Source organism: Phocoena phocoena, chromosome 17 (assembly GCF_963924675.1).
Source record: "Phocoena phocoena chromosome 17, mPhoPho1.1, whole genome shotgun sequence".
Classification (NCBI taxonomy): Eukaryota; Metazoa; Chordata; class Mammalia; order Artiodactyla; family Phocoenidae; genus Phocoena; species Phocoena phocoena.
In genome coordinates, this window is record NC_089235.1 from 71025562 (window position 1) to 71313919 (window position 288358).

Below are 288358 nucleotides of genomic sequence, written 5' to 3' on the forward strand. Positions count from 1 at the left end.
TGGGGGCTAAACATGACCTGAAATGAGTCCTGTTTCTAGCCTTTAGTTATGCGAATATTCATGTATTGTTACAACGTTATTAATGGGCTTAATTGTTGAGCACTGCCTCAGACCCCTCTGGGATGTTTTCTGGTATTTGGCATGTTTACCATATTTCTCAAATCTGAAAACTTCAGAATTCCAAATCACAGTTGCTTCCTTTGCTATCTCCCTGTAGCTGGTGAAGAATCTGAGGGGCAGAGTTTATGCCACTTGTCTGACATCAAACAGCTGACGAGTAGTAGAGACAGGATTCAAACCCAGGTCCACGCACCTCAAGGAACTGCCCTCGTAACACTCAGCCCAGTACTTCTCAGCCTTTCCCATAGCCCAGCACACACAGAGAAGGATAACAGCTGTTTGACTCACTGTGGGGAGAAGATGAGGCTGCTTGGGACCAGGGCAAGTGGTCCAGGCTGTCTCGACGGCAGCTGCTGTGCCAGAGTCCTGCAGTCCTCACCCGTTTACACAGCCTGCAGCCCGCTGGCGGGGCGTCTGCCCAGACTTTCAACTTTCAACTTTCATTTAAAGAATAGGATTCACCCATCACAGGGCTGGGCAGTGATGCTTCAGGGCAGGAGCCTAGAACCAGAATACCTGGGTTTCAATCCCAGTGCCACTATTTTCTGGTTGTAAGAACTTTCCAGGGCAAGTTGCTCAAGCTGTCTGTGCCTCAGTCCCCTCATCTGTAGAATGGGGATGATAACATTGTACTTACTTCCAGCTGAGGGCAGCTACACTCACATGGTCCCTAAAGCAGGAGGGAAGCAGTGGAACTGGTTGGGGGGGGGGGCGACTCTGAGCTCAAGATGATCCTCCTGGGAATTTCCTGGCGGTCCAGTGGTTAGGACTTAGTGTTCAATCCCCGGTCGGGGAATGAAGAACCCGTCAGCCATGCGGCACGGCCAAAAAAAAAAAAAGATCCTCCTGACTTTATGGGATGGTGGATTGGGAGGTAGCAGGTCCTCAAATCCAACCCTTGGATGAGTAGGTAGACACCCTTTGCTGTGCTCTAAGAGGGGCTGTGCTCGTCTCATGGGACACTGTGCATTACCCATGCAGGCTGAAAAACAGAAGGTGGGAGCAACCTCGATCATCACTTAGAAGACGTCAACATTAGGCCAGAATACAGAGCTGTTGAGAAAGCCTCTCTCTTAGACCTGAACATACGTAGACTAAGCCAGCCCCCTATTCTGTGTTTCTCTTTGCATTTCACCACTTGGGGCACTCTACCTTCTGCCAGAGTTTATACTTGACGTTTCTAAGATCAGACCTAAAATGTCACAAGCAGAGTTCAGAGGGGAAAAGGTGAGGTTGGAGCCCCTGGCTGGATTATGCCAGGTTTGTTTCTGAGTTACACCGGGTTCCTGGAAATCACCTGACATTTGGAGTTCTTTGAACAAATGAGCGGAGTAAACTAAAATGTAGGTAAACAGAAAATATCTCTCTAATTGCAGGAGGACTGTCTCCCTTTCCTGCCCCCTCCAGCCTTATTCAAGGCCCAAGAAGAGGCGTGCTTCTCGACTATTCAACCACAGGCCAGTTGCCTGCTCCTGTCTCTTGCCCTTTACCCTTTGTAGGCAAACTCTGCACGCCCACTGGGGCCATGAAACGGGCTGGCCTGGGGGGCACGCACTGAATGCTTTGGGGCTGGGTGTACTGGAGCAGAGGGAGGATGCCCACTCGGTGGGGTTCTTGATGATCTGATGGAGATTCTCGGCACTGCCTTGCCCCCTTGCTCCTCTGCTTGACGGAGCCCTGAATGAAACCACGCCTCCCAGACTCAGGATGGGGTCCCCATCACCTCCATCCATCCCACCCCAAGGCTCAGCATCACTGAATCAGGGTTCTGGGTGAAGCTTCACAGCAACAGCCTCATCATTCCCCCCACATTGGCAGCATCCACGGACCTGGGTTTGGCCGGATGCTTCCTCCCTTAAGGTGTGCCCAGCCCAGCCCAGGACCCTAGGACCACCTTCTACTTCTAGTCCAGGGACTTTGTCCTGAGTGCTAGTGCAGAGTGTAGGGACAACCTCTGTCCCTGGTAGCCCTCTCCCTGGGGTAGGATCCAGCTCATCAGGGCTGGTCTGCTTACTGGAGCCTCTGCTGAAGGGCCCTATGCTCTGGATTAGACCAAAGCCCGACGCCACACATCAAGTTTTCTCTGTTGGATACTGTGCTTTTGCAGCTGGACTGCCTCTACCAAGGCTGGCCTCTTTGCCGTGATGTTTGCCGAGTCCCTGACCCACCTGAGCTCAGCTTCCCCCTCTATCCTGTGGCTCCAGCTCTCGGCATGCCCTGAGCTTTACCTTGTTTAAATGTCCTCAGCAGGTTGGGCTGAGTAAACCTCGAGGCTTTCTCCGAGTCTTCGAAGATGATAATTACCCCTGACATTGGTTGAGGGCTTTGTTTACAGAGGCTTTCACCTGACACCCTCTTCACATTCCACCGGGACCTCCTGTATTTCTTTGACATGAGAACAAAAAGCATTGCAAACATGGCCACTCAAAAGTCAAGCCCCCAGGGGCTTCCCTGGTGGTGCAGTGGTTGAGAGTCCACCTGCCGATGCAGGGGACACCGGTTCGTGCCCCGGTCCAGGAAGATCCCACATGCCGCGGAGCGGCTGGGCCCGTGAGCCATGGCCGCTGAGCCTGCGCGTCCGGAGCCTGTTCTCCACAACGGGAGAGGCCACAAGGGTGAGAGGCCTGCGTGCCGCAAAAAAAAAAGAAAAAGTCAACTCCCTTTCTGTACTTTGTGCTTCTCAGGAAAGGGCAGTTTCCCTTCTATCACGGGGTCGCACCTGAGATACCTCAGGTGGGTACTTCCTCCAGAACGTATCTACTGTGGATTCATTACCTGAAGCTGAGTCTCTTTTAAATGAGCTGTTGTTAAGAGTCCAGAATTTAGATGATGATTAGGATTTCATACTTCTTCCATTACTTAAATCTTGTCCATCCTTCCAACACAGAACTTACCAGAATAGCTTCGTGTTGGCACACATGGGCTTAGACAGGTGTCGATTCTTATGGAAGAGACAGTGCTTTCCTCTCCGTAGTGAACACAGGAAGAATCCATCCCCTAACTTCCCTTCCGGTAAAGTGAGGCCAATGACTGCGTTCTGGCTGGTGACAGAGCAGCAATGTAGGCCTGGTACCCAAGACCTCCTGAGTGATCCCCCTTCCTTTCCCTCTCTTCTCTTCAGCTGGCTGGAGAGAGAGGATCAAGCAGAGGCATCCAAGTCCCAAGTGCAAGAAGACTAGGTCCCGAGATCATTGCCTGGAAGGCCTCTGCCCCAAACGCAATAGGACGTAAACGACAGCTAAATCTCTTATTTTGTTTTAACCACTAAGAATGGGAGTTATTTGTTACAGCACTTTCATTGACCAGTGCAGCACTGAGCCTAGTTCTAAAACTACCTATAAGGTCTTGGGCAACATTGTTCTGAGCTTTCTCATCCGTATGAAACTTTCCTCGCAGGCTTTGAGGTCAGACGAGAGGAGCTTGGGATGCCGTCTTCCCAGGAAACAGCGTACCTGCCTGCACCAACTTACCCACCTGCTGACTTTCTAACTGTGGCTGCAGCAGATCAAGTGGCCTTGGTCCCACCTCAGGACGTTTGTACTTGTTAGTCCTTCTGCTTGGGTCACTTTTCTCCCAGGTTCCATGGGTTCTTTCTCATCATTTAAGGCTAATCCTTTGCAACATGTCCTCAAAGACATGGTGCCTCCAGTTCAGGCAGCGTCCTCGACCTCCAGTTCTTTACCACAATTGTCCTATCACAATTTCTCATTGCATCTACTCTGAATGCAGAGTATTTATGTATTGGTTTATAGGAATATTATCTATTAACATTATCCATTAATATTATGGTGTGCCAGGTACAGGACAAGCACTCTTGGTAAACGGCAGTGCTTAATGATGAGCCCACTGTATTGAGTCTCTGTGTACAGGTCCCTTTTCCCTAGTCAAGGACTAGGTCTTACTTATCTTTGCTTCCCGATAAACCTTGTATGGAAGAGATGACCAAGAAATGTCTGTGACGGGAGAGAAGCTCAAATCGTGTCTTCGATCTAGTGCATCCAAAGACCAACGAAACCATCCTTGTTCTAAAAAAAATTAAACCTTTTTATTAGTATATTTATTTTATATATAAAAGAAATACAAAAAAAGAAACACAAAGAAAACACTTTTATGGCAACTCGGACTTGTCGGTGCCTTCGGCTTGGGCTCCCGGCTCAGGCCCACTGGGTGTCAGCAAGGTCCGCCGGTTGTAATGGCCCTTGATGATGCCCGTGTTGTTCTCATTCAGGAGCTGCTTCTGCCTTTGCCTGTTGAGGGACTGGACGAGGCCCAGGACGACCGCGGCCAAGGAGTACTGCCCGGGCAGTCTTCTCGGCGGCAGGATGAATGGGTTGGGTTGGACTCTTCCCAGGAGAAAGTACGTTTTGATTTTTCCTTCCTGTTCACTGATGCCCTTCACATAGATCTCCCCTCGGTAGTCAAAGGCAAAGCCCTGGTCCTTCAGGATGAGATAGGTCTCCTCTGGGACCTGGATTCTGCCGCTGACTCCTGTGCTGTCCATTCGACTTGCCAGGTTCACGGTTTTGCCCCAAATGTCATACTGTGGTTTCTTAGCGCCGATAACGCCAGCTACCACTGAGCCGTGACTGATGCCTGTGGGTGAACCAGAGAAACAAGAGATGAGAGAAGAGGGACATCAAGGAAGGGGCCGCTCCCTGCCTGGGACAGGGACCCTTAAACGAAGGATGTGATCTCTGCGGATAAACTGCAGGGTACAGATCCAGCCTCAGTCGCTTATTAGATGTGTGATCTGGGTTGGGTACTTAACAGATTTGGACCTCACTTCTCTCATCTGTCAAGTGGAAATAATGAAAGGACGCTGGTATGAGATGATATAGGTAAAGCCACTGGTATATTACCAGAAACCAGTGAGTGCTCGAGAGACAATAATCATTACTCTCACATGGATGCTGACTTGTCTTAACCTGCGGGACGGACAGGGCACTGATGTCGGGATGCTGGGATCGCCGCTTGCCTCTGTGGTCACAGTGCCCTGAGAGCTTGGGCAACACCTTTTCCTTCCCTGTCTTAGTCTACGTCCTCAGCAGCATTCCCTGGGTCCGTGGCCACAGCCTCCTAACACGCCTCCCTGGATCCCTGCTTGTCCTCCTGCAGACCAGACTCCACGCTGCTGCCGGAACCAGAGGGACTCTCTCATGCACGTCTGATCAAGTTACCACCCACTTCAACACCTGCCACAGCTCCTTTTGCCTATGGGCTAAAGCCCCGGCTCCTCAGGTTCTCAATCTAGGGCTTCTCAGAGCTGGCTCTTGCCTAACTTGCCAGCCTCATTTTTGTCACCACCCTCTCCCTCCCCTTTGCACCGTCTCCATACTGCACTGCTCGAGTTCCCCTAACCTGCTGGCTTTTCCACCTCTGTGCCTCTGTCCCTGGCTTTCTCTCTGCTTGGACTGTCATTTACCCCCAATCCCACAGGTTATTTGGTAGATCACAATTTCAAGACCTCCTTCTTCAGGAAATACAGACTTTTTTTTTTAAAGGAATGACAGTATTCCACTAAACACATTCATGGGCATATATGTCTCCTTTTACTAGACTAAGGATTTCTCGTTCTTTCTACAAACATTGACTAGGCATCTACTATAAAGCAGACACTGTTCCAGGTATTGGGGCTATGGTGGGAAAGAAAAAAGACATAGCCCTGGCCCTCATGGAGCTTACCTTCTACTGGGGAGAGACAGAAAATAATTTTAAAAATGCAATATAGTATCAGTGAATGATAAAGGTGATAAAGAAAAACCAATCAGGTTAAAGGGATAGAAAAATAGAGGAGGGTGTATTTTGGAGTAGGGTGGTTAGGAAAGGCTTTTCTGAGCAGAGATCTAGAGAAAGTGATAGTATAAGCCATGCAGATATCTGGGTTAGATCATTCCAGGCAGAGGGAAAAGCAAGATACACACACACACACAAACACACACACACACACACACACACACATGTATAAGATAGAACTGTGAACTTCGAGAAACAGCTCTTGCAGAATGCATGGGAATCACAAGGATGGACATTGCCCTAAAATTTGCAGAGCCCTTCCATAACCACTAGCCCATTCACATCTTTTCTTACTACTATGAGGTAGGCAGGGGAGGTAATAATATAACTCCCAGTTCACACATGAGGAAACTGACACTCAGAGGGGTTTAAACAACTTGCCCAAAGTCATAGAGCTGGTTACAGCAGACCCAAAACACAAAGTGAAAGGCCCAATCCCATTGGGAACATGATTTTCTAACCTCTGAACTATGCCAGGAGAATAATGTATCACACCAAGGGTTGGCCTTAATTCCAGCAACATCTCCTGAAATTACACAGCCTTTGTTCAAGGTTATAGTTCTGCTTTTTATTCCCAGTTCAATCATGTATTCAATGATTTCAGAAAGGACATGTAGGGTTGTTGGAAGATCTGGAAACAAGCCCTGAGCACCCCATCCATAGATCAAAATATAAAAATACCACTCATTTATTCCAGTGAACAAAGGCATGTGACATTCCTTAGATCTGACAAGTCAGGCATGGGTATTACCTGACCCTTTATACTTGAAAGCTGCTAAGGGTGAACCAAGAAAGTAAAATGGCATGCCAGCCAGAGGATACCTAAGACATGAGGATGGCCATAACATTTGTTTTAGGCCGCACGCTGGCTGCCAGAATGTCACTGGTCTCAGTCGGGGAATCCTGGAGTCGCTGCCAGGTTGACCATTTGGTTGTGTGATTGTAGGCCAGTTACTCCCCTTCTCTGGGCCTGACTTTTCCCATCTGTAAAATGTGAATGTGGACCAGAGCAGGGGCTTTCAGACTATGCTTTAGGAGGCCCCCTTCAGACTCCGCAGAGATGCTGAAGAAATTAACAAGTTATACAAACTGTAGATGACTATTATCACATAGCCGTGACTGTTGTCATTTTGCACAAGGGAGTCCCTAAGCCCAAAGAAGGATGAGCTGTGTGGCCGAGTGAAGAGCTATAGAGCTAACTGCCTGTCCCTGGCTCAAGTCAGCATGTGACATCCCCAGGAACAGAATCCTCCTTTTGGCTCAGGGTGTTATCCAGGAGAACGGGAGAGTAACGCATTGACCTCCAGTATCTGGTGACGTAGAAGACGGGAGGAAATGATTGATTAGACAGCTACCTCTCTCATCAGGGCCTTGTGTGGGTGGGATTCTGGACAAGCTGGAGGAGAGGTGGCTGTGGTCTGTCAGCTGCTTGGTGTTTCCGCACACAGGCCAAAATCCTTCCACTGCTTCCAGCATCTTGAGTGAGAGGAAGCCCAGACAGGCCTGTCCTTGGTCAGGTCACAGGCATTTTGTGGGAAAAAGCTCCCTTGGCTTGATGCCCAGGGCACGGGAGGGCTCGATAGAGCAAGGCCAGACAGCTCGGTGGGTCCCCGAGGTGCCACACTTCCAGCTGCTACTCACCAATCCGGAGCTCAAAATTGTTGAAAGAATGCTTGTTGATCTCCTGTATGCTTTCGGTCAGGGCGAGAGAGAAGTCGGCCAGGGCACACAGATGTTCCCACTTATCTTCACATTGCTGTAGCAAACATGAGAGAAGAGGTCATTCGACGGGGCAGACAGGAGCATTGCTGCAGCAGGGGTCTGGTCTGTGTCCTACCTCACCCACACATGCCTTCAAGGGAAGTGAGCAGGTGTGTGAGCCCTGTCCACCTAAGTCAGTGTCCAGAAACACAGGGTACCAGGAAATTTGTTTCAGAGAGTGTAATATGTGTGACTCTCAGATTCCATTCCCCACCCCTACCCTTGTCTGTTCAAGTTGATGCTGTTCACTTGTGTGTGTGTGTGTGTGTGTGTGTGTGTGTGTGTGTGTACACACCCTTATGTTCATATATGTGAGGTTTCCAATCTAGGAACCATGTCTATTTCCTTTGAAGTACTCACAGTGTCTGTTTAATAGATGTTTCACATAGACATTTGCTCTCTGAACCTCAGTTTCCTCATCTATATAATGGGGATAAGCATAGTTGCCCTGCCTACCTCATGAGGACTGAATGAGATTGTGTATGTGAAAGAATTCTGTGCCCCTCTAGAGCAGAGGTTGGCAGTCAGTAAATGGCCAGATAGCAAGTGTTTTAGGCTTTGTGGGCCGTGTGTGGTCTTTGTCATGACTACCCAACACTGCCATTTTAGCCAGAAAGGAGCCATAGACAAAATATAAATGAATGCATGTGGCTGTGTTGCAATAAAACTTTATTTACGAAAACAGATGGTGGATACATCAGATCACCAATATAGCAGTTGGGATGATGGTCTATCAGTATTTCCAAACTGAAGTCATTTTTAAATCAATACTTCTAATGCTAGCATCCAGTGTTTACACGTTCTACCATTGCCACACATCAAACTAAAACCTATACAATGTTAATTATTTACATTTAAATTTGTTTGTGGAGGTGGTGATGCTGGGGAGAAAATACTTAAATTTTTCATTAGAAGCTCCTAAGTCAATGAGGCCTTGAAATACAATATTTGATATATGTTTGTGTATTTGTGTCTTGGGGGTATAATTTTAAATTATAACTACAGTATATACTCTGGCTTAATTATACTTCATTAAATTATTTATATGAAAGAATCATATCTAGGTTTCAAAGATTCACTTATATATTCCTTGACAGCTACTGGCCCAGTACAAAATCCATGTTTTCTATATTCACCACACTGTTTCCAGCTGTACCTAACAGTTCCTTTTTTCAAAAAATGTATTTTATTTAAAAAGTTCTTTTTAACATCTTTATTGGAGTATAATGGCTTTGTATTATTGTTAGTTTCTGCTGTATAACAAAGTGAATCAGCTATACATATACATATATCCCCATATCCCCTCCCTCTTGCGTCTCCCTCCCACCCCTCTAGGTGGTCACAAAGCACCGAGCTGATCTCCCTGTGCTATGCGGCTGCTTCCCACTAGCTATCTATTTTACATTTGGTAGTGTATATATGTCCATGCCACTCTCTCACTTCATCCCAGCTTACCCTTCCCCCTCCCTATGTCCTTAAGTCCATTCTCTGCATCTGTGTCTTTATTCCTATCCTGCTCCTAGGCTCTTCAGAACCATTTTTTTTTAGATTCCATATATATGTGTTAGCATATGGTATTTGTTTTTCTCTTTCTGACTTACTTCACTCTGTATGACAGACTCTAGGTCCACCCACTTCACTACAAATAACTCAATTTCGTTTCTTTTTGTGGCTGAGTAATATTCCATTGTATATATCTTCTTTATCCATCCACATCTTCTTTATCCATTCCTCTGTCGATGGGCATTAAGGTTGCTTCCATGTCCTGACTATTGTAAATAGTGCTGCAGTGAACATTGTGGTACATGACTCTTTTTGAATTATGGTTTTCTCAGGGAATATGCCCAGTAGTGGGATTGCTGAGTCATATGGTAGTTCTATTTTTAGTTTTGTAAGGACCCTCCATACTGTTCTCCATAGTGGCTGTATCAATTTACATTCCCACCAACAGTGTTCCCTTTTCTCCACACCCTCTCCAGCATTTATTGTTCCTAGATTTTTTGATGATGGGCATTCTGATTGGTGTGAGGTGATACCTCATGCAGTTTTGATTTGCATTTCTCTAATGATTAATGATGTTGAGCATCCTTTCATGTGTTGGTTGGCAATCTGTATACCTTCTTTGGAGAAATGTCTATTTAGGTCTTCTGCCCATTTTTGGATTGGGTTGTTTGTTTTTTGATATTGAGCTGCATGAGCTGCTCGTATATTTTGGAGATTAATCCTTTGTCGGTTGCTTTGTTTGCAAATATTTTCTCCCATTCTGAGGGTTGTCCTTTCATCTTGTTTATGGTTTCCTTTGCTGTGCAAAAGCTTTTAAGTTTCATGAGGTCCATTTGTTTATTTTTGTTTTTATTTCCATTTCTCTAGGAGGTGGGTCAAAAAGGATCTTGCTGTGATGTATGTCATAGAGTGTTCTGCCTATGTTTTCCTCTAAGAGTTTTATAGTGTCTGGCCTTCTGTTTAGGTCTTTAATCCATTTTGAGTTTATTTTTGTGTATGGTGTTAGGGAGTGTTCTAATTTCATTCTTTTACATGTAGTTGTCCAGTTTTCCCAGCACCACTTATTGAAGAGGCTGCCTTTTCTCCATTGTATATTCTTGCCTCCTTTATCAAAAATAAGGTGACAATATGTGCGTGGGTTTATCTCTGGGCTTTCTCTCTTGTTCCATTGACCTATATTTCTGTTTCTGTTCCAGTACCATACTGTTTTGATGACCGTAGCTTGTAGTATAGTCTGAAGTCAGGGAGCCTGATTCCTTCAGCTCCATTTTTCTTTCTCAAGATTGCTTTGGTTATTTGGGGTCTCTTGGGTTTCCATATAAATTATGAAATTTTGTTATAGTTCTGGGAAAAATGCCATTGGTAGTACGGTAGGGGTTACATTGAATCCATAGGTTGCTTTGGGCACTATAGTCATTTTCACAATGTTGATTCTTCCAATCCAAGAACATGGTATATCTCTCCATCTGTTTGTATCATCTTTAACTTCTTTCATCCGTGTCTTATAGTTTTCTGCATACAGGTCTTTTGTCTCCTTAGGTAGGTTTATTCCTAGGTATTTTATTCTTTTTGTTGCAATGGTAAATGGGAGGGTTTCCTTAATATCTCTTAGATTTTTCATCATTAGTGTATAGGAATGCCAGAGATTTCTGTGCATTAATTTTGTACCCTGCTACTTTACCAAATTCATTGATTAGCTTTAGTAGTTTTCTGGTAGCACCTTTAGGATTCTCTATATATAGTATCATGTCATCTGCAAACAGTGACAGTTTTACTTCTTCTCTTCTGATTTGGATTCCTTTTATTTCTTTTTCGTCTCTGATTGCTGTGGCTAAAACTTCCAAAACTAAGTTGAATAACAGTGGTGAGACTGGGCAACCTTGTCTTGCTTCTGATCTTAGTGGAAATGGTTTCAGTGTTTCACCATTGAGAACAATATTGGCTGTGGGTTTGTCATATATGGCCTTTATTTGGTTGAGGTTAAGTTCCCTCTATGCCTACTTTCTGGAGAGTTTTTATCATAAATAGGTGTTGAATTTTGTTGAAAGCTTTTTCTGCATCTACTGAGATTATCATATGGTTTTTATCCCTCAGTTTGTTAATATGGTTTATCACATTGATTGATTTGTGTATACTGAAGAATCCTTGCATTCCTGGGATAAACCCCACTTGATCATGGTCTATGATCCTTTAAATGTGCTGTTGGATTCTGTTTGCTAGTATTTTCTTGAGGATTTTTGCATCTAAGTTCATCAATGATATTGGCCTGTAGTTTTCTTTTTTGTGACATCTTTGTGTGGTTTTGGTATCAGGGTGATGGTGGCCTCATAGAATGAGTTTGGGAGTATTCCTTCCTCTTCTATATTTTGGAAGAGTTTGAGAAGGATGGGTGTTAGCTCTTCTCTAAATGTTTGATAGAATTTGACTGTGAAGCCATCTGGTCCTGGGCTTTTGTTTGTTGGAAATTTTTAATCACAGTTTCAATTTCAGTGCTTGTGATTCGTCTGTTGATATTTTCCATTTCTTCCTGGTTCAGTCTCGGAATGTTGTGCTTTTCTAAGAATTTGTCCATTTCTTCCAGGTTGTCCATTTTATTGGCATATATTTGCTTGTAGTAATCTCTCATGATCCTTTGTATTTTTGCAGTTTCAGTTGTTACTTCTCCTTTTTCATTTCTAATTCTGTTGATTTGAGTCCTCCCTTTTTTTCTTGATGAGTCTGGCTAATGGTTTATCAATTTTGTTTATCTTCTCAAAGAACCAGCTTTTAGTTTTATTGGTCTTTGTGATTGTTTCCTTCATTTCTTTTTCATTTATTTCTGATCTGATCTCTATGATTTCTTTCCTTCTGTTAACTTTGGAGTTTTCTTGTTTTTCTTCCTCTGATTGCTTTAGGTGTAAGGTTATGTTGTTTATTTGAGATTTTTCTTGTTTTCTGAGGTAGAATTGTATTGCTATAAACTTCCCTCTTAGAACTGCTTTTGCTGCATCCCATAGGTTTTGGGTTGTCGTGTTTTCATTGTCATTTGTTTCTAGGTATTTTTTGATTTCCTCTTTGATTTCTTCAGTGATCTCTTGGTTATTTAGTAGTGTATTGTTTAGCCTCCATGTGTTTGTATTTTTTACAGATTTTTTCCCTGTAATTGATATCTAGTCTCATAGCATTGTGGTCGGAAAAGATACTTGATACGATTTCAATTTTCTTAAATTTACCAAGGCTTGATTTGTGACCGAAGATATGATCTATCCTGGAAAATGTTCCATGAGCACTTGAGAAGAAAGTGTATTCTGTTGTCTTTGGAAGGAATGTCCTATAAATATCAGTTAAATCCATCTTGTTTAATGTACCATTTAAAGCTTGTGTTTCCTTATTTATTTTCATTTTGATTGAACTGTCCACTGGTGAAAGTGGGGTGTTAAAGTCTCCTACTATTATCGTGTTACTGTCGATTTCCCCTTTTGTGGCTGTTAGCATTTGCCTTATGTATTGAGGTGCTCCTATGTTTGGTGCATAAATATTTACAATTGTTGTATCTTCTTGGATTGATCCCTTGATCATTATGTAGTGTCCTTCTTTGTCTCTTATAATAGTCTTTATTTTAAAGTCTATTTTGTCTGATATGAGAACTGTTACACCAGCTTTCTTTTGATTTCCATTTGCATGGAATATCTTTTTCCATCCCCTCACTTTCAGTCTGTTTGTGCCCCTAGGTCTGAAGTGGGTCTCTTGTAGACAGCATATATCCGGGTCTTGTCTTTGTATCCATTCAGCCAGTCTATGTCTTTGGGTTGGAGCATGTAATCCATTTACATTTAAGGTAATTATCGATATGTATGTTCCTATTACCATTTTCTTAATTGTTTTGGGTTTGTTATTGTAGGTCTTTTCCTTCTCCTGTGTTTCCTGCCAGAGAAGTTCCTTTAGCATTTGTTGTAAAGCTGGTTTGGTGGTGCTGAATTCTCTTAGTTTTTGCTTATCTGTAAAGGTTTTAATTTCTCCATCTAATCTGAATGAGATCCTTGCTGGGTAGAGCCATTTGGTTGTAGGTTTTCCCTTTCATCACTTTAAATATGTCCTGCCCGTCCCTTCTGGCTTGCTGAGTTTCTGCTGAAAGATCAGCTGTTAACCTTATGGGGATTCCCTTGTATGTTATATGTAGCTTTTCCCTTGCTGCTTTTAATATTTTTTCTTTGTGTTTTCTTTTTGATAGTTTGATTAATATGTGTCGTGGCATGTTTCTTCTTGGATTTATCCTGTATGGGACTCACTGCACTTCCTGGACTTGGCCATTTCCTTTCCCATATTAGGGAAGTTTTCAACTGTAATCTCTTCCAATATTTTCTCAGTCCCTTCCTTTTTCTCTTCTTCTTCTGAAACCCCTATAATTCGAATGTGGTTGTGTTTAATGTTGTCCCAGAGGTCTCTGAGACTGTCCTCAATTCTTTTCATTCTTTTTTCTTTATTCTGCTTTGCTGTAGTTATTTCCACTATTTTATCTTCCAGGTCACTTATCCGTTCTTCTGCCTCAGTTATTCTGCTATTGATTCCTTCTAGAGAATTTTAAATTTCATTTATTGTGCTGTTCATCATTGTTTGTTTGCTCTTTAGTTCTTCTAGTTCCTTGTTAAACGTTTCTTGTATTTTCCCCATTCTATTTCCAAGATTTTGGATCATCTTTACTATCATTACTTTGAATTCTTTTTCAGGTAGACTGCCTATTTCCACTTCATTTGTTTGGTCTGGTGGGTTTTTACCTTGCTCTTTCATCTGCTGTGTATTTCTCTGTCTTCTCATTTTGCTTTACTTACTGTGTTTGGGGTCTCCTTTTCACAGGCTTTAGGTTCATAGTTCCTGTTGTTTTTGGTGTCTGCCCCCAGTGGGTACGGTTGATTCAGTGGGTTGTGTAGGCTTCCTGGTGGAGGGGACTGGTGCCTGTGTTCTGGTGGATGAGGCTGGATCTTGTCTTTTTGGTGGGCAGGACCACGTCCAGTGGTGTGTTTTAGGGTGTCTGTGAACTTATTATGATTTTAGGAAGCCTCTCTGCTAATGGGTGGGGTTGGGTTCCTGTCTTGCTAGTTGTTTGGCATAGGGTTCTCCAGCAGTGTGGCTTGCTGTTTGTTGAGTGGAGCTGGGTCTTAGCATTGAGAGAGAGATCTCTGGGTGAGCTCTCGCCAATTGATGTTACGTGGAGCCAGGAGGTGTCTGGTGGTCCAATGTCCTGAACTCAGCTCTCCCACCTCAGAGGCTCAGGCCTGACACCCGGCCGGAGCACCAAGACCCTGTCAGCCACATGGCTAGGTACGTGGGGAGTTTCTTGCCTTTTGGGAAGTCTGAGGTCTTCTGCCAGCGTTCAGTAGGTGTTCTGCAGTAGTTGTTCCACATGTAAATGTATTTTTGATGTATTTGTGGAGAGGAAGGTGATCTCCACATATTACTCCTCCACCATCTTGAAGGTCCTTCACAATTCCCTTTTTGATCACATTTCACTTCCTTTCTACAAATTCTAACCATGCCCACCATTTAAGAACTGATTTAACTGTCATTACTTTTTGATAGCATTTTATTGTAAAATATAAACCTATTTGTATATTTTTAACACTGGAAATATTTGACAAAGCTCAGATTCTTTACCATAATAATAAAGTCATTTTAATGAACTTGTTGTATAATGATTTAACTCTCCCTAACTGTTAAACATTTACTAAGCAGGACTAACCAAGTCTTCGATAGATAGCACTATTACATACATGCTGTGCCTGTAAAGATACAGCATGATGGTAATATCTAGGATACTAGTGTGTCTATTTGAGAGGACCATTGCTGAAAAGAGATATTTCAAATTTTCTTGGTATAGGATTTGAAATGTGTAGCAATTTGCAATGAAATTTGTTATTAGAGGCAAAAATATCACCAATCCTTTTTGTAATTTGGAAGCACTTAGGTCACTCTCTCTCTATTATTATACATCTTTGCTCTCCCAACTCTTTGCTTACATTTTTTAGCTTAGACTGCACACTGGCCTGCAACTGTTAATTTACATCTCTGCCAGTCCCTAGGCTGTGAATAACATAAGGGCAAAATATGATTTAGTCATCTTTGGGTCCTGAGTTACTGTAGGCACACCTATAGAGTTCAACTAGACAACACTTGCATTTCATAAGAATGTTTAAATTTAAAGAGGTTAAGTGATTTGCCTCAGAAAATAAAACTGCATGTTGACAACAACAAAAAACAGAAACAAACAAACAAACAAAAAAACAGATGGTGGGCTGGATTTGGCCTGGGGGATGTGTTTCTGGACCCCTGTGGCAGAGTGATGTGCACATGTACCTAATGACTATAAAGGTTTCTTCTCAGATAGTCGTGGAATAGTTCTAGGTTTTTAGTTGGAAAGTGAGCAAAGAAGAATGAGGTGGAATGAGGATTCCTCTCCCTGGCCGCTTATGCCCATTTCCATAGAGCATTTATGGAGGACCTACCAGGTGCAAGACTGTGTGGCTAGCATGACTCTATCTCAGGTAATTCAGCCATGGGCCCTGGAAGGTGGATGCTAGTTTCCCACGTAACACTAGTGTCTGGCACAGTCACCTCTCAAAAAAGCAGAACTATTATTATTATTACTTTTGGAGGAGAAACAAAAGTAAGAATAAAACAGGCTGGGATCAGGGGTTTAGTAACAGCCACAACTAAATCATAACCAGGGTATTTCTTCGTCCTGATTTTGTTCATCTAGTGAACAGCAAGGTTCAGAATGAAGACTAGAGGCTTCTCAATCATAAGGAAGCATCAGTACACCCAGTAGACCCTGCTTACCTCAGGAGTACAGGTACCGCACACACCTAGAATATCCACTTCATCGGATTTTCTCCCTACCTGTCCCCAGGTTTCCTGGTGATGACAGCCCCACCACCTTCAGCAACCTGACCAGAGTAAGGTCCCTGCCATAGGCTGTGGCTGAATGCAAAGCATTCCTTTACCTGTTTTTCAGGTGACAGGCCTGACACGGCCATGTAGGTGCTGCCAATGGTCTTAATCTTTTCAATGTCTTGAAACCGGTCTTCACCAAGCAGCTGAAACAGATTCAGGCAACAGTGTCAGTCCTGGTATTTGTGCTCCCCCTGGGGCTCCTGGCAACAGGCCCCTGGCTCACAGTGAGGACCACCTCAGACTGGTTTAGCATCCTTGAGGTAGCCACTCTTCTCTCTGAGAATCAAACATTCAGGCTCTCAACAGATATCTATTGAGCACCTGCTAAGTGCCAAGTGCCGAGATGGGTGTGACCAGATACTCTTAGATCTGTTTCTAAGAATCTTTGAAATAAACAAAGCTATCTTATTAGTTTAAAGAAGAAATTGGCAATATTCCCAAATCCATCAACACATCCTTTTGGCTTTACTCTCGGCATGCATGTAAAAAGCTTAGCATTTCCTGCCAGTACCCTGGTCTAAGCCACCATTAGTTTACACCTGGTTATTGTATTGCAATAACGTACCTAATCCCAGTCTTTACCTCCACACTCCCAGCATGGCAGCCAGAGTGATCCTGTTTAAATGGAAGTCAGACCATGTCCCTGCTCTGTGGCTTCCCGTTCTACTCAGGGTCAAAGCCAGAGTCTTCACCATGCCCTGAAAGACCTGCCATGCCCTGTCCCCTTCGCTCACCCTGTTCCAGCCACACTGACCTCCTTGCTGATCCTAACAAGCCAAGCCTGTTTCTGCCTCAGGACCTTTGCACTTGCTGTTCCCCTGTTGGGACGCTCTTCCTTCAGACAACTACATGGCTCATCCCTCACCTCTTCCAGGTCTTTCCTCAAATGTCATCCCAGTGGAGTCTTGCTGATCACCCCATGCAAGACCGAACACAATATCCTGTCCCCACATACATATTCTCATCTTCTTCCTGCTTTATCTTCTCTCCTTAGCACTTACCCCTGACTGTGCTTATTTATTGTCATCTTTCCTACTAAAATGTAAAATTCCTGGAGGCAGGTATTTTTGCCTGTCGTATTTACTACTCAGCACCTAGACAGAGCCTAGCACACAGTAGGGATGGATGAATACCTGTACGGAAGAATGAGTACCATCCTTGCCATTTCCTCCATCCTCACCTGCAGTTTGGATTTTAATGCCAAGGAAGGGAAACCTTGGTCTCTTATTTAGCAACTGTGCTAAGAGAATAATGCTCTCTCTGTTTGTCCCCCCACCTCAAAAGTCCATGTCTTAGTCCCTGGAACCTATGGATATGTTACCTTATGTAGTAAAAAGGACATTGCAGATGTGATTAAGTGAATGATTTTGTGATGGGGCAATTTCCTGGGTTATCTGTGTGGGCTTGTAATAGGGAAGAACAAATATGACTCCATATCAGATCCGGTTCTTTTACTTTAACCTTTGTATTCTATTGCTTTTGCTATAAGTTAATCACTAAAGTGATGCTGCCTATAGGCTTAAAGTATACATAATGGCCCATCTCCAGGAACCCTGCCTCTCATGCCTGAGGGTGAAGCTAAAATACCTTACTTTAAGCTCACAGGAAACATCCTGACCAGGCCCACCTATGAATGGCTGCAGGAAAGAGGAAATTAACACATCCCCTCCGGAGTCTGGCAGGAACCAGGGCATATGCAACAATGTACTGCTTTCTTTTCTTTTTACTTTGCCTCCTTACTTCCCCCTCTTTCTTCTATAAAAGAAACTAGCACCCAAACCCAGGCAAGATGGTTCTTTAGGACACTAGTCCACCACCTTCTCTGTCTGCTGGCTTTCTGAATAAAGTTGCTATTTCTTGTCCCAGCAACTCGTCTCTCCATTTATTGGCCTGTCGTGTGGCAAGCAGTATGAGCTTGGACTCAGTAATGGGCTCAATGTAATCACAAGGGTTCTTGTAAGTGAAAGAGGAAGGCAGGAGGCAGAGAGAAGATGTGATGGAGTAAGCAGAAGTCAGAGTGATATGATTGCTGGCTTTAAAGACAGAGAAAGGGGCCACAAGCCAAGCAGGACGGGGGCCTTTAGAAGCTGGAAAAGGCAAAGAAAGAATTCTCCCCTGGAGCTTCCGGAAGCAACACTGCCCTGCTGACACCTTGATTAGCCCTGTGAGATCCATTCTGGATTCTGACCTCGAACCTATAAGAGGATGAATTGCTCTTATTTCCAGCCACTAACTTTGTGGTCATTTGTTACAGCAGCCGTGGGAAGCTAATTCAGCAACTATTGGCTGAGCTTCTACAATGTCTGATGAACAAGACACATGAGGTCCTAGCCATCACGGAACCAACAGCCCAGGCAGGGGTGTCCGATGTTAGATAAATCATCACACTAACAGGTGTCCTACCTCAATTTTAGTAAAGTTTATGGTGGAAACATACCGGGAGTAGGAATAAAGAGGATGGATGATTTTGATAAAATCTGGAGCATCTGGGACCACTTCCCTGAGTAAGTGATTTCCAATTTCAGTTGTGAAGAGTGAGGGGGGTTTTTCTAGCAGTGGAGCTTGTGTAGTAGGAGGTGGGGAGCACGGAAAGGGTTGGCAGGGGCATCCAGACATGCCTTTGGCTGCCCACCTGCCTCCCTCTGCCCGCTTACAGCTGCACTTCCCCAGGGTCCTGGGGGAAGATGAAACTCTTCCTTCCTCTCCTCTTCGGAACTACTTGGGTGAGGGCCAGTTTCAGGTCCAGGCAAAGCTACCTCCTCTTCAGAAGTTGATCAGGAGTCAGCAAGAGGCTTCGCTATTTCATTTACTAACCACACGGCAACTTTATCCACTCTCTAGCTAAAAGCCTCAGGAGTCATAGTGGGGTTCCTAATCAGCCCCTTGTTCATCCTCTAGTCCGCGTGGAGACCCGAGATGTGAGAGGGCTCTTCAGCCTTCCAAGAGGCCGGGGTGGGGGCGGGGGTTGAGGAGCCCTGGTGCTGGGCTGTTGCAGACCCAGTCCTGGAGCATGTGCTCCGGGCAATGTTCAGCCTTCCTCGGAGCCAAGTTCCTGTGGCAATTGCATCAGCAAGAAGAGCAGTATGGTTACTGACGGGTGTCTGGCTGGAGCTTAGTGAGGGCAGAATCTAGAGGGTCTCTTTTGACCCAAAGAAAGAAGGCAAGTCTGGGTGACCCAAGGACCCACGTGAGAAAGGCTGACAGTGCTTGGGGTTGGCAAGCCAGGGAAAGCCTTTTTTTTCCCCCTTCCTGTTGACTACATTCTTTTCTTTCTTCCTTCTCCTCTGCTTCCTCTCTTCTTCTTCCTCCCCTTTGCCTCTCTTCTTTCTCTTCCTCCTTCTCGTCTCTGCTTCTCCTCTCTCTCCTCTTTCAGCTCTTCCCATCTCTCCTTTTTCCTCCTCCTGGTCTGGAGCTGAGCTTCCTGGACCAATTCCTTCTCTAAGCCACTCCTACTTCCCTCTGCAAACACCCATCTCTACCACTAGGGGCGCTGTCCCCCATCGCTTTATTGGGAAGACTCCAGGGTATCTATCGATACAGTTTGGACCACCAAGATACAGACTTACTTCACATTTATTTATTTCAGTTTAAAAACATGGAAGTGATAATTTTGGGGATATGCGGTGCTATAGATTTTAAAATAAAACAAAGCTTGACGTCTCAACCTTCAGTCAGATTGAGCTTTTTACTAGAGTTATTTAAAAAAAAAATTTGGGGGGTCTTCCCTTGTGGCGCAGTGGTTGAGAGTCCGCCTGCCGATGCAGGGGACACGGGTTCGTGCCCTGGTCCGGGAAGATCCCACATGCCGCGGAGCGGCTGGGCCCGTGAGCCATGGCCACTGAGCCTGCGCGTCCAGAGCCTGTGCTCCGCAACGGGAGAGGCCACAGCAGTGAGAGGCCCGCGTACCGCAAAAATAAAAATAAAAATAAAAATAAAAAAAATTTGGAAGTATGTTTTGGATCGGACTAGTCCACCATCACCTTACTATTTGCTAGATGGTTTCTGTCTCCTATGAGTTAATTAGTTGACTAGTCACTTTAGTGAGCATCTGTTATAAGCACCTCTTATGTTCTAGGCACAGTAGGAGGGCCTGGGGACTTAACAGAATACATAAGAGTATAATTTTTTTTTTGTTCTTTGCGGTACGCGGGCCTCTCACTGTTGTGGCCTCTCCCGTTGCGGAGCACAGGCTCCGGACGCACAGGCTCAGTGGCCATGGCTCACGGGCCCAGCCACTCCGCGGCACGTGGGATCTTCGCGGACCAGGACACGAACCCGTGTCCCCTGCATCAGCAGGCGGACTCTCAACCACTGCGCCACCAGGGAAGCCCAAGAGTATAATTTTTATCTTCACGAGTTAATGGCTTAGCACAGAGAATGGGATAAAGGTACCATTACCACAGAATCACCCTCCATTCTCCACATTGAAAGGCCCTCTATACACGTGTACTTACCACTGACTCCTTGTGTAAAGGGAACTCATAGTCACTCTGTCTCTCACTGGACTGTGTATCCATGAAAGGCAAGAAGTGACTGTGTCTTATTTATCTTGACTCCCATCCTCATTCCTAGGACAACTAAAACGGCCATTGTTGAGTTTATGACTCCAAAACCAGCACCATGAAATGCCAGTTAAGTGAAGATCAGCGCACATGGTGATTAAAAATCCAAACAGTATGGCCGACCTCGGTTCAAAACTTGGCTTTGCCACTTAGTGGTGTGTGACAGTGGGCCCTCTTGGTGTCTCTGAATCTCAGCTTTGCTTATTTATAAAATGAAGGCTAATAATTCCTACCCTGTGGCTTTGGTGTGAGGGATAAACAACAACTAAATGTTATATATGGAAAAAGTCAACATGTGGTAGACACCTGTGGAGATTAGTAAGAGGCGTCTCTGCCCCAGAACTAAGAGGCAGATTTGTAAACTGAAGGGTTTCATGCTCTATGATGGAAGAGTTTTCAGAGTGTAAGTTTTTCATTGAAAAAAGGGTGACAACGTTTACCTGGGTAGAGGGGGGATTAGAAGAGGCTTCACAAGTAGAGATGATGTTTGAATTGACTGTTAAATGAGTACTAGGTTTTCGGCTGGCTGTGGAACTAAGGGAGAGAGGACGGGGTACGGTGAAGGTGGCATCATTTCTAGGCGGAAAGAGCAGTATGTGAAACGGCCAGGTGGGCTTGTGATGGCTTCTAAGTAGGGAGATGGTGCTGGATGGTGGACCAGGTGGCATATGGCGGGAGGTGAGGCTGGAGAGGATGCAGGAGCAGTAAGTACAAAGCCTCGGAGGCCTTCTGAGAAACTGGCAAAGGGAGACACCAATGGGTTTCGGGTTTCAAAGGAATGTGACAAAATACTCCAGCTTTTGGTGGTTGGTGACGGTCGGATGCAGGAGGGTGAATGGTAAGACGACTGTGGTCATGCAGGTGAGAAACGATATGGCCTAAAGCAAGATAAGGGCAGCTTTGACTGTGAGGTGGTGAGGGGACTCCACAGGACTGTCTAGATGGAAGGTGGGGATTAAGGGAGAGAACTTTGTCTAGGGTGATGGAGTAGATGCCGTTGGTACCCAACTCAGCTCTCCTTTATGGGGTCATCCTCCAGGGTGCCATCAGGGCTGTCTGCTGACAATGTATTGCTGTACCCATTCTTCGGGAAGAGCCCTGGAAGCCCCCTGGCTGGTGATGCCTGGGAGATCACACATACCCACCAGGGCAGCCCATGGCCAATGGCTGACCAATACAGGTGTACAAAAGGCTTGACTCAGTGGCAACCACTCTGTGGTACCACTTATACTCCTGCGCTCCCTGGGGAATCAGGCTGAGGATGCTAGACATTAGCTGAACCCTCCTTTTTGCTTGGCTTCTTCCCTGGCATTTTCTCAATCACTCACTAACCTCCCATCTCAGGTTTAGGCATGTGGATGGACACAGGTGTCCTACTTCAAGCTGGGGTGTGAAGAGGGGAAGAGACCCACTCCTGCTAAGTCTATTGATGTAAATAAAGTTCAGCATGAGTATCCCCCTTGTTCCTGGAAACTGGAAGAAGAAAGTACCATCTGGGGTATGTTTATATTTTGATGAGGTCTCTGACCAAATGCTAATTGATGGTTTTATCGTAATTTGAGCCGATGGAGAAATGTCCCCATCAGTGCCCAGTCTCTGTGATGCCAGTGCCTGCACAGCACTGGCCTCCGATCAAGTCCTGGTTTTGCCATTGGCTAGTTATGTGACATTGGCTTAAGTTTCTAACCTCTTTGAAGCTCACATTCCTGATCCTCCAGGAGCGAAGACAGACAGGGTTTATCTTGTGTGATAATTGTGTTAACCAAATTAGATGATACCTGTTTGTGTTTACAATGCGGTCTGGAATTCTTCAAGTGCAGAAATCGGTTACAATGAACACCACAATGCTATGACAACACGGATGCTTATTTGTGATTGTAAATTTCTCGGGCTTCTGTTTACCTCATCGAAGTCCGCAATGATCTCATTCAGCAGGCGTAGGCATTCCACTCCTTGGTTGTTCATTTCAGTCTGAGAGTAGAAGTCTGCAAACCCTGGGATGGAGGCAAACATCACCCCAACAGCATCATAGGATTGAGAATACAGCTCCTGGACAGAGAGACACACAGAGGGAGCCAGAAACAGTCATCAGAGGTGAGGGTCTGCAGTGACGCTCCCCGTGTGTACCTGCCCCTGCAGGCATGCACAGGTACCCACAGAGAGGACAGAGAATGGGGGCTCTGACATCATCTCATCGACACCTTAGCCTCGTCACCACGTGGGCTGCGACCATTGAAAATTCATGGTCTCCGGCCTCAGCTGGGCCCAGAGTTCCGCCTGCCCATCCTTTTGTCCTCGGTCAGCTTCCTTTTCTGTTCTCCCCAGTGGCTATAGTCCCAACACACACCACTCTCCTTAACTTCACTGTCCGCTTGATTCCCCTCAGTAGATGATCTTGTCTCTGAGGCTCTCACGTTCCAAACTCATACAATCAGGTAGTTCACTGTATTTTCATCTCCCCTGTTTCAGCTCCAGACAAAGCATTTTCCCTTCTCCTGACGAAGATCAATGCTTCTTCCTCATCTCTCGATCCCCCTCTAACTTCTTCAGCAACGTCCTCCTACAGTGGATCCTTTTCTTTCTTCTTTCTTTCTCCTCTCCTCCTCCACTTCCCCTAAGTGTCTCCTATAAGAAAAAGTACAAGGTGCCCCGGAGCCTGCAGACACTTGTGACTACCAGCCTATCTCTCTTCATTCTCACCCGTACTTCTCAAACGAGTTTTCTCCACTGCCTGTTCCTACCTCTCTCCATGTCCGTTCACATCTCAGGCTGAAACGAAATGAAATGGAGCAGGTCAGACTGCCAGACAAAATGGGAAAACCTCTACACGAACCCCTGTCCAAGTCTTCCTGGACGCTCTTGCGTGTGGTGATCACAGCCAAGTTCATAAATCTCCTGACTGTCTAGTTATACCGCATCTGTTTTCCTTGTGCCTGGCCCCTTCAAGGATTTATTTTTTGCTTATCTACTGTCTTAAATGTTGGTGATTGCTACGGTTCTGTCCTTGACTCACTGCGTGGTTCAAAGTTGGCATACTTCCCTGGGCTATCTCGTTCACTCTCAGCCTTTCACGTGTGAGTCTCTAAAACCCTATTTCCAAGTCGGTTCTCCTTGGGCTTCAAGCTCCTGTGTCTCAGGCTGCGCTGCCCTTGCACTCCTCAAATCATAAATGCTGCACCTGAACGCATTTCCTCTCCACCTAGAACTGTTCCTGATACTTCATTCTCTGACTCAGTTGGTGGCACCAGCATTGACAAGTCATCAAAGTTAGAAACCCTCAGAGTCAACCTTGACTCTTTCTTCCCCATCATATTCAGATTCAACAAATTACCAAGGCTGCCTGGGTTTCTTTGTGTCTCCTAAATAATTTTTTCTAACCCTCCCATCATTTCTTTCTATCAGGCCCTTCCTGTTTTCCTCCTTGACTATTAATATGAGAGCCTAGTCCTGGGTTCAGGACTGAACTTATCTCATCCAAAGGCATGCTCCGTATGGCAGCCAGAGTGATATTTCAATGATACAATATTGACCATGGCTCTCCTATTCTTAAAGCCCTCCAACTGCCCTTGGGACAAAGCCCTCGGGACACATGAGCACGACATATATTCACATATTCCTGCACTCCCCTCCTCCTGTCTCTTCAGCTTCATTGCCTGCAATTCCCTGTGTTGGACCTTGTGTCCCAGAAACACCGAAGCATTTGTACTTTTTGTGCCCACTGTAGCGGATGCTGTACGTGCCCGATCTGCTTTCTCTCTTCCAAGGTCCGGCAGTCAGCCAGCCCTTGCGTTTCTTTGCATGGAGTTTTTCTGTGGCCACTGGAGGGCACTCTGCCCACGTGAGCTGCAGGCTGAAAGCTCCGGGAAATCAATGCCCCCCTCAGGAGCTGCTCTTAACAAATGACTGATGGGAACAGGTGTAGAGTCCTCAGCAACTTCACGCCTCGGGCCAGATAACTCTGAGGGATGCTTTCTACACCATTGTCCGAATTCTCCACCGGGATTCAGCTCCAGTCGCCCACAGAGGTAACTAGTCTGATAATGCCTCATTAACGGGTACTTTCCTTTCCGGACCTTCCTTCTTACTCTCCTGTCTACCTGGGTGGGTTTCCTGGGACCACTTCCAAGCAAATTACTTGCACTCGAATCTTCGTCTGAAGGTATGCTTCTGGAAGAAGCGAAACGAAGACGCACACGCTTCAATGCTTTCATTTTTTACCATCTGTCCCTGGATGGGATATGTCCTTCCTTCCTTGCAATAGCATCCCCAACCAGGCTAACTCTTGTTTTCTGCCTTCACTAGCCACCTAGGTACCCTGTCTTCCTACAGACCTTCCCAGACTCACTGATGGGGGCAGGAGGCTGACTCGGGCTGTGGCAGCACCTGGGTAACTCTACACAGAGCCCTCACCACCTGCATCATTGCCTTTAAAATGTCCATCTCTTCCTTTATGTGTGGAGTCTGCGAGGGCAAAGACTCCATGCCGTTTATATCTTAGTTCTTTCAAATCATCCAATTAGTATGCCTTGGATGCCTGCAATGTAATGCATGCCCTATACAGGGTCTGGTACGAGGTAAACATTCAACATTTTGTTGAGTTAATGACTCCTTAGCCTGTGTAGGAAACGTTAAAGCTTACGAAGCACTTTCATATGAATTCAATGCTTTAGCCCTTGCAATTACCCTGTGAAGTAGGTACGATGATTATACCCACTCTACAGATAAGGAAAATGAACAGGGAGGAGTTAAGACATTGGGATCATGCTGTTGGTAGCGGAAGAGAGGGAGCTAAAGACGTCCAGGGTCTTCCTCACTCTGCATACCTGGGTGAAAGATGGTGTCCCTGATTCATGATCAGTTGACTTGAGCTTAACTGTAGATGGATCTGAACGGATGCTTTCATTAGTCCTTGTTCAAAAGAGCAGAGGCGGGGGCTTCCCTGGTGGCGCAGTGGTTGAAAGTCCGCCTGCCGATGCAGGGGACGCGGGTTCGTGCCCCGGTCCGGGAAGATCCCACATGCCGCAGAGCGGCTGGGCCCGTGAGCCATGGCCGCTGAGCCTGTGCGTCCGGAGCCTGTGCTCCGCAACGGGAGAGGCCACAGCAGTGAGAGGCCCACGTACCGCAACAAACAAACAAACAAACAAAAAAACCACAAAGGAGCAGAGGTGGCTGGTGACCAGCTGGATTGGGTTGGGTTGCGGGACAGTGTGGATTGTGGCCTAGGAGCAGAGCAATGGTACAAGGCTTTCTGAGGCTGGGCCATTCACCTTGGCCTTGAACAATGGAGTGATACTGCAGGAGGAGTCTGACTGTCTGCTGTATGGGTCCAAGGACCTGCATAAGCAAACCTACAGAACCGCATCCTCCAAATGGCTGTGATATGGTGGGAAAAAAAACCTCTGTTTACTCCGTTTCCTACTGTATTAGTTTGCTCAAGCTGCCTAACAAGGTGCCACAGACTGGTGGCTTAAATATCACGAGTTTACTTTCTCACAGTTCTGGGGTCTTGGAAGTCTAAGATCAAGGTGTTGGCAGGGTTGGTTCCTCCGGAGGATGCGCCCCATGGCTTACACGTGGCCTTCCTCTCCCCGTACCTTCATATGGTGTCTCTTCAATGTGTGTCTGTGTCCTAATTTCCTCTTCTTATAAGGGCACCAGGCACATTAGACGACCTCATTCTCCTTCCCCCTCCCTCGGATCTTCTACCCAGTGTCCCCCATTGATGACCCCCAGCTGGGTGTCAGAGGGCTTGCAAGGTCGTTGACGTGGCCCATGCAGGTCGGTCTCGCCCCCTCCAAGCCAGCAGGGAGAAGGGGGTGGGGGGACTTGGAGGGGCACATGGGAGAGCTCCAGCCACCTGCCCACACCTTTAAAGATGTCCCCATCAATGGACTTGCTCCAATCAACCACTTGGAGTGTGCCATCTGTTTCTTTCTATTTTTGGTTCAAAGAAGATAAAAACACTGTAAACTGGGGAGGGATTGATGAGTATAGAAGACTATTATTGTTTTATCGTCATCTGCCTCTGGCTGGACGTGCAGGTTTGGGCTTCGCAGAGGATTCTGAGTGTATGAACGCTTCCCCCTCCGCCCCCCACTCGGAAGCCAAGGTGAAGACTTTGGTCTCCTCTTTGCACAGGGAAGCAGAGTCCAGTCCTTCATCGGCCCAAGCCTGGCTGATTCCAAGCCCTGTGTGTCTTATACTAAGTTAAGCCACCTCTCTGCAGGGGAGGAACCATCTCTGAGACTGTTGCCCTTATTGCATCCTCAGGTCTCCACTCAAACGTCATGTCCTCAGAGAGACCTTCCATGACCCCCCAGTGTAAATGCCCTCTCTTCACACATGCTGTTCCCTTATTTAGCTTCTTCTACCCTTGCAGAACTTAGCACTACAGGCTCTATGTTACATATTTATGCGTCTGTTTTCCCAGGAGAACATGTGCCTCATAACAGAAAGGACCTTGCCTTCTTTGTTCACCGTTTGAACCCCAGGATCTAGAATTAACTCCTGGCACATGGTTGGCCCTCAAGAAATCCTAGCTGGACGAATGACTGAATGAGTGGGTGAGAGGTGGGGCTGGGAGTGGGAAAAAGTAGAAGAAGTAATGACGGCTCATAATTGTCAGAAATAATAATAGCAACAACCAGGATGCTCGTAAAATGTGCCAAACCCCACTTGAGCCCTTTACACACAATAACACATGTAAAGGTTGTAACATACACTTGGGAAGTACTGTTACTTTGGAGATGAGGAAAATGAGGTCCGGAGAGGTTCACCACTTGTTCATGGTCTCAAAATAATGAGAGGAAGAGCCAGGACGGAATGCAAGGCACCAGACTTTCAAGTGCACCGAATGACTTTTCTCTACTGAGCCCCCCTCACAGCCGGCTGCATTGGACACTTCCCGTGCTCTTACCCCGCTGAATTCTCACACCAACTCAGCAAGGTTGGTGTTATTTCCTCATCAGCTGGATGACAAAATGGACTCAGAGAGGTTGGGTAAGCCGCCCCAAGTCACACAGCTAGTTAGTGGCAGAGATGGAATTTGTGCTGTGTGGACTGTCCAGCACCTGAGACAGCTGCCCTTGTCAGTGTCCTTTCAGCAGGTCTAATAAGCCAGGATGAGTGAGCAGGTTTCCCGGGACTCAGCGAGAGCGTGCCTGACACGGATGACCCAGCCCAGCTGGCCTCATCAGCAAGAAAGTCCCTGCCTGGGGTGGTGAGTGCTACTCTAAGCCGAAAGTCCAGTGGTACCGCAGAAGCTGCCAGAACCTCTATGTGGGTGACACAGAGGTTGGCCCTGGAACAGACTCAGACAGGATGCTCCAGAGGGCGAGGCTCTGTCCACTGCCCTGTGCTTGGATGCTTTGAGCCGCCTCTTGTCACTGCTCCCCCTTCTCTGCCACTCACGCCCTAACAGCAAGGTGGAGGGAAAAAAAACCAAAATTCGGCTTTGAAGTTACACATACCTGGACTTGGATCCCAGCTCACTACGCACTAGCTTTGTGACCTTGGGCAAGTTCCTTTACTTCTCTGAGCCTCAGCTTCTTCATCAATGAAATAGGGCTAATCATTCTTATCCCCTTATTGCCTGCATCCATGAGCACTGCTGTTGCCCCACGAAAGCTGGAACCCAAACTCACAAATGTCCCCTAATCAGATATTCAGAGATTTGTATCACGGTTCAGGTTTGTAGCAAGAGGAGAAGATAAAAATGCCTCTTATGGAAACAGAGCACGAAATTGGGAGTTCTTGCAGGCTACAGCTGTCTTGCCTCTGTCTGTCACCCCTTCACATCTTACACTACTCTTTCTACTCTGTCTCCTACACACACACACACACACACACACACACACACACATACAAACACTGAAGTTTTCCACACATACATTCCTATTTACACACATCTCAATGCTTCTGAACACCTACACGGTACAAGTCCTGCCACACAGACACCTCCCATAACCATCATACACACACGCACACACTCCCTCATCGGGACAGACTCCCAGGGGCAGCATGGGTAGCAGCACAGTAACGGGGTAACGTGGCACAGATGGAAGAAATCTGAGGGACTGGATCAGAGCCATAGCTTAAACAGAGGAACATCACGGACCTCTCTGAAACCCAGTTTCTTCATCGCTAACGTGGGGATGACAGAACGCTCCTCTTATGGTTGTGAATAGAATGAAAGATCATTTTCATCCATTGCCTGTCTTAGTACCCGGCACACAGTAGGTGTTCAGAAAATGGTATTACATCATAATGTGTACATTCTCCAGGCAATGTGAAATTTTTCTCTGTTTAAGCCTAGCCGAGTATGAACTGTTTAAATATTTACAAAAACCACAAATAAGCTTGACAAGACTTTCTACTGAAAATGTCTTATACGTGGGATTAAGGCTGAACCTGACACTTATTTTGCTCCATGGGGGTTTGGCCCGAATAACAGCTGATGACCTGGGGTCTTGGCATCTCTGGTTGGTTTCCTTCCTTTCAGGATGAAGCCAGCGCATTCTTGCTCTTCCCCACTGGTTCCAAATATCTCTTTGTTTTGGTGTCTTGATTGAAAGGAGCTTTCCTCTCGTACCTTTTTGGGGCTTCCCTCTGAGGGCTCCAGTGTTTCATCTGCCCCGTCTGCTGGTCATGGCTGATGTACAACGACACTCTCTCTGCTTTCCTGAGTTTGTTAAGAAGCTCTTGTAACAAATCCCCTGAGCTTAGGGGGCCTTAAGGAAACCAGGCCTGAACCCAGCTCCAGAGAACTCCATCTGTTGAGGGTGTTTGGTGCCTTAATCTGCATCCAAGAGACTCTCAAGGGCCTGAGTTCATCAAGAGCTGATCCTTCAAGCAGCACATGACTCACGCCCTTGGCTTCTCTCCCACTGGTCTCCCTGCAGATGCTTGGATGGGAGATGAATGCTGTAGGTCTCCGCCAGTTCTACCCTAAGGCAAAGGTCACAAACCCAAATGTCTTCAGGGGACCAGCAGGTAACATAAGTGTCAGGATAAGGATGGATAAATTGGAGAGCCCATTCCATGCCTAAAGGCAACAAATCTACCAATTAAAACAAATATGCAAGCCAACCAATCAACCAGCTGCTGGCTTGCTGATCAGATTGTCTCAGAGGCAGCCAGTTTGTGACCTTTGTCCTGTGGGTTTTGCATCCCCTGTTTAGCTTAGTTTGAAAATCCATATTGGAAGGGTTGTCCTAGTGCAGTCTCCCAGACAACCGACTTTGCCTTTTTAGCGTCCTCGTCAAGGGCTCTCCTCTCACCACTTGAAAGTTTCAGCAAGGAAACTCACCATTCCAGTTCTTCCACAAACCTTTAACATTCAGGACCACAGGGGAGGTAAACTGTGCCGCGAGGACCAGTGGTGACCAAGGCTGATGTGGCCCCCGCCCTTGCGGGTCTCCATCGTCACAAGGTTCCTCATAACGCAGAGCACAGAGATATCCCCTGTGGACTGTCCGTTTGCCCTCTGGAGTCTCATTGCGTAAGGCCAGTCCCTCTCATGGGATAACTGTTCAGGCATTTAAAGGCATCTTTCACTTCCCTCTTGAGTTACCTTTTTCTAGGTGGTTAAAGTGTGAGCCAAATGGTTTGATTCTATTATTATTTTTTTTTTTTTGCGGTACGCGGGCCTCTCATTGTTGTGGCTTCTCCCGTTGCGGAGCACAGGCTCCGGACGCGCAGGCTCAGCGGCCATGGCTCACGGGCCCAGCCGCTCCGCGGCATGTGGGATCTTCCCGGACCGGGGCACGAACCCGTGTCCCCTGCATCGGCAGGCGGACTCTCAACCACTGCACCACCAGGGAAGCCCATGGTTTGATTTTTTTTTTTTTTCATTTCTCACCTCCCACATCCACTCCGTTATGGAGCCCTATTGACTCCAACTTGCAAAGGTACCTGGAATTCATCCATTTCTCTCCATTTTACTGCCAAATCCTAGGCCTCCTCAGCAGGCCCTTTCCTGGGCTCTTTTAGGGTCTGCTAACTGGCTTCCAGTCTTGTGACCCTTTTATCCATACTCTATCAGCAACCAGTCAGATTAGGGAACACTTAAATTTTCCAAAGGTTCCCGTAGCACTTAAAAGGGTGCCCCCAACCCTGCTATAGTCCATAAGACCTGACTGCCAGGCCCCCCTGGCCCAGGCTTTCCTCATATCACTCACTACCCTTCATCCTTGGAATGGGTCGAATAGTGTACCCCTCAAATTCATGTCCACCCAGAACCTCAGAATGTGCCCTTATTGGAAACAGGGTCTTTGCAAGTGTAATCATAGAGCCCTAAATCTAATGATTAATGCCCTCATACGACGAGAGGACACATGTCCTTATAAGGAGGGAGAAGGCCATGTGACCAACACAGAGATTAGAGTGATGGGGCCACAAGCCAAGGAGCACCTGGGGGCCACCAGAAGCTGGAAGAGGAGGAAGGATTCTTCCCTAGAGACTTCAGAGGGAGCTTGCTGTTGGCACCTTGATTTCAGACTTCTGTCCTCCAGAACTGTGAGAGAATGCATTTCTGCTGTTTTTCGCCTTGCAGTTTGTGGTATTTGCTGTAACAGCCTTGGGAAACTGGTACAGTTTCTTACCCTGGCCTTCCTGTTCACCCCAAGCCCATCCTCGCCCTGCGCCTCTGCCTGTGCTGTCCTCTCTTTCCTGGACGGTCCTGCCTCTTCCCCACTCTCTCGGTATGACTTGGTCCTTCCTATCATTCAGCCACAGATCAGCCGTGGCCTTCTCTGAGCGGCTCCCCCGACCACACCTGCCCTGGCCAGTTGCTACCAGCAGGTGGTCTTTGTTCACCCGTCAGAGCACCCGTCATAATGTGAAGTGCCCTCACAACGTGTTTCTGAACTAGGTTATCTGTCTGCCCCTGCTTGAATATAAGCTACATGATGGCAAGTCCTTGTGTATTTAATTCACCACGAGAGTCCCAGAGCCTTTTAGGGGGCTGGCATGGTGCCTATACCACAGTCTGTGCCTCACAAATATTTTTTGAATGTTTGTTGTGACTCAGATTCCTGGAAGGTTTAGTTTGCTTTGCTCAGAGAAAGCTGCCCTTTTGTGGTCAAAGGCTAAGCCATACTTCACTTACTTTAGTGTCCTCAATCTTCATCCATGTTGTAGCATGTGTCAGAATTTACTTCTTCCTTTTTTAAAAATTAATTAATTATTTATTTGTTTGGCTGTGTCGGGTCTTCGTTGCTGCACGCGGGCTTCCTCTAGTTGTGGCGAGCGGGGGCTACTCTTCGTTGCGGTGCGTGGGCTTCTCATCACAGTGGCTTCTCTTGTCATGAAGCATGGGCTCTAGGCGCACGGGCTTCAGTAGTTGTGGCTCGTGGGCTCAGTAGTTGTGGCTCACAGGGTCTAGAGCGCAGACTCAGTAGCTGTGGCGCACGGGCTTAGTTGCTCCGCAGCATGTGGGATCTTCCTGGACCAGGGCTCGAACCCGTGTCCCCCTGCATTGGCAGGCGGATTCTTAACCACTGCGCCACCAGGGAAGTCTCTACTTCTTTTTAAAGACTGAATAACATTCCACTCTATGTATAGACCACATTTTGCTTATCCATTCGTCTCTTGGGCGCTTTCAACTTTTGGCTGTTTTAAATAATGTTGCTATGACTATGAATGTGCAAATATCTCCGTGCGACCTTACTTTCAATCCTTTTGGTTATATAACCCCGAACCGGAATTGTTTTATACACACACACACACACACACACACACACACACATGCATAAAACTTTAAAATGCCAGTTCAGCCTTGCCCTGGAGATCTTACTACATCCATCTTACACATGAGGTACCGGATGCTGGGGAGGCCATGTGTGTATCTCACCATGCTGGACAGTTTGGGTGGCCTGGCGCCACGTGCTTGGCCTGGACTCCACGCTCATGGGCTCCCAGGAGGACAGGGAAATCCTCCCCGAGCTTGGGATGAGTGACCAGTGTGTCCAGTTGCAGCCCTCCCGTGGCAACCCTTCCTCCGGGGCCAGGCCAGCCTGGGCTCACCTCATTGTCGCGGTCCTTCTCCAGGAAGTGGCGGGCCACGTGACTGGGCAGGATGTTCCGGAGCATGTTCTCGTTGTGTTCCCTCAGCTCCTTCATCTCGTTGATCTCCTCTTTGGCCTGAACTCGCCAGAGGAAGTCCAGGCGTGCCGTGTACTCCAGCTGCGGTTCAGGGGACAGAAGGGGAAGGAAAGCTTTCAGGCACACACACGTGGGAGGTGGACAAGGCTTCTCCAGAACCCCTGACAGACGAAATAGAGCCCGAGCTGAACATTCCGGGAGGCCTTTTGCCTGACATGAAGAGTTCAGAATGTGAAAGATTTCACACGGCCATGTAGCTCCCCTTCCTAGGATTATGGCACCTATGATTTAGTAATTGTCTGTGCCCTCCGCTGTACTGTAAGCGCTATGAGGTCAGGGGTCCTCTCACCAGCTCAGCATCACGTCCCTACCGTGTAGCAGTGTGCCTGGCACAGGGAAGGTGTTCAGTCACTATTTGTTGACTCAACAAATAAGTTACAATAATAAAGACAGCTAACACTTAGATGGTGCTTATTGGATGGTACCAGGCACTATTTTAAGGAACACACATGTATTAACTCCTTTCATCCATACAACAAACCTCATAGGAAGGTATTACTATAGATCCTTATTTTACAGATGAGAAAACTGAAGCAAACTGGTGAAGTCACTTGACCAAAGTCACACTTGTTAGTGGGGAAGCCGGGATTTGAGTTTAACCCCAGAGTCCAATTCTAGAGTCTGAGCTCAGTCGAGGCAACAAGGAAGAAATGTATGAGCTAATAATGGAAGGATAGTGGATTTAGTTGTGAGACCAATATGGCCTAGAGTCCTGGTCCCACATTCAAGCACTGTAACCTGGCCTAGTACCTACATCTCTGTTTCCTCATCTCTAAAATTGGGATGAACACTCATGACCAGGCAAGCTTGGAATAGGAATTATTTAGGAAGTTATAGGTAGAGCATGTGACTCATAGTAGGTATTTAATAACCACTAGTTCCCTCTTGTCCTAGCATCCCTTTTCATTGGAAAGTGGAGAGCTTCCTTTCTAAAGAATTTCACAAACTATACTTACCACAGCTTTGGGAAATGTCATTATTTCAAAGACTTTAACTATTAAAATGAACAGTATGCTGTACCATTAAACACATGGTTAGACACCCTGAATTCAAGGGCTTAAGGAAATTCAGCTAGCTCTTTTCTTTCTCTTACGTGCAAATCTCAGTGGATGGCAAAAGTATGAGAAAACAGAGGTGCAAGGTTATTCATTCAGCAGAATTTGTAATAGCAAAAGCTGGAAACAATCCAAGTGTTCATTTTGTTGGCTGAATAAACTATTACATACAGCTATAAAAAGAAACAAAGAATATTTCTCTGTACGTACTTTGATGGGCTGGCCTCTGAAGCAGAGAAATGCATGCAGAGTTTGCCATTATTGATCTAAGGAAAGGACATATCTACATCTCTTTCTCCATATACACATAAATATGTTTCTTAATTTATTTATTAAAACATTGAGGTGTAAAAAACCCATAAAAAACCATTACCGATGAGATGAGGAAGGGAAGCCTAGGGAGGGGAAATAGGGATAGAATTCAAACTTTTAAAATGGTATCTTGTTTTATACACGTGACTTTTGAATCATGGAAATATTTTACTTAATTATAAAACTAAATGGATTTTTTAAAAGCTCTGTGAAAACAAACAAACAAACAAATGAAGCTACAGGTACAACCACACGGAGAGGAACTATTCCAAATGCCTTTTAACACAATAATTTGATGGCACATTCATAGGGAGAAATACTCTGAGGCTAGAAAGAGTGCAACAAGAATCTTAAAAGCATTTATAACAATCACCTTGTAGGTGGTGGTGTTTGTAGTATTATTGTTAGATTATGGTATCTGAATTATAGAATAAAGCAAGTGAATAATTGTGTTGGTGTCACTGAGAACTCGAATTTTTGGGAAGGGAAAAAGGAGATGCAGATATAAGATTGATGAGGTTAAGTCCAAAGCCTAGCGTCCTATGAAAACTGAAAGGTATCACTATGAACTTATGATCTATATGTATCTCCTGGCTCTGCCTACAGAAATCAAGGTCTAGAAACAATGAAAACCTAGTAGCAATGAATCATCCCAGTGTCCAGATTGTGGTTTCAAAATATCAATTCCTACAAAAGGGACCTTGTACTCTTTGCAGAAAAGGCTGAAATTTAGGGAGGAAAATGTACAAGCTTGGAACGTTTTTTGGTACCAGAAAGCAAGTAGTCAACAGAGACTGGGGTTATGTTGAAAGGAGTAGACCACCCCACTGTCAAATATATGGCAAGTGGAACTTTAATAAGAATAATAATTGCAGTGGATCGAAATGAAAGACATGTTAAAATGCAAAAGTTCATAGTGACACTTAAAACACAGAACCTCATTGATCGCATCTTGATGATGCTCAGGAACTAGCTTATTGGGAAACTTGGAAAAAATTTATAGGTGAATTAAGCATTTACCCTGACTTTGCTTTATGAGCTGTACTTGAAGGTAACAACTAGTTGGCGAGGGGAAGGTTCTCATTCTTTGCGGTACGCGGGCCTTTCACTGCTGTGGCCTCTCCCGCTGAGGAGCACAGGCTCCGGACGCGCAGGCTCTGCGGCCATGGTTCACGGGCCCAGCCGCTCCGCGGCACGTGGGATCTTCCCAGACCCGGGCACGAACCCGTGTCCCCTGCATCGGCAGGCGGACTCCCAACTACTGCGCCACCAGGGGAGCCCGAGAAAGTTCTCTTTAAAACTGTATTCCAGCTAGCAAATTATGAAATATTGATAGAATTGGAATATCACTACCTAGAATATAAATGAATGTAGGTTATTATTGTCAAGAGCTGCTAATATCACAAAAGAGAGATAAGCAGACATTATATGCCTCTTAATAGTAGTTCACAAAATTAACCAATTAAATCTTTTTGCAGAAAAAAATTGAACTTGAATCTCACCAAGTTTCTAGATATAACTACCAATATAGGAAAAACAAAGGACAGAGGGATGTGTTAAATACCCCTATAAAGGGTGCAATCAACAAACTCTAGACTGAGAGACATTCTAGAGGTCAGTGGCTCTCACAAAATATTGCAAAAAAAAAAAAAAATGGAGGGTGGTTCCTTAGAGTAAAAAGAAATAAGAGACATATCAATCAATGGCGATATATGGACTTAAGTTGGATCCCAGCTGAAACAAAATTAAAAAAAATATAAACTAATCAGGAAATTGAAACATTGCCTAAAGTCTTGAACATATGAAAGAATTACTGTTTTATTTTTTAAAGTGTGTTAATGGTATTGTGATTAGGCTGAAATTCTCTTTTAGATGCATATTGAATTATTTACAGATGAAATGATAGGACATTTGGAATTTGCCACAAAATAATTGGGAAGGAGCAGTGAGCAAAATAAATAGGGATGTAGATGAAAAAAGACTGCACATGAGCTGGTGACTGTCGGAGCTGTGAGTTCATTATACTATTTTACATACTTTCGTATATGTTTGAAATTTTGCATAAGAATAAAATTTTAAAAACGTAAGTGGTGGCTGCAGGTTGTATAAAAGAATGCTAGTCCTGTTCTACCATGTTGCTGTGTGACTGTGGGAAATTCATTCAACTTCTTGTATTTTGGTTCCCCTTCTAAAAAATGAGGATAATTGCCTTCATCTCGTTTAATGCGAGACATGGATTATCATACGGTCTATCGTATGGACCAAAAGGCATGATGTATGCAGAAGAATTCAGAAATGTCTAAAATGTAGATTTATCGAGTATTACTATGACTTTAAGGTGTCTGTGGATGAAATCTGATCGAAACTATGCTTTCATTTTTTTTTTTCCCTCCAGACTCAAGAGCATCGAGTTTTGATTTGTCAAGTTGCAGGACAGGATTTTATCCACATTTTTTTCCAAATGAAATGTTTCATTTCCACCCTTAAAAAATGCAGTGTTGGTTAAAGCAAGAGATCATTTTTTAAATTTCTTTCCTGTTGAAATACTCTCATCAGAGCTATGAGTAGGGAAATCTGGAGTTCAGAAGTTGACTTAAGCAAGAATTTTCCAGTTGCGAGACAAGAACATACTTTACATTTTGACTGCAGGTCACTGCATCTAAGGCATGTTCATAAAGAGATACTTTAGTCCAAGTACAGTCCTATCTCTTCACAAAGCTGGTCTCGTGAAGGCATGCGTCACATATTTTTTTAGACGTCCATGGAAGGAAAGTATTCCGTTTCAGTTTACTGAGTACCTACTATGTGCTAGGGGCTGGGCATATGGAGATAAGCAAAACAGTCTCTTTGTCAGCTGAGTGGTGATAGGAGAGCGTAAGAAAGAAAGAGATCATTTCAACACAGTGTGGTCAGAGCAGACATGAAGAGCAAAGCAAAGCAAAGCAAAGCAAAGCACTGAGTTTTTAAAAGTGACCATTCTTCAGCATTTGCTCAAGAAAGGTCAATTGATTTGGAAGTGCACTCTCCTAATTTTTACCGAACCATTCAGGGACCGGCTACATGAAAAGACCACCAAGGGAACTAATACACATTGTTCGTATGCTTTGTGCCAGGCTCTTATCACAGAAAGATAGCTAACACTGGCCGGGTTCTTGCCTTGGACCAGGCACTGTTCTGAGCACTCCCTAAGTACTGAAGGTCATTTAATCACACAACAGTTCAACAAGGTAGGTACTTTATTATACCCATTTCACAGCTGAGGAAATGGAGGCATGGTAAGGTGAACTCAGGTGCCCAAGGACTCACAAATAGAGGCTGGGATTTGAACTCAGGGCGTTTTGGCTCCAAGCTGTGGCTCTTAAGCCCTACAATCTATGTCTATGACCTCATTCAGCTGTTCTCCAACTCTCAATAGATAACTATTAGACTTTTCATTTTGCAGGTAAAGAAATGGCAGGTCTGGGCTGTTGAGCATCTCAAGGTCACCTCTTCTCCCAGCAGCACTGCTGGGATGCAAACAAGAATTTCGTTCCAAGGCTTGGGTCTTTCTTTCTAAGCGGCACAATTCCAGTGCCTGTCTTTATCAGACCTAGAAGTAGGTGACTGGAGACCTGACCTCATTAATCTCTGTCTCCGTGCACAGGTGTGACTTCCTGTGCTCTAAATGGAGATGCTGAGGCAAAGCCCAAATCTCAGGGCTGCACGTGAGTCAGGCACGAGGTAGGAGGCACCTGTCTGCTCTCTTCTGTCCAACGTTCGGGACGTTCACCTGCCTCAGAGGAGGAGGTGTTTGGCATATCGCTCCACATATGTGCAGGATGAGCTTTTCCAATTATGCAGTTACATAACCGCCTCTGTCACTCTGGAGAGGTAAAATTACACATGCTCCCACTGGGATGCTGCTGCGTACCAGGCATCAATGGGGATTATTCAGCCTTTAATAAAAATAGAGGGCCTCTGAGTCACAAGGGAAAACGGTGGAAGCTGGTAGCAAACCCAGGAGCAGACGGACTTGATCCGGATGAACAGGACTCTGACAGGACTCGAAGTGACGCACTCCTGCAGAAAGCATCCTCTAGCAGACAGGCAGCGGAACACGGTGGAAAGTGAATGGACCTAGGAGTTCAAGCATTTGGATTCCTGTTTCTGTCTGGTCCTCCTCATTGTCTTCGTGACCTCAAGTGACTTGAGTCTCTGCTCCTGCCTTGGGACCAAATGGATAATAATACTTTCTCTGTTTGCGGCGTTCTCTTCTTTGTTGTATCGTTGTTGTCATTGTTTGTTTGTTTGTTTGTTTAGCTGTGCTGTGCAGCTTGTGGGATTTTAGTTCTCCGACCAGGAATTGAACCCGGGCCCTCAGCAGTGAAAGCACAGAGAACTAACCGCTGGACCTCCAGGGAATTCCCTGTTTGTCTCAGACTCTTGCTTTCAGAGTAAAATATTAATAGCTCACAATTTTTGAGCACTTATTCTATGTGCAAATCACTGGGAGAGGTATATTATAATCATATTCTCATGTAATAGTATATAACCAACTTATAAAACCTGTTATTATCATATCCATTTTATAGGCGAGAAAACTGAGACAGAAAATTAAGTCAAGTACTGAAGGTCACATATTTCCTGAGTGGCGGAGTTGGGGTTTGAATATTACCTACCCCACTCCCAGGCTTACATCTGTAACTGCTACAGTTATGGGATGTAGTTACATAATTTCAAAACCTTTTGAAAGTTAAAAAGAAAAAAGAAATCAGATATCGCTTGAGCACTCAGGCCATCACTATTCACTTATACATTCTTACTTTATACCCATCTTCATGTGAGGAGGTTATCTGCTTTCCCAGGACAAATGGAGAGTAGAATAAACGGAATCAGAATGTTAGAAAGGTTTTGCGGAAGGGAGTACTGAGAGGGGACAAAGTAATTCCTTAAGGTGCCAGAGAAGATAGAAACATCCTTCTTATTATGGAACGAAGACCCCTACTCTGAACTTGCTCTCTCTTAGCTATCTCTGAGAATTTCTCACTTGTCAGTTTAAAACCTGTGTGATGGAGTGTACGTATGTTTTTCTATAGGATTGCCTTGTGTGATTCTGTCTTCACGGCCCTCAGATGGGTTGTCATTTGCATGTCAGACTAAGGAGTCCTCTCCTGTAACTAGAAGCCATTAAGATGTGGAGGACATGACCCCGGCTCTCATAGAAAACCAGAAAGACCTAAATATAGGAATTCTGCAAATGGCCAGACTTTGACATTTGGCTTATTGTTTCACCATAAATTCAGCTAAAACTGAAAAGCAAGGTAAGGTCATATTGCAGGATTGAATGCCCTTGGCATTGTGAAGATACGCAGACAATTCTTTCTGTCTTTCCCCAATCTAGAGAGTGGAAAGGGGGGCTTTGGAGACAGATCTGGGTTTGAATTCTAGTTCTCTCACTTACTAGCTGAGTAGCCTGACTCTCTTCATCTGTAAAACAGGATCCATAATAACGACCATTAGGGTTGTTGAGAGGATCCAATGAGGTAACACAGGTGAAGTGCCAGGCACATAGTAGGAGCTTGATACATGTTAACTCTTACCCCCTTTTCTTCGATTGCCAAGTTTTATTTACTCTTTTTTCCCCTTGACTACATTTTACCATCTTGCTTTATTACAAATAACTTATGTATGTGTCTCTAGCTTCTAGGTTTTTAGCTGTTTCATCCCTGGCTTCTCAGGATGCGTTACCTCCCTGTCTCCATGGTGATTTCTCAGTGGTATGTTTCTATTTCTGCTCTGGCTGACAGTCTTCCTGTTTTGTTTTTTTCCTTTCCTGGTTACTTTTTTGAAGCACACACAAAGAGAGATAGACTGGGATCCACAGCACAGCAGTGAAGCAGACAGGGCCTGGCTCTACCAGAAGGTGAGAATCTCCCCAGGTGAGGAACGTTACGGAATTCGTGGTCTGAGTCTGCATGGAGAAATCGTACCGGACGTGGAGAGCAGGTGACGCCTCTTGGGTGAAGCCTGTTATGACACTCCTGTGCAGAATGATTTCCTGCTTCTTTGACTCTTGAAGTCCTTGAACAAGTCTGGTCCACACCTTGCACATCCCCCATTGCATTATTTAGGGTCCGCTCTCCTCCAGGAGACAGGAGCCCTTGGGGCCAGGGATGGGATTTTGCACAGTGCTATCCATGGTGCCCACCCTAGATCCTGGCAGATGGGGAAGTGGCATCGATATGGTAGGCACTTTCTCTACTCAGGACAAATCAGTGATGAAGCGCTTCCTCTATTTCTGTAAGGCGGTGCTCAAAATGCTGCATACAGTCATCTCAAATGATGCTTCAAAACAGCCCTAGTCTAAAGTAGCAGGATACAAAATTAATGCACAGAAATCTCTGGCATTCCTATATACTAATGATGAAAAATCTGAAAGTGAAATCAAGAAAACACTCCCATTTACCATTGCAACAAAAAGAATAAAATATCTAGGAATAAACCTACCTAAGGAGACGAAAGACCTGTATGCAGAAAATTATAAGACACTGATGAAAGAAATTAAAGATGATACAAATAGATGGAGAGATATACCATGTTTCTTGGATGGGAAGAATCAACATTGTGAAAATGACTCTACTACCCAAAGCAATCTACAGATTCAATGCAATCCCTATCAAACTACCACTGGCATTTTTCACAGAACTAGAACAAAAAATTTCGCAATTTGTATGGAAACACAAAAGACCCCGAATAGCCAAAGCAATCTTGAGAACGAAAAAAGGAGCTGGAGGAATCAGGCTCCCTGACTTCAGACTATACTACAAAGCAACAGTAATCAAGACAGTATGGTACTGGCACAAAAACAGAAAGATAGATCAGTGGAACAGGATAGAAAGCCCAGAGATAAACCCACGCACATATGGACACCTTATCTTTGATAAAGGAGGCAGGAATGTACAGTGGAGAAAGGACAGCCTCTTCAATAAATGGTGCTGGGAAAACTGGACAGGTACATGTAAAAGTATGAGATTAGATCACTCCCTAACACCATACACAAAAATAAGCTCAAAATGGATTAAAGACCTAAATGTAAGGCCAGAAACTATCAAACTCTTAGAGGAAAACATAGGAAGAACACTCTATGACATAAATCACAGCAAGATCCTTTCTGACCCACCTCCTAGAGTAATGGAAATAAAAACAAAAATAAACAAATGGGACCTAATGAAACTTCAAAGCTTTTGCACAGCAAAGGAAACCATAAACAAGACCAAAAGACAACCCTCAGAATGGGAGAAAACATTTGCAAATGAAGCAACTGACAAAGGATTAATCTCCAAAATTTACAAGCAGCTCATGCAGCTCAATAACAAAAAAACAAACAACCCCATCCAAAAATGGGCAGAAGACCTAAACAGACATTTCTCCAAAGAAGATATACAGAATGCCGACAAACACATGAAAGAATGCTCAACATCATTAATCATTAGAGAAATGCAAATCAAAACTACAATGAGATATCATCTCACACCAGTCAGAATGGCCATCATCAAAAAATCTAGAAACAATAAATGCTGGAGAGGGTGTGGAGAAAAGGGGACACTCTTGCACTGCTGGTGGGAATGTGAATTGGTTCAGCCACTATGGAGAACAGTATGGAGGTTCCTTAAAAAACTACAAATAGAATTACCATATGACCCAGCAATCCCACTACTGGGCATATACCCTGAGAAAACCAAAATTCAAAAAGAGTCATGTACCAAAATGTTCATTGCAGCTCTATTTACAATAGCCCGGAGATGGAAACAACCTAAGTGCTCATCATCGGACGAATGGATAAAGAAGATGTGGCACATATACACAATGGAATATTACTCAGCCTTAAAAAGAAATGAAATTGAGCTATTTGTAATGAGATGGATAGACCTAGAGTCTGTCATACAGAGTGAAGTAAGTCAGAAAGAAAGAGACAAATACCGTATGCTAACACATATATATGGAATTTAAGGGAAAAAAATGTCATGAAGAACCTAGGGATAAGACAGGAATAGAGGCGCAGACCTACTGGAGAACGGACTTGAGGATATGGGGAGGGGGAAGGGTGAGTTTTGACAGGGCGAGAGAGAGTCATGGACATATACACACTAACAAACGTAGTAAGGTAGATAGCTAGGGGGAAGCAGCCGCATGGCACAAGGATTTTAGCTCGGGGCTTTGGGACAGCCTGGAGGGGTGGGATGGGGAGAGTGGGAGGGAGGGAGACGCAAGAGGGAAGACACATGGGAGCATATGTATATGTATAGCTGATTCACTTTGTTATAAAGCAGAAACTAACACACCATTGTAAAGCAATTATACCCCAATAAAGATGTTAAAACAAACAAACAAACAAAAAAAAACCAGCCCTAGTCAGGTATTACCATCTTATTTTAGAGAGAAGGAAACAGGGGCTCAGGGAGATAAGTTACTTGTCCAAGGCCACAAATTTCTGGGAGGCAGGGCAGGATTGGAACCTTGGCCTGGATTACCCTCAAACCTGATTGGGAGTTTGGGATGGACATGTACACACTGCTATATTTAAAGCAGATAACCAACAAGGACCTACAGTAGAGCACAGGGAACTCTGCTCAGTGCTCTGGAATAACCTTACTTGGAAAAGAATTTGAAAAAGAATAGATACAGGTATATGTGTAACTGAATCACTTTGCTGTACACCTGAAACTAACACAACACTGTTAATCAACTATACTTCAGTATAAAATAAAAATTAAAACAAAAAAACCCCAAACCTGAATGTTTACCTAGTTTACACAACTCCTATAGTAATAGAACTGGGAGGGGTCCCAGTTTGCCTCAGGCAGAAATTGAAAAAGCTCTTTTTTTTTTTAAACAATAGTTTTATTGAAAGAGATATACCGAAAGGGAATGAAAACCATATTGCTCTCCAAATCATCTCCATCTTAGTTTTTTATTAAGGGGTGCGTGCTAGGAATTGATTCTTTAAGAATCACAACTTGCTGGGAATTCCCTGGAGGTTCAGTGGTTAGGACTTTGTGCCTTCACTGCCAGGGGCCCGGGTTCAACCCCTGGTCAGGACACTCAGATCCTGCAAGCCACGCAGTGAGGCCAAAGGAAAAAAAACAAAAAAAAAAAGAAGAAGAAGAAAAAAGAATCACCACTTGCTGCGAGCAACTAGAAGTCATTTATTGCAGAGATGAGTGGCTGCCTCTCAGGTGAACTTTCTGGCAATGGGAAATGCCAAGTAATCAAAGGCAGTTAGAGGAAAATGTCAGGTTACCTGCTGTCCATGGTAGAAGACAGCGAGGAGGAACATGGCCATCAGCAGCAGTGACGCCTCCTTGGTCCCCAGGAAATCTCTGTTGGAAGAAGAAATGCAAATGGTGGCATGGTTATTGACAACCATGGAGGGACTTCAAGGAGGCCCATTAGGAAACTGAGGTTCAGACTGGAGTGGGATAAAAAGAGAGAAGCAGTTGTTTCTTGAGCTCCCACTATATGATAGGGGCTTCTCTATAAGGCTTTCATACAGGCTAATTCAGAACTCAGTTAATCCCCAAGGGCATGAGGTCACACAGATCATACCTGCTGGGAGGCTCTAGAATCCAGCATCTAGACAATGAACTTACATTAATAATGATGTCTTCTATTTGCAAAGAGCTCTGATACTTTCTTGTCACAAAGATCCATGTGAAGACAAACATCCCTTCTTTTTCTTTAGATGTTATCCTATTTAAGAGGCAGGCAAGGTACTTGCTATGTGGCAGCCCCTGTTCTAAGTGCTACAAGGACCACACTTAGGTTTTTATATAAATTCCTATTTCAATTTTGGGCACTGTTGTTACCCTCTTTGATCTCTCTTCTACATGGCAGCTAGAATATTTTTTATCACTAAAGCCAGATCACATTACTCTTTTGTTTTATAGCTTCCCAACCACAAGCATACATATGCTCAGAACTCACTCAGAGGTAACAACTCTGATGTGGTTAAGGACACAGTGGGGCCCTCATGGATGAGACACAGTGCTCAGAGAGAGTAGAAAGGGCACTAATATGGCTGCACCCAGGCAATCTCCAGCTTTCCCTTTTCTATTCTCACGGGACACCAGCATGAGCAGCATGGGGAAATGGAAGCATGATCCCAGCTGCGAAGGCCAGCTTCTCACCTAGCTTTATGCTAAAAGACCCTCCCAGCTTACACAGGGCCAGCCCCAGACCAGCTAGCTCTCCAGGTAGAACAGGGACTTAGGAATGGAAATGTGCTTTCTCTTGGGGAGGTATTGTGCACATGGGGACCCAGGGGACCAAGGAACTCTGTGGGCTGAAACAAGATTCAGATTTGTGAATTCCTAGCTCCATCTGCTTTTCCTTGGAGATAAGATGCTAATAAAAGATAAAACTCACTCTTCTATTTCTTTTCTGTAGCTCCAGTGAGGCATATAATTATTGAGCATCTACTGTGTACCAGGCACATGCTAGGATACAGAACTGAAGAAGGCACATTGTCTTTGCCCTCAAAACAGTTCAGAAAAGGAAAGAACCAAACAGACAGATAATTTCATAACATGATACACTGCCTAGTAAGGATACACTCTTGTTACCATGGGAATATATGGGAAGAGAAAGTAACCCAGGCTGGATATTCAGGGAAGACTCAAGAGCTGAATAGTAAAGGTCAATAAGACTTTGGGAGGAAAAGGTGGGATGCATTCTATGGGTGTGAGACATATATCTTGCTTAGCTAGCTGGTTAACAAGCCTCTAGTGTAGGGGGATGAGTAAATATCACATATCAAGTGAGGCCACACGCAGACTCAGATCTATTAGAGCTGTCCACCACCAGCGCTGAAGTGAAGAGTGTTGGACTGTGAGCCATATATTGTCAATCCAGAATTTTAGGCGCTAGGACTCACTCATTCATTCATTCAGTCACAGTCACCATAGTGCTTGTTTTGGGGAATAGGCACATTCCAGTACCACCCTGTCCTTCATGTCAATTAATTCTCTGGCCCCTGAAGTTTGTGGACTCCTGAAAAAATAATAAAAAGTCATGAGTTTTGTAGTCATGCAGACCCAGCTTCCCATCTCAGGTCTGCTGCTGACCAGTGGTTTGACCTTGGACAAGCCACTTAATATCTCTGAGCCTCAGTTCGTGGCCCTGTGAAAGACTCTAACTGTGTTTACCTCCCTAATTGTGAGAATTAATTGACCAAATCTTGGTAACGTGTTTGGCATGGGGTGTGGCCCATGTCTCCCTCTCTTTACCCCCTAAAGCTCCCAGCACATCCTCTTGCCCCTGGTGGTGGCATTTTACAAAATCACTCGTTCACATGGCTTAGTTTGAATGGGAGATGTCCTATGTTTAGCCCCTCGGGAATAAACTCCTGCTCTGACTGGCACTTCTGATATCCTCTTCTTTGTGATGCAGAAGACTTTTTAAAGCTCAGCAATTTGTCACTTAAAACACACTTTCAAGAGAAAACATAAACACCTCTTGAATCATTTTGAAAGCAGTGGGTGACTAAAAATAGAGAGTGGCTAGATCAAACTCGCGAGAGAAGTAAAGGAAAATTATGAATGGTCTTTGAGTCTTCAGGATGTATTTCAGATGGAAAAAAATATGACCTGAGTAGAGACTACAAAATATGCACAGTAAGTCACCCTGGCCAAGGAACATCCAGAAAGAGCTGGGACTTGAATTTAGAAGAGATTTTTTTCTTTTTCTTTTTTTGTAGCTTCTATGACTATTGGAAGAAATTCCAAAGAGAGCCAAATGGCTGAAATCTGTACAATATCTTCTAGCTATTGGGTGGCAGAGACATAAAACCCAGGACATTTTGAACTAATTTATTTGTATTAACAAAATTGCTAAATGAATGCTATCCTCTCCCTATGCTCATAGAAAAGGACATACTAAGTGAAAACACATGTAGAATAATGTGATTCTCAAGGATACCACAATCTTTCGAGATCATCTTATCTGATGTCTTATAAAAATTCATATTTAATTTGAGTGTTAATCATGACAGAAGTACTCATTCTAGTTGTAGTGAATTTGGAAGCTAATACAAATTCACAAATAAAAAAGTAAAAATTATCCTTCCGCCTACCACCCAGAGAAAACAATGGTTAATATTTTGGAATCACCTCAGTGTCATTTCCTTTTCCTTTACGCAAAAATATATTTATGTTTACAAATTTAGAACCGTATGGTTCCTACTGTTTTGTGACCTACTTTTGCACTTAGTATGTATTATGAAAAGAATTCCGTGTAATTAAATACTTTACAATGTGAATTTAATGGATTCATCCAATTCCATATTATGTGTACCATACATAATATAATAGTCCTTGCAAGCCTTTTAATTTATTGGTTGAAAACTGAGGCCCAGAGAGAAGAAGGCACTTGCTTAAGGTCACACAGCTGATTTGTATCCCAGCCAGGATGAGAATTCACATCTCAGGCACCAAGTTTGGAGCATTAGCGATTGAGCACCTAAAGTCAAATTTTAATTTAGTTATTAGCTCCCATTTCCCCTCATGAAACCCAAAATAAACCAGCCAGTTTGAATTTATCTTTTGTTCTGTTGCCATACTAATGACTGCATTTGCTTAGTGCTGATTTTGTCATATCTCTGATAACACTTTGCATACATTGCCTACTTTAATTGTCACAGCAACACTTAAAATATTATTATCGCTATTCTAGTAAAGCAGAAACTGAGACTCAGATGTTAAACGATACACTCCAACTCACAGATCTAGTGAATGGTGAAGGCTGGCTATCAATCCAGATCTCAACGAGGCTTTTTCTGTAGCTATCGTGCCCTCCTACATGCACTTACTTATAAATACTTGCCTCTAAGCTCCTTAAGCGTCTTATTCATCTGTGAATCTGCAGGGCCTACCAAAGCCCACAACAAAGGTATGACACTTAAGTCCGAAAGCAAATTGTGCTTACAGGATGGGGAACACAAGGCTTACGGGTAACGGTGAGCAAAAATCATAGGGTTGTAGATAGATGACACTTAGCTTACTGTGAACTAATGGTGTAATATGATCCTAAATGAAATAATATTTCCATCAGTCACTCATTCATCTCACATTTCATTCAACAGACATTTAATTGGACACCTGCTGCCAGATACTCCACTAAGTGCCAAAAATATGAACATGAGTAATGGTCCTTGCCCTCAAAACTCCTATTCTAATGGAAGAGGAAGACATAGCAATTAAAGATTGGAACAGACAGAGATAAGTGCAAACAATGATAAAAAATTATGTGCACAGATTAGAAAACGAGGAATGATCAGAGTGGGCTTCCCTGAGCGGGGAGGGCCTTGAGTATGATGGGTTGGCGGGGGAGGTGTGTGCAGAATCTGGTACCCGGCACGTGGTTTCCTGTGGCTAGATTACGGGCTATAAATGGTGACCTGTGGAGCTGCAGGAGATAAGGTTGGAGGAGTCGAGGGGACTCCAGGGAGAGCTTGGACGTTCTTGACAAGCAGGTTGAACTTTTTGTTCCTTAGAGGCAATAGGGAGACCCTTAAGGATTTTAAGAAGGCTAATGTGTTGACCACATGGCTTTGACGGCTTTGAGGAGGGTGGATTGAAAGTGCAGGCTGGGGGATCAGGTAGGGTACAGCAGGCCAGAGATGGTAGTAGGGATATTTCTAGAACAGCAGTATTTGTGGTATAGAAGGGGTCACATCTGACAATCATCGTTAGTATTCACCAAGAGCTTATGCTATGCCAGACCTTGTGCTAAGTTTCCACGATCACATTTGATGTCTCATATATTCCTACAGCATAGGAACCATTATCATCCTCACTTTACAGATGAGAAAAGCAGGACTTAGAGAGGTCGTCACTTTTAATTAATTTGCTCAAGATCACACAGTTGGTTGATGGTCGAGATGGCATTTGAATACAGGTGGTTTAGCTCCTAAACTTGTACTCACAAATGTCATGATGGAGTCGTCCCTGGAAGGGATGCTGAGGAGGATGACTCTTTAGGGGACACTGATAAGACACTGGGTGCCTCCCCTGTTTTGGGCTCAGTGTCATCCGCGGAGACAGGGGGTTGTCAGGGAGGGGCCTCGTGAGACGATAGAGAGTCTGAGTATTTGGGGTCATCTCAGTGTGGATGCAGCCGGGCTGCCCTGTGCAAGGTTCTCTGTACTTTCCCAGGCACCTGACCCTCAGGAACAACCAGCAGAAATGCCTTGAACCAAGGTGAACTCCTACAGGGTTGGTTAAATTCCAACGGCATGAGCAGACGGAGGCTGCCAAACGGATCCACAGTTTGACTTCTGACCCGCTGGCTTATAGCACAGCTGAGAGGGAAGGCTGAACGAACTCTTCCGTTCCTTATTCATTTAATTCTGTTGATAGCAGAGTGTGAGTGAATACAAGACTAACCGATAATTGACCTTGAGTCAGGAAGAAGCTGAGAAAAGCACTTGAATGTCAGCAGCAAGGACTTTGGGATTCTGCTTTACTCTTACAACCCTACTTAACAATTTAACTACCAGTTTTTCCTTAAGACCTCAAAACAGAATTCAGAACTAAACCTTTCTCCTAAAAATGAAGGAAGGGATAGGGATGAACAGATACTGATCACATACTATGTGCCAGGCACATCAGAGCCTCACGCAGTCCCGTACCAGAGTGTAGTTACGCCACTTCACTGATGGGTAAAGTGAGGTCCAGAGTTGGGAAGAGACTTTCCAATTCAACAGAGTCTGGATCTGAAGCCAAAGCCCTGGCTTGTTCCATTAATGCTGTGTTTTCTCTGAATGAATAGATTTTAGATGGTTTAATTTTTATTTCTACTACCAACGTGGCCTATTTGGTTCATACATCTCTCGGCCGTCTTTTGTGCTATCTTCTGCTTGGCCATGGGACATCTCTTGGCACTAACTATTTTATCTAATTTGAAACTGTTTTGACTTTCTTTGAACCCTGGGCATATGGTGAGAGAGTCTTCATCTTGATTTAAGAGAGATGTATGCATTATTTACAAACATGGACTTTGGAGCCAGAAAGACCTGAGTTTGAATCCGGATCTGTTACCTACTAGCCATGTGCAACTGGGTAATTGTTGAACCTCTCTGAGCCTGTGTTCCTCAGATGGTTGCCGTGAGGGTTAAATAGGGTAGCGGATATAAAGTGGATGATGCAGATGTGTAACAGACACAAATTAGTACCTAGAATTTATAAAGAACCTTTACAAATCTAGTAAGAAAAACGCAAACCACCTAATAAAAAACCAGGCAAAAGACATGACCTGGAAGTTTACCGAAAATGGTCAATAAACAACAACAAAAAGGATGCACAAATTTACTCATGATCGAGGAACTACTATCGAAAATAATGAGATAAAATTCTCACTCAGGAATTCAATAAGAATTACAAGGACCGCTGCCTGTAAGAGAGAAATTGTTCCAATCTTGTTGGAGAGCCATTTGGCAATATTTTAAAATGTGGAAAATGCAGATACCCTATACTCCAGCTAGTGTGCTTTTAGATCTAAACCCCAGGAGACATTTTCAATGATGATCACTGAAGTACTGATAACCTTTTAATAGGTCAAAGGATAAACATATTTTGGGGAAAGTGGGGGGTGGGGGGTGGGGGTGGGATGAACTGGGAGATTGGGATTGACATGTATACCCTTATGTGTATAAAATGGATGACTAATAAGAAACTGCTGTATAAAAACATAAAATAAAATTCAAAAAGAAAATGAAGCAGATCTGTAGATATGAAGCTGGATGGATCTAAAAAATACTATATTGCATGGCCACACAAGAATTTTATAAATAATTTATAATACAGACAAGACTAAATATATATAAAACACATGGATGGGAAGCATATATATTAAGTGCATTAGAAGTTGACTCTTGGGAGGAGGATAAAAGAACAATGCTGGGAAAGGGAACTTCCCTTTATCCTTTTAAAAATGCAGAAAGAAACAAGACTAATTGCTAGCATTGTTTATTTCCAGGGGTTGGTTCATAGATGTTCACATTATTAGCATCAGGCACATTTTCTGAGGCTTCTTGAACTATCTTAGCTTTTTTATTCATTTGCATTTTTGTTTTTTAATTAAAAAAACCTTTTGGCTGCACTGCGTGGCATGCGGGATCTTAGTTCCCTGACCAGAGATGGTACCCGCACCCCCTGCAGTGGAAGCACAGAGTCTTAACCACTGGACCTCCAGGGAAGTCCCTTCTTGAACTAACTTGACCTCATCTTTCTCTCAGCCTGTTGGCCACTTGCTCTGGTCTCAGTGAGACCAACGTGCTTCCCACCCCCAAAGCCAGTCAGCAACATGTTCAGTCTCTGGCTCTTTCCATCACTTCTGGCTCCCATGAAGCTCCATAAGGCAGTTGTGGGATCTGGTTTCCCCAAGGGCTGTGGAAATGGCCAGGTGATGTCACCAGCAAGTACATCCAGAGATGAACTGAGACTAATGGGAGAAAGAGGAGGGCAGCAGCCAGTAGATTCCTCTCCCCTCCTCTGTTTGTGACACTTCCCTACCTCATCACCTACCCAGAGATATTTCAATTGGTCAAATGAATGCATCTCCCAAGGCATCAGCTTTACAATTCACGGGGTCAGCACAACATGGCATTTGCTTGTGTTTGCTTCCCATCCTTTTCTTCTTCACGTCTCTTTTCCCTCAGTTTTGCTGCCCTGGGTTTGCATTAGCACTTCATGCTTGCCTCAGGCTCTGTTCTCTAAGGAATCTAGGCTAAGTTATTTTTTGGTATTTTTCTATATTTCAAAAATAACAAAATGCAAGGAGTATAGTAAATGCTCAATGCACAATGTCTGCTATTACTAATAGTGCTACAGCAAAATTATAATCAGACCCTACAAATCTTAGAGCTATTAAAGTTGAAGGAGTCATCAACTATTAGATCTGGGGAGACCTGAGCTATGGTTTAGTCCAAACTTTAATTCATTAATTAATCTGTAATGAATATATAGGATAAAATGGAAAACTAGGAATTTTGCCTAAACTGGTAATCCAGAGAGTGTACACAACAAGAAATATGTTGATATTCCTTAAGTCCCCAAAATTTGATAACTCTACCTCGATCGTTTTCCCAATGGTTCCATTTCCCACTGAAAGTTGAGCACCTTTTGAACACAGTGATGGGCACTTACTCTCCACTGTGGTTCAGGTTGTCATAGCGCAGAAAGAGTCCTGCATAGATGGTCTCGGTCAGCAGGGCATAGATGGCAATCATAATCAACAGAACAGCCAGCTTCAGGACAGAGTTAAGTCGGAGGAAAACCGCACAGGTCACCATGGCCAACACCCCCGTGAAGACGAAGTACTGGAAACAGAGAAGGTAGGTGGTCAGATTCAACAGGAATGTGAGAGGCTCACTCTCCTAGTCATGGATTCCAGTGGGTCTCTTTATACCGATGTTTGCTGAGCATCTCCATTTGGAGGTCTCAGGCCATCCTCAAATTCAACAGGTCCCAAGTCGAACTCATCACTTCCTTACCACCGCCCAAACCTCTGTTCCCTATTCCTGGGGGAGCCATTTGCACCATTCCTCAAGCCAGAAACCTTGGCCTCTCATCTTTGTTGCCTTTCTTTTCCCCCGCATTCCACAGCCAGGTCATCCTAAGTCTGTAGATTCTACTTCCTTAAAAGATTGCACATCCATCCACTTTGCTCCTCCTACGCTGTTTCTGTCTCAGCTCTCACCTACAGTTTGCAACAGTTTTTTGGCAGCTCTGTCAGCTTCTAGCTCCCAATCCCTACTGAATACACACTATTATCCTCCATCCAGTATTTCCACAACACAGATCTGATCATGTCACTCCTTAACTTGAAGTCTTTTCATTGCTCTCCATTCCCACAAATTATATTCTCCTTCCTGCATGGCAAAACTCTCAAGACCATCATATATCAGATTTCCTTTCACTTTCCAAATCCCAACATATGTTCCAGCCTCTCCCCCATAGGTCTTTCCCTGCTCTCCCGTGCCTCAGTGCTTTGCATCTCCAGTGCCCTGTTTCTCAAGTTTCATCCATGTGACTAAGCCTTACTTCTCTCACAAGCATTAGCTCAGGTGTCCTCTCCTCTGAGAAGCCTTCATGCATATCTCCAGGTTCTTCTGGATACGGCCTCATTCCTCCATAGCATCCTTCACAGCCCAGCATAATATCTGCCACTCCGTATTTTTTTTGGGGGGGTCCACCCTGCACAGCATGTGGAACTTGCCCGACCAGGGATCGAACTCGTCCCCTGTGTGATGGAAGTGCAGCGTCAACTACTGGACCACGGGGGAAGTCCTGCCACTCCTTATTAGAAGTAGCTGCTCAATAGGCCAGTTGGGAACCACTCAAGGGCTATAATATTGGAGTGCCCCCAGGTGTCAATCTGCCCAGCTAGATTTCAGCCTTCTGTAGGAAGTGTCTCAACCCATTTCCCTTATAGAAGTATCCCATGTATCATTCTGGACGGTAGGTTTGGATTCTGAGTATCCAGTAGGAAAAAAGAATAAGACTTGCATTATCAAAGGCCCACTTGGTGGCGGTACTTCGATCTTTATACACAGTCTTCTCTTCTAATTTTCAAAGTAACTGGTCAAGATGGGAATCATAATTGCCATTTTACAAGTGAAGAAACTGAGGCTCATACAGCTTAAGCAAATTGTTCAAGTTCTCATAACTAGAAAGTGGCACCTAGGATATCTGGGTACAACCTGTGCATGTAAACGTAACTCTAGTGGGCATACTGGGCTTAATCATTTCTAAAACCCATTCCAGCCTTGTTATGCATGGTTCTTTCCAACAATTGGTTGTCTTCCCTCTCCTATTACACTAAGAGACAATTTCTGTATGGGCAGAGGCAGAAGAATTTCTGGAAATCCCAGAGCAACTACTGAAGGCATGATTGCTGACTTTTTAAGTCAAGCTGACTCACTCAGGCCTACTTACAACAAACAGTGATATCAACAAATATGGACAACACCCTGAATAATTTTCCCCCCTGAGGGCAAAGGGCCAGTGCCTTTGTGGTGCACTGGGGTGGACTCAGAAATGAATAAGGCACTGCCCTGCCCTTAAGGGGCCCAGTGTTTGGGGAGTCCTTTACTTTTGTCTCTTCCTTTCCTAACAAATCCAATTATGTCCTTGTCTCCAATAGGATGATAAGCGTTCTTCAACTCTCCTTTAAGATCTTCCCTTGGCAAGATTTTTAGGTTAACTCATCTTGATGCCTCTGTGAAGGAAGCTGTGAGTGAAGTGAGCAGGCAATAATAAGTTCATTGCTCAGAGTTTATTTTCTCCATCCAGAGAAACTCCCAAGATCTTCCATTTAAACAAATGGAGGAAAGAGGAATAGATCTGAGGGGTCCTGTTTCGTTGTTACCTGCATCGAAACAAATGGTCATGCATGACTTTGTCGATGCAAATTATGAATCACTTATTAGGTCAAAAGTCATTGAAATGATTGTGCTCTTGGGCAAAAACTTACGAGGGCACAACAGTGAAATTTAAAAACTGTAACCAGCATTTATTGCATGCATGTCATAATCACGGCATGGTGCTAGGCACTGGGAATTCAAAGAGACGGCCCAGGTCTACAGGAACTCACGGTCTAAAATGTGAAATAGACAAAAATGCCAATGGTAGCATCCTGTGGAAAATGATCTTTCAGGAATGTGATCCAATGTGATGGGAATACAGAGGCAGAAGGAGTACATTCTGTCTGGAGGAAGCAAGTTTGGAGAAGGCTTTATAGGAGACCTGAGTTTGAACAGGATCTCAAGGATGGATTGCATTTTACGTGACAGAAAATGGAACAGGAAGAACATTCTGGGAGGACAGAATGGAGGGAACTGAAAGGTATAAAGGAACAAAGCTATAGGAGAATGAATTCCTTGGGTACATTAGAGAATCATAAAATTGATCCTAAGTAGAGCTAGTAACACAGGCAGGCAGGTTTCAAATGTGTTGCCCTCCTTTCTCTACCAAGACTTCTGAAAGTGCAATAGCTAAATAGTCACACATTTGCACAGTGGTTGAACGGATCTTTCTCTTTTTGTGGCCTCAGCCAATTGTGTTAGTGTGCTCTGGCCAATCCATTGAAAGGAGTCACCCCACTCACTGCCTTGCGTGGTTTAGGCAACTTTCTACTTTAAAGTATGAAGCTGAACCTTCCCGTGATGCTGTAAACCACAAGACATCAAAGGAATGCGGCCCCTAGAAAAATACCATGAGCAGCTTCTCATCTGTTTCTTTTGTGCCTTGAATGAATAGTGTGGGTGGGACCAGGAAATGGGAGAAGAACAGAAGTGTTACCACTTTGTGAAAGCTTTGTGGAAACCCTTCTCTTTCAGCTGGGTCTGGACCCATCAATTGCATGCTTCCTATAACTTGGGAGGGTGCTGGATTCAATGCAATTCCCAAGTTTCTGTTAAACAACGAATAGTTTCTGTGTTCTTTTAAGTTACCCCAGGAACTCAGAAGGTCCACAGCTCCTAGAGTGTCCCTTGAATGGACCCTAGGTATAGGGGTTCATAGGTGTGGTAAGGCAGGAATAGGAGGCAAAGCCACATTGCAAAAACTCTTGCATGTTTCACTGAGAAGTGTGTACTTTACTCCACAAGGAGCCATGAATGGGTTTCATGTTTGTAGTGGATTCATTAGCTCAGTGCTTTAGAAATAGGTTGTGGAAGGGAAGAGTACAAGATGGATTGTAATTACAGGAGAAAAGCTGGGCTTCACTGGTGGCGCAGTGGTTGAGAGTCTGCCTGCCGATGCAGGGGACACGGGTTCGTGCCCCAGTCCGGGAAGATCCCACATGCCGCGGAGCAGCTGGGCCCGTGAGCCATGGCCGCTGAGCCTGCGCGTCCGGAGCCTGTGCTCCGCAACGGGAGAGGCCACAACAGTGAGAGGCCCGTGCACGGCAAAAAAAAAAAAAAAAAAAGAGAAAAGCTGAAGATTTAAGGACAAGGTAGGAGATCTACCCAGTAGACTTAAAGGTCTTGGCTTACACCTAAGAGATAAAAGGTGATTTGGAGGTGAGGAAAAGAGAATAGTCAGAAGTGGTGCTAAGATTCCCAGCTTGGATTAAACTACTAAGAAAAAAACAACAGAAAAAGGATGGGGGAAAGGGAACAGGTTCAGTTTTAGGCCCCTCAAGCTTCAGGCACCAAAGGGATGATTCAGTAAGGACTCTTGTGAGCATCTACAAACACGAGGTTGCAGTTCAGAAGACATTTGGGGTCTCGAGACACGCATTGTTCACCTGAGCTCACAGGTGTGGAAGACACCACCCAAGAAGAATATAAAGAATAAAGACAGAAGAGAGACTAAACTTCAGAGACTATCATGTTTGAGGGGCTGTGGAGGAAGAGAAGTAAGGACATCGATTAGGGATTGTTGGGGGCGTGAGGAGGGGAATTAGGAGATAGTAGTGAGAAAGCATATAATCCAAAGAAGAAAAATCCCCACAGACAAAGGTTTTGCGAGGAACATTTAAACGGTAACAGAGAAAATATTTTCAAAATAATTTACAACTGGAAAGAAGGACACAGAATTTTATATATACTAGAATTACAACAATGCAAAATATGTACACAGCATTCAAATGAATTACTGCTCTCTGTAATGTCCTTTAATCTGATTGTAACACGCTGTACCAAATATATTCAAATGTATTCCCAAGGACTCCGTATCCCATTTAGTAATGGGGTTCTCTGCTTCTTCCTAGATCTTTTAATGATGAAAAATAATAATGCCAGGATTTATATGAGAAATGTTAGATACTGGGCAAAGTTTCCAGCAATCTTTTAAGAAAAGGAACAGATAAGCTATGTATTCTGAGGCAAGAAGACACCCAATATTGACACTTTTTTTTGATCAGAAAAATTAAAAGATTGGATGCTGTAATGGGTATCAGCACTTGGGTGCCCTAGTTAGGAAAAAAAGGTGCCCAAATTAGGAAAAAGATACTATGTATAAATAGACAACTGACGGGAACATAACTGTAGAGCACAGGGAACTCTACCTCACGTTCTGTGGTGTCCTAAATGTGAGGGAGATCCTGAAGGGAGGGGATATATGTACATGTACGGCTGATTTATTTTGCTGTGCTGTAGAAGCTAACACAATATTGTAAAGAAACTGTACTCCAACAAAAAGTAATTTAAAAAAAGATAGGGGTAGGGGATTAAGAGGTACAAACTGCTATGTATAAACCAAATAAGCTACAAGGGTATATTGTACAGCACAGAGAATATAGCCAATATTTTATAATAATGTTAATTGGATTAGATTTTGAATCACTATGTTGTATACCTGAAACTAATATAATATTGTAAATTAACTGTACCTCAATAAGAAAAAGAGGTTGCAGGCATTTTGGTAACTAGGTTGAAATATAGGTAGAAGAAGATGGACTAACATCTTCAGTGAAGATGTTACGTGGTTAGAGGTTCTTATATTAGGTGAATTCTAGGTAAGATGGGGGATCGACTGGGGTGAGGATGCCTATGCATTGGGCTAAGTTAGTGGAAGACAGGTGCAATGACAATAACTAAGCATTTTGTTGGCGTGTGTTCTGTGCAAGATACTCTAGGAATGACCTTATTATGCTTCAGCTTATTTAATTCTTAAAATGACCCAAGGGCAGGTGCTATTCTCATGCCCATTTTACAGAAGATGGACAAAGTACCGTAACACTTCTCTGCTTCTTAATACTCAAGGTTTTCTTCTCTCAGATGATATATTGAGTTGGGAAATTACAAATTAAGAATTTCTTCTAAGTCCGTACTGAAGAAAATTGGAGTCCCATGTCTTGACTAAGTGCTAAGGGGAGCAATAGTCTGTTTCCTTGAAGTGAGCATTTAACAAACTAAACCACGCATTCGGTTTTCTACATTCGGTTGATTGAGGACCTGCCGGGCAGCAAGAATTGTTCCAGGCTGGAAGGCACCATCCTAATGCCAGGACATTGTCATAATGCATCGTAAATTACCTTAGCTCTACGTGCACATTTTCCTTTTAGAGGAGAAGGAGGAAGAAGAATTTTACACAATAACTCAAAGAAGGGCTTGAGCATCTGCCCACACGTGTACTATATACTGGAGTGTCTGTACCCATTTGGCTGCTGCCAAAATCCCATGGCATCATGAACTCACGGAACAAGAAGGAAAGGGAGCAGATAATTTTGGGGAGTCACTGTCGTTCAAAGAAAAGATTCCAACTTCCTGATTCACACAAAATCTAACTCTTTGCAATTGCAAGTCTGGGTACAAGCAGAACAGCGAAGGGCACATGGGGCAACGACAGGGCTTCTCCGCCTCTCCCTGAGCTCTGACCCCTCTCGTGGCCCAGGAGTGAGGCTGGCATGAACCTGGGGCCACCCCGGGTGCTGAGTAGAGATAAATGACCTGACCCTCCAAGCTGTTTCCTGGTTGTATTAGGCAGGGGAAAGGGAATTGTGTGTGTGTGTGTGTGGTGCTCTGGTACAATCTTACTCTGTTTTGGCTTGTTCTAGATCCTGGCTTCCATGGTTGACCTCCCCTTTCCTCCCCAATACTAGAGGAAGAATGATGAATGCTCTCTAGCACCTTAGAGTTACTAACTTAGATATGCTGAAACTGCATTTAAATTCCATGAGCAGATGTGCTGATGTCTGTGTCTGACTTGGGTTGAGGGTGTACTCTTCTGGTTACTTCCTAGAAGGGACTGCAGCTCCAGTCACTATTTTTACCTCATAATAATGCGCAGAAGGACATAGCTATGTTAATGATGTCCACAAATGATGACTCAGTATAACGAGGCAAAACTGAATCAATGAGCAGGCAAATAGACATTTCTTACGGAAAGACATCACTACCTAATTTGTTTTTAATATAAGAATGATGCTTCTTCTGATGATTGTTATTGGTCGATTCAACGTAGTCACCTTGGGGGACTATGTGCTTATCCTGACCACGCATCTTTGATGACTGAGCTCGGATCTCTGTAAATTATCTTCAGAGTCCGTCTTTGAAAAACACCAAAAATGCATCTCTCTGTATTTGATTCCTAAACAGTGATGTCTGGCCAGATCACTCATCTTGGTGACTTTCAAAAATTAAATCTGTTCCCAGAGGATAACGACCGGACATTGTTGAACATACCTAGGAAGCATACGCTTTCAGCTAAGAACAATTAGCAAAGAGGACCATGGTGGCATTGTCTGAGTACGTGCATACTCTCCAAGGCCACTCCCTTGGCCTGAGCAACAAGTGAGGGTCTGGAAGGGTCTGGCTCCCTGAGAATGATCCAACTCATGGTGGTCACCCTTTTGTAAATAACTGATAGGAGATTGGTATTGCTATGAAACTGTGGCCTGTTCGGATTTTTAGTCACATGGTATACACGTGATTATGTAGATAATCTCATGTTGAGAGCATAAAGTCTTGCGCATTGAAAAAAAAAATTGTTACATCCCTATCTTCTTCCTTAAATTCAAATCTCTTCTTGGGCAGGCACTATTCACTCTTAGTTACCAAAGTCTTCAAGAAAGAGAGGGAGAGAAGAAGCTAACATTCAATGAATGTTTTATGTATATTATCTCTATTTGTCACCCAACCAATCTTATAAGACAGGTAGTAGTATTGTTAATAATCCCATTATACAGATGAGGAAACCGAGGCTCAGAGAGGTTAGGTGACTTGCCCAAGGCTACACAGCTAGTAAATGGCAAAAGAAGAGTGCTTGCTCACTCTATGTCACCACACAGCCTCTGTCATTCAAGCCTATTCTGTTTCCCAGGCACAATTAATGTCCTTAAAGCCTTGGAATCTAAGCTTCAGTGAGATGGGAATGGTTTTTTGGATCATACTGTGTTATTACGGCTTTTGGCACTTTGTGGGGAAAGGCAATTCCAAAAGTTAATTATTTGGGAGAAAACAAAATGATCTCCTCTGTGTATTTAGCCATAACCTAAAATTGGCTCAGTGTAGAAGCAAAATGAGCTTATATAAGATCCCTCTGTTCAACTACGAAAAGTTCTGAAATTACAGTGGAGTTGTTTGACACTTATCCTTTGTTTGAATTATTTGGTGGGACTGCCACTGTGGAAGCTTGGGAAAATCTAATTTTATCCTGAATACTTGCTGGGGATTTTAGACCACAGTGAATAAATTTTCCTTCAAAATCACTTAAGGTTCTGATTCCTACCTGAGGAGTTAACCAGAGAAATGAAGGCAAGAGTTTAGGGGAGCATCAATTTGTACAGTCACTTTGGGAATTAAAAAAAATCTGCTTATTTGCTTTATTATCACTGATTCTCTCTTCTCTTTTCATTGTTCCTCTTCTTCCTGCTTTTTTGCTCCTTTTTGCTTTTTCTCCCTTTTATCTTCCTCTTTGAACTCCCCCCTTTCTGCTCTCATCTTCATCATCATCATCAAGATGACTGATGTTTAATGAGCATTTATTTTGTACCAGGAACTATAGTAAGTGTATACATATATTCTATCAATCTAAGTCTCGTGACAACCCTGTGAGGCAGGCACAGTTGTTATCCCCAGGGTGGAAATGAGGCTCAAAGAGCTTCTGTAAGTTGCTCAAGACCACAGTTATAAGCATCAGAGCTGCCATTTAAGCCAAAATGTTCTGACTACAGGTTTCTAACAGACTCTGTAAATCTGCTTCCCTCTTGTCTTTCTCTGTCTGTCTGATTCCTCTTTTGTACTTAACTTTTTAAATGGTTTTATTGAGTTATGACTGACCTACAGTGAACTGCATATATCTAACGTACACAATTTGACGAGCTTTAGTATTTGCATAAGTCGGTGAAACCATCACAATCAAGAAAATGGACACTTGCATGAGTTTCATTGTATCCCTTTATAATTCCTTCCTCCCACATCCCAAGCCAGGAAACCACTGATTTCTTTCTGCTATTACGTATCAATTTGCATTTTCTAGAGGTTTAGGTCAGTGGGACCATGAAAATGCATACTTTTGTTTTTCTGGCTTACTTCCTTCAGCATAATGATCTTAGGATTCATCCATGTTATTGCACATATATCCATAGATCATTTCTAGACATTTGGGTTGTTTCCAGTTTTTGGCTATTACAAAGAAGACTGATATGAGCATTCTTTTCCAATATAGAAATATAACTTCATATTTTCTAATATAAGATATTTCTCATTATTTCTTTAAACAAGAAGTTTATTAAGCAACAAAATGCTTGACTTGAAGGGAAAACTATGTAGGACTCATTTCTTTTACAGTAATTTATCCCTACTTAAAGACTGATTGCCCTATATGTTTATTTCATTATCTGATTGGATTTATTTTCATTTTTGTAATACACACACACACACACACAAAGTTTGATCTTAAAAAGAAAGAAGAAAAGTCTTCTTAGACTTTCAGTCTTTTAAGATTTTTTTAGGAAGAACTAGAGCAGCATATAATCTAGGGATAATTATTGTATACTACTGCAGCAAGACTCATCCGATTGCTCTACTTAATGTCCCATGAATTATGATGTTTTTCTCTGGCTGGTGGGAAAAGACACTATTCCCAGCCCTGTGTGAGCGCTGGGCACTAATCCTTTCAGATGGTTCTTTCCCAAGCATTGCTTAGCTTCCTCACATGCATGCCCTGATCGGACCCTCTGCAGATCTCTGAGCTTTTCTCTGTCTCTGCAACTCTCTTCTCTCTGGTAGTGAGTCCTACAAACTCTAGCCACCTTGGTCCCCCCAGATTCTCGGCTCTGTCTCCTCAAATCCGGGAGTTGCACAGGGTTCCATGTGTGTTCTTCCAACCTGAGCCAGTCTGAAAACAAGATCTCTTAAAGCAAGATACATGGGACTTTCCTGGCTGTCCAGTGGTTAAGACTCAGCACTTCCACTGCAGGGGTGTGGGTTCGATCCCTGGTCAGGGAACTAAGATCTCACATGCCACGTGGTGTGGCCACAAAATTAAAAAAAAAAAAAAAAGAACAAGATACAGCTCTGGCAATCACAGGGCTCACTTAATTTGCTTCTTGTTTTTCAGGGATTGCTGTCCTTCAATACCTGATGCCCAGTGTCTTGAAAACTATTGTTTCACGTATTTATTTATTTATTTTTAAGCTGTTTCAGGTGGCAAGGCAAATCTTGTCTCTTCTACTCCACTGGAAATACATCTTTTTTAAAAGGAAAACTATTAAATAGACTGTGGGCTCTGTCCCGTGCTTGGCCCTTAAGGTAATGTTGAAAACTATACAATATTGTCTTTTCTCCTTAAAGCAATTTATAAATTTGAAAGGTTGGAAAAAAATGTTCTAGTTAGATAAATAAATTATAGAAAGGATGGAGTGAGGGTACTAAGATGATGCCTTAAGGATATGTGAGCTGGCAGGAAGTAATCTGAAGGGATTGGGTCTACTTGAAAACGAGAGGCTTGCAGCTGGCTAGGACCTGAATTCATGGGGGAGAAATGGCAGAAAATGCCAGGATACAAAGACGCAGATGATTATCCTTCTAGGGAAAACTGGTGCTCAGGGACCCTTTAAAACCATAGCATACTCTGATTGCTCTTGCAAATACAGTTGACTAGTCATTCAAATGTGCCAGAGCATAGACTAAAGGGGCTCGATTGTAAAATGAAGGTCTTCCCATTGAGCCTCCCGAGAACCACATTCTGGTGTTTGAGACGATGGGAATGGTTTGTGCACGTGCCTGTCATTCACTTTACAAACCTATGTCTCTTCGCTCCCCTCTTAGACTAGCTCTCAAATCGTAGTTGGGACACGGCTTTCTTCACGGTCGTTTCCTGTATCTTCACTCTTTTTTAGTAATTGGCAAGCTCCAGTTCAGAAATAAACTATACTTTATACCATATATGATGACAGCCTCTCATGTTTATGTCACATCATCCAGCTTAATCAACTGCTTCCGGCCTGAGAATCGTTTCTCACGGGTGAGGTGGAAAGGTCTGGTATACAGATGAGGAAACCAAGGCTCTGAGAGATGAAGTGATTTGCTTGGGGACTCACACTTGTGAGTGATGGGAGGTGGTTGTGCAGATTAAGCCTTTTAGAAGGTTTGAATGTTTGATTTCTTCTAGTTTGGTAGACAAATCCTTAGGGAGGGAAGCACGGCCATATATGTCAGGATGGCAAATGGTGGGTCAAACCAGGTTGCTGTAGTAGCTGGTGATGGAGAGTCCAGATGCCCACATTTTAGGCCAGTGGGTTTCCTGCACCTGATGGGATGTTGGGAGCTGGCGAACTTTGTCTGTCAATAGGCCAGATAGCAAACATTTTTGGCTTAGTGGGCCACACCACCTCCGTTGTAACTACTCAACTCTACCGTTGTATTATTATACAAGCAGCTGTAGACATTGCTAACACATGAGTGTGTCTGTGTCCCAATCAAACTTTATTTACAAAACAGGTGGCAGGTGGAAACTGGCCTGTGGCCATAGTTTGCTGACCCCTGGGCAAGATGATCCTTTGTCTGTGGGAGGAAAATATTAAAACTTGGACTCATTTATTTTATCTCACTTTTTAACATTTCTATTTTATGAGTATGTTTCATAATGTACATGGTATGTTAGTACAGTGGTATAGGTGTGTAACTTATAAATACATATTGATGGTGCAAGCTCTAAACCTTTTTACTTAGTAAATAAATCACAGCTGACATTTAATCAGCAGATACTTTGTGTAGGTGTTGCTCTAGACACTTTACATGGATTAAGTCACTTAATCCTCACAACAACCCATCAAGACGGTATTACTTTCATCCTTATTTTGCGGAGGCACAGAGATGAAGCTATGTGATCCAGAAGTTTACCCACTCCTTTCTTAGGACGGGGAAATCCATGCATCACGTGGTCCTGAGTTTGGGAGTTCAAGTTTGGGGCCAAGGGTATATATCAAGTGTTGATTCAGAGGTCCAGATCAGTACTTCACAAACACCATCTTCACGTCAGACCACACGTTAGAAACTCAACGTCTGCCACCTCATCGAGGTAGGCACTGCGAGAATAGGATATTCTTTAATTCCACAATCACTGTGTGAAGAAGGTATTATTTTTCCCACTTTACAGATGAGGAAGCTGAGGTTCAGAGAGAGTATGAACGGATTCAAGATTCTACTGCTACCAAGTAAAGGGGCTCAACTGGGAGTGAAATCCAGCGTTTGCCTAACTCTAAATGTCTGATTCTTGGCCAACTTACTGCCCCTTGGGACACTCCTCATGCCCTCCAAACTGAGAAGTTCTCAGGGAGCTGGTGTCCCACAGAGTCTACAAAATCGGAGCCCACTCATTACTTGGTGGGAGAGTCCCAGAGCACATGGTCTGCCCCACACAGCCCTGAAACCAGAGCCAGTCCCATCCTGCTCAGGACTTCCTTAGGAACAGCCTGGTTCTTCCCTAGGGACGGAGCCTGGATTGATAAGTATGAGCTCAGGAATAAGCCAGATATGGTTTGAATTGCAGTACTAAGTCTTAATAACTGAATTAATAAGGGAGGGACAGAAAGGGAGGAAGAATGAAGAGAAATGAGAAAGAATGGAAGCCAGGCATGAGTAGCACTGAGCAAGCTACTTTCTGAGCCTGAGTTTCATTACCTACAACATGGAGATGGTCATAGCATCCTCCACATATCCTGAAGATTTAACGATGTTATGCATATCAAGTAGATGCTCTATATCTGGGGTCAGAGGTGAGGCTTTCTGTCCTTTTCAGAACATTTCTCAGACCAATTCTGGGGCCAAGGTGAGATAACAGAGAGCCTTTCCTCCACCACACATTGGAGGGGGTCTCAGAGAATAAAAACCTACCCAAGGTCTTCAAGGTATAGGGTTGGCTGGGGCCTACTGCGACGTCCCAACTGTCTTCCCTCCTGACCCAGAACTTATATCCCAATATGTGAAGATCTGGGTCATGGCTTAACAGAGCCAAAGACTGTCCTTTGCCTGACCCCCTAAACTGACCCCAAGGCCCAGGGCCAGACCAGTAGCTGTGTGGCCAAGAGAGGGTCAGACTTACAATATGATGGTGAGTGTCCTGTTGGGATACCTCCTAAGTTTGTGATGCTCTGGGCATTTTCTATACCACTTTGATTTATGTTTAGCTGTTGTTTTCTGCGCTTGTGATTTACTAGCTTCCTTCCTTCCTTCTATTTCCTCTTTCTTCCTTCCTTTTTCCCTCCTTCCCTCCTTCCTTTCTTTCTTCCTTCCATCCTTCCTTTTCCAGTGCAGCGAACGTTGAGCGATAACTGTGCCCTGCCCTGTGTTGGAGATAACAGCACATTCTGCTCTAGGGCTTTAAGACGAGTTACAGGAAATGAGAAGGGAAGAGAAGGAAAAGGGAAAGAGGAAAGTGGATGGCGGGGAAAGTGCAGAAGAAAGAAAAGGAGGAGGGAGAATAAGGAAGAGAGAAACGGGAGGGAAGGAGAGGCAGAGGAGCGAGCAGGAAAGAGGCAGAGGGAGAAGCAGAAGATACAGGAGAGGCAGAGGAGGGAAGACGGGCCTCTGGAGTGCTAGCATGTCTAAGGCCCTCAGCCAGTCCTGTTCATCTGGAGCTGTGGAGATACCTAAGCCCCAGTCTCGCCAAGGGGAGCTCGTGAATAAATACCTCTGGGTAGGAGCAGATATCTGTAAACACAGCTGAGGAATTGAAAGTCAGGTTCTTCAAGGGTATCGACTTGTCAAAATCACACCACAGCTGCGGATTAAGAAAAAAAAGAACAACAAGAAACAAACAAACAAAAAAAAAACACAGGAACAACAAAGTCAGTGTAAGCTGGAGACTGAGTCCTCTGCTACCGCTCTTGGGTTTCGGCAAATGCCTGGAGCAGGCCAGGCCCTAGAGGGGCTTGATTTCAGAATTCAGTGCCAGCTGGGATTTTTCCTTTCATTTTAAAGAAAGTACTGGCTCAGAAAAAACATCTGCAAGCCAGTCACGAAACCTGGGTAAGACTGCTCTGTTGACCCCCTCCCAGAGGGTCACTGGAGTGGGGCTTTGAAGAGAGAGCCAGGTGGCAGGAGCAAAGGTCTGGGGAACACTCACAGCCTGTCTCCACGTCAACAGCTGGGCAGATTCGAGGGATCCAAGGGGGCACGCTTTCCAGAAAGACGCTTAGTGTCGGGGAGGTGGGCATTTCCTAGGCCAGAAATTGCTGTAGGAGATTCTGTGGCATAGCTACCAGTGGCCGAGTGCCCGTGCTGTGCCAGATACTTTGTACAAAAAGGCCTCACAACCACCTTGTGATGTAGCTACTACTTTTATCCCCATTTTACAACTGAAAAATATGAAACTCTGAGAAGCAAAGTAACTTGTCCAGGGTTGCCAAGCTGGTAAGTGGTGGAGCTGAGATTTGAACGCAGGTCTATCTGACTCCAAAGCCTCTGAACTTCCACTCCACTGTGGCACGGTTGGCCCCAGAGGTAACCCTGACCTAGAGTCATTGGGTTTATTTTCAAATCCTGCACCCCAGAAACATCTGATTCATCAAGACTTGAGATCCTGGCTACGACTTGGCAGTCTGTGATCAATGATCCTAAGTACTTCCATTTTCAGTTGCCATAATCTATAAACTGTTCATTAGGTGATATATTTAATTAGATTATGGTTTCCCTTTCCTTTGGGGATTTCCCTCTTTCTTCATAGACCCCTTTACCACAAGGCCAGCCGCAGAGCTTGAGCGACATATACTCTAAGTAATTATTGGGCCAATCTGGACAATGGATTTCAGGCAGTATAAACCTCCAACACAGGGGCTGACAATTGTGGGGTTCACAGTTCGGGTCCCTGAACACTTGGAGACCCTCCCTTAGGCCCAAAGGGCACAATGATGGTTTCAGCCACAAGACGATGCCTCAACTAGCCTCCCTCAATGTTCAAAACCTGGGATCAGATAAATCTCTCCTAAAATCTAGATCCCTAAATCATGGACAACACGGACTATTTGGATAGACACAGATAATGCCTAGAGCGACTATGTTACCATTCTAGAGAGAAAATGAAATCAGTAAAGCGTGGATCACCAAATTAAAACAATGATAAATACGGCAGTTGGAGATTCATCCGAGTTCGATGTGTCACATCCAATATGAACTCTTAGAACGTCATAGGTAAGATGCTCAACCTTCCTGAAATGCAGTTTCCTCATCTGTTACATGGGAACGATAATACCTACCTGTGGCACACAGTAGGTGCTCAATAAATAAATGACAGCTATTTATTCCCATTCCCCCACTCCCACTCCCAGAGATACAATTTGGCATATGAGAACGAGCGTGAGTCATGGAGTCAGACAGACCTTAGTAGCAAGTTATTTCATGTCTCTGAGCCTCAGTTTCCTCAGCCATAAAGTGGGGATAATGAGACTTACCTCACGGGGTTTATGGGAGGATTAAACATGAAAAACACATACAGCTCCTCCTTCAGTGCATGGCACATAGCAGGTGAGAACTTAATAAGCAGTAACTCTTATTTACGATTATGATTCACTGGCCACTGAAAGTACAGAAACTTAAGGGCGTTTGGAGCTCCTTTAGAGCAAATAAACTCCGCCACTGGGAAAAAGACAGTTTTCCACCAGGAAAATGCACAGTTCTGACAGTTTAGCCACATCTTCCTTCTCTAACCCTGAGCTTGGGGCTGGACCAAGCACATGAAGATAACTAGTACCAAGGAAGGCAAGGGAAGAAGCGGCAGGTTCCGTAAACTCTTAATTCCTGCTACACACTAGATACCAAAGGGCTTGGAATGCTTACGATATTTACGATGGCGCCCAGGAAATTAATCAAGATGGACGCAAAGATGATGACATTCCTGGCCAAATAGGTCTCGTTAATCCAACAGCAAGTTTTCCGGAGGACCAGGGGCAAACACTTATAATCCTCCGCTGTGGTGATGAGGACCAAAGCCGAGTGCAGTATAATCAGGATGGAAAACTGGACGGCCATTGGCATCACCCTGCAGGGAAACACAGAACGTTGGGTCACGTGGCATTGATCGTGGGATCCCCTCTCGATGGGCAACCCTGGCAATCCCATTCATGATCGCCCTTTCCCACTCCTTGCACCCTGTAATTCCTCTAAAGCTCTGTTTGTTCAAGAAAAGGGCTATTAACAGAAGACTTTTTAAACCGATCAAATCCATCCCTAGAATATTCTATTGAGAAACTTGGCAATGAGCATCAAACGTCTGGCTTGATCTATTGCTTCTGCCCATTTTTTCCCACTGCTTGCCTCGTTCCTCTTTCTCACTAGGCAGCTGCTGCCCAGGCAACACACCACTGGAATTCCATCTCAGCACTCCGGCTGTGGGAGAGACCCACACGCACTCTCCCCTTCAAGGTGGGTTTTGGGAAGCATTCTCCCTCTGGGCTGCTCGGATGCCAAGAACTGAACTTGGCACCTCTGCACGTTGCTCAGTTTCCTTAGTGATCATCACAGTTTGCAAAGACTATACTATGTGCCGTGTGGGACATGGGTACGTAGAGCTCATACTTGCCCAAGGCTTCAACATCACAACCAACTCGACATCTCAGGCTTCAAAGCTCGGTCCTGTGGTAGCTCCTGCCTATTGGGCACCTCTGTTGGGTGTCAGGCGGTGATCTAAAACCCCATCTCTGGAGGCATCTGCGTCTTCTCCTTATCAGCCAACTTATCACCAGGATTCTCCCTGGGAATTTATCCCTTGCTCTCTATTCTCTGTCCAGCCACTTGTGTCCTTGGCTGGCACCGGTCATTTCTCTACCTCTCTTTTAGCCAAAAAACTGCTGCATGTTACATGGTGCCTTAATGGACACGGTGGGAGATTTTATATCCGTTCCTTCCTCTAAAAAGTGAAGCTCATTCATTTGGCTTTAATGAGTTGACTGGAGCTCAATAAATGTACATTTAGTGAATGAAGTTGAACCCACCTTCTTCTAATGCTACCTCTTCTTATCCTCTTGCCGGAATTTTCTTATTATTAATAACACTAGCGTGAGTACTGTATTGAACTCTGATTATGTGCTAGGCTATGCTAATCACTTTATATACAATACCTCATTTCCATTCCTCAGAACAAACCTAAGAGGTCTTTTGATCTCTTTTTTCACATGAAGATTTAAGGCTCAGAGAGGAGTAACTTCCCAGGGGTTACTGAGTTGGTAAGTGTTAGAGCTAGGATTTAAAGTCCACTCTGCTATTCTAATCATTTTGGTGAGTAATGTATGTCCCATATTTGCAGTAATCTTTTTTGCTTCTGTGGTTTCATTGTGACATTTATTCATTCAACAAGCTTTCTTCCTAGGTAGGCATCAGGGGTACCAGGACGAGAGACACATCTTGCCCATCTTCTAGGAGATCATAATCTAGAGGGGAATATGGATATACAAATGATGAACTATTATATGTTATGTTATGATATAGAAAAGGTTATAAACAAACATCTTTTAGAAAATAAGAAAGGAAATCAAGGAAGGCTTCACAGAAGAGGTGACATAGGGGTTAGGTCTTGGAGGTTGAAGAGAAGGAGTTTTGGGAGGAAAGACTGGGGAATGTGAACAAAGTAACAGAAGAATGGGAGTGACCAGTGTGTTTAGAGTTTTTCAGTGAGCCAGGTGGTGAGGCTTTGGGACTGGAGAACAGGTGGTCCAATAAATGCTGTGCGAGAGAGCTCTGCCTGTAGGCAATGCGCTGATATTTAAGATGTCTAATCAGGGAAGGACATGATCATATCTGTGAGTGTGAAAGACAAGTGTGGTGGGAGGTGGTGGGACTGAAGAGGAGAGAAAGTATTTAGAAGGTTAAATAGTTGAGGCCTGAATTAACAAGGAAGGGACATAGGGTAACAGCCCTGATAATTGGGATTTTCAAGGAACTATGTGGAGGTAATCTATTTATTTATTTATTTATTTTTGGCTTCGTTGCTATGCAAAGGTTTTCTCGAGTTGTGGTGAGCAGGGGCTGCTCTTCATTGCCGCGCATGGGCTTCTCATTGAGGTGGCTTCTCTTGTTGCGGAGAACAGGCTCTAGGCATGCGAGTTTCAGTAGTTGTGGTCTAGAGCCTGGGCTCTAGAGCGCAGGCTCAGTAGTTGTTGCGTATGGGCTTCGTTCCTCTGCGGCATGTAGGATCTTCCGGGACCAGGGCTCGAGCCCGTGTCCCCTGCATTGGTAGATGGATTCTTAACCACTGCGCCACCAGGGAAGTCCCTATGGGGGTAATCTTAATAAGCGTTTTATATGTGTGTGTAGGGGGGCTTTTGGGAGAGGTAAGTCATTATGAGCAACGTGAATGTTTTCACCATCTTACCTGGGTTAAGTGCAGGAAGAAAAGCTAGTCTACAGAGGTAAAGGGTGATGCATTTGATTTTGAGCCAGTTGAATTTTGGGTGCTTGTGGATCCTCCAGCTGGAGATGTCTAGGCAGCTAGAGGGATGGTTCTAGCACTCTGGGTTCAGAGCATGTAGGCGGTGGTTGAAAAATCTGAGATTGGAGAAAACTGCCCAAAGAGAGTGTGCAGAGTAAGAAATAAGAGGACCAATGGTGAAGCTACGGGAGAAGCCAATGGGCCAGAAGAAGAGATGGCATCAAAGGGAATGAAGGAAATGTAGTCAGTACACAGGAGAGCAGGAGTGCACGGCATCATGAGAGCTGGAGGGTAAGGCATTTAAAGGACGGAGTAACCAAGACTGCCAATTTCCTCTGCGTGGTCAAGCATCATGGAGGCTGGAAAGTGACTTCTCCTACAGCCCAGCTATCATTGTTGGAGGGTTTTTGTTGTTGTTGTTGTTTTTAATGCTTGCACAGTTTTGATTTTATGGATCACCTTGATAGGAAATCTCTGCAGGTGTTTTAGATAAGAACAGAAGGTCTGTGTAGCAGTGGGTTCCCAGAGGGCCCTACACAGATGGGTAACTTCCCCCCGCACAAGCTGGAAAAACACTCCCTGACAGCACACCATTATTCCTGGGCACCCAGGGGAAGCAAATGACAGAGAATGCAGGTGGATTGCTTTGTCAGGCACTCCCAGGAGAGAAGGGGCCAATTCCAAGGCTGAGATGTGTCTCAATACTGTGCCAAGCAGCCATTGAGAACACAAATATCTTGTTCCAAAGCGAAGGAAGGAGCAAATCAGGCCAAGGTTGAGTCTGAAAGCCGCCCAGCAGGAGACTCAAACTCTCTCATGGTCACGGCCGCCATCCAGGTAACCTACAGACCTTCACATGGCGCACCGGCCTAGAAGGGTGCCCCTGGTTCTCACTGCTGCCTTTTCTCCTTCTCCACCTCTTGTACACCATGGGCAAATCCTCAAGCACATGCCCTACATGCTGTGCTACTCCTACCTCTGTATTTTCTCACTCTCTGGGGGGTGGGGGGTGGGGAACATCCTGGTCATCCTTCAAGGCTCGGTCTTTCTTTGGATTCTTCCAAGACACCTGGCATAAGGCTAAGTACATAGAAAGTGCTCAATAAATACTGACTTTTCCTTTGTGTGGGGAGAGAAGACTGTTTCTCCTCTCACCAGCCTTCTTAGGCTGTATTGCCATCTGCACTGCCAGCCCCTCTGCCTGCCCTTCTGCTGCGTCCTTTTCAAGCAGGAAGAAGGGCCAACCCTCCTGCTTGGAGTGCATCTGGAGTGTTCAGTGGACCTGGTTCTCACCGGAGGGCAGTGTCGCTGTCAAAGGTCAGTGTTTATGGGAAGTTCAGATGCTTGTCGTCTCTTCCTCCTTACCTTCCCTGTGGGAAGAGGCTTGGTCATCTCTTCCCCTTGACCAGGCCAGGTACCTCTTCCTTTAAGCAAGGAAGCTCAGGTTGCCCCAGGAAGTCCTGATGGGCAGGAAGTGAAAGGCAGGCAAGAGCAAAGCCCTGTGGATTTGAACCTGTAGCTCTGAGACATAACCAGTAACGCACCTTGGGCAAGGTACCATTCTTCTGAGCATCTTAGTTTTTAAAGTTTTTGGTGCGTCTTATTTTAGTCTGCAAACCTGGGATTTTTAAGTCCACCTCTTAAAGGAGGCTCTGAGGTTAAAGTAATAAAGCAACGTAATGCTTAGCACATAATAAGAACTCAAGGAAACATTCATTTTCTTTCTCTATTCATGGTGAAAATCAGGAAACTTAAAGGCATCTTAAAGATGTCTGGGAAGAGTATTAACTGCAAGACACTTTCTAAGCAAGGTACTGGCGCTATGTATAAAATTCCTCTGGAAGTCTCTGCAGCAGCTCTTCAGCGTTCATTTATTTCTGCACACATAAACATTATAACATTAGACTGTAATTTTTATCTAATTATAGAGCTACTCAGGCATCCAGGGATTCTGAATTTGCTTTTGCATTGTTGGTGTACATAAGAGGCAAGGGAACCTTACATTTCTGAAATCAAATCTGAAAAAGAATGGCAAGGGATCTGCGAACAGCTCTATCCAAATCATTTCTAGATGTTAAGTTCTAATTTACCCTCTGCAGTGTGTCTTTTTTTTTTTTTTATGCGTTACGCGGGCCTCTCACTGTCGTGGCCTCTCCCGTTGCGGAGGACAGGCTCCGGACGCGCAGGCTCAGCGGCCATGGCTCACGGGCCCAGCCGCTCCGCGGCACGTGGGATCCCCCCAGACCGGGGCACGAACCCGTGTCCCCTGCACCGGCAGGCGGACTCTCAACCACTGCGCCACCAGGGAAGCCCTGCAGTGTGTCTTTAAAGCAGGGTCTGGGTTGGTACCATGACTGGAGGTTTGCTGGGGAGGCAGGGATCTGGGGGGGGGATGAGCGAATAGCCTCTAGCGGCTTGTGGTGCATTCAGAAACAGAAATGCAGACTGAAAGATGACCCTGGACTATCCTCGAGAATCTGCAAAGAGCCTGCGAGTCCAATAGTGCATTTGATCCTGTAGCAACCCTGAGAAGTCAGTATTTGTAGCCTCTTCATTAGGTGACAATATGGTGACTCAAGAAGGGAAGGGGAACTAGGATTTATCAAAATAGGTATGATTCATTTAATTCTTACAGCAACCCTGGGAAGTTGGCATTGTTATGTTATTTTACAGATGAGAAAACTGAGGCTTCAGAGAGGTCAAGTACAGACACATAGCCAGTAAGATGCGTAGTAAGTAGATCTATTGATATCCAGGGCCTCTTTCTTTCCTCTCTATCTGCCCTCTCTTGCTTGCTCCCTCTCTCTTTTTCCCTCTCCCTCCTACCTCTTCCCTCCCTCCATCCCTCAGTCATTACCATGCATGCAGACTTAGATACACTGTTCTATAATTACAAAAGGTATTGTCTGGCCTTTCCTCAGTTTCCCCTTCTGGGAGAGGAACAGCTGCACGCATGTGGAAATTAAAGGAAAGCGCTAGGCAAGCACTATCTTTCTTTGCCGGGGTCCATTAATTTTTGCTTTGGGGGCTGGGAATTAGCTGTGGTCATATGAGCAGAGATCGCCTCGTCTGCTACAAAGTCCATGACGGAGGAAACGCGAGTGAAAGTCACCTACCACCTGTTCAGTCGCAGAGAATCAATCAGAAACAAAGTGAGTTGGAGGGGAAATGAGCTCACAGTAAAGAAAGCTTGGGCTGTGTCTGGGGCCCACAGGCTGCTCAGTTCCCGCTACATGTGGGCTGTGTGATCAGAGCTCAGCTTTGACGTTGTCTTCACTAACAGTTTTTTCTCTTCACTGAGCAAGTGAGGTTGGGGTGCTGGCTGGTATTTTAGCTCCTGGCTTCAGCTTGTACCCCACAGTCAGAGGGACTCCATCAAGCCAGCTGCTAGGCGAGGTTCCAGATCTCTTCCCCCGAACCCAGGAATTGGGCATCAAGGTGGCTCATCTTCCTTGGTCACCCCTTCTGGGAAGGGGGCTGGGACCCTTTCTCAAGTCCAGATCCTCAGGTCCATCCTGGGTTCCTCCTCCTGTCTCATCCCCCACACCTGGTCAGTCCTGGGAACTGTCAACCCTCCATCCTAAATACCGAGCCAATTCGTCCTCTCTGGTTCACTCCACTGCCACTATCTTGTCCCTATTATTTGTTGCCTGGAGTTTTCCAATCCCCTCCCAGATGGTCTTCCCAGGTCCAGACCTGATCCCCTCCTATCATCATCCAGTGAGACCCTTCTAAACACAAGTCCAATCATGTCACTTCTTGGATTAAAAGGCTTCAATGAAGTCTTCTCTGCCAGCCAGTCACAAATCCTCCACAAGGCTTACAAACCCCTCACCTCCAAAACACCCAGTTTCCAGCCCTTCCCACTCCCCTCCTTCTCAGTCCTCTCGCATAACCGGGAGAGTCCTTCAGGACGCGGCTGAGGTGTCAGTGTCACCTCCCCTGGGAAGGCTGCCCTGATCCCTCCACCTCACCGCACTCCTACACAGCCCATGCCACCCTTTCCCCATCCTCAGTGGTAGCACTATATTATAGCTGTTCAACTCATTTCTTTCCCCCAAGTAGGCTGTAAGCTGTATGATGCCAGGGACTGTGACTGTGTGGCCCCAGGGTCCAGCACAGACAGGCACATAGCAAGTGCTCACAGGATGTTTGTTGGGAATGTCAACGCCCTGTGCTCCCGGAGTCCAGAGGGAAGCGTGCACCAGATATGACCACATCCTCACCCTCACTGGCAGGAGTGAAGCGGGGAGTCAAGGAAGTTTCGGTAGATCTGGCAAAAGACCCTACAAACGCCCACAGCTTACCACCCTGAGACCATCCTTTTTCCCAGGACCCTAGTCCGCACATGGCTCTTGGGTGGTCAGGAAACCCATTCTCCTGTGGCATACCCTGGTACCCTGTCCTGATTTATTCATTGCCATAGCATTTACAAATCTACATGCATAGCATATACATATCTACATGCATACCATAGACATACCTACATATGTATCTACATACATAGCATATAAGTAGCTACATTTATAGCATATATATACATCTAGACACATGCATATATTTTAATTATTTCTTTGTCTCCTTCCACTAGATTATAAGGCTCAGAAGGGAAGGGTTTTTTTTTTGTTCTTGTTGTTTTTGTTTTGTTTTGTCTTTGTCTTGTTTTTTGTATTTTTTGTTCAGTGACATAACCCCAGCATCTAGAACAGATCTAGCTCACAATAGGCAAGGTTTCCCCAGTCCCATTTGGAAGAGGTACCTGGTCCTTCCTTCTCTCTCTCATTTAAAACTTTAAAAAAAAAAACTGTAAAATGAACCATAAATACAGAAAACCACATAAGTATCGCTTAATTAGTTATTTTAAAGTGTCTGCCTTAATAAAGGTCACTCAGTTCACGAAACAGAACTTCGTGGGGCATTCTGAAGGTCCATCCACGTCCCCTGTTCCAGGCATAATCCTCTCTCCCATCCCATTAACCACTTTCCATTTCTTTATAGTTTTATCATCCTTTTTAGACACTACAGTTTAGTCTTGCCCATTTTTTGCTAAGTTTGATTTGTCTTCTAAGTCTTTAGAAAAAATCTACAGGTTCTCTCTTTATCTCATTCCTCACAATTTATTTATTGAAGAGTATGTGCCCTTGACCTGTAGTCTTTCCCACTGTCTGGATTTTACATTTTTTTCTTTTAATTTATTTTATTGAAGTATAGTTGATTTACAATGTTGTGTTAATTTCTGCTGTACAGCAAAGTAATTCAGTTATATATATATACTTTTTCATATTCTTTTCCATTTTGGTTTATCACAGGGTATTGAATATAGTTCCCTTATATAGTAGGACCTTGTTGTTTATCCTGGATCCTGCTTTTGTATACTCATTCAATATCTTCTGTCCCCTGTGATTCTTGCAAATTGGGAACTGGATTCCTGGTCACACAGGTTTGGCCCCTTTGATAAGACTACAGACTTGTGTTCTTCCATCAGGAGATACATCTGTCTTTCCTTTTTGTGCTGTTAACTCCTAGATCCATTAATTCATTGAGAGTTGGAAAATGGTGATATTTTAATTCTATAATTTCTTTAATTGTATTAGCTTGAGTAATTTTATGATGTTTCCACTCACCTGATCTTGCAGTTCATGCAGGAAAGACAGAAAAAAAAATTGTTTCTTTCCTTTTTTTCACTAGTTTGCAATACAACAGATCAGTTCCCTATCATCCACCAAAGGTTATCAACCCTTAAAAATGTCATTATAAACTCATAAAGTTTAAAATATTTGCTGGTTTTTGATCAACTGTTTTAACAATGATCCACACTGGGGCTAAAATTATTCCATCTTTGGACAGTGGAAGCTTCTTCAATGCAGTTTCTGAGTCCTTTAGAGGTAACTAAGAAGCATGATGGCTTCTTCGCATTCTAGTAGGACAAGAGGTGCCAGGCCTATCTTGCACATTTCCTGTCCCAGCCGTAGAATCAAACATACCTCCAAAATTAAAAAAACAACTGTGATATGTTACTTCCAGACCACAATCTGGTCCCTAGTTATGCTCACGTATACTGCGTTGGAAATTCTTTCTAGGATTTCCCATATTTATATCTCCAATCCAGGATACCATCTTCCTTCTAGTTCTCATGTCTTCTTAAGCTCTTCTTGCTGTGAAAGTTTCTCAGACTTCCTTTGTCTTACTTTATTTTTTAACATCTTTATTGGAGTATAATTGTTTTACAATGGTGTGTTTGTTTCTGCTGTATAACAAAGTGAATCAGCTATACATATATATATATATATCCCCATATCTTCTCCCTCTTGCATCTCCCTCCCACCCTCCCTATCCCATCCCTCTAGGTGGACACAAAGCACCGAGCTGATCTCCCTGTGCTATGCGGCTTCCCACTAGCTATCTATTTTACATTTGGTCGTGTATATGTGTCCATGCCACTCTCTCACTTTGTCCCAGCTTACCCTTCCCCCTCCCCGTGTCCTCAAGTCCATTCTCTATGTCTGTGTCTTTATTCCTGTCCTGCCCCTAGGTTCTTCAGAACCATTTTTTTTTTTTAGATTCCATATATATGTGTTAGCATAGGGTATTTGTTTTTCTCTTTCTGACTTCCTTTGTTTTAAATGACCTTGGCCGTTTTGAGGGGTATTGGTTAGATATGTTGTAGACTGTCTTTCAATTGGGATGTGTCTGATGTTTCCTCGTGATTAGGTTATGGGTTTTGGGGAGGAAGACCACAGAGCTCATGGCATTCTCATCACAGCTCATCAACATGACATCACTGTTGACGTGAACCATTATCAGCTGGCTGAGGTAGTGTGTACCGGGATTCTCCATATACCCCGCCATCCACGCTGTGGAAGTCACTTTCAGCATAGCCATACTTGAGGAGAGGGGCTTAAGTTCCACCTCACTGAGCACAGAGTATCTACATAAATTACTTGGATTTTTCCCCATGGGAAATTTGTCTGTTCTTCACCTTTTATTTATTCATTCAACCATTTATTTACATCAGCCTATGGATATTTATTTTATATTTTGGGTTATAATCCAATACTATTTTATTTATTTTCTTGCTCAAGTTGTTCCAGCTCTGCTTCTAGGGAGCTTTCCCTGTGTCCCTTTGACATACTTCCATGTGTGTGTATGTTTTAATATTTCCTTCTTTTCTGGCCCTAAATGATGTTCCAGGCTCCTCTTGTATATTTACTAGCCCAGACTTGGAATCAGCCAGCTCTCCAAGGAGCCCTGGTTCCTTGTATTGGATATGGATATTAGAAATCAAGATCAGGGTTGTGCTCATTGCTTGATGTGGTGTTACTACTGAGGCATCGTTGCTCCTGGGCGTCCTCTGCTGACAGAGCAATGACACACATATGTGTATTCTAATCTGTATCGATAAACGTATCTGTGCTTATACAGACAGCCTATATCTAACTATAACTACAGTGAGCTAAACAAATTCATACTAATGTCTCCAACTCTAATCCTTTATCATATGGATCATTCTAGCGTTTTCTCCTTGCTTATCTGTACCTTCTCCGTCAACAGTGAGAAACTTGACTCCCACAGTCTTCCATCCATTTACTTAACTGTTCAATTATAGCGCACATATACCGTGGTTCAGGTTGTTCACACATAGCTCCATGAGAAACACCTTTATCAGCTAACGCACAGCGCTACTGCCCAGTTCTTTCTGCGTTTAGTCCTCAAGAGTCCATGCATCTCCAAAGTTGCTTAGGAACCACCTTTTCTCCCCACTCCCTTTGGTGAGGTTGTTTCACACTTTTAATACAGTTATGTTCTTTTATCACAGTCTGATTTCATCATGGGTTTCCCTGAACTCGTGAACAATTTTAAAACATTTGTATACACTAAGGTTTTCATTCTTTGTGCTGTAAAGTTCTATGGGATTTTACAAATGCATAGTATCATGTATACACCATTACAGTGTCATCCTGAATAGTTTCACCACCCTAAAAACATCTCCTGGGCTTCGTCTATGCAATGATACTTTTCCTCCCCACTCCCCAAATAATATCCTCCTTCCCTTTGCATGCTCTCTGATTTTAACTGAGCATTTCATATGATTCCATCTTGTTTCCTTTCTTAGCATATCAGTTTTATTTGTTTTAAAATTTTTTTAGTGTTTGCCCTAGAGTTTACAATACGCTTTTGAAATCAATCTAGGTCTACCTTCAAATTATACTGTAGCACTTCATGCGTAATGGGGGTACCTGAAAACAAAGCATCCCCAATTCCTCCCTCACATGCCTTATTGACGCTGCTGTCATTCATTTCACTCATCCATATGTATAACCACTAAATACATCATTATTGTTACTTTAAACAGTTATCTTTTAGATCAATTAAGAATATGAAAAAACTATTTTATTTAACTTCATTACTCCTTCTCTGATACTCTTCCTTTCTCTGCGTAGAGCAAGTTTCTGATCTACATCATTTTCCTTCTGTTTGAAGAACTATTTTTTTTTAAACATTTCTTGCAGGGAAGGTCATCTGGAAATGCCATTTTTATTTGTCTGATAAAGTCTTCATTTTTCTTTTGCTTTTGACTTCTAGGTTGGTGGCTCCAGCTCCGTTCTCTTCTTGCTTGCACAGTTTCTGATGAGAAGCACCGTGTAATTCTTCCTCTTCCTCTATAGGTAAGTAGTAACCCCCTCCCCACACGGCCCTGCACTGTGTCTTCCGTTAAGACTTTGTCTTTGGTTTTCTGCAATTTGAATATGACATACTTAAGTGTTATTTATTTGTTTGGTTATTTATGTATTGTATTTATCCTGCCTAGTGTTCCCTGAGGTTCCTGGTTCTGTGGTTTGGTGTCTGTCATTAATTTTAGAAAGTCTTCAGCCATTATTACTTCAAAGATGTTTTCTGCTCAGCTCTCCTTTTATCTCCTGCTGGTATTCCAACTACACGTAAGTTACACCTTTTGGAATTGTCCCAGAGTTCTTGAATGCTGTGATTTTTAATTCTTTTTAATTTCATTTTTCTCTTTGCATTTCAATTTGGGAAGTTTCTATTGACCTATATGCAAACTCACTGATTCTTTCCTTGGCGTTGTTGAATCTATTGATGTGCCCATCAAAGGCATTCGTTATTTCTATTATGGTGTTTTTGAGTTCTAGCATTTCTTTTTGACTTTTCCTTAGAGTTTCCAACTATTGGGTTGGAATATATTGCCCATCTTTTCTTGCGTGGTGTCTACTTTTCCCGTTGGGATGCTTGATATGGTAATAATAGTTATTTCAAATTCTCTTTCTGATAATTTCAACAGCTGTGTCATAACTTGAGTCTAGTTCTGATGATTGCTTTGTCTCTTCTTCCCTTTTGACACGACTTGTAATTTTCTGTTGAAACCTGGTTATATTGTATCAGGTAATAGAAACTGAGGTGAATACACCTTTACTGTGAGGACTTATAAATATATTAATCTGGCTAGAGGTTGGGCTATGCTTGGTGTTTGCAGTACCTGTATGTACCAGTGACTCCAGATTCTTCTTGTTTCCTTGTGTTTGAACCGAACTCCCCTAAATACTGAGAAAGAATCTGGGCCTTGCAATTCTTTCAGCCACAGCCCGCAAATAATATACTGGATTGTTGGTGTGGGGAGCAGGTGTGGGTCATGGGGCTTTGTCAATTCTTTAAATCTCCTTTTCGACTTTAAAATATTCTTCCTTTCCACCTTCTATTTCTCTTAAGGCATTATGTGCTATGTTCATGTGCTCTATGTTCCCTCGTATTAAGTCTTCATTTCTGAAATGTATCTTTTATTTTTATTTCCTTTTATTTCCTTTTTATTTCCCAAATCGCTAAGTTTTTTCTAATTCTGATTTAGGCTGTCATTTGATGTCTTAAGTCACATTAAGGGTTTCAGTTCTTTTTGAAATAGTAGGTTAATGTTTTGTTATACGTTGTAGGCATGTCTTTTTGGAGTGCTTTCATTGCCTATCAGGATATTAATCTACTTTTAATTCTTGTTTTTCTTATAATAGCTTATTATGGGATTGTCATCAATACATTTTGTTGCTAATTTTTGTGTAAAATTAACTTGGTTGAACATTTATAAAGAGGTGTTGTTTGGGATAGTTTATTTTTTAACTCCACAGAGACTTCTTTAGTTGTTTTCACATAGTATTCAAAACATGATGGCTAGATTCCCTTTCCACTTTTACTTGGACCCTCCCTTCTTCATTATAACCTTATTGTGAGTAATTTTTTTTTTTTTTTTTTTTTGTGGTATGCGGGCCTCTCACTGTTGTGGCCTCTCCCGTTGTGGAGCACAGGCTCCGGATGCGCAGGCTCAGCGGCCATGGCTCACGGGCCCAGCCGCTCCGTGGCATGTGGGATCTTCCCGGACCGGGGCACGAACCCGCGTCCCCTGCATCGGCAGGCGGACTCTCAACCACTGCGCCACCAGGGAAGCCCTAATTGTGAGTTATTTTGATCCTATTCATACGGTTCCTTCCAGGGCCCTATCCTGGGAGGGAGATTTGACTGGTCAGTTTTGGGAGTTCATAGTGTCTGACAATTCTAGCTCTTTGGACCTTAACTGCAGACCTTTGCGCTCACCTGACGTTGGATTGGGCAAACCCCCTCCCACTTTCAACTGCTTTTGCAATTTGGCCCATGGCTTCCCAGTGAGTATCTGTTGGCGATACTGGGGCTCTTTTCTTTCCAGATATGACAGATGCCTACTTGTTTCTTTCCAATTCCTCCCACACGGATGTTGATATCACACCCCATCTTGGGGCTCTTGGGAGATTGTCATTCCCATTTTTAAATTTATGGGTTTACCACATCACCTATTTTTGTTGTAAATATGGTCCTTGAGGTTTTTGGTTTTACGCAGTTGCTCAGATATGTGGGAATTCTGAGAAATTCAGAAATGGACTACTTCTACCACCATCTTCCCTGAATCCCTTTTCCCCTTACACCCCTGCCAATCTGGAAAAGGTCAAGCATTGCCATTCCCTGACTGTTAGTTAACCTGAACGTCTTTCCTTCACAGAATCATGTTACAACCTTCCTCAAAAACCTTCAGGGTCTCCTTCCTGCTCCCAGATTCAATTCTAAATTCCTTGCCAGAGCATGTGGACGCTGCCCTCCTGCAGGTTATCTCCCTTTTCAGCCATGGCACCCACCACATCCTTGCACAAATGCTTGACCCTTAAGTCTTCCGTTTACTCACCGTGCTACAAACACGAGGTCGTTCACATCTCTGTGCTTTTGCCTGCACTGTTTCCTAAGCTGGGGACACTCTTCCACTCTTTCTCCCTCATCCTTCTCAGCTCAAAGCATCACCCCTTGTGCCAACTTTCTTTAAACCACCTAGGCAGAATGAATCACTGATTTTGGCACAAAGCAGTTAAGTAATTAAAAGCACAGACTGTCTCTGTGTTCAAATCCCAGCTCAGCCACGATATAGATGAGGATTAGAATGCTGCCTTACTTATTGGTTATTTTTGAGGCTTTATTGAGACAATCTGTGCAAAGGATTTAGCACTTTCCTGGCATATAATAAATGCTCAGTAACTGGAAGCCATTATTAACGTCTCTCTCTCTCCCACTAAATTATATCTTAGAAGATGCAGACTTCCTCTGGAAAAACTATACCATCCTCAAGGGCTAGCAAGTTGCTTTGCCTGTATTAGACATTTAACTAATATTTGTTGATGTGATTTTTAACCACACGAAAGGGGGAAATTCCTGGTTAGTTTAGGGAGAAGGGAACTTATCCGAGAAAAGAGGCAAGGGTTACCTTACAGTGCAGGAGAGAGGAAAAAACATGGTCGTTGGACTAATCCAGAACCAGATTTAAATGCTGGCTCCGGCACCTATAACCTGTATAGTAAAAGTCTGTGTCTAATAGAGTCTTAAGAGTCCAGGCTATGGAGCTAGACTTCCTGATTTTGACTCCAGGCTGTAACATGTTTCAGCTGTGAGACCTTGGGCAACTTATTTCATTACTCTGGGCCTCAGTTCTCTCCTCTTTCAAGTGAGGATACTGACAGTACCTACCTCATAGGGTTGCCATGAGAATTAGGTGTGCCACTGTGTATAAAGGGTTTGGATCAGGGACTGGCCACATATCTTTGCTTGTAGTATTATTAGAGTGCCAAGTTTGCTGACCCTGGAAGCTATGATCCTGTATCTATGAACAACAAAGAGGTAATTAACAATGGGACAAGTTAATGGGGACGGAGGGACTTATACTTACTTTCTGCATTCATGGGAGCAATGTCAAATAAAAGGGAGGCCTACGTCGATTTTGGCGGTTGTTTTTATTAAGATTGGGAAAAAGCTCTTGTCTTGGTAGAGTAATGAGATCACTATGCAGCATAAGACAACCAGAACAGACTCTGATACTGTCAAATATTTTGCTATGAATCCTGGATCCCGTTATCGTAAATTCTGATCCCTTGAAAAGGTCAGCGGCTAGCTCCAGGTGAGGGCCCATCAGCTCACAAAGACATTTCATCTGATAACTTAGTCCCTTCATATTTACCTTGAAGAAGGAAGCAAACTTTGTATTGCCGTGATAAATAGAAGAACGATAAACGCACAGACCAAGTTTGATTTGAATACTTCGTCCCTCATTTGAGAATACTGTAACGAAAAAAAAAAAAAAGGAGAATGAATTACTTTACAGCAGAGTTGGGCACTTGGAAGAGTGAAGTTTTACTAGTGTTTGGAGTTGGGGATAAACATCAAGAAGAGACAAGGCATTTAAATGTATATATTTTTAAAATTAAGAGGCATCCGTATCTTAATAAAACCTTCACGGAGCACTGTCTCCATCCCTCCCACCAACCTTCCAGTGAGAGCCCAGGGGTGAATACGATTCCTTTCACAGTAAAGGGGAACGTCAGAGGGACTTTGCATAAACTTATAAACCAGTTCTCCTCCTTCCTCCCAAATAACATCATTTTAACAAAACAGAAGAGCACACGTCCATATACACAGCAAATCAGATTCACATTGACATTCTTCACGAGTAAACGTTGTCATTTAAGGATCTTGCTCTTGTGGACACGGGGGAATTTTTGACCAGAGAGTCTGCCTCTCTTTTCATAAAAACTACTGAAAAAATAAATTCATGGAATCTTAGAACAGAAAACAGCCAAAGAAATCTCCAGCAAGGGCAGCTGTTCCATTTTGCACAAGAGAAAGCCAAACTGATCGACCAATGTGCTTGATTGCCCTTCTGCTGTCTGCTCGAGGTGGCCCCGGGGAATGGTGCTAACTTTGTTTTGATTATCCAGAGAACTCAGTAATTTCGTTGTCCAGCCTTAGAAGCTTCTGGAAGGTCAGCACTGAATGTGCGTATACTTGCCTTAGTCCTGCCTAGTTTCCTGAACCATCTTCTAGTCACTGAGGAATAATTCAATTCCTTCAGAAGAAGAAAGGATTTTTAAAGCTGAAAAAGATCTTAAAATTAACCTAAACCAAGTCTTTCTTTTTACTTTAATGCCAGAGAGGTCTAGTAACTTGCCATAGATCACACAGCACAGAGCATTTTGGGGGGTGAGAACAGAAAGCTAAGCATGGCTTTGGAACTATATGATCCCCGATTTGAATTTCACGGTTATTTTATAAAGGAAGCCAGTAAACAGAGCTATCCCAGCATCTCCGGGTCTATGTCCCTAATACCAAGAGAAGGCTTTGGTCAGGTCAGTGAAACAAAATTAGTCCAACTTGTTGATATGGGAGTCATAGTCAACGGTTACATGATTGTTATTCTCTTGCCTACTTCTTGGCGTGGTCTGGGTTTTAGACTGAACTCACTGGTCGATGTCACGGCTGTGATTTGGACAGTGGCAATGGCAGGTAGCTGGTGAGATCCACGGGGTAAGCACAATTCTGCTCAGAAGCTGCACATTCATTGCTATCATAGGGCAATGCCTTCTCTACTCCCTGGTGTGGAGGCCTCTGCCTGTTTGCCGACAACCTGCTCCATATCTAGAGGGGAACAAGCCCCTGAACAATCACTGTAGCCATCTTCACTCCTGAGAAAGCTACGGAAAATCCATGTTACTGATAGTTTTCAAAGAGCACTACCTAAGAACAGGGCACCATCAGAGAGACCCACACATACCAGCTTGAAGATAAATGAAGGAGCCACAAAGCAGTTAATTCAAAGAAAGATAAATGTCTGAATTCCTTCTAACAACCGATTGCACAAGATCTAATTATTCTTTGTTGGCTGTCTGCTTTCAAACCAGCTTGGTTATTTAGATTTAATAATGAGATTTTTTTTCTTTTTTTTTTTTTTCCGATACACGGGCCTCTCACTGCTGTGTTGTGGAGCACAGACTCTGGACGCGCAGGCTCAGCGGCCATGGCTCACGGGCCCAGCCGCTCCGCGGCATGTGGGATCTTCCCGGACCGGGGCACGAACCCGCGTCCCCTGCATCGGCAGGTGGACTGTCAACCACTGCGCCACAAGGGAAGCCCAATAATGAGATTTTAAGAACAACAATAATAATTTTTCAAGTACCGAATCTCTCTCTTGCTCCTTTTTATCATCTTCATCTTTATCATCCTCATCACTTCCATCATCACAGCATCTTGGAGTCATGATGGACCGTTGCCTATCCTTTCCGTAACATCCCTGAGGGCTACTCAAATGCCTGCTGATTATCATCAGATGTGACCTCTTCTGCTTTGTTGGTGGCAGTGGGATTCTCTTCTCCGAGCTGGGGCAGGGCATCCTAGGGTTTCAAACACCCTCAACTTGAATACTCCTAGTGCCTAAGAGCTCATTCCTTTGCAAAAGGATTCCTTCCCATTTTGGGCTCATTCTCACTGTGGGGAGGTTTTTTTCCTATCGATCCCAAGCCTGAGTCCTGACTCCTTTCCTGAATGTTTTAACTGATGACTTTTAAAAAAATGTCACATCATCATCATTTGTCCAGACTGAAGCTGCATCTGGTTTCATGTTGTTCATTTCCTTCAGAAGTCAAGATGGTTGGTGACAAAGTATCTGCTGTACCTCCAGATCTTCCACTCTGTCGGTGTTTCACTGTGAGCAAAGCCAATTCCTTCTAACCTCACTTTTCTTAACTATCAAACGGGGGAATGAATACAATTCACAGGTCTTGCAGCGCTCTTCCATTTTTACTGTATTTTATTATGCTAGAATTTAACAATAAATTCTCTTATTTTCAGGTTTGAACTCCAGTGCCTAGCACAGTCACAGAAAGGAATATTTGTGAAGATGAAACCAATCAAATATAAAATACTGGGTTTCATAATGGAGTGTGCTTTGGAAATGTAAGGAGACAGAACTATGGAAAGAACGTTCCTAACTGGCTCAGGATGAGACTGGGTGATAATTCACTTCACTTCCTCTTGACTTAGGAAGATCCGATCACTCTGGTCCACAGCTGTATTAAGTTACACGTATTCTCCTTCCTGCCATAGGCAGACTCTTTATCTGGTCTCTGTTCTATCCTCACTTGGTACCACATATTCTTTTCTACCTTAGTGGTGAGCATGGACTAATCTAGAGCTAGACTACCCGGATGTGAATACCAGCTTCAACACTTACTAGCTATGTACCTTGGACAAATTTACTAGGTTTTCTGTGCCACAGTTGCCTCATCCAGAAAAAGGGGATAATAATAAAAACTATCTCGTATGGGTTGCTGGGAGGATGAAATGAGTTAATATATGCAAAGTGCTTAGAGCAACGCTTACAGCACATGGTAACCTTACATAAGGTTTACTATAATCAATTAATTATACATATTTTATTGCTATTCTTGTTACCTTTTTGAAGCCTGCTTTTCAACCACAGTGTTGCTTTCTAGAATGCTGTCTTTTATTTCTCTGTACAAAATTATACCTTGTACTCAGTAGGGTCCCCCAAAGCGTTGCTGACTGATTGGTCCATCAAGTCAGAAAAGATTCTTCAAAGGGGAATTATAATCTCATATGCAGTCTTTTGTTTTAGGAAAAGACTTTGCCCTTATTCCTTCCCTTTCTTCCTAAAAGATCCTCCATCAATGGGTGGAATTCTCCCTTCTCCAGGGACCTTTAGGAAAGCTGTTCTTGGAAATGACCACTGGGCCCTTATAATTCATTGAGTCCTTGGTCTGTAAGAGGACTTGGCAACCGTATATGTTACAAATGAGGAACGTGAGAATCAGATAGGGGAAAGAGCTGATCAAAGTCAATTAGGTGGCTGGTGGCAAAGTTCAGACGATAAGCCACATCTCCTGGCTCCCAGATCAGTGTCTTTGGGCAGGAAATGCCTGAAGACAGTAACTGAGCCAACTATAAATGGGATTAATGCCAATTAAAAAGACCGTGCCACTTGGAACAAATTACAAATGCTTCCTTTGAGAGCTTAGATTAGAATTTTGATTATAGTCAGCCCTCTGTATCCAGGGGTTCCACATCAGATTCCACCAACCACAAATCAAAAATATTCGTGAAAAAAAACTCCAGAAAGTTCCCCAAACTTGAACTTGCCACTCACCGGCAACTATCTGCATAGTACCTACACTGCATTTGCAACTATTAACATAGCATTTATATTGTACTAGGTATTACAAGTAAATTAGAGATCATCTGAAGTATAGGAGAGGATGTGTGTAGATTATATGCAAATACTATGTCATTGTATATAAGGGATTTGAGTGTCTGTGTGAAGATTAGAATAACTGAGTAACTCAAGTAGGACCTCACAGATTGTAAGGACGGAATCCAGAGCGTGCAAGGCCTCATCGTCTGCACTGATTGCTGTAACTTTGCTATTTTCAAGGTAAAATCATCTTCACGAGGTGCATGGTCATGTGTCTTGTTGTATTTCAGTGATGTGGTTTACAGTACAAAGAAAGAAAATGGGTTAAAAATTTGAGTCTATGTAAATCTTCGTTAGAATGAAGGTGAAACATGATCTGGGCAAAGAATGGACCTCATAAACAGCCCATGAATTCGTTTGATAAATTGGCACTGCTGCATTTTCATGCCTAATGAACGGCTCCTCGGCACAAAGCAATGCAATGCAAAGGACCCTTTCCTTAAGGCCTAGAGGAGTGAACAAATAACAGGGAAGAAAAGAAAAGATACGGTGGATTTTATTAAATGCAACAGAATAAGAGGGACCCCGTCTTCGAATAATTAAAAAATTGTTTTTAAAATGAATACTCCTACTTGATTTGATCAGGTTGAGACTTGGGTTCCCTGCTAAGGAAGGGGAACGGGAAGGACTTGTGTTCCATTTTGTTCATGTCTGTGGATGTCGGCCCCGCACGCTCTTGAAAGGCATATTCATAAATGAACTCAGAGCCAGGAGGGTCTGTGGGCTCCTAGATCTGTCAAAAGGAAGCCTGGAACCCCAAGTGTGATCACACAAGGTAAAGCCCATTCTAGATTGTTCATCCCCAGAGGTGTGACCAGGGAAGCTAGCTTGCAGAGGTGATGAACAGAGCTTCTAATTTGCTATGTTTCTTTGCCTGAGACATGCCCGGAAAATCTTCCTAGGTGGGTTGGAGGGAAATCACCCCGCTCCGCTAGATCCTCCTGTTCGACTATGAGCTAGAAGGTACTGACTAAATTCTTACGTCCCTACCAGATGTAGAGGATGCTTCTAACCATAGCAATAATTTGGTTAATTGTCCAAACTACAATGATTCTGGTCTTTGTTTCAAGTGTGTATGTGGATTGAAAAATTTTATAGGTGGAATGGATTTTATTTGTCACCTTGGTCCAGCTCTTAGTAATGCTGATTTCACTCAGTAAAACCTCTCAGAAGTGAGCCATTAACTCCTGCCTGAGTGTGATGGGGGAAATCAGCCCCTCACTAGAGAGCCCATTCCACCTTTGGATAAATCTAATTTAGAAAATGACAATTTTCTAGCACACCTCTCATTAATATAAATTAATATGTTTGTTAAAGAAGAATCTCTACTGGGACAATCTGCTCATTTTGCATGAGTGAACGAAGGAATGTAACGTCTGTTCTGTTGAATTCATGCATTATGGAGGATGGCACTGGCTAGAGCTCCCTTAAATGAGACCATTTGGGTGAAAATCAATTGCAATAAAAAAGCTAGGAACTAATTTTCAATAATTTCATATTTTGAAATAGAATATATTCCCTATCCTGGTGTCTAGCGTCTAACCAAATCATTTTCAAGAACAATTCTACGAGTGACAGGTGTATCTGAGGAATGTCTCACTGGTATATGTCTTCCCAAGTAACTTGACCTTTGAACAAAGTACATTTCCTCATATTTAGTAAACTCACAAGGTCATGCTAGCATGTATTTAAGATGGACAGCTTCAGAAGAATGAGGCTGGAAGGATGCCATCCCAGAGATGACAGAAGACTCAATGATAATATGTTACATAAATATTTTTGATAATGACAATATATGGTCTTCCTTGGTAGGGGGATGGATTGTCATAGGAGACTTCCCAAGCAGAACTTCATAAAGTTTCCAACCCACCATTCTCCCAGCTCACCCTCCTCCAAATCTCCCATCCTTGGGAGAAAAGGCTCTTCCTTTCTTGACTGGCCCAGTCCCCCAACAGTGAGAGTGATAACTCTTCCTTTATTCCTTGCCTAGAAGCCCCTGGTTATAGGTGATGGTGACATCCACACATGAAACACTAGGATTACTTTAAGGACTGAGCTGATGACCTTTAGGTTGAAATCATCATAATTCTATCATCCTACACTACATTATTATAGGTGAAATTGGTACTCCTGACTCTGAAAATGCTGGCTTTGTGGGACTGGAGCTAGCTAATTGGTCTGATAAAAAAGATACAAGTGAAATGGCCCTTGATATCATTTGACTACCTAGAGGGTGTAGAAATAGCAGGAATTTTACAAGGTAATATCAAGAATGTAAAGGAGTCTCACTTAGCTACTGTCTGAATAGGGATGGATTTTTTTTTTTCCCCAAGTCTCTTTGAAATCTGTCCTTCTTACCTGAAGGAGGTAGCCTAAGTATTCTTATTATTCTGAGCCTTATTAGAGAAGTAAAACTCAGGAGTAAACTGAGGCTACAACAGAATAATTCCTTCAAAAGAATTTTTAAAAATAAGATCATGAAAATGATCAGGAAGTGTCTAATTCAGATAAATGAGACAGAACACCAAAGACCACTTGGTTCAGTGTTCCATGTTCCTCTCCTCTGCATCTAAATAAGAAGTGGTGTGTTTCAACAAATTCTGAATGTCTCCGAAAATAGACAAAAGCATTTTTCTCATTACTTAATTCCAGAATCCAACATCTTAATCCATCAGATTATTTATTCATTTGCCTAGCCTTCTTTGCTTTGCTGAAATTCCTCCTTAATTATTTTAGTCTACTCACTGTAACTCCAATAGGAGTTTATGGGAAGAAGAAACATTTCCAAGTCTGTGATATATTTTTCCTGAAATCTCTTAAGCCTCCACTTAGCTTTGATTTTCTTTATTAAAGATAGAGAAAACTGAGTGAAATTCTGAACAGAGATAAGAACCACTCGTACTCAGCCAAAGGATTATCTCAAGGTTTCCTTGTGTGACAAATCCTTGTTTTTATGTGGCTACCAATGGAACAAAAGTAATATTAAATGAATGTTTTGAAAATTGTCAGCACCGAACTTGGTTCATAGCAAGCATTATCAATGGCCTATAGGTGTGTACTTGCTTAGGACACACCTTTAGGTACTTATATAAATCTGTATTTATGAAAGTCACGACCCTGGTACCCTGGGATACAAACACGTTAACACTGCTCTCCCCCCCCCACCCTTTTTAACGAAGTAGTTTCTCTAAAGAAGCTCTAGAAGTGAAAGATTTATTTTAAGTGAGGGTGTAGCCTCACCCCAGAATTGGATTGGCACAGAATTCATCAGGAGGAAAGGGAAAACAATAACTATTGCATTTATTCAAACACCTATTATATGAGTATTATGTCATCTAATTTTCAGAACAATCCAATGAGGGGCAGGTAGTATGATCACTGTCATCTCACTGAGATCAAACACCTTGTCCTGCAACACCCAGCCAGTATCTAGCAGGAATTGGGTTCAAGTCATGTCTAGTCAGTAATCAAGTACATGTTCTTCCCTCTGTCTTTTAGCAAAGACCAAACACTTGTGAAATAAATGAAGCTTTTTCATGTGTGCCGGGGTGTCCATCTGAGTGATGGAAAGCTACCAACTTGTCAGTATCCAGTAATGATCGGTAAATTAATCCATTGCACCCACATCTATTTCCAAAGTGGGATTTGAACCAAGGTCTCTTTGACCCCCGAGCCTGACCTCCTGGGAGCATTGGGAGGCTTATGGAGACATTCCTTCTAGGCCTGTCTGAGGCCATGTTGGCCTTGAGTATGGACTCGGTAACTTCTGATGTGACCTGGTCTCTGAAGGCATGAAGCAAGTGACTAGCCCAAGTCCTAATGTGCCGCCAAGGACAGAGAAAGGTGGCTGACAACTCAGGACAACGGAATCCCAGAAGGGTCTTCTCAAAATGTAGGTCCCCTTGCAAAATCAGAATCTTGGGGGCAGAGTGATGGGCAGTCACCTGCATTTTAAACAAGAGCCCCAGGTGATCCTCAAGTTTGAAAACTATTATCCTAGGACAAAGAGGCTTTTTATTGCTAAATTTGTAATATTGACAAAGGAGGCCTGATTTCTCAAAGAAAAAAAATTCAGAATTTAACAGAAAGATATCAGCATTGAAAGAAGGAAGGAAATCTAATCATCATTGATATGGTTTGATTTTAACACTTATCCCACTAGAATACCCACATCAAAACATAAATTTTCAATTAATTTTGAAGCTTTTACTAAACATCTTAATCTTTAGTCAAGATGAGGAAGTTGCCTCATTCTGAGATGGTCACGCTGTTTTTGTAACACTAAGCTGAGTGAGGTCACTCCAAATAAGTGTTTTCATGTCATTAAGCTCTCTTAAGGCACTGAAAGTTTTGGGTTGGTTTCTCTGGCCTGGAAACATTAATAAATAATTATAACTAATTCCCTTCCCCATACTAAGCTTCATTCAGAGTCTCGTCCTAGAAGAGAAATATGGGCCAGAGCCTGAGAAATATCACCTTCTTGTTAAGTGTTCTGGGCTTAAGTTCTTCACTATATAAAGAATACACGCAAATCAATAAGACAGAGGTGAGCAGCACGATAAAAGATGGCAATTAAGACAAAAGTTTAAGTTACACAGTTAAGATAAATGGACAGATTGCACAATTAAGACAAGTGTGCAAATCACAAAAGGAGAAATATAAAGACCAAAACATAAAAGACATACAGAAAGACATTCAACCGCAATAATATATTTTTTTTAAATGGCAGGGAGATGCCGCTTGTATCTTATCAAGTTGGCAAGTTTTAAAAAGTATAGGCATAATTTTTGAGCATGATTTCAGAATGCACGTCAAGTATTTTAAAATGTGCATCTCATACCCACTCTTACGATTTTATCCTGAGAAAATAATTAAACATGGATGTATGATTTAACTATGACAATGGTCATTGCAACACAATTTATAATTTATAATAGTGAGAAACGGAGAGAAAAAAAGCCCCAAATGGTTAAAACATGCACTGGATTAGTATGCAGTTACAAAAATTATTTTGTAACTAAACATTTAATAATGTGGGGAAAAGCCCAAGCAAAAATGCTTAATACTATGTTACAAGGCACGATGTACAAAATGGTCCTGTTTTAATAGAAAAATTGCATAGATAAGTATAAAGAATCATACTCATGAAAGACTCATGACAGATGCCAAAATGTTAACGATGGTTATCCAGGGTTGTAAGATGACAAGAGATGTCATTTTCTTCTTGCTGTATATGCTTGGTATAAGCTTTTGCTAGTGAAAATGAATTAATTTTTTTTAGGGAGAAAAAGAATTATATATAATAAAAGAAAAAATTCCAATATGATTGATAGTATTTGACAGACTGGTCATGTTTCCTACATCTCTTTACCATAGTTCTAATCTTTGTTTGCCCCTGAGATCTGTCAGCTCCCTTAGGAAATTTTAGCTGGTAACTAAAGAAGGGTGGAGGAGTCTTCTGTGAAATCTGGGAGGAACTGGAGGGGACATTTGAGGACGGGATTAGGGCCCCTCCCCCATCCTGGGGTCTTCCCAGAGACCTCACGGGGTTGCAGGGAAGTGAAGATGTTGAGAACCACTAATTCTAACCTGGCCAAGGTCTAAGCCTTGGGTCACATGACTTGTCACCCACGTGATTTTTTTTTTTTTTTTTTTTTTTTTTTGCGGTATGCGGGCCTCTCACTGTTGTGACCTCCCCCGCTGCGGAGCACAGGCTCCGGTCGCGCAGGCTGAGCGGCCATGGCTCACGGGCCCAGCCGCTCCGCGGCATGTGGGATCCTCCCAGACCGGGGCACGAACCCGTGTCCCCTGCATCGGCAGGCGGACTCCCAACCACTGCGCCACCAGGGAAGCCCCCCACGTGATTTTTGAGTGAACGGAGGTGCTGTTTATAATTACACTCAGAAAATGGATGTAAACCAGGCAAACTAGCACATGTGTTCATCATGACCCTAGGGAATTCACAGCCTCGTAGCACTGACTGCTGAAAGCTATTAGGAGCTGTCCAACTATCTTATTTCACACATGCGAAAACCCTGGAACACAGAAGGAAAGTGTGCTGCTCAAACTCGGCTGAGACAAATGAGGCACGAGCACCCTTTCCTGAAGCTTAACTCTAAGGATTCCTCTGTGTGTATGTGTGTGAACCGGCATGAACTGACACGGCAGGGAGTGAGCGGACCTGACAATCGTCTCTCCCGAAACTCCACTGCCAAGAGTCAGATCAAAATGCTCATTGCAGCTCTATTTACAATAGCCAGGACATGGAAGCAACCTAAGTGTCCATCATCGGATGAATGGATAAAGAAGATGTGGCACATATATACAATGGAATATCACTCAGCCATAAGAAGAAACGAAATTGAGTTATTTGTAGTGAGGTGGATGGACCTAGAGTCTGTCACACAGAGTGAAGTAAGTCAGAAAGAGAAAAACAAATACCATATGCTAACACATATACATGGAATCTAAGGGAAAAAAAAAAAAGGTCATGAAGAACCTAGGGGTAAGATGGGAATAAAGACACAGACCTACTAGAGCATGGACTTGAGGATATGGGGAGGGGAAGGGTAAGCTGTGACAAAGTGACAGAGTGGCATGGACATATATACACTACCACACGTAAAATAGATAGCTAGTGGGAAGCAGCCGCATAGCACAGGGAGACCAGCTCAGTGCTTTGTGACCACCTAAAGGGATGGGATAGGGAGGGTGGGAGGGAGGGAGACACAAGAGGGAAGAGATATGGGAACATATGTATATGTATAACTGATTCACTTTGTTATAAAGCAGAAACTAACACACAATTGTAAAGCAATTATACTCCAATAAAGATGTTAAAACAAACAAACAAACAAACAAAAACCCAACCCATGTCTTTTGGTTCTTAGAATTCACAAAAAAATATCCTGAGACCAGCTGCGAGGTAATCTCCTCAAGGATTCTCCTTAACCTGAGTCTTCATTCATTCAACAAGTATTTATGCAACACCAGGAGACATATAAAAGTCCCATTTCTCATAACACTTGCTAGATATGCTAATTTTTATAAACTAATGTAATCAGGAAGTGTCTGGATGACATTTCAAAAGAGTTTTTTTGTGTTCTCCAATTCACGAATAAAGGTGGAGTGGAGAACGGTTTCCCTTGTTCCTATATCTGTATGTTGTTCAAACAGAATTTCTTTTCTGTTTGAAAAGAAATTTTCAAAAATTTCTTCCCTACAGAATTTCCAAGGTAAAATCATTCTTTCCATTTTTCCTTTCAGAAAACATACTTTTATGGTCCAAACTTGCTCCCAAGAAGCAGGGTAGGGAAGTGGGAAGAGAAAAGACTGGAGTCACAAATACTGTAAATATTTCAACAAATGTAAGATGCACAATTTCTACCCCACCTTTTAACATCTCTGAAATCAGAAAGTATCTTAACTAGCAAAGGAGTCTTGAGACATGAGTACTTCCAGGGAGGTTTGTGATTGCTTCTGCTGGGCACCAGGGGGCAATATGAATCCAGAACCATTTTAAATTCTCTGCCGGACTTTTTTTTTTTTTTTTAAGATAACATTCAGTGTGTGAACTCAGGGATTTCATTTTGGATTCAACTTCTTGGAGAGTTCTTTTTTTTTTTTTTTTTTTAAATCTAACCGATACCCAGATAGAGGCATGTGAATTTCCTCACTGACTCTGTCTGCTGGGTGGGTTTTTTTCTGTTCATTTTTACCTTGAGGGTATAAGCACAGCTCATTGGGTGGTTTTTCTTAGTGCTGCATAGAAAAATCAAGCACCTCACAGTTGATGGTACTTCAGAGTCTATGAAATAGGCATCCAGGTTCTGAGAGCTATGACCTCTCCTTAACCTCTAGGAGGCTCAGTTTTCTCTTCTGGAAGCAAGATAGTACTGTTTCCCTGAGGATGCAGTGGACCAATAGACAGAAACACCAGGCACAGAGTAGATTCACACGGATGCTGTTCTCTAACTCTGGAGTCCTATGGATTTGAAGACCCTGTTATTTTGTTAAGGTTTCTAGGACCCTTTCTTACTTGATCTCTCTCCCAAACCCCTGTCCTGTGCCTCCCACCTCATCCAAAGTTCAAGGAGAAGAGGATGAAGCTAGCATAGGATTGTCCTCTTCAGACAAGGGCCTGGGAGAGCAAGTCCCCAGGGCTCCTGGGAAGGGCAATGTCGTGAACAGACAAGGGCACTGGCTTTGGGGTCACAGTGGGCTCAGATCGCAGCCCTTCTACTGACAGTTCGAGTTTGGGTAGGCTACCTAATCATTTCTCCATGTCGCCGTTTCAGCAAGTATAAAATGAGGCTCCTAATAACATCTACTTCATACTGTCACTGTTAGTCAATATGTGCAAGCCGCTTAGAATAGTGCCTGGTATTTGGTAAATACCCACTGACTATGACTTTTGATATATCCCCTGCTCAGCAGTAACGCAGCCCCTGGAGAGGGTCTCGGAGCAAGAGTCACGAGGGCCGTCTCTGTGACACGAGGGGAGTGACCATTAGCTGATGTGCCCACTTGCCTTCACTCCCGTAACCTACATGACGCAGAGCACACGCTAGGTGATGCAAAGCTGGACTAGTGGTCACATCCCTGCATGTCCATCCAGGATGCTGCCCTCTGCTTCTCCTAGAAGCTGGTCACAGAAATCAACCTCAGATACACTGTGCCTCCCCTAGATCCATCCCCCCTCCAACACCAGGTGCCTGCAGGTGCGGGCCAGACACTACTGAATAAAACACATTAGAAATTATCTCAAGTCTGCAAGGGTCAGGTCATTAGTGAAGCAAGTACCTCCTTAGCAAGAATGAATAAAAAGGGTTTTGTATAGCTCTGGACACAGGTATTTACACAGGCTCATTGATAAGATTCTTTGCAAGACCGCCCTGTTCTTCCTAGCTCCTTCTATGTAGCAAGCAGGAAAGAAAATGCATTTAATTTGGACGATAAGCCCTTAGTTATATTACTAACAAGAAAAGTCCACCTGCTATTTGAGGGGGACTGTTGAACAGGCAAAATGTTTCTTTTCCTTTTGTTTTGTTAGTACATAGACATGATACATTGCAAATGGTCAATCACAGGTGAAGATAGTACTTTGGAGTTTGCAACCTTCAGGGAGTTTATCAAAGAGATTCGCTGGGAATAACGCATGTGCACCGAAGTGTGAATTCTCCAAGCCTAGGAAAGTGGAATCTCCCAGGCAGCTGATTAGACTCACAAAAAATTGTTCGCTGGAGCTTTGCACAGTATAGAATCAAACTCCTGAAATTTGCTTGCAAATTCCCTGCTGTTCTTGCCGGAAGCTCCTGCAGATGCCAAGCACCTCCTGTGCTCAGTCAAAGAAGGTCTGTCAGCCTCCATCCGTGCAAAAGAGCAGCCCAGTTAAGCAGGGACAGCACCACCTCCCCACCACACTCCGCAGTTTGGAGCTGGGCTGGGAGAAGGGGCATGGAAAAAAGTCATCAGCAGTATGGTAATGCGGGCTACTTTTGAACAGTTGATCTGATCAACGCATTGCCTGGAGCCTTTCGTCATAACCTAAGAGGGAGGCACGTCCATCATCCTCATTGTACAGAGAGGACCTCATTGTGCTCACAGAATCCTTCAGTTACTGACGGTCACCTAGCAAGGAAGTGGCAGAGGTGGAATTCGAACCCAACTCTGAATCCACAACCCACCTACTGTGCCTTACATCAGGGGGTCTGAGCAGTGGACGACTGGGAAAATGGGAAAACAGGTGTCTCCAATCTAAGAGAGACAGTGTTTATCATTAATGCTTGCATTAGGTTATCAGGTGCCCTCACATATTATGTTACAAGTGTGGCAGATTCACCTACAATCAAAGGCAAGTGGGTGCTAATGACATTTGGGTTAATAATCTCAAAGTGGAAGGTACTCCTTTGTTCTTTCCGTCATCTTTTCCTTAAAAAGCAAAGCTGAGGTTCTCTTTATCTAACCAGCATCTCCTTACATGGCCTTCAGTCTACTCATGATTTTCAAAGAGAAAAAGAAAAGACAGTACCAAACCAACCAACCAAACAACAAACACACCAACCAAAACCACAGCCCCTGGGCTCTCTCCAGTCCCACGAATATTTACGACAATTTATTCCAGAGAAAGAGCCACTACGGAGACCCAGGTCTACCTTGTGCTCCAGGCTGGAGTCTTTAAACATCAGTGAGAATGGCTTGATATGCTCTCTTCTCAATTTATCGCCACTCCGCAAGTCGATGGTATGTTCTATTCTCTTGTTAATTTCCTCAGGCCCAGACTGGACATGCAAAGCTTGTGCAAGATGGTTTGGAAGTAGATTTATTGAATTTCTTGTTAGGGCAGCCAGAGTCTAGGGGGAAAGCACATGCAAACACAATAAACCTGCTAGTCCCCTTTGGATTAAAAAGAAATGCAATGTGTTCAGATTAGGTTGCATTGCAAACAGTAATAGCAATCCATGCAGTTGTATTCAGTGAAACCTACAGAAGTTGATAAGTTAGCATTTGGTTCAGAGAAACACAACCTGGCAAAAATAGCACATCAAGAGGGATATTACTCTTTCCTCTGCGTAGGTGCACTGAATTCCCTTGGTTCAGGTATTTGGAGAGTTGTCGGCTTGGACGTGTTAAAAGACCCTTTCTCTAACCAGGCACATCCCTGGCATGAGAGAAAGAAAACCAATACAAATAGCAGAAAGGAAAACAGATCTGAAAAGTCCATGGAAATGATCCTCTCCAACCAAGTAGACTCCACATTTCCATGTGGTCTTTTCTTTAATTGTGGTGGAGAGGCTTGGGGACCAATGGCTTGCATTTCCTTTTTTAGCATTCCCCATGAACAGCCAAATGAGCCAGGATCTGCTCCTTAAACTTGATAACGATTGTTAGATTTTTACACTAGACGAACGTTTTTTTCCCCCACAGACCATTATATATCTATATCTTCACATAGATATATGTGTTTAATTTCCTTTAGGCAAAAAAATGCAAAAGCAGTTTCAGCCTCTCACCATTTCACAGGTTAAACAGCAGGAGCTGGGGAAAGGCACAGCCCCCGTGGTTGGTCATTGGGTGTGGCCACATGGATGCAGAAACAGCTCTGGCTTATGAAGACACACCAGATTTGGCAGGGAGGACTCTGTCTCCTGGCAATTTAGCTGCAGGTGACAAGATCAACTGGCTGGATCTAGCCAAATGCAATGCTCACTCACAGCTCCAATTTAAGACAACTTCTTTATATCTTTATATGTCTTCTTTATGTCTTTATATGTCTTCTTTTAAGACAACCAAAAACATGGGAGTTGGAGCTGGAGAGATATAACGACAATGATGCTCATCTCCTCCCTCAAAAGATTTCCTTGGGGAGAGGTACAGGATGCTGTACATCTGTAAAGGGGAAGAGAAAACTCTGCCTCTGTACACTCTCACTGCACCTTCATTCCTCTGCCAGCCTCTCACCTTGGCCACTGTTAGACCATAGGCTAGACTGAGATAAGATGGTGTAATCACCAAATGGCAGCCTGTGAGAGCTGACAGAACATCTTGGAGGTCCTTCTGCCTGAACCCTTCATGTACCTGTGAGCCTCAGAGAAACACGCTCACGAGCCATCAGCTTTTCTGCAGCCAGGTCAGATCCTCTGACCCCAGAGCCAGAGTCGGGGGCTTTGCTCTCATGGAGACTTCTAGCCCATTCCATAAGTATTCCTCCTATGGTACTGTTGGACTCTTCCTTTTAAGCTTCATGGAGATATTCAACGTAATCTAAATTCAAAGTCTAAAGAATTCTTGAGCAGGGCTTCATCACTGGTAGAATTTATGGAAACCTTCTTCTCCAGCCCCAGGATAAAGGATGGAGTTGCATGTGCCAACACGCAAAAGTAAAGTATATGCTCTTAGGGCATTGAAGTTAATTTCAGCTCTGAGTATGAAGGAGGCTACCGCAGAGAAGAAGATAGATGCTGGGGGGGGTATGGCAGGATGAGAGGTGAGAAGAAGAGCTGGAGCAGAGAGGGAAACAGGGACCAACGTTCCAGCAAACTGAACAGCAGGGTCCATGTAGGGCCAGAAGGCTTGAGCCCTGGGATTAAATGATGTTAGAACAGCGTCTCAGAAGGTGAAAGAGACTGGAGACCACCCTCTGTGGATCTCCTATTGGTTTCTTGGGCAGAAATTCTCTCCACATAGTTTGGAAAACGACAAAATTTAGTCTTCTACCTTGGAGAGGAGGTGGAAAAGACATTCAAGCTGCCCTCGTTTGGACATACATCCTGGCTTAGAGATGCGAAAATGCTCTCCTGGAAAATGCTTGGAGCTGGGATCTGACAGAAAAGGAGAGGAAATCAGCTCACTATCTACATAGATCCACAGTGAGGAATTTCGCTCTTTGTAATTTTTATTTTCCTACAGTTTTCCTTCTTTGAGCTAAATTGTGCCTTCCACTCTACCAGTCCCTCATGCCTTCGATGGCTCTTAGACCTCTGGATTTCACAGAGAAGGGGAGTTTCAAAAATATTTTTGGACTGATTTATATAAATTATAGCAGTAGCTGCAGTGACTGCCACAGCTACAACCCTCTATATGACCACCATTTCATAAAAGAAAGGGCATGTTTTTTAAAAACAAGAATGACATAAGCTCAAAACAAAGGATTGTTCTTTACACTGAATGCATTTAACTTAATGAATGTCCCCATTTTTCTCATATTGATGGGGGCTGGTGAAAATGTTATCAGGGATTGACTGCAGTCTGTAGGGAGACCTTTGGAAAACCAGGAATAGATGTTGCTTCCTGAGTGCCTGTGCCATTGACCACTTTTGTAAGGCAGAGACCAATAAAACTTCCTACTTTCAGAGCTCCCCTGCCCCTTGTTGACTGTCTGTGTGGCTGCTTCAAGTGAGAGATAAACTTGGAAGCACCTCTCTTTCTTTCCTCGTTGCCACCAGGTTACAATTAAGAGCTGGGAAGGAGTCCTTGCATCAAAATGTCCATGATGCTGAGATGGAGAACGCTTCTCTTGCCCAAGCAATTATTTTTACTCCTTGCAGTTATATCCCTAGTATTTTAATGCAGGTAGTCCATGCTCAGCCATTCCTTTTCTGATCATTTGTCAATTACACATGACAATTATACCCGCTGTTTGACAAGCAATCTCTCTCAGCCTACCTCACACCTTCAGGACTTATACACTCAAGGGAAGACCAGCATCAACTCAGTAAGTCAAGCAGGTTGGAATCAGGAAGAGAAACCATCTGCTTTCATTTACCCCCAGTGCACCCCTGAAAAGTATGAATGGCTTTGGGGGATACTGTAGTTTGAGATTATTTGTGATACTCCGTCTCCACTAGTCATGGCCACTGAGATGACTTCACCATGTGCTGGCCTCCAGTAAGATAACGCTGCTAACACTAAAGGCGCGTAAGCTGATATCCTCACAGCGATTCACCCGTAAGCAGTATTTGGGAAACGTGTAACACATCGTATCTGCCTGTTTAGAGTCTATGATGCAACAGGCTATTCTCAGTAGAATATGGTTTTCTCCCTTTAAGACTTACAGGACTCGTGTGAGGGAGATCAGAGTCATGTTAAAAAGTAGCATAGGCTTTCAAATACGATTCCGGTCTTAAACTGACCTCCCAAAATGTTGAGATTGTTCTTTCACATAAACAGCTTAAGCAACCGGCAAGAGAATAGGGGGAAATAATGGATGAAATGGAAGGAAATGGGAAATGACTGAGAATAATTGAATATCAATGATGATGAATGTAATTATAATTCAATTACACATTGAAACATATATTCAAATAAGTATCATATATATCTTATGAACAATTTAAATACAGTACTAAATGTGTATATTCATTTCTTTAGCTGGCATTTTCAGACATTTCCGAGGTCAGATTAGAGCAGCAATGTTGGGAAAAATCAAAGTTTGCAGCTGAGGGGGCCTCTCATGTCTGAATCTCTTCACGAAAAGACACTGCAGCCTGGTGATTTATCCTAACTGCGATCCATGCCCCCCTCAGGCATTTCAATTACTTCCTTACTCACAGGTGCTTAACACAGATCAAAGCCCAAATGAAAACCAGAGTCCCTTCTGAACCCAAGTTTCTGATCATAAGGTCTTGCCTGTGAGTCTGGGGGTTCTGGTGAAAATTATCACCCACATATCCGTTTGTAAACTGCATCTGAATGGGGTGGGGGAAATCATAAATCCTCTTAAGCTCATCATTTGGTTTATGACCAGAAGACTTTCCTTTGGGAATCTTTTTTTTTTTTTTTTTTTAATTTATGTACACACTAACAACCTACTTTTTTTTTTTTTTTTTAACAGGTCCTATTGCTTCATGGATAGCAATACCCTCTGTATTCCTTGATCAGTTTGGGTCAGCAAATAAATTATTCCTAGTAAGATTTCAGGCTGAAAGTGTACTCTCTAGAAACATCCAGTTTTGTTGAGTCAAAAACACTTTAGCTCTTTTGGATCACATATTCCAATATCAAAACACTCTCTAAAGCATCCCTGTAGACACTGTAACTCAGCTTGCATAGTTTCAGTGCTGGAATCTGGGGAAATCATCACTCTCTTTCATCACTAGATCCCCTTCATTAACCCTTTCCCAAAAATTTTGTTCCAAGGAACACAAGAAGGAAGGGATGTTTCTTTACAAAATGGTTCTGTGGACCAGTCGATTTAGGAAATGCGGATCCACTGTTTGTTTACTGCCATCCGTTCTCACTACTCTCTGAGAGAGAAGGGATTTTGTCTCTTTTTGTTTGGAGTACTTATGCCAGGGCCTGGCACTAAGTAAGCACTCAGTACCCGTTTGTTGAATGAAATAATTCTTATATCCTCCTATTGGAGTCTCACGGTACACGTTACTGAAATAAAAGCACTGATAAGTTCTACATAAGTAAGACTTTTAAACTCTGCGCCTTCCAAACTTTTATAACCATAAAACAGTTTTTGCTCGAATCTCCTCTACACATTCCATAGAATACCATTTGGGAAACAATACTCTAAAGTTCTTCCCTGATTTTACTCACAACTCTCACCCAGTGGATCTGTTTCTGATCTCTGAATAAGATTTTTTACCCCCCTCCAGAGTTTTCTTCCACGGGCTAATGCCTTCAATTTTCCCAATCACTTCACAGGTGACATGGTTTCCACATATGGCACAATCCTTTCCAGTTTGTCCATACCCTGAGTATACTACTGTACAGAATCAGACCCAATGCAAACGACATCTGACCTTGTGTTGGAGCCAAGGCACCTACCATAGTATGACCTATTAAACAGTTAGTCTATTATATTTTATGCATTTGAGCGTGTGGAAACTAGGCTGCATGCCCTACTGCTTCTTTAAAAACCAATTCAGACATCTCTTTCTCCAGGAAGCCTATTCTGAGTCTGCACGTATCCTTAACACAGCAGTTACTGTGATGTGTTCTAATTGCCTTCTGGTGTATTTGTCTGTTCCTCTAGGCTCTGATCTCCTGGAGGGTCAGGCAATGTGTTTTACCCATAACTAAATCTCCAGCATCTGGCAAATCTGGTAGGTTCTTAACAAGTACTTTTGGAATGAATGAATGAATGAATGCATGAATGAAAGGTTGAATGGCTATGTAAGACTCTTCCTCGGGCATTGTTTTCCATCTCTTGCTACCAAAAGTCCTGTTACGTTTTTCCTGTTCTCCCCCAAATGGACTTCAAATTTAGAAAGACTCTGCTTACCAAATTGTATGTATGAAATAAGAGTAGTTTGTTTTCCTATTATTCAATCAAATGCCTAGTTTTTAACCAGCAGGGGATAAAAGGCATTACCACAAACTCCAAAAGAGAATTCCAGCCAAGAGCGAGAGCCTGGAGAGGCAGCCTTATGGTCCGTGTCAATACGAGGTTTTACTCAGGTTTCTGGAATCCAGAAAATGCCTCCCTACGACTACCTCTTGGTGCTGGCTGCTAGGGTACCAGAGGTCACAGATGGGAAAGCACTAACTTACAGCCTTTTCTGGGACCAGCGCCTGCATTAACATCAACTTGAGTGTTTCCCATGAACCAGCATAAAGCGTAAGGTTAAAGCCATCAGTGAAAGGGCCTCATCTTTTAGCTTCTCTGGGAGATGGACATGGCAGTTTTGAGATTTAGCTATAGGTAGTTGTGACTGAGATCCTGCATTGTAGGCCAGCTTGTTGCTGCTGGGGAAAGACCCAGAGAAGATGCCCAGTCCAACGGGCTCAGAGCCTCATAGCAGCCTCCATCTTTCAGGCCGAGATGGCTTATCCTCTCCCAAGACTCTGCCTGCTTCCAGTCTCAGGCTGGAGTCTGCAGTCAGAAGCAGGTAGAGCCATTGGCTAACCAACTCACTCCTGGAGCAACCTTCCACTGTCTCTATGGCAGCATCTGCCCGTGCCTCCTTTGGAGGCCTCTGTGTCTCCATTTCAAACTTGTCGCCTGCAGGGTTTGAGTTGTGGAAAAGGCAGGGATTTTTATCTTTCAGTCCCTAACCCACTTCCTGTGTCCTACAACTATAGGCCGACTTGAGAAAAATCGCCAGGAACAAAAGCTAAGCCTGAATAAGGGCCCCCAAGTGCACACATTAGAGCTCTATTTTCTCTACTGTTTATTAAACCCCCAACCAACCCCTAGAAGAGAAGGTTCCTCCTTTTTTTAAAAAATTATTTTTGTGCTCTTTTTATGAAAGCTCACTTGTGAAAGATTTGAGGTGATCTAGTCCACAATGACTGGCATTCAGGGGTCTCAGAAAGGATGCTTGCTGTGTTTGAAAGGGGCGCAATTATTTTTTCCCCTCAAATCTAGGGATGGGAGAGCAGAGATTTCCTTGGATGTGCATGTAATGTTTTTCTGGTAAAAGGTTTTAAGGGGTCTTTGGGGAAACACCGAGTTGGGGGTGGGCCCTGGGAAAATATCCACGCAGGGCTCCCCAGAACCCATCACACACAATGTTTCCTTCTTATAAAAATGGAGGTGCTAGTGAATTAGACCATTCTTCATAAGCAAGAGGTGTTAGCCGAGATGGTCACAACTTTTCCTGTCTGTACTGAGAGAAAACGAGATATCACATTCAAATGATATGCCTGATGGTTTTTTTAGTTTAGGGATACTACTTACTTTCTCTTTTCTTTTTTAGATATTTATGCCATCATAATCTATCTTCCAAACAAAGCAACAGAATATTTTTTGAGATCTCACTGTGGGAGGAGGTCTAGGGAATACAACTACAGGAAGAGGTTTAAATAATTTTCACAATAAGCTCATAGCTTCTGCTCCAGGAAATGAAATAACAAGGGTCAGAATGTCCACTCTGTTTGCTGAAATAATGGTCCAGACACTTCCAGCCAGCCTGCTGCAGGATTCCAGCACCCCTCTGTAGCCTGGGTCCCGATGCTCAACTGTGAGCAAACAATATGTCTGGGGCCCAGGCTATTTGGATAATCACTGCTTCCCGCTTTGGGGCAGAACTGGAAGTTTGCAAATATTGTCTGGGTGCTGCATTGGATAGGGAATAAAGGATGTGTACACTCCTTTGATTGGCCTTTGTCACCGTGTGGTCCGAAATTTCAAACTGTTTATGATTAAAAGAACAAAACAATGACAGGGGAGGTACCCCGAGTTCTGGCAGATCCCACAATAAGCATATATTAGTTTGCTATTGATTTGAATCCCACAGCTTTACTCTTGACCTTTTGACTAATATTGATAAGGTGGATCATGAAAGCAGTCTATTTATTTGGGGGTTTAGGTCCCAGATGTGCTCGGCTCCTTTCCCAGTGTACTTTCCCTGACGTTAAATGCCTTGCTCTTTGCTTCAGTTCATCCTACTAGTGGCTACTGGCTTTGGACGCAGACACACTGGCTCGGTTCCCTTTGGATGAGGGGTGGGCAAATGGTCAGTTGTGGCTGAACTTCCGGGCTAGCCACAATTCCAGGTGACTGGGCCGAGCTCTCAAAATAAGGGGACTCAGAGCCCACAGAGGGAATTTCTAGCGTTCCAGATTTTGTCCCCAAGGTCTGGTCCAAGGACCTCAGAGCCAGGTTAGCCCAGGACAAGTGGTGTCTGACACTGATTCTGTCCTTCCAGAAGCTTGTCTGGCTCTGTTTGACCAGTCCTCTATTAGCTAATTCAGGATCCCTTAACTCTGACTTTATCCTTTGAATTCCTCAGAAAGATGCTCATCTCAGTTTGGGAATGTGATTGTACTTTAGTCATTACACGCTAGAGCCATTTTTAATAAAAAATCGTCGCTAAACTGCTGCAGAACTGGCTGAAACAGAAGTTGGCACATCCAGTTAGATGTGGCCTCTTTGAAGTTGCATGGTTTGAGGCAAGTTGCCAAAATTGAATTTTTAGCTTTTAAAATATCACATCCACAGTAATGTGCGGAACAGATGTGTAAACGCCAGCACTGATCTCATCTCAGGGTTGGGGGGTGTGGGTGAGAGGGACGGGGTGGGCCTAGGCAGAGGGGCAGGGTTGAGAGGCTGACACATCAGTGACTTGTTTACAGGGCCACGGGACAGCTGAGAATCAAAGTACTCACAGCACTGAAATGACTGGGCCAAAATGTCACAGGCTGTGTCTGGAGAGGTGGCTACTAACCCACTTGACCAAGTGACCCCCTGAGCGGGCAGTGGATTGTCTTGGCAATCAGATAATTTCAGCTCAGGAAATAAATCAATGAACATATATCAGGACTTCAGTTACTCAGCTTCCTTGTGAATACCAAAGATGTAGATTTTTCAAAGGAAATCCAAAAAGGAGGGGACGTATGTATAACTGATTCATTTTGCTATACAGTAGAAACACAACATTGTAAAGCAACTATATTCCAATAAAAATTAATTTAAGACGTAGATTTTTCAGAAATATCAATGCCATGGGGAAAACGAGTGTATGTGTGAGGGTGGGGGTGTGTGTGCCACGCATGTGTGTGCATGTTTATATGTGTGTCTTTGTTTACTTAAAAGAAATGTGGAGAAAACTGAAATAGAAGAGTTACCGAACTTTTATCTTTTTTTAGGTTCTGAAGTAACTCTTTTCGTTTAGGACTATGACATACGTATTACATCAAGAGTTGCTGATAAATGGCTCCCATTTGGTACTTTAAGGCTATAGGTCTTACTATACAATTTACTAATTAAAAGTTTAGTGATTGATGCTTTCCCGGATTTGGCTTCAATGGAGCTCACCTTACTGACCTTCAAGAATGCAGCCTCTCTTAACCTTTCCCCAGGGATGGTGAGATCGGCTGGGACTTCGGACCCTTTGCTGCAGTGCTGCAATGCTTGCACCTGGACAAACCTCTCCTCCAGCAACAAAATACAAAGAAACTATATGGGACTAAAAATAACTGCACGCCTGCCGCAGTTGAGGCAAGTTCTGGACAAAAGATACAAAAAGACCCAAAAAAAGCCCATGCCACTTCTGAAGAGCAGGGAGCAAAAATAGGGGGTTGGGAGCAAAAGCGGGGTACTGCCCACGCCCCCTGCGCACAACACCACCTAAGGAGTGGGCAAACCACCCAAGCTATCCCCCGGCCCGACCCCTGGACACACCCCTACCCTCACCCCATATAAGGAACGAGCTCACGGGCCCCCAACCCCCCGCCCCTGGGAGTGAGCGAGCAAGGGAAGCTGTTACTTGTTCCCGCTCCCCGCTGCTGCAGCAGGGGCCCCAGTAAAGCCTTGCCTGAATTTCTTGTCTGGCCGCTGATCAATTTCTATTGATTAAGGAGGCCAAGAACCCTGGTGGGTAACAGTGGTAGGACAAAACTGGGAAAAGAAGAAACTGCTCAGTGGCCTCTACTTCCTCTTATCCTAACTTTTCTACCACACACTTTTCTACTGGATTCATCTAATTAGTGTAGCTCTTCTTGGCTATCATTATTCCTAAATATTTGTTTCTAAGTTTATCACTTAAGAACAGTCCTGTATCTAAGTACTCTGAAGACATGGACTCCTGAGTGGGAGCTACCACGTAAGACGTATACAGAGCCCTTATCATCTCAAGGTGTGAAGAGATCCTTTAAGGGACTAAAGGTGATATAAAAGCCGTAAAGTGGGAAAGACACAATGGAATCTACTGGTCCATAACCTGGAATTCACAGTAGTAGTTTGGAGATCCTTGAGATGTGAGGGGCTTTCAAGTTCCATCAATACCCAAGGGATTAGGACTGTAAGTCCTTTTAGACCCTAGGCGAAGCAAAAATAAGTACATACACTAAAAGCCAAGATGAGGCTGGTCATGCCAACAAAAATATCAAGTGTCTCTGCTCTGGGCTGGAACCGAATCACCTTACGGTGGTACCATTCGTTTCCTTGTGCAGAGCAGCAGTCACGGTGGGTCATGACACACGTGCCAACTAATATTAAAAAAGGGGAATACAAATGCAATTTTCTTTGGAAAGAGAAACCTTAATGCATATGAATCGCACCGGCAGAGAAATGAAAGGTCTTCTTGGTGGAGAAAAGATGGGAAAATCCTGACATAGCTCAATGAAGAACTTTTACAAGGACACCTCTCAGCCCACTCATAGCGAAAGTGGCATTAAGTTTAATAAAACTTAAATCCCAGTTCTATTTTTTCAAAGCGAGGAAATAAGTCAGAAAAAAATCCAGATTTTTGCTCTTCTCTTCCTATCTATCTTCACACATTTAGAATATTATACACTTATCTTCACATATTTAAAATACTGTTGCATTCGTTGGTTCCAGTTCCTCAGATGTTTATGGCTCCCCAAACAACCAGTCAATCCCTGGTAAAAGAAGAGTCCAACCAGTTTAGCAAAGTTTCAGCCAGTTGTTGGCTATGCGGTAACCACAGGCTGTGTCTTGTGCCAACTTAAATGCTCGCCTCCAGAGCTGCAATTCTGCGTGAGCCACAAGCTTCTCTCTACCTTTATCTTTTCCACCTTAGTCTACCTCTGGAACTTCAGAGAAAGGGGGGATGATGCGTCAAAGTTAATGGATCAAATTGTCTACTTAATCCACTCAGCGCTCTCTGGAAGGCTTCAAATCCATTTGCCTTTCTGAAGAGAGTGAAAAACCAGGTCCCTCTAATGACTCTTCCTGGCTGAACTCAGCTGCTCTCTTCAGAGTCAGGGCTAAAAGCAGGCTGGGGAGTTCTGTGGTCTGTAAAAGCCGCCTTACCATTAGAGTGCAGATGGGCTTCAGGGAAATGTCCAGAGTCCTTCATGGTCTCTACCCCGAAAGCCTACAGATGTCCCACCCAATGCACATCAGAACTTCATCTGATGTTAAAATGGTTCAAAAGAAATTACCTATGGAGGAAAACCTGCCTGTGGTTTCCTGGGTATCAAGACAACACGGCAATTAGATCCTCAGCAGCTTATCACTGAAGCAGCAAACTCTGAAAACACAGCTTCCTCTTCAAGACCAATAGCCAGTATTTCAGGCATTTTTCGGGGTAGACATTTCAGGTCAGAGTTCTCTGAGGGGAAAGAGAAGCACTTGGTTTGGTCTTGAGGAGCAGAAAGCCAGGCTGAGATGGTGGCCTGACTGCTTCCCTCCTCCTGGGGTCGTGTTCCCTCACTGTTGGCCTCACTCCTGCTTGTCTATAGATCTCAGCTTAACAGTCATTTCCTTGGGAAGGTCTTCCCTGATTGCCTGGGATCAATATTCAGTCCTGCTAGAAAGACAGCGATGTCCACTTAGCCTGTTGCCCTGTTAGTAATACCACCGGCCTGTGAGCTCCTCGACAGTTTTGCACCTCCTTCTGCATCTTCCCAACCTCAGCACCCAGCACAATGCTTGGGAAATTGTAGTTCATTAAGTAGTTGAATAATCAGTGGCTGAATGAATGAGGAAACAAACGAACATCTTAGGGGGACTGACTTGCCCAAGTCAAATGATAAAAGTAAAATGAGTTTGAATTAAGAGTGTTCTTTTTTTTTTTTTTTTTTTTTTTTTGCAGTACGCGGGCCTCTCACTGTCGTGGCCTCTCCCGTTGCGGAGCACAGGCTCCGGACGCGCAGGCTCAGTGGCCATGGCTCACGGGCCCAGCCGCTCCGCGGCATGTGGGATCCTCCCGGACCGGGGCACGAACACGTGTCCCCTGCATCGGCAGGCGGACTCTCAACCACTGCGCCACCAGGGAAGCCCTAAGAGTGTTCTTTGTCTTCTGGGCTTTTATATGCAAAAAGAAGGGGTCAGCCACTTAGTTTGCACCTCACCTTTAGGGACAGAAACAGAAGGAAAGAAATCAAGCCCTAGTGATCAATATTTCTCAACAGGAGAACATAAAGATCATGTTGAAAACAGGACTCTGAAAGATGGCAAAATGTGATGATGTTGATAATGATGTTTGGTTTGGTGCAAAATGCAGTTATCCAGAATGCTGAGAGAAAGGGCCAATCCCATCCCCTAGTAAGGTGAGATTTTTACCTCAATAATTTTTTTCGCTTTAACTCTTGCTTCCGATTTGGTATTAACACTTTAAGACAGTTCATTAGGATGACAGTTATGCTAAATTGTTATACTAGGAAAATTGTAAACTGGATAACCCCATTACTTTCCAGGGAATTATTTGGTTCTCTGGGCTTTGGGTGGCAGGATTCCGAAGTGTAGGTAACTCACCAGTGTAGAAACAGACTCCCAGCATGTGTCTGAGGCTGAGAAACTGAATAGGCAATGTTGGAGCTGAAAGGAAGTGATGGGATCATCCAGTCCAGTTCTGGCATTGTACGGTTAGGAACACTGAGGTTTGGAGGGGAGACGTGGTTCCCTAAGGCCTTGCAATAGTAAGTGGAGAAAGCAGGGCCATAACTCAGTTCTCTTGGGTTTCCATTCTGGCCCTTCCCACTATCATATGGGTAAATTTTGGGTCCTGCAGAGATTTGCCCCAAGATCATGAGACTCACAGCTTACAGGACTAACTGGTTTACTCTGAGGAAACGGCTCTCAGCAACAGGTCAACATGGTTTTGATCAGCAAGGCAATCAGATGAGAATTTTTTCTTCCAGTGGATACAGAAAAAAGGATCTAAGAAAAGTCCCAGCTGGGACTGATAAAAACATAGTAACATAAATATGTTCTTACAGCCTGCTTTCCACCATGGCCAGCCCCACTCCCTACACATTTCCTTTTCTTCTGGTGTCAACATTCTGCAGTCTTAAGTGTGACTAAATCAAATGATTGTTTTATTCCTAGGCAGACTTGAGCGACTGCCTTGCTTAGCCCTTTCCATGCAAACAATGATCACATCAGGACACTCAGGGTATGAGATGTTAGGGGTATGCTAACGCTACCTGGAGGAGAAGCTGGTCTTTTCCTGGAGCTTTCACAGAAAATTTCTAAATATCCCTGTTGAGAGAGTGACCTAGCTTCAGAGGGTGAATACACACACTCACACACACGCACACAACCTTTTAATACTAACTGACCAGGAAACAAGGTAGTAGGTAGAAACGCAGCATATATCTTCAGGACCAAAAGGGGAGGCAATGCAGCCTGATGGAGAGTGTGTGGTTTTTTGGAGTCAGACATAACTGGGTTCTAATTCCAATTCTGTTGTTCATTCACTGTATATCCTTCAAAAAACTAACGGATCTCTCAAATCACAATTTTGTCACTTGTAAAACAGGCACGTCACACTTACCCAGTAAGGTTGATGTGAGAATGAAATGCAAAGAAGATGAGTGAGCAACGCTCCCAACACGGTACCTGGTCCCAAGCTCTCTACTTCTATTAGCGTTAATGATGCTATGGATATTTATCTATATTCCTGGCAATGAAACACATCTGCTTTCGGTCTTGTTGTGCAGAACACAGGCATACCTTGTTTTATCGCGCTTCACTTTATTGTGCTTTGCAGATACTGCGAGCTTTATAAATTGAAGGTTTGTGGCAACCCTGCATCAAGCAGGTCTATTGGTGCCATTTTTAAAAGCAGTATTTGCTTACTTGGTATGCCTGTGTCAGATTTTGGTAATTCTCACAACATTTCAAACTTTTTCATAATAGTTATATTTGTTATGGTGACCTGTGATCGGTGACCTGTGATGTTACTATTATGACTTGCTGAAGGCTCAGATGATGGTTAGCATTTTTTAGCAATAAAGCGTTTTTTAATTACACTTGCGTACATTGTCTTTTTAGATATAATGCTATTGCACACTTAACAGACTACAGTGTAGTGTTAATATAACTTATATGTGCTGGGAAACCAAAAAATCAGTGTGACTTGCTTTATCGTGATATTTGCTTTATGGTGGTGGTCTGGAACCAGACCTGCGATATCTCTGAGGTTTGCCTGTACAGAAATTTCTTTTGTGTTTTCAATCTTCACAGTACACATATGAACTTCATGATAACAATAATGACCAAATGACTTCTACTCTGCAGAAACAACTAATATAGAAAACGGAAGTACCAAATGTGTACTTTTCCCCAGGTGATTCTTTTAAAAGGTCTGGAGGAGTAATAGAAAAATGCCTGGGTTCTGATGCTGTGATCAATGTGAAAGGGATGGATGGGACAATGGTGATGATTTCTCAATATATGAGGGACAGCACCCAGGCTCTAAAAGGGGGTTTGCTTCTAAAAGGGTGGCTCCACCTCTCTTGGCATTATCACTTGTCATAAAAATCAAGTTAAAATGATTCATATCGTTACACAATACACTTTATAGCGACATAAAAGCTTCACCCTTTGGTATCCTCTTGTAAATCATAAGTAAAGATGCTGTTTGTCTAAGGAGTCCATTCTTGGTCCCTACAATCCATTCTCCACAGGCAGCTAAAGTGGTCTCTTAAACATCTAAATCCGATCATGTCACTGGCCAGCTTAAAATATCTCTATCACTTCCCTTAGAATAAAATCCAAAGTCAACTAGGTTTTCAAGATCAATGTCTGTCTCCTTTAACTTCTTCTTGTATTCCTTCTTTCCCTACTCACTATGCTCTAGCCACTTGGGCCTTTTTGCTCTAACATACCAAATTTTTCCCACCCCAGGGCCTTTGCACTAGCCGTTTCCTCTATCTCTAATGCTCTTTTCCTGATTATTCAAATGCAGGGTCCTTTCGGCACTCAAGTCACATTTTCAGAGGTCTCTTGACGACCCTATCTGCAGTAATTCTATCTGCCCCCTAGTGACATATTCATCTATATTTCCTTCTCAGAACTTTTGTGTTTTGGTTAATTGTCTGCATTCTCCACTCCCTTAAAATGTAACTCTTGGAGGACAGGAATCAAGTCTGTCCTCTCATTACTCCATCCTCAGCATCTAGAATACTAACATCTGTTAAATAATTGAATGAACCAGAGCTCAAGCTTACAAACAGCTTTTAGTTGTAGCATGCAACCAGAAGGGGAAAATACAATCTTTCATATGAGGACCCTTTTCTTAAGTCTTCATTTCCATCTCAAATTTTGTCTTTATTCTGAGAGATTCAATGACCATTTTGATGACTCATTCCAACAACTTAGCCTTGAAATTTCTGGACATCCTCCCCCATGTCAAAAATGTTCACTTTTGGTGTACTTCAACTACCTACTTCTACTTTTGTAACCTTACATTTCAATAGTCCACCTGTGATCATAAGCCTCTTGCCTTCTAGTTTTCTTAATTTCATTCCATTCAGAGGCTCAGAGCATAGGAAGCCTCACAGGTATCTGAGCCAGGATTCAGGGATCCAGGATACCAAATCAGTGGGCAGAACACTGGCCCATGTCAGGAGTCAGGGATGCAAAGCAGAAGTGCTCAGGGTGTCCAAGAGTGGACTGAACCAACAATTTTAGCTTAACTGGACACAGATTATAAGGGCTGGGAAGATGCACACCATCACAAACGAGATTATCTTCAGGCACAGACAGGGACTGGGAGACTCAGATAGGGGCCAGAAATAATTCTAAGTGACTTTTTTGCTCCTGCAAACCACTGACAGACTCCTGAAATGGGGAGCTGAGAGGGAACTGGGATAGAGTTGGGGTTCTTGGAAATCCAGAGCTCTCACTTATCAACTGGGACAATTTGGCTTCTGACGTCACCACTGTGTCAAATCTGTCTCTTGCCAATGATGTTTTCCAATCCAATTCCCACTGGCAGTGTCCAGTCTTCATCTTCCTGCACCTCTTGGCTACATTTGACAGTGTTGATCGCCCTGTTCTTCTCAAAATGCTCCGTTCTGTAGGCTTCCATGATACCACATTGCCTAATCCTCTTCTGGTCCCTTTGCTTCCTATCTGTCTCTGTCACGGGATCCTGACTCTCTTTCACCTCCATCTGGTGTTCCTATAGGTCTGTCTTGTACCTTCTTAGTGTTTTAGTTTACATATTCCTTGCAGTTCTCTCTTTCATTCTCATGGGTGGCTTCATCTAGCACTCAAATACTTCCAGACTCACATCCCTTGCATAGTTTTTTCATGCCTGAGCTTCAGAAGTGTGTGTTCAATAGCCTTTTGGATATCTCTCCCTGGACCTCTCCTAGGCATTTCAAGTTCAACACGTCCTTAACTAAATTCTTAGTGTTTCTCACCCAATCTCCTTCCATTCCACTATTTTTTATTTCAGTGGGCAGTTCCACCATCGAATCAGTCACATCCAAGCAAAAAACCTGGAAGTCAAACTTGACTGGGTCTTCTCCTGTACCACCCACATCTATCATTTAATTCATTCATTCAGCAAACTGCAAGCAAGTCCTGTCACTTACCAGGTATTGTTCTAATCATGAACTAAACAGTGATACGGGAAACAGATACAATTCCTGTCTTCACGAAGCGTATACACTACCAGCTGACTTTATCTCCAAAGTGTTTCTTCTGTCCCTCCTCTTTTATTACTGGCAGTAGTTGGCATGTAACAGATGCTCAATTAATCTTTATTGAATGAATGAATACATGAGAATGCAACTATCTGAACATCTGCTGTCTATATAGCACAGATTATGGCATGACATACCAATGTCGTTAAAAATATTTCAAAGCATACTTTGTGAATCAATAGAAACTAAAACATCTGGCCAATTCAGCTAGCAAATCCCCAGTGAAGCATTAGTATGTTTTATCTGTGTTATGCAAACAGCCAGATGGTCTGGGCTTTCTGTGGTATTGACTGGGTGTTTTGGCAGAGCACAGGCTCAGCCAGACCAGTTTTGATCTCTTCCAGGCACACATTATGTCTCTGAATCGCACATATGGATCACTGACTTCCAGAGCTAAGCATAAGTGCAATTCTGATGCTTGTGACCATTTTAATTGACTCAATAATTTCCAAAATGTTATTAGTGCCACTTGGTTATTTATGAATATCAGCATACATTCATTGGCTCTTAAGTATGAAGACATAAAAAAAAATTGAGATTATTCATGTTGAAGATGGCAAAGACAGGCAAAACTCAGGCATCATAAGAAATATATGGTATGGTTAAACACCAAGAATAATAATCTTTGACTAATAATGACATCTTTTATAAAAACTATTTGATGACATCAGTAAATATCTTTAGGAAATCAGCAGATAAATATTTCCAGTATTCCTATATAATTCTACCAGATCAATCAATCATGACTTAAAACCGAGCACCTCTACCTCTCTTCTGGGTTCTCAATTCCTAGTAGCAAGGATAGGTACACACTGAGATGAGAACAATTAGGAATTATCCCCATTTCCACAATCAGTTTAAACGGACAGAGTTTTTCAAAAGGAAAGACCAAAAAGAAAATGAAAAACAAAAAACCAAGAGAGAAAACTTTATGCGGAATTATTGAAGTGTTCAGGGTGAGGCATGCATCTTTTTAAAATAAGCAGCCTTCAGGCTCAAGCTAACGATAGGCAGAGGAAACAGAGGGTACTTTCAGCTGGGCATGCACCAACTCCAGGAAGTATTTAAGACTGTAATATTCTATAATAGCAAATTGTACCATGCATACCAATTCAGGGATGGAAAGAGGTAGGCGCTGAAATCAGTGCTGACTTGTGTAGGCATAATAATTTGGGGGGAAAGTAAACACTCACAAAAGAATATTAAAGGCTCTTGCAAGGCATGCGGGCTGGGTTCAAGGGTTCAACCTGCATCTTTGACCAGTGAATGGGGTCCATGCATTGATCCTTAGCTCCTTCACACAGAGCTGGAAGGAAACCAAGGTTAACCTGGCCTCAGAGCGCCCCATCAATCTTTCAAATGCGGAAAAAAGAGGCAAGACTTTCAGCATTTTAACCTCTTCCATTTTAAATGTCTTTAAGCAGACAGATTTTTCTTAATGAGAAATGTTCAGGTCTGTGGATTAGAACAATGAACACATATATGTCTTCATAAAGCTCCAGACACTATCAATTTGGTCTATTTATTTCATAGTACTGTCAGCTCTTCCTTGGCTCGGGAGAATGTCAGAAGCTGTTTACAAGCCTTATATAGTGGCTTTTCTTGGGTTAGTTTCTTTAAAAAAGCACAATGAAGTCACACAACTTACATGAGTTCAACTATATGTGCCTGGCCTAAGGGAAGGGAAGGGAAAACCTGTTAGAGCAGGTGATTTTGCCCATGCTCTGAACAAGCATTCTGGAGAGGGGAGCATCTCTGAATCCACTCTGGTTCTCCCTTGATCAACTTCAGTTCTCTGGTGCCTCTCAGTGTCAGAGCAGCTCACTGGGTTTAGTGTGATTCTGGTATTTGAACATATACTTTTAAAAATAATTTGATGACTGATAACTTACACCTGATGTACTGACTTTGTTGCTTTATCCCTCATGGAAGATGCAAATCCACACTACATAAGAATAGCATTATGTGGGTGGCTTTGAAATTGCTTACTACTCTCAAATGCCCTCATCCTTACCTCGCTTGCATCTTTTATATTTCCAAATCAACAATGCCCTCCTGATTTTAAATTTCAGAGGGCACCTCGGTACTCCTAGCCAGCCAACTACCTAAAAAAATTACATTCGCATGGACTTGCCCTTCCCCCTTTGTTGTTAGTTTAATAAGATGAGGTTTATCCTTTCCAACATGAGTAATTAATTTTGGTAAAATTATAATTCAGCTTCACGTGACATTTATTTTTAGCTAGGTCAAAAAAAAAAAAAAAAAAAAAAAAGGAGACGGTGGTGGGAACCCTCTGGTATTTCTGGCATTTCCTGAAATGACATACGTAGGTTAATTCTGTCCTGAGGTGATACATTTGATCAATTACGATTAAGGCACTCAGCAGAGAAAGGGTTAAAGATGAATTGGTCTTCTCTGAGGCAACTGGGTTGGAGGTGCACATGCATTCACAAGAAGCAAGCCGGGACTTACGTTCTGTTTCCCCACTATGTTATCAAAGGGCAGTTCGGGGCTCCAGGATCCTTCTGTGAATGTCGCCCCACTGTTTCTGCTGTCTGAGGAGCTCACGGATTCCTTGACGATGTCTTCAGGCAAAGACAGCAGACTCTCCTCAGGCTGCTTAATTAAATAGGTCTCTATATTATGCTTCCTCAAGAATTCGTTCCTCTCTTTACCATGACCCTCTTCCACATTATAGTCACCGTTGAGGCAGTCCAGCGTGGCTTTGGAAATGTGAATCCTCCTGTGTGGACAAAGCATAAGTTGTTATACACCTGACGTGGCTTGCAAAGGCCCTCTGTTTTCGGTCCTGTGCAAACCCAACATCAGGGCTGTGCATGGGTGCTGTGAGGACATGTCCTCAAGGACAGTATCTGTTCCCCTGAAAAAGTAGAAAGAATAAAAGAAAACAAAAGTATAAGCAGAAATCAATGAGCAGGTATCTATCACCAACTTCACCCCAAGGGTCGCTGTAGACTCTGATAAATCGCAGCCCCATTGAGCCACATTTAAGCACTTCCTTTGGTTTTTCTTCTGTCAGCCTGATCCCAGCAACTTTTAAGAATCAGTGATTTTTTCAGTCATGTTGACTATTTTGGAAAAACAAGTTCCATAAATGTTTCTGAACTCAACGGCAATTCTTGTCCTATCACCATGCAAATGTAGTGCTTACTGTTTTGGAACTTTTCCTACCTTTTCAATTTTCACATATTTGTGCCTTATTTCTTCAACTTGTCTATAATCTTCTTAAGAACAAAGGCAGGTCTTATAAGTCCACAGGGCTACATGGAGGGTCCTTTAGGAAAACCACTGTAAGATGTAATTTCCCTTGTAATGTGTATATGGAAAGCAGAAGAGAACACAGCTGTGGATACGTGCAGGCTGGCAGCTGGCTAGGCTCACTCACAAGGTAAGAGACTCATATCAGCCATCATAGTTCAAGATTCACATTTCTTTTTTAGCAAAACAACAGATGACATCAAGAGCCTTAAAGATCAGATGTGAATTGTGGGAATGTCACATGGTAAATCCTTCTGGGCAAGAGTTTTTCTGTTCTCATAACTGCCTAACTCAGACTACTTATTGTGGTGCATTGTGGTCTGGGTAGACTAGCTCGGTGGTTACAAGCACGGATCCTTTGGCCACACTCCCTGGATTGAAACCCTAGCTCTGCCACTTGCTAGCTGAGAGATCTTGGGCAAGTTATTTAAGCTTTCTATGAGTCTGTTATCTCACCCATAACAATGGGAAAAATAATAGTACCCATTTTTCAGGGTCTTCATGAGTATTATAAGAGTTGATTCGTGTAAAGTAGTTAAAACAGTGCATGGTGCACTGCACATGCTACAAGAACAAACCCTTAAATTATTAGGATTATTTTTTAAAATGCCATTATCTTATTCCTGTTGTTTATTCCATGCCTCCTCAAGGCTTATAGGGTACACTTTAAATTCTGAACAAGGTCTCTAAGACCTCCACTTTCTGGGCCCTGCGACTTCAAGGCTCATTCTCTGACACTCTCTCCAGCTAATCAAGTAATTGGCATGTCGTCAAAATCAAGGTGCTACTTCACACCTACTAAACTCAGAACAAGCCATTCTTCCTGCTTAGAATGCTCATGCTGTGTTTTCCACACAATTTCCTACTCCCTGATTCAGTACAAATTCATTTCCCTAGGCTGACTTTAGTGCTCTTTTAAATGAATGAATGAATGAATAAGGTAGATACTTAAGACTTTGCTTGGCTTTTGGATTCTAGAAACAATGTATCCAAGGAAACAATTTTTTTCAAGTGATGTTTCCAAATGCATTTTCTTCAGTGCTGCCTCGACTTCTCCTGTTACCCCCCTTACTCATCCTGCTAAGTTCTTTCTTACAAGAGAATAATCCACTGCAAAGGACATGTAAAGAAACAGAAACCACAAACAATGCATTTCTGTTCATTTAAGGCACATTCTGCATGTTTTCCAAATAAGTATCCTTGTATATAGACATTGATTTCAAACGTGAGGTAAGATACAGGCATACCTCGTTTTATTGGGCTTCCCTTTTTTGTACTGCACAGATACTTCATTTTTTCCAAATTGAAGGTTTGTGGCAACCCTGAGTTGAGCGAGTCTGTCTTTGCAAGAGCGTTTGTTCACTTCATGTCCCTGTGTCACATTTTGGTAATTCTCAAAATATTTCAGACTTTTTCACTGTATTTGCTATGATGATCTGTGATCAGTGATTTCTGATGTTACTGTTGCAAAAAGATTACAACTAGCTGAAGGCTCAGATGATGGTTAGCATTTTTTAGCAATAAAGTATTTTTTAATTGAGGTATGTATATTGATTTCTTTAGACATAATGTTATTGCACACGTAACAGACTATGGTATAGTGTTAACATAACTTATATACACTGGGAAACCAAAAATTCGTGTGACTCGCTTTACTGCAATATTTGCTTTATTGTGGTGGTCTGGAACAATTTGCAATATCTCCAAGGTACGCCTGTATTAAAAATAAAAGCATGTGAAAGATGTTTTGAGCTCTCTTGAGAAAAGTGCTAATTACAAGATATTCTCATGATAAATTTTGTCAATACATAGGAACTCAGTAGTGTTGACCTAGAAGAATAGAAAAGATGTTTGACCTTCCATGAAATGAATAGATGTCCCAGTCTTTCTCAGATCACGCTCAGAGCTGGATGCTTGAAAGCTGTCTTTTTCTCCCAGGCAAAATGAAACTCCTGGTCGTGTTTCGTAAAGTCTAATGGCTGATTTTCTTTTAAAATAATCAAGTGAAATACCACCCCACTTGGTATTTTCTCTAGATCCTACATTTTATTATTCTGCTGTCAACACTTGGGGGACTAATATGTGCATATCCTAAATCGATATTATGTTTTCCATATTGAAAGACATCCTTATCCTTCTGCTGAAGTTCTAATCAATATTTAAATGCTTTGATAGAAACTGGATTTTAGGTGTTCATTTTCACCTTGAGCTTTGGAGTAATACATTTGCAGCTGAGTGTCTGGGGATTACATTTCCCTCTAAGGAAATGAGTCAGTTCTCAGACAATATTCTCATATATTGAATGTCAGGTAAATCTGAAACTTTCTGATAATTTTAAATGCCAGGATATACCAATAATAGTCATGATAGTAAATAAGATCTAACAGTTGGGCAACACTTATTTTGTGTAAATGTTACTTTGTAGCCAAATGTATTCTATGTGCTTTGTTCCATGGATCATCTCATATAATTTCCATTCTTCCAACAACTATAGGTGATAAGGCGGTTTTTTTCCCCTCACTTTGCTGACAGTGAAACTGGCTCAGAGGCAGTGAGTAACTAGACCAAAGTCCCATCAGTGGTAGATGGCAGTGCTGGATTGAGACAAAAACATACACTTTCAGAGTCTTTCCAAGACCCTACAGCTACATCATAGGGTCATTACTACAACCACAGCTATTTCCTGAGCAAAGGACTTTATATACATTGTTTCATTTAACTAAAGGTTGAGAACAGTGGTCCTCAAAATGAGGTACCAAGGCCAGCAGCGTCAGCGTCACCTGGGAACTTGTTAGGGAGGCATATTCTCGGTTCCCATCCCAGACACAGCGATCAGAAACTCTGAGGGTAGGGCGTAGCTACTGATGGTTTAACAAACTATGTATGGGTTCTGCATGACTGCGGGTTACAGACTATCAATCATTATGCCGTGGCGTTGGACGCCTCCCTCCTTCTTCCTAGGTTCTATACAGCACGCTAGGCACTGGGGACACAGAGGGACTGGAGACTCATAATAAAAGGACAATCTTGAGCAAACTGGACTGATAAATTAACAATGGAAGACAGTGATGGGTAGTGAGGCACTTAATAGCTGCGTTTATGTGAGAGATTTAATTTCTTCGAGCCTGTCTCCCCATTAAAACAAGGAAGCCACGATTTACTACGTGGGGTGTTGTGAGATCAAATGATATGATGTATTCATGGTATTTAGCACTACTCAAGATGTTTTTAGAATTGGGGGCTATCTCGCTCATTGAAAGGGAAAGTAATCTGAGTTTTTTTCCTACAAATAGTGATTGATAGGAAGGGGAAATTACAGACATTATAAAAGCAGAAAAATAAAAAGCCAAACAATTTCAAATCATGGAAAGTTCAAAGATATGTCTGAGTTTTCAAAGGAAGGGTAAGGTCATATAGCAGGTCTGTAAGTCTTAACCCTGGCTGCCCATGAGAATTGCTTTAAGAACTTAAAATAGATTCTGTACAGATTTTGCTTTACATGAACTGGTCTGGGGTCTGGAAAACCAGGATTTTTTTTTTTTTAGGAACACCAGGATTTTTAAAATGCTCCTCTTCTGGTTCCAATGTAAAATCAAATCTGAAAACCAACGCTTTGCAGGGCTAGGTCCTGAACACCTGAGTGTCATCTCGCCGTCCTCATTGCCTATGACAAATGTCACTAAAGTTTTGAGGCCAATATTCGCATGATGTTTTAATGTTCTGTCACCTCCAAAATAATTGCTTCTTGGACATATACTTCTGAATTCTGCACATGGGAAACCCACTGTCACAAAGTGAGCAAATGATAAGTGTTAAGCAAGAAGAGGGTTTTGCTTTGGCTTACCCAGGGATTCCTCCAGATTCAAGTTTGTTTGCAATATCCACATCCCAAGACCAGACATCAAACTGCCACTTTCGTAGACCCAACACGCCACATAGCACTGAGCCCGAGTGGATTCCAATCCGCATGTCAACGTCATGCTTCGTCCTTGACCGCACATACCTGTTGACATAGGTGAATGCAGAGACACATGTAAAAGGCCAGTGTAGGCACCCTTGGCCTGGGTGGCAGCCTGGGTCTTGCCTACTCCATAAGTTCAACTCCTGTCCATTCATATGCCACCTCTTCCATGAAGCCTACTTGGATTTCCTGATAACAGAAAGATACCCTTCCTCCTCCAAACTCTACTAGTCTTTTGTCTGAACGTTTAAGGGCCCTTATCACCCTTCTCCCCAAACCTGCTCATCCTATATAACTTCCGTCTCAGGGAATGGCATCAATCTCTCTCTCCACTCACTACTGTACAAACCTGGGATAGATTATAGGTTCTGCACTTCATTGCACACTCCATTTCCAACCTAAATATTTTAATTTTTATTCCATTTTCTTCTCTCCATTCCTCATACCAACACTCTAGTTCAGGCCACCATCAGGCTTCAGTCTGGGCTCCCTGCCTCAGCCTGACCACCTTCCAGCTCATGTTCTATCATGTTCTACATGGCTATCACAAACACAAAAGTGACCTTGTCACTCCATCACTGCCTTGTCTGAAACTCTTTCCTGACCTCCTGACTCCTGAGAGCAGTGGTCTCTGGAGTGGTGGTCTCACATCCCACGGCTGAGCCAGGTCAACGGCTGGGAAGCAGGAAGACAGTGATACAACTTCCATCCATAGCTTTTGTGTTTTATCTTTACCAAAATTTGATATATGGGTTGACTTTAGCCACCTTACAGGGTCTGTGTCAGACTGACCTCTGACTGTAAGCATGGGGGAGGAGGCAGCTTGAGAAAACAGGAAGATTTCTACCATCAGGAGTTTCCTCTGGGCACACACATTCCTTCTTCATTTTCAAAATATTTCAAACAGGGGCTTCCCTGGTGGGGCAGTGGTTGAGAGTCCGCCTGCTGACGCAGGGGACACGGGTTCGTGCCCCGCTCCGGGAAGATCCCACATGCCACGGAGCGGCTGGGCCCGTGAGCCATGGCCGCTGAGCCTGCGCGTCCGGAGCCTGTGCTCCGCAACGGGAGGGGCCGCAGCGGTGAGAGGCCCGCGTACCGCAAAAAAAAAAAAAAAAAAAAGTCAAACAATTTTAGTTTTAAAGTGTGCCCAGCATCACTGTAGTAGAGGGTGTAATAAGGACTCCAGTGCCAGACTACGTGAGTTTATATCTTGCTCTGCCACTTACTAGCTGCACGACCTTAGGCACGTTACTTAACTTCTATCTATAAAATGGGAGCGATAATAGCATTGTCAGGGTTAAGTGAATAAAGATATGCAGAGAGTTGAGAACAGTCTCTGGCACATACTAAGGACTACCTGGTTGCTTATCACATATGAAGGAACTGCAGGAAAGTTAACCTATTTTCTTGTGGCCACATAGCTGGTAAGCATGATTCTAAGGCTAAACTGGAGCTGCTGTTTTTCAAACCTCAGACTCCTTGCAACATAGACACTGTATGTGGTGTGTGATTCTGGGCAAATAGCTGAATCTTATCCAGAGTTTCAATGGTTGTAGAATAAAGCTCTAGCTGATTGTTTCACTCACAGAGCCTTTGTGAGCCCCAAAGGAGATAATGGCTGTTAAAGTGCTTTGCCAGCTAATTGTGAGGGTCTATTAAACAGCACACCATGCTAATGCCATTAGGCAATTAGCACCGTACAGGGAACGCACTGGAACATCTTAATGAAAAGACATTTAGATTTTTTATTTTCTTCTACAAAACAAAAATTATAAGAAGACAAACTTTTTCATTGCACTGTTTTTCTTTTTGTTGTGTCTGGGATTTGACTTAATAAAAGAGAAGAATGAAATGACGGAGAAGTCATGAATAATTTACAGACAGCGATCCTCTTTGGAAAGGCTACCCAGTGGTTGCATAGAACTACAAACACATTCCATGTGTTTCAAGATCTGTTCTTGAGGGGGGAGGGGGCCTTTGAGCATTCTTGAAGCTAAAATGGAGGAAATTCTGCTCTGAGTTACGGGTCCCTTTTCAATTTTTCCAAAGTAGAGCCCCACCGTTGCTTTGCTGTGCCTCGTCAGTCGCAAGTAAAGAAAAAAAAAAAATGCCTATAGATCACTCGTCTTATAAACATCTGCACCCGCTCTTTTTCTCCACAAACTCTGAGCTTCCGGAGGGCAGGGGTACCATCTTTCATTTCCACGTGCCCACACTTAGCACAGCACTCAGCATGTAGTGCTCAGAAGTATTTGTTGAATTCATGGACAAAGCTCAAAACCTTTCTTGCTCTACAGCCCCTTGTTGTCCCAAGATGCTTCTAAGAGTCCCAGGGGAACCACGGAGGTGTGTTTGGCCCCGCCAGTTGGGGAGCGGGGAGACCCTCTACATCTTCCCCTTTCAATTAAAGCAGCTTTGCTCTCATCTGTTTTCACAGAGGGCTTCTAGCTAAGATTTATTTTCAATAAAGACTCCACTTAATAGTTATTATTATTTTTTGTAGCTCTAGATCAAGCTGGGTACCAATAACGCAAGAGTTTACCAGCATAAGAGCGATGATGTCATTTCCTTTAATTGAACTATTAAAGACGAGTGTTTGGTATATGATAACAGATGAAGAACCTCGGAAATGTTCTTTCAGTTGAAATGCTTCAAATGGTTCATTTTTTAGCCAATTAACCAATCCATCGATGGTGCTGGAGAAATGACAGCCATCATTGATCTGTAGATTAGACTTTCTCCACCGTTAAATAAATGGATGAATAGAGAGACAAACTTCAGCAGAGTGGCAGATTGGTACTGTGGGTGAAGTACATCCAACTCCTCAGCTTTGGGAGCAGAGACTGGAGTTCTAATGCTGCATCTACCCCTTGTTGGCTGTGGAAACTGGAGCAAAAGAAGTAAATTCTCCTCTGTAAAATGGGAATGATATGGGCTTCTCAAAGCAAGTGACTCTCAACACCACCAAGGGGCATGGAGTCTGCATTAAAGCAGGCCTGGATGTGAAGTTAGGTATCTCAACTTACTACCTGTGGGACTCACGCTAGTTGCATTAGTCTCTGAGTCCCAGTTTTCTTAGGTGCAATGGGAAAGAGAACTAGATTTTTGCAGAGTCGTTAGGATAGTTTATAAAATCATGTATATAAAGCACTTAACCTGGTGCAGTTTGAACACTCAAAAATAGTGGCTACTACTAATTTTTGTTAGTAATTAACAAAATTAACAATTTGTAATTATACAACTATATACAGGTTGAATCAGACCAAGAAAAATTATGAATTGATCACACTACCCTTTCCTGCTAAAATTGTGCCTGCATTTGCTCTATTTACATCTAAATAGCTTCAACCAACCCATTTCATATACCAACTGGGCAGTTCCTAGACACATATTGGTTCAAAAAGGATGAACTAATTTACAGTGTAGTAAGAACTGAGTGATTGGTCCTCGGCTCCCTAGATGACAGTGCCCTTGGACATTCTGAGAAAAATGGAAAAACAAGGGAGTTAGTTATGGAGGTCAACTACGGTCACTGTGCAGGGTGTTCTGTGCAAGTGTCAAGTCTTATCTTTACAATAACCCTGGGTACCATTACCAGTACCATTTTCTAAATTAGGAAACTGAGTTCCAAGAAGTTCCTTTCTTTAGGTCACACAAATAGAGGTGGAATAGTTGGAATTTCACCCCAGGTGTTTGAGCCTAAATGTAGTGGTCCATTTCCTCTACCCTGAATGGTTTATGTTGAAAAAGGAGCCATGCTTAGGGGTACATGAACCACTGGGGTTTGATCTGGCTCTGCCCAATAGATGGATGACACAGTCTCTGCCAGCTAATTCCAAAAGTCAGCAGACTATAGCAAGCTCCCTTCTGTAGATTCCAGAGTTCACTGAGGGTACCTCAGGGGTCACTCACTGTTGGGGTGGGAGCTGCCAGCACGGTGGCCATGCAGCCTGACTTTGCCTTCAACCATGATCTATCCTATAGCCTTTACTGGACTTCAGAGTCAGCCTGCCTTACAAACCATGGGGCCCATCTGCCTCTAAAAAGTTGGAAAGCTACCGTGTCTTATCCTAGCATGGAAGTTGCAGTTTCACAAAGTACTTCATTCTGGTGCCCACAACAGTTCTGATAGGTAGATATCTATCAGCATTATAAATTTCCATTTTACAGATGAGGGAACTGAGGCTCCAAGAGAGTTAAGATGTAAATATTATGTCTTCTGTGTTGGCCTTTTATCTTCATAAAAGATGTCGTTTCATTCTCACCCTATGCTACATATACAGTCCATTTATCTCATCTGTTCATTTATTCAACAAGCATCTCTTGAAGTCCTCTGCAGATATAAGCAGGGAACGAAACAGACAAATCAGAAAATCAGTTCCTGTATTTATGGAGATTGCATTAGGACGGTTTCCCCCCATTTTACAGCTAAGGAGGTGGGAGCGGAGAGAGGTTAAGTCACTCGCTCAAGGTCAGGAAGTAATGGGTCCTGATCGGCCCTCACAATGCCAGACTGCAAGCTGAGAGCTCTTTGGATACCTTCCTGCTGCTTGCACTCCCTTCAGCATCACCCTCCTGCTTTTGGGGGTGGAAAGGTAATGGGAAAACGTGGAGCAGGATTCCTGTTCAAAAACAGTGTGGACTGCATGGAGAAAAGCAAGAGAAGCAATCCAGCCACCCTTTCCCACACTGAGCTCTATGTCTTTCTCTCTCTGTAAAAGTAGATTTTTAAAAAACTAAGATTGCCCTAAATGGTGTGTGTGTGTGTGTGTGTGTTCGTACTCTGCAATGCGTACTTCTTTAAACTCACAAGCATTTTCTTATGCCATTGAATATTAACGTAAGTCATGGTACTTAATGGTTACCCATTTCCCTATTTTGTAATATGCAAAACTTCATCTAACCATTTCCCTGCCTTTAGACATTTAGGGAGTCAGACGAGCAGGCCTTAGGGTCTTTGCGCTCCTGCCTAGGCTGCGTGTCATTGGCCGGAAGTTATTTATCCTATAAGAATTTCAAGTTCCTCGTCTGAAAATCGGGGAAGGTAATAGTATTTTCCTCTCAGGGCCGTGGTCAGTATTAGGTGAGGTGAGTCAGGAAGGTTATTTAGTATAGTGTCTGGCACATGGTGAGCATTCAATCAACATTAGCTTTATCAGCTATTGTTACCAGATAGTTTCAGCCTTCACCATTGTCAATAATTTTGCAAAAAGAATACTTGTTCATGTTAAAGACAACTCTGATGCATTTCAAAGAGAAGTGCAGCCTTATGGATGCTGTTGTCAGGGACTTTTCAGAACAAGGTGAGAAAGGGGGTTTGAGGAGGAAAGAGACAAGAGAGAGAGAAGCAAGGGAGAGAGGGAGACAAAGCCAAAAGGAACTACAGGAGGGAGAGAGAAGGAGGAACAGATGCCGCGAGGCATGCAGGGGGCTTGGGCACTCTTGCCTCCAGTGAGGAATGCTTTTCATTCCTCATCCTGCCATGTTGCTTGGCAGGGCAACCCCGTCACAAGGATTAAGACCTTTGTTCCAATTAACCATCAGGGACGAGCCAGTTCCTGCTTGACATTCTGGTGTCATTCCATGTCGTTTTAGCAACTGTGCTGAAAAGACCAGGCTCTGTAATTTTCATTAAGGTTCATCAAGGGAGCCTTTGGAGATTATTAATAAAGATACTGCATATAACACAGCCCACCGTCAGCTCTAGTGTCTCCTCAGCTCTCAAGTCTTTCCAAAATAGAGCCAGGGCATGTGAAGCGGAGCCACCTGCAGCCCCTTTTCAATCTATGTAATGGAATTATTATCTAAGCCTATTTTAATTAATTAAATTTTATGAACAGACATCCATGAGATGCTATTAAATGCTTTATTAGAAATAAAGTTATATTCAATCACTTTTTTTGCCATTCATCTAGCTAATATCATGTTTCTAAAATCAAGTTTTTTTTTTTGATGGAATAAATTTACTAAGAGGCTTGATTAAGGCTTATGATCTTGTTACTGTCAGAAGTTTACTGACTTTTCTTCCCTCTCAATGTCAGTTCTGCTAACTTATTAAGGATGTATGTGAGACCTCCTAGGCTATACTTTGATCCTTTGGGTATCAATGGCAGATTTCAGGCATCAGAAACAACTGCAGAAATCTGGAGCTAGGAGGTAGGATGCTGTAATTGTTAAGACCAATGGCTTTGGCGTCAGATGCTTTTGGATTGGTTTCCTTATTCTGCCACCGACGAGCTGTGTGATTTCGGGCAATTACCCAAACTCCGTAATGAGGAGTTTGGGTAATGAAGCTCCAGTTTCCTCATTGGTAAAGTAGGAGCCTAATTCCAGAGCTTAGTCAGGATGTACCCATATAGCTATACTGGTTGTTTATGGTTAACATCCATTCTGATTGGCTTCCCTGGCCTCTTCTGATTAGTCCATGCTTTAGCCATACTAGTTGTTCAATATTTTGCTTTCCATCCCTGCCTAACTCCCAGGATTGTTATGAGGACTAAGTGAGCTAACGTATGTAAAACCCTTATCTCAGTTGATGGCATATAGTAGGTGTTCATTAAACCCTAGTTATTGTTATTATTATTTTACTAGAATAGCTTTCTGTAACTTAACTGAGTCAAAATTTCCAGTGTCCAGTCTCAGCCCTAATGGCAAGATCCTATTAAAAAATGTTTCTAGGGTGATAACATGCATACTATCTACTTAAATTTTCAAAAGAACACTCTGAATTTGGGATCTTATGATTCCCATTTCACAGAAGAGGCCATGTAGGCTCTGAGAAGTTAAGTCACATTCATCCCCAGCCACACACCTAATAATGGGAAGAAGCAGGAACCAGGTTATGTCTGCTGACTGCAGGTCAAGGTCACTCCCTTTAAGTCATCTCATGGTGCTATAGTCACTCTTTCAAGGAACCATTGCTGTGATCACATCCAGCAACAAACTCTATCTTTAATAAAGTGGAACCCTGTCCAAAATACTTAGAGTATTACCAATTAATTGATAAGGTAAGTTTACTATAATGATAAACATTTGATTTAATTTAAACTTCTATGTCACATATGGTGTCTTGGGGGACTCGGGGTCTCAGCTTTGGAGGATTATAACCTTTTCCTATTTCACAGCTACTGCTCTACTTCAGGTCCTTAGTTCTCTTTACTGGACTGTTACGAAAATATCTCCCAGCCAGTTTCATTCCCCTTGGCCTCTGATTTCTCTCATCCAGGGTAAACTGGAGACAGAGTTATCCATCTCCATGGTTACTCTCCTCAAGCCCAGATCAGAACATGACACTTCCCCACTTCAAGTGTCAGTGACTTCCCACTGCCTGAGGAATGAAGCCTCAGTATGTCTTCCAAGGTCACCAACTATCTGTGCACTAACTCCATTGACTGAGTTTAGAATTGTAGGGATCACCAAGGCCTGCTTCAAATCCTTAACACACACACCTGTATATGCACAAACATACACACGCACACACAAGTATAGACACATAGGTGCTCACATACTGATGCATATCTACACATCTGCACGCAAGCACATGCGCAAACACACATACACACCATATACGCATACATATGTACACACATATACACACCACATATATATGTGTGTGTGTATAGGGAAACAATCTTTGGATCTCGGTCAAAAGGACCAACGTGGAGGGACCTTCAAGATGGCGGAGGAATAAGATGTGGAGATCACCTTCCTCCCCACAGATACATCAGAAATACATCTACGCCTGGAACAACTCCTACAGAACACCTACTGAACGCTGGCAGAAGACCTCAGACCTCCCAAAAGGCAAGAAACTCCCCACGTACCTGGGTAGGGCAAAAGAAAAGAAGAAAAAACAGAGACAAAAGAAGAGGGACTGGAACTGCCCCTCTGGGAGGGAGCCATGAAAGAGGAAAAGTTTCCACACACTAGGAGGCCCCTTCACTGGTGGAGGGAGGGGTGGTGGCAGGGGGGGAGCTTCAGAGCCACGGAGGAGAGCGCAGCCATAGGGGTGCGGAGGGCAAAGCGGAGAGATTCCCGCACAGAGGATCAGGGCCGACCAGCACTCACCAGCCCGAGAGGCTTGTCTGCTCACCCACCAGGGTGGACGGGGGCTGGGAGCCGAGGCTCGGGCTTCGGAGGTCAGATCCCAGGGAGTGGACTGGGGTTGGCTGCGTGAACACAGCCTGAAGGGGGCTAGTGTGCCACAGCCAGCTGGGAGGGAGTCTGAGAAAAAGTCTGGAACTGCTGAAGAGGCAAGAGACCACTGTTTCAGGGTGCGCCAAGAGAGGGGATTCAGAGCACCAACTAAACGAGCTCCAGAGACGCGTGTGAGCTGCGACTATAAGCGCGGACACCAGACATGGGCATGAGATGCTAAGGCTGCTGCTGCAGCCACCAAGAAGCCTGTGTGCGAGCACAGGTCACTATCCACACCGCATTTCCAGGGAGCCTGTGCAGGCCGCCACTGCCAGGGTCCCGTGATCCAGGGACAACTTCCCCGGGAGAACACAAGATGCGCCTCAGGCTGGTGCAACGTCACGCCGGCCTCTACCGCTGCAGGCTCACCCCGCATTCCGTACCCCTCCCTTCCTCTGGCCTGAGTGAGCCAAAGCCATGGAATCAGCCTCTCCTTTAACCCCATCCTGTCTGGGCAGGAACAAAAGCCTGAGGGTGATCTACACACAGAGACGGGGCCAAATCCAAAGCTGAACCCCAGGAGCTGTGCGAACAAAGAAGAGAAAAGGAAATCTCTCCCAGCAGCCTCAAAAGCAGCAGATTAAAGCTCCACAGTCAACTTGATGTACCCTGCATCTGTGGAATACATGAATAGACAACGAATCATCCCAAAATTGAGACAGTGGACTTTGGGAGCAACTGTAGACTTGGGGTTTGCTTTCTGTATCTAATTTGTTTCTGGCTTTATGTTTATTTTGCTTTAGTATTTAGGGCTTATTATCATTAGTAGATTTGGTTGCTCTCTTCCTTTTTTTAAATATATATATATATATATATTTTGCTTTTTCTCTTTTTATGAGTGTGTATGTGTATGCTTCTTTGTGTGATTTGGTCTGTATAGCTTTGTTTTTGTCCTAGGGTTCTGTCTGTCCGTTTTTTGTTTTGTTTTGTTTTGTTTTTGCGTTAAGTGGGCCTCTCACTGTTGTGGCCTCTCCCGTCGCGGAGCACAGGCTCCGGACGCACAGGCTCAGCGGCCATGGCTCACGGGCCCAGCCGCTCCGTGGCATGTGGGATCTTCCCGGACCAGGGCACGAACCCGTGTCCCCTGCATCGGCAGGCGGACTCTCAACCACTGCGCCCAAGGAAGCCCCTTAAAGCATTTTGATAGTCAATGTTCATTTCTTCTGCAACGCCATCTCTGCAGCATATCTTCTGCTTAAGTTCAAGATGGGAACTCTTATGGAAAGTCTGTGGATGAATGGATAAAAAAGATATTCTCCCTTCCTTCCTTCCTTCCTTTTTTTCTCCCTCTCTTTTTCTCTACACACACATACACACACACACACACACACACACACACACACACACAGGAATGTTATTCAGCCTTAAAAAAGAGGAAATCCTGCTATCGGCGGCAATATGGATGAATGTGGAGAACATTGTGCTCAGTGCAATAAGCCAGACAGGGAAAGACAAATACTCTATGATATCACTTGTATGTGGAGTCTTAAAAAAAAAAGTTGCACTGATAGAAACAGTAGAAAGGTGGTCATCAGGGGCTAGGATTGGGGTAGGGAAAAGGGGAACTGTTGGTCATGGGGTACAAACTTTCATTTTAAGATGAATAGGTTCTGAGGTTCTAATGTAAACATGGTGACTATAGTTAATAATACTTATCGTATACTTGAAATTTGCCGAGAGTAGGTCTTAAGCATTCTCATCAAAAAAAAGATAACTACGTGAGGTGATGGATATGTTCACTAACTTGATTGTGATAATCATTTAAAAATGTGTAAGTATAGGGGCTTCCCTGGTGGCGCAGTGGTTGAGAGTCCACCTGCCAATGCAGGGGACACGGGTTCGTGCCTCGGTCCGGGAGGATCCTCATTCCGGGAAGATCCCACATGCCGCAGAGCGGCTGGGCCCGTGAGCCATGGCCGCTGAGCCTGTGCGTCCGGAGCCTGTGCTCCGCAACTGGAGAGGCCACAACAGTGAGAGGCCCGCGTACCACCAAAAAAAAAAAAAAATGTGTAAGTATATCAAATTACCACATTGTGCACTTTACAACTTTGTCAATTATATCTTAACAAAAATTTAGAGAAAGAAAGAAAACAGCAAGGAAAGTTTTGCTGCTTAAACTTGATTTTGACATGGTTGGTAAATCACAGACTTTTAGAGGCTTCAGAAGAGGTCTAGTCCAACTTCCTCATTTCATAGACAAGCCTCCAAGTAATATCTCTAATGGGCACCTACAGACAAGAGAAGGACCCCTGAGTGACCTGTTCATCACTGTATTTCCAGGGCTTAACACAGTGACACACGGTAGAACTCAACAAATGATTTGTTGACCGACCCACTGACTTACTGACAGAATAGCATTTGCACACCTCATCAGCTGTAGAGTTGGTACAAGGCATTGGGTCTTCTGGGTGTCGGTCACACTGCCTCCCTTGAAACCAGTCAACGTATCACAATTCATCTTAGTTTTCAGGGCAAGACTCTGAAGTGTCCAAATTAACAGCAAGAAGCACCTGAAGCCTTTTCCATCTACCAAAGGCTGATCAAAAGGAAACTCTGGGTGGAAGTGGTGGGCTACTTTTCCATGGTCCCTACTGGGGGAGACATCTGCATCTCTGTAAAAGAGGGGGCAACAGCAGAGTGGACATTTCCAGTCTCTCTCCACCTGCCTACTTGGTCTTAGGGATGGTTATGGTTGGATTTTCATCCTATACCTCATGGCAAAGCACCTCACTGCCTTGATCAGGCCCTGGTTGTGGGTAAGTTCCAGAGGTGGGACCCTGAGGGCCCACCCGGGGGGCATATCTGCCCACCCAGACTGTGATTTCAGGCTCAGTATTGAAATGACCAGTGTCAACGTCAATAGAACAGGATCATATTTAGGAAAAGGGCTTCTGTGCCCTCTTCTTAACTAGGGGACTTCACAGCATCTCCCAATGTCAACAGAACTCTGCCTGAAACCTGAATAAAGTCAGGGATCTGTCAGCAAGTAGAAGGGTCAGGTACACTGTGTTGGTTGTGGCCGGGTTCTAGAAAGGGAGCCTCCAACTCCTTACATTCCTCTTGCCTGTTCCTGGATTGCTCTTGGGAACCAGCAGGCAAGCTGAGCCTACAGTGGAGGGTGCGTGTTTGGGGGGTGCAGAGCAGGGGTTGTTGTCCCGGCTGAACCTGAATCCAGACCGACATTCCCGAGCATCACACGGATGCCTGATAGACCACACAACCCAGGTGGGAGTGCACGAGGAGAGTCTTCCGGTCTGTCTCCAACAGCGCTCTTCTTCCCTTATAAGATGAAGACATAATCCACGGAGATTTCTGCCCATGTGTCCACTCTTTACTCCCTTTGCTGTGACTGTGGGAAGATGTGATGCTTGGAGGATCTGCAAACATTTTGGAACCTTGAGGGGAGCTTTGGCAATATTGAGCTTCTGTCGCAAAGCCATAAACAGCTTAGCTCCAAAGTCCTTGACCGCAATAGCTCATCCCCCTTTGATTCAGCCTCTATTCGTCAGCTACACTCACCGAAGCCAAAAGCACTTGCCACACACCCGTGAAGACAGCCAGGTTGCCTGTCTTCAGTGATTCCTGTTGGCCTTAGGATAAAATGCACCCCCTTAGCACGGCTTAGAAGGCCCTTCAGGTTCTGCATGCTCCCAGGGTGCCGTCTACCTGTCACCACCATTTCCGCCCCAGGCTCTACCAGCTGCCACTACAGCACTGCCCGAATCCTGCACACGGCCCCCTATCTTCCAAGCGCTCCGCTCCACCTCCAGGATCTAATGTCTTACTTTTCAGGTAACAGCTTAGACATCTGTACTCTGGAAAGTCTTCTCCAGCACCCCAGATTGCACTGTTACTTCTCTATCGCCCCCGAGCACCCTGGTCTGATTCGTCTCAGAGCGTACCGTACTGTATTGGAATCGTCTATGCAGTTATCTTTCCCACCACGCTGTAATCTCCCTGAGGGCAAGTACTATGCTCACCCCGTTCACTGCTGTATCCCCACAAGGACATCGGTTATGCTCACCCCGTTCACTGCTGTATCCCCACAAGGACATTGGTCATACAAATGTGTTGCACAAAGGATTGAAAGGGAGGTGTAACTAGAACATAATGAAGCTAGTGGTTCCTATGGGAGAACTAATGGGTATACAGTCTTCATGAAGTAAGACAGAGAACTCCACCTTTCAACGTACACATGACCGACCGCAAAGGATAGATGGGTGGTTTTGGTCTTTCCCATCAAGCACATCAAAGGCTCGGGTATTAGGGAGAAGGTCCCAAATTACCTGATGGTTTTGATCATGCTGAGGCCCATTTCAACGCAGCAGTGGGCGTGGTCCTGGCGGGGCTCAGGAAGTCCTGAAACACAGTAGTAGCAGTCCCCCAGGATTTTAATGCGAAGGCAGTGATGCTCCTGAAAGGAACAAGGTGGGAGAGGGAAGGACTGAGTCAACAGATGGGTAAGTGCTTCCGAAAGCCTTGGGAAAGAGGGGAGCCGGGTCAGCAGGTCTGCACCTTGGGATCAGGGGCTTCTACCTTTGAAATGTGCCGCTATTTTCTTCCCAGGAAATTGGAGGGGGGAGTTGAAGGGCTCAGCGGTGGAATGGAGTCGTGGAGAAACACTGGATTTTGAGTTTGACAGATACAGGGCCATATCCCAGCTCTGCCGTGTAGTACCTTTCTGATCTTAATCCCCCGCGGAATACTGAACACTCGAGTCCTGCTCCCACTGATGTATCTCTTCTCGGGACATGTCTCTGGATTAACAGCTTATATCAGTTGCTAGCTCAACAATAAGCACTTAAAAAATAAATCACTTAGGGATGCCAACTCTACATAAAGTCCTTTCCCAACGACGGTACTGGCACCTTAAGAAGAGGGGCTGACTGTGTCTTGTACATACTTGTATTCATTTACTGATTCACACGCTTGCTCATCGATAAAAACATCAGGTGTGCATCTATCATAAAGCAAGCATTGTCCCTGACACAAAGATGATTAAAACAACCCCTATTATATATTAAACAAAATGCACCCTCGCAAGAACCTGGAGGTAGGTACAATTTTTATCCTGATCACTTCACCAGTGAGGGGCAGGACACGCCTGTTTGTTTGGTGGATTCACAATCTTGAAGACATGATCCTTACAAAGTTTCAAAGAGCAACATGTACCTAGGAAATGGTGCATACTTTCATATTGGATGGGAATCGGCTGGATTTTGCAGGTTACAGAGGAAAGAGAACTTGGGGCGGTAGAGCATAGGGGCTAAAAGCACTGGCTGAGGAGTCCCATTGCAGATCAAATCCTAGACCCCCCACCCCATCCTCATTGTGTGTTTTAGGTAAATTACTTAACCTCTGAGCCTCCATTGCCTCATCTATAAAATGGGGATAAGAATAGGACCTCATTGTGTGATTGTAAAGATGTAGGAAGGCGAGGCATGTGAAGGCTTAGTATAGGGTCCAGCAGACGGGGCACTAAATTAATGTCACCCATCTCTATGATGATGACTTGGACTCCTGTCCCTGTTCTTTCACATTTCTATCTGTGACACAGGCAGATTCTCTCTAGGTCTCCTTGGGTAGATGGTTGGGACGGAACGACTCTGAGATGTCTTCTAGATTTGAAGCCCTAGGTGCCTGTGGGTCTATGGCTTTGTGGGTTAGGGGCTCTCCTTGGGAAACCAGAGTCCAAGGGCATGAGGAGGGAAGTTGCAGACAGAAAGGGCCTACTTGAGATGCCAGCAGCACAGTGGATGCCCTGGTACTGCCAAGTTATGAAGCACCATGCTGGTTTCCTAATCCGATCAGGCATTGGGACATCGTGTTTGGGTAACAAGTGAAATCACCCTCCCAATAAAAAACAAATATCAGACAGGGAAAGGAGAATCAGAACTGGCTCTGGTGTTTCCCTGTCTGGATCAGATCTCCAGGGCCTTGCCAACCTTCCCAAATGGGCACAGATGCGATCTTCAGAACGCTGATAGCAGACACAGCCATCCCACGGTTATTTTTAGGAGTGTGTGGTTCCTATCTATTGGCTGCTTCAATTCAACTAATTTTGTAAGAGAGCAAAAAGGGAAGCTCAAGACCTTCACTTGTTTCTTCTAAGACGCTCTAGACTGTTATGGCCAGAATGGAACTAGGGAGACCTGACTCCACTGGTCCTGGCAGTTTCCAGATTTGTGGAGTCCACGGGACAGCTTTAAAAAAAACCCAGAAGGTCCAAGGCACTTCTCTCTAGAGTTCAATTTTGTGTTTTGCCAAGGAAGTATGAAAAGTCCATCAACATACAAAAATAACAACCAAACTACCCACCTATCCCCATCACTTTATAAAAGAAAGGGCGTTTTCAACACCGAAAAAGTAAAAAGACATATTCTTGGACTAAAGGAAAGTTCCTGGCACTAAATGAAATGAATGATAAAAACTCAATACATTGAAGTGTGTGTGTGTGTGTGTGCGCGTATATATATATATATATAAATACACACACACAGAATTGCTGTACATATTTATACTACATATACTGCTGTATATATATATGTTGTGTATATGTGTATATACTACAGCAATGTAGCGAGTTTTTATATGCATATACATATATATGTATCTCGCATGTGGCCACAAGTTAAAACTTCCTAACATTTGTTTGCAAAGGAGCAAATCCCTTATTCTGATTCTGCAGTGGAGAACACTGAGGCTGGGAGGTAGGGGTTGGTGACTTCAATCAGCCACACTTTGCCTTCAGATGGTCTCTGGGGCAGAGCCTGCTGTGACTCGGGCTGTTGGTAGCCTGGTCAGCACAGAGATCTACCTCCCTGTTGACAATGGGGAGGGGGGAGGGAAAGGGTAGAGCAGGAAATACTTTGGTCTAAGAATCAGACCTCCACATTCTAGTCAAATTGACCAGCTGTTTGACCTTCGATGAGTCACTGAAGCCACTGGTAAGTGGGTTTCAATTCCCCATTTGTGGCGCATGTGAAAATGGTCCCCTCGCCCTTAATACATAACTAAGTAAGCATGGCCGTCAACTAGCAATGCCAGTGACAGCTCACCTGAGAAGAGTCTTCTCCACATTTAATGCTATGACTTATCTTTCCTCCTTTGAGTCTCACAATAACCCTGAACATGGCAGACCATGTTTTTAGATACGAAAATTTCAGTGTAAGACAGATGGAAAACTTCCTGTTCCACAGAGCAGCTGGCTAAAAAGTAATGGATATGGATTGTATATGATATTCAGAAGCTCCAAATCAGTGATTTTTCCATGCAAACAGAGGTGAAAACATTTTGGAAAACGCAGTTGTATTTACTGAGCACATACTATGTGCCGAGCTATGTGTTAAAGGCATTATATTGATCTTGTTTAGTCTTTACGACCACATTCTGAGTCATGTGCCACTTCACAGATGGCTTAAGGAAGTGAAGGTCACACAGCAAGTGAGAGACAGAAGTGGAATTCACAGCATGTCTGTTTGACTTTGGGACTCCGTGCTCTTTCTTTACAAAGCTGCAGAAATTATGGCAGAGTCCAGAATGGGAGATCTCCTGACAAAAATGTGTTTTGGAAGGAGATCTGTAAAATAGTTCATTACCCTTTGGAAAGTGAAGATGTTTGTAACCCAGGGTTCATTTTTCTTCTAAACAAAAGGTGAAGCTGGCAGCCTCCTTGAAAAACTGTGGGCCCCATATAAATGGTATGTATATATGCATATGTGTATATATACCAATCATGTATGTATATATAAATATAAATATGAAAGGCCTGTCTTCTCGTCTGTCAAGTTCTGTCAATTTGCAGACACATTTTTCTGATCAATTCCCGTGAGCTGTCAGACGATTTGACAGTAATATCCAAGCAACTTTTTACCAGAAACTGCTTTGAAAAACTCACATTAAAAAAACCAGGTGCTTTGAAAAAAGATACTGAAAAAGAAAAATAAAGTAGGGTGAGGGTCTTGTAAATTTTATCGAGTAAGTCTTAATATAATCCTTTTCCTCCCATCTTGATGGCTTTGATATGATAAAAATCTTGGAAAAAAATCCAGAGAATTTATGAAACCATGTATGCATATAACACTGAGGAGATATAGGCACCAAATTATCAAAGATGGTTATATCTTTGAGGAGGGGTAAGATTACAGCGATACATACTTTCTCTATTGTCTCTATCTTTGATGTTTGAATTTTACATAATGGACAAGTATTGCTTTAGTAATCAGAAAAAAAAAATGAAAAGAAAAAAGACTCTCAGAACAAAAACATTAGTGCTACGAGTGCACTTAAAAAAGTTATATTAGAAATCATGACAATTTTTATAGTACTGTATCTAATTGTAATTATACAAATTAACACATGAATATATTGTCCTAGTGAAAATGAAACTGTAGATTAAGTCTCCTTTAGTAGCCTCTCCCCCTCAGACACACCACACCCTGGAAACCTGGTCTCCTTTCCCCTCTTTAGAGGCTGTTATGCATTACTATATACATTTCTATGTTTATATATATGCACCATTTTTCATGCTCTTTAGCCATAAATTGGTCATACTATGTTTATAGATCTGAGACATGCTTTATCATGCAACAACATGTCTTGAAATTCTTTCTATGTCGGTACAGAAATAGCTATCTCATTCTTTAAAATCTATTGATTAGTTTTCCATAGTGTTGGACTTGTTCCTTGTAACAATAATTTAGGTTGCTTCCCGTTTTGTCAGCAATCTGAAACAAGGCTTAAGATGTAATGGTGTTGATTTTAAAGCCTCAATAATAGCATACATATTTTTCATTCCTAATTTGTTAGGAAGAGGAGTAGGTAGGGACTACTTTATTTACTTATTTATTTTTTTTATAAATTTATTTATTTAATTTATTTATTTTTGGGTCTTCATTGCTGTGTGCGTGCTTTATCTAGTTGCTGTGAGCGGGGTTCCCTCTTCGTTGCGGTGCACGGGTTTCTCATTGCAGTGGCTTCTCTTGTTGTGGAGCACGGGCTCTGGGTGCACAGGCTTCAGTAGTTGTGGCAGGTGGGCTCAGTAGTTGTGGCTCTCAAGCTTCAGTAGTTGTGGTTTGCAGGTTTAGAGCGCAGGCTCAGTAGTTGTGGCTCGCGGGCTCAGTAGTTGTGGCTCGTGGGCTTAGTTGCTCCACGGCATGTGGGATCTTCCCAGACCAGGGATTGAACCTGTGCCCCCTGCATTGGCAGGCGGATTCTTAACCACTGCACCACCAGGGAAGTCCAGGACTACTTTATTTTTTTAAAACAAGATCAAAGATCAAAAGTTACTAGGGTTTGCCAAGGGCACTAGAAAGGGTCAAAAACACTCTGCTTTGAGCAGCCACAAGGGCACTGAGGAATTCAACCACACTAAGAGGATCTTTAATAGAAGGCTTTGAAGTTTTTGCCTGCATCATAATAATGCAGTGGATAAATGGGAAGGTGCAATGGATGATATTTACATGGGAAGTGGGTTCTGTCAGATGTACGACATAATGAAAATCTAAAGCAAATAATTATGGCAAGGCAGAGAGAGATCATTATAAAGCCACAGAATTTTGACGCTAAAAGATATCACAAAAGGCAAGTCCAATCCCCTTTTACACAGAAGCAAAGTCTGTGACCCACTTGGTTAAGTGATTTGCCTAAGGTTGGGGGCAAAAACATTTAAAGTAGGTTTTCTCATTCCAAGGTGAGTAGAATTGTTTTCACTGGCAGAGTTTCTCAAGCTTTTCCACAGAAGCCCCCTAGAGTAGAACAGACTGATGCACCTAGGGTGGGTAGGGATGGGGTAGGGGGTAGAGTGGGAGTTACAGAGTACTTACGGGTGCTGAGTACTTATTTTGAGCCAGTCTCTGTGTATTGTTTCATTTATCCTTCATTATAATTCTGATAGGAAAACTGAGACTCAGAGAGGGGATCTGTACAGTTAATTGAAGTCCAGCCCATAGTTGAAGTCCTAGAAATCGAAATCTTCAAGTTGGCTGGCATGGACGGCAATACATCTCTGACATCTAGCTCCATCCCCTAAAGTGCCTGGGGCACTGCTTAGTGGTCAGGAGTGAGCACCTGGTCTCAGATGGTCTGAATCACAGATGCACCACCACCTACCAGGGGTTCTGGGCAGATTATTTTACTTCTTTGAGTTTCAGTCACTTGTTCTGTAAAATGGGAACAATAAAGAACCTCTCTTGTAGGTTTGGTTTAAGAACTGAATTAGGCAATCCAGGGCAAATACGCAGTCTAGTGCATAATGAACACCAGGCAGTTTACAAATGTTAAATATGATCAAAATTAATAATAATTTTACTCCCTCACTTGTATGTGTTTAATTTGATTTTTTTCTTTAAATCTTTCAGTAAGACTCATTCTCCAGAAGATGGACTATAGCTTCTTGCACCCACTGGGGCTCGATGAGCTGTGCACCCCCATCTCACTCCCTCTCTCCCACCGTGTACACTGTAACCAGGGCAAAGAGCCCGGGCTACAGCACCAAGTCCACGTTCCTTAAAAGGTCGCATGGTGCCCTGCAGACCTGTTTCCCTTTCCTCTTCAAGCTCACTTCTCACTGCAGTCTCCCATGCCCTTTGTGCTCCAGCAATCTTGAGCTCCTTATAGCTCCCCAAATAAGCAGCCACATTTCCACATTTTCACACTTTCCTGCCTTTGCATCACGGCTCAGCCTGGAAGGCTCTTCATTGTCTAATTTGATGCCGGGAAAGCTCCCGCTCTCCCTCACACCCAGCTGTGTATAGCCTCTTCTCTTCATGGTGCTACATTACCGCCCTCCTCACCCCAAGCACCGACTGTTCCTTCTTCCGTCCACCAGGACTTCTGTGCCTATTGCTTGCACCACACTGTCCTGCGAATTTTACGGACTTGTCTTTCTCCCTTAGCAGACGCTGAGGGCAGAGACTGGTTTTGTCTCGCCACAGCGCTGCACGGTTCCTGGCACCTAGTAGGTACACAATAAGTGTTGGCTGAACAGCTTGGATTACATTTTACATAACGACCCTTTCTCTGAGTCGATGGGGATTACTGTGACACCAGAAACTGACCTTGATCACATCTCTCAGTTCTCTTTGGAGGGTCATTTTTGTTCATCTTAGTATCTCTGAGCAGAAATATTTAGAACCAGAATGTAACGTAGAATAACTATGTGTAACTGGCACCAACCGCCCTTGAGGCAACAATAAAAAGAAATGGTGTACATTCTTCCCCACCTTCAAATTCCTAGTCCTTCAGGTTAATCCAACCCTTCTAACAGGAGGAGACCTCAGTTTCCGCCTCTTCTTCTGCTCATGTCAGTCTCCTATGCAATAGTTGTCCAGCAGCTACAGATTGCAATGCAGGGTCCTTGGCAGGTCCTTGCTTATTTTTCTAGCCTCACCTCTACCACTCCCTACCTTGAATTTTCCTTTACACAGTGCTAAATCTCTTCTGGTTCTCTACATATATAGCATCTTAATTTTTGTTTTCCCCTCTGCATACAAGGACCTTCCCTTCCTTCTTCACCTCAATTTTACACCTAATTGGTATATAATTTTTTTTTTTTTTTTGCGGTACGCGGACCTCTCACCGTTGCGGCCTCTCCCGTTGTGGAGCACAGGCTCTGGACGCGCAGGCTCAGCGGCCATGGCTCATGGGCCCAGCCACTCCGCGGCATGTGGGATCCTCCCGGAACGGGGCACGAACCCGTGTCCCCTGCATCGGCAGGCAGACGCTCAACCACTGCGCCACCAGGGAAGCCCCGGTATATAACTTTTATACAATAAAATTTACCTTTTTGGTAAATGTGTACAGTCACACTCACATAGAGAGCAACCGGATCACTCCCCAGATCACCTCACCCTATGCTTCTGTGCAATCAGTCCACTCCCTCCACCCCTCATCCCTCCTGACAATGACTTATCTCTTTCCTGTCTCTATAATTTTTGTCTTTTCTAGAATGTCTTACAAATGGAATCATAAAGTGTCTAGCCTTTTGTGTCCGGCTTCTTTCACTTGTCATATTGCAGTTGAGATTCACTGATGTTGATACAGGTATTGGTGATTTATTCCTTTTTATTGATGAATGGTGTTCTATTTGTTTTCTCCTTTTTAAGACCCAATCTAAGAATCACTTTCTCCCGGAAGTCTTCTCTGATCCAAGGGTTATATGTTGTTTCTGTGTTCCCATAGCACTCTAGACTTCCCTTCATCATGGCATATAGGACATTGTACATTGATGACTTTTTAAGGTATCCATGACTAGACTTAGCTCTAAGGGGGAAAGTGTGTTTTAGTTATTCCCATATTACCAACACAACACCTACTAGGTGCTCAGATGCAAGTGTGAATGGATCTCTGTTGGAGTGAGGCAGCCTTAAAATAGGACATTTTGATAACCTAACAATGAACTCCCACTGATGCGGTCTCATTAAATTCTCAGGACAGCCTGTGAAACTGACACTAGTATACACCCTTTACAAAGTAGGAAGTTAAGGCATGCCAATTTGAGTCCCAAACCCACTCTAAAATATAGCATGACAATGACATTCCTCTGTAATGTGAGTGTCTTGAGGACTAGGAATCTGTGTGTTGGTGGCAAATGTTCATTCCCTTTAACCTCTTCTCTATTTTAGCTCTGGCCAAGCCAGCAGAAAAAGAAAGGTAGTGTCTGGTCAGCTAAAAACAAAGCTCTTAAGTCAAACAAAATGGTGGCGGGATGGGCCAGTAGCTCACTGGTCCTTGAGAAGAGACCAATTCATTCCAGATGGCCGCGGTTGGCTGGGAAACTTCAGGAAGTCATTCCTGCATGAAGCAACCCTGAGGCTGCAGCTGGATGGTGCCCGGCCACAGGCAGCGGGAAATGGAAAGCAGATTAAAAAGGACTTTGGTTTAATTGTCACTCAACCAGCTGTCTCTCAGCTAGGAAAATCTGACAAACCTCCCGTCCGAGACCCGTAAATAACTAACATCGGTCCCCAACAAGCGCGAGGGTCAGGGATCCATGTCTGGGGTCAGGATGCGGAATGGTAATGACATTGGTGATGAAGGCTGAGTCCCTCTCTTCCCTCGTTCCGCATGCAGTCCCTCACTCCTGTGAAGACTAGGGGGCAATTAAATTCAACTCACATGGGCCAGTCGATCAAATCTAGCAAAGAGCTCGTTGAGCATCCTGACCAGCTCCTGGGCAGACAAGGTCGTGGAGAGGTTGGTAAATCCTTTGACATCTGCAAAAAGAATACTGGACAACAGGGAAGGGATGGGGTGGGGAGAAAAGCACATTAATCTTTTAATCTATCCTGGGAGACACATCACGATTCAAATAAACCAAGTGTGGTCTGAGATTTTAGCTCTCCTTGCCACGGGAGTCTCAAGGAATGCCTCAGTGTTTAACAAACATCTCAGCAGAGAGTCCACCCAGGGGTTCAGGAAGGACAAGAAGGCAACGGAAAGCCCTTCTTCCTCTGCAGGGCTGTGGAGTGTGGGCAACGCAAACACCCCAAAGGGAATTTTTCACTAGGAACAGATCGATTTATTGTGGAAAGCAAAATGAAGCACTATGAATTATCTCTACATTTTCACAATGAACTGCAAAGCAGATTGCATGAGCACAGAGCAAAATGGACACGGGGACAGAAGAATGCAAAACCTCGTTATCTTCAGCCCAATGACACACATAGACTCTACCCAAAACGGCAGGCAAGCAGAGTTAGGCATTTTCCAAAAATTGTGGGAATAGGTAGCAAGCCTGGGAGACCTTAGGCAGAATAATTAATTATCTGAAACGCACATTTACTAAGTTAGGTGGGGTCTGATACTATGCATATGCCTAGGTGGAAGGGAAGGGGCAGTGCTTGAAAGCCTTATAAACGCAAGGCACTGAATGAACACTGTCTTGTTAATCCATCCAGTTACCCTGTGGGGAAGGGACTGTTCATTCCATTGTGAAGATGAGGAAAGTGAGGTTCAGAGAGGAGGGAAACTTGCTCAACATTTACTAGTAGCCTGGGGCAGAGTCGGGATCCTGCACGTGGCTGAACTGCAGGGTGGGGCACTGCTTCACCCACCTTAACACACCATCTCAGGGACTGACGCAATCACAGGGACACCTCTGAGAGGAAGGATGGAACGCCAAAAAGTGTACCATATTTTCTTGATTCTCGTGTTTGATCATCTCTGAAACTGACGGCATTCTGCAGTGTGTCAAACTTTTTGATTATTTTTCTTAGTGTTACATGAAATAATGGTGTCCTACCATTATTGTGACTAGTTTTAATGAAATAGGTGCATCAGCCGGAAGGCACTGTGGAATGTGCGTTGACTTACTTTGGTCACCCCTGGTATTCAGTGGTTCTTAAAGTTGTCTCCATTTTTATGGATTCTCATTCCTAAAAAATGTACAAGTATTCAAAATTTTGCACTTCATTTCAAGGGATCTGTACCTTCCCAGAAGCCCATTCAGGTTCTCATTAAGAAGTTTTAGACCTCAATTTAAAAACTATTGCTTTAATTAATTAGATAATGCCTTAATTCTTTTAGCAAATATTTATGTATCTACTATGTGACCAGCTACACATTGTGCGAGGAAGCTGTGTTAAATGATAAAGAAGCCTCAGCGCACGTCCTCAGGACGCTCAGAGTATGGGGAATGGAGTTGGGCTAACAAAGAGAAAGACAGAAACATAGGCAATGACTACTGTGATAAAAAGACACACACTGGGGATGACCAGCCATTGGGGGATCAGGAGTTTTCTAGTGAAGCAAAGTCCAGGCTGAGTCTTGAAGGACCTAGGGGACTTGATGGGTAAAGTGAGTAAATGAATGGCTGCTCTTAGCAAGGGATCAGCACATACTAGGGTCTGGTGGAAGAACAAGCAAATGGACCAGGGTTCTGCAAGCATTCAAGGATAGCTAGTCAAAGGGTAGTATTGAGCAAGGAGGGTGGGAAGAGAAGAGGGAAGAGGGAGAGAAAAAAAAGAGAAAGAAGGAGGGAGGAAGGAAGAGAGAGAGAGAGAGAAAGAGATGAGGTCAGAGAAGTGAGCAGAGGAACAATATGGAAGGGCTTGATTAGCCAGGTTGATGAACACAGACTTTTCCCTATACATGATGGAAAGCTAGTGAAGGGTTTTAAGCGTGGGAGTGATACCTTTAGATTTTTAATGTATAAGGCTTCCTCTGGCAGAGTCACTACACTGCCACTGTCCTCTACAGCTTTCTGGTGGCATAGCAGCTGGTCACATGCATAGGATTTGAGTCTAGACAGATTGGGGTTCAAACCCCAGGTCACCACTTATGAATACTATGAACTTCTCCAATACTTTATCTACTGAAGGTGATTGTAGGACCTACCTCACTGGTGGGTAGCAAGCGTTTAGCACAGTGCCTGGCATAGTAAGTGCTCCATAAATGCATTAGCTCTCTCCATCGTTATTGTACAAAAGTGCACTATGATTGAATGGTTGGGAAGAGAGAAAGAGGTAACAGAGAAGGAAGAGAGTCTGACCATTAACGGGATTATTTGTTACTTGTGGCTAAAAGAACTCCTGTTGACAGAAACCTGAAGCAATAGTAGCAGCAATACTTACAGAGTGTTAACTGTGGACTTGATATGCTCTAAGAGTTCTACATGTATGGACTCGTTCATTCCTCATAACAACCTGAGGTAGGACCTAGGATGATAATTTCCATTTACAGATAAGGAAATTGAAGCCTGAGTAACTCTCCCACAGACATGAAAATCTAGGATTTGAACCAGGCAGGCTAGTTCTGGAATCTACACTGTTTATCACTACAGTAATACCACCTTTGAAGTAAGCCATCATCACGGCAGGTGGGAAGTAGAAGGGTCCAGAGATCATCTAGTCCAACTACTCACTTTATGAATCCATTTGCCCCAAACTATTAATATCTATCTGTCTATGGCAGGACAGCTTCATATTCAACAGCTAATAAATGGAATGCCTACTACATATGTCAGATACTGGAGATACAGTGGAGAACAGAAAGTACCACCACAGCCCTTATGAAACATGCAGTCTATTGAAAGAAGAAATGGGATTCCCTGAGAGCAAAGGGCATAAAAGTTTCAGATGGGTTCAGTGTTCCAAAATCATGAATTTTTTTTTTTTTTTTGCAGTCTTCTGAACACACCATGCTTTCTACACTGGTGTTTGTACATGATGTACCCGCTCCCTGGCATAGTTTCTTTCCTGTTGCTACCTATTAAAATCCTACTTGTCCTTTAAGACCCCACTCATATGCTAAGATTCTACTTTTATGGAGATTTCCCTAAGCATAGCCTGTCACCCCTATTCTAGCCTCCTGCCCAGCCTGTGCTCCCCTCTGTCATGGCATTTATCACTTGGTAACACAATCATGTGTGCAAAGTGTGCTCCATCCACGAGCTAAAGAACAGGAAGAGAGTGACTTCCGTATCTCATCCCCCAGCACATGGTGGGCCTCATGGTATATTTCCTGAATTGAATCAACAGAAATCTTCAGAATTGAGTCTTCCTTCCTCAGAGTGTGGTTATGGCCACTGCTGGCATCTCTTGGGAGCTGGTTAGAAATGCAGATCTCAGGCCCTGCCCCAGACCCACTGGATCAGAATCTAACAAGAATTTAACAAGAGCCCTAGGTGATTTGTGTGCACCTTAAAGATGGAGAAGCCCTGGTTTAAGTCATAGTTATGCAATAAGAGTTTGTTGAGCAAAAGACAAGAAGCAGAAACCAGGGCCCTGGTTCTCTCTTGTTCATTCTGCTCCCCCCCAGGTGCTGGGCTCACGGTCCGTTCTTTCGACTCTAGGTATAAACTTGTAATCTTCCAGATGACTATACCGAAGAGGCCATATTAATTGTCAAATCTAATTTGCTTATATAAGTTGTTTATTTGGCTAAAAATAAGCTATTATTCACTCTGAAAACAGAGTCCTCAAGGAGAATTCACTAGACTCACCAGGAACACGAGCCCTGTGTAGACTTTTACTCCTAACTTGTGTTCTTGGGCAGGTTATTTAACCACTCTGAGCTTCCATTTTCTTTATAATAAAGCAGAGATCATTAAAGCTACTCTGCAGGATTACTGAAAGGAGATCACTTGTAAATCACGGCATAGTCCTCAATAAGTGGAGAGTATGTAAATCCTTGTGGAAATTTTTGGGAATCGGAGAGTGTTTAATAGATGGCCACACAAACAGACCTCCAAAGCCAAGTTCTCTAGCTCCACTCAACTGCATTTTGCTTGTATGTGAAACAGTAGCCTGCAAGGCCAATGTTAAAACCAAGCAGGACCCTGTGGGGCTCCTGGGCACAAAAGCCTTTCTGTGTCCCCCATTTCTTGATTACAGGAAATAGGCTTCACTGAGCCTCCATGACCTTCCCTGAGTTCCAACTAGCAGGTTCAAACCGCTGCTAATTAGGGAAGGGAGGGGATGCAGAGACAAGGGAGGAACAGTCAAAAGAAACAATAGTGCAGCCTTGGGGCAGGGTCCTGGCTCTCCCTCAAGGGATACACACAACAACATCTTTGAGCTGTTTTGCAGACACTGAAACCCTCACCAGGTGGGAGAAGTTAACTGTCAGCTGCCCACAAGCACGCAAACCCCAGACCTGGTGGAACCGGAAGGTTGATGATGCCGACTCCCACTACCTCCCCACCAACCAATCAGAAGAGTGTCCACGAGCTGATCACGCCCTCTTTGAGCCGTTACTATAACACTCCTCACTGCCCCCTCCAGGTTGGTCAGAACACACAGTTTTGAGGGCAGGAGCCCGCTCTGGCCCCCTTTGCCCGGTGAAGCAATAAAGCTATTCTTTTCTACTTCACCCAAAACTCTGTCTCCGAGATTTAATTTGGTGTCAGGGTACAGAGGCCGGATTGGGCTTCAATGTGATGACTGTACGTGTTGACAGGCCTGGCTGGGGAGAAATAGTCATTCAAGAAAGTGAGTAGACTGAGTTATGCCAGCAAATGTGTGCAAGTGTACATGGCATGGGGTTTGGGGGCAAAAGGAACGGCGGCAGGGAGCTCTGGTAGAGAAGCTAACTGTCCACCAAATCCATGCCTGCCTGCCACTAAGCAAAGACCACTAGCAGGGGCTCTGTGCCCTTCTTGTATCGAGGTGGAGCCATGTAATCAGGTCCCATCAATGGAATCTGAGCAGAGTGATAGATGCCATTTCTGGGCTGAGGTGGTAAAGAAGCAGGTGTGCCTTTTCTACGCTTTTCTCTCCAAGAGCTGAATGCCGACAACTCTGAAGCCCAAGGGGGTGATACAGCTATGAAATGCAGGGGTCTTTATCCCTGAATCACCCACTGGCAGGGAATATAAGCCAGGGGGAGTTGTGTGGATGAATTATATTGAGTTTACATCATTGAAATTGAGAGGTTATTTGTTAGAGCATTCCCCTAAGTAGCACAAGAAATGCCTTAACTACATGGGGAATAAGGAAAGAGAAGTAGAATTGGGCAGATGGGATTGGAAGCCCAAATGGCTTCTCATAAAAAGCCGAGTGGCCATGTGGAGCTCCAGAATGAATCTGGTGAAGGCTCATATGTTTGTAGCTGAAATCAACTTGACAGTCCAAATGTTTTGTCCATTTCAAGCAGCTTGGTTTTTGGATTAGGAAACGGAGATCCGGAAAGATGAAATGATGCAACCGAAGTCTCACAGGGGGCTCATGCAAAGCGTTCTGGGATGAAAACTCTGATCCACTCGCCCCAGTCCACTCTCGGCCACTCATGTCGCCAGGCGTGGCGCCTCTTACGGCACCTTACCCGGCCAGGATGCAACCAGCTGTACGAAACATGACTGAGTTAGACATTTATAGCAGACTGTTTTTAGGGAAAGGTCACAAAACCATAACAACAAAAAAGCAACAGAGAAAAAAGAATAAACCAGGTCGGTTTCCTCAAAGACAGTGACAGGATGGGAAATGATTTCAAAAATGCTCCCTTTCCTGCAGTGGGTGTGCTCTGGGGGCTAGGGAACAGGGTGTCGCAGCCGGCCCCACTCTGCTCTCAGACACGGGCTAAGGCCCATCCTCTTCTGCATTTTTCATCTCTGGTCCTATTTTAGCACCCAGCAGCCTTGCAGGGGGCAGGAGGGGCTCCACCGCCCCGAGTTGAGTGCACCTTCCCAGGACCAGTGGGGCTGTGGGCATCTCACCACCACTGCCTCTGTGAACGGCTGGGAGGGGCCCCTCCAGCTGCCAGGACCTCTGCACATTCTTCTCCCATTAGAAGTGGCTCCTCCATTGCGAGCTGAGACCGCTGGGAATGCAGGGCAGCAAACGCAATCTTAATTTAATAAGATTAAATTTAACTTCGTGGTGCGAAGTTCTGGAAAAGAGTCTGGAGCACAAAATCTCAGTTCAATGATTTAAGATAAACGGGCAGGTGCAGGGGCAGAAGTAACTTTAGTTGTTCTTCAGTAAGGGAAGCACTGAAAATTGATAAGTGCAGGAAGAGCTCCAAACATGCCTTTTATTGAACTTAAGGCTCCCAAGTAGGTTGACGTGGGTGTGCAGGCTTGTTTATTGTTTTCTTTATGAAGAGCCGTTTGTTTTTTCTTCTCTTTCTCTGTGGTGACAGACACTTTTGTAATATGTCATATATATTTTATAATATGTCTTTTTTCATTATACTTCATTAAATTAGATACCATTATAATTATATATGAGTCATTATACTATGTCAATACATATTTCATAATATGTCATATATGTCAAATATATGATATATATTTTGCATTTTTCTTAATTTTATCTCACTGTTCTGCCTTCACTTGTGCTGATTCCTCTGCCTAGGATTCCTTTCTTTGATTTTTTTTTGTTTCACTTGGCAGACTCAATTTCAAAGAAGGCAAATAAGGATCACCCCTTCTAGGAATGTTTCTCTACGCACCTCCATCCCCACCCCGGGTCTTCCTCTTTTTATGATCTCTTACTGTCCTTTGCTTACTTAATAATAGAACCTCACACTGTATTATAATGACTAGTACTGCCCTGAGCCCGTTGTTCTAGAATTGGTATTGACGAGTTCCCACTGTCTGTGGGACAAATTCCTAGATCTGGAGTGCATCTTTTATTAGAGTTGCTGTTTGACAAGGGGCTCTTTGCAAACTCAAGCATCTAAGCCAGTGTAGCTCAATTCTTGGATGAGACCCTGAATGACCTACACTGATATGTGTGCTAAAAGGTTGCATTAGAATCAACACTTCTGCTAGACTTGCATTCACATAAGTGCCCTGGCACACCAGAAAAACACCCAGAGATGCTGGTGAGAAGGAAAAGTTGTTCTTCCCTCCTACCAAAGTTAGGAGGAAAGGAACTAAGGGGGTACCTTAGTACCTTAGTCTAAAAATGACAGCTGGTCATTTTTAGAGCTGTTCAACCTACAGATGTTCCCCTATGTTTGGGAAATTCCCACCGTATGTTTGGTGGGAGGGAGATAGAGTTCTCCTGTACAGGCTGAAAATGTCAGATATTTGCGTCCTAGTCACGTCTGGGGAATGACTGGGCTCAGCCAATCAGACACATCTGCCTCAGGCTTAACTTGAGATGCAAAGAGGCAGGGGGGTCAGAGAGTGGGGCAGGACAAAGCCAGCCAGTCCAGATCCTGGGGGCTGCGGAGGAATTCTGTGTGCAGAGGAGGCAGCTGTGTCTGGGACAGGGTTGGTAGCACAGGGAACGGATTCCTCGGGAACTGATTCTTCAGGTACAGTGGAAGCAGCGTCCTCACTGGCCTACTGCCCTGCTGTGATTTTGACTGTGCCTTCCTCTTCTTTCGGCCCATTTCCTGAGCCCGCCTCTCCATCCTTCCCCAGTGACTCTGGGAGCCCCCATGTAGCCCTCCAATACATTTCTTTTACATCAGCCGGGGTTGGATTCTTTTTCTGCTTGCAACGAGGAAATATGTCTGAAACAATCTACAACATGCTTAATGCTCTACTATATGCTTATGCCAGTCCTGTGCTTTGTATATATCTTCACTCACATAATCTACATAAACGCCTGTAAGGTGGCTATTAAAGCGCTCATTTTACAGAGAAGGATTCTGAGAGTCAGGTATGTAAATTGCCCTAGGTCATACACAAGGAAGAGGTAGAATTGGGATTCTAAACAGGTCTGTCTCACTGAAGAGGTATATTGTCTGGCACAGTGCTGGGCAAAGAGAGGGCACTGATGGATGGATGGACGAATGGATGAATGAAGGGATGGTTGGTTGGGTGTGTGAATGGGTGGAAGGGTCAGCGGATGCAGAATGGATGGATGGGTGAATGAGTGACCAAAAATATGTCTGCAAAAGAAAAATAAGCTGTAGTCCTTTTCCTGGTATTGTTTTAAAGACACTTATAAGGAATATAAAGAACACCCCTGAGGCCTCCAGATCACATTCTGGAAATATTTTTCCCATCATAATGTAAAAGGCTTTTGCCTTTCCTACTCAAAATGTAAAGGCAGGCAAGCCTACTGCAGGGGAGCCAGGTGGTAAGTCAACCAGCAAATTTAACTGCAGACACTCTTCTCGAGCCTCAATTTGGAAATGTAGAACTCTCTGATGAATAATCACTAGTTAATGAATTACTCAACCAAATGAAGAAAGGCGCTGCCATTCAGGCAGACAGAAGTCATGGCCATGAGGTGAGCGCAGCCAGGAGCATGGGGATCACGCAGAGACCTGGGCGAGGTGTCCCGTTTCTCACCTGACGTTCTCGTAGCGGTGGATGTAGATCCGGTGGAATTGATGCTGCAGGTGCTCGTCTTCCACGTTGGTCATGTCATTGATCATCTCCAGGACGACAAACCGAGGGAGCACAGACAGCACAAGCCGCTCCTGGAACACACAGATGTAAGAGTGAGAACTAAAGTATTGCCTGCCGTGTCGGTAAACAAAAGATGTTGCAGCCATCAAGCCACTACGTTACAGCCGCCTGGATGGTGAGAAGGGAACCCAGGATGGAGACAAACGGCCTGCCCGCTGCCAAGCCCATCCAGCAGTCAGCTGCTGCAGGCCCCCACAAAGGTGCACCCTGAGGAAACTCAGCATGAGAAAACACAGGATGCTGGCCCCAGAGAGCTGAGCTGCATATCAAAAGCATGATTTCAATGAGCCCAGACCCCTGTATCTTCCTATACATAGAAAAGTGCTAAACTGCTTCCCTTGAGATATCTGGTTTTCTTTAATTCACAGTAATCCTTTGATGTTCCAACTACCTGGTCCTTTGTTGCAAAAACTCCTATATATCTCGGCTCCCTCCCACCCACCTTGCCTCTTTGGAACAGTTTTCTCAGCGTTATCTGAGATGCTGTGTCCCGGGCTTGATGTCCCACAAAGTCTGCTGAATAAAACATAACTCTCAACTTTCAGGTTGTGAATTTTTTCTTCAGTTGACGAGGGACAGTCTTGTTAGGCTGACCACTGGGTCTCAGAAGGGTGGATGGACCGTGTAGAAGTAATGGGGCTCTTGGCTGAACTTCTCGAGGAATTGCTAATTTCATACCATCCTATGAACATGACAAATATCTACGGAGTACTTGTTATTTGCCAGGCACTGTGCTGAGTGTTGGGTATACAGTGGTGAACCAAATGAATGACAGCCCTACTACTGTGGAGCTTACATTCTAATAAGGAATACAGACATTAAATACACACACCCAAACATGCCAACACATACTTACAAAATGTGACCAGTGCCAAGCAAGGACAGGTCACGATCAGAGTATCACGGCTGATAACAGGATTCAAATAGGGGGTTAGGAATGACTTTTCTGAGCAACTGATATGTAAACAGATACATGAAAGTTTGGAGTGAGCCAGCTCTCTGTGGTACAAGGAGAAGGGAGCTCCAGGAAGAGGAAACAGCAGGTGCAAATGTCCTGAGACACACAGAGAGCAATGGTGTGCCTGGAGGGTGGTGATAGAGGGGTGTGGTGACAGTCAATGAGGTTGGAGGTGTAGATAAATGTGTCAGGCCTGCCTGAGATGTTAGCATTTAATTCCAACTAAAGCTGGAAGGCACCGCGTGATACTAAGCAGGGGAGTGACATAAGCTGATGGATGTTTTAAAAGATCACCCTCAGACTTCCCTGGTGGCACAGTGGTTAAGAATCCGCCAGCCAGTGCAGGGGACATGCGTTCAAGCCCTGGTGCAGGAAGATCCCACATGTCGTGGAGCAGCTAAGCCCGTGCGCCACAACTACTGAGCCTGCGCTCTAGAGCCCGTGCGCCTACAGCCCGTGCTCAGTAACAAGAGAAGCCACCGCAATGAGAACCCCGTGCACCGCGACGAAGAGTAGCCCCTGCTTGCCGCAACTAGAGAAAGCCCGCGCGCAGCAACGAAGACCCATATAGCCAAAAATAAGCAAATAAATAAATAAATTAAGAAAAAAAAAAAGATCACCCTTGGCTGTGGTTTGGAGAATGAATTATGAGAAGGGGGCCAAGGGTAGGGGCAGGGAGACCAGCTGGGGGAGCTCCTGCAGTGGTCCAGGGGAGAGGTGATGGGGGGATAAGGTCTATAGGACTGGCAACCAATAGGGATGGCAGGAGAGAAAGAGGGCGTAACCGTGGTGATGACTAGGTTTTGAGTTTGGTTGATGGGGAGCCGGTGCTCCATTCACTGAAACAGGGCACACGGGAGAGGAACCAGTCTCAGAGATATTAACTCTTTATGGAGAGGAGAGGAAATGAGACACACACCTCCACAAATTAGGGACCTAACACTTGACAGAAAAATATTCTTCCATTGTGATCAACACAGCAGATAAAAACAAAATAACTGTTTAACTAGCAGCATGAACTAAATCCTAAAACGATCTTGTGCTGTGGAAATGAGGCAAGAATCTGCTTCTTTTTTTTTTTTCCTATAATTTGCTCTAGGGTGGAATGGAGTTTAAGACAGGTGTATTTTATTATTATTAATTTATAAATTTAGGTGTAGTTGATTGACAATGCTGTGTTAATTTTTGCTGTACAGCAAAGTGATTCAGTTATACATATATACATATATATGTACATATATGTATATATATATATATATATATACATTCTCTTTTAAAATATTCTTTTCCATCATGATTTACCAGAGAAGTGAATATAGTTCCCTGTGCTATACAGTAGGACCTTGTTCTTTATCATTCTATATATTGATGCAATAGCTTATATCTGCTCACCCCAACCTCCCACTCCATCCCTCCCCCAAACCGCTCCCTGTAAGATGGGTACATTTTAACCACCATAGTTTCTCGTATCTTCATAGATATTTATGGACCCTAAGCATTTTCAGCATCTATTCTTTTATTTGTTCCTTGCAAAACCCTGAAAATAAGCAGGCACAAATAATTATCTTTATTTAACGGACAGACTGAGTCAAGTCAAATTACCTGCATGACCTGAACAGTTACCAAGTGGCAGTGGCAGGATGCAGTCCTTTACCACGTTTCTCCTGGATGGGATTCGTGGTGAGATGAGAAAAGCCCCAGATTTTGAGTCTGACTGGAGTTTGGGTCCTGCCTCTATCCATTTAATAGTAACATAGCATTAGGCGAGAGACATCACCTCTCTGTAACTTAGTTCCCTAATTTGGCAAATAACTATAATATCATCTACCTCACAGGGTTGTCATGAAAATTCAATGAAATAAAATATGTGAGGGGCCTGGTGTTTATTCCCTCCTGCTTCCTCTCTGCTCTCCTCAACCCTGCCCTCATGGGAAGGGCTTTATTAATGAAGTGTCCACAGAGCTTCACACGATGAGGCTTTTTCCTCTCTTGAAAGCTGTCCCATCGTGGGGCTGAGAGGCGTCTGCCTCATGTCCATTTTATGTTCATTATGCTGTCTGTCAACTTCCCAGGTAATTGTGACCCTGTTCCTGCAATCCTTGAGGGGTGGGAGTCGGTGCTCATCACAGCTTTGAAGCACTTGAAGCCTCAGAACAGTAGGTGCTAAATAAATATTTCCTAAACAAATGAGTGAACCCAGAGAAGGTGGAGACTGTGTCTAGCTCATGACTGCAACGCCTCCAATGGCCACCATGGTCCCTGGCACAGGATAATTATTTGTTAAATAGATTCTTTGGCAATGCACATTCAATCTTCAAGTATGACACAGATGCTTTATGGGAGACTTTCAGAATAAAATTTTAATAGCAAAATTCTCCAGCACCCAGGCTTGCCAGCCTCCGGCTAGCCCTGCTACTGGCAACTGCCCCAGGTCCTGCCTCTGTAAAGCATTTTCTGGCAGGCAATGGGAAATCGCACACTTTTGCTTCCCTCGGATTTGTTCACTGCTTGAGAAACATCGTTCAAATGCCCTGAAGACACAATCTGAAAGAAAATGGGAAAGTTTGCCCCTTAATACAATTCCCAACTCTTGCTGAGGCATAATTATCTCATTTTCTGGCTTTGGAGATCAGAAGTACAAGAATCTCTCCTGAAGCCAGACTGTGGCCCAGGGTGGCCTTTGTGTTCACATTCTGCACATCCTTTTCTCCCTGGGTTTTCTGCATTTGCATGAAAAGGGACCCTGGGTTGATTTCAAGTGCATCGGTGGCTGCTGCCTGGATTTTCCTCTCATCTCCTATAACTTGCTCTATTCACGTCATCAAAATGGCTTCATGGGCAACAACTGCTACAGTGCACCCTCAGGGGGAAGTCAAGGTGAAAACCGTGAGGGGTTCAGGATCTTCACTTTATGTAAATGCTTGTCGTGGAGAAGAGAAAGAGAGCGAGGCAGTCCTCTGATGCAGGCAGCGCTTCTGGGCAGTTATCCTGAATGGCTTAGGGAAGAACTCGCCACTCTCAGGCTCTTGCAAACCGAGAGACCTCCCATTTATCTCTACTGCAGGCCAAGCAGTGTTAACTGCAGTAAAGGTCCAGGCACTGATGAAAGACTTATCCTGGGTTTATAGATAATGTCTCACTTTAAAGTGATCGCTCGTTATGTAGTGTGTCAAGTGCTTTGCATCCAGTATCTAATCAAAACCTCACATTAGGTTACTATTTTCATCGCATATTATATATGAGATACTGAGATTTAAAGAATTTAAGTGAAATGAGGCAGCCTGGAGTCACGCACTCGGTAATAAGTGCATAGTGAAGACTCAAGCCCATTTCTTTTTTCTTTAAAACTCAGATTGTAATTCATCCGTTTATTCACTGATTTACCATGTCAGGGAGCAGATGCTGCGTGACAGGTGCAGTCTGGACATGGAGAACCAGCAGTAGACAAAACCAGACACAGTACTCACCTTTGTAGAGCTAATGTTCTAGAGGCAATGAACGGTAAATAAAAATACTGAGTAAGAATAAGAGATGCTGTTGACATGAAAATGGAATCGAATGCTTTGGAAAGACGTGGTAATACTGAGTAGCTAGAACATTGCAAACAACCTAGATGTCGGCAAACCAGCCATATAAATTAGTGGGAAAAATAATAAAAAGCCAGAAGTCATTCTGATAATTTTGTGAGTACATTTAAATATTTGGCTCCACTTTAAAGAACTAGAAATCCTGGCTGATACACTATTAGCTGTGGTCTTTGTAAGAAGCAGTAGATCTCTGCTCAGGAAAATACCTTGGCCTTATTATTATTATTATTTTTCACACACACACCCTGTATTTTATTTGTACAAGAGATAAATAGACTGACACCAAGCATTGTAAATGGATGACCACAACAGAAGCAACAATGATTGCAATTATCAAACACGAAACACACTCAAACTATGTCATGATATTGACATTCAGTCCAGTAATCCTCCATGGTAACAGCTCCTTTACTCTTAAGTGAAAATTGATTTGTATATTTTTTGCCTCTGAGTCCTTGTGGGATTTTTTTTTTTTATTCAAACAGAAAGTCACAAAATTATAATCATCCTCATCAGTTTACTCAGTCCCGTGTAATTAATTATTTTTCATCTTGATCTTTTGTTACCACTTTTATGAATTCATCAGTTTTCCATTAGAGTTCTGAAAATGCTTCTTCATTCAGTTCAGCAGTATAGTCAGTTACCAGAAACCTGTACTTGTCAGAGTCTTTTCCATGAATTCCTTGAAGATGAAACCCTTTTATAGGAACATTTTTGCAAAACCATAAGAGTACACCCAGAACTGTCTGTAAATGACAAAAGACTTAAAAATGACCATGGTTAAAGATTTGATGAAAGTTCATAATAATGCAATTGACAAGGAAATTTAGTTATTTCTGAGATATACATTTTAAAGTAATAACTAGAATTATGACTTATAACATTATACCAGAACATATAAGATTTTTAGAAATTTCATGTAATGTCTGAAACATTTATATTAACATATTTCCATACAAATAACCCAAAGAAAGTTTTTTGTTTGTTTTTTTATACTGCAGGTTCTTATTAGTCATCAATTTTATACACATCAGTGTATGTATGTCAATCTCAATCGCCCAATTCAGCACACCACCCCACCGCGGTTTTCCCCCCTTGGTGTCCATACGTTTGTTCTCTACATCTGTGTCTCAACTTCTGTCCTGCAAACTGGTTCATCTCACCATTTTTCTAGGTTCCACATACCTGCGTTAATATAGGAGATTTGTTTCTCTCTTTCTGACTTACTTCACTCTGTATGACAGTCTCTAGGTCCATCCACGTCTCAGCAAATGACTCAATTTCATTCCTTTTTATGACTGAGTAATATTCCATTGTATGTATGTACCACATCTTCTTTATCCATTCATCTGTTGATGGGCATTTAGGTTGCTTCCATGACCTGGCTATTGTAAATAGTGCTGCAGTGAACATTGGGGTACATGTGTCTTTTTTTTTTTTGCATGTGTCTTTTTGAATTATGGTTTTCTCTGGGCATATGCCCAGTAGTGGGATTGCTGGATCATATGGTAATTCTATTTTTAGTTTTTTAAGGAACCTCCACACTGTTCTCCATAGTGGCTGCACCAGTTTACATTCCCACCAACAGTGCAAGAGGGTTCCCTTTTCTCCACACCCTCTCCAGCATTTGTTGTTTGTAGATTTTCTGATGATGCCCATTCTAACTGGTGTGAGGTAATACCTCATTGTAGTTCTTTTTTTTTTTTTTGTGGTACGTGGGCCCCCCACCGCTGTGGCCTCTCCCGTCGCGGAGCACAGGCTCTGGACGCACAGGCTCCAGACGCACAGGCCCAGCGGCCACGGCCCACGGGCCCAGCCGCCCCACGGCACGCGGGATCCTCCCGGACCGGGGCACGAACCCACGTCTCCCGCATCGGCAGACGGACCCCCAACCACTGCGCCACCAGGGAAGCCCTCATTGTAGTTTTGATTTGCATTTCTCTAATAATTAGTGATGTTGAGCAGCTTTTCATGTGCTTCTTGACCATCTGTACATCTTCGTTGGAGAAATGTCTATTTAGGTCTTCTGCCCATTTTTGGATTGGGTTGTTTGTTTCTTTAATATTGAGCTGCATGAGCTGTTTATATATTTTGGAGATTAATCCTTTGTCCGTTGATTCGTTTGCAAATATTTTCTCCCATTCTGAGGGTTGTCTTTTCATCTTGTTTATTTTCCTGTGCAAAAGCTTTTAAGTTTTATTAGGTCCCATTTGTTTATTTTTGTTTTTATTTCCATTACTCTAGGAGGTGGATCAAAAAAGATCTTGCTGTGATTTATGTCAAAGAGTGTTCTTCCTACGTTTTCCTCTAACAGTTTTATAGTGTCCAGTCTTACATTTAGGTCTCGAATCCATTTTGAGTTTATTTTTGTGTATGGTGTTAGGCAGTGCTCTAATTTCATTCTTTTACATGTAGCTGTCCAGTTTTCCCAGCACCACTTATTGAAGAGACTGTCTTTTCTCCATTGTATATCTTTGCCTCCTTTGTCATAGGTTAGTTGACCATAGGTGTGTGGGTTTATCTCTAGGCTTTCTATCTTGTTCCATTGATCTACGTTTCTGTTTTTGTGCCAGTACCACATTGTCTTGATTACTGTAGCTCTGTAGTATAGTCTGAAGTCAGGGAGTCTGATTCCTCCAGCTCTGTTTTCTTTCCTCAAGACTGCTTTGGCTATTCGGGGTCTTTTGTGTCTCCATACAAATTTTAAGATGATTTGTTCTAGTTCCGTCAAAAATGCCTTGGCCTTATTTTAAGAGACTAGATAATGAACATATTATTTTACATTTGTTACAAATAAAATATTTAAGTTGAATTGTTCATAATTCCCAATTTCAAGGTACTTTTTCAATTAACTGAGTAACCTTCCATCCAGATGATCTCAGCTAAAGGGATTTTACAATTCTTATCTGGGTGTCTGTCACCCTCCCTACACTGTGAAGTATCTGAGAGCCAAGAGCATGTTTACTCCACCTCCAGAGCCTCGTGAGGAGTTGCCATATTATCTGATTCCTTTGGTGACAAGACAGATACCCTACTCAACATAGCTTAAAAAAAAAAATCAGGCATTATCATAACTATACTGGGTGTCTCAAGGATTCTAAGGGCAGAACCGAGGCTGGACTTTGGAAACAGAAGGACCCAGGGACCCATAATGACTCTTGCCCCTAAACTTGGGTCTCTGCTTCTCCTGTAGGTCAGCTTCATCCTTCTCTCTCACTTCTAAGCCACCGGGAGCTCTTGGTCCTTATGCCTTATATCTTTGGCCATTTTGAGAAGATTCTTGCTAGGTTCAAGACTCAACATGTCTGCATAGAGCCTCTGCTTGGGTCAACATCTAGTCAGGGTGCAGGATCAGGATAAAGATCATGGTCATTAATGGGGTGACCAATAAGAGGGGTGGGTTGGGTGCAGCCAGGAGAAGGAAGTCCCAGAAAAGTGGGTACATGGTGGCAAAAAACTACAATACGGTAGCCAATATATGTTTGTAGAAGAAAGAGGTGCATAATAGATAAAATGCCTGCATCTGAACAAGGGTCTAGCTCTCACAGGAGGGATGGAGGGCAGGGAATCTGAAGTAAAGGTAACTGAGGGAAAAGGCAGTTACGCGCATCGCCTTGGAGCTGGGCTCTGGGTTTGAATCCTAACTCCGCCTGTTCCTGACTCTGTGACTTACCTTCTCTGTACTCCAGTTTCCCCTCTGTAAATTGGAGATGATAATCTTAGCATCACTTCATAGGGTTGGTGTAGGCTTAAATGAGCTAATATTTGTAAAAGAATTTGATAGTGTCTAGCACACTGTAACCACAGGCCAAATGTTTGTTAAATTCACTGGCAAGCATGCTGTATTTTAGCCATTGTTTTAGAACTCTAATTGTATAGTGGCGCTAAAACATAAAGCTTTTAGAATAGGGACATTACGCAGGAAATAACGGGGGAAATGAACAGACAGAATACAATTGTCCTTCGGTATCAGAGGGGGATTGGTTCCAGGACCCCCCGCAGATACCAAGATCCATGGATGGTCATGCGCCTTACATAAAATGGTGTAGTATTTGCACATAACCTACGAATATCCTCCTGTATACCTTAAATCATCTCTAGATTACTTATAATACCTAACACAATGTCAGTGCTATGTAAATAGCTGTCGGTGTGGGGCAAATTCAAGTTTTGCTTTTTGGAACTTTCTGGAATATTTTTCTTGCAAATATTTTCCATCCATGGTTGGTTGCATCTGTGGATGTGGAACCCATGGATATGGAAGGCTGACTGTATGTGAAAAGGTAATCGTGCTACATGGTGAAAAACCTCCAGTCACACTTTCAATAATTAAAAAGTTAAAAATTTTATCAAAATCTGACTTTGTCATTTGAACTTTTATCTTAAAGGGCTTATATGGAATGTTCACCGAGAACTGTTATTGTTTCTGAAAGCCAAGTGCGAGCACAGCCATGCAAAAGCTATTGTTTAACTGTCTCCTAAAGGATACAAAGAATACTCTGTACATGCACTTTTGGCTGATTCAGCAAGGAGGTTAAAAAAAGTCTGGGTAACACCCATGTCTACTTGTTAGTGGTCTAAGATCCCAGGGACTCTGGTTCTGTTCAGAAATGCAACGACTAACGGGTTTTGGCATCAGGCAAGCTTGAGTTGAAACCTGTCTGAGTTCAACAACTGACTTGTTCTGTAACTATGATAACTTACATAAGCGACTCCTTTGTGCCTCAGTTTCTTCATCTACAAAATGGGAATAATAATACATGTCTTCCAGAAATTGTTTTTTATATTCAATGACAAAGCCTCTTTTATAGATCCTGGTATATAGTAGGTGCTTATGAAATAGCAATAGTCATCAGATGTATTTTAATTCATCCCAGTGGTCAAGTCATAGACTGTGGCCTGCACTGCTCCATAGTCTATAGTCCATGAGTGCAATTTAAAGGATGAATCACAAAATTCAGATTTGGGGGACTTTTTTCTTTTTCTTAATGTCTTCAAGGAGTTGAGAGTTTCTCAGGTCCCTTCATCTAGTAGTTCCCTGATATATCAAATTGGGAACCTTGAGACAACGCTCTTGGCTCATCCTTTCACCTGCTCAGTCGTTGCTGAATTCCTTCTCTGTCCCCAGAGACGCCAGTGCACAGGGCCAACCGAGGCCGTGTCTCCTTCACAGACTGTGACTCAGATCCTGTCACTTAGCTGTGTGATCCTAGACAGGTTACTCAACCTCTCCGAGCCTCAGTTCCTTCATCTGTAAGATGATAACAGTAGCTCCCTTATCAGATTATTGTCAGGACACAGTGAGACATGTCTTTTCAACCCTGGGAGTGGAGAGGAGGAAGTAGGGATGGTCTGTACCGGGTGCAGGCAGGAAGGGGGTCTCTTGTCTGTAGAGAATTTAAAATAATCATAACAGGGCAATTCCCTGGCAGTCCAGTGGCTAGGACTCCCTGCTTTCACTGCTGAGGGCCCAAGTTCAATCCCTGGTTGGGGAACCAAGATCCCACAAGCCACACAGCGTGGCCAAAAAACCCCAATTATAACAGGATTAAGGTTGTTCTGCCTTTTATTATCACCACTCATTAGCAGTTTTAAACAATGTCAGCAATAAAATACTCCTCTCCACTCCCGAGATGACTGCTTAGCAGAGAACCTGGCATATGATACACTCTATAGTATAGAGCAATTGGCTCTTTGAATGCAGAGTGGCCCATGATGTAGCAATGCACACTTCTGTCATCCGTCTCACCCTAACCAAGGCTCAGTACACCCATGGTAACCTTTGGTTGAGGGTCTAGTCCGATGCAGCAACAACTCTAATATGAGGAAATAAAAAGGAAGGTACTTTTGTTTTCTTTGGGAAAGAAATGATAAACCAAAGGCAATATGACATTTGGGCAAGATGCTGAGCTCTCCTGAAAGGAATTTAGTCAAATGTGAGGAATAAAGAACACATTTGTGAGCCCAGAAGACTTTAGGCACTAAATCTGCTGCTAAGAAAATCTCAGCACTCCTTAAGGCTTGAGGATTTCAAAGTCTTTTTAGAGAGTGCTAAAAGGCTCTTTCACATAAGGTTCACTACGTTTTTCAGACACAGGTAACACGACTAAGCATCGTGCTATCTTCACTAAAAAGACATTGATGTGTATGTTGGAAATCACAATCGGAAGAACTGAATTTGAGTCTTTTTTTTTTCCACGTGTGCTTACTAATTTTCTGATCTTGGGCAAGTTACATAGTATCTTTGAATCTAGGACTTCCCTGGTGGTCCAGCGGTAAATAATCTGCCTTCCAATGCAGGAGATGCGGGTTCGATCCCTGGTGGGAGACCTAACATCCCACATTCCGTGGTGCAACTAAGTCCACGTGCCACAGCTACTGAGCTTGGGCGCCTCAACGAGAGAGACCCTGTGCCACAAGCTACAGAGCCCTCGTACCCTGGAACCCGTGTGCCACAACTAGAGAGAGAAAACCCACACGCCACAACTAGAGGGAAGCCCGCATGCCGCAACTAAGACCCGACGCAGCCAAAAATAAATAATAAATATCTCTGAATCTGAGTTTTCAGGTATAAAAGCAGGCATTAAATCTTGCTCTACCTGCTCCGCAGAGGGGCTTTATTGAGGATGAGACATTCCAGCTTGATATTACAGTGTCTTAAAATTTAAAAAGGGGAAGCGTTCTCCTTCTCCGTGCACGCAGCCTAGTTGACAGAGAGACCGAAAATGACTGCAATAAAATATTAATGACATTACGATAGAAGTCAGCCCAGGGCACCACCTGTCTCTTGCCTGTTCCAAAGAGATACCAGGATAACAGATGTGAAAAATGAAATGCTTTGAGCTGTTGGAGAGATGAAAAGAGATGAAATATTTACATCCTGGTGATTAATAGACAAAAGAGGTGGCTTCGATAGAGCTAAACCACAAACTCTTCTGGACAATGGGAATGAAGAAAGAAGAGTTGACGGCATGGAGAGTTCAACAGGAACACCCCCTGTGGGATGTGTAAACCTCTGCAGAAGCTAGCACCCAACTGACTACAGGGGAAGGGAAAGCATTCTTCAATATTTGTCAACAATACCCTCCTACTTGGGGAAGGGGCCTCATGGGAACTCTCCTTAACTCAATCATTATTTCATTCATTTCATACAATGTTACTTTCTGAATGTCTAATACCAAGTCAGATATTATGGGGGGGTTGGATATGAGTCCTCCATGGATCAAGATGCTTGCAATCCAGTGTCAAGATATATATAAGATGTGCCACGTAAGTCAAGTTGCAAAGTGCCAAACTTACCAAACTCCAGTTTATTCTGAAAAATTGTATCTAAAAAAATCTTACTTTTATTTCTGGCACCTAACTCAGGGCTTGGTCTATATTTCATAATGCACTAACTTGATTGGATATTGGCAATACATTTGTTACTATTATGAAAACTCTGAAAAGGGCTCTGAGAAAAAAGTGGTTAATGTGGAATTCTGATTGGATTTTGTTGACTTAGCTGAGTCCTAAATAGTGAAAGGAAATCAGCCAAGTGTACTAAATAGCCCCTGGATCAAGCTGTGCCTGAAGCCTGTTAGAAATGGAACTCTGAGTCTAAAGCTGGCTTGGGAGGAGTGTGCCCCTTGTAAAATAATCTTCGGTGGTTATCAGTTTCTTGCACTCGGTGAGTAGGTAGGTGCAAAGCTGGGGCCTTTGGAATAGCTGGGAGAATAAAGGAGAGCATAAAAATCCCATGTGAGAAAAGCAAAGGGAACTGCCCCCAAGCCCTACACTACTCTTGGGCCTCCTGGACTCCATCACTGACAGTAGGAACTTTCATGGAGGTTTCATTGGAAGCTGGCACCTCCACTAGACGCTTCTCTGAGTAGAATCACTGTAACTTTTCCCTACTTAAGAAAACGGATTTGATTTCCCCAAGTCTCTCTGTTTATTACCATTGATTACACCATAGTCCTGGTGAGGCATCTGTGCACCTACCCCTAGATACTCAGTAACATGAGGCAATGCATTCTCCCTACTGCTAAGACCAAAACTACTTGGAGAGTCTCCAGTGAGGAAGAGAGGGCAAGAGCCCTTCCAAAGGAGGGAGGGATATATGATGATGCACAGATTGTGAACAGGGTGGCATGTCCAGGAGACTTTATTAACCCACATGGCATAACAGTTGGTATACAGGCTCTGGAGCAAGACGGTCTAGGTCTGCAACTTACTAGCTATTACATAACCTCTCTGTTTATTGGTTTCCTCATCTATAAAATGGAGGTTAAAATACCACCCACCTCATAAGGTTGCTCTGAGGATTAAATAAAATAAAGTGATATACGTAAAGTGTATCGTGTAACAGCTAGCACGTAGTAAATGCGATATATGGGCTAGTTATTGCTACTTCTATCCAGTTAATGTTTTAGGTGGAGAGGTAAGAAATGAATTGGATTTCATTCTAAAGGCAGTGGGAACTTGCATTAAGTTCCTAGGAGTGCCGTAAAAAATCACCACAAAACTGGATGACTTAAAACAGCAGAAATTTCTTCTCTCAAAGTTCTGGAGGTCAGGAGTCTGAAATCAAGGTGGAAGCAGGTTGATTCCTTCGTGGGGGCTCGTAGAGAAGAAACTGTCCATTCTCCCTGCTTCTGGTGGTTACCAGCAGTCTCTGGTGCTCCTTGGCTTGGGGATGCATCATGCCAATCTCTGCCTTTGTTTTCACATGGTATTTTCCCCTGTATGTTTCTTCTCTCTGTGTTTCTGTGTGTTCTCTCTTCTTCTTATAAGAACACCAGTCATACTGAATTAAGCTTCCTCCTAATCCAGTATAAATTCATCCTAACTTGATTACATCTGCAAAGGCCCTCCTTCCAAATAAGGTCATATTCTGAGGTTCGAGTGGACGTGAATTGGGGGGCAGGTGCTATTCAATCCAATATAGAAGTCATGGAGGTGAACTGAGCAGATTCTGATTTTATAAGGATCACTCTGGCTGCGGCACGGAGAACAACATGTAGGGAGTGAAGGGGCTGTTACCCCCGATCCGCGAGAGAAATGGAACAAGAAGTAGGGTTAGAACGGTGGAGAAAAATATGAGTGATGACCAAGAAGATGATCCAACCGCTCATGATCATGACCGGATATCAGGGAAGATGGAGACGAGGAGCTAGTGTGACTTGGAGAGCTGGTGGACCACTGATTCTGTTCACTGAGAGGGAATACTGAAGAAACAAAAGTTTTGGAGAAGGAAGGATCTATGCTTGTTGAGTGAATGGAGGTTGAAATGACGATTTCACTTCACGCCAAATTTCTACTTGCTTTGAGAGCCTAGTTCTCAGCCAGTCTCAACTTTATAGACTCCGACTGCTAACCAAGAATAGTTTCAATATTTTTAAAGGCCAATTTGGATTTTTTTACTTTCATAGATAATTTACAAAATGGCATCGCATGACAGTAAACCTCTACTTAACTGATCTAATAACTTCTTACTGATGGTCGTCCCCAACATGTTAAATACTCATAGCTAGCTGACCCTGTCTAATCCACCTCCCATGTCTGCAGCATCAATTATGTTGTATGTTTACCTAGAGGCAGTAGGTGTGTTTCCAAACTTGTTTATGTCAGCTGTAGTTGCAATTGTTAAAACAATGTAATTAAATACAGTACAAACAACAGAATGTGAAAAGAAAGCAAGTTTTTGTTTCTATGAAAAGTTGAATGCTTCAGAAATACTGTTTCCTTTTTTTTTTAAACATCTTTATTAGAGTATAATTGCTTTACAATGGTGTGTCAGTTTCTGCTTTATAACAAAGTGAATCAGTTATACATATACGTATGTCCCCATATCTCTTCCCTCTTGCATCTCCCTCCCTCCCACCCTCCCTATCCCACCCCTCTAGGTGGTCACAAAGCACCGAGCTGATATCCCTGTGCTATGCGGCTGCTTCCCACTAGCTATCTACCTTACGTTTGGTAGTGTATATATGTCCATGCCACTCTCTCACTTTGTCACAGCTCACCCTTCCCCCTCCCCGTATCCTCAAGTCCATTCTCTAGTAGGTCTGCATATTTTTCCCGTCTTGCCCCTACATTCTTCATGACCATTTTTTTGTTTGTTTTTTAGATTCCATATATATGTGTTAGCATACGGTATTTTTTTTTCTCTTTCTGATTTACTTCACTCCGTATGACAGTCTCTAGGTCCATCCACCTCACTACAAATATCTCAGTTTCATTCCATTGTATATATGTGCCATATCTTCTTTATCCATTCATCTGTTGATGGACACTTAGGTTGCTTCCATGTCCTGGCTATTGTACATAGAGCTGCAATGAACATTTTGGTACATGACTCTTTTTGAATTATGGTTTTCTCAGGGTATATGCCCAGTAGTGGGATTGCTGGGTCGTATGGTAGTTCTATTTTTAGTCTTGTAAGGAACCTCCACACTGTTCTACATAGGGGCTGTATCAATTTACATTCCCACCAACAGTGCAAGAGGGTTCCCTTTTCTCCACACCCTCTCCAGCATTTATTGTTTGTAGATTTTTTGTTGATGGCCATTCTGACAGGTGTGAGATGATATATCTCATTGTAGTTTTGATTTGCATTTCTCTAATGATTAATGATGTTGAGCATTCTTTCATGTGCTTGTTGGCAATCCGTATATCTTCTTTGGAGAAATCTCTGTTTAGGTCTTCTGCCCATTTTTGGATTGGGTTGTTTGTTTTTTTGATGTTGAGCTGCATGAGTTGCTTGTATGGTTTGGAGATTAATCCTTTGTCAGTTGCTTCATTTGCAAATATTTTCTCCTGTTCTGAGGGTTGTCTTTTCGTCTTGTTTATGGTTTCCTTTGCTGTGCAAAAGCTTTTAAGTTTCATTAGGTCCCATTTGTTTATTTTTGTTTTTATTTCCATTACTCTAGGAGGTGGGTCAAAAAGGATCTTGCTGTGATTTATGTCATAGTGTGTTCTATGTTTTCCTCTAAGAGTTTGATGGTGTCCGACCTTACATTTAGGTCTTGAATCCATTTTGAGTTTATTTTTGTGTATGGTGTTAGGGAGTGTTCTAATTTCATTCTTTTACATGTAGCTGTCCAGTTTTCCCAGCACCACTTATTGAAGAGGCTGTCTTTTCTCCACTGTATATTCTTGCCTCCTTTATCAAAGATAAAGGTGACCATATGTGCGTGGATTTATCTCTGGGCTTTCTATCCTGTTCCATTGATCTATATTTCTGTTTTTTTGCCAGTACCATACTGCCTTGATTACTGTAGCTTTGTAGTATAGTCTGAAGTCAGAGAGCCTGATTCCTCCAGCTCCGTTTTTCTTTCTCAAGATTGCTTTGGCTACTCGGAGTCTTTTGTGTTTCCATACAAATTGTGAAAATTTTTGTTCTAGTTCTGTGAAAAATGCCAGTGGTAGTTTGATGGGGATTGCATTGAATCTGTAGATTGCTTTGGGTAGTATAGTCATTTTCACAATGTTGATTCTTCCAATCCAAGAACATGGTATATCTCTCCATCTATTTGTATCATCTTTAAAGAAATTCTCAGTTTCCTTCTTAAAAAATGCTTTTAAATTAGGTGTGGGCATGAAATTTGCAAAAGACAGGAAACAAAGAAAATTCTACAATGGCTCTCAGATTGCTCTAAAAGTATTTTTAAATTATTTGCCCTCTTTTATGGTCAATCCATTTTGAGTGTGGCTTATGCAAAATAGAGAGTATAGAATTCCCTTCAATGGACCCATACTCACATCCAGCTGAAATAAAATATTTTAAGCATGGATTATTTTTTAAAAATACATATTTTATTTTTCTCCTCGTTTATTCTACTACCACTTTTGAAATGTGCCTTCAACTATCTCCAGGCTACAAATCATACCTTCCCTTCAGCATTAAAGTTATTAGGTTGTGTTAAGTTTCCAATTCCAATTTCTTTAGTCAAAATTCCCTGGACGGATTTATGAGATAAAAGGTCCCCATATGGCTCTTCAGCTGCTCTTCAGCTTCCCCCGGCTGGATCAAAGGTGTTGAGAGCAATGATGGTGATTGATTTCTTCTATCTGAACTGCCTCTGTAAATGTTAATAGTATGCAAATGAGTGCATAATGATGGCCTCTCTTGGGATCAAGGAGAGTATTTTAAATTAGTACTGCACGGGGATGCCAGATATAAGAACACAAATAGCAAGAAGAAAAACTATAGTTACTAGAATCGGAGCATGTTCTGTTTTAAAACTCAGGCTGTGGCCCAGGTGGTCCAACAGTTCAAGGACCAACTATAATGCCCAACTCTCATCTATATTGCTTGATTTCCTCACAGCAACCTTGAGAGATTATCATTTTTGACAGATAAAGGATCCAACGTTCAGAGAGTTTAAGTGGTGCACCCAAGGTCACCCAGATGTGGAGTAACTAGCAATCAAATCCAGGTTTGTTCTTCTGCAAAGCTTTCACTCTTCCTGCCATGCCAGAAGATGCAAGTAATGTGCTAGAAAGATTGCAAAGAACTAGGCAGCCAGATGGTTGCAAGAGTTGCGAGGGGGTAAACACAAATCCTTTGAGTGAAGTCGGCTGCCAGGAGGCTCAACGGCCATTAGCACTGTGTGTCTGCTCACTGTTCAAAATCTTACTGACAGAGGGGATCACGGTGCTAACTGCAACACTAGGCAGCGTGATAAGAACCCGTGTTAAGTAAAAATATCTAAGTAAAGTAAAAAATATCTAAGTTAAGTAAAAAATATCTAAGTGACTGGAAACAGCAGAGGAGGCTTTCCAAAGGGAGGACGTCTCAGCATCGGTTTGGGGTGTTGGCGAGATTTTCAAAGAAATAGCCCTAACATTTGTGGAGTTCTTTATAGGTGAAATAACACTTTTTCAGGCAAATAACATAAGTTATTTGTCTCTCAGAATGCCCCCGTGGGTTAGGATATGCATCATCGTTTCTGATTGAGAGATGAGGAAACAAGCCCAAAGGGATTCGACAAGTTGTTCAAAGTCACAAGAGCACGTTGGAAATTGACATGGGATGAGCATCTAAGCTGGCACTGTCCAGTAGAAATAGAATATGAGCCGGTGCACACATAAAAAAGGAAAAAGAAACAGTTGAAATTCATGTCAATGGTATATTCTGTTTAATCTTGTATACCACAAATATATCATTTCCATGTGTAATCAGCATGTAACCAATATGTAAAACGTTATCAATGAGATAATTTGCATTCCTTTTTTTTTCTTGGTATTGTCTTCAAAATCTGGTGTGTATTTTATGCTCCCAGCACATCTCAATTTAGACTAGGCACATTTCAGGTGCTCAATATGCACACGTGGCTGGTGGTTACTGTATTGGACGGAGGAGAGTTTTTCTGATTCCTTGTCTTTCTGCTCTGCTAAACTGTCTCACAAATACAGATGGAGGGAGATGGGCATCTCATACCAAGGGAACAGGAGGAGCAGGTAACCGTGGAGGGATGCAGTTGGTACCTCAAAACGTGTAATCAAAGAGTTTAATACGGAGTTAAAGAACCCAACAATGGGTGCTCAAGCACCCCAAAACTAGGAAGAGTAGAGCTACAAACACTCCTGGAGCCTGGAAAAACCTGTAGCCTTAGGAAATGTCTGCCTGAGAGAAACTGTGGCCTCTGGGAGAGAGATGGAAGCACTGTTAGTGCACCATCCAGCCAGGTAGACAGTGAGGAGATCAATCCATGGCCTCTTCGCCTTCCCACCCTCAAGTCTCCAGCCAGTGCCTCTCCTTGTCCAAACCCGACCAGCAGTTAGAGGTGGCGAGCCTGCTGGTGCATCCATAAAGCTTAGCCTCCTGAGGCACAGAGAAAGGCAGAGACGGGTACAGCCTGGACCTGGAGGGCGAGAAATCAAAGACACAGACGTGTGGGGCATGCTTACTGGTTTGGATGGAGAGTAACAGTACAAGGACGGTGGTAGCAAGTGACACGATTGAAAAGTCGGGCAGGAGCCAGGTAGTGGATGGGTTGTGATACAGTGCAAACGAGACTGGTTTAGAGTTTACAGGCGGTAGCAATCCGTGGGGGGCTTTAGTGTGAAATCTTCTATAATCAAAATTGGGCACAAGAAGATGATCCTGACAGGCATTACACTCTGTTGGGGTTTTGAGATGTGAGTGAGTTTCATCCCTCACCTCTCAAATGAACTGCTGAGAAACAGATACAAGAGGCAGACAGGAATCAAGACACTTCATTACTAGCAAAAAAGATGGGGACCGGGCTTCCCTGATGGCGCAGTGGTTGAGAGTCCGCCTGCCGATGCAGGGGACGCGGATTCGTGCCCTGGTCTGGGAAGATCCCACATGCCGCGGAGCGGCTGGGCCCGTGAGCCATGGCCGCTGAGCCTGCGCGTCCGGAGCCTGTGCTTCGCAACGGGAGAGGCCGCAGCAGTGAGAGGCCCGCGTACCACAAAAAAAAAAAAAAAAAAAAAGAAAAGATGGGGGCCGTGGCTGGAAAGTGAGTGAACAATGTGGGTCCTAGGCCTTCTTTTTGTACTACCTACAGCTCCTCAGCCAGAGACGGAGCATCTAGGCCACTGTAGGGCTCACTGAATCAGTGGGTTCCCTATGGGGAGGAAAGGAGCCTGCATGGGCAGGCTCCCGGCGGAGAGAGGAGGATCCGCATTCTTACCCCACATAAGGCCTGGACACGAATACATTACACGGGACTCTTACTCTCTGTGAGATGGAGAGGGACAAGTACAGATGCAGAGAAAACAGGAGCTCGTGCTCCATACATTCCCATGAGGTCTCACATATGTGTAGAGTCTCCCATGTCACAGATCAGAAAGAAAATGGGAAGAAGCGAAATACAGCTTCTTCTTCCAGAATCATTTTAGGGTGGAGTGACTCCAGGTGGTTAGAGCAGTTCACACTGGTTAGAAACTGGTTAGCGCCAGTTAGGAAGCTATTCTGTGGGAGGACTTAAATAGTGTTAGAAAAAGAAATATAGGGACAGTTAGTAAATACAGGGGATCATGGCATCAACAGGAACTGGTACCACAGTTGATGTGGGTGAATCAGGTACAAGGAAGTGCTATTAGAAAGAAAATGCATCTTGGGGGGATGAGAGAATCAAGGACAGGCTGAGCCAGTGGTACCTGTGGGAGATGCAGCTGAAGCTGTCCGGCAGGATGTTGATACTAGGCATCTGGAGCTCAGAAAATAACATGGTGTTAGAGATACTGACATGGAACCATCCAGAAGTGATGGTTGAAGTCATGATAAATCCCCAAAAGAGAAACAAGAGATAAAATGGCTAGCTGATGGTTCTTTAAATTTAAAAGAATTAAAATAAAAAATCAATTCCTCAGTCACACTGACTAAATTTTATGTGCTGCTAAATAGTTATATGTGGTTAATGGTATTTGGAAAACAAAGATACAGAATATTTCCAGTCATCACAGGAAATTCTCTTGGACAGTACAGTTGTGGAGTATTATATATTGGCTGAGGATGGTGATTGGAAGAACACTTTACTTTTTCTCCCCAACACACCTGAAAGAAAAGAAACGAAACTACGAAAGAAGTGGCGCACAGAGGCAGAGAAGCTTTCAAGGAGTAAGATGATCGAGAAGATGCCTCCAGGCAAAATATAGCTTTTAAAATGTTGCTTAGGCGGAACTCTACCTAGGCTGAAGTCATTTATGTAAAGGAATAAGAGACAAGTGAACTTGGACTGGTAGATGGGAGGAAGTTAACGTTGGTAATTGTCAAGGAAAGATCAGACTCCTGGTTTGGAGGACAAGGACCCAACAATCACATCATGGGAGGAGAGTGTTTCCCAAATCTATTTATTCACATCTATTTTTGAGTGATCGGACATTTAGCAAACACAATTATAGCACCCATTAAATGTTGATTGTCTCTGCTTTTCTTCCTAGCTTGAGTTTTCCCCCTCTTGGATCCACAGTTATTGTGAAGAGCACAAATGAAACATGTATCCAATCCTCAAAGAGTTTACAGTGTAGAAGGAAAAATACAGCAAGAGCATAGCAGAATGTAGAAGGAGATTAATTCCCCAAAGAAATATACAAGTGAAACACTCAAGGAGGTCACAGCTAGGTGGAAGAGAGAGGGTCTTGGTGGAGGAGGTGAACTTTCAGCTGAGTTTTGAAGAGTGGATAAGGTTTAGGGATGAAAGGAATTTATACCAGGTGGGGGAAAAGCATAAGCAAGGGCACGAGTGTAATAAGATAAGAAGAATATTCAGGAAACTGAGAATGTTCCACTATGAACTAGAGGATAGTTAATATGAAATATATTAATAACAGATAAGGATGAACATGATGGTCTTGTTCATGGCACATGGGTGGTCTTAAATGTAAGAGAAGGAGAATAGCACAAAAAGGGTTTTCTGGCGCATAATGAAAAGACCTATCTAACTGGAGCAGAAAAAACAAACATTCTGAGGTTCTGCAAATTCCAGGTCAACTTTGATTCTTCCTTGAATGAATGAATGTCAAGGCTCTGCCTTACTAGGTAACAGTTATCTAGAGCTTGAAAAAACACTTCCCTAGATGCTACTGGGCACCAACATGCATTCAAACAACCAACTCAAAACTCTGTAAGAAACCCAACTTTCTCACCCAATCTATTGTGCAAACCATTAGCTTACACCAATATTGTCTGACAAAGATGTTTAAGTTAAACAAAATTGCTTTAATACAGCTAAAACACCTGCTGCATTTCATAATAATCTTCCTGCTGTTACAACATATGGCATCATCAGAAACTTTATTCCAGGGCCCTCAGAGCTTTGGCGATACCTCAAAATGCCATGATTACCATAAGCAGGTTTCAGCAATTCTCAAAGATGAAAGAAAAACTATTAATTCATTTTAATATTTAAAACAAATATGGGCCATTTGGATCATTTGCAAGAGAGGTGGGATTACAAAAACTACAATAATTAGAATCTAACTCCCCAAAGAGAGATGTTGTAAGACGTAGCTTCCAGATGGAAAATTCCTTTCACAGGTCTGTATAAGACACGTTCTCAGCCTGTCCCAGGCTCTCCTGAATTAGATGAGTCCTCCTCCAAATTTTTTTTTTTTTTTTTTTTTGTGGTACGCGGGCCTCTCACTGTTGTGGCCTCTCCCGTTGCGGAGCAACAGGCTCCGGACGCGCAGGCTCAGTGGCCATGGCTCACGGGCCCAGCCGCTCCGCGGCATGTGGGATCCTCCCACACCGGGGCACGAACCCGTGTCCCCTGCATCGGCAGGCGGACTCTCAACCACTGCGCCACCAGGGAAGCCCCTTCCTCCAAATTTTTAATGGGGCTCACGGTGGGCACAAGTCTCTTTACTATTTTTTTGTTTTTGGCCATGCCACGTGGCATGTGGGATCTTAGTTCCCTGACCAGGGATCAACCCGGAACCCCCTGCAGTGGAAGTGTGGAGTCTTAACCACTAGACCACCAGAGAAGTACCAAGTCTCTTTACTTTTATACAGAAGAAGAATTATTACAACATGACCCTGGTTTAGGTGGAGGTGAAAGGAGCCAAAATTTGAATTCAACATAACTCAGTTAAATAAATGTTAATCAGATCTTATATTTCAGCCATTGTGCTGGATAAATACCAGAGAATCAGATGAATCATGTAGAAGAGCTGCCTTTATGTAGTCCTTATTGGCCATGGAAAAAGAGAAATGCAGACTAGTAAACATTATAAAGTATGACAGGTTCTATGATACAGTTAACTTTAAGGCATGTTGGAAGTATAAGGAAAACATTTCAACTCAACAAGCAAGCCTCACTGAGGAAGGGATGCTGGGACGGTATATCCAGGCAAGAGACATTACTCTGAAAGTAATGAGAGGCAGGTGGCTTTCTAGGCTGCCAGAACCACATGACACAGAGCAGGGAACTAGCAGTTCAGGGAGCTGACGGTCATTTGGTTTCACGTGTGTGGCAAGGAGGCGGAAAGGGATGTGAGGAGAGAGTAAAAAGGGTGGATCCTGGAGGATCTGTTGGGTCATGCATGGGGGTTTGAATTTTATCTTGGAGGGAATGTTACCATTGAAGGGTTTTCCTGCAGAGAAGAGTGACATCAATGTCACTGTCATCACAGCATCCTCTCTAATATGCCTTGAGCACATCCTCCGCCTTGGGCTGAGAACTGTTCATCCTTAATCTCACCACAACCTTGGAGGAAGGTAGGACCATTATGATCATCTTACGCCCACAAAATCAAGGTCTTTGGAGGAGAGTAGTTTGCCTAAGTCCCTACAGCCAGGAAGCACAGGAAGCAGGACTGGAATCCAGATCTTCCAGACATTGAAGGTTTTGCTTTTGACACCTACGGTGTACTGGTTCTGAACCAGACCAGGCTTTGGGGATGGAGACCAAGAGACCAGACAGGTAAGGGATGCTTAGTATGCTCTGTGCTAGCTGCAACTGATGACAAAATTGTTAAAAAAAAAAAAGAAAAAGACCAAGTCCTTGCCTCCCAGAAAAAAAGAGCCAATATGTGCTCAACTTCTTGAAGCCGATCATCTAAATTAAAAATGTCAACATTTGGGCCCCTTCAGTTTTTAGCATTTGCTGGTTCCTCCTGTCTGCTTGCTCTCCACCTTAAGAACAATGCCTGCAACTTCAGGTTATCCAAGGAAAAAGCCTGATTCTCAGGACTTCAAGTATCTCATCATGGTGTGGGACCCACCAAGCAAAAGGAAGCATGGCTCATGTGCCACTTATCCTTTAGCTATTGATTGGCAATTTTTCTTTGGAAAAATGATTAGTAACCATTATTAAACATTATTATTAAACACTGACAATCTCAGTCATTTCAGAACCATTTATTCCTCACTGGTTTTCAGAAACTGCTACCATAGGTCACTCTTAAGGGACAGTTTATCCTAACAAACAGGCGTGCAGTGATTCAGATCCAGTGTGGCATGCTGTAAGACAGACCTGTAATAGATTTTGTTCTTTTTGACATACAGAGCACATTGAACAATGCCTACTGCACAGGTTAACACTCAGTAAGTAGATATTTCCCTGAGTGGAAAAGTGCAGTGTACCTAAGAAACTACACACTTTGCTGTGAGGCATCAGAGGAGACCTGCTTCCCGATGTTGCCAGCCTTCATCAGATCACATATATCTTGTCATCAGTACCTTTGCTAATTCTTTCTTCCTTCTCTTCCGACGATTAAAATTCTGTTCATCCAATCCAGAGGAGAGACTGAGTGTTACTTGTGTCTGTAATTCCACCATGAATGGGTGGATAAATAAATAAATGAATGATCATGGGAGTGCTTATAAGTGCCCTGACAGTGTTCTCTCTTCCTTCAAGATGTTTATATGTGTTGTTTGAGACCTTCACGCCATACTCTTTACTGCTTCTCTACCGAGTTTTAAATCCTAGTCACAAGTCAAGTCAGGCATCATTTCTTTCAGCTAACCTTCTATCAACCTTCCGTTTAGGTAGAACCCAAACACCATATAGGTATCTGTGTAGTTGTCCATCTCTGTCCATAAACTGTGTAAGACCAGGAATTGACTGCTGGTCACCATTATAGTCCCAGGGTCCAGCAAAGCTCATGGCACATAATAGATCCTCAATAAATGAATTAATTCATTGATGAACCTATTAAGTCACTTAAATATTTCCTTTGTATTCTACCACAAGAGAAAGCCAGTTCTTGAAAAAAAAATCCTACAAAACTCGAACATTTCTGTAGAATAAGACCTCTTGCTTCTGTGTGCGAGTACAAAAGTAGAATGCAGTTTAGTCACCCCGAGATAATTTCCTAAGGAAAAAGGATCTGCTGTCACAGGCACTTGCGATGTTTTCCTTCACACGGTATAGAATTTCTAACAGTTGCAGTATTATAATTAGCTCTGAAGATGTAAATGGGGTTGGATTTGTGACTGACATTTAAAATATCGAGAGCCTAATGCTGGGTTCTGACCACTGTACACCTGAGGAGAGCCACCATCCTGATTTCCTTCTGTGTGAATAACTTTCAACCGGGGTTTCACCTGAGACAAGCCAATCCATAACATGTGCTCAAACGAGTCCTCTTGGGATTAAGCTATGCTGGCTGGTTCATATAAATCATTGTACACCATCATGCTAGTAAAAAACTCTTCACTGAGCTGCAAGGGCTCTGCACACCGTATTTTTAACCATTAAGGAGCCTCTTCAGGAAGGGTATTATCCCCATGCTACAGGTGGAATAGCTAAGACTCAGAGCTTGCTCACGTTCACTAGGATAGTAAGCAACTAAGGAAAGATTTCAAATCCTGGGAAGTCTCATTTGAAAGCCTGTGCCTTCTCTGCCCATCTACCACTGAGGAAGTTCTCAGGGATAATGGAAACCTGAATCAGAGATCAATATCAATGGAAAGTAATTTTAGCACTGAATGATACAGAGCCAGCTAGCTTACATACTAGCACGGGAGGGAAAGAGAGTGGCCAATATACCGCAAACACTTTATCAGAATCGTACACACAGGACTATAACAAACCAACAGCATACTCTACTTAATCCTCAGAGCAAAGAACCTTCCACCGAAAGAGTCTTTTCTTGTATTTCATCTATTAAAAAAAAAATGAGGTTGACTTATAGTTTTGTATTGCTTTATATATGTCACCTTATTTGAGGCAAACACAATGCTGAAATAAAAGATATTGTCCCAAGTATGGACTAGGAACCTAGGACTGACAGTTAAGTGGTTTAGGTGGCCAACTAGGAGGTAATATGGCTGCGGAACGAATTCTAGCAAACTTTTCACCACATTCGAGTTGTCACTTGTTCTCACCTCTGTGTATTATTTTCTTCTTCCTTCCGTCAACTTAAAAAGAAATAAAGATTAGAGAGGACGGAGGAAGCTCCCTTCACTGTGTTAGATTACTACATCATAGTGACTCTGAGACACTGAACTTGGAGAATGGGAAAAGAAGAAAAGCCTTATGGGTATGACAAGGCAATCATTTTCAGTGTCTCCAATATTTCATATACATTAAATAAAAGACTGAGCTTCCCAGACAACTTATCCACAATTGCAGTTCTGGTTGTGACAGAGCGTCAAGAACAGCTGATGAATTAGTAATACAGCAGCACTGTCTGAATTGGCATAGATCCCATGGAAAGAGTGACGTGCCAGTCTGGCACCTGCTCTGTTTTGCAGGAGAACACAAGGTATATGTGTATATAACCTGGAAGATACTGGGAGATGTTTATTGTACAAGGTGATTTCTTTCTTAAAGTTATTTTTCTAAATTATTTTATAGTGATGTTCAGGGCAACTACAATAAATCTATTAGGAGGTTCCATAATTGTTTTAGGCTTCAACTTAGAAACGTCCTAATTCTGAATCCTATGAAATCCACGTAGGTTCTGGAAATTCAGTAGTCTCCTCTGTGCCCCTGGCAATAACATACGGCGGTGGGAGTTGAGTTTTGTCAGGTTGCACCCTACCTGTCCACCTCCTTCATTATCACACAGACCTGGCTTTGCTCATTTTAAAGATCCATGTTTTACCGATGATTCGATCAGGTTAAAATGAAAAAAAATGTTGCATTTTTTTGAAGCTAATTTCTTTATAATGTCTCAAACCATTACGGCATAAAGCTTAAAATAACAAGCGTATGTCCATAGACATAACTTTAAAAAAGAGTCTGGTACGGTAGAACCAATAAATCTATTGCACATAGGATTCCCATGAGCATATAAACATGTTGAACATAAAATATGCTCATTCTATAACCAATTTTAACACATTCCTGTTAGTCCTATTTGAACATTACTTTCAGAGGCAAAGATATGCATTAATTGTAAATATATGAATAATTTTAATAGGAGCAAATCTTTATTTTTTTGAAAGCTAATTTTATTTTGGGGAAACATATCATTTGAGGCCAAAGCTATTTTGTAAAACCTTATAACATCCACCCAGTCAGGATGTCCAAGAAACTCCTCTATCTTAACCTCCTCCAGCTAAAACTCATGGTCTCCACCTTGAACCAACTTGCTTTCTTTTCTGCATCCCCTATCCTGGGATTGGTATCACGTTCCATAAAATTTATTGTGTTCAACGATGTCTTCTGAAAATCAGGATGAAGTATTAGGAACTACACATGTAAAAGATTTTCCTCTGAGCTTCCTATAATTTGAATTGCTATGTAGTAAAAAATTTATGTGAAACAGCAATTTATAGTTTGAAAAAAGGAGAGTCAAAGATGAGAATGCTAATGGTTTTCAGAAACCATGGCCTTGTCCACAAACACAGATGCCAGTTAAAAGTGTCAGAAAATCACTTTATGTCTAGAATCATTTTATTTCTTGTGGGGAACAATTAATTGAGTGTGGCGAATAAAGCTAACTCACTTTGACCCGTGAGTCTAACATAACTATTTCCATAAGAGCGTATGGAAAAACCCGAACAAACTTTTTGGCCAACCCAATATTTTAGACTCTGGAATCCCATGACAGAAACTCTGAAAGAACACTTGCAAGTCAGGATGTGTTTGGGGAGAAAAAAGCTCCATGTAATTCAGAGACTGGCTAGGTGACAACCAGGGCATATGGCCCTTCCAGTTGGTACCTGTCTTTGGTTTTCCGTCTCTAGGCGCAGCCTGGCTTCCACACACCTCCGTGTCTCCAGGAAGGCTTGGCGCTGGGCCCGGTCTGACAGGTAACTGATAAAGATTCCAGCCGTGTTCATACACATGAATAACACTGCCTGGGCCACAACCTAAAACAGAAATACAGACATAGCCTGGTCAGGTGGTTAAAACAAGAGCTGTTTGCAGGCAAAGAGAAAAAGTAAATAAATAAAAATTTCCAATATAAATCTTAAGGTAGTAATCCAAATGTTTAGTAGCAGGTTAGTAGAACCTTCATTCAGGTCTTGGGGTCAACTCATCTCCTCAGACCTCCCTCAACCACTCTATCCAATTTAAAGCTTCTCTCTCTCCACGTTTGAATTTGAACTCGGATTGGAAACTTCAAGTAAAATAGAGCAGCTTCTTCTCTCTTCCTCTTCTTAAGGGGCTGGGGAACCAGGTGAGAAGAAGAGAAAGAGATGAATAAAAAACAGGAAAGGTGTTAGTTGAATGGTACTACTGTATTTTGACTTTGGTACCCAGTTCTTCTTGAGTAGCATGTAGGTCCTGATGTTCCTAACTCAAGAGAAGATGTCTACTGCTTTCCATCTCCATTGCCATTACCCATCTCCTAGGCATCAAAATCTCCTGGCTGGACTCTTAAATTAAACGTTGTACTTTCACATTTGCCCCCTTCCAAACTTCTCTCTAGTGAAGAAAAGCAGGCAGATACTGGAAGGGAGTCAACACTTGGAAGAAAGAAACAGCATAGTGTGGATTTCTTGATGTTTATGGCTTTAGCTTGCGGGCAGGTAACACTCAGTATAGGGTAGGGGAGAAAAACTCCAATAGAAAACCCCAGTGGACTGAAGAAGCAAAGAACAGAGTTCAAAACAACTATGGCTGCTGAAAAGTGAGAGGAAAAGCCCCCAAAGAAGGGAACCAATGAGGGGGAACCTTAAATTCCTATATAAACTCTTCCCTAAACCACGTATGCACAGGGCAAACAGCAAATGATTGAGTTGATGATAAAAGAATTGAACTGAGATTTGAACTGCATTTCAAAAGACGAAGATTGTCATTTGATGCCAACCAAGTTAACCACTTTCTAAAACACAGCACAGCAAAACAAAAATCACAGTTTCCAGAAGAATGTAAGAGAATCCAGAGTCTTAACCACATAACATCCACAATGTCCTGAACATAACATGAAATTACGTGGCATGGGCATATACAGAAAAATGTGACCCTTTCTCAAGGGAAAAGATAATCAACATAGGCCTGTTCTGATCTGACCTGGGTGTTGGAAGTAGCAAACAAAAATCATAGTAGCTCTTACAACTTTGCTCAATGATATAAGGGTAAATATGCTAGTAATTAGTGCAAAGATAGGAAATATCAGCAGAGAAATAGAAACCACACACATAAAATGGAAATTCTAGAACTGAAAAAACACAATACCTGAAATTAAAATTTTACTGAATGATATTAACAGCAGAATTTAGATGACAGAAAAAAGTCAATAAGCTTGAAGCTATATCAACAAACCAAAGACAATATGAAGAGCAGTCAGAGTAAAATGTTATATATAAGGGACATACTCTCCAGTTATGACAATGATTTTCAGTTAGATAAAAGAAATGCATCGCTAAAACATAATGATATAAAAAGTTTGCAAATCAAAACAAAATAAAGCTGGTTTTGCTGTGTAAATACATATTAAAGCGAATTTAAGGAAAATCATTAGAGATAAATAGGGTCACTATGTAAGTATAAAAGGTTTAGTTCCTCAGGAAGATATAAGAAGTATGAACTTGGACACATTTAACAATATAGCCTCAAAACACCCAATACAAAGTAAGATATAAATCTATGGAATTATTTATAAATCTACAATTATAATGGTCTATTTTAACACAATTTTCAGCAGTTAATAGATAAAGATTTTTTTTAAATCAACAAAGATAGAAACAACTTGAAAAGCCCATACAATTAACAACCTTGAAATGGAACACGGTATGCAAGTTTAATCGTACAAATTCTTTTTTAGGCACATATTGAATATTTGTAAAATAAGATTTTATGATAGGACCTGAAGTTAGCTTAGCCTCAGCAAATTTCAAAGAACTAGTATCATGTAACCACAGTCAATGACTACAATAAAATCAAGTTACAAAGCAATTTAAAAAATAACTAAAAGAATACCATGTGTTTAGAAATTTCAAATACTTCTAAATAACTCATGGATCGGGCTTCCCTGGTGGCGCAGTGGTTGAGAGTCCGCCTGCCGATGCAGGGGACGCGGGTTCGTGACCCGGTCCGGGAAGATCCCACATGCCGCGGAGCGGCTGGGCCCGTGAGCCATGGCCGCTGAGCCTGCGCGTCCCGAGCCTGTGCTCTGCAACGGGAGAGGCCACAGCAGTGAGAGGCCCGCGTACCGCAAAAAAAAAAAAAAAAAAATAACTCATGGATCTAAAAATATAATGGAAAATATGTATAGCTAAAGAATAATGAAAATACTACTGAAAAAAACTTAGTAGTCCTCACCAAGGAATATATAATAATAAATGCTTCATTAGAAAAAGAAAAGTATATATATAACTGATTCATTTTGCTGTACACCTGAAACCAACAAAACATTGTAAATCAACTATACTCTAATAAAAATTTTTAAAGAAAGAAAAAGAAAGGCTGAAAATGAATGTGCTAGCCATTCAACTTAAAGGTTTAGCAAAACCCAAAAAACAGATAAATCCAAAGTATGTAAAAGGAAAAAAATAAGAAAGGAGCCGAAATTAATGAAATAAAAACCAAATATAAAATACAGAGGTTCAATAAAGTCAAAAGTCTTTTTTCTGAAAGGACTAATAAAACAGTAGCACTTCTTACAAGCTTAATAAAGAAAAAAAGGGAAAAGGTTCAAACAAGCAATATTAAGAATAGAAAATTAGAATTTAAATATATGGCAGAAATTAATAGATAATAAAAATATATTATGAAGTTCAATGCTAATGAAAATCATAAATGGAATTACGTATTTCTTAAAATATATCTTTATCAAAACTGACTCAAGAAGACAAGAGAAAAATTAAATAAATGCAGTCATAATTAAATATCTTTCCACAAGGAAAGCAACAGGCCCAGATGGCTTCATCAAAGCATTCTACAAACACATGTTGAAGAAATAACTTAAATATTGCATAATCTAGTCCAGAGAGTAGGAAAATAGGGAACATTCTCCAACTCAGGTTATAAGGCTAGCAGCGTCCTGCTACCATAACCAACAAAGTTGGTGCATAAAGGTAATTACCAGATAACTCTCACTCATGAACATGAAAGAAAATTCCTACACCTAATATTACTAAGTCAAATCCATCAATACATAGAAAAAATAATTCAGTTTGACTACATTAAATTTATCCCAGGAATCTGAGGATAGTTTAACATTATCCAATCAACTAATGCAATTCACCACATTAACAGCTTTAAAAAAAAACATATAATCATCCCACTGAGATGAAACAGCATTGATGAAATTCAATATTCTTTCATTTAAAAAAATGTGGAGATTAGGAGTAAACTTTCTTAATCACTATGCAGAATATCTACAGAAACAAAGACAAAAACACCTAAAATGAACAACTTACTCAATGATAAAAGCTTAAAAACATTTGCTTAAAGGCCAGGATGACAGTTATCTCCAAATGTATTCAACATCATTCTCAAATTCCAGCTATCTCAGTAAGACAAAAACAGAAACAAAATAAAGGTGATAAAACGTGGAAAGGAAGAAATACACTTTCATTTTGCAGATAATTATCTATGTGGACTATCTGAAAGTCTCTACAGAAAAATTACTAGGATTAATAAGATTATATCCAACAAAGATGTTGGATATAAAGTCAGATTAAAACGCTAATTGCATTTCTAATGCAACCATGATAGACAGATAGAAAATTAATTTAACAGAGAAAATAATGAAATTGAATTTAAAATAATCAAATAAGACCCAGATGGAGGGTTGTACACCATGTTATGCTGTAAGACGAAAGAATTGCCATAGTAAAGATTTCAAAACTTGGTAGGTATTTTTACCCCCAGTGGAATTCAAGATGATTCTAAAATTTGTATAGAAGATCAAAGAGTCAAGAATACATAAGATATTCTTATGGGGATATATGTATACGTATAGCTGATTCACTTTATTATACAGCAGAAACTAACACAACAATGTAAAGCCATTATACTCCAATAAAGATGTTTAAAAAAAAAAGAATACATAAGATATTCTTAAAGGAGAACAAAATGGGAGACTTGCAGTACCAGGTAACAGACTTGTTATAACACTGCAGTGATTAAGACCTCATGGTATTTACACGGGGATACACAAATTGACCAGTGGATGTGAATAGAGAGCCCAGAAACATAAACACACAAACTTGATAATCGTGCTTTGTAGTTATAAGGAGAAAAGAGGGACTTTTGAACAAAGGGTGTTAGAACACTTTGTTATTCACTCGGGAAACAAAGTAAAAGTAAATCCCTGCCTAAGCCAATACATAGAAATACATTGCAGGTGGATTAAAGTCTTAAATATGAGAGGAACAAATATGAAATTTTAGAAGACAATCTAGGAGAATACTTTTACTACTGTAATGGATTTTTAAAATAAAACGCAAAGAATACGAACCATAAAAATAGATGAATTCATCTGACAAAATTAAAATTAAGCATTTCTATTCATTGAAAGACAACATAAATAAAATGGAAAAAACTATAAGAAGAGATATTTGCAACATTTATAACTGGCAAAAATTAATTTTCAGCTCATATGAAGAACTTGTATAAATCTATAAAAAATAAAAACAATCCGATAGAATACAGGGCAAAAAATAAGCAGGTATTTCCAAGACAAGAGACTATCAATATGAAAATAAGTGTAACAATCTAGGAACTCTAAGTTAAAATCCATACCCATTCCACATCTACCTGGTTGGCTCCAGCAAGAAAAAAAAAAATAGTAGGGTGTTATCAAATCAGCAAGGATGCTGTTGGCAATGTGAATTGACGCTGCTACTTAGACTCGGCACAATGTTTAATTTGTACATTGCTAAACTGTACCTTTCCCCTCCATACCCAGAGCCATCTTTGCAGATATGGCCCAGGAGACATGCCCAAGAATGTTAAGAGCAGCATTTTCTACAAGGGCTTGAAACTGGAAATAATCTGAATGTCCACCAATAGTAGAATGGATATTTTAGGATGTATTAAAATAATTAAATACTACTCAGCGGTGACAATAAATCTATTATTGTATGAATCAAAATAGATAAGAAGAGAAAACAATATTGAAAAAAGTGTGATCCTAATGACAGTAAGTTCAAAAACAAGTAAACTAAAATAATACATTGTTTGTGAATATATGAGGTAGCACGTGACTCCATTTTTTTACCCGTCAAATTGTCAAAGATAAACAATTTGATAACACATTACTCTGGCTAGGCTGCAGGGGAAATAGTCACTCTTATACCTATTTGGTGAATCCATGAGTTTGGCAATATATATCAAAATTGACACTCATCAATTCATACTGATCAGCTCAGTAACTCCATTTTGGTGTAGCTCCAGGTGCAAAGATCAAAGGCTATCACAGCATCCTTTGTAAAAGCACACAATTGGAAAGAATCTAGATGGCCATAAATAGAGGATCGGTTAAATTATAAAGCCATACAACTGAATATGTATGTAGATAAAAACATGGAAATTTTTTGTATACTAACACAGAACATTCCAATATATACTATTAAGTGGTGGAAAAAAATAAAGGACTAATATTTCCTATCCTTTTTCTATGCATAGACTCTTTCCGTAAGGTACTGGATAATTCTGGGGACAGAAACTGAAGCCTAAATTTATAATCTCTACCGTTTATATTTTTACATGTAAGTGTGGTAGCTATTCCAATACATAGATTTTTAAATAAACAGATTGATAAATGCACTGTTAGAAAAGAGAAAAATGCAAACTTCTCATCATGACAATAAAGCCTGCTTGATCTTCTTCAGACTCATTTCATACCATTTCTCCTCTTACTCGTTTTGTTGCAACCAATCGGGTTTACTTTCTATTCCTCCTCTAAGTATTTCCTCTCTCTGGTCCATTGCAAAAGCTGTTCCTTCTGCCTGGGACATTCTTCCTCACACTTCTTGCCTTGTTGATTCCTCTTATCCTTCTGTTCTTGGCTTTATTAGTTTCCTCAGAGAGGTACTCCCTGGTCACTATATCAAAGTAGGATTTCCCTGACATTCTTTATCCCGGCACTCTGTGCACTTATCACAACTTGTAATTATTTATTTATTTGCACACTTGGTTGTCTGGTGCCTATCTGTCACATTGGATTATTACTTCTAATAATGCAGGGATGACATTTATTTTAGCCCTTGATTGACACCTAGTACCTAGCACAGTGGCTAAGTGCGCGGCACAGTGCCTGTTAACTGTTCAGCCCCTAATAAGTGCTGGATATTTGCTGAATGAGTAAAGGAATGGGTTAATAGCTTTCCTATGCTTCCATCATTATTTACAAGATATGATGGACTAATGATCTTAAAATAGCAATAATAATGTAAAACACCAAAAATATCCTTGACAACACTAATCAATATGTGGGAGCTAAAGCATACGACTTTATAAGAGATAAAGGAGGGAAGCATTTCTAGTAAAGGGATGCTAGCTATTAACTATGTAAATACTACCCAAATTGCTTTATGGCTTTAACATGATTAACAATCAAAATCCCAAGTGAAATTTTCCTTTGGAACTTGGAAGATGACTTAAAAGTGTATCTGAAAGAATACATGAATTAGAATACTAAAGAGATTCTTACAAAAGCGATTACAGAGGGTCCTTGCACAGCCAGAAGGTAATGTATACCATCATGTGACAATAATTAAAACTCTGTGGCAATAGTGAAAACCTCAACTGAAGAATTAGTGGAATAAAATAGAAAACATAACGAGTCTGTATATGATCCAGACAGCTCAACGATTCAGTGGAAAAAAATAATTGTCAGTAACAGGCTGATTTGTCATTTATTGGAAAAAATGGCTTAGAGTCCCCTCATAGTATATGTCAAAATAAATGCCAACGGAATAAAGACTTAAATGTGGGAAATGAGACTACCAAAAAGGGAAAAGAAAATAAAAGGGAACATTGCTCTAATTTAAGCAGAAAAGCTTGAGCCGAGACTCAAATTAAAGGTAAGTAGTGTTGTTTTTTCTTTTAAGGTATTTATTTATTTATTTTTAGCTGCGCTGGGTCTTCGTTGCAGTGCGTGGGCTCTTTGTTGTGGCGCGCGGGATTCTCTGGTTGTAGCGCAGGGGCTCTAGAGCGCACAGGCTCAGTAGTTGCAGTGCGCGGGCTGCTATCTAGTTGGGCTCTCTAGTTGTGGTGCATGGACTTTAGAGCGCGCAGGCTCAGTAGTTGTGGCGCGCAAGCTTAGTTGCTCCGTTGCATGTGGGATCTTAGTCCCCGGACCAGGGATCGAACGCGTGTTCCCTGCATTGGAAGGCGGATTCTTAACCACTGGACCACCAGGGAAGTCCCAGTAGTTTTTTTTAAAACACTTAAATCAATCTGATACATTGCTGATGTGGAGAGACTTTCCTAGGTATTTCTGGAAAACAAACTGGCAACATGTTGCAAAATTTACTCATTTCTTTTGACCCAGTGACCCAACTTCTAGTTATCTATCTAAGGGAAACAATCAAATACAGGATCAGAAATTTCTGTTAAGGGATGTTCATTGCAGCTTTATTAATGAACGTTTTTAAAAATAAACAGAAACTGCATATTTTTAACAGCAGGGGAAATGGCTGAATAATTGAGGCATGCATATACAAGGGAATATAAAATTGCATTAAAATATTTAATGACATGAGCAAACCTTTATGATACATTAAGTAAGCTGTAATATTTAAAACTGTATTAAAACACTAATCTGTAATTTCAGTGTGATCTTAATGCTTAAAATAAAAGGAAATAAATATATACATATATTTGCATGTATATGTCCATGCATAAGTGTGTGTGTGCATGTGCGTGCGTGTGTGTGTGTATTGAAATAGGAGGAATAGGTTATTCAGACAAACTTACTTGTGAAGATCTAACAAGGCAGAAAACAAAACAAATCCACAAAAAACAAAACGTAAGCAGGAGTCAAGATCGAGAAGAATTACACCCAAACAGATGAACTTAGCATCTGGAGCTCTTTCTTCCTAGGGGCATCTGCAAATTCCAAAGGAAGTGACTGAGAGTCTCAGAAGCAGAGCACAGTGTTCAAGATTCAGGAACCAGGGGAACAAAAGCTGAGCGGAGGCAAAGTAGAGACATTGGAGGAGAAGAGAGTCCCAAAACAACCACTCATGTAGGAACTTGATCCTTAGTCAGTAATTGACTTCACAAATATCTTTACTGCTGCATTTTAGTATCAAATAAATATCTAAAAATACCTCAATTGTGATTATTGCTTTTTTAAAGTAAATTTTATGAAGGAGATGCTATTCCATTATAGCAGCTGCAGATCAGTGGTTCCATGAAAGGGGTGGGGGGACATTGGTTCTATTATGTAATCCCTCCAACCTACAACTCTCTCTAGACCCCTGTACGCCCCACCTGTAAGCCACCTCTGCCCCAGAGCTGAGATTCTGAATGTGAGATGCTTAAGAAACATTTGTCGATCAATGCTTTATTTTTCTACCTTTACATATCTGTAAACTGCCGTTAACAAATCTTCCTAACCCTTCACTACTAAATAATTTATCCGTTCAAAATGACGTATGGAGCAAGTTCTATGTGTCAGGTATGGTTTTATGAACCGGCAACGTGCAAAGGAGATAAAGTTCAGCTCTCATTCCAGTGGTGGGAGACAGGCAATAAATAAATGAAGGAATATTTAACACACGGTGGCTGGTGTGTGTGATAAATACTAAGAAGACAAATATAGCAGCATAAGGAGGACAGAAAGTGATACAGTAGGGATGGGGCTGCTCCTTTATAGGGAGTTCAGAGAAGGACTCTCTGATAAGAAGATATTTGAGCAAGACCTGAAGAAAGTGAGGGAGTGAGTCATGGGATATTTGGGAAGAGCAGTTCTGGCAGAGAGAACAGAAAGTGCAAAGGCTCTGAGGCAGGAGAAGCAAGAAGCCCACTCAAAGTCTGCCATGGCTGGAGCAGAGAGGGATACAGGAGGATGCAGGCACTTTTAGGAGATGAGCCCTGAAAGGTAACAAGCAGTCAGACTGTGTATGGTCTTGTACATGATAAGAATATTGGCTTTTAAGGCATGGGAGAATCCTGAGTACCAGGAGGCATGACCCACCTTCTGTTTTAAGGGTCATGCACTGGCTGCTATGAAGAGAACAGACTCTAGGGGGTGCCAGGATGGAGTCAGGGAGAAAAGCTAGAAGGTTTTTAGGAAAATACCGTTGGAAAGAGATTGTGGGCTTGGACCTGGGTGGCAACTGTGCAGCTGGTGAGATCCCGTCAGACCCTGAATATATTTCAAAGGTAAAGACAAGATTCACTGATAAATTTTGTGTAGATGATAAAAGAGAGAAGTTGAGTGTGACCTCCAGAAAAATTAATCATTCTGACTCCACAGGCCAATCATCTGGGAGAGTTAAAAAGATGCAGATTTCCCCGGGCCCTATTCAGACCTTCTGAATAAAAATATCCAGGGATGAGGCCGCCTGGGAATCTTTATTTTTAGAAAGCTCCCAGAGTCATCTACTGCAGTGGGTCCATGGGCTGCCATAGGGAATCACGCGTTCATGAAAATGGTCTGAAGATCACAGATAACACTACCTTTTGACCTCCTTTATATGTGTGCATCAGCCTGTACTGTAATAGGGAAGAACAAAGCTGACCCCATATTACGGCTGTTTCTTTTACTTTAACCTTTGTATTCTGTTGCTTTTGCTTGGAGGTAAGAATGTTGCCTAGAGCCTGAAATGTACAGGACAGCCCATTCTCAAGGCTCTGACCTTTAAGAGTGTTAACACTTTTCCATTCATATAGAGATAGAAAGTTGCAGAACAAAATAACATTTGTTTGGTTGGAGTTTTACAGGAACATTGTGACCTGACCTAGCGGACAAAGGATTCCTGCACCAAGAAGTCTGCAACACCCAACATTGCCCCTCCCTACCTCAAAAATGCTTTGCTGAAACCCTTCAGGGAGTTTGGAGTTTTTCTGGGGCGGAAGCCACCCATCTCCTGGCATGGCCCTGCAGTAAACCTTTCTCTGCTCCCAACTGGGACGTTTCGGTATTGTTTAGCCTCTCTGTGCCCCGGCCACAGGAACTCGCATTCGCTAACATTACTAAATTCTGAGCTGGCACAGGGCAGACACCACATCCATTGTATCTCATCTCTTAGCACAGGGCCTGGCATTGTAATACTCAACAAACACTTGTCAAATCTAATTAACCTGACAGTCACATGAGTGAATTCCAGTGACCCACCTCTTTGGTGTAGTTTTGTGATGACTGGGAAGAGGGAACTTGTCCCTCTGAGTGGGAAGACCTCCACAAAGTCATCCAGGGCAGGGTGAGTCCCTCATCACCTTCCCCCATCTCTTCCTCCAAGCCCTGGAGATGGAAGGTTCTCTATGTGGGCCAGGCTGCCCCTTTCTTTCCCGGGACGGTGGCCACAGTGCCCACACTGTGGCCAAAGCCAGGGAGTTCAGAGCGGGAAAGGCTCGCACAGTCAGCTCCCCTATTTGGAGCGGGAAAGGCTCGCACAGTCAGCTCCCCTATTTGACACAGGATTTGCATTTCTGTCATTGCAGCAAGAGCCTCTGCTGTTCATTGCCAACCAGCCAGACTGGAGGTGGGAGAGAGGACTGGCTCCCTGGGGACCTCCCCTCCCCTCTGCACTCAAAGTATACGCCACAGGGATGTGCACATTTACTCTGCAGCTGGCTTTGTACAGGGAACATCTCCACAGTCTACAGTCGAAGCTGTTGAAGGCTAGAAGAGCCCTGCTTTATTAAGAGCAGGAAAAGACTCTCCGTCCATTGATTTCTGGGTCTCTGGAAGCATCCACTCAAGTGCTATTGTGTGTATGGAAAGACTAGCTCTGGGAAAGTGACTATTGGACCTGTCCCTGAAGATAGTTTTATTTTTTTAATTTAGTAAGAAAATAAAGATCTGTTGCAATCCGTAACGATCACTTTGCATTTGGGTATTTTCCAGTATTTTAATGGAAACCAGGAATTTGAAAGGTAATACCGTCAAGCTTAATTTATATAAAATGTTGAAAACTATTTTCTTAAGGATTTGCACCCTGATTTGTCTTCAGGACCCATCATAAATTTTGGAGGATGCTCAAACTGAAATTGGGAGACTAAACAGGAGCAATTATAACTTACTTTTTAAAGCTCACGTTAAGTGCAGGGCATCTTACTAAGTGATTTCCATGGGTGTTCTCATATAATCTCAATGAGGCAGGAAAAATTATCATATCCATACGAGGAAGCTGAGGTTCAGAGAGGTTAAGTAACTTGTCTAAGGTTAAACAGCCCTCACTGTGGGAGGGCAAGGATTTGAACACAGGAAGTGTGACTTTGCAGTATCCAAGCGGAAGCTGGCCAAGACCTGAAGGAGACCTTTGATGCGAGGAAATGGAACCCAGTCAGGAGACAAGGGTATATTGAGTAAATAAACACAGGACAATGCATTAGGAAGGTTGAATATTTTGCCAGCATGTAATAGGTATATGAAAGATGTGGGTAAAGCACTCGTATCTCTAGGTGAATGAATCCAGCTGGAGAGGGTCTGGTGTCATCCTCTAGGAGACAGCTAGCATTTATTGAGCACTTAATATATGCCAGGACTCATTCTAAGGGCCTGGCATTGCTAATTCATTTAGTCCTCACAATAACCCAATGAAGTAGGTACTACTAAGATGGACATTGTCCAGAGGAGGGGGCTGAAGCTCAAAGTTTGACCATTTGCTCAAGATAACTAATGGAGCGAGTGGTAGAGCTGGGTTTGAACCCTGGTCATGGGAGCCAGAGCCTGAACTTAGAACTACTGTGCTCTCCAACCTCATCCCCGATGTACCCCGATGTACCCTGATGTACTAGTGCAATGAAAGTTCACTCAAGCAGTAAATGTGGATTCAACACATGCATGACAGACTACAGGATGTGGCCACTGGATGGCTCAGTTCTTGAGCCTGGTAAAGGGAAAGGAGCTTTGGGAGGGCTGTGCACCTCTGTCTATAAATAGTAAAACCAAGACCCTGAGAGTAACTTGCCCAAAGCTAAACAGCCTGGGCTGACTGACACCAGGCTCTTTAACACCAAAGCCCGTGCTCTTGGCAAGCTGCCGTGTGTTTTCATAAGGCATTCTTACAATTGCAGAAATGTGCCCATGTGTAGGCCTCTCTGCGTTTGGACTTAGGCCTTAGTGCTGCACATGGAGCAGAGGGAGGGACTGCAGAAGGAGGGGAGCATGAGCCCAGGGGAGAATTAGAAAAATTATATAGGGAGGTTGTGATACTCTCCACAACCCCCAGGAGGCGTTCGGGCACTGGGGGTCCTGACAAAGTGAGTGGGGCAGACACCAACCAAGGCCCTTCACACCTACTTGGTGCTGGAGCTTCGGTAACCAGAGACCTGGGTCTGCATTCCTTGGCTTCTCCACTTACTAGGCATACAACCTTAAGCAAGTCACTTTCTGCCTTTTTGAGCCTCAACTTTCCCATCGGAACAATGGGAATAAAGCTTTGCCTCATAGAACTACATGTATGTATATCTCTCTACATATCTAGATATCTAGATTTATATAATGTATATATACAATATATATATGAATGTGCCTAGCAGATAACAGGTAACCAATAAATGTTGGATATATATTTAAATATGAGGCCGTCTTTCTTTCCAATACGTATATATTTTGGTGTAGTATATATTTTTTTATTTTGGAATAAATGATGCATTACAGAGTTTCTTCCTCCAGGTTGAGAAATAACTCAGAGGACCATGAAGTATAAACGCCTTTTGTATTTTATGCAAATTTACGAAGAATGGTTATGTTCATCGTTTACTCCACAGAGAAGGTAGTAGGGTGATCCTGGTAGAGGATGCTGGCAGGGAGCCATTAAACCCAATAATGCCATTTATATGCTATGTGAACTTGGCCCAGTTAGTTAGTTTTTCTGGCCCTCAAATTTCCTCACCTGTAAAATAGGAATACCTTCCTAAATAATGCTGTTGGGTAATTGACAAAAGTAATTAGCAAAAGGCCTGTAAGACAATCACTGCTCAATATGTATTGACTACCATCATGGTTATGACTGTTATTACTGCTTTTGTTGTCTTTTATGTCATAAGAGTGACTCCGGAGGGTCTGACCAGTAAGCAACCTGGTGAGGGTGGTGTTTGAGAAAGATGTCTAGTAATACAGCATGAGGAAGATTTATCACCCAGGTTCAACTCACTCTTCAGGAACTCAGGTGAGACTGGGGTGGGGGCGATACGGAGGATCCGTAGGCTCAGTAGAGGCAACTGGAGGAACCAAGGTACCGCCAGCATCCTCTGCCAGGGTCGTGGGCTCTTCCCACAGCTGTCAGCCTGTGACCCTGCTTCCTGCTTGCCCTTTATAAATAGTACATGCCGAATTAGAAAAAGAAAGTACAGAGAGTAGGTAATGAAGTTTACAAAAGTAACAGAGCATTAAAGTAGTAAATTTAAGTGCATATCTAAGGAAACAAAAATGATGCAGGCATGCTGAACTCAGAGGGCACGTGATAACAAGTACAACTGAATGATGGAAAACCTACATAAAAAACCCTGGGTTCAATGAATAATATCTTGAGAAATGACAAAGTAATGAGGGGAAAAGGCAGTCTTTTCAGAAGAAAACAAGAAGGGAGAATTTTGAAAAATAGAATGAAAAGAATAAGAGAACAGGAGCGTAAGATTTTTTTTTAATGGATTGACAAAAACTCTGACATTAAGAAGAAAGTAAAAATGTTAAAGACTAAAAATTGGAAGGACTGGAGGTGAGGAAAAATAAATGATTAAACCCTTTAAAAATAGATGAGGTAAGATGATGAAGTTAAATTTTAAAAAAATATGAGAAGTGTAACAGGTGGTAGCTCAAAATTTAAGGATAAACTATGCTAACGCAAAGTGGCTTAAGATATTAACACATTTATAATGTCTATTCCACCTTATTCAGAGAGCAGGACAAACCAAGTAGCCAATAATTGCTCCAAGACTGTTTTCCAGGCCGAGGTAACTCTACCACTTAGAATCGCCTGCCTCTTTGCAGGGGGATGTAAGGAGAGCTTCTGTTTACACACTCCAGTTGTGTACCTGGCTTTGGCCTTTACATATGCTATTTTATGGCAATCCAATAGCAACCCTTCTTGGTCTTATTGGCTCCATTTCATAGAAAAGAAAAATGAGACTCAGAGAGGCTAAGAAATTACCCAAGGCCACAGAGCTAGTAAGTGGTACTAGGATGACCAACTGTCCTGGTTTGCCTAGAACAGAGAACTTTGTTTTTAAAGCCTGGATGGTCCCAGGAAAACCAGGAGGAGTTTTCTTAGTGTGCCCTTTCCAAAGCTTCCTCACCATCTGTCTGGCAATCATCTACTCGACTCATGGAGCTCAAGACTCAGCTTGGTCCCCTCCTCATGTAGAAGCAACCCCCCCTTTTTCCTCCTTCTCTCTTGGACTGTATCTCATATAGTCATCTATCATTGCCCTTATATGTTGGTGATAGATCTCATCCACTGTCAGTCTACATCCCCAGGGCCTTGCACAGCACCTACACTTATCCTGTTCCTCATTCATCCTTGGCATCAACAGTTATTTACTGAGTGCCCCCAACAGGTCAGGCAGCATGCTAGCCTATGTGCAGGTGGACCAAACAGGTTCTGCCCTCATCAAACGGGCAGACCATTAATACTGCAGGCCTTCGGGATATATTTGTTGAATGAATGAGTGAGCTTGCAGATGGAGAGGCGATAGGGATGTGAGCTGTTCAGCTTGCTGCCTTCCCTTAGGGGAGGCCTCAGCTAAAGCAGATTCTCAGGACTTTTTTTTTTAGGCTGTGCCGTGCGGCTTGTGGGATCTTAGTTCCCCGACCAGGGATTGAAGCTGCGCCCCCAGCAGAACCCGTGCCCCCTGCAGTGGAAGCGCAGAGTCCTAACCACTGGACCGCCTAAAGCAGAGTCTCATGGACACCCAAGGGAAGAAGGAAAGTGTACGTCCGCGGTTGTTCCCGCTTAAGTATTCTAGGAAGGTTCTGTGGTGTACGATTTTAGAATTTGGGAGTCCGAATTTAACCCCAGCACTCTACCTATGAAAGCCTCTGAGTCTATTTTGGTTTTTAATAGAAAGGACTACTGATGGCCTATTATACATGTGCCAGGCACTATACCTGGCTCCAGGGATACAGGACAAGTCTCCCCCTCCTGAAGCTTATATTCTAGTGAACTATTTCTTCACATGCAAAAGGAAGAAATCCCTATGACCTAGGGTCATTGCAAGAATAAAATAAAACAACACACAAAAGTCACTATCGAAGTTATTATAACTTAGCAGTCAATAGGTGATGATCCTTTATGGGTGGTTATAAGGATTAGAGGAGATATAACTGCTACATATAAAGCACTTAGCATTCACCCGATACACAGTAAATGCCCCAACATGGCAGCCACTACTGAGGTCTTCACACAGGCTGTCTCCATAATAAGGCAGTGGGCAGACACTAAGGAAGAGCCTTTGGGATTTGGTTCTCTCTCTCTGTCTTGCTCTTCTAACTATTTCCCCCGCACGTGCTCCCTGGCTTCTAGTCACATAGGATACTTCGGGTTTATCTGGATCAACTTTGCTGGTTATTCTCTTCTTGCCCCTAAAGAGCTGCCCCTTCTGTGCCCCGCTCAGTGCTCCGAAAGCCTGATGTCTCTGGAAATGCATCAGGTCTCATTGTCTTCAACTTCCATTTGGGTTCTGCCATGGCTAGTCCAAGAAGGAGACAGGAAGATGGGAAGAGAGAGAGATTGGGGCAATCCCTCATCCTGCAGCAGTCTGGGCCATGGTTGTTGTTCCTCTATAACATGACAGCTCTTGCCAGGTTCTGGTTAATACCATCCCTCTTCTTGCTCCATCAGGCCCCTGGGGGTGGAAACAGCTTCCTCTGTGCCCCATCAAGCCTTCTCGTTCCATCAATCCTGTCCCAAACCTTTGCTTGAGCTCACTTCACTTACCCCTAGGAGACTTTATCTGTTTCCTGCTGAGACCTGAATGATACATGAACCAAGCCTCTTACATCTCCAGGTCATTGCATAATTGGTTCCCATTTCCTACAATGTCTCCCTGCCCCCTCCCCTCTCCCAACACACACACACACACACACACACACACACACACCCCTACCTCCCTGGCATCCTTCAAGATGCAGTGGCAGCATCTTCTCTTTGGGACTCTGCCGTGAAAGTCCCCTATCTTTCAGGCAGTCCCTCATTCACGTCACCCGCCAGCAGACTCTGGCTGTATACTGCCTTGCACATCCTGTCAGCTCCCGGGACTTGTCCCTGTGTTCCTTGAAGGCCGTGGCTACTGTCACCCATGGCTGCATCCCGTACCTAAAACATAGCTGTCATTCAGTAAATGTTTGTTGACAGGATACTCTCTTGGAATCCAGCCAGTCTGTCCTCAGAACCTACGCTTTTGAGCACCGACGACACTGTGCAGTAAGGACAGTGCATCACAGTAGAGTCTAATAGAGGGTAGGGGGTCTGGGAATACTCCCTGGAGGAGGTGACATTTAAGCCAAACCTTGAATAATGACTGGAAGTTAGACAAGGAGAGAATGGGGAAAGGGTTTTGAAGAAGTAGTTATGCGGAAAAGCCTAGTGGTAAGAAAAAGCAGGGAACATTTGGGGAACTGAAGAATGCCCAGAAAAGCTGGAAAGCAGGGTGGTAAGGTTGGAGGGGTGAGACGTGGAAGTAAAAGCAGGGAGAGGACCAAGAGAGTAAGGCATTTACTATATGCCGAATGCTTTCCATACTAGCACCGCTATCTCATCAAATCCTCATCCACATCCTGCAAAGCAGGATTTTCATCATTTTATATGAATAAGAAAACAGAATCTTAGCTCCTCTAACTTGCCCCCAGAATCAGTATTTGACAGTGGAACTGGGAGTATGACTGATGCCAAAATCCATTCCATGTCACTGTGTCCAATCCTTACCTGCAGAATATTTGGCCCTCTTTATTTTACGACTCACAAAACACTTCCTTAAACATTCCAGCTAGAGACAGCATCATCAAGGAACTCTTATTAACATCAATATTAATGGATTTTGTTTTAGGAAGAGATGCTTCTTCCAGAGGCTTGACCACATAGGTCAACTTGACTGTTCCTTTGCAAGAAAACCAAGAGCCAGGTCCAGGTTCAGAGTTTTGTCAAATGTGCCCAGAGTATCGGAGGAAGCTTCTCTATTTGACCCTGAGTTCCACAGCGTGACAAATTATAGCACAGTGGAGTTTTCTCATTTGTGCATTTAGTTTATGTGTATTGCAATTACAAGTTGGGGGTGAGAAAGAGGAAGAAAGAGAAAGACGGAGACAGGGAGAGAGGTGGGGGAAGGGAAGAGAAGGGAAGAGAAATAAAGAAGGGGCAGGAAGGGGAGGTAAAGCACTCTATATGGTTTGAGCAATGCTGTCGGTTCACGGGCACGTGGAGTGAGAAGTTGAGGATTTACAGTCTGCTTCAGCCTGTGGCCTCCAGCAGGGTGCCCATCCCCATCGAACTGGATGTGCCACTAGGTTTAAAGTTACATCTTCGTCACACATCATGATCTCTAAAAACAAGCCAAATGCTTCATCTGGAGCTCAACCATTCCGGAGGAAAACTTGGCTGTGTTGGGTTATTGAGATATGATACAACCATTTGCTGACTTTTTTTTGGCATTTAAGAGATTTTTTTTACAACCTGACTTTTGACTAAGTTGTTAGCTTTTAAAACCTAACCTCAGTATAAGTTGTGATGCCAAAGTAGTGTAGGTTTCCCCTAAGTAGCCTAAGTGTTGCATTATGACACGTATAACAGAAAATAAAGAAGTCAACAAAAGAAGCAGACATTGGAAAAGCCACAGTCTCATGGCCATAACCCCTCGCAGTATAGGGAACACTGGCAGGTGAATAATAAATGCTTTTCGAATGAGAAAAGGAACTGATGACCCATCTGCTGCTGGCTGTCAGGAAAGAATCAGGTGTCCTCTCGGAAAAGGCTCTTGATGCAAAAGGCACAGGCATTTGGCAACGCTGTGTTGGAAATGAAGTCTATAAATATTCACAGGCAGGCAAATCAGATATGTTTTGAAGACCAAAGCGGACAGTGATTCAATTCTCTTCCCTCTCCATCGAGGGCCTGTCAAGCATCGCATCTAAAGTGCGTTATGGATGTGGCTGGAAGGAGGCAAAGGGCCAGTCGGGGCCTCTGAGACTCATGTGAATTGCCCCCCTGCTGGATGGACCCTCCTGGTCGGGTCACTGGCAGGTCACTGATGAAATTTCCACCTTTGCCATATTCTCCGTTCCTGACACCCAGGGCACGGGAGAGCTGAGAGTCTGCCTTAGCTACCTTTAAGATTGCTTCTTCTTCCAGGGTTAGCTGCAAAAATCTGAAAATGGAGGTGACGGTATGAGCCTGGGGTAGCTTTGCTCTAGCTTTGGAGATAAATGTGTGTGTGGGGCGGGGGAGTCTGGCTTGGGGAGAATGCTATAGGTGTCTCCAGTAGTGTCGTGTCAGACCTGGCGAAGTCCTCTGTGGCAGAGGGGGTGTGGGAATGGGCACAAGACTGCAGGATCCAGTGGTTGCATCACTTGTCCCACTCCTAGAAGCTGAGGCCAGGATAGAATAAGGGAGCACCCTGGTGTCATTTTGAAATCAATACCCTCTAAAGATGGGACACCACCCTCCAGGATGCAGGGGACACTACAAATCAAAGGTATGATGTTACGCCCTGGTAGGTGGGATGCATGAGTCTGGGAAACAAGCGGGGGGAAGCAGGAGTGGCCCTACTTACCATCACTCCCAGTGACCCACTTGGGGAGCCTGAAACCCTGGATTCTATAGCTTTAGAGTTCCAGCTTTCCACAGGTTGACTACTTCCACCAAGCGACACAGTAATAGTCCCACTGAACTATAAAAATGTGGCATGTTGGGCTCCTTATGCCAAGGGGGCTGGAGACAAGAAGAGTCACCATTCAGGCAGGGGTTCTACCCTGGCCTAGGAAAGGCATGGTGATCAGAGGCCCAAATGCCTGAGGGGTTAGACTCTGCATCGTGCCATCAGGTAAACCACCAAAACCAGCAGAGATGCTAGCTGGGGTTGAGGGGAATCTGGAACAAAGAGAAGAGGAGGGAGACCACGTATATCAGTTTGGGCCCCAAGACCAGCTTCAGCAAAGGGGACTGTAGTTTATCTCATTTACTGTCCTCTTCTAAACTCGCCCAAAGAAGAGAGGCTCACCAGGGTCATAGCAAAACAACTCTCAGAACTTGTGTGTACATGTGGATGCTAGTGGCCCAGGGGTGAGTTGTGGTGTATCTTGGGATGAGCCATTAGGTCTCCCTTCAGGAATCAGGGATGCATTCTCCTAGGATTACTGCTGGCAGACAGCCCTTGGCTGTTATCCTTTGAGGATCAACTCAGCTGAGAGGGACTCCTCACCCAAGGTCATTCTCCAAGACTGATCCACATGGAGGTATAAATGCTCATAACTCCAGCTCAGAAACATCATCCCAGCTTCAGAACTCCCCACGGGATTACTGAGGTTGCTGTTGAAACCGCATCACAGCTCAGTTTGTCCCTTTGTCTAGTTTTACTTCCTCCTCTTCCCTACCAAGGCTGCTGATCCCCAAAGCATCCCCTAAGAAACTTCCGACACACTAACTTCCCTCTCAGAGTCTGCCTCTCAGAGGACCCAAACTGTAATAACCAAGACGCATTCACAACCCTCACTAATGTTGTCAGCCTCCAATATTTGTTGAATGAATGATTTAATTAATGAATATAATTTGTACCATCCATTAGATGGAGGAGGATGATGACAGTCTCTTAGATACTTCACTTCTTTCTTCGTTCATTTTATAAATATTTATTGAGCCTCAAAAGAATGACCTAGGCACTGTTTTATTTTAGTTTATTAAAAATTTTTTTGGAGTATAGTTGATTCACAATGCTGTTAGCCTCAGGTGTACAGCAAAGTGAACCCCCCACACACACGCACACACACACGCACACACATATATCCATTCTTTTTTCAGATTCTTTCCCCATATAGGCCACCGCAGAATATTGAGTAGAGCTCCCTGTGCTCTACAGCAGGTCCTTATCAGTTATCCACTCTCTATATAGTAGTGTGTATGTACCAGTCTCAAAATCCCAATCTGTCATTTCCCCCCCTGTTTCCCCTCCGGTAACCACAAGCTTGATTTCGAGACTTGTGAGTCTGTTTCCGTCCTATAAACAAGTTCATCTGTATCGTTTTTTAAATTAGATTCCACATATAAGTGACATCACGCGATATCTGTCCCTCTCTATCTGACCCACTCCACCTAGCATGAAAATCTCTAGGTCCATCCATGTTGCTGTAAATGGCGTCATTTCACTCTTTTCTATGGCTGAGTAACATTCCATCATATATACGTACTACATCTTCTCCATCCATTCCTCCGTTGATGGACATCTAGGTTGCCTCCATGTCTGTTTTAGATTCCCATGGCAAATAAGACAACCAAGGTCCCTTCCTTGTGGGACATTCTGTGGGGACCTTAACTTAGATCAAGTAGTTCAGGGAAAACCTCTCTGGGGATGGAATATTTAAATGAAACCTGAAGAATGAGGAAGAGTTGGCCAATAAAAGAGGCAGGCAACAATTATTCCAGGCAGAGGAAAAGCAGGGAGGATGACCCTACAGTATGTGAGGTAGGGGGAGGGAAAGGGGAGAGGGCTTCTTGTTGAAGCTCTAATCTTGCTTCAGCCTGGCGCTCTTGGGTTGAGCCACTTCTAGATCACGGTGAAAACCAGTATAGAGTTCCACAGAAGATGGTTCTTCTATCCAGTATACCTCTGCCCCGAGACTCCCTCTTCCCTACGATTTGCACAGATCAGAACTACCTTTTCCTCGCCAGCTTCCCCCACCATCTCCTCCTCCTTCCCGCTACATAGCAGATGGCGGAGTCAAGGAGGTGGTAGCAGCAGTTCCTAAGGAAGTTTTTGGTGTGAGCATGAAGGATGTGTTGTGTAATGTGCTGGTTACTATGGAAATTTTTATTGGGTGATTGGGTTTGAAGAAACATTTTGATTCATCATTAGTTACTGAGCTAAAATTAGTACCTCACTAAGAGCCTGTTTTGTCTTAAAATGTCTCTGCTGTTCTGATAAAGTACAGTATGCACCAAAAATTGGAGTATTTTCTCAAGTCACCTAAACCTTGATCCTGACTCCTCCAAAGAAGGTCAAATTACCGTCTGCTTTACTTTACAAAAAAAGTGTGTTTATTGTTACAAAGGAGTATCACATAGACTTGGAGAGATGAAAAAACTGGTTTATTACATCCAAGTCGAGGAGTCCAATGCATAGAGAAGGTAACTTTACAGGGAATAACTTTATAAAGTTTCTCAACTATACAATTTTGACAGGGTCGGGGGATAAAGCAGTCTCCCAGCATTTCTTTTCTCAGATGAGTATAGAGAAGAGAGCAGTTGAAAAATGGCAATCTATTGAAGGACAAACATGGGTCAACCTCTGCAGTAGGGAATAGACATTGGCTAATCTGTTACCAAGGGTTTAGTTTACTCTTACTTTTTCAAGTTTACTTACTTAATGTTTGAATCAAATAAAATGTTCTTCTGACATTTAAGTCCATGGTGGTTATGAGTGAGTGCCAAGTGTTTTGGTCTATAAGGCTGAGTTATATACCTTGTGACACATTACGTAGTAAAAGTACCGTGGAAGCCAGGAACATCAAATGCCTTCAGCCCATGGTGACTCATACCTAACACCATCCTGTTCGCAATTTTTCATAACTATGCTTATCCTATGTCTGGCTCTTAATTCTGCCACTGAACACAACTAAGCCTATTTTGCCAGCTTTAAAAAGTGGGACAATTAACTTTCCAGGATTGCCTCAAGGGAAAAAGAGCTCATGTATGGACAAGCCCCACCACAGTGTCTGCTACTCTAGCCAAGTAGTGCAAAGATATGCTTCTGGGATTTGAATCCCAGCTCTGCCTTTTACTAACTGTGGGGAGATGGGACTTTTACTTAATCTCTCTAAGCTTCAGGCATCCTCATGTGTTAAATGGGGATAATAACTGTACGTACTTCATAGGTGGTTGTGATTGAGAGAGGTGAGTACATGGATCCCTTGACATATGATGACCAGTCACTACATGTCGGTTGTTACTATCAATAGTAATTTCTTCCCCTTTCTCATCTAGACTATGTGCTCTTTTAATGAAGGATTATTGTCGTGCTTAATTCTTTTGGATGCCATAGCTATCAGGACAATATCATTTATTTTGAAAACTGGGATATTTCTGAGGGTGAAAGGGGGTAGCCACAAATCTGGAGTGTCCTGGGCACAGTATGACATATGGTCATCCTACGTGTGGCACAGGCCAACTATATAAACCTTCGAGCTATATTCCTGGGAAATTGCTTAATAAAGAGTAGTGTCTTCAATTCAGTAAGTGTAGGCACAGCTCTAGGATCTGGGGATACGTCAGTCAACAAAATAGACCAACTCCCTTCCTCAACCTATGGGGCACAGACAATAAACAAAGGAATGCAAAATCATAGCATTTCCTGTGCATCGGTGAAAAGCGCTACGGAGAAAAATAAAGATTTCTCTGGTTAAGTTGTACTGGAGCAGAACACCTTACCTCCACCCAAAAGGTAAGCAAACCATGCAGATATCCAAAGGAATAATGTGGAGTATATATTCCATTATCAACAAACATTCATAGCAATTGCCTTGATAAATGCAAAAGGCAAAAAATAGAGGATGACAGACAAGATATAAGCTAATCCATTTTACAGAGACTTTAAAAACTCATTTCATATATGCCTATTGCCTTCTCTATAATTTTGGTTATTTGATCTTTAAATAATTCATAACATATAGCTTTATCCAGCTGTCACCGTTATAAAAATAATAGTTAAATTTATTGAGGATCTCCGAGATGCGTGGTGCTTTATAAAAAATATTTTTTCCTTTACCACAATAGGTCGGCATGGGGGTTAAGACACCTATTTTTCGATGAGAGACATGAGGCTCAGAGAGGTGAAAACCCTTGTCCGTGTACGCGGCAAGGTAGTGGGGACTGGGCCCGAAATGCAGATCCAAGTCTGCAGATTTCAAGCATCCAGCCTCTTTCCTGAAGACTTTGCTTTTAATCCTAACACCTAGATTAAGAAGCCTGTGTCCATCTGAGAACAAGAGCAAACAAGAAGACACAGTTAATAATGGAAATCCATCCCTTTCTTCATCGTTCAACAAATATTTCCTGAGGGCCTACTATGTGCCAGGCACAGTTTTGGACTCTGGGGATACATTAGTGAAAGATGGACATCATTTTTTAAAAATCTGTATGCCTGCCTTGCTGGCAGAGGTAAATAATACAATTAAGTAAATTATCTGGAGAGGTAGAAGGTATAAAAAATGTGTTTTTAAAATAGAGCATCGTAAAAAGGAGAGGAATGTGGGGTGAGGGTGGGGATGCCGTGTGGGAGAGAGTTTTACAAATTTAAATGAGGGCATCAGGGTAGATGCTCTCACCCCAAGAAGGTGGCTTTCCTGCCAAAACTTGAAAGAGGAGGGTGAGCGAATCACAGGGATCTCTGGGCAAAGGACATCCCAGGCAGAGGGAAGAGCCAGTGGTAAGGCCAGGAGGGTATACTCAAAGAATTTCTAGGAGAGATTAAGGCTGGAGCAGAGTGAGCAAGGGGGATAGTAGTAGGACCCAGGGCAGAAGGTGGACGGTCAGAGTGGGTGGTGTGGACCACTTGAGGGTCACCGGCTTGACCAGCATGAAACGGGGAGTCATGCTAGGTTTGCAGCAGGGGAGGGGCTGCGTTGATGACACATTCGGTCCAGGAGTTACCCTCTGAAAAGGCACTGGTCCATCTGCTGGAACCTACAGAATACAAAATGGCCTCCTGAGCTCTCCTAAAGTTTCTTCAGCTCTGAGTCATCCTCCCAACCCATCCAGGACATTGGAGAAAGGACTCCTCCTTGGATTAGAAGGGACCTTTGGTGTCCTGAGCATCCCCTCACATTTGGAATGCCCGTGATTGTAAAGTGCAGTAGAAATCCAAGCTAGATGACTGGAAGAATTCAGACTGGAATTCCTTGCTCCCACTCCGAGTCCTTCTGTAGACAATCGCCTTGGCTTTTTTTTTTTAAATAAATTAATTTAATTAATTTATTTTTGGCTGTGTTGGGTCTTCATTGCTGTGTGTGAGCTTTCTCTAGTTGCAGAGAGAGGGGACCACTCTTCGTTGCAGTGCACAGACTTCTCATTGCAGTGGCTTCTCTTGTTGTGGAGCACGGGCTCTGGGTGCACAGGCTTCAGTAGTTGTGGCAGGTGGGCTCAGTAGTTGTGGCTCTCAAGCTTCAGTAGCTGTGGTTTGCAGGTCTAGAGCGCAGGCTCCGTAGTTGTGGCACACGGGCTTAGTTGCTCTGCGGCATGCGGGATCCTCCCGGACCAGGGCTTGAACCCGTGTCCCCTGCATTGGCAGGAGGATTCCCAACCACTGCGCCACCAGGGGAGTCCCCGCCTTGGCTTTTGAATTGAAGTACAGGACATATGTTTGCATAATTGCTCTTTAGGGTCTGGGATGGGAAACCAGGAAGCAGCAGGTGCTAGAAGAGACACACCATCTCCTGGAAACGTCTGGAGGCAGCTGCCGGAGGGCACTGCTCTCACTTTTGACCCCCAGCAATTCTGACCTCACTCTCCACTGGGAGCAGGCATCGGAGCCAATTAGCAATCACAGCCTATTAGCAGTTAATTTCCTCTGCCCATCAGAATTTTAGAAATGGTGACAGAGAAGTATACCAAGTCAGAGAAAAAAAATCCCCCTAAGAGATGAACAGCCCAGGATGGTAGCCTGCCCCGTGTCTGGATATTAAGAAACCTTCCAAGCCCAAGTTCCCAAGCCTGATAAGCAGCAGGGCTAGTAACTTGCTAGTAACTCTATAACCAAGATATTATACCATCTGGTACATGAAATATCAGAAAACTTTAAAATATAAATTGTATTACAAATGCCAAGTACTTTTTTGGTATGAGTGCTCTGAGTGAGTGGATCGTTTGAAGTAGTTGGTTCATGGGGAAGAAGTGGGCTTTGAAATACATGTTCTCCTTCAATATTTAATCAAAATAGTGACTCAAGAGAGTTCCAGTACTGAATCCTTTAGCTATTATTATTTTTTAAAGGTCACAGAGAACACTCAAAGGAAGAGAGGCAGTTCTTTTTTTTTCCTTTTGGTAAAACACACCATCTTGGAGAAGTGATGTTTGTATTAAATATATTCTTTCAGCCTTCCATCAAATGGTTTGGAAATAACAGTTAAAAATATCAGAGGCATACATTTTCATTAACCAGGCTATTCGCTAGTGCTTTGGCCTGAGCCTTCTGCCAGCTGTTTCATTTTGGCCATGTCACTCTCCCCAGCTGCTCTGTTCATTCATTCAATAATTACTTACAGAGCATCAGTTATGTGCTAGGCGCTGTTCTAGCTGCTGGAGATATGACGGTGAATTAAGAATCAAGGTCTCTGCGCCCTCACTAGGCTTTCACTGCGAACCGCGTAGTAACAGGTAACACATTTGGCCTAAGCACTGTCCCAAGACTTTACCCACATCACCTCTGTTAATGCACACACCTCCCTTATAAGATACATACTATAACTATCCCCATTTTACAGAGGAGGGAACTGAGGCTTAAGGAGGTTAAATAACTTGCCAGGTCACAAGCTGATGAGTGGTGGTGTCAGGATTCAAACCCAAGCACTCTAGCTCCAGAGCATCTCTTCTCACTCATTTTGCCAAAACACCTTCTTCTGTTTGAGAGGAAATACAGAAGTGTTCCTGAAAACTAGAATGTAGCGGAGGACGTGGATATGGGCATCTCATCTTCCAGCAGTGGAGGTCTCGCCTTATAACCATGCCATTTTGTTGGTATCTCTAAATCTTACCCTTGAATTCCCAGTTCACCTGCCACCACGGTGAAATTTTCCTGTGTCCCCAGTCAGAATTAATGACAATTTCTTCTGGCTCAAAATACGACAGAAATGTCAGGGGCTCTTGTGGAGATGATGAAAAGGGAGGAGAAAAGGAACGATGATGGTGGTGATGGAGATAAAGGTAATGTTGGGATTAATGAAAATAATGATCTGAGATATCTTAGGTGGTCCTGGCTCTTTGCAACACAAAAAATATGGCAGCTGCCCATACCATGTCAACAACAAACAGTATTTTCTACAAGTAGGTTGCCACACAATGCAAAGACCTTCTTGGGATGGAGTGAGTTCTCTGTCATTGGGGTATTCCAGCAGAACTGGTATTCAGTAGAAAATGTATAGATTAAGTGTAGTAATCTATATCCTACTTATAATGTTCATTATCCTTCCCAGACTCATTCCCCAAATTGGGAGGACAAATAAATGCCTGTATTACTCAAAAATTAACCCAGTAGTATGTACGTTTTCCTTTCATCTACCTACCTATTTATCTATCTATCTAATTAACCATCCAATCCAGTATTTGTGTCAACTTCCTCTTCATGAGGTCAACAGATCTTATACGTTTATTTGATAACTCAACATTATTGAGATCCACCATAAGAAATAAGCAATAAGATAAGAATAATTATGTTTAATAAAATTGGTGTTTGCCTCTTTAATGATACTATCTATTTAAAGACTGTGGAGGCCATGAGTATTTTTTTTACCAGAACATGGACTTTTAAAAGAAAAGCATCACGCTTGCATGATGATTTTGTGTAGGATCACTGGAGTTACAATTTGGCAAACTCATTAGGTCCTCTTCCCTTGGTGTGATTCCTATTCATCTCCTGGTACCGAAAATATCTTATATGCAATTTTTAGCCTTACCCAGGACTTGAACCAGAAAGAAAGAGACCAGAAGCCCACAGAAGCACTAATCTGAACCCTAGTCTAACCCACAATTAGTTTAACTTCTTGGACCTTAAAATCTATTGTAATACATCCTCTAGAGAAGCCAGAACTACCATCTGGCCTTGAATATCAGCCCTGGGTATTCCCATTCATTTATTCATTCTTATATAAATATTTGTCAAACATGGGAGGCTGAGAGTATTCACATATGCAAGCAAATCTTACCCATTCCTTATTACATCATACCTACTCTCTGGTGGAAAAACAGACATGGAACAAATTCTCTCTCTCTCTCTCTCTCTCTCTCTCTCTCTCACACACAGACACACACACACACACACAGGCACGGTGGTATGTGTTATCTAAGAAAAGTATGGGGGCATGTAAAATGTGATTAAGTTGTGACCTAAGAAAGGGCAGAGGAAGCCTCCCTGATAAAGGCTCCTTGTGCGGAGAACGAGGGAAGAGCTTCTCAGGAAAAGGAGGAACAGAAACTCAGACAGCTCAGAGGCAAAAAGAGACATGGGTCTTTCAAGGAACTGAACCAAAGTCATCATGACTTCAGGAGTGAGAATGAGATCAAGAATGGAATTACCTGAGGAAGAGAGAGGCCAGATCTAAAACGTGGGTCTCAAGAGGGAGTTCTGCCTTTGCCTTAAGAGCAATGGGAAGCTACTGACATTTACTGAAGGATTCTCAGCAATCATCCCCATAAGAAAAACTCCACCCTGGTGACACTGTGGACAGTAGATCGTAAAGGATCTAAATTGGGTGTAGGGTGGCAACTGTGATTCAGATGAGGAACAGTGTCTCCTGTACTGAAGTGAAAGGGGCGGAGATAAAGCGGATGGATGTGAGCATATTCAGGAGGGAAACTTGTCAGGAACTTGCAATAGGTTGGCCATGGGGACTGAGAGATGGAGAAGTGACAGGCATGCCTTGGGCTTTCTGGTTTGGGCAACTGCAAGGATGGACCAGAGAACCCTGGATTCACTGAGATCAAGATCCGCGAAGAGGACAAAGTTAGGGGAACTGCAGGATGTAAATGTCCCCCGCTTCTTCTATGAGATTTAGAAGGTTTCTTGGATTTCTTTTTAGAGTCCAATTATTCTACATGTAACCAATTATTTATAACACCCAAGCGTCACAGAGTCATAAGCTTCGAATTAGAAGGGATCTTAAAAATCATTTAGTTCAACCCTTTGCCTTTTGCCCCAAATCCCTGACAATGGGCATCTGGCTTCTGCTAAGCACCTCCAGGGATGCCTTTTAATCTCACAAAGCCCAGTGCAATTTCAAAGACTTATAAATAGGAAGGCATCACTTTCTTCCCTTGGGACATAGTCCTACAAGTCTTCTCCAGCCTTAATTATTGCCTGGCATTTATTCCAGGGCTATGAATAACATATCAGATGACACAACATCTGATCTGGGTCTTTCTTTATGTTCCCCAAACCTCAAATATGGAGCAAAAAAAAAAAAAATCACAAAATGAAAATGGCTCTGTTTGTCTTAGACGATCAGGTCATCAAGAGAAGAGTTGCAATGTTATCTCAAGAAGTAGTCAATGTTTATTTATTGGTCAATACACCATGAATACGTTTTGCAGCCAGTATTGATTAGAACTTTCATTTGGATGTTGGTAATGAAGAAGTAAAATAATAGTGGATTAAACAAACTTGGAGTCTATTTTGTGTTACAAAAAAATGTCTAGGGATGAGCCGTCCAGGGCTGGTACGGTGACCTCAATAGTATTATCAGTGTCCTAAAATTCTTATTTCTTTTTTTAAGTTTTTTATTCAGCTTTACTGAGGTATAATTGACAAATAAAAACTGCATATATTTAAGATTTACAACTTGATATTTTGATATACATAGGCATCGTGAAATGATTACCACCATCAAGCTAATTTACATATCCATCACCTCACATAATTATCATTTTCTTTCCTTCCTTCCTCCTTATTAGAATCCTTATTTCTTTGTGATCCACCATCCCACTGTGTGGTTTCCATCCTCAAGGTCTTTTCATGGCCTGAGGTGGCTGGTGGAGGTGCCATTACATCTGCTTACCAGGCAGAAAGATGACTAGAGTGGGGTGGGTGTAAAAAAAGCAGACTTCCCAGAAGAGTCAGGCATCTTTTCAAAGCTATCCAAAACCTTCCAGTGATGAGTACCACTTCTACCTTATTGGCTATCCCAAGCTACAAAGAAGGCACACAGGCGCACACACACACACACTCACACACACCTGATATATATATATATATATATAAACTCACACACGCAAACCCGAGATAGACACACACACACACACACACACACACACACACAGAGGTCTGGTCACATTACCTCCCCAAGGCTGGTTCTATATGCAAGAAAGAAAGAAGAGTGCCTGTCGGCAGCCACCCAGCAGTGTCTGAAGCACAGTCTGTGCGCAGAAACTTGCCCCAGGTAAACAGGCATGTCCTCAAATGGCTTAACGTTTTAACGTACATGAAGCAATTTAGAATCCTGTGGGCAACAGAATCCTGTGGGCAACTAGGGCTAGATTACTCTCAAAACATAGGCAGGAAAGAAAGAGATTGATCTTTGCTAGTAGGTATGTGGGTTAAAATAAGGGCTTGGTGTGCCTATTTTAATAAATTATGTAATGATTCTTTTCCCGTTTCCTTCTGGTGTATCCGTTAATCTGGTTTTGAAGAAGGCTGGGGAACCAGGAAGTCATCAGAACTTTAGACTTTTCTCAGTCTCAGTTACTTGTCTAAATGTTAATTCTACTCTGAGCGCAGGCGGCACACACAGAAAGCCAGGTAAAGGAGCAGACTGTGTCTCAGACCTTTAGAGCATCAGGGCATGAAAGCCACTGCAGCTCTCCCTAGAGCCTCGATAGGAGGCGGCCCAGGCATCGATGGATAAATTTTCTTTCTTGCCTCTGGTAATATAAATGCCTTGAGGGCAGGAAATATTTATTTGACTTTGCCTTCCTCAAGTTCAGCATATTGTAGACAGTTGATAAGTGAAAGGAACATGCATTATTAAATGTGAATATACATTTACTTAAATGTCGGTCTGGCATGTGCAGGGGCATGGGGGGGGGAGGCAGCAGGAACTCATGTATGTTTGGTACCAAACAGACTTGAGTTTAAATCCTCACTTGGCTACACCCAATCGGAACGACTGTAGCCAAATTCATCTCTGATCGTCAATTTCTTCATTTTGAAACGAGGGATGCAATTCTACTGCACAGATACACCATTCAGAGTGGACAGGACATATGTGAACCACACAACACACACACCGCGAGGCGTTGCCAGATGTGAGTGTGCTCAGCTCTTCTACCTGGTTCTCCCTCTGGAACATCTAAGTTAAGGTCTCAAAGCCCAAAGATTTGGAAGGGGGTCTTGTATTTATTTTTTTTTTTATGGTTTATTTGTTCATGTATTCAACATATATGACATAGTCTCTGCTCTTAGGGACCTTATAACTTACTGGAGAATCAGGTTGTCACACGAATTTTACTGTACCTGATAGGGAAAGGACAGCATCTTGGAGTATTTGAAGAAAGCACTTCAGTACAAAGAATGTGTTGTACACGGAGCATCCTGGAAATTAGAAATTGTTCCACTGACTGATCCCAGAGCCTAGATGCTATCAGATATCTGCGCTGCTGGTTAGAAGACTGTAAACCAGTAAGACAACAGGGAATAGGTGGTAGCAAAGCAAGCCCAATAAAATTCCTCCTCAGGTGTCTGGAAGCGGGGCGGGGGGGGGTCTTTTAAAGAAGTGGTTCTCAAACAGTGTTCAGTGGAACCTTGGGGGTGCCTCGGCAGGTTGGGCAGAAGAACGGCGAAGCAGTAAAAGAGGATGAATGGTAATGCAGCACAAAGAGAGGCAGAGTGGGTCTCCCTCCACTCTTACCACCCTGCAGTGTCATTTTCATTAGTTTTATATTTGAGGGCTTAGTCTAGTTTGAAAAAAACACTGCTGCTCTTCTAAATCCTCTTCTGTTTATCCTCTCTGTTGGCGGGAAGTTGATATTTACCCCGCTATGAGTTTCCCTGCTAATTTTATTGACAATGGATTCATTTTGCTGCCCTTTAATGGTTGTTTAGTATTGGGATAGGTTCCCAGTTTGAATTATGTGCACGTGCCTGAGATGGGACTGAAAAACAATTAAGTTTATCAACTAGATGTAAAAATGATCTTTTCAGCCTTTTTTTTTACACCCACATTACCTCAAACCAAGGTATTTTGGGCAGGATATCAAGTGAAAATTTGTTTCCACCTTCCACAAAATTAGGAAGGACTTTTCATGAGGAAAAACTTCAGGGTGGTAATCTGTGTGGAGACATAACAGCATTTAAGTGAAAAAATGGTTTTGCTTCCCTGCAAGAATGTTCTAAGTACATGGCAAAGGGGTGATTCCTGATGACTGATACTTTTGTACATGAAACACTTAAGTAATGTGTAGCTTGAAACTGAGGGCACATCCGCTCACCCTGAGGTGCAGGTTTTGCTTCTAGTGGGAAATGGCTATTATTGCTGGAAACGGCCAGGGCAGAATTGTCATGTCACCCACTGTTTTCGTTTTAATTTTCATTTTATATTGGACTTTAGTTGATTTACGATGTTATGTTAGTTTCAGGTGTACAGCAAAGTGATTCAGTTATACATATATGCATATCTATTCTTTTTCAGATTCTTTTCCCTTATAGGTTATTACAGAATATTGAGCAGAGTTCCCTGTGCTATACAGTAGGTCCTCGTTGATTAAATATAGTAGTGTGTATATGTCAATCCCAAACTCCCAATTTATTCCTCTCCCCCCCACCTTTCCCCTTTGGTAACCATAAATTTGTTTTCTAAGTCTGTGAGTCTGTTTCTGTTTTGTAAATAAGTTCATTTGTATCATTTTACTTTGCTTTTTTTTTTTCTTTCTCTTTGGCTGCACCTCAGAGACATGTGGGATCTTAGTTCCCCGACCAGGGATTGAACCCATGTCCCCTGCAGTGGAAGCGGGGAATCTTAACCACTGGACCTCCAGGGAAGCGCCTGTATCATTTTTTTTTTAAGATTCCACATATAAGCAATCAGGCACTCAGCCTGTGGACTGCTGTCCTGTGTTTGGCCAGTTCCAGCCCCATCTCAGAGCTAGGCAGCCTGGCAATGTGTAACCAACCACATCAGGCCCATCTGTGTTACAGAAATACTACTACTATTACTACTACTACTGCTGCTGCTGCTGCTATCCAGTGCTTTACTGGTTTCCAGTGCTTGGTTACTCCTGTTTATCATCTCAACAATCGTTCATATTCATCAAGTCCTTTCATATCTATAAACTGTGAAGTTTTGACAGCAGATACCTTACATCCTCATCTTGTTACAGGTGATGTGACTAACGTACAGCAGGATGAAGTTAGTTCCTCGAGGTCCTGGGGTCTGTTTCCTGGGGTCTGCAGACAAAGAATAGGAAACCACAGAAGCCAGACTCCAGGTTGTAGGTATTCAGGCTGCACGGATGCCCGGCTCCATCACTCCTGGGTAACACTGACGTAAAACGGCTTGTTGATCACAGCTGACATGCGCATTTTGTAGAAGCTAGATGGGCAATTCTGACAAGCTCCACAAAATCACTAATTAAATATTCAAAGGAAACAACTGTCTGTCAATTAAATATCTCAGTTACGATTCCCTTGGAAACAAATCGAATGACTAAAATCACATACAATTTTACAATGCACGGTGTCAATGTAACTAAACCACTAGGAGAAATTAAATACCATCTAGTAAGTAATTCTCTCAGCGTCTGCTATACCCTTACTCAGATTTCTCTTCCTTCTCAGGGGTTACAGACCTCAGCCAGCTATGTTTTCTATATGGGCTGTGTCATTATCTGATCTTGGGAGCAAAATAAACCAGGAAAGCATACAATTCTTCATATACACATTCACTGTAACTCACAGGAATACAAACTGTAGAGCACGGAGCCATCTCAAAAGTCATTTCCTAGTGATAGAATTTTAGAGCTGCGAGGAATTCATTCCAAGGCCAAGACAGGTGGCGTGGTCTGTACAAAGTTGCTCTGTCTTGGATGTAAAGTCCGAGGTCAATCTTTTGATGACTCTTAGGTGCTACTTTCAATACCATGTACCAGCCCCCTGGCTCCATAGAACGATAACATCGTTATACGCAGTGCTACCATTTGGAATACAAATTTCATTTTTCTTTCCCTTTATTACTTTTAACTCATCGCCTCTGAAACTAGCAGAGTTCACTGAGATAAAATGGCCTTAAAAAAACATCAAATCGAGGGGCAGCTTTGAAATGAGACAGATGTGGTTAAAATCCTTTATTAGCTGACTGACCAAAGGGAGATGATGTAATACTCTTGAGCTTAGCAGCCTCAGCTATAAGAAGGGAAGCAGAAATACTGATGCTAAGATGATTCTCCAGGCACTGACTCAAGAAGCCTCTGCTACAAGCTTTTCCCATGATGTGCCAATGTCCATTCCAGGGACAGACAAAAGGACAGCGCCTGTCCTCAAAGTGTATATGGTTTACTAATAGAAACAAATAAGGAAACTATAATTCCAGTCTCACCTACCAACCCCTATTCCTCCTCCAGGTCTTAATTAAGAATACTTTCCTCCTCTCAGTTCAAGTCAGGTTTTTTTCTTTTAAATAGAAACCAGGACCAGGACAAGGGTAAGGCCAGCTGGGTTCCTAGGGTGTACAGTTTAAGAAAGCACTTCCTGTCAGGGTGGTACCAGTGCAGAGTCGGCACCTGAAGTGAGTGCCTCTTATGCTTTGCACCCTGGGTGCCTTACTAGCCTCAACCTGGTCACTGCCTGGCACTAAACCAGGTCACCTGACTTAAAAGCACTTAACTCAGTTTGAAAGTTTTCACGTGTTTAGGTCACTATTTGATCGATGGGTGTCTCTTACTCTAGATTATAATCCCTTTAATAGTAGGATTCTGGATTCTTTTCCTCACCACAGTATCCTTACTGTTTGCACCCAGCACGCAGCGGTACTCCATAAATATTTATGCATGAAGGACTGAATGAAAGAATAAGTGAATGAATAATAGGGAGATGTAAAGGGCATGAGGCAAGCCAAGGGACTTAAACCCGCCTGGTAAAGCGTCAGAAAACCCACTGCAGAGAAGGCGGGGTCTGTGCTGAATTCCAGAGCCTTTCTCCTCGAATTATCATTTGCGGGCTAGCAGTATCCAGCACCCGGGCACTTGTTTGAAATGCAGAATCCTGGGTTCCCCCTAAATCCAAAGATTTTACCAAGACCTCCATGTGATCCCAAAGCACATTAAAGTTTGTGAGCATTGGTCTCAAAAACACATGGGTTTAGCCAAGTGAAGCCCAGGAAAGGACCACTCAGGGCAGAGGACTCCAGGAAAAAGGGTGACTGTTTTGAAAATTAAGTTATAATAAAACATAAAAGGTATTGTGTGATTCTTTGTACCAGGCCCGGAACTAAATACTCTAAATACTAACTTGAGCGTATTATTTCATCTCTTCAATGATCTTCCGGCTTACTATGATTCTTCCCATTTTACAGCTAAAGAAAGTGAGGTACAGAAAGATTAAGGCCCTTGAGGGTGTCCTGAAATTAATAAACGGCAGATCTAGCCCAGGTGGTCTGAATCCACATCCTGCACTGTGATCTCCACACACTGACGCTCCTCCCGTGAGATGTGTAGGTCTGGGGCAGGGCAATGCTCAACACCGACGCTCTCCCACTGAAAACATCTTGCTCGAGGAACTGCTCGTCTTTTTGTCAAATCTGGTAACGTCTGCCTGCCCCTCCTCCATTACACACCTAATCTGAGTTCAGATTCTCAAACAAACAGACAATTACACCCAGACCATTTGTTCCTAAGCTGGCATGGGTCTTGAAGAAGGGGTACAGGGGAGGTTTCCTGGAGCTGGTGACACCTGAGCTGGCAGACAAGGAAGGAAGGAGCCAGAAGAATTGTTCCAGAAAAACATTCAGGCATAAGCCAGCATGAAGTACCCAGGAAACCCGGTGATGGGATTCCACTGTGGAACTTACCCAGTGGTGTGAGGTGGTGAGAATACCAGCATTTGAGAGAAGCTCACCCTTGCGGGGTGGGGACGGCCTGGAGGAGCACGAGGGATGAAAAAATTGAGAAATCGTTGGGGAGGACATGCTGCACTAGAATGAAATGAGTAGGATGGAGAGATTTGGACAGATCCCAGCGATGGGAGATGAAACCATCAGGATTTCACAGAGATGCTGGGAGACTGGGAGTTGATTTTTGACTTGTTGAGACTGAGCTGCCTGGAGGCGTCCAGCAGGCCACGAAATACCCCGGTCTTCAGCGTAGCAGACGGAACAGGGTTGGAGATACAGATGTAGGACATGGGTGCACGGTCGTCAACTAAAGGAGGACGTGATGGCCCAGGGTGATGGGGAGACGTACGGGATGGGAATTTAAGAAGCCTCAACATTTAAGAGTTGAAGGGCAAGCCCTGAAAGCACTTGAGTAGGAAGAGTGTATGTAACCAGCAGTAGACTCAGTGGTAGAGACACACCCGTGACTCAGGCACAACCCCTGCCTTTGTGAAACTCACAGCCTGGCTGGTGAGAGAGAGAGACGCGGAGACAAACAGCAGTACGGCCTGTGGCAGGAAGAATAGGCAGGTAGGGGTAATGTGGTCAAAGAAGGAGGAATATCTAGCTAGGTCTGGGTACTAGGAAAATCTTCATAATTCTGCATTTTCCCCCTACTCACAAAACCCTTTTAGGTATCAAGATAATTGTACCTGAAGAAGCCAAAGCCATTTGGCCAATGTCACTGGGAGAAATTCATGGCAAAAACATGATGACAATTTGTAGTTTCTATGTTTTTAAGGAAATGTACTTACATAGTTTCAAAAATATCTCTCACCGTCCATTGGCACAGTTCACAGCTCCTCTCTGGCTGAAATGGCTTGGGCAGGGCCCCCAAGAGCTGCACATGACGTCATTATTCACTTGGTAAGAGACAAAGGCTATATCTCTCTCATAAATTGGGAAGGGGGCCCTCTGTTCATTGGGCACTGACTGGTCCCATGATCCCACCCGCAAATGAGCTGACCATCACCAGTAGGCTAGGAAGACTCATTAAGTAATGGTGGACGTTTGATGCTGAACTTAGAAGAAAATAAGCCGGCTCTGATTGATTTTGATTTTGTTTCTTGAACGAATCGGCAGCAGGAAAGTGAACTAAGGGGGGATAATGTGTCACAGAACTGAAAACAGGTGACTTACTCATCACCTTTTTGGACGTCACGAAGACTGTTTTAGTTACTTGCACTGGGTTCCAATATGGAAAATCAGGCTTTATTTTTGCCTTTAGGCAGTCTACAGATAAACTGGTCCAGTTAGGGTACCAACTGGTCTTTAGGTGGTAGGTTTTAAGCTGTGGGAAATGGCAGACTAAGCAACTGTCGAGTTACTACGCTCAGCAAGGGCAACTGGTTCTCCTCCTAGGAGTGAGGCAGACCAGCCTGGCTGGCAAGGAGTGCCGGAGGCAGGTAGGAAGGTGGGAGCACCTCTTGCCCACAACTGCCCCTGTATGAATCCAGAGGGTGAACATCCACAGGTGACCAGAAGGGGGTACCACTGAGAGGTCAGGCCAAATAAATGATTTGGGGTAGTATACCACAAAGCAAAGACAGCCTGAGTGAGGTGCCGGTGCTGGGATTCAGAGCCAGGGCGCTAAAGAACCAAGAAGGAAGCCAATGAGGGGCTGAGACCCTCATTAATGCTTGGACTCTATTTTGCATGGATGGACCGGACCTCTTAAAATGGACGAATAAGTATGGATAATTTAGGTCCATGGCTTTTTAACTTCCTTCTTCCTTTTCTATCTCTTTTGTCTGGAATGATCTGGATGATGATTTGAATTTTTCTTCATGTTATCTACTATAACTTCCTTAACACAGGTCTAGCAAACACTCAGCTTGGGGCTTTCTGCCCAAAGCACTTCCTGGGATGACATTTGGTGTGCTTTTGCCTGTATTGACCAGAGAAACTGGTTTCTTTTCTCTCACTGGCTTTTCACTGACTGTTTGACTGTGCGTGTTGGCGCGGGGTGGAGGGGGAGGAGGGGGCCATGTAATATTCATTCATTCCGTTCATTTATGAGTACGATATTTAGAACTGCCCACGTGCCGGGTACTATGCTAGGCGCTAAGAACACAACGACGAGAAGGGCACAATCCTTGACCTCAAGGGGCTCACAGCCTGGTAGGCACATGACGTGTTACGACGTTGCTCTGATCGTTGAAAATGCAGAGTGTAGCAATGTACCAAGGAGAGGGAATTGAGCCTTGCTTAAGCTCTTTGTCTGCCCACCTTGTGTGGCAATGGGCTGCCTGGGGCTCCAAGGCAGCTGTTCAGTTTTTAGCTGGGGTTACTGTGAACACAGAGCAACTAGGAGAGCCTGGAGCTGCAGACAAGCCTGACCTTCTCAACATGAGACAGATGCTCTCTTGTGCCATGTCTTCTGGTTACCAGGCTCGGGATGCCTTTAGTCTGTGATAAGGTGATGCTTACATAACTGACCTCCTGACTCTTCCCCAGGGTCCCTTTACATTCTTCCCTAGAAAGATCCACACCCATTTACAATTTTTTCTGAAGTCTGACCTTTCCTTTCACGCAACTCTTAAAAGAAATCCACTGCAGCTTCGATTTTTCATGCTTTAGAGGTCTGTAGTAAAAAGAGCCCAAAACCTGCATTTGTGTAAAATATTCACCGAATGATGTGCTTCAGACGTGTTCTGAGAATCTGAGAATACAAACCTTCCTACCTCTGCATCAGAGTCACAAACTCCCTCCCCAAATCCATTCAAGTACCAGCCTCATTACAGAAACAACCCTGACTGTGGAGTACACAGCCGTGTCTCAATCCAGAACCCAACAGTCAGTCAACAAGTGTTTGTTGAATAATCTTCCTACTCAATCCTCATTCTCCCCTTCTTCCTAATGCAATCCTGATGTTCTGAGAAGCAGGAAAATCAAATCTACTTTTGCCATCCTTTCTTGCTGACGGAGGGGCCTTGGATCGGAATTCTGCTCCCCAAAATAGAGGCAGACATCACTGGGCAAGGGTCCCAGAGAAGCTCCTGAAAGGGCCGCCGACTCAGCGGGCAAATGCCTTTTAGGCATCTTGGCTTCTTGCCCTTTGCTCCTTGTCCTCTTTTTTTTTTTTTTTTTCCTGCTTGCAAAGTGGCTGTGATGGCTTAGAGATGCAACCGGTGGTTTCCATAGGACCTTGAGGAAAAGACCTCCCTGTATGGAATTCTCCTTTAGGCCGTCCCTGATAGATTTCTGTACAGCTTTCCCTTGAAAAATCCCCATGCCAAGGAGCTCATCACTTCAAAAAGCAGCTCCCTGGGCAGGTCCATCTGTTACAAAGCCTTAGCTTTAGGTGAACCAAATCTCTCATGGTATAACCACCACCCATTGATCGTTATTCTGTCTTAGAGGACACATAAAATAAACAGTTTCTCTTTGTCATGGCAGTATCCCAAATATTTAGGACACCAACCATATCTCTTCTAGCCTTAGGCCTTGCAGGGTTTTTCTTTTTCTTTTTCTTTTTTTGGTCCTGTTCTGTTTTGCTGTATTTCTTATTCCCATGTTCTGAGTTAAAGGAATACATATATTTTGACGATGCATTCCCTAATCCTTAGTCGTCTCTATTTTATAAGCAGTCATGTGTATTCAGCACATAATCACACAGAAAAAAGGAGAAAGGATTCTGAAATGGTTTACTCCAGTCAACTGGAAAACCAGCTGACACAGGACGAGGATGTAGTTTATAAGACAGCTCAACAAAATAATTCTTGTTACATGTGAACATTTTATACTGGTATGCTCTTTATATAAAGATGACAGTTTTAAAAATTTACTCATTAAAAAAACCCCAAACATTAATACGATTTAATTTCATACTTAGCTCACGTCTTCACCATGTCCATTTTTATCATTTTCTGATTTAGGAGAATTTTGTGTTTCAAAGATATTTTGCAATTCATAACACCCGAGTTAGGCATATAAGTCAGGAAGTGGGGTGGAAGGGAAAGAAAACCCCAGTGACTAATGAATGTGCAAAAGGTATTACACATATTAAAAGACGTGATCTAGCTGAGAATGAAATTCAAATACTGAATCACAAACATGCCCAGTCAGAGGCCAGTGCAGAGATATCAAAGAAACAAGGAAATGCGGTTTATCTGACAACACATTGAGTTATACTCCCAGTTCATTGGTTGAGAAGGTGGTCACACAGTTGCATTCACTGGTAGAATGGCTTTTATTCCCCTTGGGAGATGGCCAGGCCTCCCCTGGAATGTCTGGGACAGCAACGGTTAATTAATCTACCCTGCATTCTTCTGTACCCTGCAGAGCTGACTGTGAAAAATCTTGGAGCGAGAAAAGCTGGCTTCTGAAGTAGCTGCTTAAGTGACCTGACTTCTTAAAATAGTCCTTCATAAACAAACTCACATGATCTAATTGGCGTGTATAAATCCAATTATGTTTCCTGGGAAAGCACAGGGAAGATTATCTGGCTGGGTAGACTAACGTTCTTCTACTCCAGCCCCAAGAAAACGCTGCGGGAGAAATCATTTACAGAACTGATTCTCTCGCTAACTGAGGGTCAGACCTAAATATCCCAGAAATTTGCCTACATTCTGCTTTCGGTACCTTGCATTCCAGAGAAAGCAAAGAACATGCTACAGAGCAATATGCCTAGGGAACCGATACGCCATCCAACTGCATATTCTAGACCTCCTGGTCTCTCAGAGCATCCATATAATGCCCATTCCTTGGTGAGAGGAAAGGTTTGAGATGAATGCTGCAAGTGTCTCCTATGTTCTGAAAACAAACACATGCAGCATCAACTCAAATAGACACACTTGCGAAATGAATAAATTAGCATCCTCAGAAATATTTAGACAACAGTGAAGTATCACAGCAGTGCGACTGTAGTAGTGTCCTTTGATTATACGTTGCCAGCAGCACTGAATTTGGGATCAACTTTTTTTTTTTTAATCTTTCCTTTTAATGCTTGGTTTCACTTATTTTTGATGAGCTCTTAAAATGCCATCAATCATCAAGGTGTAAATGTGACTAATGCATTTGTCCTACTTAGCATGACACAGCAACAGCTGCTCCAGAAATAAAGTCCTCCCAGTCTTCCCAGTTCCAACCTAATTATGCTCCGACCCACTGAAAGCAGTCAGGTGACATTACCGGGTAGGAAGAAAAACAAATTCATTATGCGGTCTTGCAAAGGCCACACCACACGTCGTTTTACAACACCCTCTGAATACACAGACGCCAAGCCTATTGGCAACTCCAGGACAAAGGTGTCTACAGATCAGGGCTGAAGGGATTTAGTTTGTCATTTCAGATGCCATTAAAAATATCCTTTGCAAAGCCTACTCTCCATCACAAAAAACCAAAAAAAAAAGGGAAAGGAAAGGAAGGAAGGAAAAGAGAACCAAAAAGGACAGTCTCGGTATTTTTCACAAGTAAGAGAGAATAATATTTCCATTTCTGGGCATTCAGAGGAACCCCTTGGGAATGTTGACACACAAATCTGCTTTTGAAAGTCATTTTCTGACAGGCTGGGATGTTGCAATTATTTTTTTTTAAAGCCTATATGAATTTGCCAAAGGAAAATGTACAGAAATGGAGGTATTTGTCATTTTAAAAAATGCACATCATAACTAGTGAGGTGCGTTAAATAGGACCCCAGTTACACTCATTTAATGGACATTTGTGTTTCCTGAAGTATCTACCTTGATATCAAATACCAAATTGAGATGATTTAAATTACATGTCATTTGCTGTACATTAAATAGTCCTAAGATTCCTTTTATTTGATTTGAGTTAGCAGACATAGACAAAGGACATATAATACACACATATGTTTAAATTTTACACATGGGGAGAGAGATGTTGGTAATTCCATTATACTCACTTTGACTTTACTGTGAAGTTAACCCTTCATTTAAATGATCAGAAACGCATGTTAAAGCACATGCAAAGCCTACTTCTCTCCTGACCCCCACCTGCTCATACCATACACCACTCTCTTACCTGGCATAAACGGTGCATTTTCCCCAAAAGGATTTTTTAAAGGCCAAATGGCAAGCTAAAAATCCCTCGTTATTAATCAAGTTTAACGATCATGATTTAATTAGCATTCTTCTGGCTCTAGTCTTTTCTGTTTCGTTTGGATGTGTGTAAGACAAGGAAGAAAAGGCTGCTGCTTGAGAAGTTCAAATCTGACAGCATGACCTTGAGCACTAACTCACATGGATTTGTATACCTGGCTGCCTTTGCTCATAGAGCTACCTTGGAGAAATCACCTCCATTCTGACACTTCTGCTTATATGCCTCACCAAGAGGTACAGAGGGCTAATTAGCCACTAGCTGTGACATTTTAGAATCCCCAAGAGGGAAGCATCCTGCAGCAGTCTTTGTAGTTAAATATTGCTGCCTCTCAGTTTTCCAATAACTAAATGATCTTTATCATCTTATCACTAATGAGCTGAAGAATGAGATGAATTTCAAACGTTAGGCAGCTCGTACTATTGTCACCAGCAGTTAAGACAGAATCAAATGCTAACTACAGCAACAGAGCTTAGAATGTATCTCCCTGGTGAGAGAACCTACCAAATACAACCTTATCATTAATATTTTCTTCATACACATAATGTCATTTAGTAATGAATTTTTAGATGGGTAAATTGAACTGGCAAGAGAAACAATTTGTTTAAGAAGTGGAAAATTCTGTGTCATAGAGAGAATCTGGACAAAGGCACTACTGTCTGTGGCTTGAATCACATAATGAAGCTGATTTAACTTGAAATGGGTGAGGCTCCCCAAGGAAGGAATACCTACAGCCCTAGTGCTACCTGTAGCTGAACTTTCTCAGGGGGAAAGGAAAAGGAATCCTTTGAATTGGGCTTTGAACCTTCTCAGGGTTCCTCAGTATTTCCAGTGCCACTTAGACCTAGAAAATACACGGGGATCACATCTGCCCTGGACAAGAACCTCTTTGGGTGGGAAGTTCACGACTTTCGTCTAACTGTTCACTGAGTGGAGAAAACAGAAACCATTTCTTTGCTGATAGCAAGGGACCTCCTGGTTGGCCCTTTTAAGGTTCTACCTCGTATCCACAGTGGAAAGTACGCGATAGATAAATGAATACAGGGCGTTCTCTCTTCATATAGGGCATCTGCAGAGACCTGCAGCTTGGTTGTTACCCTGTCAAGCCACAGATACAATTTTCTTCCAGAGGGAAAGAGGAGAAGCCGATTCTCAAGCTTGGGTTAGAGAAGGCAATTATCAGCTCATTTGTTCCTTTTGAAAATGGCATTTTCAGTGAAGTGAAACAGCCGCTGAGGTGTGTTTACTGTATCCTCATTCTAGCTTCCTGCTTCTTGAAAATGTTAAGTTAAACATGAGCCATCCTCTTAATGGGAATCAAGATTAATGTAGAGAAAGAAGATACGCCAGTGTTTATGGCTTTCAGTTGACAAGTTTATATCCCACTGAGCAAGACGATGAGCTAGCTACACAGAGCCTGTTCCCAGCAACTCAATCACTTTCCCCTTAGGATTGCCCTTTGGCTTTTTCATTAAATGTTAATTCGTGGGCTATACGGGGTATTACTCTCTTGAGTAATGAAACAGGTACCTCTCGCTCTTGAGTCATTTCAAACGCTTATGTTTTTAGAAGGATACCCTCTGAAAGGTTGCTTAAGAATGACTGGCTCTGAGCTAGGATTTGAATCCTGACCTCACCATCTGCCAGGCTCATCATCTTTGGGATGTGCCTTTAAAATTTCTAAGAAACTGTCATTTCTTCTCTGAAATAAAAGTGAAGGATGATACCATCAGTTTGTTATCACTAGATGTGATCATGTATGTAAAGGCTCTTGGTTACATGTAAAATATTGTACAGATGTAAAGAGTTATTATTGCGCTTTGATTTCTCCAAAGGTGTTTATGTGTAAAAGACTGCTTTACACACATTTACGTGTGTGTGTATGTGTGTAGAAAGCTTTCACCAACACAACGTCAGGGGACCTGGCTATTTTCTAATATTGTTTATGCAGTGAGTACTCTTGTTCATTCAGTGACTGAGTGCCTACCACGTGCCTGGCATTTTTCTAGGTGCTGAGGATAAAAGGATAAACACGATAGACGACGTCTTTGCTCTTACACGGTGTTTACATTCTTGTGGGGTGTGGGGCTGGGGGAAGAAACACAATAAATATAGACTAGTCAGATAATTTCAGATGGTATATGTGTTCTGGAGAAAATAAGACATGTCACGTACTAGGGAGTGGCATTTGAACTGAGTCTGGAATATTGAGAACGCGTCAGTCATGTGAAGACCTGGCAAATATTGTTCTAGGCAGCAGTCACAAAGCCTAAGAAGTGAAGAAGTGGGAAAGAGCTTGCGATATTTGAAAGACAAGAAAATAGAGAGTATATTTGGAGGCTGAGGAGTAGAAGAGACAGAAATATAACTGGCGAGAGAAGTAGCACCAACTTACAGAGGATCCAGTAGGCCATGGTAAGGAGTTAGGATTTTATTCCAGTTTCTAACCGAGGTCGTTAGCAGGTGTTAAGTATGTCTTGTATGTCACCAAACAGGGAAAACCAAACAATGCTGATTTTTAAAATTCACAGATTTTTTTTTTTTTTTAAAGCGATTAATTCTCTACTTTATCCACCTACAAGGTCTAGGAAAGACACTTGAACCTCTAGAGGGCGCCAAAGGAAAACCTTTTGTGGCCAAAGCCGCAAAGGTTCTTTCAGCACCTAAAATCAGAGGAGAGCGCTCTGCTTGTTCCTTCAGAGTCTGGCAAAAGGTGACACCTTATGAAAAGATTGTTCATCTACATTTGCCACCCAAACAGAAAGTTGAATGAGCTTGGTATACATACACCAGGACGCTGGTTTTCACGCTAAAGGATTGTTTATGATGGGGTGGGAGTAGGAAGACATTTGAGGGTTATTTTTAATCTTCTCCCATCTGGTAGTATTTGAGTGGAGCATAAAACAAATATGGAGCCAAAATTTACTTTCTGGATTCATTTGGCAAGAAAAGTGTCTCTATACTTAGGACTTTGAAAATATTCATAATTTGCTACTTAGGATGTTATTCTAAATACTATTCCAAAGTTACTTGACAAAGTCTTTTAGTAATGTGTACCAAGGAAGGCTACTGCATGAGAAGCAATGGGTTATGACAAATGGAATTTTCTGCAAATGGTCAGATAGCTATGATGTATTATGAAAACGACTTACAGTGAGAGAAGAGAAGGGGAAGGAAGAAGGAGAAGGAGACAGAAAAGATGAGAAAGGGAAAAAAGGGAACAGGAGCAAGGAGAGGTCAGCTGACGTCTAGGTACATAATAAAGAAAATGCAAAACAGAAGGAGAGAAATTGGAAGAAAGGGAGAGATTCAGAGGACACTCGGGTTCAAATCCACGTGTAAACAAGATTCAGAAACACAGTTGAAATATAATATTATATAATCCCAAATTGAGACTTTATCATATATGGGTATTAAAGGTTCATGATGATTCTGAGAAAACATTATGTTTTTTTGTAATCCTTTTTTTCTTTTATAAATTTATTTATTTATTTTTGGCTGCATTGGGTCTTCGTTGTGCGCGCCGGCTTTCTCTAGTTGTGGCCAGCAGGGGGCTACTCTTTGTTGCCATGCCCGGGCTTCTCACTGCAGTGGCTTCTCTTGTTGAGGAGCACGGGCTCTAAGTGTGTGGGCTTCAAAAGTTGTGGCTCGCGGGCTCTAGAGCGCGGACTCAGTAGTTGTGGCGCACAGGCTTATTTGCTCTGCGGCGGCATGTGGGAATCTTCCTGGACCAGGGATCGAACTCGTGTCCCCTGCATTGGCAGGCAGATTCTTAACCACTACACCACCAGGGAAATCCCTCATTATTGTTTTTAATAAGAAAAATTCAACGGGTCAGACCTTACTTACAGAGGCTCTCATCCCCCCATTTCATGCCTGATGATCATAGCCATGTACTTCATATGCTCTTTGCTCTACCCAGGGAGACTTCAAAAAGCACCGTTAAGAGCAGCTAACCAGATAAGTACCCTAAGCAAATGGATGTAGAGCCATCGGAGAAGAGAGAGAATCCCAAATCAACTAGGAGTCCAGCAGGTCAACGATGGGTAAAGCACTCTGACGGTACCAGCGCCCTAAAAGTCATGAGCAGTTTTCATAGGTGTTGCACCTGTTTATCCTAAGAACCATCTATTCAAACCAGACTGCAAGAGGAGCCTCTGATGTCCAAGCACCTCTCATCAGCTTTTTACTTGAAAACACTCCAGCTGATACATTTCCCTCATTTTTATGGAGAAGTTCCCATAAAACTCTCTTGTTAGCCCCATTCACTCTCTTGTTACCCACCAGACATTTGGCCAAGAAAGTGCCAGATCATTAATTATCAATTGATTTCAAGGAATTTAAACAATAGAGTCATCATCTAACTCCTCATTCACAGACAGTGAGGACTTTGTTCACAGAAACACATCCATTTTTAATGGGGAAAGATAGGAAGAAAGGGGGAGAAAGGAGAAAGCGACCTAAAGAGTCAGGTTCCACCTAAATATTTCAAACCATCTACATCAAAACGCCCCCTTTCAATCAAGCAAAACTTGCATTCTCTGCCAATGACATGCTTGCTCCCCCTCTCCACCAGCCCCAAAAGTCCTGAGGTTGATTTATTCAAAGCACTGGGGTTGGATCCTGTAGCAAGAGAAGATAGCACCTAGGGTCCCCAAGGCAATAAAGAACAAAAACGAGTGTCACAGGCTTGTCTGAAGGACTTAGTGAGATAGCTTAAGTAAGGTACCCAGCACCAGCTATTAGTATGCGTTTGACAAATATTGATTCCTTCGAGAACTGAGGATTTGTGGCGCAAAGACACACAGAAACCTAACTCAGAATCTCAGAGTCCCTTAGGACACCCTGCTGTAACTCTCATGAGTAAAGCTGCTAAGGAGTGGGTCGCCTTCTAAATCGGGATGCTCCCCTCCCTTTCTGTCTTTTGCTCCAGAGACTGACGGCAGCTCCTGGGGGATGTATGAGGGGCAAAAGGAAGACTACTTCTTAGCTGATGTCAGAGAATTACTCACAGAATCAGAGTAGAAGGGTAGAGATGATAGAAACTTTAGAGATCATTTAGTTTCAGTTCCTCTAGAGCAATGGCATCCCACGAACACCCGGGACCTCCTAGGTGCAAGGCACTGTGTCGGGCTGGGGGAGGGGACTCAAAGGGAGAGAGGCAAACCTGCCTCTTAGAAAAGCGATTTCGAAAGAACCCCGGGGAGTCAGGGGACGAGCAAGGCAGGCAGGAGTTACCTGGTTGATGGAAATGACCGCCAGCCTGGGGATGACCCCTTGGAGGACCACCTGCAGTAACGACGTGCCCAGGCCAGCCAGGATGGCCCAGGTGAGCGGCAGCGGCAGCATGCTGTAGGTGGCGAAGAGTGTAAAGAGCACGTAGCCAATGCCGTCTCCCAGGAGCCCATAGCCCAGACCTGCTGCTAAGATCTGGGTGGTCATGGCCACCCAGGTGACCACGCCGCTGTACTGCAGGTAGGTGTGCGAGGTGGTGTCCTTCCTGACCACCACCAAGGCGCAGATCACCACCTCTATGCCCGTGAAGAAGCCCAGCAGCATGCCCTTGAGCGGGTCCATGGGGGCCGAGGCCAGGCTCAAGTGGAGAACCAAGAGGGTGAGTTTGGTCAGCACGTCCAGCACGTTCATCACCACCTCCGATTTGCGCCTCTGGCCCAGGAAATAGCGCTGGTAGAGGCGCTCCAGATCCCGGGACTTGAAGGAGTTGCGCAGGGTGGGGAAAATGACCCCTCGGTAGCTATAACCCCCCTTGAGGAAGAAATCCGAGTTGCTCGGGGCGCAGTCGAGGTGCAGGAAGCCCAGGTCGCCCGCGCCCCCGCTGCCGCCGCCGCCGCCGCTGCCGCTGCGTTCCGGGAAGACTTTGGTGCAGCCGGGGCTGTGCGCTCTCTCCCCGGGGCCCAGCGCGTAGAGGGGAAGCGCCGAGTCGCCGGCCAGCTGCGACGCGTGGTGGTTGGGGCCGCCGCCTACAGGGTCCGAGGCTTTGCTGGAGCTTCTGCTCCCGCCGCCGCTGCCCCGGTGCCCGTGAACGAAGCGCTGCTCGGTGATGTGCCGCACCGCCGTTTGCCACAGCAGCCGCTGCGGCCGGGAGCCGCTCCCGCCGTCGCCGGCCGGGGGCGTCGGGTGAATGGTGTAGAGCTCCTCGCTGCCGCTAAGGCAGCGCACATCGGAGAGCTCCATGGCGCCGGGCCGCTGGGAGGGAGGCGCAGAACCTGCGGGAGGCCGCGGCGGGAGGGGGTCCCGAAAGACCCAAAGGCGGCCTGGTGGGAGCTTGGCGGCGAGCCCTTCTATCCCCAGCCGCCCTGGGCAGGAGGTCCCCGCACGTCAGGTCATAGTGCGCCCCGGGCCAAAGGGCGTCTGGAAGCCCGCCGCAGACCCCTGCGTCCTCGCGCGTCGCCCTCCCGCCAGCCCGCGCAGCTTGGGTGCGTGGCAGCGAGGGCTATTTTTCCGCAGAAGCCGCGGCGCTCTGAGCCACGCAGCCCCCTTCCCGGCCTCTGGCTTCCTGGCTGGGTCTCGACTCAGCGTCTTGGCGTTGCCTTTGCTCTCCAAGAGGCGCCCAGGCGCCTGGGCTCCGTGCTTCAGCTGCGCGCCGGGCGGGTCCTGGCTGCGGCACTGGGCTCGGGACGCCCACGACTCGGCGGCTGCAGGGGGGGCTGGTCGGGGGTGACCGGCAGCGCAGATGGGTGCGAAGTTAGCAGCTCTGGCTGGAACAGAGTCCTTCGGAGAACTCCATTGCGCCGGGATGGGGAGCCGGGGCGGAGCTGGGGGCGGGGGTAATGAAGGGGGAGGAGTGGGGGACAGTGAGGTGGCGGGTGCCCAGCGGGAGGATTGGCGAGGTGGTAGCCTCAGCGCTAACAAGTCACCAAACAGTTAATTTGGAAGTGCGGGTGTGCTGAGGCTCCCTCCCGCGTTCATTTCTGGCTGTCTCCACTTCCTGAGCGAAGACTGACAGCGCAGCGCTGGCTCTGGCCCGACGCATCCCTCGGGGAAGGGGGAGGGCCTCAGGGTCCCAGTCGCGGCTACAAGACGAAGTCAGCCTTTCCAGCTGTGTTTCTGAGGGGTCGCAGCACAAGATTCTCACCCCCTTCACTTCGCTCGTTGGAATCCCTTTGGCCCGGAGCTGAGAGGTGCAGGAGGCGAGGGCAGGAAAAAAGTGGGGAGGGCTCCAAAGCCAACAGCTCCGAGGGCGAGGAGAAGCCACTGGTGCAGGTCGCTGAGGCTAAGAACCGTAGCTTGGTGGGTGCGGCGGGTGTGAGGTTTGGGCGAGAAGGGAGGCCCGAGGCCGCGGGAAAGTCGCCTGAGTCGCCGCCGGATCCAGGGGAGCGCCGCGTGCCACCCTGGCGCTCTGAAGCGCGCTGCGGGCGCCGGGCGTCAGGGAAGAATTTGGAGACCTGTCTGAGCTGTTGGACACCGGAGGAGACTTAGACCCGCCCCCACGCCAAGCCACGCCCCCGGAACGGGGCGGGGGCGGAGTGGCGGTGGTGGCTTGGACCTGGCGCCCTGAGCTGGCCAGGACGCCCCAGGTCTTCAAGGCAGCGGCACGGGCAGACCGCGTGGGAGAGAACGATGGGGTTGGGGGGGCGGGCGGGGCGGGCGACCCCGACCAGCCCCCGGCGTGGAGATGCAGCGCTCCAGCTGGCCGAGCTGGCCGGTTCCAACGCTGTTCTTTTTTAGGAACTGGCTTTGGTCCTGTGCAGGTGCGGAGCCAGGACTCGTAAGCCGCTTTGCCCACGGACTCTGAGAGCCCAGCGCGAAGGCATAGAGGGTCTCCTTTACGCTCTCCACACTGGGGAGTCTTTTGGCAAAGCCAACTTTCGGGCTAAAAGCAAAATACCTCCAAGAAGCCGCGATTGCAGAGGCCGGCAGCTTCCTGAGGGAGTCTCTTTACTACACCAATCCGGAGGGATGGAGAGCGCGAGGCATTAGAATGCGAAGGCCCTCGGAGGGCCAAGTTTCTCCCCGCTTACAGTAGGGGTCGAGAACGGAGGGCGTGGGGAAGGCATTTCCAGCCGCCCTCTCGAGCCCGGTTTCCCGCCCGCCGAGCTCCGGCGAGCAGTTGCGGACAAAGCCCCTGGCGGAGCTCGGGGCAGATCCAGGCGCGACACGGTGGGCACGTGGTGTCTGCGCCCGCGCCGGGCCGAGCAGGGGCTCCGGGCGCCGGGTCCGCCGGAAGCGCCTTAGTCCCGAGCCCGGCTGCATGTGGCGGAGCCACGGTGGAACTGCGGCTTCAGCCGGTGGAGCCCTGGCCCTGAGCACAGTCAGCTGATGGCCAATGACGTCAGGCCCTGGGCGCTTTCGCGGCTCCCCATGGCTTCCCTTGAAAGCACCAAAGACCTCCACGCTGTTCCCTCAGGCCCCCCGGGCGGACGATTTCCCCTGCTTTCCCTAGGAGAAACTCCCCTCCCTTTGCTTGCCCTGGGCAAGAATATCTTTCCCGATCTCCCACGAGATTGCATTATTTCCTTTTTAAGTCTTTCTTTTCCACACACACAGGTTTCAGTTTAAACCCAGAACTGGTCAACTACCTTGCACATAGAATCCCCCCAAAAGTAGAAAGAAGACTCAACATTTTCCCCAATCTACCTTAACAGTAGATTTCTGGGATGTCATACACACCCTGGAAAAGACTCCTTTAATCCTAATCCCTTAGAGTTGCACTCTACAACTACACCGCTCAAGAAAGGAAACAAAATTAAATGCTCAATTTTGAATTGAAAGAAGGTCGATTCTATCTTTAACCCAGTTTGTAGATGAATTAACTTGTTAACAAAGTAAAGGTATCCCAGAATAGCTGGACTATTCCATGGGGCTGGAACTTAAGGGCAAAGCGCTTCCCCCAAAACTCGGTTTTGCAGTTATCTAGACCTTAATGAAATAATCCCAGGTATTACATCCTTGAGAAAGAAATGCTACTTGCTTCTCCCTTCCTAAATTCCTTGGACTCTGCCTGGCCAGCTCTCCTGAAACTCTAGGGTGGGTAATCAATATCTTGACTTGAGGCAGGGAGTCCAAATAGGGCAGAGGGCTGGGTGGGAGAGGGAGGTGGGTTCCTGCAGACCCTATGCCAGGATGTGTGTGGGGAGCTGTGTCCTGATCTGCAGGCATAGCCCCAAGTCATCTGTGCTAATGAGCACATTAGTAAACTTGGCAGTGGAAGACACACCTCTTTTTTTTTTTCTCAATTCTTTCTCCTTGGGAGCCTGAGAGCTCAGCCTGAATAAATGAGGGGTTGAATGCAGATGGAACTTTCCTATGAAAATCTTCCTCCTGGACATATCCCAGGATGATTTATTCAGCAGCAAAAGGAGGCTTGCCAAGGAGGGGGAGATTGGACCCAATCAGATAAAATGACTCAGGCTGATGAATGAGCATAGCATGCTACAGAAAGAGCTCAAAGAATTTCCTGAACTCAGAGGTTGAAACTGACATATCAGGGAGAAAACATTGCATCTGGTGTACTGACTCCTCTGAAAGTTCCTTTGCTGTAGGGCCGTTAGGGCATGTTGTTTGAAAGTAAGAGCATAGATGACACAATTAGATTCAAATGTTATTCTTCTTGTTGGGGTGGCACAGTGCCGTTCAGACACCCCTGAGTTCTGTTTTTGAATGACAGCATTGGCTCAGTACACATATCAAGAGGCTTTTGGGAATCTGCAAGCCACCAAATGATTATCACTTAAAACAAGCGAAGTCAACACACTGCTTTGAGGCTATAATGGACCTCTCATTCATGGTCCTCTCATGGACCTTAATTAAGTCAATTAAGTTCACTTAATTCCTTGCATATTTATTATGGCTGGATCTTGACTATGTTCCCGAGACAGTATTTTGCCAACTCAATGTCTTTTTGTACACAGTTCCCTCCTCTTGGAATTTCCCTCTATTCCCCCATTTCCCTCCCTCAAAACACGACTCACTTGATCCTTCAAAGCCTGAGCAATGTTGTCTCTGAGCGAAGGCTTTCCTGATATTCCCAGTGAGAATTAATGGTTTCCTTTTCTGTTGTTCAAAAGTCTGTTCTGGTTCCTCCAGTATGGCTCTTACTACAGGCACTGGCTCTACCCCATTGGCTTACCCATTTTTCTCTCACCTCTCCCCATGAAGTGGTGAGCTCATTGAAGGAGAAGACTGATTTTCCCTGGGTCCGTATCCCTTAGTTTCTAGCAACTATAGTGTACATAGAGATAATAATAAGATTAGCAAGAATTGACGGCATACTTTTCCCTTTACAACCATCTTTACAACCATTTCATTTAATCATCCCATCAGTTCTCTGAGTTAGAGCCTTCTCTATCTTTTATCATTCCCATTTTACTGACTAGGGCACTGAGGCTCCATGTGGTTAAGGAACTTGCCCAGGATCTCATCGATAGCAAAATTCCAGCAATTAAATTTAGATTGTATAAATCTGGCTTCCATGTGCTCAATAAAAATGTTACCACAGGCAGTCAACACATTTCACCTAAATAGGACTGATAGACAAGAACATGTGAAGTATATTTTGACTTTCCAAATGCAAATTAAATAAGAGACTTCTAAGACGTTTGGGCTTTGAGAAGTCTAGTAGGATGACTCCAAATGGATGAGGTAGCAGAACCAATTCTTGTTTGGTTAGAGGGTCTGTTAGGTTTTGCTCAGTTCAAGCCATTGACATTATTTCTAGTTTGTGGAAAAGCAGATTTTTTCACATATTGTATTTAACCAAAATAACTAATCGTTGCCCTCTACTTCATTTGGCTGAGGGTGGAGGCGGCAGAACATCCTTTTGGCCCATTGGACAATAGCATATTTGTTTATGATCTTGCTACATACCATTGGCCACACTTATAGTAAATATATTTAAGAAGGGAAGTTCGTTTCTCTCAAATGCCTCTTTGACTTTCTAGGCTAACTGTATTAATACATGAATTTAAATTTTATAAGAGCTCTGGCCTTTGCAAAATACCCATAGAAACCCTAACACTCACTGAAGACATATAAAATATTCACATGTAAAAGAAAAGATGGACTCAGTTCAGGAAGGGGACCTGAAACCCGAGAGATCCTGTTTCCAAAGGGAAGGAGGGTGTTTATGACAAGGCAGCTTCCAAAGCTGGAAGTCCTTAAAGGAAAAGTACATGAAATTTTCTAAGAAGATAGATCTTAAATGTCCTCTCTCTCATACACACACACACACACACACACACACGAAGGAAAAAAACAAAGAAAATGGTAACTATATGTGGTGATACATATGTTAATTACTGATTGTGATAAACTCATGTTGTATATCAAAATATCAAGCTGTACATCTTAAATATATACAATTTTTATTTTCAATTATACCTCAACAAAGCTGCGGGGAGAGCGGGGGCGTTGAAAGGGATATGCCTGTCTTGCCTGGAAGCACTGCTCTTACCAAGTATCAAAGGCATTGACTGCTTTGAAGGAACTCCAGGGACAGTCAATGTCTAAAGTAAATAAGGCTTATACATGGAAATGGTCTGTGAATGAAAACCTTTGCACTCACACTTCATCTGGAATGCAGCAGAATATACACTAGAAAAAATGAAATGTCTATTTTACCCCCATCATGTATGTTCTTTGCATTGTAAAATGTAAGAGAGGGAAAATTTTGTATACATTTTGGATCTTCGCAGGAACTAGCTTAAATTGGATTCTGGTGCCTGAAAGAAGACAGTCTCATCAATGGCAAAGCAACTCTGAGACAACGTATTTATATGCGGAATTCATCAGTTAGGTAAGTCAGAGGAAGAAATCTTCAAGGGAGACAGACTTAAACACTGTTTTCTTCTTAAAAGATGATTCCCTTGTCTCTGGTTTAACTAGAGTATAAGTTTACTGTGATATCACTTATGAAGCCTTCACTTACTGAAATGATAATAAGAACACACACACGTACAGCTCATTGGAGAAACTATTAAGAAGTGACCTAAAAGAAGTAGTAACAAAACAAAAAGTATCACCATCACCAAACCTTCTTTTGGCCATGGTTTAATACCTGCTTTTTAATTTGACACACTTAAGAAGTCTTAGGGCAAAATGATCAGACAGTGGGAAACAAAGCAGATCATTTTCCCCTATTCTCTCTCTCTCTTTTAAAAATCTACCTGATTCTTATTTTAATACCAGAAACTTCTTATTTTTTAAAATATTTCACTGCATTACTCATACCCTCCTGGAGATCTTTGGGATCTACGTAGAATATTTAGGCTAAAAGTTTATAGATAACATAAGTAAATCTATATGCATTTATGTAGTTGTGTATATGAATCTCAATCCATTGATTAAGTGTGAAAGAAACGTATCTCCTCACCTTTCAAAAATCAATGTATTTCTGTTTTCACCCAGTCTGTGAGACATTTAACTTGCATCCTTCTTGAGGCTTTCATCTGTACCCTCCTACTCCCAGGAAGATGCCATATATCCAGGCCCTTATGTAGTACCCAGGTATGTGTGTGGCGGGGGCGGGGGTGGCAGGGAGGAGGGTATGCATCCATAAATAGGCATGCCCTCTGGTCTTTAGCTGTCTATTCATAAAGGTCACCACTGAGGCAGTCAGTCTTTTGTCCACATCACACGGTCCCTATGGGACCAGCAGCATCTGCATTGCTTCCTTTGAACGAAGACAGGAGAGCCTTCACAGGTCAGCTTACGGGCCCATGTGCTTGACATAACACGTTGCCCCTCCTCTTTAGGGTGCTGGATCCTCTCTAGGACACCCCTGGGAAGCCATTATTTAGCACACAATAGCTCTCTCTCTCTCTCTGTTCCTATCTGTCTCTCCGTCTTTCTGTCTCTTCCTTTCTCTCCTTCTGACCCAGTGTGGGAGTATCTCCTTTAGCCTCGTGAGAATCCTGGCTTTATGTTTCTTCCAAACCCATCTGACTTTTCCTGTTCTCTTTGGGAATTATTTTTTTATAAAAACAAAAGATGGAAAGACTACTTTTGTTTTCTGTTCATCCTTTCTGGAAGTGATTTGTAGAAGGCTTGCATGAAAGAAAGGGAAAAAGGGAGTGCACCAAAGCAAATCTCAAAAATTCATATCTCAGCATATGATCCACACATATAAAATGGATGAGACTCACCCCTCCACCTGATCAGTGGTTTTTCTGTACTGTGAGTTCCAACCAAATCGTGGGTTGTGAAATCATCTTTGTGGGTCACGATTAGCATTTAAAGAATAAATTAATAAAAGAGTAGAATAGAATCATAAGGATAATTATATCTTGCTACTCTATACAAAGGCTTTCTTTTGTATCCAAATTCTTCCTCTGAAGTTAAGAACAGAAAAAAAATTGATAAAATTTCAGAAAAATACCTTATCAAACTCTTGGAATTATATTATTTGAACTTCACAAAACAAAATTCAGTCTAATGTGGCATTTCTCATTATCCAATTTGATATTTCAACTCTTACTATATAATTAACGATCAAGTAGATTTGAATAGCATGACCTACACACAAACACACACATACTCACACACATGGTATGCACTGGGTGCCATTTAAAGTGGATTTTGTAATGCGAATTGAAGTAAAAAATATTTGGAGGTGATTGGTCTAGTCCTCAGCTCCTTAGTGGAATTATTAAATATTACGTTTACCCGAAGTCGTGGTTTAGTGAAACGAGTTGCTTTTGTAGTCGGGAAGACTCCTTCTTGAGTTGTGACTCTACAAGGTGCCAGCTCTGTGAGCTTGCCCAAGTTATTTAGCATTTTTGAACTTTCATAATATGGGGGGAAATAACAACTTCGCCAGGTTTTGTGAAGGTTAAAGGTGATTCATATAAAGCAACTGGTACGGTGCATCACACATAGCAAATGCTCAGTATAGAAGACTTCACCCTACCCACCAACTCCATAAACAAGACCTGTTCACTACTGACAAAGTAGATCACAACTTTCTTTTATTTCCTCCTCTTCCATTGCTGTTTTCTTATTTCTGGCTACCATCCTTTCTCACCTAGATGATGTCAATAGAATGAACATGTCTCTCTTATTGTAGTCTGCCTCCTTTCTCCAACTGCTGCGATCATCCTACATTTAAAAATATGATCATGTCACTCTTTTTTATTGTGAAAGAAACACATAAAATTTACCCTCCCAGCAGTTTCCTAGTTTACAAATTGTCAACGCTATTCTCATCCTCATGTGAGGTATCTCCCAAGTCCCCTCTCCATCCTATGTGACTGAAACGTTATATCTCCCAGAGATCAGCAATTCCCCACCGCCCCTTCCCCCAAGCCAAGCACGTCACTGTCTTTCTTAGAACATTGCAATGACTCTGCTTTGCCCTCATATGCCTTAAACTAGAAGACAAACATCTCTAGGAGAGGCTATTGCCTCTCTCTCCGGATGGACTTACTATTCGCTTTGCCTGGAGCCCTCTTTCTACTCACCCTTCTGCTGTTGGCATGGGTGTCACTTTCTTCAAGAAGCTTTTCCTGGCTTCCCAGGTCTAGGTTAGCTGCCTCTACAAATTAGCAATGCTTTTGGCTACAGATAATGGCAAAATGCAAATCAGGATGGCTTAAGCAAATAGGGGTTTGTTTTTCTTTCACAACAAGAATTGGGGCTGTAGAGACTTGCTGTTTTGGTTCAGGAAGTTAATTCTATCAGGAGCTTTGTGCTGGCACTCTAGCACAAAGAGTGCCTTTTCCTCCTAGTCACAAGATGGTTATAGCATCTCTGAGCATTCATCCTCTTCTACCACATAGAAAGGTAGAAGCAGAAGTAGGAGCATTGCTCAGAGTTTCTCCTCAGTACCTTCTTTTTACCAGAGATGAAAAAAGTCTTTCTGGAATTTGATAGAAAACTTCCACGTATATCTCATTGGCCAGAACTGTATCGCTTGCTTAACTGTAAGCCAGGACCCGGGGTCCCCCAGTGATCAAGGGGTCTGAAACAAAGAAGAATGTGGGGAATGGATCTCAGATAGGTAACAGAGATGGTAGTATAGCCCCTTTCAGCTCTTTCCTTAGCAAACTATACATCTCCATCTCACCCCTATCCAGTCACCTCCTCTTTGCCCATCTGTGGTGACCAGATTCCAAGATAACCCCCAATAATCACCCACCTCCTGGTGTTCATGCCCTTGCATAATCCCCTCCACTATTGTGTTAGAATCAGTTGGTGTGACCAACAGAGTGCAACAGAGAGGGTGGTATGTCTTTCCTAAGGCTAGATCATTCTGTCTTGCCCTCTCTTGCCTTGTCTGCTCTTGGGGAAGCCCGCCACCATGTTGTGAGGACACTCAGGGAGCCCGATAAAGAAGCCCATGTGGGGAGAAGCTAAGGCCTCCTATCAACTGTGAGCAAGGAACAGTTGCCTCTTCCGGCAGCCATTCGAGAGAACCGCGTTGGAAGTGAACATTCCAGCCTGAGTCAAGACTTCAGATGCTGCAGCACCAGCCCTCATGAGAGACCCTAAGCCAGAATCACCCAGGTACGCTGCTTTTACATTTGTGATCCACATAAACTGTGAGATAATAAATGTTTATTGTTTTAAGTCCCTAAGTTTTGGGGTTATTTGTTATGCAGCAATAGATAACTGATGCACTATCTGAGGGCCCCAGTAAACTATACGTTTCTTACAACTAAAACCAAAACAAGGGCTTCCCTGGTGGCGCAGTGGTTGAGAGTCCACCTGCCGATGCAGGGGACGCGGGTTTGTGCCCCGGTCCGGGAAGATCCCACGTGCCGTGGAGCGGCTGGGCCCGTGAGCCATGGCCGCTGAGCCTGCGCATCCGGAGCCTGTGCTCCGCAACAGGAGAGGCCACAGCAGTGAGAGACCCACGTACAGCAAAAAACAAAACAAAACAAAACCGTAAAAACAAAGAATACAGCCTTCAGTTGTACACTACTCAGAATGACAGAAAAGCATTTCTTTATATTTAATTCATAAGATACAGGAAGGAGAAGTCTTGTATGGTTCCAGTGATCATTTTTATTTTCATAAGGTCATGAGTGACTTGGGGTAGGGAGCATCATATAAGTGAGATAATAACACTTAGTTTAAACTTGTTCACTAGGTTCCTGTTGTACCTGGAATATTTTGCACTTCTTGCAATTCATTCATTCATTCATTCCTTGATGGACAAACGGATATATATTGTGGAGATACCAGGAGAAGACATTTGTACCAGGATTTGAAAGACAAATAGGTGCTGAAACTCAATTACTAGCCAAGAAGGAAAGGCACAGAGGACAAGCTGCTCTTCACCAGTGCTTGGCGTTCCCTGTGTTAAGAGGGTTTTCTGGATCATTGCTTGCCTGTCTCATGCTGGCCTCACTCAGAAGTCACTTCCTCAGTAGAGTGGTCCTTGACCATTCCACTTAAGCTACTTGCTCCCAGAATTTTGCCACCCCAAATATCTGTTTACTTCCCATAGAGGACACCTTACCATCTGCAACGATCGTATTTAGATGTCTGTGTACTTGTTTTTTGCCTTCTCTGACTAGAACGAAAGCTCTTTGAGGGCAAGGACCAGTCTCTGCCTTACTCTCCACTCTCTCCCCAGTTCATGGCATGTAGCAGAAACTTAGCAAACAGTTTTTGAACAAATGAGTGAAAAATGACCCACTTCTCGTAACTTCCTGACTAGTGATTCTGACAGAAGCAATAGAAGCAGAGATAGCCAGGTTAGGAGAAGAATCTATGTTTTTCATGAGCTGGAGCAGAACAAACCTCAACATTAGGAAAGGAGAGCCTAGTGCGCTGAGAATGTTTCACTGGGTTCTAATTGGGGCACCTTCTCATTTTCCGGGAAAAATGAGACCAGATGTTTAGAGCACCTACTGTATATCAGGCTTAGTGCTATTTTCTCAGGAAGGTGTTTGAATGCATTTGCATGCGTCCAGAATAACTCTCCCACTCAGATCTGGATTGTGGAAGAGTTGGGACTCTTATTTCTTTCCAAAGGCCAGGAGGATATTGATTAGCTATATTTTTTAGCTACAAGTATACGAGTAGTCTGCTAGGGCTACCCTAACAAAATACTAGGTGGCTTAAACAGCAGATGTTTATTCCTCACTGTAGATCAAGGTACCTGCTGATCCGGTTCCTGGTGCAGGCCCACTTCCTGGTGTGCAGAAGGCTGCCTTATTGCTGTGTGTGCCCCACCCTCATGACTCCATCTTACCCTAATTACCTCCCAAAGGCCTCACCTCCAAATACTAACACATTGGGTGTTGGGGGTCCAACATGTGAATTTAAGGGGGACATAATTTATCCATAACAATACATGAATAATTAGCTTAAGTATATAGATGGTGGGTTATTTTTCTCAGGGTAGGTGGCTACAAGCATTGAATCAGGATCTCAAAGATGTTTGGAGAGAAATTATCCTGACCTTTATGGTCATAAGATGGCTACTATAGGTCCAGTTATCACATCTGCAGTTAAGCCAGGAAGAAAAAGAGGAGGACAGAGCTATGCCTGTCAGTCTCTTCCACCTATCTTTTTTTTGTTTTCTATTAAAGAAAGTCAAGAGCTTTCGCTCAAACCATCACTCTTTAGCAGACTGTACGTAGATATCATTGGCCAGAACTAGACAACATGGCCATGTGAACCGCAAGGGAGGCCGAGGAAGTGAGGAAAGGGATTGACATGACTGGTTCACCCCTCCAGACTCCACCATTGTGATAACAGAAAACCACTTGGGGTTACAGTTCAGGAAGAGAGAAGAGATTGCTTCCCAGGTAGCTGTAGTAACTCTCAAAAGTAAATAAATAACTAACCCAAACAAACAAACACTATTTAGATTTGCCTGTAGCTCAAAGATCATACATGTCACTGAGAACTAATTTAATGTGCTCAAATATTTGAAACTTTCCAAGTATACAGTTAGTTGTATCTGTTCCTCTGTGGTGAACATGAATAAACACAAGGTACAAAACAGGAGGCATGGGGCTTCCCTGGTGGCGCAGTGGTTGAGGGTCCGCCTGCCGATGCAGGGGATGCGGGTTTGTGCCCCTGTCCGGGAGGATCCCACATGCCGCGGAGCGGCTGCGCCCATGAGCCATGGCCGCTGAGCCTGCGCGTCCGGAGCCTGTGCTCCGCAACGGGAGAGGCCACAACAGTGAGAGGCCCGTGTACCGCAAAAAAAAAAAACAAAAAAACAAAAACAAAAAACAGGAGGCATTGAATAGGAGAGGCTGCTCCCTTTCTTTTCTCCTGACCTCAATCTTTTGTTTCATTGTGCATTCCTCGCCAGCCAAGATAGTGAGAGAAAGATAGTCTTACTATAATAACAAACACCAAACACCTTTATCCATTTTGCCACTTCAAGAGCTATTCTTGTGTTTTCGTCTTTTACAAATTGGCCAGCCTTGCCAGACACCCAAAGAAGTCTCAGATCTATGGTGCATGTGATGACTTCAGGTGGCGAAAGGAGAGGGTGAGCAAAAAAGAGGAAGCCTGGGAAAGGAAGGACAGGAGGAAGGAAGGAAAGAATGGAGGAAAGAAAGAAAGGAGGAAGGATGGAAGGGAAAGAGGGAGGGGAGGTAGAAAAGGCTTTGAAAAGAACAAGATATAAAAGGGAAGAGGTTAGAAGAATAGAAGGAAGATTGAGAAAGGTAAGAGGGAGAGAAGAAATGAGGGCAAACTGCACCTACTCAGTGTGGACCCAGCACTTGCACATACGTTACTGTATTAGATCCACACAAGAGCCCTGCGAGGTAGACACCATTCGCCCCATAGTACGGATGAGGAAACAGAGGCCTCATGGAGCCTACACGGCGACTCATCTAGATCAGTGGTCCTCAACATTTTTGGCACCAGGGACTGGTTTCGTGGAAGGAAATTCTTCCGTTGAGGGCAGGGGCAGGGGCGGGGGAGGATGGTTCAGGCGGTAATGCGAGCGATGAGGGGCGGCAGGTGAAGCTTCGATCGCTCCTCTGCAACTCACCTCCTGCTGTGCGGCCAGGCTCCTAACAGGCCGTGGACCGCTGGCGATCCACCACCTGGGGGTTGGAGACCACCGATCTAGATGATTCAGGAATGGGACTGAGAATCAGCAGAAGCTTGGAAGTTCTGTGTTTGCCACGACGTCACAGGAGAAAAGACAGAGGGAGGTGATAGAAAATGAATGAGGTCTGGGAGCAGCCAGGTAAGGAAAGGAAAGAACAGGGAAGGGTGAGGCAAAGAGCCCCAATTACGATCAAAGGTGACATCTGGTGCCCTTTTGTCTTCATGACAGCTGTGGTTGCTCTTTAGCGACCGTGCACACTATTAGACTGATTAATTAGACTTGAGTGTACTCATTACAAACCCCGGGGGGGTTGCCAATAAATAGTGTCTAGACATTGTGGCTATGGAACCCAGAAGGAGATCATCACAAATAAAGCTTCTCTCTTTGGCTTCAGCTTCTGGAGAGGCTCATGGCTGGAAGGCAGGATTCGGTTATGAGTTCTCCATGTGCTCAGCTTAAGGCCCCACTGCACCCAGATTTATCTGAGCGTATCCCATGGTGAGGTAACTTGGAGTGGAGAGGTGGTCCTGAGTGGGGGGAGGGGGTCCCAACATAGGAGGGCCATTGGTCCTGGGCCCTCAAACTGACAAAGGACCACAATTCTACTCTTTGACGTTATAGCTCCATGAGGCTGTCTACAAAATCTTCTGTTGACATCATCCAGTAAAATCCAGAAAGTGCCTGAATTGAAGCTTGAAGAATGAAGGTAAGCAGCTTGGAAGAACATCCAGGAGACAATAGAAGACCTTTTGAAGAAACGAAATGATGCAACACCAATGCTCTTGACGGCACGGAACACTGATGACTCTGAGTTGAAAAGTTATTCAGAATGGTACCACTTTAGGAATGGTACCAGTTTTAGGAATATGTTTCCCAATTAATGTCACTTACATTTTCATACATATATATACACACATATATATATATGTGTGTGTGTATATATGTATCTTCAAGTGTGATATCTGTTAAAATCTATACTTAGCTGTTTAAATGCTCTTTCAATAAGTACATATTTAAAATTCTAAGTGGTAAAAAGCATTGCTTTATAGTTTAATTGCCAGCATTTTTTTTTTCTTTTTTAGTGATGCATGAAGTGTGGAGTGTCTTAGAATTAATGGTGTTTTACGTTCTAAGAAACACAGTATGTTTTGGTGATAATAAAACCATTGACTTATGGGAAAGGATAGTAGAGACTCACCTTACATCCTTTCATTTCATAGGTGAGCTGCAGGGAGGTTGAAGGAATTTCCCATCAGGACTAGGGCCCATGTTTACTCATTACAGGACTGTAATCCATCTGAGAGGGATACACGCAGTCTGGAAGTCAGATCTGATTTCAAATCCTGACTTCTCCTAGGCAGCTCTGTGCCCTTGACCATGTAACTTATCTTCCCTCCTTATTTGCAAATTAGGAATGATAATACAGTAACATGTATCCAGAAAGATATCTTAAAGGTACAAATGGGACACTGTGAAATCCTGGCACAGGTAAGCGTTCAGTCTGCGACAGGTCACAGTGGTCTTATGAAGCTGCCAGCAGCTTTTTGCCGGACTTCGGCTTTTGGAGAAAGACTAATCTCTCTCTACCCCTCTCCCCTCCCCCTCACTCTTCCCTCCTTCTCCTCCTTCTTCCTTTCTCTATTATTTTTAAAAAATCTTTCTTTCTTTTTCCTTCCCTCCCTTCCCTCCTTCCTTTCCTCCTTTCTTCCCTCTCTCCTTTCCTCCCTTCCTTCCTTTCTCTCTCTCTTTCTTTTTCTTTCTTTCTTTCTTTCTTTCTTTCTTTCTTTCTTTCTTTCTTTCTTTCTCTCTTTCTTTCTTTCTTTCTTTCTTCTTTCCCTTCTCTCCTTCCCCTCCTTCCTCTGTCTCTTTCTGTCTTATTAAGAAAAATACTTTAAAAGCACTGTTTGTCTGAAAAATAAAGCAAATTCCTGCCTATTCTGGAGTGGGGAGTTCAGGAGAGTCAGGTGGTTCGGTGTAATAATGTGAGATTAAATATTTGTAGATTATTCTGATCTGGCTGGGGAAAGAAATGATTTTTCCCTTGGGGAAAAAGGGGTTTGAAGACCAAGACTTGATGTGAAGGGAAGCTTAGGCCAAGGAACACTACTGCAAAGTTGAGAAAGAAGGGGCCAAGGATTCAAGGGGTGCCGGGACACACTCATTCATCTGTTCAACAGGTCATGGGCTCCCGTTCTATGCCAGACTGTAGGGTAAGACTTAGAGTCAAAGCTTTCTTTTTTTTAATCAGTTTTAACTCCCTTCTGTCATACCCGATTCTCAATAGAGTTTTGTTAATCCTCACAGTCTTAATTGTTCTTTGGAGAAATTAAGGGAGAGGTATGTGTCTATATTTGGGGAGAAAAATAACAGCTGGAGAAGAAGTTAGATACAAGATGGCAGGCGGTGACTTGTAAGGAGTGGAGTCACCACGGGCACTGACTAAGGTGACAAGACACTCCAGGATGGATTGAGGGCTGTCAGATAAGGCTTCCCAGAGCAGGCGACACCTGAGTCGAGGTTGGAAGGGTCAGACAGATTCAGCCAAGTGGACGAGGTGGGGGTGGACTTGTGGGCAGAGGCAACAACACGGTCAAAGGCACAGCGGGACCAGGCTGTACAGTGAGCGGAACCTGAGCTGCAGGCGGTGGTAGGGTTCAAGGCTGAGGAGGTGGGAGATGATGCAGGCTCACAGTCAGGAAGAGCCTTGATGCCATAGCATGTTTGTATTTGTTTTTTGTTTATTTTTAAGTTTCTTTCTTTATTTTTTTGCCGTACGCGGGCCTCTCGCTGTTGTGGCCTCTCCCGTTGCGGAGCACAGGCTCCGGACGTGCAGGCTCAGCGGCCATGGCTCACGGCCCCAGCCGCTCCGTGGCATGTGGGATCTTCCCGGACTGGGGCACGAACCCGTGTCCCCCGCATCGGCAGGTGGACTCTCAACCACTGCGCCACCAGGGAAGCCCCATGTTTGTATTTTAACTTCTACACCACCATATCTGAAATTGTACCCTGCAGACCACCTGGGGTGTTTGTTAAAAGGCAATCCAGAGGGTCATCTCAGACCTACAGAATCCGAATCTGTGGGGCTTAGGGGCAGGAAGGCACAGTTTTTACTTTTAGATCAGGAGTTGGCAAAGTTTTTCTATAAAGGCCAAGATGGTAAATAGTCTAGGCTTTGCTGGCCATATGGGCTCTGTCACACCTGCACACCTCTGCGTTTGTAGCATGAGAGTAGTCATAGACAGCAGATAAATTGTCAATGAATGGTATGGCTGTGTTTCAATAAAACTTTATTTACAAAAACCCACTGGCTGTAGTAACTGGCCTCAGCTTTAGAGAATTCTTATGCACTCTAAAATTTAAGGACCAAGGAACACTGCTATGGGCTGGTTATTTCACTTCTCTCCTTCTCCTTCCCATTCCACTCTAATAAGTATCTTTTTACCCCCTAAGTTTCTCATAGCTATTCATATCCTTCTATCTTAGTGAGTTTGGACTGCTATAAAAAAATAGCATAGTCTGGGTTGCTTAAAAACATTTTTTTTTCTCACAGTTCTGAAGACTGGGATGTCTGAGATCAGGGTGACAACATGGTTGGATCCTGGCTTACAGATGACCACCTTCTTGCTGTGTCTTTACATGGCAGAGAGAGATATCATCTCTCTTATCTCTTCTTATAAGGGCACTAATCCCATTCATGAGGGCTCCACCTTTATGATCTAATTGCCTCCCAAAGTTTCCAACTACTAATACCATCACATTGGAGGTTAAGGCTTCAGCATATGAATCTTGGGGGGACACAAACATTTAGTCCATAATACCTTTCCATGTAAATATCAATTAATTGTATTAGTTACAGTTCTTTTGGCTGCAAACTATAGAAAATGTCTCCAGATAGTTTAAGCCAATAAAAGTGGGGAGGGTGGGATTTCATGGTGGGAAACTGAGGGGGCTCACTGTGTAAAAGGAAGAGATGAACAGTGGAACTTGGAAAGGATAAAACCCAGGAAGTCTCTGAGGGCTTCGGCAACAGGTTTTATTGATCTTCTTTCCACATTACAGTCATTGGTATAACTCAGCTCCAAGGCCCCTCAGTCTCTGGAATCTTCCTTTCAGCTTTCTTATTCCCAGAAAAGAGAAATGATTGACTGACAGCCTACTCAAGTTCTTCTACCCCAACAGTGCCATCTTTGGTCAGGTAGGCATGGTCCCGTAGTACCCCATGTGGCTACTGGGATATGGCAAGTGAATCACCTGAATTGGTGTTTACTGCATATATCAAGCATTTATTTAGTATCTACTGTATGCCAAGAAACACTCAGATGAATGCAATATGATTCCCGTCTTCAAATGTTTATAACAATCTTGGGGAATTCCTCTTTACCTTTTACTAACTTTCTGTAAACATATTCCCATTTAATGCACTCACACATATTGATTCTTGGCACTGTTGTCCTCTTTCACTGATGTATAAAATTAGAATTAAGAGCCCCAGCTCTGGAGTTCGACCTGGGTTCAACTTGGCTTAATTGCAGCCCTAGGCACATTACTTAATTTCTCTTCTCTGTGCTTTAGCTGCCTTTTCTGCAAAATAGGATAATAGCACTAGTTAATAGGTTTGTGTTGTGTGTGTGTGTGTGTGTGTGTGTGTGTGTGTGTGTGTGTAAGAGTAGGAACTGAGTAAGATAATACATGCAAATAGATGCTCAGTGGATGTAAGCTGTTACTGCTATTGTTGTTATAGCCTTGATGCTTTGATTACTAGTTTCAAACTGAGTTTCAGAAAAGTTAAGTGACTGGCCCAGTATCACTATCTACTGGTGGAATTAGATTTTATTTTAGGTGGAGGTGAAAAAACTCCAACATGGATATGGCCCCGAATCCTAACTCTACAGCAATATGACGGCTCAGATAGCTGAACACCGTGGAAATCGCTTCTATTCTGAAACCTGGTGGGTGACAGTGATGACTATAGGACTTTAAGCTCTTGTGACATTTCAGAAACAGTTGTTGATTGTTGTGTGTGTCCTCCCATGTGCACATGTGTGTTGCAAGTGTGCATGTGTGTGTGAGTGAACATGCAGGCTTTTTTCCCCATTCCACTTAACTTTTGAAATATATTTAAAGGAGCTGCTCTCATAGAAATTCTGGTCAAACTGGAAACCAAGCACTTTATGAGAAATCAGAAAATGGGCCTTTGAGCATCCTCTAGCCAAATCCTTTCAGAGAAGAAAGAGTTCACCTCTCTCTGTGGCGATGACCAAGGAAGCAGGTGTTTAGGAGAAGACTCTGTCCTCTTCAGTCCTGGGAAGTATAATGAGCAGATTCCCCTGCTGATCTGGGTTGAACATATCACATGAGTAAGAGATAATTCTCATTTGTGTTAAGCCATTGAGATTTAGGAATGTTTGTTGTTATGGAATAACTCAGCCTAACTTGACTAAAACTGGGGATTTGAACTTCACAGTGGGAGCGGGGTGGGTCCAGATTTTCAGCATCAAGTGGACCCCAGGTGACATGGGGATTACCCAATAAACATTCACTGAGCACCTATTTGTTCCAGGTTATGCGGGAATGTGGTGTGCAAATATATTTGTCTCCTTAAGGCGTGTACACTAGAGAGGGAGAGACAAATCAGTAAATTAGTAACTATAGGTCAGCGGTGCTCTGTGTGTTATTGGAGGGGCAAGAAGAATGGCTTGAGCCAGGTTCTGATAAGCAAGTAAAAGTGAATTAAGACTAGAAGGAGGTGGAGGGTATTTTAGATAGAGGTAGATGTGAACAAATGGAAAATCACATTCAGGGAACTGCAAGGACACATTGTATTTGGGTCAAGGGTGAATGAAGGGGAAAGGACTGAAATGAAGCTATCAAGGCAGCTGGACCTCAGGTCAAGACCACCTGGAGTGCTGCCTTAGGGAGTTTTGACTTTCATTTGGCGACCCATAAGCAAGTCCATGAGGCAATTATTATCACCCCTAATACACAGGGATAAACTTGGGTTCAAAGAGGTCAAATGAGATTTTTGTTTTTCATCTTTCACTCTCAGAATCTTTTATTTATTTATTAATCTTTCACTCTCAGAATCTTTTATTTTATTCTTTTATTTACTTGACATTGAACATTGTGTAAGTTTAAGATATACAACGTGTTGATTGGATACCCTTATATATTGCAACATGATTACCACCCTAGGGTTAGCTAACACCTCTATCACATCCCATAATTATCATTTCTTTCTTGTGGTGAGGACATTTATGATCTAGTCTCTCAGCAACTTTGAAGTATATAATACAGTCTTGTTGACTATAATCACCATGCTGTGCGCTACAAACTTAGAGTTAGAAGATAAATAAGTTCCGGAGAGCAAATGAAATGTTCTGATTCCACACTAGTAAGCGACCAGTTGAGACGTGAAGAGTATTCTCTGAACTTTTCAACTCTTCATCGCACTTTCCCTCTTACCCAGAATGATGTGGCCACAATGACCTACATTTCTCCTTTAACTCTCCAAATTACCTTCATGTGTTAGGGCTTTTGTGCTTGCTCCGCCTCTGGCTGGTCTCTGGGCCCCCAGATCTTTCACTGACTGCCTTTATTTTGCCATATGACATCTCCTAAGATGTTGTCTCTTGAGAGCCACGCTCCCTGAAGTGCCCAGTCACCCCACTTTCCCCATCCCTCTTACTCCAGTTATATTTTTTCTTCATAACACTTATTACTACTGAAAATTTTCTTTGTCACCTGCTTAAATGTATTCTCAATGTCTTTCTCCTTTAGACTATAAACTCTGTGAAGACTGGACTGGTGTTCATTTTACTTACCGCCATATCCCTTGCCTTGAACATAGGTACCTGACTCAAGGCAGGTGCCTAACTCATGTTTCTGAAAGGAATGAATGGTACGTTGAATCACTGTTTCAAGGGCACGGCCTGGGAAGACAGCCCTGTACACTACACTGAGGGTTAGGGTGAAGCTGCCGTGAACTAAGAAAAAAAAGTTTCTGATGATTCCTGTATGCCGCCCAGCTTTATTACTGAGGAGCTCAAGCAAAGAAGTTCTTTTCCAAAAACAAAAACAAAATAAATAAGCATAAAGAAAAAACTGCTCCCCAAAACAATCAAGGAAGTTTAGGTATTTAGCAGGGATCCTTTGACATCATCAAATATCTACTGAGCACCGAATATGTGCTAAACATCCCTGGGATGCAAAGATAAACAACAGGACATCCCTGCTTTTATTACCTAAAGCTTGCATCTTTTTACATCGTTATTTTATTTTCTTGACTTTCAATGATAATCTGAATGACATTTTATGTCTGGGAAAACACTCAGTTCCTGAGTAAAACAGTCCTAATCGATTAAGCATTATGAGGAAAGAAAGATAAAATTCCAGAATTTTAGCGTTTTGTGGCCTCACATAAAATTTCAGCTCCTGTATTTGGTGTATAGATGGAAAACCGAGTCACAGATTTTAAGTGACATTTCTAAGGTCACATGTAAGATCATTGAGGTGTTGTTAGGAATTAAAGTTCTTCTGAGTCCTATTCTAAAGCTTTTTTCCTGTGCAGAAAATTAAAAATAAAAAAAAAAGAAATAGAGGAGGTTTCTTCCCGTCAAAGAAATATTTAGTCAATTTGAAGGGACATTACTGATGGGATTTGCAATGAAGCATGATTTCCACTTGGCGATTCTTAACCGAATAAAAACCCTCAGTTGAATTATGTTGAACTCTTCATTACCTGCTGAGAGTGATGGAATATGAAGGAGCTTTATTTTTACTAATCTGTTTCTGAGATGTTTTTTGGATGCAATTGTATCTTTAATCATTATTTTCAGCCTACATATATAATGCTCTAGTGACTCACATTTACTTTTAGATGTAAAAGCTCTGTTTTGTCCTCGCTAATTAAAATGCCCACATTTCTTAGATGGGTTTAGAAGATAAAGCTGTCTTCCACTGCATAACAGATAGGACCATTTGGGGAAGCACCAGGGTGTGTTTATTTGAATTGATTGCTATCCCTTTGGGATGACAGCATGCCTGATGTGGTAATGCTGGGTTTACAAGTCTTTCATACACACATACTCTTGTCTTCCTCATATGGGGGGTGGAAGAGGCTCCTTTAACTAGAATTTTCTAGAACATGGTTTGAATGGAGTGGGTTCCTGGGGCACCTTTGTCATACTCATCTCTGTGGGTGCCAGGATCCTGTGATAACTGGCTTCGCAGACTCGTGGAAGCTTTTGGACCATGGAGGCTGATGACTGAGGCCAAGGGGGTCACTGCTGACACTGACCAGAATAAGCAACACATGCTTCTTCTTGGTCTGTTAAATGTGAACCATAGCCAGGGGAGCACTTTTCTGCCTTTTGTGGACCAGACATTGGCAGAGTTGAAGGTCAAGTTTACTTTCCAGGTGCCCTAGAAGCACAGCTTGCAGCCCACATAAGAGGAAAGAAAACTGAGAGGTGGCTTCTGCAAAGTCTGGAGAGCACAGCTCCAGGGATGAGCCCAGAGTCTCTGTTTTCACCAATGTTGGATACTCCTGTTCGATTTGCTCTTGATGTGTTCTTTCAGTGATACTTCTTTTACACTCTTTTAGACCAAACCAGCTGTAGAAGATAATTGTCCTAACCATCATTCAAAGAGAACTTGTGCTTTGCTTTGAGATACCCTGTAAGAAAATGTTTGATTGCATTTGAAATCTATTCTCGTTACCGCAGGAAATTTCCTCCATACTTTTGTCAATGAAAGAAGAGAAAGATCTTTTGGACTCTGTAAATTTAATTTCAGCTGTTGCGAATTTTGAATGGTTGTGAAATAGTTTTACATTTTATTATCACCTACTCATACAAAGACAGTTTTTAGTTGTGGTAACTATTAAAACTTTGAAAAGAGCCTCATTAAAAAGTATCAATCAGAAATTGTGTGTGGCCAATTCAAGCATAAAATCCACTGTGAAATAGAAGTTATCACCAGAGAAGCAAGTTCAAGTTGCCTATTAGAAGTCTGATGGGACTTTATGTGGACTTCACACAAGTTTAGTATTTAATACCATCCACAATACTTTTTATTTTGTCTTTTCTTACCATAATTGTATTTTATAAGAATGTTTAATGAATTTTCCTCTGCTACCAGCATTACTACGCTAAAAAATAGTATCATGTTTCCTGTTGCAGTGGAAAAAAAAATCCTACACTACATTGCATTGCACTGTACTCAACAGTCCTTTTACAATTTCCTATTGTGGTCATGATAATGATCCTTGTTATAAGCGATTTAGTCTCAGAAAAGGAAACTCTCACTGGCTTATACAACAACCTGGTGAATAGAGCCGATTGTCTTTGTAAAGATGAGCACAGGAAGCCGTGAGGTCGAGAGTCTTGCCTTCATTCATGTAAACTGTAAATGGCCATCTCTTTTGCCTCCCGTCCTGTGCTTTGCAGACCTGAGCAAAGTTCTTCAAAAATAGAGATGACTCTCTCCATCCAAACTAGAAAAATTGAGATGACGTTGTTTATTATTAATATGCTTACCATTTATATTTTTAAAAAATGTATCATCCCAGAAATGCAGGCGTTCTTCTTGATATATTACTAAACATTACAGGAGACGGAATGAAAGAATAATCTTTCCATTTATAGATGGTGCTCTGCAGTGGGATACCTGGCTGAGAGGGAAAAGAGCTCAACTAGGTTTCAGAAGATTATGTGAAACGGTACATGACTGGGACAGTGTGAAGTGATGTACTCAGAAGGAAGATAATTCGAGCCACATATAACCCACAGTTTTCAGGTACAGGAGTCTAGATGTAAAACTAGGGTCATTAGACCATTTGGCTACAGTCCTTCTCCAGCTTTGCTTCATCGGCTATTGCAAGATGTCTGTCATATTTGACCATCTCTCAAATCTTTCTACTTTTTCTCCCAACTCCAATGTTACTTTCTCCGTCCAAGGTACAATAATTTCTTAGTTGGTCTCCCTTTATCCTTTTCTCTCTTTTGTTTATTCTCTTCTCCACTGTCAGCATAATCTTTTGGCAACACTAATCTGGCATGTAACACACAGCAAGTCTACTAAACCCCTCTGGTATCTTCCTGTTGCTCCTATGGTTAGGATAGGTCTTCCCAGAATGGACTTCAGGACCTCCCTTGACCCAGCCCCTGTCTGTCTCTCCACTTTCACCTGGCCCCAAGTGTCAGCTTTGATCACATTCTCTAAACGCCTTCTCCTCACTGCCAATGGGCTTCTGCCCACCATCACCGCTGTTTGTGTTCTCCTTATTCCTCTGGTCACCTCAGTCATGCCTCTTCGTCCTTAATATCTCACTTCATTGTTATATCCTCAGAGAATCTCTCCCCAGTGTCCTGATTTGGTCCACAGCACATATCACAGGCTCTGAAAAGTGGCATAACTTTTGCTTTGTTGTGCTTTGCTTTTCCTATTTGCCATTTTTCATTTACTTGGCAGTTACTTGATTAATGTCTGTTTTTCCTGCCAGACCATTTAGACCCTATGAGGACGGATGGTGTTTTTTACTTTTGTTTTTTGGCTCACCGTTGTGGCCCCAGAGTGCAGTATTGAATTGAGTCAGACCCAATGTAAACGCTTAGTACGTTTCAGCTGCTATTTATTATTAATATTTTTTTAGTGGATTCAGTGTACGTACTTCTGGTGAACTGCTTGGTGCTCAGTCAGTTGCCCTTTTCCTGACTTTGGCTTCTCCAAGTCCTACAGTAGCAAAGCCTGTCTGAAGCCTCCATCACTGAATCCTACAGCTGCCTCCTCTGGGGACAAAAACCAGGCTTCAGCCTAGCCTCCAAGGACCCTCAGGGGTGAGGACTGAGGTAGCAACAGAGCCTAGGTTTGACCCCACCAGACCCAAGAGGCTCTGGCTTTCCAAGGGGCTTGCAAAAAAAAAAAAAAAAAGCCGTGTAACATAGCCAAACGCCATGGTGCAATTGACACCTCATGGGGTGAACTTGGACCAGCGAGATACAGGAGGCAGGAAGGAGCTGGCAGATGACTTGCTTCCCTTCTTCCCCCTGAGACAGTGAAGTCTGTAGCCCCATTTGGCTTTTCCAGGGAAATCCTCCTGACCAATCCACCCTCTCCCTTTACATTCCTCTGAAACTTGGACCAGTTTAGTAATGCCCATCACGTATTTGTTTTCCCCGCTTCCCTCTCTCTTCCCTTTTGCCCCTCTCTCCCGTGCCCTGGCACTACACCCCCGTGAAAAATATTAGCTAAGATTTGCCTCAGACTGTTTTCTAGTTAACCCACACTTAGATAAGTTTCCTTCTTGTTTTCAATATCATTGTAGTCTTCATTAGGGACATCAACTGGATGACATTGGACCCCGTTCATACATTTATTAGCTTAATATTTATTGCGTTCATACAAGGCAATAGGCTTTATTTTGGGTCTCTTAGGTATGAGAATGCAGAGAAAGTTATTCCTGAGCTTCAGAGGCCACTTCTAAGGTGGAAGAAGGGGAAGCAGACATGCAAATTAGCTATCAAGAGATTATAGTAAGGGTTCTTTGAGAAAATAATCATTAATTTTGCCCAAAACTGTCAGGAGGGTTTCCTCAGGGGACAGGAACATATGAGGTGAGTCCTAAAGGACGAGGAGTGATCTTTCCAGCAGACAAAGTGGGTCAGAGAGGGAGAAAGGCAGGAGGTGGAGGGAGGAACAGGCACACAAAAGCAGAGGTGAGGGAGATCACGGTACATCGTGGGGAGAACTGCAAGAATTTGTTAGGATAAAAGGAAGCTGGGGAGGATGATGGGGTCAGAGCTACAAAGAAACATTGACTTTACATTGTGGTTGGGCAAACACATTTCTGAGAAACACAGTGAAGAAACATCAGAATAAAGTTAAGAACACGATTTAGGGATCTGGTATCAACTAATTTTGTTCCTTTATTTCCTGCTTGGTTTTGTAGCGGGATTTCAGGCACGCTGAGCTGCCCAAGTTCAGAAATATGAAGAATGAGAGTTGATATAATCATAGAACGTGACATTTTTAGATGAAGCTGCTTGTCCTTTGAAACTCAGAGAGTGAACTGGCAAATCTAACCTGGTTGATCCCCTGAAACAGATTTGTTTTTGAGGTCTCTTTCTATAAGCAGAATTATTTTCAGTAATAATCATGAAATGGGATGAATATATTTCACGTATGAACCAAAATTTGTATTTGCCAAATTAAAATTTTACTGCTTGAATTTCATACTCCGTTTCACTTTTAAATTGAAATAAACACTCTAAGAGCACATAGAATGACAGAATTGAAGTGACTCTAGCTTTTTTTCTTCATCTTTACCATCACTGTTTATTTCTCACCTGTTGGTTAAATATAGGAATATGTACTATATCCACAGGGGTTGGATATATGAACTATACCTGCACCTGAAGTAAGCTGAAACGATTCTAAATCCTTGCAAATTTACTTGCAAAAGCAAAGTGTGTGCTGGCTTTGGCAGCACATATACTAAAATTGGAATGATACAGAGAAGATTAGCATGGCCCTTGCGCAAGGATGACATGCAAATTCGTGAAGCATTCTATGTTTTTACCTACATATAAAAGAATGAAATTAGAACACTCCCTAACACCATACACAAAAATAAACTCAAAATGGATTAAAGACCTAAATGGAAGGCCAGACACTATAAAACTCTTAGAGGAAATCATAGGCAGAACACTCTATGACACACATCACAGCAAGATCCTTTTTGACCCACCTCCTAGAGAAATGGAAATAAAATAAAAAATAAACAAATGGGACCTAATGAAACTTAAAAGCTTTTGCACAGCAAAGGAAACCATAAACAAGATGAAAAGACAACCTTCAGAATGGGAGAAAATATTTGCTATTGAAGCAACTGACAAAGGATTAATCTCCAAAATATACAAGCAGCTCAATGTCTAAAAAACAAACAACCCAATCCAAAAATGGGCAGAAGACCTAAACAGAGATTTCTCCAAAGAAGACATACAGATGGCCAAGGAGCAAATGAAAGGATGCTCAACATCACTAATCATTAGAGAAATGCAAATCAAAACTACAATGAGGTACCACCTCACACTGGTCAGAATGGACATCATCAAAAAATCTAGAAACAATAAATGATGGGGAGGGTGTGGAGAAAAGGGAACCCTCTTGCACTGTTTGTGGGAATGTAAATTGATACAGCCACTATGGGGAACAGTATGGAGGTTCCTTAAAAGACTAAAAATAGAACTACCATAGGACCCAGCAATCCCACTACTGGGCATATACCCTGAGAAAACCATAACTGAAAAAGAGTCATGTACCACAATGTTCATTGCAGCACTATTTAGAATAGCCAGGACATGGAAGCAACCTAAGTGTCCATCAGCAGATGAATGGGCAAAGAAGATGTGGCCCATATAACAATGGAATATTACTCAACCATAAAAAGGAACAAAATTGAGTTATTTGTAATGAAGTGGATGGACCTAGAGTCTGTCATACAGAGTGAGGTAAGTCAGAAAGAGAAAAACAAATACAGTATGCTAACACACATGTATGGAATCTAAAAAAACGGTAGTGACAGGGCAGGAATAAAGACGCAGACGTAGAGAATGGACTTGAGGACACAGTGGGGAAAGGGGAAGCTGGGACAAAGTGAGAGAGTAGCACTGACATATATACACTACCAAATGTAGAATGGATGGCTAGTGGGAAGCTGCTGCATAGCACAGGGAGATCAGCTGGGTGCTTTGTGACCACCTAGAGGGGTGGGATAGGGAGAGTTGAGGGACACCCTCCCAGGAGGGAAGGGATATGGAGATATATGTATACATATAGCTGATTTACTTTGTTGTACAGCAGAAGCTAACACAACATTGTAAAGCAATTATACTCCTGTGATCGGTGATCTTTGATGTGACTACTGCAACTCGCTGAAGGCTCAGATGATGGCTAGCATTTTTAGCAATAAAGTTCTTTTTAATTAAGGTATGTACATGGGTTTTTCTAGTCATAATGCTATTGCACACTTAATAGACAACAGTATAGTGTGAATGTAACTTTTATAAGCACTGGGAAACCCAAAAGTTTGTATAACTCTTTTGCAATATTCACTTAATTGTGTTGGTCTGGAACAGAACCTGCACTATCTCTGAGGCTCGCCTGTACTTACTTAATCTTTGAAGTCCAGTGTGTGTCGTACACTAAAGCATATCTCAGTTTGCATAGTCACGTTGCAAATGCTTGATAGGCACATATGACTAATGGCTACTATATTAGACAGTACAGGTGTAGATAGTTACTCTAAAAGGTGGCGTATATTAAGGATATAAAGAGCTATTAAAGCTTTGATGGTGCCATTTACATTTATATTTTGGGTAGCTGAGCAATCAGGCATACTTGAAGGAAATCTGGAAACTTGAAGTATTTGATATAATATAAAGATGTGTGTGTGTGTGTGTGTTTCCAATGATGTAACAAATAAAGATCTTTGTAAATATCCAGTGCAAGGGAACAAAACCAGAAACACACTTCTTTTCTAATGAATAGTTATGCTTCCACTGGTCAGATTTTGAGACATAGATCTATTGAGGTTGACTGCATTGCTCTTTCTGCCTTGCCTACCAGGAAGCTCAGAGCTAAACTGAGCATTCTACTGTAATGGTTATCTTTACGTACAGTTTTTTTCAACCTGCCCTATCCTCAGCTCTTGGTTTTTTTTTTTTTTTTTTTTTTTTGCGGTACGCGGGCCTCTCACTATCGTGGCCTCTCCCGTTGCGGAGCACAGGCTCCGGACGTGCAGGCTCAGCGGCCATGGCTCACGGGCCCAGCTGCTCCGCCGCATGTGAGGTCGAACCCGTGTCCCCTGCATCGGCAGGCGGACTCTCAACCACTGCGCCACCAGGGAGACCCAGCTCTTGTTTTTTGTCCTAATTTTGCCTAACTAATTTTTCCATATTTATTTATTTATTATTATTTACTGAAAATTATTTGAGGAGAATAAATAATATATAAAGGAATAAATGAATAAAACATCCTAAAAAGCATCTTCTGGTACCTGCTTCAGACAGACTATCGGGTTGAATGAATTACAATCCTATGTGAGATGTGACTTAGAGTTAATTATTCTTATAAGAGTAATTAAACCTCAAACTATAGATTCAGATATTTCCAGAGCCTGGAAGGGCTGAGAGATTATTTAGTCAGGCTCTCTTGAGTTCCAGATGACTTAAGCAACCTTCTTAAAGGCTTCAACATGGTTAATGGCAGATCTGGCCTTTAGACTGGTCTTCATAGCATATGAACTGCCTCTACATCCATTTCTATAAGATTCTGATGAGCTAATTTTCAAAGAATCAACTCTTCTTGGTGGGTGAGCAGAGGCATTTTGCCTGAGGCAGCTTAAACCTTGACCTTTGTTGGTACGTTGGACCTGAAGTAATACAGATTTCTCTCTTATTTGCTGAGGGCAAACTCTTCGAGACCTAATAGATCTATCCTGTACAGGAGTCTAGGCCCTCCATTCCTGATAATAGAACCATTATTCATGTGAGATGACTTTCCACTGGCAGTTTGGACTATGGATATTGGTTTTTATCAAATATGCTTGATGAAACAACACAAAATGCTAATTACTGAAATTATTTAATAAAATTTAGCATTAGTTTGGGAGAAAAAAACAGACATTCTCATATAGCCATATACTTATCTCAAGGTTTTTGGAGAATAATTTGCTAATATATATCAAAAACCTTAAAAATATACATGTCCTTAGGACCAGAAATATAGCTTCTAGGTATTTATCCTAAGTCAATTTAGAGCCTTGGCTTACACATTTACATTACACAAAGTACATTCCTGTCACATTTCTGATCCCTTATCAGGACCTGGGAATTGTGTAGATCCAATTATGCCCATTTTACAGATTAGGAAGCCAAGAGTTGAGCAAATTCAGGTAACTAGCTTGCAGTTACACAGCTAATTCATAATAAAAACCTGTCCACTGTTTACTTCATTTGAATTATGCAGATAACCTTTGAGATAAGCATTTTGGTACAAACAAAGACTATCTAGGAAATTGGAGGAGACAGGAAAAAGAGCAAAGGGAGAGCAAGGTTTCCCTAAGAGATCAGTTTTATTTGATCCTTAAACATAACATAAAAATAGCAGATTAAAAGATGCTAGACTTCAGACCCAAAGTTAGTAAACATTCGGATCACAGTGAAGTCATGAGCGGTTTGTAATGGAGCTGTCGCATTGCACAGTGAAATGAAGAAGCATGAGATGTATATTGAACTTGAAATTCAAGTTCAATGTGTTATAGTATTTGCTTTTCATGACTGTTCATTTAAAACTAGGAAAAATTAGAACCAGCTACTGACTCTTATGATTTGGACCAAAACAATCGATTTTTTACAAGAAAGAACAGAAGAACCAACCTACTGTTTTAGCTCATTTATTTTTTTTTAACAGCCTTATGAGAAAGGAGTGGCTCCCTCCATTTTAAAGGGGAAACACCTAAAATAAGTGAAGCAGGATTTCCAACGTCACACAGCTAGGGTGGAGCAGAACTGGTGGATTTCAACTCCCAAAGGTCATGCTAATTCCATCGTTCCATTTTCTTTTATTCCATGCCTATGGATTTCCTGTGATGATTCATTTTTTTAACGTATTTAAAAAATAGATATTTTGAGTAATTCTTGTGATATTTATAATGGTGACATGGGTCAAGCAGTTAATACGCACACAATCACATGTATAACAAAAAAAAACCAACCCACAGGTTGCCTGCTTCGAATGACAATCAACAACCCTAGGCTGAGTGCCCAGCAGGCTGAACTTGTGTCCCCAGGAGACATTTCCCCGTATGCCATCTTCTAAAACCTATTATTCTTACATATAAAAGCTGACAAGTTCTACTTCCCACATAAGCTCCTCTTAAACCATTTCCCACATTACCCTCACAACTCTTTTTGTGACTAGTTCCACATTTCAATCATTATATGCTCATTTTTACTGGCAATTCCTTTGCACAGTCACCACTGTTTTTTTCACCATTACCATATTATTTTCATTCTAATTCCAGCTCTCTTCATCGTTCGCTGCTGTTATTTACTCTACTGATTTTTTTTAATGGTAGCACCAAATGTATTCAAACAGAGAAATTCTATGTGTGCAGTTGCTGGGAGAAACTTCCGATTATGGCGGCCTGCCTTTTTAACCTCTGAACTTCATAATTATTTTTTAATGCTTTCTATGAGTTAGGAGATGGTAAAGAAGAATTCTACTTTGTAGGGACTCATAGTATAGATACTGGGGCGGTGAAGACTGCATTACACACCCACAATAAGGGACTAGTGCTATAGTCAAAGTGAGCCCCAAATACTGATGGAACACTCAGGGCTCAATTGATTCTGACTGGGAGAGTCAGGAAATACATTCCTGGGAAAGTGATATTTGGTGCCATTTGCAGCAACATGGATGGACCTAGAGATTGTCACGCTGATTGAAGTAAGTCAGAGAAAAACAAGTAGCATATGCTATAGCTTATACGTGGAACCTTAAAAATGGTACAAATGAACCTATTTACAAAACAGAAATAGAGTCACAGATGTAGGAAACAAACTTACGGTTACCAGTGGAGAAAGGGGAGGGAGGGATAAATTGGGAGATTGGGATGTACATATACACACAACTGTATATAAAATAGATAGCTAATAGGGACCTACTGTAGAGCACAGGGAACTCTACTCAATAGGCTGTAATGACCTATATGGGAAAAGAATCTAAAAAAAAGTGGATATATGTATATGTATAACTTGTTCACCTTGCTGTATACCTGAAACTAACACACTATTGTAAATCAACTATATTCCAATTAAAAAAAAAAGAAAGTGATATTTGAGCAGGGTCTTGTAGATGAGATAGGACTTTTCATGGTAGAGAAGTTGAGGGGAAGGGCATTCCAGGCTATACTATGTGTTTGGGGGTTGGCTTGGTTGGAGTATATGGTACTTGTCTTCCCTGGGGTAGAAGTAGAAGATGATATGGTAAGCTACAGAATACAGGGCCAGTCTAGAGAGCTAGTATGGAATCCCATGTTCAAGTGGCATCATATAAGATGAACCTCAATGTGGATGGACCGTAGGATGTGAGGTTCAGTAATGGCAAGAGGCCAGGCTGGGAGGTAAGTTCAAAATCATGGAGAACCTTATATGACATGCCAAAGAGTTTGTCTATCCTCTCTTATGCAATGAGGGAACCTGGCAGCTTTTCTTTAGAAAATAGACATAGATTCGTTTGGTTGATTGTGGAGGATAAATAGGGAAAAAAAATTTAAAAAGAAAAAAAGTAGTTCAGCAGCTATTTCAGTTATCTAGGTGAAAGATGATGAATGTGTGAACATGGGCTGTGATGAAACAAAGAAGCCAGGTTCCCTGCTTTCTCAGGGCATGTGCTTATTCTGTGGGAGCACAGAAACGTTCTGATCCTATCATTAACAGTACTTTCAATTTGCACAGTGCTTTGAAAGAACAGCTGCAAAATCAAGTCAAATATTTACTGACAGCACACTCCGTGGCAGGCATTTTGGGCCAAGAGTTGGATACGGTTTACCTCAATTTGATTTTGTCCTCCCAGCAGACGTGTGAGGGAGATAGGGCGTATATGATCGCCATTCTGCAGAGGAAGATCCAGGCCTGAGTCTAACAGATACTCAAGTCCCTGTCGCCGGGGAGGGACAGAGCCTGGACTTGAGGTGCACTCCCTCCTCTTCTCTCATGGATGCGCTTTCCAGGATGCTGGGATTAACTCCTCAAATGTCAAATACATTAGATGCATGATGTATAGGTAGTGCATACGGAATGATTTCAGAAGTGGGAGAAAGACATGCAGGCAAGAGCCATCAGGGATGTGTTTTTGGAGGAGATGGCCCTTGGCCTGAGTCTTGAAAGCTGCAGACTGAGGCTGGACTCCAAGAAGCAGAGGGGCTAGGGTGGGAGGTGCCCAGCGGTAAGGAAGCATGGGTATTCATTTCCCCCTATAATTTCTGGGACAACATAACTCCGATTTCAATTAATTAGTTAAATATTCATTTTGTTCTTGCTCTGTTCCAGGAACTATACTAGGGACAGGAGACACCAACATGCATGAGGCCGTAGTCTGTCTCTGAGAAAGAGGCCATCGGTTAGAGTTGACGGGGTTGTGGACCCAGGAGCCACTGGAGCCGAGTTTGAATTCTGACACCAACACTTAGTAGCTGGGTGGCTTTGGGAGTGTCACTGAACCTCTCCGACCCTCAGTTTCTCCATCTCAGAGCTGAGTTAGTAGCATGCAAATTGCGCGGTTGCTGTAAAGATTGGAGTTCATACATTCATGTGCTTTGTACAGGTCAAAGCACAGAGCAGGTCCAAGTCGACAGTAGTTATTGTTATCATTTGGACTTTCTCAATCTAGTAAAGGAGTGTGGAGAGGAATGACATAGTGTGAACCAACCTCCAGAAATCAGCTGGTGGAAAAACAAAAGTCTTGATTACATGGGGAGCTCTGCTGGAAGATGTGAAGCACACAGCGATGATTCTGGCAGGCGTCCTAGCAGGCATCTCACTTGACTCACCATCCATTTTACAGGTGAGGATGCGAGGCACAGAAAGGGAAATTACCTGTTCATGTTCGTTAATGTTCTGTTCCTTCTAGCTATTGACAAGAGAGAATATTGCTATCTAGATATTGCTATCTAGTAAAAGTAAAAGACCTGGGTGATAGGAAGTCAAATGCCAGGTAACTGTTGAATGGAGGCAGAGAAAAGGGCAATTTGGGATGCATCAACTATATTCCCTGAAGATGAAGAAGTATGGACTTTTGGCAGGGTCAGACCACCTAAAAGGAGAGGAATACTAGTACTTATATAACCTGTAAGATGACTTTAGGGGAGGTTATAAATGAAGCAAAAGGTGCAGCCATATTGGGATTCTAGGCTCAGTCTGGGATCTGTTCCAGATGCATCCAGTCTGCAGATATCCGTGTGATGATTTGGCCTCTTCTAGGAAGACAGACTGAACTACTGCACCACATCCGACCAGATGCTCTGAATGCCTTGGAAGAAACGGTTGGCCTTTCCCAGAAATCATCCACAGAACGCTGTGGGCAGAAAAACAAGTTTTCAAAGGTGCTTTGTTCTTATTGTTCTTTTAAAAAAGGCTGGCCGTTTATGATCCTTGGTTCTCTGACTCCAATTTTAAGGGAGAAGGAAGTTCCCGAGAAAGCCACAAATGCCCATTTCACTCTGTCATCTAAGATTCTGCTTCTCCCTTGTTACCTCTTTGTTCACATCCCCTGGTTTTATTCTGTGCTTGCAGAGGCCCCAACAGGGAGCACCCTGGGCCCACAACTGGCTAGAAGTTCAAAATCAAAATGATTTTGTCTGCCTCAAGCCTGACAGCTACACAACGGACCTTGTATAAATCTTGAGACGTGAACCCACTGTATGCTCTTTGCACAGAGACTGGAGGCAGAGTGCTTGCGTCATGAGACTGGACATTGTAAAGTTGGACAGCTCTGGATAGAGTGGCTGGAGTGGAAGCTTCACTGTGCCAGGCCATAGATCCAATGTGGTTCCTGCATTCCCGTGGTCACGTGGCACAACTCTCTCATTCAGACATCCGTGGTCAACGTACTTTTCCTTTTCAAATGGAAAATTCTTACTACAATAAAATGAAACTTAAAAAGAAATTCCCATCGGAACCTCAGAATATGACCTTATTTGGAAATAGGTTTTTTCTCTGCAGATGTAATTAGTTAAGACGGGATCATAGTAGATTAGGGTGGGCTCTAAATCCAGCATGACTTATGTGTCATAAAAAGAATAGAGACACAGAGAGACACACAGGGAGAAGGCCATTTAAAGATGGAGGCAGATATTGGAGAGATACTTCAACAAGTCAACCACCAGACACTAGGAAGGATCCTTCCCGACAGCCTTCAGAGGAAGTGCAACCCTGCAAACACCTTGGTTTTGGACTTGGCCTCCAGAACTGTGAGAAATTAAATGTCTGTTATCTTAAGCTACCTGACTTGTCGTTCTGTGTTATACCTGCCCTAGGAAACCAGTACAGCCACTATGCACCCTGCTTTACTGCTGACCAGGGGCCAGCCCTCCACCCTGGATGGAGCTTCTATCGATATTTTGGGAAAAGAGGGTGTGGGATTCTCTGTGGAGGCATTCCTGTACCTGACTGGCAAGGTTATATTTAACTTTGGCTTGGGAAGCTTATAATGAGGGATTTTCTCACTTTTCAGTAGGAGTCTGACTTTACACAAAACACACATGTTTTTAAAATGGGAGAACTATAGAGAGTGCTTGTGAAGATGTCTAGAAGGTAAAAGAAGCCTTTGCCTTTGGTGCTTATGGACTCCAGGTAAAGTCCATCATCACTGTCATCACCACCACCACCATCATCATCACCATCAAAATAATTCCAAACATCGTGCCAAGCATTGTCCTAAGCACACCATCACATTTAATCTTCATCATACACTCTGAGGTAGCTACTATTATCCCCACTTTACAGATAAGAACACTACGGCTCAGGGTATACGCGGTGCGTCACAGTAGGACGAAGGGCAGCTGGGTCCTAACTCTCATCTCATGCCTTTAAATGTCAGTACGGATGTGTGGGAGCTTCGAGGAAAGCTTCAGTGAAAGAAAAATGGCTGCAAGCACAGTCGAAACTTCACCTGCATCTAATAGTCTCCGTTATATCAGATGAGAATGAAAATCACTCCACCCACACTGAGTCCTGCGCACTTGGAAAGACTGGAACTAAGTAATGTCAAATTGCTGTTTTTCGCTTGAGAAGCTACAAAAGACAAGTAAAGAAAAAGAGAACACAAACCAGAGGTTAATCTGGAATCAAAGGTGAGTAGTACTGCTTGTCTATTCCACTGAAAATGTAATTCACTGAAATGACATCAGAGTGTTTTCTGTGGCTCAACACAGGCAAAATTTTTCATAGATAGAGATTTAACAAAACAGAAAATTTTAAAACTAGGGGGGAAAATACAGTTTGGTGAGTACCTTCTAAGCGCCCAGCCCTACTTTATGTGTATTTTCACGTTAATTCTTACTGCAACATGAAAGATAGGCATCGATGATTCCTATTTTATAGATGAAAAAATTGGAGGTTGGAGATGTTATGCGATCTGTCTGAGGTCACAAAATGCTCATCTCTCTGACTCTGAATGGTACTTTTATAATTAATGCTCCAGAATGTTCCAGAAACAATTTTAATGACTTAACATAGATCGACTCATTTAATCCTTACAGCAACCCTAGGAGGTAGTAGGTTCTGTTATTGTCCCCATTTTAAAATGGAGGCGTTCAGATGGGTTAAATCACTGTTCCAGGTCACCATGTGGCAGAACCAGGATTTGAACCCAGGTGGCCTGGTTCCTGTGCTCTGTGATCTCTTCTGCCCTCAAACAAGCAGTGGAAGGAGTAGTGGCAGCAATTATAGCAGTAATAGTAATAAGAAATAGTGTGTAACTAGGTTAAGAAACTTTCATTAGTTAGGATTTCTCTTTGATGGTCTACAAGGGACTTGAGAGTATGCACTGGGGGAGGGAGAAGGTCAGCCTCCAGAGGAAGAAGAGTGAGAATTCCCTGGTGGGTTAGGAGGTAGAGGAGAGGCGGGGGAGGGAGAGAGGACCTGGGAGAAGGTGGGAACGGGTATGCTCTCTCATAGCTCAGCAACGTTGGGTTGAAATCTTAAAAAGTTCTGAGTAGATTTAGTGGGGCAGACGCAACCCTGGAGGGAACTGGAGCTGAGATGTGGCTTGGACCAGGAGACTGTGATCACCCAGGAACTAGGACACAATCTAGTTTTTTTTAATTAAAAGACATTTTTTTTGGTCTCTCTGCACAGCATGCAGGATTCCCCGACCAGGGATTGAACCCGTGACCCCTGCAGGGGAAGTGTGGAGTCCTAACCACTGGACCGCCAGGAAGTCCCTAGGAGACAATCTCTGAGAGAGGCTCAGCGTCGGAGAGGCCAGGGCATTGGGGTTAAAGGGTTAGAGGCAATTTCACCAGGTTCTCAAGATGCAGGGAAACCACCGCCGCACTTCCTGAGTTGCAAATTGTCCCAGGGCCCGGCAGTAAGGGCAGGCAAGAATCAGGAGACTGGAGGTGTAATGAAACAAGAGCCAATATTCAATTCATGAATCACTCGGTTTATTACGCACAATTAGCACACAGCACAGGTTAAAGTAGGGAAGAGGGGGTAGAAAACCACTCCAGGGAAGTCCGGGAAGGTGGTGTAGATCAGTGGTCTGTGGCTGGCCTGGTGATGGGTCTTTTGACGAACGCGAGAGGGAAGTCGCTTTCTGGCCCAGCAGGGCCTTGGACACAGCATTGTCCAGAACGGCTCTCAGCAGCCACGTGGAGTCAGGTCCTCCAGCAAAGAGCCTTCAAGTCACCCAGCTCAGTGGTCTCTTTTTATAGAGCAACAGTTACCCTAGGGGAGGTGTCTTGACCATCAGTTGTTCTGTCTGTTCCAGTGACATGCGTCACCCACCAAAAGAATTCTTTTCTTTTTTTATAATTTTTTTTTTGTCTTCCCCTTGCGGCTTGCAGGATCCCAGCTCCCAGGACACACCTGACGAAGAACTTCTTCCTAATCTGAAATATGTTCTCATACCTCACCATTCATGTAGGTGAAAAGCCCATTCCTATAGCAGCCTAAAATCTAACTTCACTTCACATATACACACAAAGTGGGTTTTCACACACTATTCTTTTTTTCTTTTTGGAATGTTGCCAGGATTGTTGACCATTTTGAAAATCATGTCCTGATGGCAGGACAAATTCTGCTCCGAAAAGATTCTTCTTGCAGGCGGCCTTTTTTGGGAGATGAAATAGTTTCTCCTTCGCTCAGGACAAATTTCCTAAGGAAAGGACTGCAGCTTGATCTTAATGAGCTCGGGAATGAGCACTGATTAAAAAAAAGAAAGAAAAAGAAACAACCAGAGTCCCCAGTGTTCTTTGTGAATATGTGGTTCCCAGGACCACTAATTTACCTGATTCATAGGGCTCTTGCCTGTGTGTTTCTTCAGTTGCTTCTTCTGTTCTGCTCTGAAAATGATTTCTCTCCCTACATATCTCTCGGTCCTCTCCAACCAGCCCATGTTTCCCTTTTGCTGTGACAGTTCCTCCTATCCCATTGAGGCCCTGTGCTTGTGTGTCTCCCAGAGATCCCCACTAGCTGGAAGATATGCGATGAATGCTTGTGGGTCCTAGAACCCCAGAGGTGTGGTGACTTCTCTTAGGTTATATAGTTGGTTAGTGGCAGAGATGGGTCAGGAAGCTTTGACTTGGGGTTCTCAGTATATAAAACTTTGTGCTTGAGAGAGAGGTGGATACAAAATAAAAGATTTTAATACTAAATTATAGGGATGTGGCTTCTTTGATTAATAATAGTTCAGGGGAATTCCCTGGCTGTCCAGTGGTTAGGACTCTGTGTTTTCACTGCCGAGGGTGAGGGTTCAATCCCTGGTCTGCGACTAAGATCCCATTTTTGGGGGGAGTGGTCCCCCCAAAAATAAATAAAAGTCCGGAACGTATATTAAACATATATACATAATGCATATATAATCATATAATTTTATTTAAAATAATATATGTCATTGAAAGGCATGATAAGAGTATGGAGGGAATTTGCATAAAATTTGCATGTTTAAGTATGAAAAAGAAACAGCAAAAATGAGAAACAAATGGAAAGAAGAAAAGGAGAATTTAATGTGCTGAGTAATTTACATACTGACAGCAAGTTTCTTTGAATGGTACATACAAATGTATGTAAATTGGCCTGCCTATTTAAGAAAAAGATATGCAAATGTATGTCCACAGAAATCTGCTACCCTTCATGCTGAAGTAGAATAATAAGATGCTTGATTTTCGTTCGAATTATTTTTTTTTCTTTCAAGAATGTCCTCTCAGGAAACTGTAGGACCAAATTCTTCACTATCTAGCACTTTAGTCATTCAGTCATCCAAGTGTCCATTTTACATGTACTCCATGTTAGGCATTATACAGGGTGCTGGAGTTACAAAGGTGAATAAGACACAAAATGCACTAGGCCTTCGGGAGCTCAGAGTCTAACAGGGCACAAAACATGTACATGGACTCTTATGATGCACCGTGGGGATACATGTCCACTCGCTGGGATATATGCACTCAAGGTACACAGGCACTCATTGGGCTACTAAGTGTCATTAAATTCACTTGCAATAAAATAGGAGTGGTGGTTCTGATAGGGCTGAGAGCTACTCCATTGACATATCCCATACCCCTGATATTCTCGTGACTGTCAGTGCCCTGCTTTGTCAACTCTCACTTTTTCTTTGAGTTTCCTTCCTTTACTGCCTTTAGTCCATCCATTCTAAGTCCCCACTTCAGATTCAATATCTCAGAGTGTCTCCTGATTGTCTAACCAAGTTATTAAGAGGGAGGAAAGATCTACACAGCTTTTTCTAGGTTTCGTAATCCCTTTATGATTCTACGCTGAACTGAACAAAAACTGGGATACAGGGATAAAACTAAAAGAACAAAGAGAAGAGAAAAAGGGATCTGCTTTCTCTTGAAGGATTAACTTTCCAAAGCATAGTCTCTGGGGGGCCAGACATGAATTCAAAATCCCCTTTAGTCCCTTCTTAATTATGGGATCCTGGGTAAGTCACAACCACATTGTAACAAGCCAGAGGGAATCCTACCTACCTTGAAGGGTTTTGAGGAGGAATGAATGAAACCAATCAGTAGGGCAAATTTATAATTTCCATTCCCTCAGACTCCAGACTGATAGGGACTTCCCTGGTGATCCAATGGGTAAGACTCTGCACTCCTAATGCAGGGGGCCCGGGTTCGATCCGCGGTCGGGGAACTACATCCTGCATGCTGCAACTAAAAAGTCCACGTGCTGCAACTAAAAGAGATCCCGCGTGCCGCAACTAAGACCCGGTACAGCCAAGCAAAATAAATAAATGATAATAAATATTTTTTAAAAAGATAATTAAAAAAAACAACTCCAGGCTCATAAAAACAACTGACTACTTGACATCTCTACTTGGACAACTAAGATTAATTTCAAAATATGTCTACAACTAAACTTCTGATCTTCTCCCCTCAACTGTTCCACACATATCCTTACCTGTATCGGTTGATGACCACTCTGTTCTTCTAGTTGGAATCACCTTTGATTGCTTTCTCTTACATCTCATATTTTATATGAGAAAACCTTGTTGGATCTACCTTCAATATACAACCAGAATCCAACCATTCTTACCAACTCCGCTGCTACCATCACGGTCCAAGCCACCAAAGTCTCTGACCTCAGTTATTGCAATAGCGTCAGTACAAGTCTCCCTAGTTCTGCCTGTGTGCTCCCTTACAGCAGAGAAGACAATGTGATCCTTCAAAATCTTAAGTCAGATCATGTTACTTCTAAAACCTTACAAAAGCCAATAGACTATCACTCAGCGTAAACCCCAAAGCCTTTACAATGACCTACAAGGTCCTGCCTGAAGTGGTCCCCTTTCCTCTCTGACTCCATCCTTCTACCCTCTGCTGTGCCCCTGCTCTCTCTGATCTAGCCACACTGGCCTCCTTACTGTTCCTTGAATCCCAGGCATATAGACACTGTAGGGCCTTTGCACTTGCTGTTCCCTCTGCCTGGTACCCTCTTTTCCATGTAGTCCCATGGCACCCTGTTTTATTTGTTCTTTTTAGGTAAGTAGCACCTGCTTCTTGCTAACATGCTAGAAGATGTACTGATTTATTGTGCTTATTGTTAATTGTGTACCTCTCCCCTCCATAATTGAAGCTCCTTTTTTTTTTTTTTCTGATCAAAGTTGATTTATTGAGGAAAAAACAGGCATCATATCAAAGGCTTACATCATCTTGGCAGTACACAGATTTGGGGAGGAAAACTCTGGCCTCTGCTGAGTATGTCATCAAAAGGATAAACTGTCCACCTTCCTGGGAAGCAAAGTCACTATAAATCAGATTTGCAAAGATGTGCAAAATGCTTACAATTCAGTGGGTCCTTTGTCAGTCAGATAGGAGCTAGGTAGTGAGATCCACTGTTCTCCAGGACGATGGGAAGTCACCACCAGCCACAGAAGCTGCCTACCTTGAGGCTCTTTTTAGGGCAGGGATCGATATCTGTTTTCCACACTGACATGCCTAAATCTGTGTCTGGAAACATATTAGAGCTCTGAAAATATTTGCCAATTGAGAGCACCTGGCTTAAAGCAAGTACTCAGTTGTAATTCGTCTTCTTTCTCCTACCTTAACTTCAAAAGCTACATAAGACAAATACGTACAAGTGATATGATGTACAGCGTGACGACTATGGTTAACACTGCTGTATGTTATATGGAAAGCTGCTAAAAGAGTAGATCCTAAGAGTTCTCATCACAATGACTTTTTTTTCTTTTCTTTCATTTCTTTCTTTTCTTTCTATGAGATGATGGATGTTAACTAAACTTATCTTGGTAATCATTTTACAATCCATGTGACTCAAACCATGGTGCTGTACACCTGAAACTTGTACAGTCATGTTATGTCAATTATTTCTCAATAGAACTGGAAAAAAATGAAAAGCTACAGAGTGTTTGCTAGGGTCACAAAAGGAAATGGCCACCAGCCATCTTTCCTCTCTGTCCTTGCTGTGACAGGACCCCATTCAGCCTGGGAGATGATTAATGCTCCTAAGGTGACACTTCCACCTGGAGAGACGGTCATTGTTCTCGGCGTGGGTTCATCTCTCTCTGGGACAAATGCCATGTTTCTGCCTCTTCCTCATACCGGATGCCACGTTCCACGGCATCCCATGAACGGGGGTATTGTGCCTCTCTTCAGGAAAATGCTAGCTCGCTTCTTTGTCTCCTCTTTTCAGTGGCAGACACTGTGTCATTCAGCCTGTTTCAACGTTTTTCTCTGTTGAAGGGATTTTTCTTTACCGACATGTGAGAAGAGTCGTCTTCCTCCTTGGTCACCTCTGCTGTGGCTTCTCAGCCGACTCTTGGCTGTTCCTTCCATGGCTTACTCCTCTTGATATGAGGTCTTGGAAAGGACTGATTGATAGATGATGGGTTATTAGTAACAGCACATTGTCCAAACAACGCTCATCATCTCACAGTTTCCAGAGCCCTTTCCTATTTGTGGGCTTATTCGTTCTCACAAAGCGATTGGTCCTCTGTGTGCTGCTTGAGAGGAAATGGCATTTAGAATGAGATGGCCCTCCATTCATATCAGAGCTTGTTCACTGATCAGCTGTGTGATCTTGAATGTCCCCCATGGCCTCTCTGAACCCTATTTGGATTGGGGCTAATGACAGAGGAATTATAAAATGTACCATCCAAACCTGGATAGTTTTGAGCTTCAAAGTGAGTACTTTTAATAATTGTATGAGAATACAAGCACACACTGGCTCTGCTCTGGGCCTGTCAGATATACGATCAACCCTGCTATGCTAATACGTCTATCACTTATGATACTGATGCTAGTACTAATACAGTAACAACTACTACTGATATTAATTACTAATGACAAATACTTATTTCACCAGGTTTTTGTGAAGATTAAAAATAGATGTTAGGGCTTCCCTGGTGGCGCAGTGGTTGAGAGTCCGCCTGCCGATGCCGGGGACACGGGTTCGTTCCCCGATCTGGGAAGATCCCGCGTGCCGCGGAGCGGCTGGGCCCGTGGGCCATGGCCGCTGAGATGTTAGTGACCTAAATGGGAAGGAAATCTGAAAAAGAGTTGGTATATGTATGCGTATAACTGATTCATTTTGCTGTACAGCAGAAACCAACACAACATTGTAAAGCAACTATACTCCAATAAAAATTAATTTAAAAAATAGATGTTGAAAGCACTTACATACTGTTAGATGTTGTGTGAATGTTCACTGTTTAATTAAAACCTGGGAAGAGAGATCAGGTAGGTCATTCTTGAACAGGTGGCAACTGAGAAAGAGAGGTGTTAGTGGGCTTCTTCAGAGTTACCCAGCTGGTAAAGGTAGAGCAAAGTTTCTAACTTTCAGCTGTAAGTGGAGGCCTCTGTTTTCTTTTGTGCAACACTCAGGAGCTTGTTCTGTTACCCACCTCGAGGTTGGCCATGCCTGCTTGCTCAGTGATGGATTCCTCGAAGGCAGGGCCTGTGTCTTGTTCATCTGTGGGCTCTCAGTACCCTTCAGAGCACCTGGCGTTAGGCACAGGCTCAGTGGATGTAATGATGGATGAACATATAGTTAGAGAGCAAAGGTCTGAACGATGGTATCATGACAGGTACTGTCTTTTCCCTGGAAGGCAGGTAGAGGGAAAGACTCAGGATGTGGGCTAGAATCAGGGTGAGAGACTCTGTATAAAGGAAAGTGTCAAGAGCCCAGAATGGTGGCCTTAACTTCTTCCTAGTCTGTTTATATTTACACTGTCAGCTTTTAGCACAGTGCTTGAACTTAGCAGGTTCCTAACAAATGTTGTTGAATCAGTGCCCACAGTTGCAGTCTATTGGACATGACGAGCAACATGGGGTTTTTCCAGAAAATAATCAAGTAGTTATAAACTTTTGACCTAGAGAACCAAATACCTGAAAAAGGCATGGGCAGATGGTAGCAGACACCAGCTTTGGATGTGCTGTGGTGCTGAAGTTTGACGGATGGTCTCAAGCACTGCTGTTCTTCCCCAGAAGGAGATACTGGCTGCTCACCCTTCTGGCAGTGGGTTGACCTGAGCCTTCTCACAGGTATAACAGCTCTCCCCAGACCACACGTCTCATCGCCGGGTATGCCAGCATTCTAGTCCACGTGCATTCCACTAAACTATCTTGTTTTCAGCTCTTCATCTCTTCTAATTTAGATTTCCATAAATTTCAATTAAAAGCATGTCTAGAAAAATTTGTACACCGGACACATACAACTATTCCCTGATCAAGGTGACTTACTTATGTAAAGTAAGACCAGACCAGCATTTCCCAAATTAGTATCCCATACCACACTGATCCATCAAGCTGTTCCATGACAAAGAGTCCCAGGGATAATGAGATAAGACGTGAAACCTTATTTTTTCCCAATTAAACTCTCCCAATACACCTCAGAGACTTCATAAGTTCACACAAAGAAACTTGTTGAACTTCATGAAGCGGCATTCTCTGCATTTATTTTATTCCCAAATCTCCCTTTTCCCAAACAACAATGTCCTGTAGCTCCAACTTTTAGTATAACACACATTGGGAAATGCTGGGCTGAGAAAATTTCCAATATTCTTTTAAACACTGAAATTCTGCTCACCTATTTCAAGAGAGCAGCCAGTGGCCTATCTAGAGAGCTCTGCCTGAGGAAACGCCGTTGGTTCCTAATCCATATTTGGGGGATTTTTATTTTTATTTTATTTACACTGAGCTTAGGGTGCTGGTATGGATTATTTAGAAAATGTGAACCATTCTCATCAAGAGCAGTGGTCTCTACCTCATCTTTGATAAAGGAGGCAGGAATGTACAGTGGAGAAAGGACAGCCTCTTCAATAAATGGTGCTGGGAAAACTGGACAGGTACATGTAAAAGTATGAGATTAGATCACTCCCTAACACCATACACAAAAATAAGCTCAAAATGGATTAAAGACCTAAATGTAAGGCCAGAAACTATCAAACTCTTAGAAGAAAACATAGGAAGAACACTCTATGACATAAATCACAGCAAGATCCTTTCTGACCCACCTCCTAGAGTAATGGAAATAAAAACAAAAATAAACAAATGGGACCTAATGAAACTTCAAAGCTTTTGCACAGCAAAGGAAACCATAACCAAGACCAAAAGACAACCCTCAGAATGGGAGAAAACATTTGCAAATGAAGCAACTGACAAAGGATTAATCTCCAAAATTTACAAGCAGCTCATGCAGCTCAATAACAAAAAAACAAACAACCCCATCCAAAAATGGGCAGAAGACCTAAATAGACATTTCTCCAAAGAAGATATACAGAATGCCAACAAACACATGAAAGAATGCTCAACATCATTAATCATTAGAGAAATGCAAATCAAAACTACAATGAGATATCATCTCACACCAGTCAGAATGGCCATCATCAAAAAATCTAGAAACAATAAATGCTGGAGAGGGTGTGGAGAAAAGGGGACACTCTTGCACTGCTGGTGGGAATGTGAATTGGTTCAGCCACTGTGGAGAACAGTATGGAGGTTCCTTAAAAAACTACAAATAGAATTACCATATGACCCAGCAATCCCACTACTTGGCATATACCCTGAGAAAACCAAAATTCAAAGAGAGTCATGTACCAAAATGTTCATTGCAGCTCTATTTACAATAGCCAGGACATGGAAACAACCTAAGCGCCCATCATCGGATGAATGGATAAAGAAGATGTGGCACATATACACAATGGAATATTACTCAGCCTTAAAAAGAAATGAAATTGAGCTATTTGTAATGAGATGGATAGACCTAGAATCTGTCATACAGAGTGAAGTAAGTCAGAAAGAAAAAGACAAATACCGTATGCTAACACATATATATGGAATTTAAGGGAAAAAAATGTCATGAAGAACCTAGGGGTAAGATAGGAATAAAGACGCAGACCTACTGGAGAACGGACTTAAGGATATGGGGAGGGGGAAGGGTGAGTTTTGACAGGGCGAGAGAGAGTCATGGACATATACACACTAACAAACGTAGTAAGGTAGATAGCTGGGGGGAAGCAGCCGCAAGGCACAGGGATATTAGCTCGGTGCTTTGGAACAGCCTGGAAGGGTGGGATGGGGAGAGTGGGAGGGAGGGAGACGCAAGAGGGAAGACATATGGGAACATATGTATATGTATAGCTGATTCACTTTGTTGTAAAGCAGAAACTAACACACCATTGTAAAGCAATTATACCCCAATAAAGATGTTAAAAAAAAAAGAGCAGTGGTCTCTAAAAAGCTGCCCGAGTGATGGATTATTCATGAGCCCCGTGTCAGCTCCTCCTCAGGGAAACGTTTATAAAGGAATTCTGCATCAGACCAGGCCCTGAGATGCATGAGGTCCCCTGCTCCAGATAGCTCAGCAGAGGGTGAGATTGGGGACTGTTTATTACATTTCAGTGGCTGGTTTGGGGAGGCACTCGAGCGGGCAGTCAGTGTTTCAGGAGGATGTGTCCTCTGTCTTTATTTCTTACTTTGTTAGGTCATTCTAATCAGCATTATTATTATTTAAAAAAATTCTCCCTCTAGCTTTTCCAGCCCATCGTCATGGGGGTGTCAGTGGGGACACAGGCCAGCGTTAAGGAGGAAAAGGACAAGCTCAGCTCTGACCTTCCACCAGGCAGTACTGTCCCTTCACTTGCAGCTCGTTAACAGCGTCCAGAGACACAGATCCCAGACAGACTTGCACAGCAGTCTCTTTGTCAGAAGTGGGCCTCCTATGAGATGACTCTTTGAGATTGGATTCAAAACTATTCTCTGGAAAGAAGATGGTGGAGAGACGCTGACCACAGCGAAAGCACAGGACACAGAAGACCTGGTTCCAATGTGGGCCCTATCACCTGTCAACCTGGGCTTTGAGCAGAATGCTAGGTCTTTGGAAATTCAGATATAATCTTGCTTTCATGGAACTCATATTCTCATGGTGGGTGGGCAGGAGGCAGACCATACACAAGCAAACAATCTGATGAATAAGAGAATTTCAAATGGTTATAAGTAACTGTAGAGGAACAAAATATAAAGAAGGAAGAGAGCATAAGTAGAGGTGAGAGTGCAGTGGCTAATGGGTGATCAGAGAAGGCCCCCTGAAGAGGTGGCATTTGAACTAAGACCTGAATGACAAGGAGAAGTTCCCCTGGAAAGCTCCAGGGGCAGTGCCCCCCATGCAGAGAGAACAATAACAACTACCCTCTCTTGGAGATGAGTGTGGTAGGTTCGAGAACAAAAAGATGTCCAGTGTGGCTGGAATTTATTGAGTCAGGGAGTGGTAGGATTTTTTTTTTCTTTTGGTTCAATGATAGTCTGAAGCCATTGAGAATTTTAAGCAAAGGTATCATATAATGTGAGTGATACTTTGAAATGATAGCTCTGCCTATTTGGAGATAGATATCAGGGGGAAGGGGGAGAGAAGAGCAGAAGCAGTGAGACGAGGTTGATAAAGTAGTCCAGGTCAAAGAAGGAGTACCCTACCTAGACTTATGGTGGTAAAGACATTAGAATCCCAAATAGGTGATGGTGGGTGTTTGCCACACTGTCTTCAATAGATGCTAACTAGCTATTATTAAAAGTATTATTTGATGTCTCCTGAGCTCCCTGTCTCACAGAGTTCCAAGTTGCTTTCACATCCCTTGGGTTAAAGGAGGGTAAAATATTGCCATGCTTCTGGAAGGCAACTCTTTCCCAGGTTCCAGGGGGCTGGGAGTGGTGAACTGAAGAGGTCAGAGATGAGGGAGGGGTGGGTGCATCAGGGAAGCTCCTGGAACCCCATTGGTCCACCTGTCACTCATCATGCCCACAGGCTTAGCCTAGGAGAAAAGCAGTGCTCTAAAGATCACACCAGAACTAATGTGGGGCATGTTTTCTTACAGGCTATTATTGTTCCTGTTGGAGATGTGTATAATTGTCCATAAATACACACTTTCCAGGGCTGCTCCCATACAATAAATCACTTTAAGCTCCACTAAATCTTGCATCCGTTTGCATGTTTAATGAAGGACTCTCTTTCCCTCTCTCTCTCTCCATATATATACATGTATATATGTATATATATATATATATATATATATATTTTTTTTTTTTTTTTTGGCTGCGTTGGGTCTTTGTTGCTGCGCACGGGCTTTCTCTAGTTGCCGGGATCAGGGGCTACTCTTTGTTGCGGTACGTGGGCTTCTTATTGCGGTGGCTTCTCTTTTGCTGCGGAGCACCGGCTCTAGGAGCGCGGGCCTCAGTAGTTTCAGCACGCGAGCTCAGTAGTTGTGGTGCACGGGCTTTGTTGCTCCGTGGCATGTGAGATCCTCCTGGACCAGGGCTCAAACCCATGTCCCCTGCATTGGCAGGCAGATTCTTAACCACTGCACCACCAGGGAAGTCACAAGGGCTCTATTTTTAAAACACTTCTTTTGTTGAGTTCAAAATCACATGGGCAAAATTACCTTTAGCTCTGTTTTCCCTTTGATTTATCTGCAATTGATTGAGTCCAAGGCTCCCCTTGGTGATAGGTTGCATTCTCCCACCGTCTCCTTTGTTATCCTTCCATGATAACCATGTACTTTTATTTTTGTGCCCTTTTCCATCTCCCTCCCTCTCTTTATCTACCTGTAGAGAAAGATGGAGAAAAAAGGAGTCAATTATTCTAACAACTAGGGCATTGGTTGTTGCTTGTTCCTTGCAAGAACATTTTAGCAACAAAGGGGCAATCAGTGACCAGAACACATTCTCTGCAGGTGTACTGGATGGGTCCCAAATATGCGTAGCTATCTGAATATTTCTACTGAGATAACAAAACTCTACTTTCTTGTAACCTCCTTCACATGTATTATCTCTACATATATTCCTACGGCTCTGATACAATACATTAGTTTAGCCTAAATGTAACGGGCCTCAGTGACACTTAAGAAGTGATGAATTGGCAGTTGTATATACATGTTGTAACTCAGAAGAAAGATTTTGGTCAGATACAGATTTGTCAGTATTTAGTGTGTTTATGGTTGCAATCACCCAGTATATTTATGGTTGCAATCATCAAGCATATTTATAGTTCACATATGTGGGAAACATATATAGGACTGAGCTTTAAGAGACTAACAGAATAACAGGAAATCATGAAAGAGGTTGAGATGGATTAACCAGAAATCTTGGAGAAACCACTGGGAGGATGCGGTGCCATGGAAGCCAATGGAAAAAGTTACTTCAAGAAGGAGGCACATGTCCATGCAAATTAAGGTAAGGAGTGAAAGTGCCCATTGGATTTATGGCAAGGAGGTCATTGGTGACCTTGGTTGGGCAGTGTAAGTGGAGGATGGGCTAGATTCTAGATTTCTGTGGATTGAGGAATTTCAGTGAGGTAAAAAAATGATGAGAGTAAATATAAGTAAGTTGGCTATATATAGGTTGGTAGCTTGAGGATGATATGGGGTAAAATGAAATTATTTGTGAGTAGGGAGAAAATGCCCATAGCATCCTATACTGACCTCTGTCATTAAACTTGTCGCATAGTAACTGTGTCTATCTCTAGAGCCTTTGACCTTGACCTTTTTGAGGAATGACATGACATTGTTTTGTCCATCTTAGAATCCCCAGTCCACTGACATACCATGAGTAGACAATACTTTGTTGTTGTTAAATACTGCTTAATAATAGAATAAATAAAAAGGACATTTCTAGGGTTTTGGTTTTTTTTTTTTGCGGTATGCGGGCCTCTCCCTGTTGTGGCCTCTCCAGTTGCGGAGCACAGGCTCCGGACGCGCAGGCTCAGCGGCCATGGCTCACGGGCCCAGCCACTCCATGGCATGTGGGATCCTCCCAGACCGGGGCACGAACCCGTGTCCCCTACATTGGCAGGTGGACTCTCAACCACTGCGCCACCAGGGAAGCCCTCTAGGGGTATTCTTATGTTAACATATTCTGTTCAGTTGTTGGCACTACATTTAAAAGGAATAGCTCCCTAAAATCAAAGGAGCTTGCCCAAAGATTTTCTTTGCTGGAATCTCATGTCCTTACAGCAGGAGCTTCATTTCTATATGCTCAGCCCCAAGCACAATGCCTGACACATAGTAGGTACTCTCTAAAGACTTCTCACTTTAAATAGCAGTGAAGTGACTGAATGGATGAAGAACGGAGAGTATATACTTAGCTTGAATTAGACCTGGGGAAGAGAAGATTCAGGGGTTCACAATCACTTTCTTCAAATATCAGAGGGCCTGTCAGGTACGGTAAAGATTAGGTGTCTTTTCTATTACGCAAAGGAATAGGAATAGAATAAAGGGAGGAAGATAGCAAAATATGTCAGCAACTGAATTTAATTATTATGTTCATGTCTGGTTATTCCATTGATGGACCAATAACATTCTGATGCATAATTCATAAATGTGTATATGTTTATTCCATAAAACTTATTTTTCTTGACTTCATCTCAGCAAAAATAATTTCTTATGCTTTAAAAATAAAAATTAAGAAAAAAATTTTTTCATGTTATCAGTGTTCTATTGACAAAAATACTCCACAAGATTAAAATATAAAATAAAGTTCTACTCAAAGTATATACAATTAGAATATATTTCCATAAAATGTAAGCTAAATGCAAACTAAAGTGTCAATTATATTTCCATAAAATGTAAACATTTGAAAAATTAAGATCACTTTGCATGTCCCCAAAATGTTGTTTTATAAAATATTCAGTATTGCTTATTAAAATTAAGATACACAATGAAATTAAAATTGCTTAATATCAAAATTTTAGTCAAAATTATTCAAATATGGTTATTTAATTTATTTTTTAAATGTAATTAAATCTTATTAAATATATGTATGAAAATAGTATTCACATTTCTTGAATACACTGCCCACCAGGTTGCGAATATAAAGTATTGGAGCAGCATCCCAGACATGTTACATCTAAGCTTAAGAATATGGAATTTTAAGAGTGAGGTGCATTGTTTAATATTGAAAAATGTTTCTTAGTCGACATATGCATTTGTTTTTAATACTGAGTTAATTCTGAGTACCTCTGAATCACTAATTGGAATATAAAGAGATTCAAGATAAATGGATAATTGGAATCCCTGGGAAACTGATGCTTTATATACCAAAGGCTATTGCATTCATAAGATGAAAGAGTTAATGGAGTAATTATTTTATCTTTTCTCTTCCTTAAGCATTTTCACCACGCAGGTCATTCACGCAAATTTGTGTCCATCTCCCTCCATTCACAAATCTTCATGCATTTGGACTCGGCCATCTTTCATTTCAAGAGTATATGGTAAAGGAAACATTTCCTGGAGGCCTGAACAGTGTTAGACACATGAGCTGTGTTTAGATTTATGGGTTGTGCTGTGCCATTGCTGAGTATCAGATCCCAAGAGACAGTGGTGCACATATATGCTTTAATAAATTTACTTTTTATGTACGTTTGTGATACACAGGATCCTTAAAAGAACAGGGTTCAGGGAAAGAACACCTCTTGTGCCAGGGTCTGGGAGAGGAACTAGTAGATATGGCAGGTCAGCATTCAACTTCCCATCCAAGCTCCTTCCATACACCTTTATTTTTATAAAACTGGTCATCTAAAAATTACATTTCTCCAACACCCTTATAACTAGGGTTCTGGTTAAATTTAGTTTCTGCTGGAGCAGTTGCACTCACATGAGATTTGGAAGGCGGAAAATAATCAGAAGTTATCTTTCTGCTGCTATAGTTGCTGCAGCTGGCAAGCCCAGTCGTGCTTTTGGGTTGCATGTAGCAGCATTCGAGGTTCCAGTCAGGGTGTTCGCCAGTGCAGAGCTGGCATGTGTGGAGTGACCAGGTGAGGTGTCAACCTCTTGGTCCCTGGAGCACAAGCAAGGTGGTATCTTCCTGGAACCAAGAGGCACTGCGGCAGCCTCCCCATCCCTCCTTCTTGCCTCTGGCATAGGCAGCAGCTCTCCATCTGCTGCTGCTGCCTTACTTCCTAAAAGGGCAGCAGGGAGCAGAGGCTTGAGCAGCGAGATGAAGTTCAGGTACAGCCAAGGAGGAGAGGAAAATAACCAGCCTTCAGTGGTGCTCACTTTCTGTGTCCTCCACCCCATACTTGTATTTCAGACCTTAACTCATTTAATGTCACCAACTCAGTTTTTTTGTTTGTTTGTTCGTTTGTTTTTGTTTTTTAGCGGCGTCCTGTGGCCTGTGGGATCCTAGTTCCCTGACCAGGGATTGAACCTGGGCCTTCAGCAGTGAAAGTTTGGAGTCCTAACCACTGGACAGCCAGGGAATTCCCACAAACTCAGTTTTTAAGTGGGCGGATGAGGCAAAGCACCTAACATTGACTGAGACCCCTCTATGAGCAACCCTGTCCCATTGCTTTCAATCAGTCCTCACAGCACAGCTTTGAACTATTGATCTTCACTTTACAAATGAGGAAATTAAAGCTCAGTTAGATTAAGGTCATGTGTTCAATAAGAGGTGATTTGGGGTTTCTTACTATTATCTCCAACTTCCAAACTGTCTCTTTCTATCACATGAGGGATAGAGATGCAGTTCAAGAATGTGGATAACTCAACTCATTGCAGACTATTGGGACAACCCATACACGTCTTCTCCAGCAAATCTACCGTGTCCTCTTTGCCTATAAAAAGTAGTAGTAGATCATCCTTAAAACTTGTTTATTGATTTGTTTCTTATTGTGAAGTGGTACTTACTGTGAAATTTGCTTGAAATAATTTGGATAGCACATGAAAGCAGGAAAAAGGACATAAAAGTTACCTGAGTCTCACCGCTCCCTAATAACCACTGTGTTCATTTTGATGTACATACATCCTTCTAGGCTTCTATTTTTTCTGTGTAAATGAATGCACACAATTATCGTTATATAGCTCACACTCTTTAATAATGTGCTCATTTCAGAATTGCTCATAATGATTTCCTCTATCATTATTTTTTCCTAGATCATCAGTTGAATATCCACCTGGGATTCCATCTTATCGATACGCCATGATTTATTTCACTGGTCTTGCATTTCTGAACATTTCTTTTCCCATTGTTTTTTGGCTGTTACATACAATGCTGTATGATCGTACACATTGATATTTCTTCCCATGCTTAATGATTTCTTTAGAAATGGGATTTTGAGATCAAAATATATTTGGAGGTTTATATATATTACCCTCCAAGGAGATGTAGCTTCTCATCAGTATTCTGTAAGAGTGGCCACCTTGTAGCCCTTCACTGCTGTGATTATCAGCTTTAAAAATAAGCCAAAAATACCATCTTAAAGAAGAAGTTATCCCTAATTAAGTTAAAAGCCATGTTAATATTGAGTAGTGTGGGGCTAAGGGGAAATACTTTGATTTTTCCCATCACTTCACTCGATTTCCATGAAACTTTGTAAAGAATGCCACCTTTCTTATTCTTGTCCCAGAGTCAAAACTTCCTGCCAGATGTGTCCCCTCCTCAACACCCCGTGAGATTTAATCTCCACCATCAGGATGCGATATCAGGCTTCCTGGCTAAAACCTTTTTTTGTCTCAGTAGGGACTTCTTAGAACCCAGACCCATTTGGACAGTGCAAACAATGTTTGGTCAGTTTAAAAGGAGAGGTAGAATAATCCCTAAATATATGAACTACTCCAGCAAATTCTCAGAATTGGCTTTAGTGTACCTATTTTTAAAAACTAGTTTTTGTACCTAGCACTTTGATGTTATTTTCCAAATTCCTTTTGCTATGATCAAAATCAGTGTTGAGCGAGGTACTTGGCTGAGCCCTGGGAAGCTTCCAGGAGGCCTTTGTCTGGTAATATAGAGAGAGACAGTAGGGGAAAGAAAAGTGCACTTCAGATGTGAGGGTGGGAAGGGAACCAGAACGCCACCTGGTTTATTCCCTCTTCCAATCTTACACCTGAGAACAAAAGTCTATGCCTTCTCCTCCCTCTGAAAAACAGTTCAGCCATAACAGATGTACCTTGCCAGGCAGTTCCATGCATCCAAGCTACATTATCTATGTGTTCTCATATAATGGCCTGAAAAAATGGGCCTGTTATTATTCCCATTCTACAAATGAGGAAAAGGAGACACAGAGAGATGAATTATCCTGCATATAGCCATTCAGCTGCTAAATGGCAAAAAATAGATGCAAACGCAAGGAGTTTGGTTCTAGAAACCACAGCGCCATCCCTCTACTCGGCCCTGATGGTGGAAGGAGTTGGCTAGCAAGTTTCATTCCTTCCTTTCTGTCGTAAGAGATAGTACCTCAAATATCCCCAGCTCAACTTGGCTTCAGTTTCTCTTTGATAAATATTCCTAACTCCGTTATCTTTTAATAGTAATGATAATAATAACAACATGAATAACATTGACATCAGCTTTACAGAAATCTCTCTGGTCCATCCTCACATACAATTCTCACTGCAGAGAGGCTGCGATGTTATGTTATGAGGATGTTTCCACCTCCAATTATGGAGGAGGAAATGGAGACTCAGGAAGATCAGGGGACCGGTCCAAAGTTATAGCAGCTCCCATAACTGCATCTGTGTCTTGAAAACAGGTCATCTGACACCAACGGAAGAACTCTTCCCATCACAGCTTCCCTCCTTCCACGTCTCACGTGACCTCTTTTCCACACTTTCTTTTACTCCTTTGACTTCTTTCTTCTGGGTCACAGTTGTTGCCAGTCAATAACTTCTTGGAAGTGGCAAGAACGGGGTGCAGCATTTCAGACGTGACTTGCCCAGCACTACACACTCTACTGTCTGTTCATCCCATGATGCCTGGAAGAACGGATTTTAGTCTGAGCTCTATCCCCGATGTGTTGTGTGACATTGGTCAAATTGTTGTATCTCTTCAGTCCTGGGTTTCCTCATTTGAAAAAAAGAGAATTGCTAACAATTCCATCTACACTGTTGGCTTTTGATACATCTTGTCTGAATGAATGAATGAATGCATAAAATCGATTATTTCTTAACTCCTTATACTTCTAAACTTTAAAAGCAGGCATTCAATAGCTAGTACAGCTCTACCTGTGTAATTTCTTAATTTCTTTAGAAACACTCTAAACCGATCCAAGAGTTTAAACTGTTTTGAGGTAAATTCCCTTCCTCCTTGGCTTCATGTTTTCATACAGAAAGTACTCCATTATACATAGTAACATCCTGGCCTCTGTCTCTGTCTCCATCCTTAGGGAAGAAAGAGATTTAATTGATTAGCGAATTGCTCAGTCCTTTCTGGCTCTTCTTCTGGGTATATTCTTAGCTGTAAAGAGGAAACCTCTGGTCTGCTCTCTCTATTATGTACCAATTTGAGTGTGATTTGGGAGGAATTTCAATTCACAGTGTTAACAAGCCCATTGACTATACATGGAAGCCATGTCAATCAGTATAACTTTTATCAGTAATGAAGCTGGCATTTTGATCTCCATCTCTCCAATCCAGGGTTCACATCTCATTTGCTCTTTAATTAGAAAAGAGTGATGTGCTACTTACTGACTACAAGAATCCAGTCATTTGATGAAAGCAGACAATCTTAAACCACAGATAAATGATATTTGGGGGCAAAATATAAGGTGTTGAGATAGAGGATCTGTTGGCTAGGAATATGGCTTTGGGCCCAGATTTCTGGCTTATGGTACCCATGTGGGATTTCGACTAATTTACATTGGCTAGTGTTACACCATGGGGCTGGTTTTGGTGTTATCCTTGTGCAAGTGACCCTTCTGGAGGCTTTTTCTACCAATGAGTGGCTGTTATTGTACAAACAAGGGTGTATTTTAATAAGCATGGACTTCAGAATATGCTGGCCATGTAGATCTTCATTTTGGTATGCTGTAACTTGACCGTTAACCACACAGGTAGGACTTGCACTAGTATTTCAGGTGAAGCCAAGGAGGATATTAGAACTTTTGGTCTTGATGAGTGGCACAGAATTTCTGCTTTTCCCAAAGTCATCAGCCCAGAGTAGGTCTACAAGTGACCATTTTAAACTGCAAAGGCAGTTACATTCTTCATGTACTTCAGAATCCTACCGTGTAACATTCTTACTTTAAAATCTTATTGCCAGGATTAGGTAGGCAGCACTGAACTTGCTGCCCCCAATTCTCCTTGCTACACTTAGGAACAAAGGAGGAACACTGAGGGTCTAATATCTTATAAACATGGGCTTGTCTACCAGTTCTTGAGAGTTTACTCTCTACTCTGTGATCTCAAGTTGGCATGTAGTTTGTTCATTTTGAGGTCCTGCCCATGGCTTTATTTTCCCAAGACTGAAACTGTGGCTTCACCCACAGAACAGTGGTAGGTTTTATTAGTAAGCAGGTAAGATAAAAAAAGATCCTTACTGTAAAGAAGGATACGCTATTTTTTTGGAGGGAATTATTACAAATCTGAAGGTTAAGAAGGCAAATAAAATACTGCTTGTGCCCGGAATATTTCACTTCTAGGAGCCATTTTATTTAGTAACTCAAGGAGGAAATAGAAATCTTGACTAGTACACTTTAGTCTCACTATCTCAACAAGAGTAATGGAAGAATGGAAATCAAGCACAGGACAACAGTGTTGAAGCAGAAAGATATCTCCTTAGAAAAATGTTGACATCTTAGAGGAAGAATCAGGCAGATATGAAAGGGAAATGAGATATTAAGGACTATGATAAGCAGATATAAAATAAAAGTAGCTACACCTACGTGTAATTGCTCTATAAAAGGGCATTAGGAAAGAAGCCGTGTTAGTTATTAGATCAGACAATTTGACAGTTATACAAAGAAATATAACAGAAGGAAAGAGGCAAGATTGCAGAAAGCAGACTGGAATGAACATACCAGGATGCAGGGAATCACCGAGAGAGGACCACATGAAGAATCCACACCAGGAAATAGACCAAGAAGACTGGAAGAGACATAGAAATGGCTCAGAAAATTTGAACAGACAAGAGATATCAATAGAATATACTCAAAAGAATTCTGGATTCATTTCTTGGTAACTTGGCTGTTATAGGTGGACTTGCAGCTCTTGTCTAAGTCATTAGAAAAAGGCTTGGTATATTTCTGGATCTAGGATTCTATGGCCACCACCCTGAGATAACTCTCTGCATTTAAGTGATTAGATTAATCAGACAATAATACAAACAATCTTCCTTTTGATTAACTCAATGTTGATTGATGTGTAACATTAATTATATCTTCAGAATCCCTTTTGCCATGTCATGCAACATAATCACCAGTGTGATATCATATTGGACTTCCCAGGGATCAGGGCGGGATACCTTGGGGACTATTTTTAGTCTCACCACAACACCTATTAACGGGAATCTAGACAGAATAATGATAGATTAAATCCAGATACCGTCTGATGGGAGACTATCTCCTGAGTAGGATGACTCACCTCAGAAAATGATAATGCACAAGATTTGTTGGAATGTTAGAGGTTTTTGACAGACATCAAAATTATTAATCTTATATCTCTCATTGTGGGAAACCATATGAGATAATATTTAAAGGATAGTGTTGGATAAATAAATGTCTTGGCCAGAAAGCAGAGAAAAAAAAAAATCCAAAGGAAAGAAGACAGGATTCAATTCCAGCAAGTAGTAGAACTCCTCCATTTGTTTGAGAAGGAAAGGGGCCAAGCTACAAAGCAGATTAAATAGTTAGAAATTCAGTTGAACTTTCCTATAAGACTTAGCAGAACAACAGAGAGAAAAGAAACATCGGAGGCATAGTTTACTACTGCAAAAAGGGGAGGGAGCAGAAAGAAATGCTACTTAAGACCAGGATCATTTCGAGTGAGAACAGCAGTGTCTTGAGAGGCTCATGACAGATGTAGTTGTCCTTACTAGGTCCCTGGAACAAACATTTCTGAAACATGAACAGCTGCCTTGGAACTTCCTTGTTGGTCCAGTGGTTAAGACTTTGCCTTCCAATGCAGGGGGTGCAGGTTTGATCCCTGGTAGGGGAGCTAAGATTCCACATGCCTTGTGGCCAAAAAAACAAAACATAAAACAGAAGCCATATTGCAACAAATTCAACAAAGACTTTAAAAATGGTTCACATCAAAAAAAAACCTTTCAAAAAAACAAAAACAACAGCAGCTTTGGTTCTGGAACATGCTGAGGGTGATTATTTAACTGAAACAAATGTTGGATGAGAGAAATCTGGAAGGCATATTTCTTAAGACCTAAGGAATTCCGTAGCAAGAAGCAACACCTACCATCTCAGAAATGAAAAAGCCTGCTCACAAAGATAATGTAGAGGTTGTGATACCGACTTGTCTGGGATGCCAAGAACATCGAGTTTAATGTGATCAAGGGAATGAAGAGGTTTTGAATTTAAAAAGACATCCACCAGTGGCTATTTCTATACTTCGGTGAAAGGAGGAATTCCATAAATACAGCCCTTTAAGAAAGTAAATAGTATAGTTTGCTGGGATTCTTTTCCCCCTAGGTGTCAAAAATATGCCATTAATACTTGGTGGAAGATTTCTTCTAAATGGGTTTTAGCTAAAAGTCATAGACCCTGGGCAGCTTACATAGATTGACCAGCATGTTCATAAACTTGACACTCAAGCTTTTCAGAATCTTCGCTATCCCCTTTGTCAATCAAGTGTAAGAATAAAATTTAACCTGGATTAAATGATTTAGGGCTAAAGATTAATGCTTTCTAAATTTTGTGGGTACACCGTAGGTGTCAGCATAATATTTTTATCCTTGTTAATTCTTTAGATCCTTTAAAAAGAGGAGCTCATGAGAGAATTGGGATTGGACTCATACAAGTTGTGAGACTCTGACAGAAAAACACTCATTATAGTAAGAGTGCCCAGGTGTAGACACTGAAGGAATCCCTACCTTCCCAAGGCATCAGGAATCCTTCTTGAAGACACTGTGAAAGATAAGAAGTTGGGCAGTATTTCAATTTATTTGGGATTTACATAAAAATTTTTGGACTTTGAAATTTTTTTAAAATACTTTGTTTTAGGAATTAATTCCTTTGGACTTTAACACACAAGGACATTTGATCTTTGAACACTGGTTTCTTCCTGAGACTTGGGCAGTGGAGGAAGTCTCTGTTTTTCCAGCGTTGTAGAGCTGGAGAATCATGCAGGTGTCATTCAGTCTCGTTGCAGAACCTTCGGTGTGTTCTCTTAGCGTAACTGGACATAATCTGGTAGAATAGGGATATATTTTTCAGTCTTAGCTACAGCACAACCTTGAAGTTAATTTAACTAATATTTGTCTGACACATTTAGGGCTGTCTGACCCATACTGGAGGCAAAATACTTGTAGCTTACCAGTAGATCCCTTAGTATAATGGTTAGTATTGGAGGAGTGACTTCATGAAGAAGGAAGCAAGAATTACTTGATAGATTGCCCATCTTCTCTCACAAGGTGTTGGCTATACCTTGGGGGATCTTGGGTTAATGATTAAGCTCCCTGAATTAAGATTAAAAAAATATTGAAATGTTAGAGGGGGGAGGGGAGAACCTCCTTTCTCCTGGCTTCTTGTTTTCTATGAAAGGATCTCTATTAGAATAATATTCCTGGCCTCTTGCCCTGCCTCTTATTGCACCTCGTTTCCACCCCAACCAGGAGAGGGTTGACCTACCTGATTGATGAATCTGGGAAAAGGAACTTGGCATGAATGGCTTATCTTACTCTGGCTTTCTTTTTGGGATCTGCATGCCTTTAAGGGGCATCATTCTGACCTTCTTTCTCTATCAAATAGTCACCTTAATGAAGTAGATTCCACCCTCTGCAAGGAGAGTCTGCAGTTTTAGGAGATCAGTTCATTTCAGAGGAAAGTTACTCGTCTGCTCATCTTCAAATGTAACTTTAATCCATGATGCAGCCAACATGGTTATCTTCAGGTATCACCTGCTTCCAAGTCGGTTTCAACGCATTGACTGAAACCCAATGAGTATAAAACACTACACAAGGAGTAGGGGTCTGGGTGCTAAATCTAGCCCTGCAGCTGACATGCTGTGGGATGCTGGGAAGATCACGTCTATTCCCTCCTTGGGCCCGAGTTGTCACAGATGTGTAATAAAGGGGTGGGACAAGATAGTCTCTAAGCTTTCTTCTAGCTCTGATGTTATGGTGTCAATGGAAGAACACTGAGAGGGGGGGCTCATGTTTGCAGTGTGAGTTGTAACTTCATCAATTGTCTTTGGATGTCCTAGTTCTTATGCATGTCTTATTGATAGATTTGGGGAACTGGATTCCCAAATGGTGCCATATATGGGGCCAACTAATCACTGCTATTAGAGTCAGCATGGCTGTAGCTGGCAACAATAAAAATAGAACAGAGCCTTTCTTGGTCTCCCTCCTTTTCATGTTTAGATACATCTGATAATTAAGATTCTGATAATGTGAAAATTTTTTTTCAGAGCAAAAATGAAAATACTGCCAAAACCACCAAGTGAGTTTTATTTGAATTTGGCTGGATTTAAGAAGTCTGTCTACCAGTTTAAATGGTCTCTTTCCCTTAAGGATAATTTTAGAGCTGATAACCTTGCTTCCATCCTCTTGATTTTGGGTTTTTCTCTCTGGCTCTTCTTCAACCATACTCTCTCTCTTAGAGTCACTACGTGTCTCTCACTTGAATCCCATTTATATTTCCAATCACCACTGCACCTGTGTACCTTGAACGAGCAGCTTTTTGTTTTAGCACCAAGCAGAGTGAGAGGAACAGACGAAAGCTCAGTGCTAAAAAAATCTTGGGTGTCTCTATGTAGTTTTAAAATATTTTGGAAAGTTGGAAGTTGGAGAAAACAGTCAGGATTTTGAGGATTTTTTTGCATATAATTTTTCTGTGGAATGCACTCCCTCACACCCACACATAGAACCTCAAGTTCTTTGCATATTCTATTCCCTCTCTTTGGAATCTCCTCCTCTGTTTTCCCTTTCCCTCCCTTTCCTCTCTCCACTAAACAATCTTCCTGTCTTCTTTGCCTATCTAAAGCCCATCTTTCATCAAGTCCCAGCCAAAATGTCACTTCTTCAGGTGGCTTTTCTGGACCACCCCGTCTGGACTACTTCCACAGCTCCTTAGTGATGCTACACTTGCAATCACACATTTCATGTCTGTTCACCACTCTAGACTGGAAGGCCTCTGGAGGCTGGAATTGTGCCTGTCCTGGCCACCTGTTGGACTTTGAACTTTATCTTAAAATGCCAAATACTTTGTTTTAGGAATCCCAAGTTCTATACATCCTAAGTCCTAACGTGATACTCAGGACAAAGTAGATGATGAATTGTTGTTTACTTTATAATTTAGTGAACATACTAACGCAGGACTGTGTTTGTTGAAGACGTATTCCATGCTTCTGTTGTCTCCTTCCATACGAAGGGATTTTTCATTATATTGACACTCAAGCCATCTCTTTACCCTCCTCTCACCCCCTCTCGTGGGAGGAAGAGTGGCTTATTGAATAGGGGATAAAGGAGGACGGGATACAGAGCTCATCCTCCCTGTGGGGAGCCCCTGCCCAGAACACACCTGAATTATTGCTCTGCTCCTTCCCTGCTCTGCATTTCAAAGAGGCGTGGCCCCACACAGGGAGACCTACAGCTGATGTTCAGAACTAGAAAACCCTTTCTTGCCACCCACTTTAGCCACTTCATCAGTTCAGTTTTTGTCAATAACAAAGCAGCTTTAAATCTCTACCCGCCTTACTCCTTGCCTAATGTTTTAACTGGTTCAGAACACGCGTGGAGAGGAGCAGGGATTCTTTATTAGACCCCCTCCAATCCCAACCAAAGACATGAGGTTTTTATTTCTTAAAGGGAACATGGATTTTTTTTAAAAGTTAGAAGCAGTGCTCATGTGGGACCTTTGAAAAATATTGTGCAAGCAACTAACATGATCGGTTTCAGTAACCTAGCAAATATTTGTTGAGTACAAAGGGCTGCACTTGACCCCCTGAGGGATATGATTTGAGTAAGGTTGTTCCAGGCCTGCTGAGAGCTCACAGTCTATCAGTGAAGACAGACACATGCGTAAATAACTCTAATTCAAAAGACAACTGTGATAAATGCTATCACAGGGGAATAAACCACACACTATGGAGTTTGGGGGAGTGAGAAACTAACTTAAAATAAGTGGAATTGGGACTGCTTACAGGAGAAAGAGGAATTTGACCTGGGCCTTGAAGAAAAGTGTTGGAATGTTTAACCTAAGGCTTAGACTGGGGAGCTGGGGAATCAGAGGGACAACTGGAACGTGATCCCTGCTACAGAACAAGGAAGGGATTTGGAATGTGCTCAGTAAGGGGTCATAACCAGATTACAGTGCCAGAGTGAGAAGTATTCCCTAAAGAAGCTCGGTCTGTTTAAAGGTAAGGAGGTTGCAATGGGGTGAACTGATAGGTAATAGTAACCTGGGTTGGAGAGAATTTTTTTTGCTTTTTAAAGTTCTCTGAGTCTGTTCCTTTGTAACCATGCCTCACTCTCCCATCCTTCCACCTAAAATAGAATATTTTATTGGTAGCCCCAGACATCTGCCCAATGCACAGATTTTTCTCTGCATAATTGATTTAAGTAGGATGTGCTTCCACTTGCAAGTAGATTGTGTGTCTGTGTGTTTTTGTGTGTGTGTGTTCCACAGCATTGAGATGAGGAAGGTGTAATTCTCAGGTTCATTATCACCCATGACTCCATAGGTACCAAGGTATAGGAAAGAGACCAAGCATGGGACCTGTAAGTGGTCAGAATCACCCCCAGCGCACAAGATTCAAGTCTCCAGAATGAACTTTATCTTGAATCACCCAGCATATTTTATCCATCGTGGTGGACGTGTTTTTTGTTTTTGTTTTTGTTTTACCTCCCCAGCATCAAGTCTCTTTTTCTTCTAACAGTGCCCTGATTTCTCTGGTAGTATATTTCTTCACCTTGGCCACAGTGATTAAGTCAGGGATGGGGATAGAGCTTAAGCCATTGCATCGAGAAACAACGCTGAAACTTGGTGCAAATATTGTGAAAGAGGCACTCTTCACTGGGCTTGCTAAGCTGATAGGCTGGAAGCTTAGAGCTTGCTCACAAAAGAAGGAAATCTTCCTAGAGAAACACAGTGGAAACAGAAACAAGCCAGAGAGAAGATGTTGAAGGACATTATCTGTACATTTATATCCAACCAAACACGAAGCCGAATACATCCGTGGATTTTTAAGTGACACGAGCTAATTCTTTCCTTTTATGGCTCAAGCTGGTTTGAGTTAGGTCTGTATCAATTGTAACTGAAAGAGCACCGATTAATTCACCCAGATGGTGCAGCCCATCCGAAACATCTCTTTCATGTCTTTCCATCTTACGATGTGCTATTCTCTCTTCATTTTATGATCCTGCTTTCATCTTTAGATGTGATGCCAGGATACCCTTACTGGGCTACTTTGTGAACTTCCTTTTTAGAAAAACAGTGACCCTGGGCATAGTATCTTCCTCTGGGTCCTGGGAAACCAGGGTGAGAGCTGGAAGTGGGGTTAGGGTGGTCTGTGAGCTTCTGAGGGTAGAGTCAAGATATTGCTGAAAACAGCATCTTGGGCTCTAAGTAGGATCATATTAAAACAGCAAAACTGGAGAATTATCAGACCCAAGGCAATGAGTAGCCCAGACACTGGGACATGAAACAGAGAGATAAAGGCAATTAATCCAGGATGGTGAGTATGAGAATGGAGCCTGAGGGTTGTGGTCTGTTTAGTGAACAGAAAACAGAGTGACTTAGTAAAGTTCTTGGGGGATTTCTCAGCAGATAAGAGATAGCCCGAAGTGGTAACTAAGAGTCAATTTGTGTAGGGCTTTGAACACCAGACTGAAGAGTTTAGAATTTGTAGTAAAAGAATTGGAACTCCAGGACTACAATTCTGGAGGCAAGGTGCAGGAAATGAGTGACAAGGAAATCCATTAGAAGGCTCCCATTCTGACGCCAGATGACTCTGGTTTTGAGCCTGGGTGATTGGGAGGGAGCTGGCATCATACCTGTGGTTAAGGGACTCCACATCAGAAGCTGGTTTTACAGGCAAAGGAAGGAGATTTTGAGTTAGATTTTAGACAAGTGGAATTTCATGTGCCAACAGGTGAAGTTAATGTGGAACACATTGAACTTGAGATCCAGAGAGAGAGAGTTGAGCTGATGATTTAGAGTTGGGGGTCATTCCTTTGAAAAGACAAAGTGAGGTCATAAGTGTGACTGACTTTTCTTATGGAAAAACACTGAGAAAATCGGTCTGTTGATTCTTTCACTTGCTTTATGGAGGAGACTGGTAATCCATCTAATAGACAGCACATAAACTTCAGAAAAAAATACAGTGTAGGGCTTCCCTGGTGGCGCAGTGGTTAAGAATCCGCCTGCCAGTGCAGGGGACACGGGTTCGAGTCTTGGTCCAGGAAGATCCCACATGCCGTGGAGCAACTAAGCCCGTGCGCAACAACTACTGAGCTTGCGCTCTAGAGCCTGCGAGCCACAACTACTGAGCCCACGTGCCTAGAGCCCGTGGTCCGCAACAAGAGAAGCCACCGCAGTGAGAAGCATGCACACCACAACCAAGAGTAACCCCTGCTCGCCGCAACTAGAGAAAGCTCACACACAGCAATGAAGACCCAACACAGCCAAAAAATAAAAATAAATAAAAATTTAAAAATATACAGTGATTTATGAGGAAACAGAGAAGCCTAGAATAGGGTCTAATCAGCTGCATGGAATGATTGCCTTCTGGGGAGGTATTCAGAGTTTTGTTCCAGCTCCTTGTGACAGGGAAGCTGCTCTCCTCCAAAAGACCACACACAAACTTGGGCTTTACAAACAACTGGGGAAAATAATAAAGAGGCAACTACCATACAGAAACCATCATTCACATTTTTATCTTTTATTTGCAACTTTGTGGCAGAAAGCTTCCCTG

At 43.0% G+C, this 288358-nt stretch overlaps 1 protein-coding gene and 1 non-coding gene across 2 annotated transcripts; one reads left to right on the plus strand and one right to left on the minus strand.

Moving 5' to 3' along the window:
- Window positions 1-4147: 4147 nt before the first annotated feature.
- Window positions 4148-224970, minus strand: ADCY8 (adenylate cyclase 8). Its single transcript, XM_065895688.1, has 18 exons — window positions 224014-224970; window positions 177317-177466; window positions 150082-150212; window positions 141507-141618; window positions 132677-132804; window positions 120078-120236; window positions 115427-115697; window positions 96310-96507; window positions 82073-82173; window positions 66957-67158; window positions 64813-64902; window positions 51376-51548; window positions 43476-43554; window positions 32691-32849; window positions 22569-22715; window positions 16155-16247; window positions 7555-7669; window positions 4148-4713 (listed from the first exon to the last, which is right to left on the minus strand). The coding sequence occupies exons 1-18, from the start codon at window positions 224968-224970 to the stop codon at window positions 4229-4231; spliced, it is 3750 nt and encodes a 1249-aa protein (XP_065751760.1). The 3' UTR covers window positions 4148-4228.
- A 25261-nt stretch (window positions 224971-250231) lies between these two features.
- LOC136137370 (U6 spliceosomal RNA) lies at window positions 250232-250338 on the plus strand. The gene has a single exon (XR_010656710.1). It is a non-coding gene; the product is annotated as a U6 spliceosomal RNA (small nuclear RNA).
- Window positions 250339-288358: the final 38020 nt, after the last annotated feature.

Bases quoted from the DNA above. Each gene is read 5' to 3' on its own strand.
- ADCY8 (XM_065895688.1), bottom strand. From the start codon at position 224,970: ATGGAGCTCTCCGATGTGCGCTGCCTTAGCGGCAGCGAGGAGCTCTAC. The intron at 67,159-82,072 runs GTAAATATGAAG...GTTTCCCTGCAG, and splicing joins AGTTTGCTTCCTTCTTCAAG to GGTGATGCCAATGGCCGTCC. The intron at 16,248-22,568 runs GTAAACAGAAGC...AATCTGTTTCAG, and splicing joins TCATTGCGGACTTCGATGAG to CTGCTTGGTGAAGACCGGTT.